Source organism: Giraffa tippelskirchi, chromosome 10 (genome assembly GCF_054371585.1).
Source record: "Giraffa tippelskirchi isolate mGirTip1 chromosome 10, T2T-mGirTip1v1.2.pri, whole genome shotgun sequence".
Classification (NCBI taxonomy): Eukaryota; Metazoa; Chordata; class Mammalia; order Artiodactyla; family Giraffidae; genus Giraffa; species Giraffa tippelskirchi.
The window spans coordinates 9,027,458-9,276,380 of NC_137284.1; the positions used below are offsets into that span (position 1 = coordinate 9,027,458).

Here is a 248,923-nt window from a genome sequence, read left to right on the forward strand (position 1 = left end):
GCACAGTGAAATAGAACTATAAATCAATAACAGGAGGAAAACTAGAAAATTCACAAATATGTGGAAATTTAACCACATACTCTTGAACAACTAGTGGGCCAAAAAGGAAATAAAAAAGGAAATTAGTTAATATCTTGAGACAAACAAAAAGGAAAATGCAAGGTATCTAAACTATGGTGTGCAGCAAAGTAGTACTAAGAGGGAAATTTATAGTAATAAATGCTTTCACTAAAAAGAAAGAATCACTAAAAAGAAGGAATATCTCAAATTAAAAATCTTAACTTCACACTTCAAGAAACTAGGAAAATAAGAAACTGAGCCTAAATTAACAGGAGGAAGGAAACAATAAAGATTAGAGCAGAAATAAATGAAATAGCAGACATAATTTAAAAAACCCAAAACTAGTTCATGTATCTATTTTTTTTTTTACTTTACAATATTGTATTGGTTTTGCCATACATTGACATAAACTAATTTAATAAAATTAAAAAATAAAAACCAAAACTAAGTAATGTTTTGGAAAAAATAAAATAAAACTGATATTTTTCACTAAAAAAGAGAGGAGACAAATAAATGAAATCAGAAGTGGAAGAGAAGAGACATTACCACTCACACCAGAGAAATTAAAAAGATCATAGGACACTACTATGAACAATTATATGTCAACTAATTGGGTAACCTACAAAATATAAATTCCTAGAATCTGGAAGAAATAAAAAATATTCTGAACAGACCAATAATGAGAAAGTAAATTAAATCATTAATTTAAAACCTCCCAACAAAGAAAATGGTGCATGTGTGCTCAGTCGTGTCCAACTCTTTGCAACCCCATGGGCTCCTCTGTCCATGGAATTTCCCAGGCAAGAATACTGGAGCTGGTTGCCCTTTCCCACTCCAGGGCATTTTCCTGACCCAGGGATCAAGCCCGCATCTCCTGTATTGATAGGCAAGTTCCTTACCAGCTGAACCACCCAAGCCTTGGTGCCAGACTTCTCGGATGGCTCAGTGGTAAAGAATCCACATGTCAACATAGAAGACTAGGGAGACATGGGTCAGATCCCTGGGTCAGGAAGATCCCTTGGAGGAGATCCCAGTCCAGTATTCTTGCTTGAAAAATCCCATGGACAGAGGAGCCCGGAGGGCTACGGACCAAAGGGTTGCAAAGAGTCGGACATGACTGAGCACATACGCACTTTGTTATAACAAAGAAAAGCACATACATGCTTTGTTATAAGAAAGAAAAGCACATACACACTTTGTTATAACAAAGAAAAGCTCGAGACTAGATGGCTTACTAGATGGCTTCACAGTTGCATTCTACCAGACATTTAAAGAATTAACACAAGTTCTCAAAACTCTATCAGAAACTGAAGAAGTGGGAACACTCCCAAATTAATATTTTGAGGCTAGCATTATCCTGATACCAAAGCCAAAGATACTATTAATACGAGAAAAGAATGTTATAGGCCAGTATTCCTGATGAATGTAGACAAAAAAATTCCCAACAAAATGTTAGAAAATAATTTGACAGCTTGTTAAAAGGGTTATACATCATGACCAGGTGAGATTTACCCCTGTTGTGTAAGGATGGTTCAACACATCAAGTCAACAATGTGATATGTCACATTAACAGAATGGGGGATAAAAATCAAATGATCATCTCAATGAATGCAGGAAAGAATTTCACAAAAATAACACCCTTTTGTGATAAAATACTAATAAACAGGAATAGAAGGAAATCGCCACAACATAATAAAAGCTATCTATGAGAAGCCCACGGTGAAGGCAATAGCACCCCACTCCAGTACTCTTGCCTGGACAATCCCAGGGACGGAGGAGCCTGGTAAGCTGCAGTCCATGGGGTCGCTAAGAGTCGGACACGACTGAATGACTTTACTTTCACTTTTCACTTTCATGCATTGGAAAAAGAAATGGCAACCCACTCCAGTGTTCTTGCCTGGAAAATCCCAGGGACGGGGGAGCCTGGTGGGCTGCTGTCTATGGGGTCGCACAGAGTCGGACAGGACTGAAGCGACTTAGCAGCAGCAGCATCATGAGAAGCCCACAGTTAACATTATACTTAACAGGGGAAACTGAAAGTGTTTCCTTTAATACAAGGAACAAGGCAAGAATGTCCACTCTTGACATTTCTGTTCAACATAGTACTGGAAGTCCCAGCGGGAGCAATTAGGTAAGAATATGAGATAAAAGTCATTCAAAACAGAAAGAAAGCAGTATAATCATCTCTCTTGTTTATTTGTTCAATTTAACTTTATAAAGGTAGATTTTTCTGGTTTACTATGCGATCAAATTATTAGCAACTTCTAACCACATGGTTAATGCTATTTTTTGCACAATACTCTACTTCTTCTAGTGACTTATACCCAAATTATGATATATTAAATGTTAAAATACTATGGCTGTTTCTGGATTTCTTTTTATTTGAAAATGCATCTGCTATTACTTTTTTTTTTTTTTACTATTATAGCTTACAATATTAAAGACTTGCACATGCTTCTCCAATTAACAAGCAGCTCAATCCATGCTATAATCCTTTTTCTGAATCATCTTGTATACTATTAATTTCTAAATATATTTGGAACAAGTTTTAATATCTCAAAAAATATAGGGTTTTTTATTGTAATTCCTCCACCAGTTATTCTACCAAGTAACTGCAAAAAACACTAGTGCTTTTAAGACTAACAATTTTACTATCTAGAAGCATACTAGATTTCTATCATTACATAAACATTTTAATATAAATGTTTTTTATAATTCTATTTTCTTTCATACCTCTTACAATGATTGGTTGTAAGTACTGAATATTTAGCAATTAGTACAACAATTGTAAATGGGATCTATGTTTTTCTTGTATCTTTTGTTTTATTTATTTTTCAAATTTTGTTAATATTTAGGAAAGACACCAATTTTTTCTTCCTCTTTGATAACAGTTCATTCCTGGAATCCCTTAACACTGTGTCACTTTCATGAAAGTATCTTCCTGCTTTGTTTTTCTTGAGCTTTTCCCCCTAGGACAAATACAAATAAACCAGTAAGCAAACACAAAAATGAAAAGACATGGAAGAAGCCTATACGCCCTACATGTTAATTTTTTTTAGAATAAGCTGATCTTTTGTCCACCAGCTTGGGCGAAAACTCTAGCCTCTGCCCTGAGAGTTGGAATGAATTTTGTGAAGAAAAAGACCAAACTCCCAGAGCAAAATTTGGGAAGGCAGCTTTGGTAGTTTCTACTTTTACTTTTGGACACCACTGCATTGGTCAAAAGTTTTTGGAAAAGGTAAATGGAACACAGAAAGTCATAGAATCCTTTCCCAGTCATCACTTTAAAATCCCAATATTTACCACTCTTCTCTCTTTTTGTAATATTTCATTTCCAGGGAAAGTCAGATGGTCCGAATCTCACAGGCAGCACAATAGGACTCTTTCCCCCGAGATACATTGTTATCTGTGGGAGGGGAGGGACTCTTGTCTTCTCTTTGGTCTCCCTTTGGTCTTCAGTGACCTGGGCAGGTCACAGACCTACAGACATCAAAAATCTCAGAGAGCTTACTGCCCTCACTGGGCTGAGGTCTGCCAGGGTCTGAGGGATGAGAATCTGGTGTTTGGATCAGTGCATGTTTGTGAAACAACTTCAGGTGTGTGTATGTCACACCAGGGCATCTAATTTTGGCTTCTTCACCACTAAACCTACTGGTGAACACTGATGTTGGTCTGGGTGATCCAGGGAAGCTTGAGGCGGTCTGAGGTCACTGTGGGGGAGGGATGAGACTGTAGCTAAACCAAAGGCACAGATCACCTGGAAATAGCTTAGATCTTAGCTTGTTTGGGGGACAGTGTCTCAACTCATGTTTTGCCCTCCTCGTCACAGACCCTGAGTGCACAGCTCCCCCAAGGGACACTTAGAGGGTTTACTCACTCATTTTCCACATCCTGGATGGAGTCGGGCAGAGGCTTATTCTTGGTTTCAGGAAGGAGTGGGACAACAAGACCAGCAAGGATGGGTAAGACTCCGTAGATGATCCAGGGCAGGTGAGGGGAATACACCGTTAGGATCATCAAGAGGGGAGCCAGAACTGCCCCAGTATTAGCAGCAATTCCCATGATTCCCACAGCTGTTACCCTTAGGGTATAAACAATAATACAAGAAAGTCAAGTACAAATCTACAATATAATTTGTGATTTATTATTTTGCTTTGATTATGGGAGGTAGCATAACAGTGGAGAAGGCTGATGACATATGCTTGCTTTTGAAATTTTCTGTTAGTCATAAGTGATTTTTTTTCAAATTCAAGTACATTAAGTGCATTAAAACACAGTTTGATCATTAAAAAAGATGCCATGTATCCTTTGTGTGGTTCAGAAGACTATATAAGATGATGCATTTAAAGACATCACCCAGTGCCCAACAAAGTCTGCTTTAAATAAATTTGCTTATAAATTGCTTGTGTGTTGTAATTATAATTGATTGCTTTGATAACTAACCAATCTTCTTTTCTTCCTTCAATAAATGTCAGTTAACTCAGAAAGGCCTGTTTTGATCCTGAGAGAGTATCCACAAGATTTCAGTATACCTGAGCACAGTAGGAATTAGTTCACTTCCATGGCAAAAATTACTGGCATATGTGGCAAAAGAAACTCCTGTTGCCAAAGCTGCCAAAGCCATACGCAGGGCCTGCATTTCTGGAGAGAGAAAAACCGGTGAGGCTCATGAAATCTGAGCTGAAGCAATTGCATTCCTGTAATTACAAATGAAGAAGATCTGAATGGAGGTGTTTGCAAGTATACATAGTAGAGAAGCTGCACAGGGGTCGAAAATATGCAGTGTCTAATAGGCTGAGAAATGTGACTTATCTACTTTTTATGGCTCATGATGAATAAAAGGGTCTGGGTTATTTTTTCAATTCTCCTTGAATGTCTGAGATTTGCAGAAGAGCAAAAGAAAGGCGAGACCAGCAGGTATTCTCTTGCACTAATTCTGTTCTGTGTCTCTTCTGCCCTTGAGGTAGAATGTAGAATCTTGGCAGTTCCTGAGGGGTATGATCATCACTTAAATCCTCATGAGTTTGAAATATTGGTGCATATGCAACATTTACAAGAGATTTATATTGCAGAAGAAAATAATAAAAGGGCAGGACTGCTATGTTAATGAACAATTTGAAGAGTAACTAGATTTAGAATAATGTTAGAAAATCAGGAGTAAGAACCTTCAAAAGGGAAAGAATGCCAGCCTTCAGGAAACACTGAAGGCAAGGTTCGGTCAGTTTCCACCCAGTTACAGAAAATCTCACAAGAACATTGCAATTGGAGTGACATTGATTGTAAGGCAGCAAACTTGCTCTGCTGATGCTGTTCAAGGCGAGGAGAGGAGCAAAACTAAAAACAGAACTCCCATATGACCCAGCAATCCCACTACTGGGCATATATCCTGAGAAAACCATAATTCTAAAAGCACATCTACTCCAATTTGATTGTGGCACTGTTTACAATAGCTAGGACATAAAAGCAACCTAATGTCTATCAGCAGATGAATGAATGGATAAAGAAGAGGTGATACATATATACAAGGGAATATTCAGTTCAGTTCAGTTCAGTTCAGTCACTCCTCAGGCATAAAAAGGAATGAAGTTTGACCCCTTGTAGTGATGTAGCTGATCCTAGAGTCTGTCATACCGAGTGAAGTTAGTCAGAAAGAGAAGAACAAGAGTGGCGGTCCTAAGATAGTGGAGGGATAGGAGGAGGAGACCACTTTCTCCCCCACAAATTCATCGAAAGAACATTTGAATGCTGAGCAAATTCAACAAAATAACTTCTGAGTGCTGGCAGAGGACATCAGGCACCCAGAAAGGCAGCCCATTGTCTTCGAAAGGAGGTAGGACAAAATATAAAAGATAAAAAGAGAGACAAAAGAGGTAGGGACGGAGATCTGTCCCAGGAAGGCAGTCTTGAATAAGAGAGAAGTTTCCAAACACCAGGAAACACTCTCATCGGCAAGTCTGTGGCGAGCCTTGGAATCTCAGAGGGCAACATAACTGGGAGGAAAAATAAATAATAAATAAATAAATAATTAATTAAAACCCACAGATTACGTGCCTAACAGCAACTCCCAGTGGAGAAGCAGCCCAGTCCCTCAAATCTGCCACTAGCAAGCGGGGACTGGACAGGGAGGCGAGGGCTGTATTGCTTAGGGCTCAAATCTACCACTAGCAAGTGGAGACTGGACAGGGAGGCAAGGGCTGTATTGCTTAGGGTAAGGACCGGGCCTGAATGCCCCGAGGGCAATCTGAGGGAACTAATGTGAGATAGCAACCCAGACTGTGGGCGCACCTTCTCAGGTGTGCCATGTGTCTCTTCTGGGGAGCTGATCTTTGGCTGTGGACTGGCCCATACCCCACCGGAGACAGGCAGGCGAGGGCAGCCAGAGCCAGAAGGGGGCAATGGTGGCCCCAGAGAGGCCTCCTCTACCAAACTGCAAGCAGGCTTCGTTGCTAACCAAGACTTCTTGGGATTCTGGATGGTTGACATCCACCAGAAGGGTTGCAGCCAGAGCCTCACTCCCCCTTCTCTTCTCTACCCAACTCTGTGAATCTCTTTGTATGTTCTGGGCTGTGGAGAACACTTAGGGAACTGATTACTGGCTGGATCTGTCTCTCTCCTTTTGATTCCCCCTTTTATCCTCCTGGCCATCTCTGTCTCCTCCCTCCCTCTTCTCTTCTCTGTGTAACCCCGTGAACATCTTTGAGGGGTCCAGACTGTGGAGAGCACATAGGGAAGTGATTACTGGCTAGCTTGCTCTCTCCCCTTTTGATTCCTCCTCTTCTCCTCCTGGCCATCTCTACCTCCCTCTTCTCTTCTCCATGTAACTCTGTGTACCGCTCCAGGTGTCCCTCACCGTGGAGAAACTTTTCATAATTAACCTAGATGTTTTATCATCTGTGCTGTATTGATAGAGAAGTCTTGAGGCTACCGTAAGAATAAGACTGAAAACCAGAGGCGGGAGGCTTAAGTCCAAATCCTGAGAACACTAGAGAATTCCTGACTGCAGGGAACATTAACCGATAGGAGCTCATCAAAAGCCTCTACACCTACACTGAAACCAAGCACCACCCAAGGGCCAACAAGTTACAGAGCAAGACATTCCAAGAAAATTCTCCAGCAACACAGGAACATAGCCCTGAGCTTCTATATACAGGCTGCCCAAAGTCACACCAAACCTACTGACATCTTAAAACTCACCACTGGACACTTCATTGCACTCCAGAGAGAATAAATCCAGCTCCACCCACCAGAATACCGACACAAGCTTCCCTAACTAGGAAACATTGACAAGCCACCAGTCCAACCCCACCCACAGTGGGGAACCTCCACAATAAAGAGGAACCACAGACTGCCAGAATACAGAAAGACTACCCCAAACACAGCAATATAAACAAGATGAAAAGACAGAGAAATACTCAGCAGGTAAAGGAACATGATAAATGCCCACCAAACCAAACAAAAGAGGAAGAGATAGGGAATCTACCTGATAAAGAATTCCGAATAATGATAGTGAAAATGATCCAAAATCTTGAAAACAAAATGGAGTTACAGATAAATAGCCTGAAGACAAGGATTGAGAAGATATAAGAAATGTTTAACAAGGACCTAGAAGAAATAAAAAAGAGTCAATATATAACAAATAATGCAAAAAATGAGATCAAAAACACTCTGGAGGGAACCAACAGTAGAATAACAGAGGCAGAAGATAAGATAAGTGAGGTAGAAGATAGAATGGTAGAAATAAATGAAACAGAGAGGAAAAAAGAAAAAAGAATTAAAAGAAATGAGGACAACCTCAGAGACCTCTGGGACAATGTTAAATGCCCCAACATTCGAATCATGGAGTCCCAGGAGAAGAAGACAAAAAGAAAGATCATGAGAAAAAACTTGAGGAGATAATAGTTGAAAACTTACCTAAAATGGGGAAGGAAATAGTCACCCAAGTTCAAGAAACCCAGAGAGTCCCAAACAGGATAAACCCAAGGCTAAACACCCCAAGACACATATTAATCAAATTAACAAAGATCAAACACAAAGAGCAAATACTAAAAGCAGCAAGGGAAAAACAACAAATAACACACAAGGGGATTCCCATAAGGATAACAGCTGATCTTTCAATAGAAACTCTTCAGGCCAGAAGGGAATGGCAGGACATACTTAAAGTATTGAAAGAAAAAAACCTACAGCCCAGATTACTGTACCCAGCAAGGATCTCATTCAAATATGAAGGAGAAATCAAAAGCTTTACAGACAAGCAAAAGCTGAGAGAATTCAGCACCACCAAACCAGCTCTCCAACAAATGCTAAAGGATCTTCTCTAGACAGGAAACACAGAAAGGGTGTATAAACTCGAACCCCAAACAACAACATAAATGGCAACGGGATCATACTTATCAATAATCACCTTAAGTGTAAATGGGTTGAATGCCCCAACCAAAAGACAAAGACTGGCTGAATGGATACAAAAACAAGACCCCTATATATGTTGTCTACAAGAGACCCACCTCGAAACAAGGGACACATACAGACTGAAAGTGAAGGGCTGGAAAAAGATATTCCACACAAATAGAGACCAAAAGAAAGCAGGAGTAGCAATACTCATATCAGATAAAATAGACTTTCAAATGAAGGCTGTGAAAAGAGACAAAGAAGGACATTACATAATGATCAAAGGATCAATCCAAGAAGAAGATAAAGCAATTATAAATATATATGCACCCAACATAGGAGCACCGCAATAGGTAAGGCAAATGTTAACAAGTATGAAAGGGGAAATTAACAGTGACACAATAATAGTGGGAGACTTTAATACCCCACTCACACCTATGCATAGATCAACTAAGCAGAAAATTAGTAAGGAAACACAAACTTTAAATGATACAATGGACCAGTTAGACCTAATTGATATCTATAGGACATTTCACACCAAAACAATGAATTTCACCTTTTTCTCAAGTGCACACGGAACATCCTCCAGGACAGATCACATCCTGGGCCATAAATCTAGCCTTGGCAAATTCAAAAAAATTGAAATCATTCCAAGCATCTTTTCTGATCACAATGTGGTAAGATTAGATGTCAATTATAGGAGAAAAACTATTAAAAAGTCCAACATATGGAGGCTAAACAACACGCTGCTGAATAACCAACAAATCACAGAAGAAATCAAAATATGCATAGAAACGAATTTAAATGAAAACAAAACAACCCAAAACCTATGGGACACTGTAAAAGCAGTGCTAAGGGGAAGGTTCATAGCAATACAGGCTTACTTCAAGAAACAAGAAAAAAGTCAAATGAACAACCTAACTCTACACCTAAAGCAACTAGAAAGGGAAGAAATGGAAAACCCCAGGGTTAGTAGAAGGAAAGAAATCTTAAAAATTAGGGAAGAAATAAAAACAAAAGAAACACAAGAGGCCATAGCAAAAATCAACAAAGCCAAAATCGAGTTCTTTGAGAACATAAATAAAATTGACAAACCATTAGCCAGACTCATCAAGAAAGAAATGGAGAAGAATCAAATCAACAAAATTAGAAATGAAAATGGAGACATCACAACAGACAACACAGAAACACAAAGGATCATAAGAGACTACTATCAGCAACTATAGGCCAATAAAATGGACAACTTGGAAGAAATGGACAAATTCTTAGAAAAGTAAAACTTTCCAAAACTGAACCAGGAAGAAATAGAAAATCTTAACAGACCCATCACAAGCAAGGAAATTGAAACTGTAATCAGAAATCTTCCAACAAACAAAAGCCCAGGACCAGATGGCTTCACAGCTGAATTCTACCAAAAATTTAGAGAAGAGCTAACACCTATCCTACTCAAACTCTTCCAGAAAATTGCAGAGGAAAGTAAACTTTCAAACTCATTCTATGAGGCCACCATAGGAGAAAGCAATGGCACCCCACTCCAGTACTCTTGCCTGGAAAATCCCATGGATGGAGGAGCCTGGTAGGCCACAGTCCGTGGGGTCACTAAGAGTCGGACATGACTGAGCAACTTCACTTTCACTTTTCCCTTTCATGCACTGGAGAAGGAAATGGCAACCCACTCCAGTATTCTTGCCTGGAGAATCCCAGGGACAGCGGAGCCCGGTGGCCGCCGTCTATGGGGTCGCACAGAGTCGGACACGACTGAAGCGACTTAGCAGCAGCAGCAGCAGCAGCATGAGGCCACCATGACCCTAATACCAAAACCAGACAAAGATGCCACAAAAAAACAAAACTACAGGCCAATATTACTGATAAACATAGATGCAAAAATCCTTAACAAAATTCTAGCAAACAGAATCCAGCAACATATTAAAAAGATCGTACATCATGACCAAGAGGGCTTTATCCCAGGGATGCAAGGATTCTTCAATATCCGCAAATCAATCAACGTAATATGCCACATTAACAAGTTGAAAGATAAAAACCATGTGATTATCTCAATAGATGCAGCGAAACCTTTGACAAAATTCAACATCCATTTATGATAAAAACCCTCCAGAAAGCAGGAATAGAAGGAACATACCTCAACATAATAAAAGCTATATATGACAAACCTACAGCAAACATTATCCTCAATGGTGAAAAATTGAAAGCATTGCCCCTAAAGTCAGGAACAAGGCAAGGGTGCTCACTCTCACCACTACTATTCAACATAGTTTTGGAAGTTTTGGCCACAGAAATCAGCAGAAAAAGAAATAGAAGAAATCCAGATTGGAAAAGAAGAAGTAAAACTCACTGTTTGCAGATGACATGATCCCCTACATAGAAAACCCTAACGACTCCAGCAGAAAATTACTAGAGCTAATCAATGAATATAGTAAAGTTACAGGATATAAAATTAACACACAGAAATCCCTTGCATTCCTATACACTAACAATGAGAAAACAGAAAGAGAAATTAAGGAAACAATTTCATTCACCATTTCAATGAAAAGAATAAAATACTTAGGAATATATCTACCTAAAGAAACAAAAGACTTATATATAGAAAAATATAAAACACAGGTGAAAGAAATCAAAGATGACACAAATAGATGGAGAAATATTCCATGTTCATGGATTGGAAGAATCAATATAGTGAAAATGAGTATACTACCCAAAGCAATCTATAGATTCAATGCAATCCCTATGAAGCAACCAACGGTATTTTTAGAGAACTAGAACAAATAATTTCACAGTTTGTATGGAAATACAAAGACCTCAAATAGCCAAAGCAATCTTGAGAAAGAAGAATGGAACTGGAGGAATCAACCTGCCTGACTTCAGACTACAAAGCCACAGTCATCAAGACAGTATGGTACTGGCACAAAAACAGAAATATAGATCAATGGAACAAAATAGAAAGCCCAGAGATAAATCCACGTACCTATGGACACCTTATCTTCGACAAAGGAGGCAAGAATATACAATGGAGAAAAGACAATCTCTTTAACAAGTGGTGCTGGGAAAACTGGTCAACCACTTGTAAAAGAATGAAACTAGAACACTTCCTAATACCATACACAAAAATAAACTCAAAATGGACTAAAGATCTAAATGTAAGACCAGAAACTATAAAACTCCTAGAGGAAAACATAGGCAAAACACTCTCCGACATAAACCACAGCAGGATCCTCTATGACCCACCTTTTGGAATATTGGAAATAAAAACAAAAATAAAATAAACAAATGGGACCTAATTAAACTTAAAAGCTTTTGCACAAAAAAGGAAACTATAAGCAAGGTGAAAAGACAGATTTCAGAATGGGAGAAAATAATAGCAAATGAAGCAACTGACAAAGAATTAATCTCAAAAATATACAAGCAACTCCTGCAGCTCAATTTCAGAAAAATAAACGACCCAATCAAAATATGGGCCAAAGAACTAAACAGACATTTCTCCAAAGAAGATATACAGATGGCTAACAAACACATGAAAAGATGCTCAACATCACTCATTATTAGAGAAATGCAAATCAAAACCACAATGAGGTAACATTTCACGCCAGTCAGAATGGCTGCTATCCAAAAGTCTACAAGCAATAAATTTCTGGAGAGGGTGTGGAGAAAAGGGAACCCTCTTACACTGTTGGTGGGAATGCAAACTAGTACAGCCACTATGGAGAACAGTGTGGAGATTCTTTAAAAAACTGGAAATAGAACTGCCATATGACCCAGCAGTCCCACTACTGGGCATACACACCGAGGAAACCAGAATTGAAAGAGACACGTGTACCTCAATGTTCATCGCAGCACTGCTTATAATAGCCAGGACATGGAAGCAACCTAGATGCCCATCAGCAGACGAATGGATAAGGAAGCTGTGGTACATATACACAATGGAATATTACTCAGCCATTAAAAAGAATATATTTGAATCAGTTCTAATGAGGTGGATGAAACTGGAGCCTATTATACAGAGTGAAGTAAGCCAGAAAGAAAATCACCAATACAGTATACTAACACATATATATGGAATTTAGAAAGACGGTAACGATAACCCTATATGCGAGACAGAAAAAGAGACTCAGATGTATACAACAGTCTTTTGGACTTTGTGGGAGAGGGCGAGGGTGGGATGATTTGGGAGAATGGCATTGAAACTTGTATATTATCATATGTGAAATGAATCGCCAGTCCTGGTTCTATGCATAAGACAGGGTGCTCAGGGCTGGTGCACTGGGATGACCCAGAGGGATGAGATGGGGAGGTAGGTGGGAGGGGGGTTCAGGATGGGGAACACATGTACACCCGTGGCGGATTCATGTCAATGTATGGCAAAGCCACTACAATATTGTAAAGTAATTAGCCTCCAATTAAAATAAAGAAATTTATATTAAAAAAAGAAAGATAAAAACAAATACTGTATATGAATGCATATATATGGAATCTAGGATTAACATATATATACTACCATGTGTAAAATAGCTAGCTAGTGAGAAGTTGCTGTATAGCACAGGAAACTCAGCTCATTGCTCTGTGATGAGGTAGATGGGTGGGATCAGGGTGAGTAGGAGGGAGCTGCAGAAGGGAGGGGATCTCTGTATACATATAGATGATTCACGTTTTTTGTACAGCAGAAACTAACACAACATTGTAAAACAATTATGTTCCCATAATAATAAAAAAAAGATGAGTGGAACCTGCTAATCAAGTATCATGTAAAATATATAATTGCACACTGGAAGTCAGGTGAAGCATGGTGAACATCTGGCTTCCCCTATTTATTACACATGTTTGCTTAATTCAATGAAATTGATTCTAAGAGAGGCCCTTAACTACAGTGACTTGTTCCTAATGGATATTTCTTTTCTGTCTGGAGATAAGAAATTTTTGTTTTCTTGAGGTCTAGACCACACCCCTAAACCAGAGTTGGAGAATATATATACATTCTGGAGACAGAATCATGGAATAAAGTGTCATGGTTCACTGCATGAACCAGGACACTCAAAGCCGGTGTTCTGGGAGAACCCAGAGGGATGGGGTAGAGAGGGAGGTGGGAGGGGGGGTTCAGGAATGGGGACACATGTACGCCCGAAGCTGATTCATATCAATGTATGGCAAAAACCGTCACAATATTGTAAAGTAATTAGCCTCCAATTAAGAAAAATAAGTTAATTCAAAAAAGAAAAAAGAGAGCTTGAAGAGAGGAAGTGACAGTATTGTGTCCTTGCGTGAGATGCAGTTACAAGGGTCTAGATCCTCCAGGTTGTTGTTGTTTAGTTGCTAAGTTGTGTCCAACTCTTTGAGATCTCATGGACAGTAGCTCGCCAGGCTCCAAGGGGGTCTCCAGGTAAGAATACTGGAGTAGGTTGCTGGTTCCTTCTCCTGGAGATCTTCCCAACCTTGGGATTGAACCTGCATCTCCTGCATTGCAAGCAGATTCTTTACTGCTGAGCCACCAGGGAAGCTCCTAGACCCTCCGTACTTACTATAAACAGGCAGGACTTCCTGGCCATCCAGTGGTTAAGACTCTGCACTTTCACTGCAGGGGGGCTGGGTTCGTTCCCTGGTCAGGGAGCTAAGACCCCTGCATTCTGCACCGCATGGCCCAAAACAAGCAAGGAAGCAAATGCCCAAATGAAGCGTGACTGGGCCGAGCCAAGTGATCAAATGCTATCTTAGAGAAACTGCCAGTAATACGTGGTATCAGTTTCCAGATACTTGGACATGATATCAGAGCCAACCTTAACCGGTCTTTGGCTCTTTTTCCAGCAACTTAAAAGCAGAATATGTACTAAAAACACCTGGGGCTTCCTAGGTGGCGCTGGTGGTAAAGAACCTGCCTGTCAATGCAGGAGAGGCAAGAAACGCAGGTTCAAACTCTGAATCAGAAAGATCCCCTAGAGGAGGGCATTGCAATCCACTCCAGTATTCTTGTCTAGAGAATCCCATGGACAGAGGATCCTGGTGGGCTACAGTCCACAGGGTCACAAAGAGTCAGACAAGACTGAAGTGACTTAGCATGCACATGTACTAAAACTCCAGATTGGTTTTGGGGAATCGTTAGAAGCCAATCTCCATTTTCTTCTGGCTTGAAATAGGTGTGACCAGTACAATTCATGAGAAATGAGAGTGGGGAAGACATTTTCTCTTTTGAATATTTGGTATTTTCTTACCTTCAGACACACATGTGATGGTTAGAGTGGAGACTGCCAGCAGAAATATGAAAATCATCTGGGTTATTCGACGGCCCAGGTGATTCAGTGCCAAAAAAGCAACGTAATTGGCTGGGATGGTGACTATGCCAAAGAGAATCTGGAACATGAAAATATTGCTCCCCAAGTGCTGGAGGTGGAGAGTCAGGCCAAAATGGGTCAGCGTGTTTGTAAATCTGTGGAGAACAAAGGTGAAAGACATATAAGTTTAGACTATAGGCCCTAAAATTGCAATAATGTTGGCCCAGACAGGCAGTGGTTGGTGATGAACTATTAAGGAATGGTCTATTTTGTGAAATATTTCCTTGCAAAATTATCACTTTAAGATTATCATAAAATTATTGTATGATGATGGAGGTCATAATTATTATTACACTTTTAGGGAGAGAGTTTTGCTGTAGAGGAGATATGATGGAGCCTTCTAGAATTTTAGCTTTTTTTCTATACCTTGATCTGGGTGATGGCTATCTCTTTATATATGGAATTATTCATTGAACAGCATGTATTTGTGCATTTTACTATTTGTAGTTTTACTTCAATTAAAATTAGAACAAGTGAAGAAATTTATAGCCAATCATGTGCCATGATTGACATTCTCAGCATCTGTAGTGATGAGCCTGGTAGGGTGGTGTGACAAACAGAACTCATTGTATAATTACTTCTGTGCTTGCCTTTTCATAACCTTTTCACTTTCACCAAACATAGCAACCATATTCTTAACTTCCTCATACTTTGTCTCAAATCTGTCCCTCTAGCATGTTATAGATGTTGAAATAACAAATACAATCACATCTCCACTATTTTAACAGCCTTCATGTACTGTGTGAAGCCCACCTCACAAAGGACAGGAGACAGATCCTTTTACGCAGGTTGGGTGTGCGGAACAAGTCAAACACAGAAGGTTTGGTCTCTGCTGCCTCCAGCTCCTCCTGCATGGCGGATCTCAGGACCTTCAACAAAACAAACTGTTCAGTGGTCACACAATTGTAGGCTTTGTGAGGTTCCCAGGTAGATGACTTCCTTTTGTTTCTACTGGAAAATATAGACACTGAATATGTAATGACAGGTGTACAGTGTTATGAATGGAGAATCATAGAGTTAAAGGGAAATTGTGCAGTGACAATGACATTTTGGCATGAGAGTCAGTTTGCCTGTTGGGAATCAAAAGGTGTGTGAAGATTGTAGATTTAGGTCAGGAAGGCACTAAAGGAAGAGTTATTTGAATTTAGGTCCAAAGCTTCATTTTTTTTTTTTCTTTCTTTCTTTTTTTTTTAATAGAAAATTTTGGGGTTTTTTTCATTTTTTTTTTTTTTTACAATATTTAATAGTTTTTGCCATACATTGACATGAATCAGCCATGGGTTTACATGTGTTCCCCTTCCTGGACCCCCCACCCACCTCCCTCCCCATCCCATCCCTCTGGGTCATCCCATTGCCCCGGCCCTGAGCCCTTGTCTCATGCATCGAACATGGAATGGTGTTCTGTTTCACATATGATAATATACATGTTTCAATGCTATTCTCCCAGAGCGTCCCACCCTCACCTTCTCCCTCAGAGTCCATAAAATTGTTCTATGCATCTGTGTCTCTTATTCTGTCTCGCATATAGGGTTATCGTTACCATCTTTCAAATTCCATATATATGCATTAGTATACTGTATTGTTGTTTTTCTTTCTGGCTTACTTCACTCTGTATAATGGGCTCCAGTTTCATCCATCTCAGTAGAAGCGATTCAAATGTATTTTTTTTAATGGCTGAGTAATATTCCATTGTGTATATGTACCACAGCTTCCTTATCCATTTGTCTGCTGATGGACATCTAGGTTGCTTCCATGTCCTGGCTATTGTAAACAGTGCTGCGATGAACGTTGGGGTACACGCGTCTCTTTCAATTCTGGTTTCCTCGGTGTATATGCCCAGCAGTGGGATTGCTGGGTCATATGGCAGTTCTATTCCCAGTTTTTTAAGGAATCTCCATACTGTTCTCCATAGTGGCTGTACTAGTTTGCATTCCCACCAACAGTGTAAGAGGGTTCCCTTTTCTCCACACCCTCTCCAGCATTTATTGCTTGTAGACTTTTGGATAGCAGCCATTCTGACTGGTGTGAAATGATACCTCATTGTGGTTTTGATTTGCATTTCTCTAATAATGAGTGATGTTGAGCATCTTTTCATGTGTTTGTTAGCCATCTGTATGTCTTCTTTGGAGAAATGTCTGTTTAGTTCTTTGGCCCATTTTTTGATTGGGTTGTTTATTTTTCTGAAATTCAGCTGCAGGAGTTGCTTGTATATTTTTGAGATTAATTGTTTGTCTGTTGCTTCGTTTGCTATTATTTTCTCCCATTCTGAAGGCTGTCTTTTCACCTTGCTTATAGTTTCCTTTGTTGTGCAAAAGCTTTTAATTTTAATTAGGTCCCATTTGTTTATTTTTGCTTTTATTTCCGATATTCTGGGAGGTGGGTCATGGAGGATCCTGCTGTGATTTATGTCGGAGAGTGTTTTGCCTATGTTTTCCTCTAGGAGTTTTATAGTTTCTGGTCTTACGTTTAGATCTTTAATCCATTTTGAGTTTATTTTTGTGTACGGTGTTAGGAAGTGTTCTAGTTTCATTCTTTTACAAGTGGTTGACCAGTTTTCCCAGCACCACTTGTTAAAGAGATTGTCTTTTCTCCATTGAATATTCTTGCCTCCTTTGTCGAAGATAAGGTGTCCATATGTGCGTGGGTTTATCTCTGGGCTTTCTATTTTGTTCCATTGATCTATATTTCTATCTTTGTGCCAGTACCATACTGACTTGATGACTGTGGCTTTGTAGTAGAGCCTGAAGTCAGGCAGGTTGATTCCTCCAGTTCCATTCTTCTTCCTCAAGATTGCTTTGGCTATTCGAGGTTTCTTATATTTCCATACAAATTGTGAGATGATTTGTTCTAGTTCTGTGAAAAATACCATTGGTAGCTTGATAGGGATTGCATTGAATCTATAGATTGCTTTGGGTAGTATACTCATTTTCACTATATTAATTCTTCCAATCCATGAACACGGTATATTTCTCCATCTGTTTGTGTCCTCTTTGATTTCTTTCATCAGTGTTTTATAGTTTTCTATATATAAGTCTTTTGTTTCTTTAGGTAGATATATTCCTAAGTATTTTATTCTTTTTGTTGCAATGGTGAATGGTATTGTTTCCTTAATTTCTCTTTCTGTTTTCTCATTATTGGAGTATAGGAATGCAAGGGATTTCTGTGTGTTAATTTTATATCCTGCAACTTTATTCATTGATTAACTCGAGTAATTTTCTAGTAGAGTCTTTAGGGTTTTCTATGTAGAGGATCATGTCATCTGCAAACAGTGAGAGTTTTACTTCTTCTTTTCCTATCTGTATTCCTTTTATTTCTTTTTCAGCTCTGATTGCTGTGGCCAAAACTTCCAAAACTATGTTGAATAGTAGTGGTGAAAGTGGGCATCCTTGCCTTGTTCCTGACTTTAGGGGAAATGCTTTCAATTTTTCACCATTGAGGATAATGTTTGCTGTGGGTTTGTCATAAATAGCTTTTATTATGTTGAGATATGTTCCTTCTATTCCTGCTTTCTGGAGGGTTTTTATCATAAATGGATGCTGAATTTTGTCAAAGGCTTTTTCTGCATCTATTGAGATAACCATATGGTTTTTTTCTTTCAATTTGTTGATGTGGTGTATTACATTGATTGATTTGCGGATGTTAAAAAAACCTTGCATTCCTGGGATAAAGCCCACTTGGTCATGATGTATGATCTTTTTAATATGATGTAGGATTCTGTTTGCTAGAATTTTATTAAGGATTTTTGCATCTATGTTCATCAGTGATATTGGCCTGTAGTTTTCCTTTTTTGTGACATCTTTGTCTGGTTTTGGAATTAGGGTGATGGTGGCCTCATAGAATGAGTTTGGAAGTTTACCATCTTCTGCAATTTTCTGGAAGAGTTTGAGTAGGATAGGTGTTAGCTCTTCTCTAAATTTTTGGTAGAATTCCGCTGTGAAGCCGTCTGGTCCTGGGCTTTTGTTTGCTGGAAGATTTCTGATCACAGTTTCGATTTCTGTGCTTGTGATGGGTCTGTTAAGATCTTCTATTTCTTCCTGGTTCAGTTTTGGAAAGTTATACTTTTCTAAGAATTTGTCCATTTCTTCCAAGTTGTCCATTTTATTGGCATATAGCTGTTGGTAGTAGTCTCTTATGATCCTTTGTATTTCTGTGGAGTCTGTTGTGATCTCTCCATTTTCATTTCTAATTTTGTTGATCTGATTCTTCTCCCTTTGTTTCTTGATGAGTCTGGCTAATGGCTTGTCAATTTTGTTTATCTTCTCGAAAAACCAGCTTTTAGTTTTGTTGATTTTTGCTATGGTCTCTTTTGTTTCCTTTGCATTTATTTCTGCCCTAATTTTTAAGATTTCTTTCCTTCTACTGACCCTGGGGTTCTTCATTTCTTCCTTCTCTAGTTGCTTTAGGTGTAGAGTTAGTTGATTTATTTGATTTTTTTCTTGTTTCTTGAGGTACGCCTGTATTGCTATGAACCTTCCCCTTAGTATTGCTTTTACAGTGTCCCATAGGTTTTGGGTTGTTGTGTTTTCATTTTCATTCGCTTCTATGCATAATTTTATTTCTTTTTTGATTTCTTCTGTGATTTGTTGGTTATTCAGAAGCGCGTTGTTTAGCCTCCATATGTTGGAATTTTTAATAGTTTTTTTCCTGTAATTGAGGTTTAATCTTACTGCATTGTGGTCAGAGAAGATGGCTGGGATGATTTCAATTTTTTTGAATTTACCAAGGCTAGATTTATGGCCCAGGATGTGATCTATCCTGGAGAAAGTTCCATGTGCACTTGAGAAAAAGGTAAAATTGATTGTTTTGGGGTGGAAAGTCCTGTAAATATCAATTAAATCTAATTTGTCTATTGCATCATTTAAAGTTTGTGTTTCCTTGTTAATTTTCTGTTTAGTTGATCTATCCATATGCGTGAGTGGAGTATTAAAGTCTCCCACTATTATTGTGTTATTGTTAATTTCCCCTTTCATACTTGTTAGTATTTGCCTTATATATTGTGGTGCTCCTATGTTGGGTGCATATATATTTATGATTGTTATGTCTTCTTCTTGGATTGATCCTTTGATCTTTATGTAGTGTCCTTCTTTGTCCCTTTTCACATCCTTTATTTTAAAGTCTATTTTATCTGAAATGAGTATTGCGACTCCTGCTTTCTTTTGGTCTCCGTTTGCATGAAATATGTTTTTCCATCCCTTCACTTTCAGCCTGTGTGTGTCCCTAGTTTTGAGGTGGGTCTCTTGTAGACAGCATATATAGGGGTCTTGTTTTTGTATCCATTCAGCAACCCTTTGTCTTTTGGTTGGGGCATTCAACCCATTTACATTTAAGGTAATTATTGATAAGTATGATCCCGTTGCCATTTACTTTGTTGTTTTGAGTTCGTGTTGAAACATCCTTTCTGTGTTTCCTGTTTAGAGAAGATCCTTTAGCATTTGTTGGAGAGCTCGTTTGGTGGTGCTGAATTCCCTCAGCTCTTGCTTGTCTGTAAAGCTTTTGAATTCTCCTTCGTATCTGAATGAGATCCTTGCTGGGTACAGTAATCTGGGTTGTAGATTATTCTCTTTCATTACTTTAAGTATGTCCTGCCATTCCCTTCTAGCCTGAAGAGTTTCTATTGAAAGATCAGCTGTTATCCTTATGGGAATCCCCTTGTGTGTTATTTGTTGTTTTTTCCTTGTTGCTTTTAATATTTGTTCTTTGTGTTTGATCTTTGTTAATTTGATTAATATGTGTCTTGGGGTGTTTCGCCTTGGGTTTATCCTGTTTGGAACTCTCTGGGTTTCTTGGACTTCTGTGACTATTTCTTTCCTCATTTTAGGGAAATTTTCAACTATTATCTCCTCGAGTATTTTTTCATGGCCTTTCCTTTTATCTTCTTCTTCTGGGACTCCTATGATTCGAATGTTGGGGCGTTTCATATTGTCCCAGAGGTCCCTGAGGTTTTCCTCATTTCTTTTGATTCTTTTTTCTTTTTTCCTCTCTGCTTCGTTTATTTCCATCATTCTATCTTCTACCTCACTTATCCTCTCTTCTGCCTCCGTTATTCTACTGTTGGTTCCCTCCAGAGTGTCTTTTATCTCCTTTATTTCATTATTCATTCTATATTGACTCCTTTTTATTTCTTCTAAGTCCTTGATAAACATTTCTTGCATCTTCTCAATCTTTGTCTCCAGGCTACTTAATCTGTAACTCCATTTTGCTTTCAAGATTTTGGATCATTTTTATTATCATTATTCTAAATTCTTTTTCAGATAGATTCCCTATCTCCTCCTCTTTTGTTTGGCTTTGTGGGCATTTCTCATTTTCCTTTACTTGCTGAGTATTTCTCTGCCTTTTCATCTTGTTTAGATTGCTGTGTTCGGCGTGGCCCTTCTGTATTCTAGTAGTATGTAGTTCCTCTTTATTGTGGAGGTTCCTCACTGTGGTTGGGGTTGGACAGGTGGCTTGTCAAGGCTTCCTGGTTGGGGGAGCTTGTGTCGGTGTTCTGGTGGGTGGAGCTGGATTTCTGCTCTCTAGAGTGCAATGGAGTGACCAGTATTAATTTTTGAGATGTCTATGGATTTGGTGTGCCTCTGGGCAGCCTGTATATTGATGCTCAGGTCTATGTTCCTGCGTTGTTGGAGAATTTGCGTGGTATGTCTTGCTCTGGAACTTATTGGCTCTTGGGTGGAGCTTGGTTTCAGTGTATATATGGAGGCTATTGGATGGTCTCTTATTAATTAATGTTTCCCCTGGCTTTCAGTCTTATTCTTGCAGTAGCCTCAAGACTTCTCCTTCCATACAGCCTCAATAATAAAACTTTTAGGTTAATGGTGAAAAGATTCTCCACAGTGAGGGATACCCAGAAAGGTTCACTGAGTTACATGGAGAGATGAGGTGGAGGGGGGGGTTGAGGTGACCAGGAGGGGAAGAGGGGAATTCAAATGTAGAGAGAGCAATCTAGCCAGTAAGCACTTCCCTCTGTGCTTTCCACAGTTTGGAACCCTCAGAGTGGTTCACAGAGACACTTAGAGAGGGGGGAGGAAGGTAATAGAGGTGAGCATGAGTAGAAAGGGAGGAATCAAGAGGGAGAGAGAGATCTGGGCAGTATCCTGTTCCTGAAGTGTTCTCCGATACCCAGATCACCCTCAGAGATTCACAGAATTGGGTTGAGAAGAGAAGGAGGAGGGTGGGAGATAGAGGTTCCCTGGGGGAGAAGAAAGAGCATCAATAGGGGGAGAGAGTAATCAGGCCAGTGATCACACTCCTGAGTAAAAATGGGTCCTCAAGATTGGGTTCTTAAATGTACAAAATTGATATCAAATATGTAAAACAAAGATTAAAAATCTAGAGTAGAGGTTAGACTCTTATAAAACTTACAATATAAAAAAAAAGAAAAAAGGAAACAGTGTAAAAAGAAAAAAAAACAGTAAAACAGTAAAAAAAAGTAAAACAGGAAAAAACATTAAAAAAAGAAAACACAAAAGGTATTTTTTTTTGCAAGTTAATAGTGGGTTATGAAAATGAAAGTTAAAGGTGTAATAGAGGACTTGAAGAAAAAGGAAAGAAGAAAAAAAATTTTTTTTAATTTAAAAAAAAATTAAAAAAAAAAAATAATAGTAAAAATATATATATCCCGGACTTTCTCTGGAGCTGTTGTGAGCAGTGTGGGATCTGCTCAGTTTCAGATATATCCTTATTCCTGCTTATACTTTTCAAGATCTATAGGTCCTTTTCAATGCAGTCGGTATTAACTACAGGGATTTTAATCTGTTGGCCTGTCCCTTCCAAAGCGCTTCCCTCTGTTTATTTGGCTTCTGTTTGGAGATCTCTTCAGTATCTACTTTCCGCCCTGCAACAAAGCGGTGGAGGTGATCTCTTTAGGTTCGCTTGTTCAATCGTGCTGTGGGGAGGAAGGAACACTGCAAATCTGGCGTGTGTGTGGTGAGCTCGCAGTGTCTCGGCCGCACTGGGTTCGCCCCCGCTCACAGCGTGTGTGCTTTCCCCGTCTACCCTGCTCAGGCTTCAGGTTACTCCGCCGGGGAGTGGGCCCTGAGCTGCGTGCACTTCCCAGGTCTAAGCCGCTCAGGTTCAGGCTCTCGGTTACTCCACAAAGGCGCAGACTCGGTTTCGCCCACGGCTTGTGCCGTTCCCGGTCGGAGCTGCTCAGGCGGCCAGGAGTTTGGCGAGCGCGCTCTCCCCTGTTGGGGCGGTACGGCTTATCACCTCCCTGGTCCCCGCCTCGGTTTACGGGCGCGCCCGGCTCCGGTGTGCTTTGTGTTGGTTCTGGGGAGCTGGTCTCTGGCTGCGACCCTCCCGGCGGCTGTCGACCCTCCGGGATCTCAGGCAATCTTTGCTTAGAAACTGGGAGCCTGTTTGCAGTTTGGTAGGGGCTGCCCTCTCTGGGGCCTAGTTTGCCCCTTTCCGGCTCTGGCGGGCCCCGCCTGCCCGCTGTGTCCGGCGGGGGATGGGGCGGTCCGCAGCCGGCTAGCTCTCCTCTGGTATCGCTCAGTCCTTTGTTCTGTGAGCGGGCCGGCAGTGCCTTAGAGTTGGGCTTTTCGCGGGATAGTTCTGTCTCTCTGGCTGTCCCACAGTTTAGGTTACTATCTCACGTTAGCTCCCTCAGATTGCCCTCGGGGCACTCGGGCCCGGTCCTTACCCTAGGCAGTGCCGCCCGCTCCTCTCCGTTCAGCCCCCACTTGCTGGTGGCGGATGATGCGAGCGTCTGGGGGTCTTTGCTGGGAGTTGCTTTAGGCACGTAATCTGTGGATTTTATTTATTTTTTCCTCCCAGTTACGTTGCCCTCTGAGATAAGAAATCTTCCCCCACACCTGCCGGTGAGAGAGTTTCCTGGTGCTTGGAGATTCCTCCTCTTTTACGACTCCCTCCCCGGGACGGGTCTCCGTCCCTAACTCTTTTGTCTCTCTTTTTATCTTTTATAATTTCTCCTACCTCTTTTGAAGATAATGGGCTGTCTTTGTGGAAGCCTGACGTCCTCTGCCAGCCTTCAGAAGTAGTTTTGTGAAGTTTGGTCAGCGTTCAGATGTTCTTTCGATAAATTTGTGGAGGAGAGAGTGGTCTCCCCGTCCTATTCCTCCGCCATCTTGCCACAGTCCCTCCCAAAGCTTCATTTTTATGAGAGGGGCCTGAAAGTCTGGCAGCTGAGCTTGGTTCTCAGTTGGCTGCTCTTGGTAAAAAAAAAAGGGTTTTTTTAGGAAGGAAACTAATTCTCGTGACAGCCTTAACTTTGGTCCATGAGTCAGCCTCTTTAAGGGAAATCCTCGCATGTTGTGCCTCCACGAATGAAATGCCTAGACTTAAATCTAAGGACAAAATCAGAGGAGATCTTGGAGTAGTATATTTTATGCCCAGACTTTATCACCTGGTGTTATACAATGGCTCTGCCATTTGCCAGGTATGTACCTTGAGAAGTTAATTGAATATCTTTTAGCCTCAGTGTCCTTGTCATTAAAAAGAAGAATAAGCAGATGATTAGGAGATTAGGAGAACAAAAAATAATGCCTTTCTCACAGAGATTTGTAGTCACAAATGTGCATATCAGTTTACATCTAGTACAGCTGGGATCCTTATTAACTTATTAAGTAAAAAATTTTAATTGAAATAGTTGATTTATAATATTGTGTTAGTTTTTGGCTTACAGCAAAGTGATCCATATGTATATTATGCATATAATCATATGTATAAAACTTTTCAGGTTATTTTATTTTGGGTTATTATAAAATACCTAATATTATTCCCTGTGCTATAAAGTATACAGTAAACCCTTTTTGATTACCTATTTCGTATATATTCGTGTTAGTGCTAGTCGCTCAGTTGTGTCTGACTCTTTGAAACCCCATGGACTGTATGCAGCCCCCCAGGATCCTCTGTGCATGGGATTCTCCAGGCAAGAATACTGGAGTGGGTAGGCATTCCCTTCTCCAGGAGATCTTTCCGACCCAGAGATCGAACCCGGGTCTCCTGCATTGCAGGCAGATTTTTTACTGTCTGAGTCACCAGGGGAGCCCATATATAATAGTGTGTATTTATTAATCCTATGCTCATAATTTACACCCCCCCACCTCACCTTTCCCCTTTGGTAACCATAAGTTTGTTTTCTACATCTGTGAATCTGTTTTCTAAATAGATTCATTTGTATCATATATATTTTTAACAATTCATGTATAACTGATAAGTAATATTTGTCTTTCTCTGACTTACTTCATTTAGTATGCTATTCTCAGGGTCCATACATGAGGCTACAAATGACAATGTTTTATTTTTTATGGCCAATATTCAGTTGTGTATATACCACATCTTCTTTATTCATTCTTAGAATGTAAGCGTATTAGTCACTATCTGTGTCTGACTCTTTGTGATCCCATGGGCTGTAGCCCACCAGGCTCCTCTGTCTGTGGGATTCTCCAGGCAAGAATACTGGAGTGGGTAGCCATTCCCTTCTCCTGGGGATCTTCCCAACCCAGGGATCAAACCAAGGTCTCCTGCACTGCAGCCAGATTATTTACCATCTGAGCTACCAGGAAAGCATTCATTGGATACCATTATCATTAACTATAGTCACCATGCTGTACGTTAGATCCCCAGACTTATATCTAAAGGTTTTTACATTTTAACCAATGTCCCCCCATTTCTCCTTTTCTCCAGCCCCTTGCAACCACTATTCTGTTCTGTTTCTAAGAAACTGATTTTTTCTTTTTTCAAGATTGCACATGTAAGTAATATCATAAAGTATTTGTTTTGCTTATTTCCCTTGGCATAATGCCCTCAAAGTTAATCCATGTTGCTGCAAATGGGAAGATTTCCTTATATTTTTAAAAGTCAGAATAATATTCCATTGCATATGTTTGTGTATCTCACACTTTCTTTACTCATTTAACTTCTGAAGGACATCTAGACTATTTCTAAATTTTGTCTATTGTGAAGACTGCTAAATTAATATCGATGTGCAGATTTCCCTTCAAGATACTGATTTCATTTCCTTTGGGTATACACCCAGAAGTAGAATTGCTGGGTCATATGGTAGTTCAGTTTTTAATTTTTTGAGAAACTACCATAGCATTTTCCACAACGGCTGTACCAATTTACATTCCCACCAACAGTGTGTGTAAGGTTTTCCTTTTTCAACATCCTTGTGAACATTTGTTATCTCTTGTCTTTTTGACAATCAGTTCAGTTCAGCTCAGTCATTCAGTCGTGTCCAAGTCTTTGTGACCCCATGAATGGCAGCACGCCAGGCCTACCTGTCCATCACCAGCTCCCAGAGATTACCCATACTCATGTCCATCGAGTTGGTGATGACATCCAGCCATCTCATCCTCTGTCATTCCCTTCTCCTCCTGCCCCCAATCCTTCCCAGCATCAGGGTCTTTTCCAATGAGTCAACCCACTTCGCATGAGGTGGCCAAAGTACTGGAGTTTCAGCTTCAACATCAGTCGTTCCAATGAACACTCAGGACTGATCTCCTTTAGAATGGACTTGTTGGATCTCTTTGCAGTCCAAGGGACTCTCAAGAATCTTCTCTAACACCACAGTTCAAAAGCACCAATTCTTCAGTGTTCAGCTTTCTTCACAGTCCAACTCTCACATCCATACATGACTACTGGAAAAACCATAGCCTTGACTAGACAGACCTTTGTTGGCAAAGTAGTCTCTGCTTTTTAATATACTGTCTAGTTGGTCATAACTTTCCTTCCAAGGGGTAAGCGTTTTTTAATTTCATGGCTGCAGTCACATCTGCAGTGATTTTGGAGCTCCCAAAAATGAAGTCTGACACTATTTCCACTGTTGCTCCATCTATTTCCCATGAATTGATGAGACCAGATGCCATGATTGTAGTTTTCTGAATGTTGAGCTTTAAGCCAACTTTTTCACTCTCCTCTTTCACTTTCATCAAGAGGCTCTTTAGTTCTTCTTCACTTTCTGCCATAAGGATGGTGTCATCTGCATATCTGAGGTTATTGATATTTCTCCTGACAGTCTTGATTCCGGTTTGTGCTTCTTCCAGCCCAGCATTTCTCATGATGTACTCTGCATGTAAGTTAAATAAGCAGGGTGACAATATACAGCCTTGACTTACTCCTTTTCCTATTTGGAACCAGTCTGTTGTTCCATGTCCAGTTCTAACTGTTGCTTCCTGACCTGTATACATGTTTCTCAAGAGACAGGTCAGGTAGTCCGGTATTTCCATCTGTTTAAGAATTTTCCACAGTTTATTGTGATCCACACAGTCAAAGGCTTTGGCATATTCAATAAAGCAGAAGTAGATGTTTTTCTGGAACGCTCTTGCTTTTTCGATGATCCAGCAGATTTTGGCAATTTGATCTCTGGTTCCTCTGCCTTTTCTAAAACCAGCTTGAACACTTGGAAGTTCATGGTTCACATATTGCTGAAGCCTGGCTCAGAGGATTTTGAGCATTACTTTGCTAGTGTGTGAGGTGAGTGCAATTGTGCAGTAGTTTGAGCATTCTTGGCATTGCCTTTCTTTGGGATTGGAATGAAAACTGACCTTTTCCAGTCCTGTGGCCACTGCTGAGTTTTCCAGATTTGCTGGCATATTGAGTGCAGCACTTTCACAGCATCATCTTTCAGGATTTGAAATAGCTCAACTGGAATTCCATCACCTCCATTAGCTTTGTTCTTAGTGATGCTTTAGGTGTGAGATAATACCTCATTGTGGTTTTAGTTTGCATGTCCCTAAATTATGCTTAGCACCTTTTCACATACCTATTTGCCATTTGTTTCTTCTTTAAAAAAATGTCTATTCAGATCCTTTGCTCATCTAAAATTGAATTATTTGCCCATTTGATAAAAAGTTGAATAGTTTCTGTATCTATTTTGAATATTAACGCCTAATCAGATATATGGTTTGAAACTTAGTTTCTCCCAAGTTGTAAGTTGCTTTTTCAATTCATTGTTTTCTCAGTTGTGCAGAGGCTCTTTAGTTTGATGCAGTCCTACCTTTTTATTTTTGCTTTTGTTGCTTATGCTTTTGGTGTCTTATTCAATAAACATTGCCAAGACTCATGTCAAGAAAGTATTTTCCTGTTTCTAGCCCACCCCCTACCCTGCCCCCTGCAGGAGTTTAATGCTTTCAAGACTTGTCTTTAAGTCTTTAATCTATTTGAAGTTAATTTTTGTGAGTTGTGTAAGACTGGGACTCAGTTTCATTCTTTTGCCTATGAATATCCAATTTCTCCAAAACCATTTACTAGAGAGACTATTCTTTCCTCATTGTGTGTTCCCTTATCAAAATCTTGTTGAACATTTATGTATGAGTTTGTATCTTGGCTCTCTATCTGATCCAATATTCTTTGTGCCTGTTTTTATGCCAGCACCATACTGTTTTGATTACTATAATTTTGTGATATAGTTTGAAATCAGGATGTGTGATACCTCCAGCTTTGTTCTTTTTCAAGATTGCTTTGGCTATTCAGGGTCTTTTGTGGTATCGTACAAATTTTAGGATAGTTTTTTCTACTTCAAAGAAAAATGCATTTGAATTTTGATAGAGATTGCATTGAATTGTATATTACTTGTAGTAGTATGGATCTTTCACAATGTTAATTACTCCAATCCAATACATGGAATATATTTCCATTGATTTGTGTCTTCAGTTTCTTTCATTAATATTTTATAGTTTTCTGTATACAGAAAACTTTCACCTCTTTGCTTAAATTATTCCTAAGTATTTTATTGTTTTTTTTACTATTGTTAATGGGTTTGCTTTCCTAATTTTTCTTTTATATAGTTGGTTGTTAGTGTATAGAAATGTAATTAATTTTTAATATTGATTTTTTTTCCTTCAACTTTACTGAATTTGCTTATCAGTTCTAATAGGCTTTTTATATGGAGTCATTAGGATTTTCTATCATATAAATTTAATAAACAGAAACTTCAATTAAATAGAATCAAGAGATTAGAGGGGGGAGCTTCTATGTCTTATGATAGTAGTAGAGCCCAACAGGAAGAAGAAAGACTCCTTTTCTTTCCTGGCAAGGACCAAACCAATGAAGCCATGGACTCTCTTAACTATAAAAGATCTCCTATCTGATTCTTCCTCCCTATAAAGGTGTTTTCTTTCCCTGGCCATGCAGGAACTCACACATGGCTCACTATGGTTGCAGGCCCTGAAATGCAATTTCTATTGATCCTGAATAAACCCATCTTTACTGGAGAAATACCTAGCAGTCTCTTTGTTTCATGTCAACACTATACATAAGATCATATCATTTGCAAGCAGAATTGATTTTACTTCTTCCTTTCTGACCTGGATGGCTTTATTTATTTTTCTTGCCTAACTATTATGGTGAGGATTTCAAACTATGTTGAATAGACATGATGAGTGTGGGCATCTTTGTCTTGGATGAAACTGGAGCCCATTATACAGAGTGAAGTAAGCCAGAAAGAAAAACAACAATACAGTATACTAATGCATATATATGGAATTTGAAAGATGGTAACGATAACCCTATATGCGAGACAGAATAAGAGACACAGATGCATGGAACAGTTTTATGGACTCTGAGGGAGAAGGTGAGGGTGGGACGTTCTGGGAGAATAGCATTGAAACATGTATATTATCATATGTGAAACAGAACACCATTCCATGTTCGATGCATGAGACAAGGGCTCAGGGCCGGGGCAATGGGATGACCCAAAGGGATGGGATGGGGAGGGAGGTGGGTGGGGGGTCCAGGAAGGGGAACACATGTAAACCCATGGCTGATTCATGTCAATGTATGGCAAAAACTATTACAATATTGTAAAGTAATTAGCCCCCAACTAAAATAAATAAATTTATAAAAAAAAAAATAAAGAAAGAAAGAAAGGCTTTTAACTTTTCACCATTGAGTATGATGTTAGCTATGGGCTTATCATATATGGCCTTTATCATATTTAGGTACATTTCCTCTATACCTAATTTTTTGAGAATTTTTGTCATAAAAAGATATTTAATTCTGTGGAATCTTGATCCCAGAGAGCTGGACGCAACAGTGATTAGGGTTCCTGGGGAAACGTCTCACCACAGTGACAGTGCCAGCCCTGGAGAAGAAACACAGTATCTAGGACTCCAGGTATCTCTGACATCTGATCAGCATAAGTGAAGCCTATGTGAGTTCTCAGAAGCAAAGTCTGTAAAAGTCCATGAAAGTTGAGTCTTGCAGAAGTACCCTGCTCTCCATTTCTTCACAGGGTAAGATCCCTGCATGGGGACTCCTCCTGTCACCAAGCTACTCTGGATTGGAGCATGGAGTGATGCAGGTAAAATGTTTCCTGAACTTCTATGCAGATATCTTTTTGACTTTTGTGTTTCTGCTGTTTTGTCCTTGTAGTCCAGCCTTTTTCCAGAGCTATTTTTGTTGGTTGATAGTTGTTTATTTTGGGCTTCCCTGGTGGCTCAGTGTAAAGAATCTGCTTGTCAATGCAAGAGATGTGGGTCAAGAAGATCCCCTGGAGAAGGAAATGGCAGCCCACTCCAGTATTCTTGCCTGGGAAATACTACAGACAGACAGAGGGGCCTTGTGGGCTGTAGTCCCTGGGGTTGCAAAAGAGTTGTACACAACTTAGTGGCTAAACAACAAAAAGCTGTTTATTTATTGTTTTTATTGTTTTTAAGGGGAAGACAAGTGCTGTCCCCTCCTAGCCCTTCATCCTGCTGATGATATTCTGCTGCTAGATATTTAAAGTCACATCTATTATTCCAATTTTCACTGGAGTGACAAACAAAGATTTTGCTTTCTGTCTTTCTGCGAACTTAAAATTGTACATAAGTTGTATGTGTTTTGGGAAAAAGAGATGTGTTATATACTGGGCTCTCAGACATTCAAGACTGGAGTAATCAATAATGCATATATGTGAAATATAGAAAAATGGTACAGATAAATTTATTTGCAGGGTAGGAATACAGACGCAGATGTAGAAGACAGACACATGTACACAGTAGAGGAAGGGGAGGGTGGATGAACTGGGAGATTAGGATTGACATATATACACTACCATGTATAAAATAGATAGCTGCATGGCACAGGGTGCCTGTGATGATCTAGATGGGTGGGAAGGATGGAAGGTGGGAGGGAGGTCCAAGAGGGAGGTTATATATGTATACATATAGCTGGTTCACTTCATTGTACAGCAGAAACTAACATAACATTGTAAAACAATTATACTCCTGTTAAAAGATAAATTGAAATTTGAGTGGATATAAGTGGAATAAATTTAAGTTATGATTGAAGTGGATGTGTCAGGCAATTCATCAGATGAAGTTAAAACAAGATTAAGATCACAAATTTCTAAATTATTTTTACAAAATAAAAAAAATTAAACAATATTGAGTAGCCATTCACGCAGTGAATCCATTTTGTAAACCAAGTTTCAATTGTCCCTCTTGTGCAAAACTCCCTTTCTGCCCCTGCCACTGAGGTGATATTGTCAGCTGCCTTTCACTTTGATAATGCTTTATTCTTGTCTTACTTCCTGCTTGTATCACTTGTTTTTGTTATGTGCCTGGCCCTTGTAAGATCAAATCTTTCGTTCTCTGTACTGGGCCAAACTGGTAGGCAAAATGTTAGATTTGGGCTTGACTATAAAGATAGTTCCTCACAAGTAAGTTGGTACAATCTAATTTTGTATGAGGTAGGGTTATATCAATGCAGTTTTAAAAGAAACATAGGTCAACACCAATTTAGAGGTTTTCTTTTTTATTTTGGAAGCATGAACCAACATATTCTCCATCATGTCAAGGACCCTCAGGGGTATTATCTCCGTGTAATGGCATCATTTTGGGAGAAACTTTGATTTCTTCCCAGGTGGCTCAGTGGTAAAGAACCCACCTGCCAATGCAGGAGATGTAAGAGATACAGCTCCAATCCCTGGGTCAGGAAGATCCCCTGGAGAAGGAAGTGGCAGCCCACTCTGGTATTCTTGCCAGGAATATCTCATGGACAGAGGAGCCTGACAGGCTACAGTCCATGGAGTTGCAAAGAGTCAGACACAACTAAGCATGCTTTGATTCCTTTCCCCCATCTTCAGTGGAATCTTAACTCTCAGAAGCATTTTGCTTCTCCTTATTCAAATCTGTTTTAAAAAGAGCCTCTGCTTTCTTTTGGGAGTATAAAAAATTTCGTTAGATATGTCATTGAATATGCTTCCAGAAATGTTGCATTTCTCTCTTTGAACCAGCTAATTATTATTTTTTTCCAATAAAATGATGGTAGACTCTTTTTTTCAGGGTCTTCAATAGAAATCTTTCTATCCCCTATCATTGCAAACATTTAGATTTAAAAATCTGTTACTTTCCCCATCATATCTATATGAAAGATTCTTGAAGACTGGGATCCTGGCTTATTCTGTTATTCATGACCAAGTAACATGTCTCACACACTGTAATTTTTTGATAAGTATTTTATGTATGTGCATGATATGATGAACGAGTCACTTAATGGTCCACAATGTTTTACTTACCTAGGAAGAAAATAAAAAAGAAAATCACTTCTTTGAGACATACCTATTCAGTTTTACCCTTGGGATTTGTGGTAAGTTGACTGTCACTTTCACAAAACAGAGATTTGTATTGTTGCGTTCGCTGTCATATTTCTAGAGATAGAACCAAACTTGCCACAGGTAGGCATTCAGTAGATAGCATGGATCAAAGTGTTTGTGAGTGAATGAACAGAAATATGAAGCTCTGTATGCTCTATTCTGCACAGTCATGAAAGCTTCCTTCTGATCTTCTTGCCCTGAAAAAAGGCTATCAGAACATTGAACTGGAAAGAATAAATTAGTTTTGGTTAGTTTCCCTTACCAGGTTAATGTGTGACCAATGCTCAGGCTTTCCAGTTGTTAATAATTAGTGCTCTTTTCCTCTGTTAAGTAAAATATCTGTGTCTACCTTTAGCAACAACATGTTCTCTGCCAATGCCAACACAATGTTGATACTCATTGAGAAACAGGAGTGTGAGGTAAGAAGCCTCATAACTACCACTGTGATCTTTCTTTCCCTTCCTCTTATGGATATGAATGATGTATATGACATATAAATAATATAAAGAATAACATATCTGTTTTTCTTGCATTCTGTAACCAACTCCCAGCCTCCTCACCTCCATGGTTAGGGTATCTCCAGCATTCTTGCTTCCATTTCTGTGTGCCGCTTTTTGAAGTTCCTTTAAGCCCTTTTTGGGTTTGTCTATAATAATCAACCACCGAGCAGATTCTATCAGCCACCTAAAAAAAAAAGAGTAGGACAAAAGTGTAGTCAACTTTCAATTGTCCGTTTTGCACATAGCCTTTGTCCAGAGATGCCTTTCCCGTCCAGTCTGATGCCTACCACTGGTTGGATTATACCAAAATTTATAAACTTACATTCTCTTGCACCATAACTAGGGAAAAATGAGATGACCTCTCTGCGGTTTACCTTCACTATTGAAATTGCAGGCTGGAGTCATATTGCTTCCTTCTCAACCAGAGGCAAATTTACCAGGGAGCTCATGGAGCTGAAACATGAGGGATCCTTACTTGTACAGGCCTTTGCAAAGGTTCTTGTAAGGGCACAAGAAATATCTCTTCATTATGTGTCATTTTTCTAAAATAAGGGCCCTTAAGTGATTTATGTATGCCAAAGGCTCACACAGATTGGAATCACTCCTGCTCCTACCAGTTATGATGGAATCTGCCTACATAAGCAAGTTACTTATAGCTGCCTTGATTTTATCATCTGTGTAACAAGGAGGCAGTCCCACATAATCTGTAGTACTGTCATGAAAATGTAATGACATAATGGATGAGCCTGACAGAGACTACATCCTCCAGTCTAAATGAACTCACCTCACTGTATTATTAATATATCTGTAATCATTTTTCTGAGGTAGAGTCATTTTCAGACAATAATCTTCCTTTGAACAGCCTTCTTAGGGGGAGGGGTGTAATTGCCATTCCTGTCTTTTTAAAGAGAAGGGCAAAGTTGTACATGCTGTTTAGTCGCCAAGCTGTGTTTGCCTCTTCGTGACCCCATGGACTGCAGGACGCCAGGCCTCCCTGTCCCCCACCATCTCCTGGACTCTGCCCAAGTTCATGTTCATTGCATCGGTGATGCCATCTAATCATCTCATCCTCTGTAATCCTCTTCTTCTGTCTTCAATTTTTCCCAGCATCAGGGGCTTTTCCAGTGAGTCAGCTGTTTGCATCATGTGGCCAAAGTATTGGAGTTTCAGCTTCAGCATCAGCCCTTCCAGTGAGTATTCAGGGTTGATTTCCTTTAAGATTGACTGGTTTGATCTCCTTGCTGTTCAAGGGACTCTTAGACTGTGCACAGAACAAATGATAAAAACCATCCAATCTGAACTATTTCAAATCCTAAAAGATGATGCTGTAAAGTGCTGCTCTCAATATGCCAGCAAATTTGGAAAACTCAGCAGTGACCACGGACCAGAAAAGGTCAGTTTTCATTCCAATCCCAAAGAAAGGCAATGCCAAAGAATGCTCAAACTACCGCACAATTGCACTCACCTCACATGCTAGCAAAGCAATGCTCAAAATCCTTCAAACCAGGCTTCAGCAATACATGAACCATGAACTTCCAGATGTTCAAGCTGGCTTTAGAAAAGGCAGAAACCAGAGATCAAATTGCCAACATCTGCTGGATCATCAAAAAAGCAGGAGAGTTCCAGAAAAACATCTATTTCTGTTTTATTGACTATGCCAAAACCTTTGACTATGTGGATCACAATAAACTGTGGAAAATTCTGAAAGAGATGGGAATGCCAGACCACCTGACCTGCCTCCTGAGAAATCTGTATGCAGGTCAGGAAGCAACAGTTAGAACTGGACATGGAACAACAGACTGGTTCCAAATAGGAAAAGGAGTATGTCAAGGCTGTATATTGCCACCCTGCTTATTTAACTCTTATGCAGAGCACATCATGAGAAATGCTGGGCTGGATGAAGCACAAGCTGGAACCAAGATTGCCAGGAGAAATATCAAAACCTCAGATATGAAGATGACACCACCCTTATGGCAGAAAGTGAAGAAGAACTAAAGAGCCTCTTGATGAAAGTGAAAGAGGAGAGTGAAAAAGTTGGCTTAAAGCTCAACATTCAGAAAACTAAGATCACGGCATCTGGTCCCATCACTTCATGGGAAATAGATACGGCAACAGTGGAAACAGTGGCTGACTTTATTTTTGGGAGCTCCAAAATCACTGAAGATGGCGACTGCAGCCATGAAATTAAAAGACGCTTACTCCTTGGAAGGAACGTTATGACCAACCTAGACAGCATATTAAAAAGCAGAGACATTACTCTGCCAACAAAGTTCCGTCTAGTCAAGGCTATGGTTTTTCCAGTGGTCATGTATGGATGTGAGAGTTGGACGGTGAAGAAAGCTGAGCACCGAAGTATTGATGCTTTTGAACTGTGGTGTTGGAAAAGACTCTTGAGAGTCTCTTGGACTGCAAGGAGATCCAACCAGTCCATCCTAAAGGAGATCAGTCCTGAGTGTTCACTGGAAGGACTGATGTTGAAGCTGAAACTCCAACACTTTGGCTACCTCATGTGAAGAGTTGACTCATTGGAAAAGATCCTGATGCTGGGAAGCATTGTGGGCGGGAGGAAAAGGGGACAACAGAGGATGAGATGGCTGGATTGCATCACTGACTCAATGGAGATGAGTTTGGGTAATCTCTGGGAGTTGGTGATGGACAGGGAGGACTGGCGTGCTGTGGTCCATGGAGTCGTGAAAAGTCGGACACGACTGAGTGACTGAACTGATCTGAGCTGATCCAATCTGATTTAATTTAAACTAGAGGAACCATGCTGCTTTTTCTTTATGTAGTTGTGGAGGTGAATTTGCTTCCCATTCCTCTCTCCAATATCAGTTAAAAAAATGAAAAATGTCCGTATCTTCTGTATCACATAATTTTTTTGCAAAGCCATACCTATAATCACAGATTGTAATGGAGGCTAGCTCACCTTCAGATGTTTTTCTCTGTAGGGATAATATTTTTGTAGCAATTCTGTTTGCATCATACTTTTTAGGTCTTATTAGTAAGGATGGAAAGACCTCAAAAGACTCAGAATTCCCAGCAGAAGATTCTTTGCTATCCTCTGTCTTTAGGGTTGTGGTTTTAGCATGTAAAAAGTGTACCTAACTAAATTTGAACTTCAAGTAAAAAAGATAAATTTTTTATTAGAACTATGCCCCATGCAATATTTTAGATAAAAAATTATTTGCTGCTTGTTTGAAATTTGAATATAATGAGATTTCTTGTGTTTTATCCAGTAGCAAACAAAAATATGGAACCCAGCTAGAAATTTCATGTAAATCATGAACAATTTTCAGTATAATTATGTATCCTACAATATTTGGGATATAATTTCACAAAAATATTAGCTGGTTATCTTAAATTCAAATTTCATTGAATGTCCTTAATTTTATCTGGCAACTCTACCTGTTTTGCTTCTTGAATTGTACATAGGGCACATAAAAGGAGAGTACATACTCAGGTATGAAGTGAAGTGAAAGTCACCCAGTCGTGTCCGACTCTTTCCGACCCCATGGACTGTAGCCTACTAGGCTCTTTTCCATGGAATTTTCCAGGCAAGAATACTGGAGTGGGTTGCCATTTCCTTCTTCAATACTCAGGTATAGACCAGGACCAAACAGAATTCTTGTATCTGATTCCATGTACATTCTCACCCCAGACTCTCACAAGACAAAGGAGGAAAGAAGGCTTATACCTTGAGGCCAGAAATAAAACAAACACTGGTGCAGACATCACGAGCTGGAGAGTGAGCCAGTCTCGAATGGCAAAAGCCAGGCCTCCAAACACTGTCTGTCCCAGACTAGTGGCAGCCATCAGCAGTGTCGTTGCCATGGCTTGGAATCGGGGCTCTGTCCATTCCAGTGCTGAAAGAAAACACAAGCGGAATTTTTAATTCAAATAAACATGGAATTTCAAGGTCAGAGTTGAAAGACTTGGAAAACACTGAACATACAAAGCATTGACTTACTGAGCAAAACATTATTTATCAGGATACTTGTAGCAGACATTCCAGCCAAGAAACGTAGTGAGCAGTAAATGAGGAAATTGGGGGCAATGACTGTAAATGTGTCAACAATGGCAAGCTGGAGGAAACACAACCTGATTATAAACTTCCTCCCGAACCTGAGAAAGAAAGCACCAAATTAGGTTATAGGAAAAATAACAACCTCTTGTAAAAACTAGCAAAATGAAAGCACTTTGAATCCTTAAAGAATCAATAATAAATGGCAGATCTGAGAAGCAAACTTCCCATGTGTAAACAGAAACTGAATGTATCAAAACCTCTTCTCCATTCTGTTAATAGTGTTGGGGTGATACTAATTCAAACCATATAAGCAGGTTGCAATATTTTGGAATTTTATTTTTATTTTTAATTTTATTTTTAATTTATTTATTTTAGTTGGGAAATTTATTTATTTGATTATTTGATTTATTTATTTATTTATTTGATTTTGTTGGCTAATTAATTACTTTACAATATTGTGGTGGTTTCTGCCACACATTGACATGAATAAGCCATGGGTTTACATGTGTTCCCCATCCTGAACCTCCCCCCACCTCCCTCCCCATCCCATCCCTCTGGGTCATCCCAGTACACCAGCCCTGAGCACTTGTCTCATGCATTGAACCTGGACTGGCGATCTGTTTCATATATGATAATATACATGTTTCAATGCTATTCTCTCAGATCATCGCACCCTGGCCTTCTCCCACAGAGTCCAAAAGACTGTTCTATACATCTGTGTCTCTTTTTCTGTCTCACATATAGGGTTACCATGATCATCCTTCTAAATTCCATATATATGCATTAGTATACTGTACTGTGTTTTTCTTTCTGGCTTACTTCACTCTGTATAATAGGCTCCAGTTTCACCCACCTCATTAGAACTGGTTCAAATGTATTCTTTTTAATGGCTGAGTAATATTCCATTGTGTATATGTACCACAGCTTCCTTATCCATTCGTCTGCTGATGGACATCTAGGTTGCTTCCATGTCCTGGCTATTGTAAACAGTGCTGCGATGAACATTGGGGTACACGTGTCTCTTTCAATTCTGGCTTCCTTGGTGTGTATGTCCAGTAGTGGGATTGCTGGGTCATATGGCAGTTCTATTCCCAGTTTTTTAAGGAATCTCCATACTGTTCTCCATAGTGGCTGTACTAGTTTGCATTCCCATCAACAGTGTAAGAGGGTTCCCTTTTCTCCACACCCTCTCCAGCCTTTATTCCTTGTAGACTTTTGGATAGCAGCCATTCTGACTGGCATGAAATGGTACCTCATTGTGGTTTTGACTTGCATTTCTCTGGTAATGAGTGATGTTGAGCATCTTTTCATGTTCGTTAGCCATCTGTGTGTCTTCTTTAGAGAAATGTCTGTTTAGTTCTTTGGCCCATTTTTTGATTGGGTCATTTATTTTTCTGGAATTGAGCTGCAGGTGTTGCTTGTATATTTTTGAGATTAATTCTTTGTCAATTGTTTTGTTTGCTATTATTTTCTCCCATTCTGAAGGCTGTCTTTTCACCTTGCTTATAGTTTCCTTTTTTGTGCAAAAGCTTTTAAGTTTAATTAGGTCCCATTTGTTTATTTTTGCTTTTATTTCCAATATTCTGGGAGGTGGGTCATAGAGGATCTTGCTGTGATTTATGTCGGAGAGTGTTTTGCCTATGTTTTCCTCTAGGAGTTTTATAGTTTTAGGTCTTACCTTTAGATCTTTAATCCATTTTGAGTTTTTTTGTGTATGGTGTTAAAAAGTGTTTTAGTTTCGTTCTTTTACAAGTGGTTGACCAGTTTTCCCAGCACCACTTGTTAAAGAGACTGTCTTTTCTCCTTTGTATATTCTTGCCTCCTTTGTCAAAGATAAGGTGTCCATAGGTACGTGGATTTATCTCTGGGCTTTCTATTTTGTTCCATTAATCTATATTTCTGTCTTTGTGCTAGTATCATACTGTCTTGTGGCTTTGTAGTAGAGCCTGAAGTCAGGCAGGTTGATTCCTCCAGTTCCATTCTTCTTTCTCAAGATTGCTTTGGCTATTCAAGGTTTTTTGTATTTCCATACGAATTGTGAAATTATTTGTCCCAGTTCTGTGAAAAATACCGTTGGTAGCTTGATAGGGATTGCATTGAATCTATAGATTGCTTTGGGTAGTATAAAATCCATAACTGTCGCTTCTACTAACACATGCCTTTAGCATAGGGATTCTATATAAAACCTACACTCAGGGGATCTAAAGTTGTACTTGCTAATCTAGGCCCACACAGATTACAACAGAACTTATTTGAAAGCAACACCTGTGGAATAAATCCATCACAGTGGCTGATGGGTTGCATATGAGACCCTCCTCGCTGACTTTGGGTTTGTTGGCTTTGGGCAACAGGTTTCCTTCTAAAACAATATAGAAGACAGTCCTGACAGAAGCAGAGGGACTTAGAAAATTCTGAGAGGAATTTGATAAGATGGAGAAGGATGAAACACAGAAGCAAATATTTTAAAAGAGGGATTTAAAGAGGCAGCCCCTCAAGTTCCAGGCAGCAAGGCAGCCACCTTGATTCCTGCAGCTGCAGCACCCCAGCTCCCAGAGCCACTATAGTACTACGTTAGGATGAACACAACAGAGAAGGGATGAAAATTTGGGCTGCTACCGGGCAGAACTGTGAATGCCTACATGGGAGGTACATAAGTTCACTGTGATCACATGGGCCCCACTTGCTATAGCACTCACTTCCTTTGGCACAAAGCTTGCACTTAAGGGCAATGGAGACTTATGGAATCTGACCCTTAGGGCTTCTATCCCAACAACTGAGGATCAGATCCCACCCCTGACAGGACTATGACAGTCACGGAGCAAAGAGGGGGATCTACCCAACATTCAGTGCAGGCTTTCAACCTTGCAACATCAATTACACCTCCTATCAAGGGCAAAATTACCAGCACACTCTGAGGAAAGATGTGGTAGGGATCTGTATCCAAAACAGCCCTTGCACCAATAATATTAGAGGGCTGCTACCAATGCAGCCCTCACTTGATGGAGCTGCATGGAGACTACACTACTGGACCTTCCTCACAGCTGGAATTGGCACACCCCACCCAGCTGGTACCTGCTCATTCCCCAACAAGTGAAGGTCTTTCTCCAACAAATCTAATTTATAAAGTTTTATAAACTGTTCCATGAAATGTGCATATGACAATGCAACACTACAAGAAACATAAGAGATCAAAGAAACATGACACCAGCAAAGAAACAGAATAGTTTTCCAGCAACTGACCTCTAATAAATGGATGTCTTTGAACTGATTCATGAAGAATTCAAGCAAACTGTTTTAAGGAAACTCAATGAGCTACAAAAGAATGCAGGTTGGCAATCCAATGACATTAAGAAAATAATACATGAACAAAATGAGAAGTTGAACAGAGAGGTAGGAATGATAAAAATGAACCAAATTCTAAAGCTGAAGAATACAATAAGTGAACAAAATACAGAGCACTAACAAAAGATGTATCAGTTCAGTTCAGTCACTCAGATGTGTCCGACTCTTTCCGACACCATCAATCGCAGCACGCTAGGCCTCCCTGTCCATCACCAACTCCTGGAGTTTACCCAAACCCATGTCCATCGAGTCATTTATGTCATCCAACCATCTCATCCTCTATCGTCCCCTTCTCCTCCCGCCCCCAATCCTTCCCAGCATCAGGGTCTTTTCCAATGAGTCAACTCTTCGCATGAGGTGGCCAAAGTATTAGAGTTCCAGCTTCAACATCAGTCCTTCCAGTGAACACCCAGGACTGATCTCCTTTAGGATGGACTGGTTGGATCTCCTTGCAGTCCAAGGGACTCTTAAGAGTCTTCTCCAACACCACAGTTTAAAAGCATCAATTCTGCGGTGCTCAGCTTTCTTCACCGTCCAACTCTCACATCCATACATGACCACTGGAAACACCATAGCCTTGATGAGACGGACCTTTGTCGGCAAAGTAATGTCTCTGCTTTTTAATATGCTGTCTAGGTTGGTCATAACGTTCCTTCCAAGGAGTAAGCATATTTTAATTTCATGGCTGCAGTCGCCCTCTGCAGTGATTTTGGAGCCCCCCAAAATAAAGTCAGCCACTCTTTCCACTCTTTCCCCATCTATTCGCCATGAAGCGATGGGACCAGATGTCATGATCTTAGTTTTCTCAATGTTGAGCATTAAGTCAACTTTTTCACTCTCCTCTTTCACTTTCGTCAAGAGGCTCTTTAGTTCTTCTTCACTTTCTGCCATAAAGGTGGTGTCATCTGCATATCTGGGGTTATTGATATTTCTCCTGGCAATGTTGATTAAAGCTTGTGCTTCATCCAGCCCAGCATTTCTCATGATGTACTCTGAATATAAGTTAAATAAGCAGGGTGACAATATATAGCCTTGACGTACTAGTTTTCCTGTTTGGAACCAGTCTGTTGTTCCATGTCCAGTTCTAACTGTTGCTTCCTGACCTGCATACAGATTTCTCAGGAGGCAGGTCAGATGGTCTGGTATTCCCATCTCTTTCAGAATTTTCCACAGTTTATTGTGATCCACATAGTCAGAGGCTTTGGCATAGTCAATAAAGCAGAAATAGATGTTTTTCTGGAACTGTCCTGCTTTTTCGATGATCCAGCAGATGTTGGCAATCTGATCTCTGGTTCCCTTTCCTTTTCTAAATCCAGGTTGAACATCTGGAATTTCATGGTTCACGTATTGCTGAAGCCTGGCTTGGAGGATTTTAAGCATTACTTTGCTAGTGTGTGAGATGAGTGCAATTGTGGGGGTAGTTTGAGCATTTTTTGGCATTGCCTTTCTTTGGGATTGGAATGAAAACTGAGCCTTTTCCAGTCCTGTGGTCACTGCCGAGTTTTCCAAATTTGCTGGCATATTGAGTGCAGCACTTTCACAGCATCATCTTTTAGGGTTTGAAATAGCTCAAATGGAATTCCATCACCTCCACTAGCTTTGTTCATAGTGATGCTTCCTAAGGCCCACTTGACTTCACATTCTAGGATGTCTGGCTCTAGGTGAGTGATCACACCATTGTGATTATCTGAGTCATGAAGATCTTTTTCTACAGTTCTGTGTATTCTTGAAGAGATCTCTAGTCTTTCCCATTCTGTTGTATTCCTCTATTTCTTTGCACTGATCACTGAGGAAGGTTTTCTTATCTCTCCTTGCTATTCTTTGGAACTCTGCATTCAAATGGGTATATCTTTCCTTTTCTCCTTTGCTTTTCACTTCTCTTTTTTCACAGCTATTTGTAAGGCCTCCTCAGACAGCCATTTTGCTTTTTTGCTTTTCTTCTTTTGGGGGATGGTCTTGATCCCTGTCTCTTGTACAGTGGCATAAACCTCCACCCATAGTTCATCAGGCACTCTATCTATCAGATCTAGTCCCTTAAATCTATTTCTCACTTCCGATGTATAATCATAAGGGATTTGACTTAGGTCATACCTGAATGTCTACTGGTTTTCCCTACTTTCTTCAATCTAAGTTTGAATTTGGCAATAAGGAGTTCATGATCTGAACCACAGTCTGCTCCCAGTCTTGTTTTTGCTGACTGTATAGAGCTTCTCCATCTTTGGCTGCAAAGAATATGATCAATCTGATTTCGGTGTTGGCCATCTGATGATGTCCGTGTGTAGGGTCTTCTCTTCTGTTGTTGGAAGAGGATGTTTGCTATGACCAGTGCGTTCTCTTGGCAAAACTCTATTAGCCTTTGCCTTGCTTCTTTCTGTACTCCAAGGCCAAATTTGCCTGTTACTCCAGGTGTTTCTTGACTTCCTACTTTTTCATTGCAGTTCCCTATAATGAAAAGGACATCTTTTTTGGGGTGTTAGTTCTAAAAGGTCTTGTAGGTCTTCATAGAACCATTCAACTTCAGCATCTTCAGCATTACTGGTCGGAGCATAGACTTGGATTACTGTGATATTGAATGATTTGCCTTGGAAACGAACAGAGATCATTCTGTCGTTTTTGAGATTGCATCCAAGTACTGCATTTCAGACTCTTTTGTTGACTATGATGGCTACTCCATTTCTTCTAAGGGGTTCTTTCCCACAGTAACAGATATAATGGTCATCTGAGTTAAATTCACCCATTCCAGTCCATTTTAGTTTGTTGATTCCTAGAATGTCGACATTCACTCTTGCCATCTCCTTTTTGACCACTTCCAATTTGCCTTGATTCATGGACCTAACATTCCAGGTTCCTATGCAATATTGCTGTTTACAGCATCGGACCTTGCTTCTATCACCAGTCCCATCCACAAATGGATGTTGTTTTTGCTTTGGCTCCGTCTCTTCATTCTTTCTGGAGTTATTTCACCACTGATCTCCAGTAGCATATTGAGCACCTACCAGTCTGGGGAGTTCATTTTTCAGTGTCCTATCTTTTTGCCTTTTCTTACTGTTCATGGGGTTCTCAAGGCAGGAATACTGAAGTATTTGTAGTACTGAAGTAATGGTAATAAGTATTCTTTTTTTGTTGTAATTTTTTGAGTATTTAACTATATGGAGACAATGATTATTCAAAGTTAAATAAAACACTTCTAAATTGTTATGATTGATGCTTAATTAAACTAAGTTGAAATAGATATTTGTTAATGAAAGGATAATTCATAAGCTGAAAGTACTTGAGAATAAAGAAAGCTACGATTGAGAGATACTCACCTGTCTGATAAATAGCCATACATGATGCCTCCCACCAGAATTCCACTCATGACTAGGAATTTAGCCACTGAGATCAGTGACTGAGATTTACATACCAGGCCCCACTGAAAGAGAAGGAAACCATCACTGCAGAGTTTCACAGTAGCTTAAAATCTCATTAAGCCAGAAAGAAAAACACCAATACAGTATACTAATGCATATATATGGAATTTGAAAGATGGTAACGATAACCCTATATGCGAGACAGAATAAGAGACACAGATACATAGAACAGTCTTATGGACTCTGAGGGAGAAGGTGAGGGTGGGACGTTCTGAGAGAATAGCATTGAAACATGTATATTATCATATGTGACACAGAACACCATTCCATGTTCGATGCATGAGACAAATGCTCAGGACTGGGGCAATGGGATGACCCAGAGGGATGGGATGGAGAGGGAGGTGGGAGGGGGGTCCAGGAAGGGGAACACATGTAAACCCATGGCTGATTCATGTCAATGTATGGCAAAAACTACTACAATATTGTAAAGTAATTAGCCCCCAACTAAAATAAATAAATTAAAAAAAAAAAATCTCATTACCATATGTAAAATAGCTAGTGGGAAGCGGTTATATAACACAGGGAGTTCAACCCAGTGCTCTATGACAACCTAGAGGGGTAGGTTGTGGGGGTGGGAGGGAGATTCAAGAAGGAGGGTCATATGTATACTTAGGGCTTATTCATATTGTTGTATGGAAGAAACCAACACAACTTTGTAAAGCAATTATCCTCCAATAAAAAATAAACTTAAAAAATCTCTCAGTGGAAATCTGGTCAAAACTTCTTAACGTAACTTGCAAAGTTCAATATTTTGGGCCTTTATCGCCCTCTTCAGCTTCTTTTTTTCTGCATTAGTTGACTTTTTATTATTCAGGTCTCATTTAAACATAACTTCCTTAGGGAAGTGTACTCTAAATCTGGTGGTTTTAATAATCTCCAGTTTACATCAGACTAAGTAGTTCTCAGTCTTAGCCACAGAGTGAATTCATTTGAGGAGATGTAAAATTTTACTGATTAGAACTTTACAGTAGATGTAATATGACTGCTCCGGAATATAGTCTGGGAATGGAGTTTTTCATCAGTCTAGTAAATATTTGTAATGTACAACCAAATGATGAGCATTACTGACCTGGTATAACATTTTTAACACATTACATAAATTGCTTGTTTAGACTTTGGTCATCCCAAGAATAAAAGTACTATAGTAGAAGGGTTCATTTCTGTTTTGGAGTTCATTAGACTCATTAAATATGTAGGTGCCTTGCATTTAATTGAGAGGCAATCAATATTTCCTGAAAGGATGAAGAACACCTACCTAGTGACTAAAGGCTAGAAGCATGTTCATTATTCTGTTACCCTTAAACAACCAGATCATGTACTCACAAGAGGTAAATGGGGCCTCTTACCTCAGTCACGATAGTGGAGGTGAAGGTGCTTTGGTCATACACCCAGCCATCCACACAGGGCTCTGTGTCCAGGTCAGTCATGTTGGGGAAGGTCTCATTCAGGTAAAGGAACTGCCACTGGGGGTGGCTGAAGCGACGACACTTCTCTGGCCTCAGGTTTGAGTCCAGTGGTATGGAGATTCTCAGGAGGGCATCTTGACTGAGGATCCCAGTGTCATTAGCAGAGTCAGTGTCATTGTCCAAAATGTGGACCCAGCAGCGATGATCAGGGATGGCTGCAGTGAAGTTCTCCAGTAGGATGTGAGGGTACACTATGAGGCTAGAGATACAAAAGAAAACCATCTGAAGGATCTGGAATGTCCCCAGGCCTCCAACTTGGTCCAGAAGGTCCTGAAAGGCCATCAAGGATGAGCTAGTGCCTCAAAAGAAGGCAAAATGACATCTAGAAAAGTTCAAGGGAAAAAATATTTCCAGCTGCAATGTCACACTAAGTGTGTGTTGATCCTGGCCACACTTTCTCCTCAACTGGCTGTTCCATCAGGATAGTGGAAGCTGTTTCTCCGTGTTGTTTTAAGGTCAGGTAAGTAATTAGCGATTTACTAGAGATCAATAATTTGCTGAGTAACTCTAGCGGTTGATGATCACATTTGTTACATGTTTACTTTGTAAAAATTCATCTACCCAGCAATATCCGAAGTAGCATTGAACTTTGATTTGTAGATTCTCTAGCAAATAAACTAAAATAACCTTCTATATTGTATGCACAGTCCTTTTTCAAAGTGTAATACGTGAGACTCAAAAGTTAAGTGCTTTATGACTTTTTGTGTGTGAAAAGAAGTGAAAGTAGATCTTTGCTCAGTTAATACTAAATATTTACTAAAAGAGTTAATGAATACAATCCTGAGTTAAATTAAAACAAGTGAAATATGATGAAATCCTTCTCTTCAAGTAACTGCTTCAGTTCAAATCAGATCAATAAAATCAACACAATGAAAATTATTGTGGTTGTTCAGTTGCTAAGTCATGTCCAACACTGAGACCCCATGAATTGCAGCACATTAGGTATCCCTTTCCTTCACAATCTCCCAGAGTTCGCTCAGATTCATGTCCATTGAGTCAGTGATGCTATCCAACCATCTTATCCTGTTGTCTTCCTCTCCTTTTGCCTTCAATCTTTCCCAGCATCACAGTCTTTTCCAATGAGTCAGCTCATCACATCAGGTGGCCAAAATATTGGAGCTTTAACGTCAGTCCTTCCAATAAATATTCAGGGTTTATTTCCTTTAGGATTGGCTGGTTTGATCTCCTTGTAATCCAAGGGACTCTCAAGAGTCTTCTACAGCACCACAATTCAAAAGCAACACACCAGGCTTCCCTGTCCTTCATCATCTCTTGGAGTTTGCTCAAACTCATGCCCATGGAGTCGGTGATGCCATCCAACCATCTCATCTCCTGTCATCCCTTTCTCCTACTGCCTTCAATATTTCCCAACATCAGGGCCTTTTCCAAGGAGTCAGTTCTTCGCATCAGGTGGCCAAAGTATTGGAGCTTCAGCATCAGTCCTTCCAATGAATATTCAGGACTGATTTCCTTTAGGATTGATGGGTTTGATCTCCTTGCAGTCCAAGGGACTAAGAGTTTTCTCCAACACCACAGTTCAATAGCATCAATTCTTTGGCACTCAGCTTTCTTTATGGTCCAACTCTCACATCCATATAGACTACTGGAAAAACCATAACTTTGACTATATGGACCTTTGGTGGAAAAGTAATGTCTCTGCTTTTTAATATGCTGTCTAGACTTGTCAAAGATACTCACACACACACAAATACAAATTGATATCACTGGTAAACATAGATGCAAAAATCATCAACAAAATATTAGAAAATAAATTAAAAAGTACTCCAAAATAAATAAAATACACCATGTCAACTGGGATTTAGTTCAAGGATGCAAGGATGGTTCAATAGTCACAAATGAATCCATGTGATATGCCACATTAACAAATTGAAGAATAAAAAAAATCAAATCACATGATCAAGTCCATAGATGCAGAAAACGCTTTTGGCAAAATTCAACATCCATTTATGATAAAGACAGTTGACTAACTGGGTAGAAAAGAAACATAATTAAAGGTTATACATGATAAACATACTTAATCCATCATCATATTTAGTGAAATACTGAAAACATTTTCTTTAAGACTGGGATCAAGACAAGGATACACACTTTTACCACTTTTATTAAACATAGTATTGGAAGTCTTGACCTTAGAAAACAGACAGAAAAAAATTCAAAGGATCCTTATTGAAAAGGATAGAGTAAAACTGTCACTATTTGTAGATGACATAAAACTATATATAAAATCCTGAAGTGATGATTCGTAAAACATAACAACTGATAAACTAATTTTGTAAAGCTGTAGGATGCAAAATTAATATACAGAAATCTGTTGCATTTTTATAAATTAAAAATCTGTTAGAAAGAGAAATTAAGAAAACAATCACCTTAAACATTGCCTCAAAAGAAAATTTAGCCAGAGAGGTGAAAGAGTTGTATTTGAAAAACATAAGACATCCCATCATGCTAATCTCTGGCTTCCCAGGTGGCTCAATGGTGAAGAATCTGCCTGTCAAGCAGGAGACATAGGTTCGATCCCTGGGTTGGGAAGATCCCCTGGAAAAAGAAATGGCAACTCATTCCACTATTCTTGCCTGGGAAATCTCATGGACAAAGAAGCCTGGTGGACCATAGTCCATGGGTTCGCAAAGAGTTGGACATGACTGAACAACTAGACAACAATAAAGACATCAGTGAAAGAAATAGAAGAAGATACAAACAAATGAAAAGACTCTCATCTAAAATACAAGCCACAAGATTCTATATTTGTCTCTATATTTACCTTTGTCAGGGATTTTAAACTTTTACATGGTTTTGTGTTGGTGCTTATTGTCCCTTTGCTTCAACTTGTAGGACTTCTTTAAGCATTTCATAAGGTCTGATCCAGTGATGATAAACTTCTTCATCTTTTGTTTGGGAAAGTCTTTCTTCTTTTTTTAAAAGATAGTTTTGCTGGATATAGTATTCTTGATCACAGTGATTTTTTTTTTCATTGAATTTATCATTCCACTTCCTTCTAGACTGCAAGATCTGTGTTAAAAATCTGCTGATAATCTAATAGGCACTCCCTTGTGCACAACAAGTTGTTTCTCTCTTGTTGCTTTCAAGATTCTCTCTTTGTTTGTGGCTTTAGATGATATGATTATAATGTACCTCAGGATAGGTTTCTTTAGACCTATCTCAATTGGAATTCCAACTTGACTTTCTATTTGTCTCCTTGGACTTGGGAATTTTGGGCTATTATTTCTTCACATTGTTTCTCTGCTCTTTTCTCTCCTATTTTGTGACTCCCATAATGTTCATGTTGTTCCACTTGAATGTGTTCCATAAGTCCTTTTAGCTCTCTTCATTTTTCTTTATTTGTTCTTATTTTTGATCCTCTGCTTTGGTAATTTCAAAAGTTCAGTCTTCAAGTTGGTTGATTCTATCTTCTGCCTGGTCAAGTCTGTTGTTTAGTCATTCCCATAAATTTTTCAATTTAGTTTTTCTGTTCTTGGTTCCAGAATTTGTCTGGTTTTCATTCATAGTTTACACCTCTGTTGATAGTGTCATTTTGTTCACACATTTCCTCCACCCCCCCACCCCCCACCCCCAGTTTTGTTTCATTGTCTGTGCTCTCTTTAAGTCACTGAGCATTCTTACCATGGTAATTTTACATTCTTTGGCAATTCATGTATTTCTATTTCTTTTAGGTTCAGTATCTGGAGATTTAGTTGTTCATTTAAATGTGTCATGATTGCCTGTTTCATTCCATATTTTGTTATTTTTCTTATTGAGATTTTTAACATCTGAAGAATCAGCTAGCTCTTTCAAACTCTGTAATCTGGTCTCATACAGGGAGGACTTTAACAAAGCCTGGCTAGAGATGCTGGGGACCTCTCAAGCCTTTTCTAGATATATGTCCTCTCTGACTTTTGTATGTAATCTCCAGTTTGAAGAAGCTGGCTGATTTTTACTCAGGACTCCTCCCCATTGTAGTATTGAGGCTAGCAGGTGCTGTGGTAAATCACTATCCTGGGTCACCTTCTAGTGTCTGTTTGTGGTATTGCATATCCTGGTGCAAGGTTTATGTCTTTATTTTTAGAGACACCCTCTTCAACTTGGCATCAATTCCTGTTTGTATAGATGATAACCTCTCCAGAAACCTGGTGTAAATCAGTTGATTTTACAATCTTTTAATTTCTTCTCCGGAAAGAAGGTAGAATTTGGTAATTTCTAGTCAAATGCCACTCAGTGTGAGGTGTACAGAAGGGCTCTGATCAGAGAGGATGGAGAGTGTCAGGAATTCCCTACTGGTTGATGATGTTGGCTTCATGCTCATCTGGGGTGCATGAATTTTAATTGGATCCTGGATTCCTCACAGAAGTCTTTTGTAATTTTGTTGTTAAATCTGTGGGGAAGGAAGGTCTAGGGCTTCTTTTTCTGCCATCTTGCTAAGATGTTGCTAATATAACTTTGTGGGTTGGAAGTTTTGGGCCATCAAGTAGTAGTGATTGATACTGCTGAATGTGCTGTGACACTAGATATATTACACATGTGTAGTACTCTGGTTATTGTAAAGGATGTTACCAATAGGTGTAACACTGAAGGATATACATCCCCTTAACCAAGGACCCAAAGAATAGATGTATGCATTAAGTCATACTCTTGTTGTGGCCCATCTATCTTGCCCAGAAGGATGATGTGTTTCTTTTATTATCATCATAGGTTATCCCAAATGGAACAATAAACACTATATCTAGGAAGTAAAACATATTGATAAATGACAAATGGCAGCTCTGTAGTTGAGATATCCTCGTATAAGAGTTTTTAGCTCCTACAGAGCGTGCTGTACAGACAGTGGCTAATGGTGACTAAGCCTCTTAACCTCTGTCTTGTGATCAACAGCAGCTCATGGACTCTGAACAAAATAGATTCTAGGGAACAAGGCTCAACTAATGTCTCTGAGTTTTCCGGAAAGAAAGATTATGTGTCCATGGGATGGTGAAAAATCAACCAACCAACCAACCAACCAACCCCAGCTTTACTAAACTGCATGAGTAGTGACACAGACCAGCTCTCTAGTTTTCACACATTTCCTTTTCTCAGGTCCATCACAAGACTATATTCCATTCAATAACTTTGAGAAAATAAAGAGTCAATAACTTGTTAGCAAGGATACCAGTGGAAACCTCTTTCAGCAGAGATTTCCATGCCATGTTTTACATGAATCATCTGCTGTCCTATTATAGGTGCACTGGCTTTATGTACCACGCTTGTTTAGGAACGTTTGACTAGACTTCATGATGCTATTTCTGAATAATTAATAGACTCATGTTTTACATAAAAATTGTCAAAAATTATATACAGCCTCATGGCTTAGAAGGGTATGGTTGAAGGGTCTCTATTAAGGGGTAGTTGGTATCTATATCCAGGAAGAAGATCTAATATTACAATGCTAATACTAAGTTGCTTCAGTCGTGTCTGACTCTGTGCGACCCCATGGACAGCAGCCCACCAGGCTCCTCTGTCCACGGGGTTCTCCAGGCAAGAATACTGGAGTGGATTGCCATTTCCTACAATAGGAGAGAGAATTTGCCATACAGCATTTCCTCACTTGATTTTAAATGTCATTAGTTCTCAGAATTGTGTTTTTCCTTTTATAAAACTCCTTTTGAGAAATACTACAAGATACAGAGTAAATGAAACATGTTCACTGATAATCCTGTTGCAAGACAGTGACAATTTGGAAATACTGATGAGGTTTTTGAAGAATCAGCCTGCAACTTTGTGTTAAACTGAAAGGATACTTGCCCAACCCTCTCACTCCAATTTTCTATACTTGTGCTTACTGTACTTCTCCACCATAATACACACCACTCTATTGTTTGTATTACGGAGAATCTGCTGGGCCACAACTGCGGATGGGAGCATCAGAGACCATGAAGGGGACTTCCCTGGTTGTCCAGTGGTTAAGAATCCACTTTGAAATGCAGGGGGCACAGGTTCAGTCTCTGGTCAGCAAACTAAGATTCCCACATGCTGCAGAACAACAAAGTCTGTGCACTGCTGAGCCCACACACTCAGGAAACCCCACGCCAGAACTAGAATCTGTGCACAGCAACGAAGATACCATGTGCTGCAACTAAGACCAGATGCAGCCAAAGAAATAAGTAAATATTAAAAAAAAAAATGAACATTGAGGACCTGTGGGGCTTTCTCTGCCACAAAACATCATATTTTACGGGACTTGCAGTCAGTCTTTGGGGTGATGAACAATAGATGCTGTCTGGTCTTTCTTATGATGGGATATCAAACATTTCATTAGGAAGAAGAATGGATAAACCAATGACATTCATCATTGATAGTTCCCTGGCATTCCTTTCTCTCTCGCTTCTTGTAGGTTGTCATTTCTATGTTTCTCGGTCTCTTGGAAGTTATTGGCAGGAGAAAGATCAAAGAAGATTGTAAGACTGATTGATTTGATTGAGTGTGTTTCAAAATCTAGAGGGTGTATGTAGAAGAGCTAATAAGACAAAGAAGTTGAGTGTCTGGGAAGTCTGAGGATGAAGGAATGCTTGTAGATCTTGGGGGAGCAAGAGCCCAGTCCTGAGCCCTGGCAACACTGCATGGAAACAGAAGACCCCTAAGTCTATAGCTGTATAAGGAGCTAAACTGTCAGATGAGAAGTCCCAGATTCCAACATCTCATTATGGTGTGAATGGTAAAGCTGTTGCACCTGAGTGTCCCTTGGCCCAGTAGTAACCTGGTAATCTCTTTGAGTAGACAACTGATAACCAGTGCAGTCCTTCTTGTAACCACCTTATCACCTTGCCACTGCATATACTCCTGGAAGCTAGATAGCTCTGGTGTGGAAGACTTTTGGAAATAGTTTCCCAAAGTAACTGATTTGCAATTTTTCACCAGCCTGGAGGGAATGAGGACTTTAAAATAAATATTCTTTGATCATATAAAATAAAAATAAGATGCCACAACAGTACATGTGGACTAATATCTGTCACATGTAGATTAATATCTGCTAATATCTATTTTTTTCATTTCCTCTGTGTATCCAAGTTTCCTAGCACATTGCTTAATGACTATTACATGTTGAATAAATTATTGCTGAATCAATGAAATATTTTTAAAGCTGCTTATAATGATACCATTCTGTTTTATGCAACTGTATGGCATATGTTATTTTATAATTCAACCATCAATTTACAAATTTTCATTTACATTCTTTTGGAAAATAAAAGTTGGTATTTTATTTAGTTTGTATGTCTTTAAAGTCCAGTGGGTTTGTACATTTTCATGAATTTATTAGTCATAGAATTTTTTCTTTTGAAAAGTATATGTTCTTGCCTTTTGACCATCTAATATTGAATTACATATTCTTTCCATGATTATTAGAATCCCATATATTAATATATAATCATTTTGAAAATTGTTAATTTGTCTTTTTCCATTTTATTTTTGTTGACCTTACAATATTTTAAAATGTTGCAATATCCTTTTAAAACTTAGAAGACAGAAACTGATAAAGAAAGTAAAATATCCTAAAGTACTTCATCATTTTGGTGAATATTAATATTTTTCAAGATTAACCCCATAAGTTTTTAGAGTTTTGTCTAATAGAGGTTTTAAATGAGCATTTAGTCAAATATACCTATGTTTAAACTGTTGGTATTCGTTTTTACTAATCAGAAAATTTTCTTAGTCCTGAGATTTTGTACCCACATTTTCTATTGAATAATGTGATTTAATTGTTCCATTCATCATTTTAAACATGTGTAATAATACTTTTTCAAATTATTAGTCATTTATTTCCAAAGTTAGTTAATCGTGCTTATTATGTAATGATTTATTTCTATCAGTGATTTATGCTGTCCCAATTTCCAAATTTCAAGTGTTCTACATGCCACAAGCCTATTCTGGATGTCTTTTGAGTTGTAAATGCATCTGCATTTCATTTCAGCATGTACTGCCCCAAATAACTTGCACCACCTTCCCTCCATAAACTTCATTTTTTGAATCTTGCCTATTATTAACCTGTAGATAAATTTGGAACTATTTTTCAAGTTGTTCCCCTAATTATTCCATCAATGACTGTGCCATTAATTGGAACAGAATCAATGTATTTTAATACTATTCTATCTCTCCATCCAGGAACATACATGTTTTATTATGATTCCTTTAAAAGCATCATGACTTTCCTCAAACTTCATATTATGATCAGTCATAGGCATTTTGTATGTAGTTATTTAGAACTGCAGTTGTAAATGAGGTCCATTTTTCTATTACATCTTTTTATTTATTTGTTTTCCAAATTTTACCAATACTTGGGAATGACTCCAATTTTTCTTGTTTATCTTGCTCTTTGATTAGCAGATAGTGCCTGGAATGGAATTCCTTAAAATTGTGTCACTTTCATGAAAGTACCTTCCAGCTTTGCTTTTCTTGAGTCTTTTCTCCTAGAGCAAATACAGTGAAAACAACAAAAGAACAAGATTAAAAAACATGGAAAAGGCACCCATGTCTTCAATTCTTTAGAGAAAATGGATTGTGTTGGTCTGTGAGTATTGATAAAAACACTGACACCTGTCCTGAGGATCTGAGTAAATTTTGTGAAGAAAAAGGCCACACTCCCAGGACAGGATCTGGGAAGGCAGCTTTGATATTGGACACCAAGGTGTTGGCTAACTGGGTCTTTGGAAGAGGCAAAGGAAGTATACAAAAGTTTTAAAATCCTTTCAAATTCTTGATACTTTAAAAAATACAATAATTACCACCCTTCTCGTCTCTTTTTTCAACACTTTCATTCCTAGTGAAAATCAGATGGTCTGAATCTCACAGGCAGCACAATCAGGACTCCTTCTCCTAAGATATATTGTCATCTTAGAGAGAGAAGGGGCTCCTGCCCTCTCCTTGGTCTCCCTCAGGGACCTGCTTCAGTGACCAGGGCAGGTCACAGACCTACAGACACCAGTAATCTCAGAGAGCTTACTGCTCTCACTGGGCTGAGGACTGCCAGGGCCTGAGGGGTGAGAATCTGATGATTAAATCTGTGCATATTTGTAAAACACCTTCAGAGGTTGTTTATGTTACACTAGGGCACCTAATTTTGACTTCTTCATCACTAAACCTACTGGTGCCTACTGGTGCTGGTCTGGGTGATTCAGGGAGTCTTGGGGGAGTCTGAGGTCACTGTGGGGAGGGATGAGGCTGTAGCTAAACTGAAGGCACTGACCACCTAGAGACATCTAGATGTAAGCCTTCCCCTGGGGACAATGACCTTGTATGGTGCCTTGACCTCACATAGCAACTCTAGGGGACAACCAGGGGTTTACTCACTCCTTTTCCACATCCTGGATGGAGTCAGGCAGAGGTTTATTCCTGGTTTCAGGTAGAAGTGGGACAACAAGGCCACCAAGGATGGAGCAGACTCCATAGATGATCCAGGGCAGGTGGGGGGAATACACTGTTAAGATCATCAAGAGGGGAGCCACGGCTGCCCCAATATTAGAAGCAATTCCCAAGAATCCTGAAGCTGTTGCCCTTGGAATGAAAACAACAATACAAAAATAATCTAGTATAAATCCATACATGTAATATGAGATTTATTATTTTAATTTGATTATGGGAGACCATATGGGGTTCCTAGGTGGAGTTAGAGGTAAAGAACTTGCCAATGTAAGAGACTCAGGTTCAATTCCTGAGTTGGGAAGATCCCCTGGAGAAGGGCATGGCAACCCATCAGTATTCTTCCTTGGAGAATCCCATAGACAGAGCAGCCTGGTGGACTACAGTCCACAGGGTCACAAAGAGTCAGACTTGACTGAAGCAACTTAGCATGCATGCAGGCGTGGGAGACATCACAGCAGTATTTAGATACGTGAAGACTAAAGATGTACTTTTACATTTAAAATATACTCTTATTTGCTCACAAATCTTTTCAAGTGCACAAGTGTTTTTAAAAAAGTCTTTGTTATTTAAAAATACTCTTACCCACAGCACCTTAATGGTTCAGCAGATTATGGGAGATGATACATTAAAGGGCTTAACAAACCTAACAAAATTGAGATTTTAATTAAAATTTTGGCTCTAATTTTTATTGTTGATACTACTATAATCAATGATTTTGATAATGATTCAGATTAGTTTCCTTCCTTCTATAAGTCTTGATTAGCTGGGAAAGGTCTGTTTTGACTCTGATAGAGCTTCCATGAGCTTGTGTACCTGAGAATGGTGGGGACTAGTTCATTTCCATGGGCAAAAGAACACATGAGAGTCATGGAAGAAACTGCTATTCCCAAAGTTGACACAGCCACACGCAGGGTCTGCATTTCTGGAGAAGAAGATCAGTGAGACTCAGGAAATCTGAGCTGAAGAAATCAACATTCCCCAAATTATAAGTGAAAAAGACACAGCTGGAAACATTTGCATGTGTTAAATACATAGTAGAAAAAATACATGGAGCAGAGAATGTGCAGAGACTAATAGCTGAGAAATGTGACTTATCTGCATATTACAGCCTAAATGAGAATTTAAAAACCTGAGTATTTGAATCAACTGTATCTGCATATCAGAGATTTTAAAAGTTTTCTAAAGATAGAAGGGGTAACAAAATCCCAGAAAGGGTTTGCTTTCATTTATTCTGTCCAGTGTCTCCTCTGTCTTTTATGTATAGCATAGGACTATCATATGAGCAATTATTGACATGTTAAGACTCATCAATATCCTTTAAAACTCGTGTGTTTACACAATATTGACATAGGGCTAGTAATGCAGTAGAGAATCATAAAGGAATGGGGCTCATTTTAATGGATAAGGTGAAAAATTGCTTGATCTAGAATAATATTTTAAGATTCAAGAATAAGGATCTGTTTTAGGGGGAAAAATAGACTTTGGAAACCTCTGAAAAGATGTTTCAGACAGTCACTTTTCTATCCCACTAAAAAAAAATCATGAAAGTGTTACAACGTTGGAGTGGGCTCTGTTGAAAGGCAGCAAATTTGCATTGATGCTGATATTCAAGTTGGGATCCTGTATAAATGCCACTGCACTGGGAGTTACCTGATCATCTGGCTTCCCCTATTCATTGCATATGGTCATTTAATTTAGTAACATGGATTTTAAGAGAGGCTCTTAATAGCTTCATGCATTTCCCCCTATTCTACACACCTACTATGCTTGAAGGGAAGGGATTAAAAATACCTTGGAGTCAAGATGACAACCTGGAACCAGGTTGAAGTTATGGCGACCTAATTCCGGACACATGAGTGGATACGTAGAGTCAGGTAGTAAACTGTCACTGAAACTCTCGTAATATGAAAGAGACCAGACAGAGGAAGTGGCAGTATTGTGTCCTCATATGAGACACAATTTTATATATGATGTAATACTGCCATTTACAGTTATAAGTGTGATTGGCCAAAGGGAAAGTGATCAGTTGCTGTCCCAGGTACCAATTACCAAATACATGTCAGATATGATGAAGACAACTAGTTGTCTGAACTGTCTGAACAATTTTGCAGCCACTTAATGTCAGAATCTATCCTAAATCCTCAGACTGGTTTTGGAGAATCCTTAGAACCCTAGCCTTCACTTCCTTCTGGCTTCAGATTCTGTCTTCAAATACCTGGGGTAAGACATTTTTCTTATTTCAACCTGTGCTCTTTCCTCACCTTGAGGCACAAATGTGATGGCCAGCATGGAGGTTCCAAGGAGAAACATGAAGAGTGTCTGGCTTACTTGACGGCCCAGGTGATTCAGTGCCAAAAAAGCAGCATAATTGGCTGGGAGGTTGACTGCACCAAAAAGAACTTGGAACAGGAAAACATTGCTCCCCATATACTGGAGGTGGAGAATCAGACCAAAAAATGACATGAAGTTTGCAAATCTGTGGTGAACAAAGATGAACGACATTTAGCATAAAGTTTAGAGCCTTTGTCTTACAAATGATGATCATAACCATTAACCAAGCAACCAGTGGTTGGTTTTAAAGTATAAAAACATGATAGGTTTTATGAAATATTTCCTCATAAGGTGATGATTTTAAAACTATAAGATAGTTATATATTTGGAGCTCCTAATTATTGTTAAGTTTTGGAGGAGGGTTTGGAGTATTTTTGTGGAGGACACATGATGGAACCTTCCAGGGCTTTAGAGTTTTTCTGTATCTTTATCTGGGTGATGGTTGCCTATTTACATATGGAAATATTCATCAGGCTATATATTCTTCTTCATTTTATGGTTTGTAATTTTACCTTAATTAAAAGGAAAACAAACAAGTGAAGAGAGTTAAAGCCAACATTGTATCATGAGAACATCTGAAGTTCTTAGCCTCAGTTTCCAGTGATGAACTTGGTAGGGTGATATGATAAACAGAACTCTTTGTTGTATACCTAGCTCTGGGTCAGCCTTTTCATAACCTTTGACTACTCAACACAGCAGTTATCTTTATGGCTTTCTCTCTGTTTTATCTCAGACCGGTTCCCACCATGTTGCTCTTTTGATAAGGAATAGATTCATGTCTCCACTATCTAAACATCTCGCATGCACTGTGTGAAGCCCACCTTACAAAGGACAGGAGACAGATCCTTTTACGCAGGTTGGGTGTGCGGAACAAGTCAAACACAGAAGATTTGGTCTGTGCTGCCTCCAGCTCCTCCTGCATGGCAGATCTCAGGACCTTCAACAACAACAAACTGTTCAGTTGTCAAACAATGGTAGGCATTGTGAGGCCCCCAACAGAGGACAAGATAGACGACTTCTCTTTCTGTCTACTGGAAAATATAGTCGTTGAAAAAGTAACAATGGGTGTAAAAGTGATATGAATAGAGAATTGCTGAGTTAAAAGGCACTGAAGGAAATTATGTAGCAACAAAAATATTTAAACACAGAATTTGAGAGGACTGCAGGGTATTAGAAAGGGATTGTATATCAGATACGCAGATAACAAAGGGAATCAAATCAGGCTTACTGGGATGATGGTCCAAAGCTCCATTTGTGCCAGATGGGATAAAAGACCTGGAAACTAAGCTTGGTTATCAGCTGGCTGTCCCTTGTAGAAAAACCGTTTATCTCAGGAAAAAGAACATTTCCTGAGATTTTTGTTTTGGTTCTTTGTTCAGTCACTTTTTGGGGAATTCCTGGCATGTTGTGCCTCCATGAATGAGATGCCTAGAGTTAACTCTGAGGACGAAATCAGGAAGATCTTGGAGTAGAATGATTTATATTCAGAAAGGATTATAATATGGAGTTACTTAATAGCCCTGCAATATGCTAGGTATATACCTTGAGAAATGTAATTAAATATTTCTAAAACTCATTTCACATCAACAGCTCAATGAACATGAATTTGAGAAATTCCAGGAGATAGTGGAGGACAGAAAAGCCTGGAGTGCCACAGCTCATGGAGTTACAAAGAGTTGGACATGACTTAGTGACTGAACAGCAACAACAACAAAAAGAACAAGTAGAGGAATCAGGGTAGAAGAGTAGGTGGAGAAAAATAATAGCATTTCTCTCACAAGGATTTCCAGGGCCATATATGAGGCTATAAATGTGCATATGGAATTGTATCCAATTTATCTCAGATACTTATTTATTAGTTATTCAAACAATATAGTCTTAATTCTTATCCCATCTCTACAAATGAAAAAATACCATAAAGTCCATTGGAATAATTTCATGAGGAATTCAGAGACGTGAAAGGCCACCTTAACTGAGGATCTACACATGCAATAACATCCTTTCAGTTATAACCTGAATAGTGAAAATACTGGACTTAGGCTTTTAGAAGAGAGGAGTCAGGATTGCATCATGGATCATAATGTAAGTTTAGTTCAGTTCAGTCACTCAGTCGTGTCTGACTGTTTGCAACTCCATGGACTGCAGCATGCCAGGCTTCCCTGTCCATTACCAACTCCTGGAGCTTGCTCAAACTCATGTCCATTGAGTCGATGATGCCATCCAACCATCTTATCCTCTGTCATCCCTTTCTCCTCCTGCCTTTAATCTTTCCCAGGATTAAGGTCTTTTTCAATGGGTCAGTTCTTCACAACAGGTGGCCAAAATATTGGAGTTTCAGTTTGAGCATCAGTCCTTCCAATGAATATTCAGGACTGATATCCTTTAGGATTGACTGGTTTGATCCCCTTGCAGTCCAAGAGACTCTCAAGAGTCTTCTCCAACACCACAATTCAAAAACATCAACTGGGTAATGGTGTATGATCTTTTTAATATGCTGTTGAATTTGGTTTTCTAACATCTTGTTGATGATTTTTTCAACTATACTCTTCAGGAATGTTGGCCTATTTTTTTTTTCTTTTCCTTTCTTATGGTATCTTTGTCTCACTTGGGTGTCAGGATCATATTGGCCTGACAAAAATGAATTTAGAAGGTTTTCCATTTTTAAAGTTTAAGAACACAATAGACTTTAAGTGAATGGATGAAAAAAGACATTCCATGAAAATGATAACCAACAGAGCAGGGATAGTCATCTTGTATGGATAAAACAGACTTTAATCAAAAACTGTCACAAGAGACCAAGAAGGTAATTTATAATAGCAAAAGGATCAATCTAACACAAATATATGACATATAACCTACAAAGATTGAATTGAGAAGAACTAGAAAGCCTCAATAGATGAATAACTAATAAACAGCATGAGGCAGTAATTAAAAATTCCAGAAATAAAGCCTAATATTATGTAGCATTACAGGTGAATTCTACCAAACATTGAAAGAATTAATAAGAATCTTCTCAAATTCTTCCAAAAAATAGAAGGTAGAAATCCTTCTAAATTAATTTGGTCAGGCAACTATGATCCTGACAGCAAAGTGAGACAAAGAAACCATAAGAAAAGAAAAGAAAAAAAATACAGGCCAACATTCCTGAAGAATATGGTCGAAAAGATAAGCAACAAGATGTTAGCAAACCAAATTCAACACATATTGAAAACATCATAAAACCCACTGGGCTTTATTCCTGGGATGCAAAGATGGTTCAATACAAGCAAATAAATGTGATACACCAAAGTAGCAGAATGAAGGTTAAAGATCATATGATTCTCTCAATAAACGCAGAAAACGCATTTGACAAAATTCAACACACTTCCATGGCAAAAATTCTCAACAAATTAAGTACTGAAGGAACTTCCATTAAAGGCCATGTATGAAAAGCCCACAGCTAACATCATACTGTATGGTGAAAAGCTGGAAATTTTTCCTCCAAGATCTGGAACTAGACAAGGATCGCACTTCAGTTCAACATAGAATTGGAAGTGCTGTCCAGAACAATTAGGTAAGGGGGGAAAAAGGCATCCAAATCAGAAAGAAAGAAGTAAAATGATCTTATTTTCAGACAACATGATCTTATTTGTAGAAAAACCTAAACACATATCCAAAAAATTGTTAAATGAATAAATGAATACAGTTAATTTGCAGGATAAAAAATTAACATATAAAATCAGTTGTATTTCTATACACCAGCCACAAGCTATCTAAAATTAACATTAAGAAGACAGTCCTATTTGCAATATCATCAAAAACAATAAAGTATTTAGGGATAAACTTAACCAAGAAGGTGAAAGACTTGCATATTGAAAAATTGAAGAAAGAAATTAAGGTAGATACTAGAAAATTAAAAGACATTCATGCTCATGGATTAAACAAATTAGTATTGTTAAGATGTCCATACAACACAAAGCAATATGCAGATTCAATAAATTCCTGTCAAAATCCCATTGACATTCTCTACAGGAATAGAAAAAAAAACTCTAAAATTCATATGGAAATACAGAAGACCCCCTGATAGGCAAATCATTTTTGAACAGGAACAAAGCTGGAAGCATCACATATTCTGGTTTAAAAATATATAACAAAGCCACAGTAACCAAAAGCATGATATTGGCATAAAGACTTATAGACCAATAGAACAGAATAGAGAGCCCAGCAATAGACTCATGCATATACAGACAATTGATTTCTGACAATTGTGCCAAGAATTCACAATAAGGACAATATTGTCTTTAATAAATGGTGTTTATTAAAATTGGATATCTACATGCAAAAAAAAAATGAAATTGGAAACTTACCTTACACTATGCACCTGTGGCAGATTCATGTCAATGTACAGCAAAAACCACCACAATATTGTAAAGAAATTATCTTCCAATTAAAATAAAGTAAGTTAATAAAAATAAAAAATCAACTTAAATAGATTAAAGACTAAAAAACCTAAACTATAAAATTCCTAAAGAAAATATAGGAGAGAAGCTTGTTGATGTTGGTTTTGGCAATGATTTTTGGTTGTGACACCAAAAGCATAGGTAATAAACAAAAATAGACAAATAGTACTATATCAAACTGAAAAGCCTTTACACAGCTAGGAAATAATCAACAAAATGAAAAAGCACCTGCAGACTGGAAGAAAATATTTGCGAGCCATATGTCTTATAGAGGGTTAATATCCAGAATATATAGGAAACTCCTACAACTTGATAGTGAAAAACCCAAATAACTCAGTTAAAGTTCTGTCTAGTCAAAGCTATGGTTTTTCCAGTAGTCATGTATGGATGTGAGAGTTGCATTATAAAGAAGGCTGGACAATGAATAACTGATGCTTTAGAAGATGCTGGAGACGACTCTTGAGAGTCCCTTGGACAGTAAGGAGATTAAACTAGTCAATCCTAAAGGAAATCAACCCTAAATTTTCATTGGAAGGAGTGATGCTGAAGCTGAAGCTCCAATAATTTGGCCACCTGATGTGAAGAGCTGACTCACTGGAAAAGACCCTGATGCTGGAAAAGATTGAAGGCAGGAGGACAAGGGTATGGCAGAGGATGAGATGGTTGGATGGCATCACCAACTCAATAGACATGAGTTTGAGCAAGCTCCAGGAGATAGTGAAGGACAGAGGAGCCTGGCATGCTGCAGTCAATGCGCTCGCAAAGAGTCGGACATGACTTTGCAACTGAACGACAACAACAAAAAATGGGCATATGAACTGAATAGACATTTCTGCAAAGACCACATACAAACGGCCAACAGGTACATAAAAAAGTGCTTAACATCACTAACTGTTAGGGAAAGGCAAATCAAAACTATGAGTTACCACTGCACACCAGTTATGATGGCTATTATAAAAAAAGTAATAAGTATTGGTGAAGATGTGGAGAACAGGGTATCTTTGTACACTGTTGCTGAGAATGTGAAATGCTGTGGCCACTCTAGAAACAGCATGGAGGTTCCTCAAAAAATTGAGACTAAAACTAGTATATTATCCTGTAATCCTTCTTCTGGATATACATTCAGAGGAATTGAAATCAGGATCTTGAAGAGATATCTGCCCTCATATATTCATTGGATCATTATTCCCAATAGCTAAGATATGGAAACAAATGTCCATCCATGGACGAATAGAAAAGGAAAGTGCCACCTATGCAAAATGGTATATTATTCAGCAATAAAAATAAAGAAATTTTGCCATTTGCCATAGTGTGATTAACCTAGAGGATATTACACTACAAAAAATAAGCCATGTGCAAAAGAACAAATACTACAGGATACCATTTATACAAGGAATCTAAAATAGTCAAACTCAAAGAAGCAGAGTTTCTGAATAGTGCTTGCCAGGTGCTGGGGGATGTGAGAAATGGGGCAATATTTATCATAGAGTACAAAGTTTAAGTTGAGCAAGATAAATCAATCCTAAAGGAATCTACTCTATAGCATTGTGTCTAGGGCTATAACACTGTACTGTGCGCTCAAAATTTGCTGTGATGGGAGGTCTTATATTGTGTTATCACAAAAAAATAATAAATAAAGAAGGATGGAGAAAGTTTTAGGAGGTAATGGATATGTTTATTGTATAAACTGTTATGATGATGTTCAGATGTATACTAACTTGCAAATCCATCAAGTTGTACATTAAATAGGTACAGCTCTTTGTATGTTAAAACCTCAATAAAGTGGTTTCAAAAAATTGATCAGATGTGCCAATGAATATATTTGCAGAAATGTTTTATTGTTCTTATTTGACTGTCTAGCCCCTAATCTTCTCTTTTTCCTATTAACGAGGGCAGATGATTTCTCCTTGTCTCTATTAACATTCTTTCCATTCTCTTATCATTGCAAACAAAAAAAGTTAATAATGGGCTTCCCTCATAGCTCAGTTGGTAAAGAATCCACCTGCAATTCAGGAGACCCTGGTTCAATTCCTGGGTTGGGAAGATCTGCTGGAGAAGGGATAGACTACCCAATCCAGTATTCTTGGGCTTCCCTGGTGGCTCAGCTGGTAAAGAATCTGCCTACAATGTGGAAGACCTGGCTTCAATCCCTGGGTTGTGAAGCTCTCCTGGAGAAGGGAAAGGCTATCCATTCCAGAATTCTGTCCTGAAGAATTTCAGGGACTGTATAGTCCATGGGGTCGCAAAGAGTTGGACATGACTGTTTTTCACTTTCACATGCTCTTTTCTGCATGGCCACCAAGCTACCTTTCTTCTTGCCTTACCATCTTGACAAAAAAGCCATTGGAATGTTAAGTGGAAAGAAATGGATTAGTTATTTTTTTTTTTACTTTCTCTAACACAAAGGGCGACCAATACACAGTCTTTACAATCATACACACTAAGTGCTTTCTGCCTCTGTTGAGTGAAATATCTGCGTTCAGTCCCTTCAGCAGCATCAGGCTCTCTCTTAATATTCACTCAAACAATGTGGGCAGCTATTGAAGACCAGGACAATGAGCTAAGTAGACCCCAACCACACCTGTGTTCCCACCCTTTATTCACTTGGACACCGACGAGAGTGTATGTCAGGTCACGTCATCCCAATCCCCTCTCCTGTTCACCTCCATGGTTAGGGCGTCTCCAGCATTCTTCCTTCCATTCCTGTGTGCAGCTTTTCTAAGTTCCTTTAAGCTCTTCTCGGGTTTGTTGGTGATAATCAGCCACCGAGCAGACTCTGCCAGCCACCTGACCAAAGAAGAGAACAGAGGTGCAACCAACATCCTCATTTTATCGCACACCCTTTTTTTCCTGAAATACCTCTCCCCTCCCATCTAATACCTACCTCTTGTTTTGTTACACCAGAAAATATAATGTATATTCTCTCGTACCCTAACTAGGGGCTTCCCTGATAGTTCAGTTGATAAATAACCCACCTGCAATGCAGGACAGCCCAGTTTGATTCCTGGGTTGGGAAGATCCGCTGGAGAAGGGATAGACTACCCACTCCAGTATTCTTGGTCTTCCCTTGAGGTTCAGCTGGTAAAGAATCCACCTGCAATTCGGGAGACCTGGGTTTGATCCCTGGGTTGGGAAGATCTCCTGGAGAAGGGAAAGGCTATCCACTCCAGTGTTCTGGCCTGGATAATTCCATGGACTGTATAGTCCATGGAGACGCAAAGAGTCAGACACGACTGAGCGATGTTCACTTTCACCGTAACTAGGAAACGGTGAAGATGACCTCTGCATGCAGTACACCTTTACTGCCAGAATATAGACTTGGAGTCATAGTGTTCCCTTCCCATTATTCAGAGGGATAGTATCAGTTTTAGCAAATAAAATAGTGTGTTTAGTTAAATTTGAATTTAGATTAACAGTGAATATGAGTAAACCTTGAGTACCACTACATCCCATGCAGTATTTTGTACATATATTAAGAAGTATTTGCTGTTTATTTGAAATTTTACTTTAATGAGATACTGTATTTTTATCAGGTTAGTAAATAAAAATACGGAAAAGTAGTGAAAGTGTTAGTTTTATAGTCGTGCCCAACTCTTTGTGACCTTTGGACTGTAGCCCGACAGACTCTTCAGTCCATGAAATTCTCCAGGCAAAAATATTGGAGTGGGTAGCCAATCCCTTCTCCAGGGGATATCCCTGATCTAGGGATCAAACCCGGGTCTCTTGCATTTCAGGCAGATTATTTACCACCTGAGCCATCAGAGAATTCCAAATAAAAATACAGAACTCTCAGGTAAGTAGAAATTTCATGTAAACAATGAGTGATTTTTAGTGTAACTATGCTCCATACAATATTTGGGGTTCAGTTCTGTTCAGTCACTCAGTCGTGTCCTACTCTTTGCGACCCCATGAATCGCAGCACGCCAGGCCTCCCTGTCCATCACCAGCCCCCGGAGTTTACCCAAACCCATGTCCATCGAGTCGGTGATGCCATCCAACCATCTTATCCTCTGTCGTCCGCTTCTCCTCCTGTTCCCAATCCTTCCTAGCATTAGGGTCTTTTCCAGTGAGTCAACTCTTCGCATGAGGTGTCCAAAGTATTGGAGTTTCAGCTTCAACATCAGTCCTTCCAGTGAACACCCAGGACTGATCTCCTTTAGGATGGACTGGTTGGATCTTCTTTCAGTCCAAGGGACTCTCAAGAGTCTTCTCCAACATCACAGTTCAAAAGCATCAATTCTGCGGTGCTCAGCTTTCTTCACCGTCCAACTCTCACATCCATACATGACCACTGGAAAAACCATAGCCTTGTCTAGATGGACCTTTGTTGGCAAAGTAATGTCTCTGCTTTTAAATATGCTATCTAGGTTGGTCATAACCTTCCTTCCAAGGAGTAAGCGTCTTTTAATTTCATGGCTGCAATCACCATCAGCAGTGATTTTGGAGCCCCCAAAAATAAAGTCTGACACTGTTTCCACTGTTTCCCTATCTATTTCCCATAAAGTGATGGGACCAGATGCCATGATCTTAGTTTTCTGAATGTTGAGCTTGAAGCCAACTTTTTCACTCTCCTCTTTCACTTTCATCAAGAGTTCTTCTTCGCTTTCTGCCGTAAGGATGGTGTCATCTACATATCTGAGGTTATTGATATTTCTCCTGACAATCTTGATTCCAACTTGTGTTTCTTCCAGCCCAGCGTTTCTCATGATGTACTCTGCATATAAGTTAAATAAGCAGGGTGACAATATACAGGCTTGACATACTCCTTTTCCTATTTGGAACCAGTTTGTTGTTCCATGTCCAGTTCTAACTGTTGCTTCCTGACCTGCATACAGGTTTCTCAAGAGACAGATCAGATGGTCTGGTATTCCCATCTCTTTCAGAATTTTCCATAGTTTATTGTGATCCACACAGTCAAAGGCTTTGGCATAGTCAATAAAGCAGAAATAGATGTTTTTCTGGAACTCTCTTGCTTTTTCGATGATCCAGCTGATGTTGGCAATTTGCTCTCTGGTTCCTCTGCCTTTTCTAAAACCAGCTTGAACATCTGGAAGTTCACGGTTCATGTATTGCTGAAGCCTGGCTTGGAGAATTTTGAGCATTACTTTACTAGCATGTGAGATGAGTGCAATTGTGCGGTAGTTTGAGCATTCTTTGGCATTGCCTTTCTTTGACATTGGAATGAAAACTGACCTTTTCCAGTCTTGTGGCCACTGCTGAGTTTTCCAAATTTGCTGGCATATTGAGTGCAGCACTTTCACAGCATCATTTTTTAGGGTTTGAAATAGCTCAACTGGAATCCCATCACCTCCACTAGCTTTGTTCGTAGTGATGCTTCCTAAGGCCCACTTGACTTCACATTCTAGGATGTCTGGCTCTAGGTGAGTGATTACAACATCGTGATTATCTGGGTCATGAAGATCTTTTGGGGTTACTACATAAAAATTTCATGTTTTATCTAAAATTCACGTTTACCTGAATGCCCTTGATATTATCTTGTAACAGTAACTGTTCTACTTCTTTAATTGTACATAGGGCACAGATTAGTTAAGCATGTGTTCAAATATTGACTAAGACCAATCAGAATTCTTGCATCCTAACTCCATGTACCTTGCATCTAGGATCTTCTCAGACAAGAAAGAAATTTTATACCTTGAGGAAAGAAAGAAGACAAATAATGGTACAGAAAACACCAGCTGAAGGGTGTGCCAGTCTCGAATGGCAAAAGCGAGTCCTCCCAGAGTGATCTGGCCCAAGCAAGCAGCACAGATCGACAGGGTCATTCCCATGACTTGGAATCGGGACACTGTCCATTCTACAACTGAAAGAAAACACAAACAAGATCTTGAGTTCAGACAAAGTTAGAATTTAAAAGTCAAATTTAAGGCTTGGAAAATGTCAAAGACCCAAAGTTTTGACTTACTAAGAACAGTACAATTTGTCAGGATGCTCATGGTAGAAAACCCAGCCAAGAAGCGTAGTGAGCAGTAAATGAGGTAGGTGGGAGCAAAGGCTGCACTGGTGTCAGTAATGGCAAGCTGGAGCAAACAGCATCTGAAAATTAACCTCCTCCCAAACCTGAGAAATGGAAACAGGTTAGATAAGTAGTAGTAACAACAGTATAGTAGAAATGGAAAAAAAAAAAAAAAGAATACACACTTTGAAATTTAGGGGATGTTTTCTAATTTTCTAATTTCTATTTTATTTTTAAAAAATTTCTGTTTTTCTCCCCCACCTTGTTTTTTTTTTAATTAAATTTATTCATTTTAATTGGAGGCTAATTACCTTACAATATTGTGGTAGTTTTTGCCATACATTGACATGAATCAGCCATGGATGTACATGTGTCTCATCATCCTGAAATCCCCTCCCACCCCCCTCCCCACCTCATCCTTCTGGGTTGTCCCAGAGCACCAGCTTTGAGTGCCCTGCTTCAGGCATCAAACTTGCACTGGTCATCTATTTTACATATGGTAATACACATGTTTCAATGCTATTTTCTAATATTGTTCCATCCTTGCCTTCTCCCACAGAGTCCAGAAGTCTGTTCTTTACGTCTGTGTCTCTTTTGCAGTCTTGTATATAGGTCGTCATTACCATCTTTCTAAATTCCATATATATGCATGATATACTATACTGGTGTTTCTCTTTTGGCTTACTTTACTCTGTATAATAGGTTCCAGTTTCATCCACCTCGATAGAACTGACTCATATGTGTTCTTTTTTATAGCTGAGTAATATTCCATTGAGTATATGTACCACAACTTCCTTATCCATTTGTCTGCCGATGGACATCTAGGTTTCTTCCATGTCCTAGTTATTGTAAACAGTGCTGCAATGAAATTTTGTCGAGATATAATTGAAATACAGCACTGGACAAGTTTAAGGTATACAGCATAATGATTTGCCTTATGTCATGAAATGATTATCACAATAAATTTAGTGAACATTCATCATCCCATATAGATGCAAATTTAAAGAAAGGGAAAATTTTTTTCTGTGTGATGAGAACTCAGGATTTATTGTCTTAACAGCTTTCATATATAACATGCAGCCATGTTTATTGTATTCATCCTGTTATACATCACATCCCTAGTACTTACTTATAACCGAAATTTTCTACCTCTTGACTGCTTTCATCCAATTTCCCCTCTTCTCATGTCTGCCTCTTGTAACAAAGCTTTCTGTGAGTTTGTTTGCTTTTGGAGTCTAACTGACCTACAATACTAGGTTAGTTCCTATTACACAACATAGTGATTCAGTATTTCTATACATTTCAAAATGATCACCATGGTAGTTTGTCACCATACAAAGATATTACGTAGTTATCGACTATACTCCCCACACTGTACATTTCATACCCTTGACTCATTTATTGCACACTTGGAAGTTTAAACCTCTTAGTCTCCCTCATCTATTTTTTCCCCACATTCCTGTCCATCTAGAACCACTGTTTGTTCTCTTTATCCATAACTGTTTCTGTTTTGTTCATCAATTTCTTTTTATATTTCACTTATTAGTGAAGTTGGCACTTGTCATTCTCTGTCTGAATCGTTTCACTTAGCATAATACCCACTAGGTCAATCCATGTTGTCACAAATGGCAAGATTTCATTCTTTTTCATGGCTGAGCAATATTCCATTTTAGGGCTTCCCAGGTGTCACAGTGTTAAAGAACCTGCCTGCCAATGCAGGAGGTGCAAGAGATGTGGGTTTGATCCCTGGGTTGGGAAGATCTCCTGGAACAGGAAATGGTAACCCATTCCAGTATTATTACCTGGAAAATTCCATGGACAGAGGCCTGGAGAGCTACAGTCCATGGATTTGCAAACAGTCGGACATGTTTTCTCAATACTGGTTCCTGAGGAGGGCCATCTTTTTCCATTGTATATTCTTTAATTGCCCATATACATGTGATGAGTTTGTTTCTGGGATTTCTATTGGGTTCCATTGATCTGTGTGTCTGGTTTTGAGCTAGTATAAAACTTTGATTACTGTACCTTTGTAGTATAGTTTGAAATCAGAAAGCATGATACTCCAGCTTTGCTCTTCTTTCTCAGGATTGCTTTAGTTATTGAGGGGGGGTCTTTCATGCTTCCATATAAGTTTCAGAATTATTTATTCTAGTTCTGTGAGAAATAACATTGGTAATTTGATAGGGAATGCATTGATTTTGGACATCACCTTGGGCAGTATGTTCATTTTAACAATATTTATTCTTCTAATCCTTGAGAACAGTTTATCTTTCCTCTTTTGTTGTTGTCTTCAGTTTTTTCATCAATGACTAATAGTTTTCCAAGTACAGATATTGTGCCCCTTCATTTGAACTTATTCCTAGAAATTTTATTCTTTTTGATGCAACTATAAATGGGATTGTTTTCTTAATTCTTCTTCCTGATTGTTAGTGTATACATTGTTAGTATATAGAAATATAACAGATTTCTGTAAATTAATTTTATATCCTGCAACTTTGCCAAATTCATTGATGGGTTCTAGTAGCTTTTTGGTAGCATCTTTAGGATTTTCTGTGTATGGTGTCATGTTATTTAAAAACAGTGACAGTTTTGCTTCTTCCTTTACAATTTGGATTCCTTTTCTTTGTTTTTTTATTTGATTGTTGTGGCTAGGACTTCAGGTACTATGTAAATAAAATGAGTAAAAGAGGTGAGAGAGGGTGTCCTTGTCTTGATCCTGATATTACTGGAAATGCTATCAATTTTTCACCATTGAGTATGATGTTAGTTAACTGTGGGCTTGTCACATAAGGCCTTTATAGTGTTGAGATATGTAACTTCTTTGTTGAGAGCTTTTATCATAAATAAATGTTGATTTTTCAAGGTTTTTCTGCATCTGTCAAGACGATCATATGATTTTTATTCTTCAGTTTGTTAATGTGTTTTATTACACTGATTGATTTGCAGATACTGAACCACTGTTGCATCCCTACCCTGGGATAAATTCCACTTGATCATGGTATATGATCCTTTTAATGTATTATTGATGTTTTGGTCTGATATTTACTTTTCTTTTTTCTTTCTGCTAACTTTGGGTTTTGTTTGTTCTTCTTTTTAGTTCCTTGAGGTGTAAGGTTTGGTTATTATATGAAATTTTTCTTGTTTTCTGAGGTAGACTTGTATAAATTTCCTTTTGGTACTATTTTTGCTGATTCCCATAGATTTAGGATTGCTGTGTTTTCAGTTTCACTTGTCTCTAGGTATTTTTTTTTTTGTAATTTCTTCTTTGATTTACTCAGTGAACCATTAGTTGTTTAGTAGCCTTTGTTTAACCTCCATATCCTTGTGTTTTTGGCAGTTTTTTTCTTGTAGTGGATTTCCAGTCTCATAATATTGTGGTCAAAAAAGATGCCTGATAGGATTTCAATTTTCTTAAGTTTACTAAGACTGGTTTTGTGACCTCTCATATGACTTATCCTGGAGAATGTTACATGTGTACTTGAAAAGAAAGTGTTTTCTGTTTTTTTATGAGCTAATCTATATATACATATGTATATATATTAAGATCATCTGGTTTAACTTGTCATTTAAGGCTGTTAATGATTTTCTGTCTGGATGTTCTCTCCATTGGTATAACCGAGGTGCCGAAGTCCCCTATTATTATTGCGTCATGTCAATTTCTCCCTTTATGTCTGTTAATATTTGCTTCATGTATTTGGGTGCTCCTAATTTTGTGTTTTTTTTTAGAACTTAATTTTTAGAGCAGTTTTAGGTTGACTGCAACAATGAAAGGAAGATACAGAGATTTCTCAATATACCCTGCCGCTACTCATGCAGTGTCCCTACCTTCTTGCACTAATAGACACATTTGATGCAACTAATGAACCTACAACGATATGTCATTATTTTCCTATGTTCATTAGGAATACATACACTCTTACTATTGTACATTCTATGGGTTTTGACAAATGTGTAATGACATGTGTCCACTGTTACAGTGCCATAAAGAGTAGTTTCACTGCCCTAAAATACCTCTGTATCTTGCCTATTCTTTTATTTTCCTCCTGCATGTGCTGTGTGCTTAGTTGTTCAGTCATGTCTAACTCTTTGTGACCCCATGGACTGTAGCCCACCGGGCTCCTCTGTTCATGGGGATTCTCCAGGCAAGAACGTTGGAGTGGGTTGCCATGCCTTCCTCCAGTGGATCTTCCCAACCCAGGGATCGAACTCAGGTCTCCCACATTACAAGCGGATTCTTTACCATCTGAGCCACCAGGAAAGTCCTATTTTCCTGATATCTACCACTCATCATTTTACTGTTTCCATAGTTTTAGCTTTTCCAGAATGTTATGTAGTTGGAATCATACAGTATGTAGACTTTCCAGATTAGCTTCTTTCACTTTGCAGTATATATCTAAAGTTCTTCCATATCTTTTCATGGCTTGATAGTTCATTTCCTTTTAGCATTGAATAAGATCCTGTGACTTGATGTACCACAACTTATTTATGCATGCATTTGCTAAAATAAACGCATCTATTCATGCATTCATCTTCTAAGTTTTGGCTTAGAAGATATGAATAAAGCTGCTATGAACATCCCTGGGTAGGTTTTGTGTGGACATAACTTTTCAACTCCTTTGGGTAATTACCAAGGAGTATGATTCCTAGATTATTTGGCAAGAGTGTGCTCAATTTTGTAAGAAATTGTCAATATGTCTTCAAAAGTGGCTATACCATTTTCCATTTCCCATCAGCAATAAATAAGAGAGAGTTCCTGCTACTCTACATCTTTGCATTTGATGTATATATATATATGTTTGTCATTCTAATAGGGATGTAGTAGTATATCATTGTTTTAGTTTGTATTTCCCTAAAGACATATGTTTTGGAGTATCTTTTCATATGTTTATTTGTCATCTGTACAACTTCTTTGGAGATATCTTTTGAATTTTCTGACTATATTTTAACTGGAATGTTCATTTTTCTTTTGTTAAGAGTTCTTTGTATACATATGCCTATGGCTGATTCATGTAGCTATATGGCAGAAATCAACACAATATTCTAAAGCAATTATCCTCCAATTAAAAATAGATAAATAAATTTCAAAAAGAGTTCTTTGTATATTTTGGTTAACTATTCTTTTTCAGGTGTCTTTTGCAAGTGTATTTTTCCAGTTTGTGGTTTGTCTTCTCATTCTTCTGGTTATATTTCTTTTTGTGCTGTGTGGGCTAAGTCGCTCAGTCATGTCCGTCTCTTTGTGATACCATGGACTGTAGCCCTCCAGGCTCCTCTGTCCATGGGGATTCTCTAGGCAAGAATACTGGAGTGGGTTGCCATGCCCTTCTCTAGGGGATCTTCCCAACCCAGGGATCGAACCCACGTCTCCCACACTGCAGGTGGTTCTTTACCATTTGAGCCACCAGAGAAGCCTCATATTTCTTTTTAGTTGTAGTATAATACACAAAATATGATTTGCTATTTTAACCACTTTTGATTATATAGGCCACTCGCTGATATTACATTCACGATGTTATGCAATCATCATCACCATCTAGTGCCAAAACTTTTCAAAATCCTCAGTAGAAACTTTGTACCCATTAAGCAATAACTCCTCATTCCTTTGTCTCCCCAGCTTCTGGTATCTCTAATCTGCATTTTTCTTTGTGAATTTTCCTATTCTATATATTTTATGTAAGTGGGATCATAAATATTTGTTATATTTTGTCTGTCATTTTAGTTTACAGGTTTTCATGGTCCTACAAGTTTTAGCATGATATGGAACTTTATTTCTTTTTATGGCTGTACATATCACATTTTACCCATTCATTTGTTGATGGATATGTGTAGTTTTCACCTTTTGGCTATTGTGAATAATGTTGCAGTGACATTGTTTTATAAGCTATCTTTTTGAGACCCTGTTTTTAACTCTTCTGATTTTATACCTAGCAATGAAATTGTTGGGTCATGTGGTTTCTCTAAATTTAAATTTTTGAAGACTCCAAAAGTATTTGTGATAGTGGTGATACCAATTTACCTCCCCATCATCAATATAAAAGATTCCAGTTTCTCTACATCCTTGTGAAAGCATGCTATTTTCCATTTTTTTGGATTATAGCAATCCTAGTATGTGTGAAGTGGCATTTTATTGTGGTTTGACTTACATTTTAAAAATGACATCATGTTGAGCATCTTTTTATGTGCTTATGCCCCATATGTATAGCTTTATAAAAGAAATGTATATTCAAGTCTTTTGCTCATTTAAAAATTGAGTTTTTTGTCTTTTTGTTGTTGAGTTGTAAGAGTTCTTTATATTTATCCATAGTTCTGCATATTAAACCCTATTCCATTGGTCTATTCACCTATCTTTATTCTTTATATATGATTTACAAATATTTTCTCCCATTAGACATGTTATCTTTTCACTTTCTGGATAATATCCTTTGATGTGCAGAAGTTTTTAATTTTGATGAAGGCCCACCTATTTATATCTTCTTTTGTTACTCACACTGTTGATGCTATATCTAAGAATCCATTGTCAAACCCAAAGTCAAGAATATTTACCCCTGTTTTCCTCTAAGAGTTTTATGGTTTTACCTTTATTAAAGTTGCGAATCCATTTTGTGTTAATATTTGCCATGATTTTAGGTTTACTTGCATCTTTTGCATGTGTATGTCTAATTGGCACTGTTTCATTTGTTAAACAGGGCATATTTTACCCATTAAATGATCTTGGAAACTTTTTCAAAAATCAGTCAGCACAGATATATTGTTTAATTTTTATTTCTGCAAGGTAAATAGTTCTATGTAATTGAGCTGTTACAAATGAACACTCTGACTCTGAGCACTTTTATATAGTATGTATAATCTAACAGTTCTGCCTTACTGAATGAACCAATGGAATAGGGCTTAATATCCAGACTTCCCTTGTGGCTCAGATGGTAAAGAATCTGCCTGCAATGCAGGAGACCTGGGTTTGATCCCTGGGTTAGGAAGATCCCCTGGAGAAGGGAAAGGCTACCCACTCCAGTATTCTGGCCTGGAAAATTCCATGGATTATACAGTCCACGAGGTCACAAAGAGTTGGACACAACTGAGTGACTTTCACTTTCACTTTCATATGTGTTACAGAACTGTTAGAAATGAACACTGTGACTCTGAACACTTTTATATGGTACTTTTTTTTAAAATAAGGTACATTTTTAAATAAGGTATCTTACCTTTTATAAGATCATACACTTAGAATTCATGATTTTCAGCTGAGATAACAGATGACATTATGCTAGTAGACAGTAAGGAGCACCTGAATTCCCCATACCCTTTAGAGAAGACAGACTTGGGTGGTTGGTGGCAATGGTCGGGCTGTCTAATTCAGAAGTGTACTGTCAGGTGCAGGATACTTCTATTTCTAAGACCACAAATTGTGACAGAAGTTGTCATTAGATTAATTCCCCTACATGGTTGAAAATTTTTTGTTTATTGTAATGTTTTAGAAAAATAAAAATCAAGGCCACTGAAATACTTTTTTTATGCACCACCAAGACACAATGCTATGTATAACACAGGTTTCATAGGAATGTCTACCAGCATATTTGAGAAATACAGACATGATAACCATACTCTAAAAATCCACAAGCATTCAGATAAGAAAGGTCAGGAGGGACTGAACACAGGTTGAATCTCATGACTTGAAAAGTCTTCCTCTCTGTTCCCATAGGAACTTCTTTTTTATCTTTATAAACCATGATGTGCACCTCTGCTCCAAACCTCACCCTAAAACTGCTCCCATGTCTGATGGAGATGTTGTTTCTGTATCCCATACACAATGCTCACAGCTGATAAAATAGCACTTACCACACTGACAGTAATTCTCCATTTGTTTGTGTTTCTAGATCCCTGGGGACCAAGGAAGCCCCAGGACAGTGTAATTTGCAATAAATGTTTCTTAATGAAAGAACATTCATGAGTTCTTGAAAATATCTGGGTAAAGAGAGCTGTGATTCAGAGACACTCACCTGTCTGATAAATGGCCATACACAATGCTTCCCACCAGCATTCCAGCCATGAATAAGAATTTGGCCACTGATTTTAGTGATTGAGATTCACATACCAGGTCCCACTGGAAGAGAAAGAAAGCAGCAAAGGAGAGCTCCACGATTTATAACCTCTCAGTGGAAACCTGATTGAAGCAGTTTAAATGTTTCACATGGTTGTTTATTTTATCCCCCTTTCCCTCTCCAGCTTCCTTTTGTACATTAGCTGATTTTTACTATTCAGGTCTCAGCTTAAATATAACTTCTTTTAGGAAGTCTTCTTTAAACCTGTTAGATTTAACAATGCCTTATTTTGTTCCATATTAAGTGGTCCTCAATCATGGCCATAGAGTGCAATATTTGAGGGCCTTAAAAAGTTTCCTGATGCCAGAATTTCATCACAGATCTTCTTACATGGTTGCTTTGGGGTACAGTGCTTGGAGGTTTCCATCAATATCCCTGATATTTCTAATTTACAAACAAGGCTGAGCATTAATGACCTTTTAAACACATCACATAAATTACTTGCTTAGCCTTTGGTCTTTCTAACAATAAAAGCCATATAATAGCAAGGTCACATCTGTTTTTGAGTTCATTAAATTCATTAAATATATAGGTGTTTGGCATTCAATAAAGAAGTAATTAATATTTGCTGAAAGACTGAAGAATGAGCACCTGCTAAAGGCTAGAAACTTATTCATTACTCAGTTACCCTTAAAGACTCAGACCATGTACTCACAAGATGTAAATGAGGCCTCTTACCTCAGTCACGATAGTGGAGGTGAAGGTGCTTTGGTCATACACCCAACCGTCCACACAGGACTCTGTGTCCAGGTCAGTTATGTTGGGGAAGGTCCTGTTCAGGTTAAGGTGCTGCCACTGGGGGTGGCTGAAGCGACGACACTTCTCTGGCCTCAGGTTTGAGTCCAGTGGGATGGAGATTCTCAGGAGGGCATCAGGGCTGAGGGTCCCAGTGTCATTAGCAGAGTCAGTGGTATTGTTGAGAATGTGGACCCAACAGTGATGACCAGGGATGGCTGCAGTGAAGTTCTCCAATAGAATATGAGGGTAGGTGATGAGGCTGGAGATACAAAGAAAAAGCATCTGAAGGATCTGGAATCTTCCCAGGCCTCCAACTTGATCCAGGAGGTCCTGAAAGGCCATCGAGGCTGAGCAGTGATCCCCAAGAGGAAGCAAAATGAATATTTAGAGGAGTTCAAAGAGAGGAAAACTTTCACTATGTCACACACTAAGTGTGTATTGATCCTGATCTCAATGTTAGCTCAGTGGGTCCTGGGTCACCTCCACAGCAAGGCCATGGAAGCTAGTTCTCCAGCTTGTTTGGGGATCAGGTTGGTAACTGTTTTCTTTAACGTCACAGAGAAATACTTTGCTGAGATGCTTCCAGTAATTGACAAAACTGTTTAAAGGTCTACTCTGTGAAAATTATTTTTGTCAGCAGTGCCCCAAAGTGGCATTGGACTTTGAGCGCCACATCTGTAAATAAAATAAAATAAACCTGCTGCATGGTTTGCAGTCTATTTCAGAGCATGTCATTTGCCAGACTCGAAAGTGAAATGTTTTTTTTACTTTTCTGTGAAAAGTACTGAAAGTAGGTGTTTTGCTTGTTTAGTATTGAATTTTCATTAAAAAAATTAATGAAAATAGTCTTGAGTTAATTTACAGCAAGTGAAATATGGTACAATATTTTTCTTTTGGTAAATGATATTATTCTGCTTCAAGTCAAATCAAACCATGAATTCCTGTTGAAAACAAAGTGCTCGATACGGGGTCAGGACAGGTAGTGATGGAGGGCATAGGGCTAAGCCAGTGGTAAGTGCATTTACCACTTGATTTATTACAGGCTTATTGATTCACTCAGATAACGTTTGTGAGGATGTTTTCTGTTCTAGAAATACAGCAGTGTGTAAGATAAGGTCTTCAAGTGTAAGACTATGGTGAGTAAGGGAGAGGTACTTCCATCATTTATTGTTATTTGATTTTGATGATGGCCATTTTGACCAGAGTGAGGTGATACCTCACTGCAAGTTCTGATTTGCATTTCTCTGATAATTAGCGATGTTTAGCATCTTCACGAGCTGTTAATCCATCTGTATGTCTTTGGAGAAATGTCTATTTAGGTCTTCTGTTCATTGTTTTCTTTGTTATTATTATTATTATTTGAAATTGAACTTTGTGAGCTGTTCAGTTCAGTTCAGTTCAGTCGCTCAGTCGTGTCCGACTCTTTGCGACCCTATGAACTGCAGCACACCGGGCCTCTGTGTCCATCATCAACTCCCTGAGTCCACCCAAACCCATGTCCATCGAGTTGGTGATGCCATCAAGCCATCTCATCCTCTGCTGTCCCCTTCTCCTCCTGCCCTCAATCTTTCTCAGCATCAGGGTCTTTTCCAATGAGTCAGCTCTTCGCATCAGGTGGCCAAAGTATTGGAGTTTCAGCTTCAACATCAGTCTTCCCAATGAACACCCAGGACGAGCTGCATTAAATTTCAAAAAGAAAAAAAAAAAAAAAAAACAATGAACAGAATACCTAAATAGACATTTCTCCAAGGAAGACATCAGTTCAGTTCAGTTCAGTTCAGTCGTTCAGTCGTGTCTGACTCTTTGCAACCCCACGAATCGCAGCACGCCAGGCCTCCCTGTCCATCACCAACCCCCGGAGTCTACCCAAACCCATGTCCGTCGAGTCGGTGATGCCATCCAGCCATCTCATCCTCTGTTGTCTCCTTCTCCTCCTGCCCCCAATCCTTCCCAGCATTAAGGTCTTTTCCAATGAGTCAACTCTTCACATGAGGTGGCCAAAGTATTGGAGTTTCAGCTTCAACATCAGTCCTTCCAATGAACACCCAGGACTGATCTCCTTTAGGATGGACTGGTTGGATCTTCTTTCAGTCCAAGGGACTCTCAAGAGTCTTCTCCAACACCACAGTTCAAAAACATCAATTCTGCGATGCTCAGCTTTCTTCACCGTCCAACTCTCACATCCATACATGACTACTGGAAAAACCATAGCCTGACTAGACGGACCTTTGTTGGCAGAGTAATGTCTCTGCTTTTAAATATGCTATCTAGGTTGGCCATAACCTTCCTTCCAAGAAGTAAGCGTCTTTTAATTTCATGGCTGCAATCACCATCAGCAGTGATTTTGGAGCCCCCAAAAATAAAGTCTGACACCGTTTGCATTGTTTCCCCATCTATTTCCCATAAAGAAGACATACAGATGGATTAACAGCTCGTGAAGATGCTAAACATCACTGATTATCAGAGAAATGCAAATCAGAACTTGCAATGAGGTATCACCTTGCTCTGGTCAAAATGGCCATCATCAAAATCAAATAACAATAAATGATGAAAGTGCCTGTATTGTGTAGTTGGAAATAAATTCCTTGTCAGTTGTTTCATTTGCAAATATTTTCTTCCATTCTGTGGGTTGTCTTTTGATTTTGTTTGTGGCTTCCTTTGCATGCAAAAGCTTTTGAGTTTAACTAGGTCCCATTTGTTTACTTTTATTTTCATTACTTTAGGAGGTGGAACCAAAAAATATTGCTGTGATTTATGTCAGAGTCTTCTGCCGGTATTTTCCTAGAGGAGTTTTACAGTATCCCATCTTACATTTAGGTCTTTAATTCATTTTGAATTAATTTTTCTGTATGGTATTAGAGAATGTTCTAATTTCATTATTTTTCATGTAGCTGTACGGTGTTCCAAGCACCACTTATTGAAGAGACTATCTTTTCTCCATTGTATATTCTTCCCTAGTCCTCCCTCCTTTGTCATAGCTTAGGTGACCATAGGTGCATGGGTTGATTTCTGGGCCTTCTACCCTGTTCCACTGAGCTATATTTCTGTTTTTATGCTAGTACCATATTGTTTTGATTACTGTAACTCTGTAATATAGTCTGAAGTCAGGAAGCCTGATTCTTTCAGCTACATTTTTCTTTCTCAGGATTTCTTTAGCTATACAGGATCTTTTATGCTTCTATCACATTCAAATTTTTTTCTTCTAGATCTGTGAAAAATGCCATTAGTAATTTGATAGAGGTTGCACTGAATCTGTAGATTGCCTTGGGTATTATAGTCATTTTGGCAATGCTGATTCTTCCAATCCAGGAACATGGTATGTTTTTCCATCTGTTTATATCATCTTCAATTTCTTTCATCAGTGTCTTACTGTTTTTGGAGTACAGGTCTTTTGTCTCCTTGGTTAGCTTTATTCCTAGGTATTTCATTCTTTTTGATGTGATGGTAAATCAGATTGCTTCTTTAATTTTTTCTGATCTTTCATTGTTAGTGTATAGGAATGTAAGAGATTTCTGTGTACTAATTTTGTATCCTGCAACTTTACTGAATTTATTGATGAGCTCTAGTAGTTTTCTGATAGCATCATTAGGATTTTCTATGTATAGTGTCATGTCATCTGCAAACAGTGACCACTTTACTTCTTCTTCTCCAATTTGGATTGCTTTTATTTCCTTTTCTTCTCTGATCACAGTGGCATTTGTCTTATAAATTGAGGTACTCCTATGTTAGGTGCATGGGACTTCCCAGATGGCTCAATTGTAAAGAATCCACCTGCCAATGCAAGAGACACGAGTTCAATCCCTGGGTTGGGAAGATCCCCTGGAGTAGGAAATGGCAACCCTCTCCAGTATTCTTGCCTGGAGAATCCGATGGACAGAGGAGCCTGGTGGGCTACAGTCCATGAGGTTGCAAAGAGCGGGACATGACTGAGTGACTAACACACAGAAGTTAGGTGCATATATGTTTACAATTGTTATATCTTCTTGGATTGATCCCTTCCTTATCTCTTGTAACAGTTTTATTTTAAAGTCTATTTTGTTTGATATAAGTATTAGTATTCTACCTTTCTTTTGATTTCCATTTGCATGGAATACCTTTTCCCGTTCCCTCATTTTCAGTCTGTACATGTCCCTAGACCTGAAGCAGGTCTCTTATAAACAGCATAGATACAGGTTAATTTTGAACTAAACATTCATCATAAAAAGTTAGAAGTAGAAAAATTTACTTCATGAAAGCTCTTGGCAGTAGTAATACACATTGACACTAATGTTAATGTTTTGACTAATACCTAGACATTTCTTTTCTCCACAAGAATAGAGTCCTATTACATACTTTCATTTTTTCCTGCTTTCCTAACTTATGTTATTTTCTTCCCCAGGAGAGCCCTGGAACAGACCCTTCCCTAGAGCCTAGAGAGGAAAGCATGGCCCTGCCAACAACTTGAGCCTCTAAAACTATGACACAAATACATTTCTGTTGTTAAAGTCACTCAGTTGGGGAGCTTTATTTATTATGAAAGCACTAGAAAACTAAGACACCATTTTTATTATTTTAAAATATCTTTTACTGATTTCTTATTTTCCCTACCCTCAATATTTCTATTAGTTATGGTAGCAAAGTTGCCTAATCTTATAGAGGCGAACACAAGAATTATTTATTTCTTTATTATATTTTCAAAGAGAGACTTTAACTCTGTGTGTCCTAACGTTATTCCTTCACTAGAAATCTCATTTCTTTCCCATTTATATCCCAGGCTCTAATGGATCTGAGGATCATGAAATACCATCAGGAATATGTGTCTTTCCTGAGGGAAGGTAGGATTTGCCCTTACAATAGAGCTAATTGTTGTCACTTCAGTACTAAAACCACCAATGAGAACAGTTTAGAGGGGATCTCTGCAGTCTAGACTGGAACACACAGTGGATATAAATGACCTTGTCACTCGTGAAGGTAATGGGCCAAGATGGGAGTATCCCAGGCAAGGCTCAGCCTCCTCAGTGATCTGAGGGGCCCACTCAGTGTGTTGCCTTTCTCACCCACAAGATTCAAAGCACACAGTCCCTCCAAGGGGATGGTAGGAGGTTTACTCATTTATTTTCCACATACTGGATTGTGTCAAGCAGAGGCATATTTCTGGTTTCAGGTAGGAGAAGGACAACAAGACCAGAAAAGATGGGACACACTCCATAGATGATCCAGGGTAAACTGCATAGATACACCACTAGGGTCATCAAGAGGGGAGCCAGTGTTGCCGCAAACCAAATTACCATCATATCTAGTCCCAAAGCTTTTGCCTTGAAGGATGAATGACAACATGTAATAATGCAGTAATAATACGCACATGAAACTTGTGATATTTTATTTTGACTTGATTATTGAAGACAGAGGACTTTCCTGGCATCACAGCAGTAAATAATCTGCATGCAATGCAGGAGATGTGGGTTTGATTCCTGAATCGGGAAGATCCCCTGGAGAAGAAAATAGCAACCCACTTCTGTTTCCTTGCCTGGAGAATTCCATGGACAGAGGAGCCTGGCATGCTACTAGACATGACTTAGTGACTAAACCACAGAAAACAATAAAACACAACTGTTAAATACATGGGTTTGGTGAAAAACACTTGTTTTTGCGATTTTGCTCTATGATTTTCTACCTGCCTTTCTCAGGGTCAAAGTGTATTAAGACTCACTGTCATCATTTTAAAAAGAAAGTTACAGAGTGCACCTATTCTGACAAATAGCCTAAAAAAAAAGTAATGAGAGAACACATTAAAGTACTGCTCAGCACAGTACAAGGCACCAAGTCAGCTTTTCCAATAAACTTTGGTTATTATGGGATACTCCCATAATATCACTGGGATACTCCCATCTCGGCCCATTACCTTCACGAGTGGCAAGGTCATTTGTTAGTATATTACTGCTATTACCATTACAAATGATTGTTTTATAGTTAACTGATCTTATTGTGTATATTCCTACAATAAGCTGCAATTAGCTGGGAAAGTCCTACTTTGTATACTGGCAGAGCACCCACAAACTCATATACCTAAGCAGAGTAGGGATGAGTTCAACAAAGTGGACAGAAAGACTGGCAGCAGAAGTAGCAACACAGCTGATTCCCACACTTGTCAAAGTCACATACAGGGTCTGCATTTCTGGAAACAGGAAGACCAAGGAGACTAAGAAATTTGGGCTAATAATCAGCATCCACCAAATTCCATGAGGACAAAAGACATCCTATAAGCTATTCATATGTTTGAAACACGTAGAAAATTGTACAGTGTCATGGAGCATGGTGGGTGCTAAGTCGCTTAAGTCATACCTGACTCTTTGTGGACCCTATGGACCATAGCCCGCCAGGCTCCTCTGTCTATGGGATTCTCTAGGCAAGAATACTGGAGTGGGTTGCCATGCCCTCCTCTAGGGAATCTTCCTGACCCAGAGGTCAAACTTGCATCTCTTGTGTCTCCTGCATTGGCAGGTGGGTTCTTTACTACTAGTGCCACCTGGGAACCAGGGAAGCCCTAAGGATCATGGAATGATTGATAAATGAAGAAATGTAGAATTACTAATGTAGATGGTAAAAAGTATATAAAATTATCTGAATTACTTGCAGGAAATCTCTCTGCATATCTGAGATTTGCCAGAGAAGGAGAAGAAAAAGGGAGTCTGGCAGCAGTTTGCTTTTACTAATTCTGTCTGTGAGTGCTAAGTCTCTTCAGTCATGTCTGACTCTTTGTGACCCTATGGACTGTAGCCCTCCAGGCTCCTCTATCCAAGAGATTCTCCAAGCAAGAGTACTGGAGTGGGTTGCCATTATTTGCAATATCCTTATTGTAGAAGGTAGGACTGTCATGCAGACAATTGCTGAGTCTAAGGCTCAGCTCCAACCTTAAGAAACTTAAAATTAAAGTGCAGAATTTAAAGTGACCAGTCATCCTGGTTTTCCTTGAAATTAGAAGGTTTAGCAATGTGGGATTTTCACTGATAAAGTTAGGAAAGTCCCAGGTGAACCTAAATGACTCAGTGAACCTAGCATAGGTACAGCATTGCCATGGGTGAGTAGGGCACCAGAGAGCAATAGAAGGACAGGGCTGGTCTGTTAGTGGACAGGCTGAAGAGAAGCCAGATTTCCATGAATGTTACACACATGGAAGCAAGAATGGAAACTTCAATATGGAAAAAAAGGTCAGAATTTGGAAACCCCTGAAAAAGTTTCAGAGGAAGTTTTACAGTATACAAATTAATATAATTATAGCTTTTTAATATAGGAGAGAATTCAATGGTAAGGGAATAAGCCTCCATCATTAATGAGGAGCAGAGTACACCCATCTCTAATTCTGTGAAGCACATTCCTGCTTTGGGAGATGGTGAAGCATAGTGCCCACTAAGGTTCTCGTAATCACTGCATGTCATCATTCTATTAATGTACAAAGTAATCTAACAGGGAATGGGCAAGGATTTTTAACTGCTTAAATACTATTCCTACTATTCACTGCTTCATTCCTTGAAAAGGGGGGACTTTCTTTCACTTCCTGGAAGACTTCTATAATATGCACTAGCTCTAGTCACGGTGACTTAACCCCACAGTCTCATGTGGATACATTAGAGATGGGGAAGTAGACCAGTCCTCAAAGCTGGTAATTAAGAGCCCAAACAGAAAGAATGACCCTACTGTGTCCTCACCTAGGGTATAATTGCAAGGCTGTGCCCCTCTATGTTATTAGAAGTGTGAATGGACAAAAAGCAAGTGAATAAGAACTGTCCTAGAGGAAGTGTGAGGATGAAACAGTACCAGTTTACAGATATTTTAGGATGTGATGAAGATAAATATAAGTCTCAGCTGCCCCTTGCTTACCTTTGGTTCTACCCCCAACAACTTACTAGCAGAATTTCTCATCAGTTTGGCTTGTGGGAATACTTAGCCCTTAATTAGGACCTCTTTTTACTACTGGCTTCAGATAAGTGCGGCCAATATAACCTCTGAAGGATGAGAAAAAGACACTTTCTTTCCCCAAAGTCCAGTCTTCTCTCACATTGGGGCACAAAAGTGTTGGGCAAAATGGTAAGTCCCACTAGGAACATGAACGGCATCTGGGTTTGTCAACGGCCCATATGATTCAGTGGTAAAAATGCAAGGCTTCAGGCTGAGACAGCGGAAGTTCCAAAGATTACCTGGAACAGGAAAATATTGTTCCCGAAGAGCTGTAGATTCATAAAGATGCCAAACAAAGATATTGTGCTTCCTAATCTGTAGTGAACAGAAGAGGAAAGACACAAACCATAAGATTTAGAGCCCAGCTTTGGAGCTGCAGTCTATGACTGTATTGACCCAGGCAGTCAATGGTCAAGGCTAAAGGATAAAGACCCAGCCTGTATAATATGTCATTTTAAGGTCATAATTATAAAGCTACCATAAATAATTATATAACAATAGTGAAAACGATACTCCTTCTGTCATTCTTTTGTCTGAGTCACTTAGTATAGAGTTGGCAGTGAAACAAAAGCATAACTTGACCAAGTCACCATATTGGATGGAGTATAGAAGTTAGATATAGAAAGGTAAAACTTAGAAATTAAAGAAGGATTTCTTTCTTCAGAGTTGTCAGTATGTTTTGAGTCCCCCTTTCCTTCACCAGCCTCAGTATTGTAAACAATTTCCTTTTTCTCAACTAGTGGTTGAAGCTGCAAAGATACTACTGTGTCCCCTTGACCTGGGAGCACATTGTCTGGTACATAACACAATTCTAGGGAATTTAAGTTCATGTCTGATTTCTTACGGCCAAGAGAAATGTAAGAATTCAGGCAAACAAACATGCATCAACTGTACCATATGAAAGGGAATCAAAAGTTCCCACTGGGGATCTACAACTTACCCAGGAAAGATCTAGGGGAAATAAATCCACTTTAAAGATCTGCTACACCCAGAGAGAGCTAGACTTAGACATTTCAACAGAAGAAACACCACAGATCACAGCAATCTCAAGAATGTAAGTCCTTTCTTGACCATTATCTCTACTTTTTTCCCCTGTTCTGATTGTCTAGAGTAGGGAAATCTTAAGCTGATTGTCTAGATTAAGAAACCTATGTCTATAGCCCAGTGGGTAAGGAAAAGATTGAAAAAGCACAATGCAGTTAAATGCAGAAGTTGTCCACTAGGATATACCTAGGAAGAGGTAAACTGTATAATTCAGTAGTTAATCTTTTAAGCTTGGCGTTGTCTCTATATTGTCCTATATGGGAATTTTTTTTATAACACTTCAAAAATTCAGAATTAAATATAAAAATTTCTCCTGATCTCAAAATAAGTACTTATACCCCAAGAGATAATGTACATGATTTTCTACAGAAGCCCTAGTGCTAACACCCTAAATTGGAAACAAAAGTCCACCAACATTGAAGTACATAAAGAAATTGTAATGTATTCATGTAATGGGCACTAAAGCACTAGGGAAGAGAACAACCTACTGTTACATGCAATAGAATAGGTGAATATTCATGAATAAGCATGAGGAAAGAGGGCCTGTCACAGAACCCTTTATCAATTTACACTACTTGACAGTCAAGATCAACAAATACTCATCTATAGTGAAGGAGATCAGAATAGTTATTAATTTTTATTTTGCACAGGAGAGGGAAATGAGGAGAGAAGAGTCAGGCGGTGGTGGTGGTTATTGCTGTATGGGATAACTTGAGGGGAACCCCTGTGGAAATAGGATCTTTCTATCTTGATATGCAGGTTGGTTGCAGTTTTACATTTAGAAATATTCATTGATTTGTATATACTCATGATCTCATCCCCCTTCATGGATCACAGCCTTGTCATGGTGAAGGAACTTATGTAACTCAATGAAGCTATGAGCCATGCCATGCAGGGCCACCCATGATGGATGGGTCATAGTGAAGAGTTTTGACAATACATGGTCCACTGGAGGAGGAAATAGCAAACCACTCCAGTATTCTTGCCATGAGAATACCATGAACAGTATGAAAAGGCAAAAAGGTTTGACACCAGAAGATGAGCCCCTGGGGTTGGAAGGCATCCAATATGCTACTGGGGAAGAATGAATGAAGGGCAATTACTCATAGCTCCAGAAAGAATGAAGCAGCTGGGCCAAAGTGGAAACAACACTCAGTTGTTGATGTGTCTGGTGGTGAAAGTAAAATCTGATGCTGAAAAGAACAATATTGCATAGGAGCCTGGAATGTTAGGTCGAAGAATCAAGGTAAATTGGACGTGGTCAAGCAGGAGATGGCAAGAGGGAAGATTGACATCTTAGTAATCAGTGAACTAAAATGGATGGGAATGGGTGAATTTAATTCAGATGACCATTATATCTACTACTGTGTGCAAGAATCCCTTAGAAGAAATGGAGTAGCCTTCAGAGTCAACAAGAGTCTGAAAAGCATACTTTGGTGCAATCTCAAAAGTGATACATCGAACCTGGACTGGCGATTCGTTTCACATATGATAATTTACATGCTTCATTGCCATTCTCCCATAGCATCCCACCCTTGCCCTCTCCCATAGAGTCCATAATACTGTTCTATTTATCTGTGTCTCTTTTGATGTCTCGCATACAGGGTTATCTTTACCGATTAACTAAATACCATATATATGTGTTAGTATACTGTATTGGTGTTTTTCTTTCTGGCTTACTTCACTCTGTATAATAGAATGATCTCAATTCACTTCCAAGGCAAATCGTTCAACATCATACTAATCCAAGTCTGTGCCCTAACCTCTGATGCCAAAGAAGCTAAAGTTGACTGGTTCTATGAAGACCTACAACATCTTCTAGAGCTAACACCTAAAAGATGTCCTTTTCATCATAGGGGATTTGAATGCAAAAGTAGGAAGTAAAGGGACACCAGGAATAACAAGCAAGTTTGGCCTTGGAGTACAAAATGAACCAGGACAAAGGCTAACAGAGTTTTGTCAATGGAACATGGCTAGTCATACTGAATACCATTTTCCAACAACCCAAGATATGATTCTACACACAGACATCACCAGATGGTCAATACCAAAATCGTATTGATTATGTTCTCTGCAGCTGAAGATGGAGAAGCTCTATAAAGTCAGCAAAAATAAGACCTAGAGCTGACTGTGGCTCAGATCATCAGCTCCTTATTGCAAAAGTCAGACTTAGATCAAAGAAAGTAGGGAAAATCAGTAGGAATTTCAGGTAAGACCTGAATCAAATATCTTATGATTATGCAATGGAGGTAACAAACAGGTTCAATGGATTAGGTCTGGTAGACAGAGTGCCTGAAGAACTATGAACAGAAGTTCGTAACATTGTAACATGTTCATAACATTTCCATTCCAAAGGGGAAAAAATGCAAGAAGACAAAGTGGTTGTCTGAGGAGGCCGTACAAATAGCTGAGAAGAGAAAAGTAAAAGGCAAGGATGGACGGAAAAGATAAACCCAACTTACTCAGAGTTACAGAGAATATCAAGGAGAGATAAAGACTTCTTAAGTGAACAATGCAAAGAAATAGAGGAAAACAATAGAGATCTCTTTAAGAAAACTGGAGATATCAAGGGAGCATTTCTTGCAGGGATGGGCATGATAAAAGACAGAAACAGTAAGGACCTGAAAAGAAGCAGAAGAGATTAAGAAGAAATTGCAAGAATACACAGAGGAACCATACAAAAAAAGGTCTTAATGACTCAGATAACCACAATGGTGTGGTCACTTATCTAGAGCCAAACATTCTGGAGTGTGAGGTCCAGTGGGCCTTAGGAAGCATCACTATGAACAAGGTTAGTGGAAGTGATAGAATTCCAGCAAAGCTATTTCAAATCCTAAAAGATGATGCTGTTAAAGTGCTGCACTTAATATGTCAGCAAATTTGGAAAACTCAGCAGTGACCACTGGACTGGAAAATGTCAGTTTTCATTCCAATCCCAATGAAAAGCAATACCAAAAATGTTCAAACTACCACATAATTGTGCTCATTTCACACTCTAGTGAGGTTATGTTAAAAATCCTTCAAGCTAGGCTTTAGCAGCACATGAACCAAAAACTTTCAGATGTACCAGCTGGGTTTCAAAGAGGTAGATATCAATTGCCAACATTTGGTTGATTATGGAGGAAGCAAGGGAGTTCTAGAAAAACATCTAACTCTGCTTCATTGATTACGCTAAAGCCTTTGACTGTGGGGATCACAACAAATTGTGGAAAATTCTTACAAAGATGAGAGTACCAGATAAATTATCATATGTGAAACGAATTGCCAGTCCAGATTTGATACATGATACAGGGTGCTTGGGGCTGGTGCACCGAGATGACCCGGAGGGATGGGATGGGGAGGGAGGGTGGGAGGGGGGTTCTGGAAGGGGAACACATGTACATCCATGGTGGATTCATGTCGATATGGCAAAACAAATACAATATTGTAAAGAAAAAAATAGATAAACAAACTAATTTTTAAAAAAAGAAATGCAGGTCAAGAAGTAACAGTTAGAACTGGACATGGAACAATGGATTGGTTTCAAACTGTGAAAGGAATATGACAAAGTTGTATATTGTCACCCTGCTTATTAACTTATATGCAGAATACATTATGCAAATTGCAGTGCTGGATAAATCACAAACCGGAATCCTGGTTGCCTGAAGAAACACTGACAATCTCAGATATGCAGATGATACTATTCTAATGGCAGAAAGTGAGGAGGAACTAAAGAGAGTCTTGACAAGGGTAAAGAGGAGAGTGAAAAAGCTGGCTTGAAACTCAACATGAAAAAAACTAAGATTATGGCATCTGATCCCATTACTTTATGGCAAATAGAAAGAGAAAAATGGAAGCAGTGACAGCTTTTCTTTTCTTGAGCTCCAAAATCACTGTGGAAGGTGAAATCAAAAGATGGTTGCTCCCTGGAAGGAAAGCTATGACGAACCTAGACAGCATATTAAAAAGCAGAGACATCATCTTGCCAACATCAGGTTTGTAAGATCAAAGCTATGGTTTTTCCAGTGATGATATACGGATGTGACAGTTGGAACATAAAGAAAGTTGAACACAGAAAAATTGATGATTTTGAATTGTGGTGCTGGAGAAGACTCTTGAGAGTCCTTTGGACTGCAAGGAGATCAAATGAGACAGTTCTAAAGGAAATCAACCTTCAGCCCTGAATATTCACTGGAAGGACCATTGCTGAAGCTCCAATACTTTGGCCACCTAATGTGGAGAGTCGACTCATTGGAAAAGACCCTATGCTGGGAAAGACTGAAGGCAAAAGGAGAGGGGGATGACAGAGGATGAGATGGTTAGATAGCATCATTGACTCACTGGACATGAATTTTAGCAAACTCCAACAGTTAGTGGAGGACAGAACAGCCTGGAGTGTGGAAGTCCATGGAGTCACAAAGAGCTGGACACAATTTAGCAACTGAACAACAATTTTATCTCTTAATATTGCAGTTTGCAAAGTTTTCTCCTATTTTGGTCAATACTGAAATCAGATTGATTATATTCTTTGCAGCCAAAGATGGAGAAGCTCTATACAGTCAGCAAAAACAAGACTGGGAGCTGACTGTGGCTCAGATCATGAACTCCTTATTGCCAAATTCAGACTTAAATTGAAGAAAATAGGGAAAACCACTAGCCCATTCAGGCATGACCTACATCAAATCCCTTATGATTATACAGTGGAACTGACAGATTCCAGGGATTAGATCTGATAGACAGAGTGCCTGAAGAACTATGAACAGAGGTTCATGACATTGTACAGGAGGCAGTGATCCAGACCATCCCCAAGAAAAAGAAAGGTAAAAAGGCAAAATGGTTGTCTGAGTAGGCCTTACAAATAGCTGAAAAAAGAAGAGAGGCGAAAGGCAAAGGAGAAAAGCAAAGATATACCCCTTTGAATGCAGAGTTCCAAAGAACAGCAACAAGAGATAAGAAAGCCTTCCTCAGTGATCAATGCAAAGAAATAGAGGAAACAATAGAATGGGAAAGACTAGAGATCTCTTCAAGAGAACTACAGATGCCAAGGGAACATTTCATGTAAAGATGGGCACAATAAAGGACGGAAATGGTATGGACCTAAGAGAAGCAGAAGATATTAACAAGAGGTGGCAAGAATACACAGAAGAACTATACAAAAAAGATCTTCATGACCCAGATATCCACGATGATGTGATCACTCACCTAGAGCCAGACATTTGGAATGTGAAGTCAAGTGGGCCTTAGGAAGCATCACTATGAACAAAGCTAGTTGAAGTGATGGAATTCCAGTTGAGCTCTTTCAAATCGTAAAAGATGATGCTGTTAAGGTACTGCACTCAATACGCCAGCAAATTTAGAAAACTCAGTAGTGGCCAAAGTGGAAAAGGTCAGTTTTCATTCCAATCCCAAAGAAAGACAATGCCAAAGAATGTTCAAACTACCGCACGATTGCACTCATCTCACGCACTGGCAAAATGATGCTCAAAATTCTCCAAGCCAGGCTTCAACAGTACATAAACCATGAACTTCCAGATGTTCAAGCTGGATTTAGAAAAGGCAGAGGAACCAGAGATCAAATTGCTCACATCCACTGGATCATCGAAAAAGCAAGAGAGTTCCAGAAAAACATCTACTTCTGCTTTATTGACTATGCCAAAGCCTTTGACTGTGTGGGTCTCAACAAACTGTGGAAAATTCTGAAAGAGATGTGAATACCAGACCACCTGACCTGCCTCCTGAGAAATCAGTATGTAGGGCAAGAAGCAACAGTTAGAACTGGGCATGGAACAACAGACTGGTTTCAAATCAGGAAAGGAGTACGTTAAAGCTGTATATTGTTACCCTGCTTATTTAATTTATATGCAAGGTACATCATGAGAGATGCTGGGCTTGATGAAGCACAAGCTGGAATCAAGATTTCTGGGAGAAATATCAATGACTCAGATACGCAGATGACATCACCCTTAGGGCAGAAAGTGAAGAAGAACTAAAGAGCCTCATGATGAAAGTGAAAGAGGAGAGTGAAAAAGTTGGCTTAAAGCTCAACATTCAAAAAGTAAGATCATGGCATCCAGCCCAATCACTTCGGGACAATTAGATGGGGAAACAGTGGAAACTGTGAGAGACTTTATTTTGGGGGACTCCAAAGTCACTGCAGATGGTGACTGAAGCCATGAAGTTTAAAGACGCTTGCTCCCTGGAAGAAAATCTATGACCAATCTAGACAGAATATTAAAAAGCAAAGATATCACTTTGCCAACAGAGGTCTATCTAGTCAAAGCTATGGTTTTTCCAAGAGTTATGTATGGATGTGAGTTGGACTATAGAGAAAGCTGAGTGTTGAAGAATTGATGCTTTTGAACTGTGGTGTTGGAGAAGACTCTTGAGAGTCCCGTGGACTGCAAGGAGATCAAACTAGTCAATCCTAAAAGGAATCAGTCCTGAATATTCATTGAAAGGACTGATGCTGAAGCTGAAACTCCAACACTTTGGCCACCTGATGGGAAAAACTGACTCCTTGGAAAAGACCCTGATGCTGGGAAAGATTGAAGGCAGGAGGAGAAGAGGACAACAGAGGATGAGATGGTTGGATGGCATCATTGACTCGATGGACATGATTTTGAGCAAGCTCCAGCAGTTGACGATCGACAGGGAAGCCTGGTGTGCTACTGTCCATGGGGTTGCAAAAAGTCAGACATGACTGAGCTACTGAACTGATGTGCCAAAATCTGTACTGTGATGTATTACAGATGGAATACATTTATCTCCAGTGAAGAGACTGACAGTGTGATACAACCTAACTGTTCACCATATGATCAGTTCCATGTGAGTCTTATCTGGTGGGTTTTCCTCATCATTTACCTTTAAATACTCCCCCCTCTCTCACAACACGTTATAATCTTTGACATAAATGGCTTTATGTCCCCACTCTTTGAATGTTGTCAGCCCACCTGACAAAGAGCAGGAGACACATCCTTTTACACAGGTTAGGTGTGCAGAACAAGTCAAAAACAGTAGTTTTAGTCTGTGCTGCCTCCAACTCCTCCTGCATGGTCACTCTCAAACTCTTCAATAACAACAAACACGTGTCACTTATCAGCATAGTGCCAGGTATTGTGAAAAGCACAGGTACCCAATAGGACTAGAAAGATGTGCTCCCTTTTTTTGTAGTGCAGCATATTACACATGCAATCGCCAATGTGAATGTGATATGAAGAAAGATGCAGGGAGTTAAGGGAGACCCCAGGAAATTAGACAGAAGCAATGATATTTTGAAAATGAGGCCATAGACCTGGGCAGGGATCCATGAGAGCACATAGGCTGTAGATTCAGATCAGGAAATGAGCTAAATTACAAAGTCCTTGTACAGTGCTCAAAGCTTCTTTTCATGATATAGCCATGAAAGATAAGGGAACTGAGCTTACATTCTCAACTAACTGCCCTTTTAGAAAAGTAGCTTGTCTCTCTCAATAAGGAGAAGGCATGTGTCAGTTTATTTCTTCCCTCCAACCCAGTAACCACTTTCCCTTTCCTGCTCACCTTCATGTTCAGGGTTTCTTCAGCATTCTTCATTCCATTTCTGTGTGCAAATTTCTTAAGTTTCATTAAGCCCTCATCTGGTTTATTGGTGACAATCAGCCACTGAGGAGATTCAACTAACAACCTGATGAAAGAAGGGCACACAAATGCAGTCAACTTTCCCTTGCTTATTTGTCACCTGATTATTGGCAACAGATATTTTTTGCTTTTCATCTATATCTAGAACTTCACTTGTTGGATTAGGAAAGAAATGTTCTATTACACAAATACTAGGAAAATAGTAGAATGACTGTTGTGGGCATTGCACCTGAAAGGTATAGCACATGCAGTCTAATACAGTCTTGGGAGTCAAATTTCCTCTGTGCTTAATCAGCAGATTTTCCAAGAAGCTTATGAGGCTTAAGCTTGAGAGTCTTCCACATGCATAATTCCCTTCCAAAGTTTGTCTTAGGTTCTATCAAATTTGTGCTTACACTATATATTTATATATATTCTTTTATATATTTATATATACACTTACAGCATATATATATATATATACAATTATGTAAACTTAAAGTCCAACAACATTTGCAAGTACTCCAACCACGAGCTGCTCTTAGTAACCTGTTGTTAGTAGCTAAGTGCAAAGATGAGTCACTTATTTAAATTAGTCTGTTTTCTCATCAATACAATGGAGAAAGTAATGCCACGGTCCTTGTAGGCCTGTTATGAGACTAGAATGACATAACGGTTGTGTCTGGTATGGATTGCTCTTTCCTCTCTCCCTAAACTCCTCTCAGTGTATTAAATCTATAGTCATTTCTTCATGATTGATGAAATCTGATTCTCCCTAAACTGGTTTTAAGTGTAATGATGAAGTTTACCATAAATAAATGTTAAAATTATCTAAGGGGGGGAGGGACTGTTGAACATATGATGTAAAACATCTAAACTGCATGCTAGTTTTATTACTAGAAAAAACTATGCTTCTATTATGTCAGCTAACTATATGAATAAATTTGTTGTCTCTTCCTTTTATCCAATTTCACCTACAAAAATTAAAATAAAAACTTTACCATAATGTGATTCATTCCAAAGCCAAAGATATTAAAGGTGCTTACTTTTGAAATATTTGAGTGCATTTTACATTAAGGAAAATAATACTAAAGCAACTCTATGACTGCTACACAGAGTAAGACACATGGAGAAGGATGACAGAAAATACTTGGATTTCTCTGGAAGAACAGTCATCGTCACTCCCTGTTGTGCTTTTCAAATCTCAGTTTGTACAGATTGAACAGATGAGAGACATGGGTTTTGGTTCCAAACAATAAGATATGATCCCTGGAGTAAGACTACTCTGATTCAATATGCATTTTCATCCCAGGTTCCCATAAGACCAAGTGAAAGAGAAAGCTCATACCTTGAGGAGAAAAAGAAGACAAAGAAAAGTACAGACACCACCAGCTGCAGGGTGCACCACTCTCAAAAGACAAAAGCCAGTTCTCCCAGCATCATCTGTCCAATACTAAAGATACAGGATAACAGTGTCATTAGTATGGTTTTTGACTAGGAACTTATCCACTCTATAACTGAAAGAAATTGAGATACTAATGTCAGATAAAGGTGAAATTTCAAGGTCAAATTCAAGACTTGGAAAATGGAGTAGATCACAGTTGTGGACTTACCAAGCATATTGTTATTTGTTATGATGACCACAGCAGAACAACCTGACCTGAAGCGTAGTAAGCCGTAAATGAGGAAGGTGGGAGCAAAGGCTGCACAGGTCCCAGAGACGGCGAGCTGGAGCAAACAGCACCTGAGAATCAACTTCTGCCCAAACCTAAGAAACAGAGAGTCAGCTTAGATTATGGGAGTAACAATAATATATGGTAAAAAAAAACTCAACAAAAGCATACTCTGAAATTTAGAGAGTGTTTTAACAAGTGATTCATGAAGCTGAAATTTTGATAAAACAAGAGCTAAATCAACAAATTTCCCTGAAAGTAACACTCTTTGTCTACGTAATGTAGCCTAAGGACAGAAAAACTTCATTCTCTAGTCAGCAGGAGGCATCTGACATCAGTTCATTTCAGTTCAGTTCAGTCGCTCAGTCGTGTCCGATTCTTTGCGACCCCATGAATTGCAGCACTCCAGGCCTCCCTGTCCATCACCAACTCCCGGAGTCTACCCAAACCCATGTCCATCGAGTCAGTGATGCCATCCAACCATCTCATCCCCTGTCGTCCCCTTCTCCTCCTGCCCCCAATCCTACCCAGCATTAGGGTCTTTCCGAATGAGTTAACTCTTCGCATGAAGTGGCCAAAGTATTGCAGTTTCAGCTTCAACATCAGTCCTTCCAATGAACACCCAGGATTGATTTCCTTTAGGATGGACTTGTTGGATCTCTTTGTAGTCCAGGGGACTCTCAAGAGTCTTCTCCAACACCACAGTTCAAAAGCATCAATTCTGTGGCACTCAGCTTTCTTCACCATCCAACTCTCACATCCATACATGACCACTGGAAAAACCATAGCCTTTACTAGACGGACTTCTGTTGGCAAAGTAATGCCTCTGCTTTTAAATATGCTATCTATGTTGGCCATAACCTTCCTTCCAAGGAGTAAGCGTCTTTTAATTTCATGGCTGCAGTCACCATCAGCAGTGATTTTGGAGCCCCCCAAAATGAAGTCTGACACTGTTTCCCCATCTATTTCCCATGAAGTGATGGGACCAGATGCCATGATCTTAGTTTTCTGAACGTTGAGCTTTAAGCCAACTTTTTCACTCTCTCACTTTCATCAAGAGGCTCTTTAGTTCTTCTTCACTTTCTGCCATAAGGGTGGTGTCATCTGCATATCTGAGGTTATTGACATCAAGCGATATCATATTAAAGAAACCACAGTATTGGAAATTGTAATATTACCATAAGCATCCATTTTACAAGTATGTGTATCTAGCAAAGTAGAGAGTCTCTAGAGTGTCTAGAACACATGGAGCTAAAAGTATACTTGAGTCTCTAAATTATGGCGGAAAAAAGAAAATGTTAGTTGCTCAGTCATGTCAGACTCTTTGTGACCCCATGGGCTGTAGACTGCTAGGGTCTTCTGTTCATGGAACTATCCAGGCAAGAATCCTGGAGTGGGTTGCCATTCCCTTCTCCAGAGGATCACCTGGACCCAGGAATCGAACCCAGGTTTCCTGTGTTGCAGGCGGATTCTCCACTGTCCAAGCCACCAGGGAAGTCCTGAGCCACTGCAAAATATCATGGAACAATGCATTAAAGTTGTTAAAGCTTTATGTAAAATCACTCTATTGAATCTGGATTTACAGTTCTCAAGCAACATGCTTTCCTAGAACAATATGAGCCCCATAACCCAGACAGAAGAAATTACATAAATTTTCTGGAGGAAAGATTAATGTAAAATGGTGAATCAAGGGGAAAAGAAGGTGAAAGACAAATGAGGAAAAGGGAATTTGGTTTTCCTTGGGCGTCAGGAAAAGGGGGCCTTAGTGGATATGACTTGGACTACATAGGATGTGCTAATATATACACCCAGTAATAAAAAATATGGTAATGATAACCCTATATGCGAGACAGAAAAAGAGACACAGATGTATAAAACAGTTTTTTGGACTCTGTGGGATAAGGTGAGGGTGAGACGATCTGAGAGAGTAGCATTGAAACATGTATATTATCATATGTGAAACAGAACACCAGTCTAGGTTCGATGCATGAGACAAGTGCTCAGGGCTGGTGCAATGGAATGACCCAGAGGGATGGGATGGGTAGGGAGGTGGGAGGGGGTTCAGGATGGGGGACACATGTAAACCCATGGCTGATTCGTGTCAATGTATGGCAAAAACCACTACAATATTGTAAAGTAATTATCCTCCAACTAAAGTAAATAAATTTATTTAAAAAAAAAAACTAATGTACAGATTTTGGGATTTGGAATTCCTCTGCAAGGTTTGAAATAGAATTCTTTAAAAATCGGTGACGATAACCCTGTATGCAAAACATCAAAAGAGACACAGATAAATAGAACAGTATTATGGACTCTATGGGAGAGGGTGAGGGCGGGATGATATGGGAGAATGCCATTGAAGCATGTAAATTATCATATGTGAAACGAATCGCCAGTCCAGTTTCGATGCATGATACAGGGTGCTCGGGGCTGGTGCACCGGGATGACCCAGAGGGATGGGATGGGGAGGGAGGTGGGAGGGGGGTTCTGGAAGGGGAAATCACGTACACCCATGGTGGATTCATGTCAATGTATGACAAAACAAATACAATATTGTAAAGTTAAAAAATAGATAAATAAACTAATTAAAAAAATTCAAACAGTTCACCAAAAAACTGGAAAATGTAAAAACATAGAAACAAAAATAACATCAAATAATCATTTTAGTAATCATTATTATCATCAGACTGAAGGCAGGAGAAGGGGAAAACAGAGGATGAAATGGTTGGATGACATCATTGACTCAATGGACTTGAGTTTGAGCAAACTCTGGGAGATAGTGAAGGACAGGGAAGCCTGGTGTGCTGCAGTCCACGGGGTTGCAGAGTCAGACATGACCGAGTGACTGAACAACAACAACAACATCATCATCAAGAAAATAATGTAGAAAAAATTAAAGTGATAGACTGAAACAAATCATAACAACAATCACATCAAACAAATTGCTAATGACCTAAACCGTCTATCACACGAGGGAGATTATCAAAGGGTTAAAAAAAGACCTAATTTTAAGTACAATAGTACTTAAAATATTGTGGGTTGAAAGTAAATTGACAGTAAAAAAAAAATTTAGTCCCAATAGTAATTATAAGATGCCTGGGGTCTTTACATTATCATCAAATAAAACAAATTTCAAAACAAAATAAATTTCCAGAAATAATAATGCTGAAAAGGTCAAATGTATATGAATTCAACAAAAGTTTGAAATACATGAAATAAAACTGACAGAATTAGATACAGAGTTCATATTCTGCAATCATTAGTTTATAACTCTTCATTCACCTTATTCTTCTGATACCTCAAATCTACTTTCTGCCTCCATTGATTTGCCTAGTCTTAACTAGTTCTTGTGAATTCTGTTTCACTATGATAGGAATAGCTGACATCAAAGGATCAAAAAGCAATGTCACTATGAATGCTTGGCCACCACAAGCCAGTTATCCCTGCGATAACTTTTCTGACACCTCCTGCTTAAAACCCCAAAGGTCAGAAAGATCGTTCTTCTGTAAGTGGATGCATACATTTGTCCTTCTGTGCCTGGTTTATTTCGTTCAGCATATTTTTTTTCAGTTTATTTATGTTGTACCAAGTACCAGAACATCATTCTTTTTTCTGGATGAATAATATCCTATTGTGTATATTCACCATATTTGTTTATCCATTAATCTGCTGATGCATACTTGGATTGCCACCTTCAGGTATTGTAAATAATGTTGTAATGAATACTGATGTACAGCTATCAAACTCCCTGTTTTTAATTTTTTAGAGTATATACCTAGGAATGGAATTGCTGGTTCACGTGAAAATTCTGTTTAGACTTTTGACAATCTGCCAAACTGTTTTCCATCTTGTTGTTGTTGTTCAGTCACTAAGTTGTGTCCGACTCTGCACACCAGGCTTCCTTGTCCTTCACTATCTCCTGAAGTTTGCTCAAATTCATGTGTATTGAGGCTTCATCATTTTATATTTCAACTGTTAATGAATGAGGGTTTCAATTTCTCTACTTGCTCACCAACACTTACTATTTCTGCTTTTTTAAAATTACAACCATCCTAATAGGTGTGATATGGTTTGCCGTATAGTTTTGACTTGCATTTCTTTAATAAGTGATGACGTTGGGATCTTTTCATGTGCTTATCAATCACTTGTATATCTTCTTTGTAGAAATATATTCAAGTTCTTTGCTAACTTTTAAATTGGTTTATCATTTTGTTATTGAATGCTTCATATATTCTGGACATTAAATACTTATCAGCTGTGTTATTTGAAAATATTTTCACTGAACTTGTAGGTTATCTTTTACTCTCTTGATAATAACTTTTGATGCACAAGGTTTTTAATTTTGATGAAGTCTGATTAAGCTAGTTTTCTTTTGTTGTTTGTGATTTGCGTGTCTAAGAAACCATTACCAAATACAAGGTCATGAAGATTCACTTCTATGCTTCCTTTAAGAGTTTTAAGGTTTTACACTCTTACATATAGGTTATTAATTCACTCAACCTTTGCATATAGAATGGGAGAAGAGTAAACTTTTTTTATTCTGTATGGGCATTTAGGGGCTTACTAGGTGGCACTAGTGGTAAAAAAAAAAAAAAAGCATCCCTATGCAGGAGACGTTAAGAAACGCAGGTTCAATCCCTAGATTGGGAAGATCCTCTGGAGAAGGGCACGGAAACCCACTCCAGTGTCCTTGCCTGAAGCATCTCATGGGCATAGGAGCCTGGAGGGCTACAGTCCATAGGGTCACAAAGAGTCGGACATGACTGAAGTGACTTTGCAGGCGTGCCCATGGATATTTAGCCGTTCAACAGCATTTCCTGAAAACATTTTTCTTTTCCATGTTGAGTGATCTTGGCACACTTGACAAAAGTCAGTTGGCTCTAAATGTACAATTTTATTTCTGGACTCAGTTCCTTTATGTTTGTTTGTACCTCTATCCTTATCCCAGTACCATAATATTTGGTTATGGCAGTTTTGTAGTAGTTTTGAAACCAAAAAGTGTGGCTCCTCTGAATTTGTCCTTTTAAACATTGTTTGGCTCTTTGGAACTCCAAATTCATATGAATTTAAAGTTCAGCTTTTCCATTTCTACAGAAAACAACGTTGAAATTTTGATAGGGATTTCACTGAAACTGTTGATTGCATTAAGTAGATTGACTTGTTGCCAATATTAAGTTTTCTACATCATTAACACAGGATTCCTTTCCATTTATTTAGGGCTTTTCTAATTCCTTCAGCAAGGCTTTATAGTTTACAATGTACAAATCTTTTACCTCTTAGATTAATTTCATTGATAGTTTATTCTTTTAGAAGTTATTGTAAGTGTAATAACTTTCTCAATTTCTTTTTCTGCTGATTCATTGTGGTTATATAATTGTGTGTTTTTCTTGTACCCTACAACTTTGTTGAATTCATTCATGAACTCTATAAAAGGTGCATTACATATAGCTCTCTTGTGTATTCTTTGGAATTTTAAATTTATATAATCATGTCATCTACAAATATAGGTAGACTAAGCTTTTTATTTTCAATTTGGATAAATTTCATTTCTCTTTCTTATCTAATTACTCTAATTAGATTCTTCGGTACAATGTTGATTAGCAACAGTGAAAGCAAACATCCTTAACTTTCTCCTGGTGTTAGTGTGAAAGTTTTCCTTTCACCACTGAGTATGATGTTAGTTGTAGTTTTTTCCTTAAATACCCTTTAACTTATTGGGTTCCCTTTTATTCTTACTAGTCTTATTTTTATCATGAAAGAGTGTTAGGTTTTATAAAATGCTGAATGTATCAATTGAAATTATACTTTCTTTATTCTATTAAAGTGCTATATTACACTGATTGATTTTCTTATGATCAACTACCTTTGCATTCCTGGGATAAATACTATTTGTTCATGGTATATAATTCTTTTAATATGCAGTTGGATTCAGTCTCCTAGCATTTTGTTGCAGATTTTGTGTTCATAATGGATGTTGCTCTGTTGTTTTCTTGTGATGTCATTATCTGGCTTTGATATCAGAGCAACACTGGTCCCATAGAATGAGTTAGGGAGCTTTCCTCCTCGTGTTTCACGGAAAGTTCAAGAATAATTGGTGTTCATGTTGGGTTGGTCAAAGGGTCATTCATTTTTTCCCCATAAGATGGCTCTAGTAGTGCTTAGTTGTCTTTAACTTCATTCAAAATAATTTTGTTATCTTCTATTTTGACAGCTGCGATATCAGTGTGCATTTTAAAAACTTATCAAAGTTGGTGAATTTTTGTGTAACCATTTTAATATTGAAGATGAAAGAGAAAAAGCAACATTTTCAGTGTTGTTGTTTTTGTGCCCAGTCACATCCAACTCTTTGTGACCTTGTGGTCTGTAGCCCGTCAGGCTCCTCTGCCCATGGAATTCTCCAGGCAAGAACACTGGAGTGGGTTGCCATTTCCTACTCCAGGGGATCTTCCCAACCCAAGGATTGAAGCCATGTTTCTTGTGTCTTCTGCATTGGCAGGTGGCTTCTTTATCACTGAGCCACCAGGGAATCCAACTTATTAACAATTAAAAACAAATGGACATCTAGGTTGCTTCCATGTCCTGGCTATTGTAAACAGTGCTGCGATGAACATTGGGGTACACGCGTCTCTTTCAATTCTGGTTTCCTCGGTGTGTATGCCCAGCAGTGGGATTGCTGGGTCATATTTTTTTTTAAGGAATCTCCACACTGTTCTCCAGAGTGGCTGTACTAGTTTGCATTCCCACCAACAGTGTAAGAGGGTTCCCTTTTCTCCACACCCTTTCCAGCATTTATTGCTTGTAGACTTTTGGATAGCAGCCATTCTGACTGGTGTGAAATGATACCTCATTGTGGTTTTGATTTGCATTTCTCTAATAATGAGTGATGTTGAGCATCTTTTCATGTGTTTATTAGCCATCTGTATGTCTTCTTTGGAGAAATGTCTGTTTAGTTCTTTCGCCCATTTTTTGATTGGGTCATTTATTTTTCGGGAATTCAGCTGCAGAAGTTGCTTGTATATTTTTGAGATTAATTGTTTGTCTGTTGCTTCGTTTGCTATTATTTTCTCCCATTCTGAAGGCTGTCTTTTCACCTTGCTTATAGTTTCCTTTGTATTACTCAGCCATTAAAAAAAAATACATTTGAATCGGTTCTATTGAGATGGATGAAACTGGAGCCCATTATACAGAGTGAAGTAAGCCAGAAAGAAAAACACCAATACAGTATACTAATGCATATATATGGAATTTGAAAGATGGTAACGATAACCCTATATGCGAGACAGAATAAGAGACACAGATGCATAGAACAGTCTTATGGACTCTGAGGGAGAAGGTGAGGGTGGGACGTTCTGAGAGAATAGCATTGAAACATGTATATTATCATATGTGAAACAGAACACCATTCCATGTTTGATGCATAAGACAAATACTCAGGGCCGGGGCAGTGGGATGACCCAGAGGGATGGGATGGGGAGGGAGGTGGGTGGGGGGTCCAGGATGGGGAACACATGTAAACCCATGGCTGATTCATGTCAATGTATGGCAAGAACTATTACAATATTGTAAAGTAATTAGCCCCCAGCTAAAATAAATAAATTTATTTAAAAAAAATAAATAAAAGCAAAAAAAAAAAAAAACCAAATGGGTTGAATTTTCCAATCAAAAGAGAGAGTCACTAAATGGATTTTTTAGAAAAGGACTAAACTATAGTCTCCTTACAAGAGGCTCACTTCAGCTTTAAAGACATACATAGGCTCAAAGTGATGGGACAGGTAAGGATACTCTATGCAGAGTACAATTAAATGAGAAATTTTTTGTCTGATACTTACATCAGACAAAATAGACTCCAACCAAATATGATGGAAGACACAAAAAGGTGCATTACGTAATGATAAAGAAACCATTTATCAAGATGATATATCAATAATACATAATTATGCACCTAACCAGAGCACCTCAATATATTAAGCAAATACTAACATACATGAAAGGAGAAATAGACAACAATACAATAATATTGGTGGACCTCATTACTTTGTTTTCAACAATGTTTAGCCATACTAAGAAAGTAAGAGATAAGACTCAAATAAAAAATTAAAAATGAAAGAGGAGATACAGGGTTATAAGGTACTACTCAAATATTTCTCTGTTTTAATAAAATAAAACCTTTAATTAAAAAAAGGTTAACCTAGAAGAAATGGATAAATTCCTAGACACATACAGTATACCAAGACTGAATCATAAAGAAATGGAAAAATCTGAACAGACCAATAATGACTAAGGAGATTAAATCAGTAATATAAACCACCTCCTCTCACAAAAAAAAGAAAAACAAGCAAAACCTGGACAAGAGGTTTCACAGGTGAATTCTACCAAACATTTAAAGAAGAATTAAACCAGTTCTTCTCAAACACTTCCAAAAAATTTGAAGAGGAGGAAACACTCTTAAACTGATTTTAGAAATCCACCACTTTTCTGATTCTGAAGTCAGATAAGGACACTCCAGGAAAACTGCAGACCAACATCTCTGCTGAATACAGATGCAAAACATTCTCAACAAAATATTAGTAAACCAAATTCACTAGCACACTAAAAGGATCATAAAACATGATCAACTGGAATTTACCCCTAGGATGTAAGGATTACTCAAGATATGCGAATCAATAAATGTGAAAAACCACATAATGGAGTGAAAGGTAAATTAGTACGATCACTTCAAGAGATGCAGACAAAATCCAACATCCTTTAGTGATAAAAATAATTAATTGGGTATGGAAGAAATGAACTTCAACATAATAAAGACCTTACATGAGATATCCTTAGCTAATATCATATTCAACACTGACAAGCTGAAAGATTTTCTGCTAAGCTTAGGAAAAAACAAGGGTGCACACTCACACAGGTCACATTTAACATAATATTGTAAGTTATAATGGGTGAATTCAACTCAGATGACCATTATATCTACTACTGTGGGCAGGAATCCCTCAGAAGAAATGGAGTAGTCATCATGGTCAACAAAAGAGTCCAAAATGCAGTACTTGGATGCAATCTCAAAAACGCAGAATGATCTCTGTTCGTTTCCAAGGCAAACCATTCAATATCACGGTAATCCAAGTCTATGTCCCAACCAGTAATGCTGAAGAAGCTGAAGTTGAACGGTTCTATGAAGACCTACAAGACCTTTTAGAACTAATACCCCAAAAAGATGTCCTTTTCATTATAGGGGACTGGAATGGAAAAGTAAGAAGTCAGGAAACACCTGGTGTAACAGGCAAATTTGGCCTTGGAGTATAGAATGAAGCAGGGAAAGGCTAATAGAGTTTTGCCAAGAGAACGCACTGGTCATAGCAAACACCCTCTTCCAACAACACAAGAGAAGACTCTACACATGGACATCACCAGATGGTCAACACCGAAATCAGATTGATTATATTCTTTGCAGCCAAAGATGGAGAAGCTCTATTCAGTCAGCAAAAACAAGACCGGGAGCAGACTGTGGCTCAGATCATGACTCCTTATTGCCAAATTCAGACTGAAATTGAAGAAAGTAGGGAAAACCACTAGCCCATTCAGGTATGACCTAAATCAAATCCCTTATGATTATACCGTGGAAGTGAGAAATAGATTTAAGGAACTAGATCTGATAGACAGAGTGCCTGATGAACTATGGACAGAGGTTCGTGACATTGTACAGGAGACAGGGATCACGACCATTCCCATGGAAAAGAAATGCAAAAAAGCAAAATGGCTGTCTGAGGAGGCTGGGAAAAGGAGAGGAGCAAAAAGCAAAGGAGAAAAGGAAAGATATTCCCATCTGAATGCAGAGTTCCAAAGAATAGCAAGGAGAGATAAGAAAGCCTTCCTCAGTGATCAATACAAAGAAATAGAGGAAAACAACAGAATGGGAAAGACTAGAGATCTCTTCAAGAAAATTAGAGATACCAAGGGAACATTTCATGCAAAGATGGGCTCGATAAAGGACAGAAATGGTATGGACCTAACAGAAGCAGAAGATATTAAGAAGAGGTGGCAAGAATACACAGAAGAACTGTACAAAAAAGGTCTTCACGACCCAGATAATCACTGTGGTGTGATCACTCACCTAGAGCCAGACATCCTGGAATGTGAAGTCAAGGGGGCCTTAGAAAGCATCACTACGAACAAAGCTACTGGAGGTGATGGAATTCCAGTTGAGCTATTTCAAATCCTGAAAGATGATGCTGTGAAAGTGCTGCACTCAATATGCCAGCAAATTTGGAAAACTCAGCAGTGGTCACAGGACTGGAAAAGGTCAGTTTTCGTTCCAATCCCAAAGAAAGGCAATGACAAAGAAGGCTCAAACTACTGCACAATTGCACTCATCTCACATGCTAGTAAAGTAATGCTCAAAATTCTCCAAGCCAGGCTTCAACAATACATGAACCGTGAACTTCCAGACGTTCAAGCTGATTTTAGAAAAGGCAGAGGAACCAGAGATCAAATTGCCAACATCCGCTGGATCATTGAAAAAGCAAGAGAGTTCCAGAAAAACATCTATTTCAGCTTTATTGACTATGCCAAAGCCTTTGACTGTGTGGATCACAATAAATTGTGGAAAATTCTGAAAGAGATGGGAATACCAGATCATCTGATCTTTCTCTTGAAAAACCTGTATGCAGGTCAGGAAGCAACAGTTAGAACAGGACATGGAACAACAGACTGGTTCCAAATAGGAAAAGTAGTATGTCAATGCTGTATGTTGTCACCTGCTTATTCAACTTATATGCAGAGTACATGGTAAATGCTGGGCTGGATGAAGCACAAGCTGGGATCAAGATTGCCGGGAGAAATATCAATAACCTCAGATATGCAGATGACACCACACTTATGGCAGAAGGAGAAGAAGAGCTAAAGAGCCTCTTGATGAAAGTGAAAGAGGAGAGTGAAAAAGTTGGCTTCAAGCTCAACATTCAGAAAACTAAGATCATGGTGTCTGGTCCCATCACTTTATGGGAAATAGATGGGGAAACAGTGGAAACAGTGTCAGACTTTATTTTGAGGGGCTCCAAAATCACTGCAGATGGTGATTACAGCCATGAAATTAAAAGACGCTTACTCTTTGGAAGGAAAGTTATGACCAACCTAGATAGCATATTTAAAATAATAAAATCCAGGAGTTGCTTGTATATTTTTGAGATTAATTTTTTGTCTGTTGCTTCGTTTGCTATTATTTTCTCCCATTCTGAAGGCTGTCTTTTCGCCTTGCTTATAGTTTCCTTTGTTGTTCAAAAGATTTTAATTTTAATTTGGTCCCATTTGTTTATTTTTGCTTTTATTTCCAATATTCTGGGAGGTGGGTCATGGAGGATTCTGCTGTGATTTATGTTGGAGAGTGTTTTGCCTATGTTTTCCTCTAGGAGTTTTATAGTTTCTGGTCTTACGTATAGATGTTTAATCCATTTTGAGCTTATTTTTGTGTATGGTGTTAGAAAGTGTTCTAGTTTCATTCTTTTACAAGTGTTTGACCAGTTTTCCCAGCACCACTTGTTAAAGAGATTGCCTTTTCTCCATTGTATATTCTTGCCTCCTTTGTAGGAGATAAGGTGAAATGCAAATCAACACCACAATGAAGTACCATTTCACACCAGTCAGAATGGCTGCTATCCAAAAGTCTACAAGTAATAAATGCTGGAGAGGGTGTGGAGAAAAGGGAACCCTCTTACACTATTGGTGGGAATGCAAACTAGTACAGCCACTCTGGAGAACAGTGTGGAGATTCCTTAAAAAACTGGGACTAGAACTGCCATATGACCCAGCAATCCCACTGCTGGGCATACACACTGACGAAACCAGAATTGAAAGAGACGCGTGTACCCCAATGTTCATCGCAGCACTGTTTACAATAGCCAGGACATGGAAGCAACCTAGATGTCCATCAGCAGACGAATGGGTAAGGAAGCTGTGGCACATATACACAATGGAATATTACTCAGCCATTAGAAAGAATACATTTGAATCAGTTCTATTGAGATGGATGAAACTGGAGCCCATTATACAGAGTGAAGTAAGCCAGAAAGAAAAACACCAATACAGTATACTAATGCATATATATGGAATTTGAAAGATGGTAACAATAACCTTATATGCGCGACGGAATAAGAGACACAGATGCATAGAACAGTCTTAAGGACTCTGAGGGAGAAGGTGAGGGTGGGACGTTCTGAGAGAATAGCATTGAAACATGTATATTATCTTATGTGAAACAGAACGCCATTCCAGGTTCGATGCATGAGACAAATGCTCAGGGCCGGGGCAATGGGATGACCCAGAGGGATGGGATGGGGAGGGACATGGGAGGGGGCTTCAGGATGGGGAACACATGTAAATCCATGGCTGATTCATGTCAATCTATGGCAAAAACCACTACAATATTGTAATGTAATTAGCCCCCAACTAAAATAAATAAATTTATTTTGAAAAAAGAATGCTATTTAACATACTCAAAACACAAGAAGATACAATAAATCTTGGTAGTAATGATAACTACACAAAAGTTAGATTTTATAATGTGATAATGGTGGTACATAATTCACTTCAATTCTTGTTTAAAAGTTAAAGAAACAAATGTAGTTTTTAAAAATAGTAACTACAATAATCTGTTATTGTTTACACAATATTTAAAAATAACATAACATAAAATAAAATAAATAAAAGCAGAGACATTACCTTGCCAACAAAGGTCTGTCTAGTCAAGGCTATGGTTTTTCCAGTAGTCATGTATGGATGTGAGATTGGATGGTGAAGAAAGCTGAGTGCCGAAGAATTGATGCTTTTGAACTGTGGTGTTGGAGAAGACTCTTGAGAGTCCTTTGGACTGCAAGGAGATCCAACAAGTCCATCCTAAAGGAGATCAGTCCTGGGTGTTCTTTGGAAGGACTGATGTTGAAACTGAAACTCCAATACTTCGGCTACCTCATGCGAAGAGTTGACTCATCGGCAAAGACCCTAATGCTGGGAAGGATTGGGGGCAGGAGGAGAAAGGGACGACAGAGGATGAGATGGCTGGATGGCATCACCGACTCGATGGACATGGGTTTGGGTAAACTCTGGGAGTTGGTGATGGACAGGGCGGCCTGGTGTGCTGCGATTCATGGGGTCGCAAAGAGTTGGACACGACTGAGTGACTGAACTGAACTGTAAGTTGTAATCAGAGAAAGCAGGCAAGAAAAAGGCATAGAAGTTGGAAAGGAAGAATTAAGTCCTCTCTGTTTGCAGATGCTATCATCTTATACACAGAAAATTCTAAAAACTCAACCAAAATTTTTTAGAACTAGCCTACAAATTCAGTAAAGTTACAGGATACAAAATCAACACACAGAAATCAATTGAATTTCTTTACACCAACAATGAAATATGTGAAAAAAAGTATTAGAACAATTCCACTCACAGTAGCATCAAAAAGCACTTTATTGTGAATAGTCATAAAGGCTTTGGTTAGAATACTGGTCAACTCTTTTATGAATTACATTTGGGGTAGTTACATACTAAGTTAACAATTTTCAGGTGAAAGATAAAATGATATTAGGCTTATGGATGGTAAGGGATACTTTAAGTCTCCCATTTCTCCTGTGAAAGACTTGAGTGTCTGTCTGCCATGGCTGTCTCTCACTTCAGGATGGGCACTGCTGGCACAGGATAACCCAAATTTCTCACACCACAAATTGTGACATCTGAGACCTATAGATTAATTACTTTATATTAAGGTAATGTATGGTTGCAAGAATATTTAATTTGAGGTTTTTAAAAGCAAGATAAACATCCAGGTTATAACCACAACTAATTTACGATTCCAGCATTACCTCACTATGCACCAGGTTTTATAGAAATGCCTACTAATTACAGTGGGACGACCAAGACATGATGACCAGTGTGGGAACCCATAAGGATTTAGCTCATTGAGCCCAGTAGGGGCTTAACAGGAGAAGGCAATGGCACCCCAATCCAGTACTCTTGCCTGGAAAATCCCATGGATGGAGGAGCCTGGTAGGCTACAGTCCATGGGGTCGCTAAGAGTCGGACACGACTGAGCAACTTCACTTTCACTTTTCTCTTTCATGCACTGGAGAAGGAAATGGCAACTCACTCCAGTATTCTTGCCTGGAGAATCCTAGGGACAGGCGAGCCTGGTGGGCTGCCGTCTATGGGGTTGCACAGAGTCAGACACGACTGAAGCGACTTAGCAGCAGCAGCAGCAGAGACTTAACACAGAAGTCATGGCAAAGGCCAGCAGTGCTATTCTCTGTATCTGTGTTTTGAAAGAGGCTGGACCTCCTGTCTTGAAGCACCTTCCTTTCTGTTCCCACAGATAACTCTTCCTCATATTTCTGGATGAAGTATTATGATACCGCCCCTCTAAACACTGTTCTGGAATATCCCCCAGATCTTGTGGAGATGATATTTCTGTGTCGAGCACACAGAGCTCTGTGGCAACAAAATGTCATTCATCACAATGAGTTGAATTTTGCATTTCCATCCATAGCTCCCTGGGAACAAAGGCAACTCACCCCAGAGGAAGGGCAGCAGTGATATGGAGATACTCACCTGTCTGAGAGTTGGCCATACATGAGGCCTCCCACCAGCATTCCAGCCATGACTAGGGACTGACCCACTGATTTCTGTGACTGATGATCACATACAAAGTCCCATTGGAAGAGAAGAAAACCAGCACAAAGGAGCTTCACAGCATCTCATAATCCCTCAATGTGCCCTCCATGAACACATTCTGCTTTTTTTTTTATTATGTTTATCCATATATATCATTTAAGTCTCAGTTTAAACATGGCTTTTCTAGGATTTCTCAACCAAATCTTCTAGGTTATAACTGGATCAGTCTTTATATTCACTTAGCGCTGCATACCCCAGCGGTCCTCAATCTTTGCCACAATTGGAAACATTCAGTTTTTTAAAAAATATTGAAGTCTAGATTTCACATCTAGAGTGAAATATACTCCAGTTTGTTTCTCTGACAAGTAACCAGGGTATTGAAATATGTTCTAATTAAAAATAATATTTCCAATTTGCAACTAGATTGAGAACAAATGACAAAGAATAATTTTTCACAAATTGTATCAAGTAATTACTTGTCTAATCACCAGTCTTTATCCTAAAGGTAAAGCTTTGTGATATTAGAATTCATATCCAGTTTGTTGATTTCATTGTCCTCAATTATAAGTGCTTGAATATTAAAAAGGTAAACAATCACTATTGTTAAAAGAATGAAAGACAGGTGGTCACACTAATACTAAGCACTTGAACAGTATTTATGCTATGTTATTCTAAACACCCAGACCATGTACTCACAATAGTAAATGAGGTTTTACCTCAGTCATGATGGTGGAGGAGAACAAGAGCAATCATACATCCAGCCATCCACACAGGGCTCTGTGTCCATGTCACTTATGTTGGGAAAGGTCTCATTTAAGCGAAGGAGCTGCCACTGCGGGGTGGAGGAAGCGATGACATTTCTCTAGCTTCAAGTTAGAATCCAAGGGGATGGAAATTCTCAGGAGGACATCAGGGCTGAGGGTCCCAGTGTCATTATCAGAGACAGTGTCATTATTGAGGATGTGGACCCAGCAGTGATGCCCTGGAACAGCTGCAGTGAAGTTCTCCAGTAGTATATGGCATGCTATCATCATGAGAGAAGGCAAGGCTAAAAGCATCTGAAGGATCTGGAATTTCCCCAGGCCACCAATTTCATCCTGGAGCTTCTCAAAGGCCACTGTGAAAAGGTGATATTCAAGAGAAGATACAATGACTTTACAGAGACAAGTTCAAAGGCACAGAAATTTCCTTACATTAGTTCAAACTATCTATGTGACCTCGCACCAGTTTTTCATTAATGGGTCCTGTCACCTTACTTGTAACAGAGCAGTTTTCCCAGTCCTTTTGTAATCAGGATATAATACTCCTCTTTTTTTAAAGTAAAGTCATAGAGATAATTATTTACCAAAATACTTCCCATTGTTGACAATGGAATCTGTTTAAAGGTTTACTCTCTGAATGTGCTTGTCCTCAGAGGTTATGTAAAATCAGCATTGGACTTTGACATGAACATGGTCTCTAAATAATCTAAGATAAGCCTGCTACACAGTCTTCAGTATTTCTAGAAAATGGAATTTGAGAGACATGGAAGTAAGTTGCTTTATTATTTTTCTGTGGAAAGAAAGGAAACAAATGTTTTCTTGTTTAATACTGAATTTAGATTAAAATAATTAACAAGACACAACCCTACTAGTTTTCAGTAGCTGGTATTGTGCTTCAGTTTAAATTGCACAAAAAACTCACAATAATTTTAAGTTCCTTGAAATATAGGTACAAGGGAAAGGCAGTGGTAAACTCATGTGAGTTGATTTTCTTGGATTTATTTATTGGTTTACATAATATATTATTGGTTTACATAATATACAGACTTCCTGATGGCTCAGACAGAAAGAATCTGCCTGCAATGCAGGAGACCTGGTTCAATCCCTGGGTTGGGAATACACCCTGGAGAAGGGAATGGCAACCAACTCCAATATTCTTGCCTGGAGAATTCCATGGACAGAGGAGCCTGGCAGGCTACAGTCCATGGGGTCACAGAGTCAGACACAACTGAGCAACTAACACTAAAGAATTTAATAGAGAACTTCTATATAAGACTAAATATTGCAGAAGAAAGAATCAGTGAACCAGAAGATGGGTCATTTGAAATTATCCAGTCAGAGGAGAAAAAAAGAAAGCAAGAATGAAAAAGAGTGAAGAGAAGCCATGGGACTTATGGGACAGCACAAAGAAAACAATACATGCTTATGAAAATCCAAGAAGGGAAAGAGAAAGGGACAGAAAATTAATTTCAAGAAAAAATGTCTTAAAAATTCCCAATCATGGGAAAATAAATGAACATCAGATTCATGAGACCAAGACTCCAAATAAATTAAACCTGAAAGGCATTTACACTGAGACACATATTATTAAATTGTCAGAAGTCCAACACAAAGGAAAAAAATTGAAAGCAGTGGCAGAAAAGTGGCTTTAACTTAAAAGAGAGTTCCCATAACATTATGATCAGATTTTTAAATATTTTCTTTCCACTTTTTTGGAATTGCTTTATTATTTAAGGCAGGATTGATTGGATTTTCAAATATGAGTCCCCACCTTATAGAACCAAGCCTGTCAATTTAGCCAGCAATGATTTTTGTCTCCTCCCCCATTAAAAATGTCATTTCCCGAGGTTGACAAACATTTTTTGGTGACTTGTCTTCAATGGATCACTTTTTAGACAATGAAATATCAATTCCTTGGCCTCCTGTTGATTCCTCTTTAGTGGCAAACAAAGCTGTCACCGAAAGCCTGGCTGGAGCCAGGTGGCTGACAGGATTTGCTGAGGCTGATGGACACTCAACTGATTCTTTTCTGTATGCAGACTGTGTGCTTTGTCATGATAGAATGCAGATTTTTAAAAATTTATTGAAGTGTAGTTGATTTACAATGTGGTGTTAATTTCTGTTATACAGCAGAGTGATTCTGCTGTATATATTCTTTCTCATTATGCTTTATTATATGATAATTTATTTTTACACCGAGGTGAGCCATATGCCTCGTGTACTTCCCAGATCCAAGCTGTTCAGGTTTCCAGGTGTTCCGTGAGGGCACAGTCCCAGGTGGGCCATGCATCTCCTCAGGGGAGTTGTCTCAGGCTGTGACACTCCTGGCAATACAATATAGAGCCCAGAAATAAATCATTTACATATAGAATCAACTAACATTTGATTGCTCGGTCCAAACGTTAGTTGCTCGGTCATATCTGACTATTTGTGACCCCATCGACTATAGCCAACCACGCTCCTCTGTCCATGGAATTCCCCAGGCAAGAATACTGGAGTGGGTTGCCATTTCCTCCTCCAGGGGATCTTCCCAACCCAGGGATTGAGCCCTGCATTGCAAGCAGGAGATGTAAGAGATGAGGATTTGATCCCTGGGTTAGTAAGAGCCCTTGGAGGAGGGCATGGCAACCCATTCCACTATTCTTGCCTGGGGAATCCCATGGACAGAGAAGCCTGGTGGGATACAGTCCGTAGAGTTGCAAAGAGTCAGACACAACTGAAGCGACTTAGTATGCATGCAATATTCGACAAAGGAGCTGAGACTACTTATTGGAGAAAACATAGTCTCCTCAGTAAATGGTGCTGGAAAACTGGATATTCATGTGTGAAAGAAAGAAACTGGACCCCTCTCTTACAGTACTTACAAAAAATAATACTCAAAATGGGTTAAGAACTTAAACATATAACCTGAAAATGTGTAACTCCTAGAAGAAGACATAGGAGGAAAGCATTTTGACATTGGTCTTGGCAATGAGTTTACTGATGATACTGAACTACAAGCTACATAAACAAAACTAAACAAGTGGGACTATATCAAATTATAAAGCTACTACACATTAAAGAAATGATCCATAAATTAAATAGAAACTATGGTATGACAGAAAATATTTTCAGTTTATATATCTGATAAGAAATTAACATCCAAAATACTTAAGAAACACACATAGTTTAATAGCCAAAAAAAAAAAAAAAAAACTTACCAATATAAACAAAGCATGTGAATAGACATTTCTCCAAGGGAGATATTCAAAAGGCAAACAGGATAAATGAAAGCATTTCAATATCACTAATTAATAGGGAAATGTGAACCAAAACTACAATGAGATACTACCTCACATCTGTTAAAACAATTATCATATAATCATATAAGGAATAAGAGATAACAAGTGCCGGTAAGCATGAGGACGAAACGAAAGGCATGTAGACTGCTGGTGGCAAAGTAAATTGGAACAACCACCATAGAAAACAATATGGAAAGTCCTCTAAATACTAATAATATAACTATCATAAGATCTAGCATTCCTACTTCTGGATACAAAATCGAAAGAAATGAAGTCACCATCTTAAAGAGATACCTGCATCTCATCTCCAATGTACATTACATCACTATTTACAATATTCAAGACATGGAAACAACCTAGCGGTCTGTCAATGGATGGATAAAGAATATGTGCTTTATATATAAAGTTCTCATCACAAAAAATTGTAACTATGTGAGGTGTTGTATGTGGTAACTAAGGTTATCTTACTAATTATTTCACAATACACACATATATTTAATTATTATGCTGTACATCTTAAACTTACACAATGTTAACATAAGACATATCTCAATGAAGCTGAAAATTTTAATTTTAATCAAATAATAATATAGTATGTAATATTTTGAAGTTGGCTTTCATACAAATCAAAATTATACAGATATTCATTAAAGTTGCTATCAATAGCTTATTTCTTTCTGCTGCTCAATACATGAAATGTAGATACAAATGTTAGTTTAACCCATCACCTAATGAAAGCCATCTAGGTAGTTTCTAGCTTTTGTATTTGTTTGTTCATAATTGAGATATAATAGACAAATAAAATTTATAAGTTTAAGATATACTATGTGTTAATTTGATACATTGCATATTGCAATATGATCACTAACGTAGTGTTAGCTAACACTTTATTCATGTCACAAAATTATCGTTTCCTTTCTGTGGTGAGAAAAATTAAGAACTAGTCTGTTACTAAGCTTGAAATTTATAATGTAGTATTATGGACTGGTGGCTCAGTGGTAAAGAACCTACCTGCCAATGCAGGAGACCCAAGAGAAGCCGATTTGATCCCTGGGTCGGGAAGATCCCCTGGAGAAGGAAATAGCAACCCACTCCAGTATTCTTACCTGGGAAATCCCACGTACAGAGGAACCTGGCGGGCTACAGTCCATGGGGTCACAAAGAGTTGGACACCGCTGAGCATGGGCACAAACACGAATTGTGGACTATGAAAATCACTAACTGTGCATTATACTTGCAGAGCTTATTTATCTACTAGTTGCAAATTTATACCATTAAAGTTTCCAGTAATTCCCCCTTCTTCCAGCCCCAATAACCACCATTCTACTCTGTTTCCACAGGTTTGACAGGTTTAGATCTGACATCTGTTACACACAGAATGTGTCATTCTCTGACTTCTCATTTAGCACAGTGTTTTCAAGGTCCATCCATATTGTCAAAAACAGTAAGATTTCCTTTCCTTGTGGGTAAACAATATTTCATCATATATATTAGATGTATGCAATGTACGTGTGTATATATATATCTATATGTACCACATGGTTATCCATCACCAAGTAGTTGACATTTAGATTGTTTCCATATCCTGGAGATTGTAAATAGTACTTCAATAAACATGGGAGTGCAAGTTATCTTTTTAATTTCCTCTTTTCATTTCCTTTGGATATATGCCAAGAGCAAGATTACTGGATCATATGGCAATTCTATTTTTAATTTTCAGAGGAAACTCCATGCTGTTTTCCTAGTGACTGTACTAATTTACATTGCCACTGATAGTGTACAAAAGTTCCCCCTTGTCCACATCCTCACCAGCACTTACTGTCTCACGTCTTCTTGATGATAGCTATTAACTAAAAATCAACAGTGATTGAGCCAAAGGAGAAATAAAGAATTTTATTTGAGTCAAACAGAGGATTATAATCTCAGAGACAGTCTTTAGAAAGCCAAGAACTGTTTCACTTGTTAGAAGTCAAAGGCACAGTCTTATACACTTTTTAAAAAATTAATTTATTTATTTTAGTTGGGGGCTAATTACTTTACAATATTGTAGTGGTTTTTGCCATACATTGACATGAATCAGCCATGGGTTTACATGTGTTCCCCATCCTGAACCCCCCTCCCACTTCCCTCCCCATCCCATCCCTCTGGGTCATCCCACTGCCCCGGCCCTGAGCATTTGTCTCATGCATCGAACATGGAATGGCATTCTGTTTCACATATGATAATATACATGTTTCAGTGCTATTCTCTCAGAACGTCCCACCCTCACCTTCTCCCTCAGAGTCCTTAAGACTGTTCTATGCATCTGTGTCTCTTATTCTGTCTCACATAGGGTTATTGTTACCATCTTTCAAATTCCATATATATGCATTAGTATACTGTATTGGTGTTTTTCTTTCTGGCTTACTTCACTCTGTATAATGGGCTCCAGTTTCATCCATCTCAATAGAACTGATTCAAATGTATTCTTTTTAATGGCTGAGTAACATTCCATTGTATATATGTACCACAGCTTCCTTATCCATTCATCTGTTGATGGACATCTAGGTTGCTTCTATGTCCTGGCTATTATAAACAGTGCTGCGATGAACATTGGGGTACACGTGTCTCTTTCAATTCTGGTTTCCTCAGTGTGTATACCCAGCAGTGGGATTGCTGGGTCATATGGCAGTTCTATTCCCAGTTTTTTAAGGAATCTCCACACTGTTCTCCATAGTGGCTGTACTAGTTTGTATTCCCACCAACAGTGTAAGAGGGTTCCCTTTTCTCCACACCCTCTCCAGCCTTTATTGCTTGTAGTCTTTTGGATAGCAGCCATTCTGACTGGCGTGAAATGGTACCTCAATGTGGTTTTGATTTGCATTTCTCTAATAATGAGTGATGTTGAGTATCTTTTCATGTGTTTGTTAGCCATCTGTATGTCTTTTTTAGAGAAATGTCTGTTTAGTTCTTTGGCCCATTTTTATCTTCGACAAAGGAGGCAAGAATATACAATGGAGAAAAGACATCTCTTTAACAAGTGGTACTGGGAAAACTGGTCAACCACTTGTAAAAGAATGAAACTAGAACACTTTCTAACACCATACACACAAATAAACTCAAAATGGATTAAAGATCTAAACGTAAGACCAGAAACTATAAAACTCCTAGAGGAAAACATAGGTAAAACACTCTCCGACATAAATCACAGCAGGATCCTTTATGACCCACCTCCCAGAATATTGGAAATAAAAGCAAAAATAAACAAATGGGACCTAATTAAACTTAAAAGCTTTTGCACAACAAAGGAAACTATAAGCAAGGTGAAAAGACAGCTTTCAGCATGGGAGAAAATAACAGCAAATGAAGCGACAAACAAAGAATTAATCTCAAAAATATACAAGCAAATCCTGCAGCTCAATTCCAGTCTTACACACTTTTGAGACAAAGGATCATACATGAAAATGACACTGACATTTTATGAAGTTCACCAAAGGTACCTAGTTCAGATCTGCACATTTGAAGTGAGCAGCAGGTCTCTGTGATCCCTTACAGAATTAGGAAAACAAAAGCTAATCTTCTAAAGGGTTGCTGACATTGGGGAAAAAAAAGGAAAAAAGAACACTGATGTTTATGATCAAACAGGCTTTATCACCTTTCTGGAGGTCTGGTTAATGTATAATGTAGAAGCACATTGCACTATGGTTTGCAAATATTTTCCCATCTGTACTATGTAACATTACTTAGCAGTAAACAGGAATACAATAGTGATACAAAGAAAAGCAGGCATGATTTTCATATATACTATACTGAGCAGAAGCCAAATGCAAACAAATAATTAGTCTATAATTATATTTATGTGATGTTTTAGAATAAGCAAAAGTAATACCTAGTGAAATATATAGTGGAGGAGAGATGAGGACTAGGGGGCAATTCTGACTAAAGGATGAACACAAAAGGTCTTTCTAGGCTGATGGAATTAATCTGCCTGTTTATAGAATTGTGGCTGATACTGATATATGAATTTATCCAAATACACTGAGATTTTGTCTACTCCATACAATCCCGAACACTCCTAATCTCATCAAATACATTGAATTTTGAACTTAGAATTCATACGTGTGACTATGTGTGAATTTTATCTAATAAAGGAACCATGAACAGTAACAAAGTGATGTGTATGAAAGTAATTACTACTAACATCTAGAGGGTGGTTTCTAATAAAATATTATTCTGGAGGGACAAATATGTGTCTTCTTAGTTACTAGTGTGTTACAGTTTGTAACTTTGATAGTAGTTAATAGCTGTTTTTTAATAATAATTTAAATATATATGTATATATATATATGCACACATTTTATATACTTTTCCTTGAAGATAGCAAAGGACAGGGAAGCCTGACATGCTGCAGGCCATGGGGTTGCAAAGAGGCTATAAAAAGTTAAATAAGGTTAGAGAGGTAAAGAGACAGAGGAGGCTAGATCTAATATTGAAGGTAAGAGTGTTGACTTTCATTCTGCATCAAATGGAAGCCACAAGAGATATCTGAGCTGAGATCTGGCATCACATGAAAAATTTTAAAAGACTTCATTGAAAAATTATGTGTGAATTGAAGAAGGGAGAATAGTCCAAATGAGAAACGAGAGTGACTTAGACTTGGTAAGTAGTAGTGCATGTTGTTAAGGGCAGTCAGATTTTGAATGTCACTTGAAGAAGGTGGCTCAGACAATAAGGAATCTGCCTGGAAGGTGGGAAACCCAAGCTCACTTCCTAGGTTGGGAAGATACCCTGGAGAAGGGAATGGCAACCCACTCCAGTATTTTTGCCTGGAGAATCCCATGTACAGAATAGCTTGGGGGGCTACAGTCCATGGAGTCACAAAAGAATTGGACATGACTGAGCAACGAACACACAAATAAACATTTGGACGTGAAAATAAGGAAAACATTAGGATTTTTAGAAATTTGATGGGGCTGAATGTATTATATGTATGTGTGTGTGCTCAGTAGCTCAGTCGTGTCCTACTCTTTGCAAACCATTGGACTGTAGCTTGCCAGGCTCCTATGTCCATGGAATTCTCCAGGCAAGAATACTGGAATGCTTTGCCATTTCCTTCTTGAGGGCATCTTCCGGGGGAGGGAGTCAAAAGGGGTGGCCTTACAGATGTCTTCTGCGACCTGCTGACACCCAGGCATTATGAGACTTCATACTGGGCTTCCAGGGGAGGGAGGACTGGAACTTGGCTCAACCAGAAACCAGACCAGAACAAAATAGAATCAGAATTTGAGTTCTCTGCCAACTGAAGGTGATCAGGCTCTGAACTTCATCTCAGGCTGAGGCCCTTTGACCAGACTCCTGGGTCCAGGGCCAGGACACTAGAAAAAATGATAGAATAGGAAGGAGTAAGAAGATAAAAGAGAGAAGGAAGGGGAGAAAGATCAATAAAGCCTTTTGTTCCTTACCCAATTGGGGCACTATGGGGAGTCGTCTGCGTTAGGAGGAGACCAAGGACAAAAGGATCCAAGTTGCGTCCACTGGGCCTGATCTATCGGCAGGCAAGCCCACTGCTGAGTACCCCAAGTGGTTAGAATGTCAGTTGCAGCAAAGAGGAGTCCCCACCAGAGTCGCCGTTTGTTGTAGAAAGGGGAACCCCTTTTCCAGGGCCCGAAAGTAGGCTCTTATCTAACACCTGGAAATGAACTGTCTAAGGAGACACACAAACTGACAAAGCAAGAGACTTTATTGGGAAGGGGCACCCGGGGGGAGAGTGGCATGATAAGGGAACCCAGGAGAACTGTTCTATGGAGTGCATTTTGTGTGTGTGTTAGTCGCTTAGTCATGTCCGACTCTTTGGGACCCCATGGACTGTAGCCCACCAGGCTCTTCTGTCCATGGGATTCCCAGGCAAGAATACTGGAGTGGGTTGCCATTTCCTCCTCCGGGGGAACTTCCTGACCCAGGCATTGAACCCAGATCTCCTGCATTGCAGGCAGACTCTTTACCATCTGAGCTATAGGGAAGTCCTCCTGGGACTGAATAATTGAATGTATTATAGGAATGGTTAAAAATAGAAATAGATGAGAAGAAAATGAGAATTTTTTTCTGTGAAAGAAATCAGAGAATAAGGCAGTAGCTGAAGAAGAAAGTGGGTTCATCAGAAGTTTATTCTGTTTTCTGTTTAAGTTGGAATACCTTACTCCCTGTTTGTACATCAGGAGCCTGATAATTCTTAGATAAAGCTTATCTCATGCTACAGAATTCTTCTATGTCCTGTATTTCCTTGTCTCACCAAAGGTTGGGGCAGATCTTATCCCACTGGTTTAGTAGAATATGTCTTTAGGATGAAGGCAGCATCTTTCTGGGGCATCTTTCTTGGGAAGCCTTTTGAGGAGGCCTCAGTTTTCAGAGCAGCCTTGCCTAATAGAAGTTTCTCATATGGTCTAGGTGCAGTCTGTCTCCACTAAGCAAACATGGATATGAACTCTAGTTTTGCCCCTTTGTGCTGTTGAAGGCTTTCAATGAGATCAAATCAATGAAGTGAGCTGTAGCATATCAATGAAAAGGTCTTTTTGCATGTGTGGTAATGTACTTTGATACTTTCTTCTTTATCTTTTTGTATCAACTGTCAGGTTTTCCTTTCTGGTTACCATAATTCTTGCATAAAACTTTTTCTAGTTTGGACAGTTTATTTTAACCTGATAACAACTAACTCCAACTGCATGCAAAAACTCTATGAATTTACTTGCCACAAACACACAGGGCATGTGCTATTGGTGTCAGAATTTACATTTTCTTATTCTATATTTATAAAAAAATTTATGGTCATGAATTTTTAATACTTTTGTATTAACTCTTATGTCGAGGCTAAAAGGTAATTTACATACCACCATCCCAGTGTTACATTATTATTTGTCTTTACATTTACCTTTACCAGTGAGACTTGTACTTTCTTATGTGTTTGTGTTGCTGCTTAGCATTATTTCTTTGCAACTTAAAGAGCTATCTGAACTTCTCTGAAAAGATTATTTTGAATTCTTTGTCAGGCAGTTCATAGATATCCATTTCTTCAGGGTCAATTCCTAGAGCTGTATTTTGTTTCTTTGGTTGTATCATATTTCTCCAAGTCTTCATGATCCTTGTAACCTTGCATTTTTGAAGAAGCAGTCACCCTTTCCAGTCATTACAGACTGGCTTTGGCAGGGAAAGTTCTACACCAGTCACCTTGGCCAGAAACTCTGGACAGGCCAGTTGTCGGGGACCCTGGATGGGCTGCCTGGTGAGGTCCACAGGCAGAGCCTGATGTCAGAATCCACAGACAGGCTTTCTCTTTCTTTCTGCCATGAAAGAACTTTTAGGCCAAAGGGATTTTTCTCAGCGCTGCTCGTGGTTTGTTGAGAGGAGAGTGACAGGAGGAAAGTGAAAGCTTTTCTATTTACTCTTTGAAATGAGTCTTTTCTCATTTCTGTGCTGCACCAGGCTGATGAAACCTCTTGCCTGGATTCTGGGTACCTCAAAAAGGAACTTTCATCCATGGGCAGTTGTTAAATTGGTGTTTCCACGGAACAGGAAGGCTGGGACATCCTCTTCTGGCATCTTTCTGATGCTGATCTCTTTCGTCATTTGGTCTTTCATGCCGTGTTTAAGAAACCATTGACTAACCAAAATCATGAATATTTAGTCTTATATTTTCTTCTGAAAATTCAGTTTTAGCTCTTATATTCAAGTCCAGGATTCATTTTGAAATTTGTTTGTTTATGATCATGTCTGACTCTTTGTGACTCCATGTACTATAGCCCACCAGGCCTCTCTGTCCATGGGATTTTCCAGGCAAGAATACTGGAGTGGGTAGCCATTCCCTTCTCCAGGGGATCTTCCCGACTCAGGAATCGAATCCTAGTCTCCTGCACTGCAGGCAAATTCTTTACTGTTTGAGCCACCTGGAAAGCCCCATGGTATACGATAGAGGTCCTAAAACTTTATGTGTATGTACATCTTTTTCTCCAAGCATTATCTATGAGGACTGCCTTTCTCCCACTGATTTTTCCTGTCCCCTTCATTAAAAATCAGTTGGCCATAACTTTAGGGTTTATTTCTGTTCTCTCAATTTTATTCCTTTATGTCAAATTCTGTTCTAATGCCTGAATCACACTGTGTTATACATTTGCAGTAATCTTTGAAATTGAAAAGTGAAAGTCTTCTAAGTTTTTCTTTTCCAATATTGTTTTGGCTAATCTGTGTCCTTGAATCCATATGAATATTAATAACAAAGATATTACAAATTGACAATGAATGATACAATTGACAATTAAAGTCAATTTCTGCCCCAAAAAGTCAGCTGAGATTTGGATAGAAATTGTGTTGAAGCTATAGATCAACTTAAGAAGCATTGCTTTATTAACAACACTAAGCCTTCTGATACAAGATTGAGAGCTATCTTTCCATTTACGTATTAGAGATCTTTATCTTCTTAGAACACTGTTTTTTTGGTTTATAGGTGACAATTCTTACACTCCTATTAATTTGTTAACAGAAAATACATATTATAAAACAATGTTTGTTTCACGACGAGAGTAGAAAACTAACACTATGAGTTACCTAAAAAGTTCTGGAGCTCAGTCTGAGAAATGGGATGAGCAGCTTTTGTATCACTCTGGGAGCACACCCTCCTGAGGCACCCCATGCTCCCACAGGACATGTGGGGTACAGCACACACAAGGAGCCTGTGGCTCTAGTCCTGCTGAAAGCCCAGGGAGCCTGCACGGCCCATCTAAGATGCTCTGGCCACGATGATCAAAGAAAAAAACCTGAAATCAGAAGGGAATTGGCTCCTAGAGGGGCCAGGAAGGCTATAGCCTTGCCCCCTCCCCCATTATGGAGTATAGAAGAGTCTCCCGGGCTGATGGTCCTGGTTGAGAAGATGGTGCCCAGTGGCCTTATGCTGGGTTTGTTCCCCAGGTGTCTGTGCCAAGGAAAAGCTGCAACCATTTCCAACATGCCCTGCCGTTTCTCACTGGTGAGGCTGAAGTACCAGATGTACATGTGGTCTCAGACTGTGAGGGCTGCTGGCTGAAATTTTTGTACTTTACGTCCTGTCCATACTGGAGGAAGTGGCCAGGGTCAGCACCTCAATCAGCAGCTCTGAGCTACAGAAGAAGAGCAAGATGCCGTTCATGATGGCTTCCAGGCGGATCACAGAGGTCTGCAGCAGCAGGTAATAGGAGGCCACCATGGTGGATGGGAAGGTCAAGACCACATTAACATCGTGTAGCATCTTCCATTGGCAGAGACTTCCCTTTGTACCAAAAAGTAGTCGAATTACTTCAGTTCCAAGATACAGGAAGAGCATCATCACATCCAGTACTAGATTGGCTGTTGGTTATGGGAGCAGGGGATCTTTATACAGAAATACAAAGAGTTCTAGCAGGAAATAGGTAGCATAATACCATCCATTCAGAAAGGACAGGATTTCCAGGAGGGTGGAGGACAACTGTTTACCTCCAAAATCTCACATTGTGGTACCATCTTCAGACTTCATCTATTAATTTTTTCTGTGTATTTTTATTTTCTGTGATACTCTTGTAAATAGATTTTTATAAGATTTATTTTTGGATTGTCTATTGCTAGTGTGGCTCAGATGGTAAAGAATCTGCCTGCAATGTGAGAGGCCTGGGTTTGATCCCTGGATTGGGAAGATCCCTTGGAGGAGGGCATGGCAATCCACTCCAGCATTCTTGCCTGGAGAATCCCCATAGACAGAGGAGCCTGGTGGGCTACAGTCTATGGAGTCACAAAGAGTTGGACATGACTGAGCAACTAAACACAGCACACACATTGCTAGTGTAGAGAAATACAATTGAGTTTTACAATTTATTTAATATTCTGCCAAGTTGACAAACTCATTTGTTACTTCTGATGGATATTTAGTGGATCCTTGGGAATTTCTACATACAAAATTATGTCATCTACAGATAAAGACAGTTGTGCTTTTTATTTTCCAATATATATATCTTTTATTTATTTTCCTTCTCTTAGTTACCCTCACTAAAACTTTGAATACATTGTTGAATATACATGGTGATAGTTGACATCATTATATTTTTTCTGAATTTATGGTGAAGAAATCAGTCTTTCACCATTTAGGATGAGAATTTCTGTAGGTTCTTTATATTTGCTCTTTATTAGGGGATATAGTTGATACACTTCATAATTGCACATCTTATGGAGATTGTACATATGTATACACTTACAATACCCTCACTACACTAAGGAATTAACCATACTGACTATCTCCAGAAATTCCCTTCTGTTCTTTTGTAATCTTTTTAAATGAACACAACATAAGATCCATCTCTTTAACATATTATAAAATGCACAATACAATGTTGCTAACTAACTAACTATCTAACTAACTATATATAGCCTTATTCATCTTGAATAAAAAACTTTATACTCATTGGAAAACAATTTTCAACTTGCCCTATTCCTTCAGCTCCTGACAACTACCTTTTATTATACTCTCTTCTTATATGACTTTGACTATTTTAAAACCTTATATAAGTGGAATTATGCTGTATTTGTCCTTCAGTAATCAGATTATTTCAGATATCATAATGTCTATATGCTTATACACATTGTCCCAATGGCAGAATTTACTTCTTTGTTATGCACAAATAATATTGCATCTTAAGCAAGACTTAAACACAGACTTAGGACTCTAAAAATCTTCAGAAGAAAAAGATAGGGGAAATCTTCTTTGACATTGTTGTTGGCAATGATTTCTAGGATTTGACATGAACATCACAGGCAACAAGACCAAAAATAGAAAAGTGGGACTACAACAAACTCGAAAACTTCTAAAAGCAAATGAAATAATCAACAAAATGAAAAAGAATACATGCTCTTTGTTAGGGTGAAGTCCCCTTCTATTGCTCATTTCTCATCTATTTTCTAAAAGTGTTTGTGAAGGATTCATGTTAATTCCTTTGAAATGTTTGGTAGAGTTCACCAGTGAAGCTAAATGAGCTTGAGCTTCTCTTTGTGGGGAGTTTTAAAATTACTAACTCAAGATCTTTAACCTTTATAGTCTTATTTAGATTTTCTATTCCTTCTTCATGTCAGTTTTGGTAAGTTTTGTCTTTCTAGGAATTTGTCCAGTTCATGAAAGTTATCTTTTTCTTCCTTCTGATTAATATTCCTTCCAATCAGTCCTGAATATTCATTGGAAGGACTGATGCTGAAGCTGAAACTCCAATACTTTGACCACCTGATGCAAAAAACTGACTCACTGGAAAAGACCCTGATGCTAGGAAAGATTGAGGGCAGGAAGAGAAGGGGATGACAGAGTATGAGATGGTTAGACAGCATCACCAACTCAATGGACATGAGTTTGAGTAAACTCCGGGAGTTGGTGATGGACAGGGAAGCCTGGTGTGGTGCAGTCCATGGGGTCATAAAAAGTCAGACATGACTGAGAGACTGAACTGAACTGATTCCACTATTGTTTAGTTATTAGTTTGTATTGATTGTGATTTCTGTCATTTCATTCATCTAAAAATTATTGTTTCACATACTCCTCACACATTTTTTTTTCTTTTGAGGGACCTATATGAACCCTTGGTTAATTTAACACTGAGCAGTTAGAGTTTTTGATATTTACCTTAGTGCAGGCTGGCATATGCTAGCTTTTGGGTAGTGATCTCCAAGTTCTGCCTCATGTAAGCATTACATTCTTAAAAATGAATGTACTTTGCAGCAGATCAAGCATGTTTGTGACTTGTGCTGAACCCCTATGGGGCTACCTAGAAGGGCCACTGTAATGAAATTTGAGCTCTCAAGAAATTACTGTCAGTTCATTCATCCTGTAATTCATTTATTCAATAAGTATTTCTCTTGTTAACTTTACACCCAGTGTTGTAGTAAAAAATAAAAATTAAAAAGCAATAATGGCTTTCAAAAATTGTGCAAGGCACAAATAAATACTTTTCCTTATAAAAAAAAAGAAATTTTAAAGGCAAAAATAAAAAAATAGGATGAGGGAAGTGAACAGGAAGCAGAGAAACACATACAGTTGGTAATAAGACAGAGAAAGAAGATGAAGAGGGAGAAATTGTGAAACCATGCTCCACAGGATTAATGGAAGCTGGCACTTAACAGAACTAATTGAACATCTCTTACAGAGTAGCAGATAAGGGAACAGTTTCTTAGAAAACCCTCTACTTGTAACCTGCCTTTACTAGTTAAGCCTACTTTAGTATTTTTTTTTTTCCCTTGTCTCTAACTACAAACCCTCCCAGCCTCATGAACCGTATATAATTTATCATCAGACTTCTAATCACCCTTATTGATAATACTTCTGATGTATGAATCACCATAGTAATGGGGGCTTAAGTTGTTTTCCAAAAACTTGGAGTCAGCTCCTATCCAATACCCGCCTGGCTTCCCAGGTGACGCTAGCAGTAAAGAATCCCTCTACCAATGCAGGAGACTGAAGAGACTCGAGGGTTCGATCCCTGGGTTGGGAAAATCTCCTGGAGGAGGGCATGGCAACCCACTCCAGCATTCTTGCCTGGAGAATCCCATGGATAGAGGAGCCTGGAAGGCTGCAGTCCATAGAGTCACACAGTCAGACATGACTGAAGTGACTTGGGCATGCCCTGCCCAATACACCTGCCCCAAACTAGTTGAGCCCACTGACCCTAAACATGGGCCTGCAGAGAAATGAATTACCTCACATTTTCCCAACCTCCAGTCACCTTTCCAAATGCCTGAGACCACTCCTCTTCTTTGTGTCATAAATATCTCAGGCCTCTGGCCTTTGGGGATGCAGATCTGAGATTTGTTCTCCTGTGTCCTCACTTAGCTACCTCACAAATAACACTTTCTCTGTGGCAAACCTCAGTGACTCAGTGTTTGACTTGTTCTGCAGGGGGCAAACAAACCTGGATTGATTACAAATTTGGTGAGCAAGCCAGGAGATAAGTTCAGACAGCCCTTTTGCACATGGTTCTTTGGTCCCTTGCCGGTATTGCTAGCCTATGGATGAGTCCAAACAGCCGCCTGGTACACACTGCCCAAGAATTCCCCTAGACCTAAAAAGATCAATGTTTTTCAAGTCACTTAGGCATATCCCAAATAGTTCAGTGCTTTTAGGAATAAAAAAATTATCTAATGTCTCAGAAGTTGAGTCACAATGCTTGGCATCCATCAAACATTACCGGGTAAGTAAAGTTATAGGAAAATAGGACACATGATGAGGATAGAAACTATAAATGAAGAAAAAAGATAAACTGAATAGTCTTACATCTGTTAACATAAAATAAACTTACAGTTAAACATCCTCCCACCAAGAAAACTACAGGTATCTTCACTGGAAATTTTACCAATTATTTAAGAAAGACATATAACCCATTTTACCCAAACTGCTTCAGGAGTAGAAGAGAAAAAAATGTTTTCTAACATTCATTGTATGTGGGCATCATTGTTCTGATCATGGAATTATATTCCAAGAAATTATGTTTGTGTGTGTGTATGCTTAGATGCTCAGTCGTGTCTGACTCTGTGACTCCATGGACTGTAAACCCACCAGGCTCCTCTGTCCATGGGATTTCTCAGGCAAGACTACTGGAGTGGGTAGCCATTCCTTTCTCTAGGGGATCTTCCCAACCCATGGATTGAACCCATGTCTCCTGTTTAATTGCAAATTAATGCCATGATAGTAAATGGGATTCATTTTACAGTATATATTCTTGTTAGCATGTAAAGATAAAGGAAAACTCCCATTTTTTTCTTCATGTTTTTATTTTCCTCACCAGTCATCTCATGATACTCACTTAAAATTTTGTCACTTTTATGCAGAAATCTTTTTCATTTGTTTCTCTTGAGACTTTTTTGCTGTAAAAACAAAACAGAAGCAAATCAACCAAACAATTAGCAAATAGAAGCAAACATTAAAAAACAGAAAAAAATAAGTTTGGATGCCCTCCCTGCCCAAGTACAAACTGATCCTCTAACCATCAGCTTCTTATAATCCAGTAAAATCCATGAGAGATTGACACTGATGCTGCAAAGGCTGTTGACAAGAAAGCAAATTTGAAAGATTTGTGCTCTCACTTGTCTCTTTAGATCTCTGGCCAATGACATCTTTGGAAAGTCAAAAGGCAAATGGGAAATGTTAAGCCCATTTGTTATGCATTGAAATGTGTCCCTTCAAAAATTCATGTTATTTAAAAGTTGTGTGATTAAAAGAAAAAGTTTCTTAAAAATGCATATGTTGAATCATCACATTGTACACCTTTTAAAAATCCCATCGTACATCCTAAATAAGCAGTTTTAATTTGTCAATTATACCTCAGTAAAGCTGGAAATTAAAAAATTCATATATTCAAGTCTTAACTCTCAGTATCTAAGAATGTGACATTATCATATTTGGAAGCATGATTCTTGCAGTTATAATTAATTAAGATGAGGTCATCCTGGAGTAGGTTATGTCTCTAAACCAATTTGACTGGTGTCATTATACAAAGAGGATATTTGGACATAGTGGCATACCAGGGAGATGCCATGTGAAGATTGGAGTTATGCTGCCACAAGCCAAGGAACTACCAGAAGCCAGGAGAGATCTGAATCAGACCCTTTCCCAGAGCTTTCAGAGGGAGCATGGTCCTGCCAACAACTTGAGCTTGGACTTTCAAGCTCCCAAACTGTGAGACAATACATTTCTGTTGTGTGATTTACTCAGTTTGTGGAACTTGATTATGGAAGCCCAATGTTGCGAAGATACCATATTTCTCACATTAAAATTACTTTTTCTCGCATTAAAATACTTTTACTGTTTCTTTTTCCTCCTATCCTTGATACTTTCCCTGAAGTGTAGTGACAATATTTGCCTGAATCTTACATGCTCATAAACAAGATTAATTTCTTTATTACCGTTTCTTTTTTTTCCTATAATATGATTTATTTGTTTTAAACTATAATAAATATCAACAATTTCATACCAAGAAAAACGTGTAAATAATCATTGTAATGGCATAATTTCTACAGCTTGTTCCATTTTTAATGATAATTAACTTTTCTTTCAAAGTTGTTCTCCTTCAGAGAAAGAGATCTCATCTAGTTAGTTGAAATGCTTTAATTCAAATTAGGAAAATTGTTTTATAAAACAAAAAATCCAAATTTCTTCATGAGGTTAGAACCCATTAATTGGGAACAATAAAATATATGATGTTGGAAACACACACATTTAAATATGAATTATTTTCATATCCCAGATCTATTTGACTCTGGGCACTGAATGATACAGCATAGAATGACTAACACATTGTACTCAAACGAGAATGGGAAACAATGAAGAAATGACCAAAACCCCAGAGTTCAGTTCATTACTCCTAACCAGTAGTGAAACTCTGTGAAATATTGCTTGTTATTATTTTTTTAAGTTGTCGCTTTGGTCCTCTGTCCCCCTCTAACTATCAGCCATTTCAGATGGTTTTCCTAATCTCAAATGTATACAGTGAGATTTCTCTAAAGTGCTGTTTCCACTTACTCTTTCTACTTCCTCATCTCTTATTATTTATTTAATCTTCTCAGACTTCTGTCCATGTTTTTCCACTGAGATAAGACTTGTCTAGCTAAATATTTTGGTCAAGTCGTTGTTGATATAGCATGACACTCCCAGTCATTCTGTATGAGTGATCATGCCTCCTGATTAAAATTTCCTCTTTATGTCTCAGGCTTTTGTGGATCCCTGAGTTGGGAAGATCCCCTAGAGAAGGGAATGGCTACACTCTCCAGTATTCTTGCCTGGAGAATTCCATGCACAGAGGAGCCTGGAGGGCTACAGTCCATGGAGTCTCAAAGAGTCAGATACAACTGAGCAACTAATATTTTCTTTCTTGTGGATCTGAGTATCATTAAATACCGTCATGAGGACAGGTAGGATATGCCATCACAATAGAGCTAATTATAATCTCTTTAGGACTGAAACTACCAATGAGAACAAGGTGGAGGGGATCTCTGCAGTCTAGACTGGAACTTGTAATTGATAGACATGACCTCGCCACTCACGAAGGCAATGGCCCGAGATGAAAGTATTCCAGGCAAGGCTTACCTTCCCCAGTGATCTGAAGGACCCATGCAGTATGTTGCCTTTCTCACCCACAGAACCAAAGCACACAGTCCCTCCCAGGAGATGGTAGAAGGTTTACTCACATATTTTCCACATCCTGGATAGTGTCAGACAGAGGCATATTTCTGGTTTCAGGTTGGAAAGGGACAACAAGACCAGCAATGATGGGAAAGACTCCATAGATGATCCAGGGCAGGGTGGGTAGATACACCACTAGGGTCATCAGGAGAGGAGCCAGTGCTGACCCACACCTACTAACTATTGCATCTAATCCAAAAGCTTTTGCCCTAAGGGATAAACAAGAATATATAATAATCCAGTAAAAATCCACATATGTAACTTACAATCTATTTTTTGATGTGATTATGTAACACAATAAAACATAACTATTATATATGCATAGGCTTTATTAAAAACACTTGATTTTGTGATTTGCTCTGTGATTTTCTGTCTTTGACAAGATCAAGATGTGTTAGACCCATTTTCATCATTTTAAACAGATGTATTGAAATACTGCTTAGTATAGTATATGGCACCAAGTCATCTTTTTCAATAAACTTGGTGATAATTATCTTTGGTATATTAAAACATTACTTTTTAGAAAATCCACATCCAAAGTCAACAGTAGTTAAAATTAAATCCACTTTTTGTTTTTATTTCCTAATATTTCTGGTACTTCACATTTCTTTTTTAGGCATTTATTTTGTCTTTATTTTTATGAATATTTAAAATATTTACATTTTGTATAAAAATTCTGTATCCTATTTTCATTCATTATTATTATTTTTCTAATTGAAGGAAAATTTCTTTAAAATGTTGTATTGGTTTTGGCCATACAACAACACAAATCAGCCATAATTATACATATATCCTCTCCCTCTTGACCTTGCTTCCCTTCCCCCCATCCCACCCCTCTAGATAATCACAGAACACCAGGTCGGGCTCCCTGTGTTATATAGAAGCTTCTCATCAGATACCTATTTTACACACAGTAGTGTATGTATGTTTATGCTACTTTCTCCATTTGTCCCACTCTCTCCTTCCTCCACTGTGTCCACAAGTCTGTTCTCTACATCTGCATCTCCATTTCTTCCCTGCAAGGAGGTTTATCAATATCCTTTTTCTAGATTCCATATATATGTCTTAATATACGATATTTGTCTTTCTCTTTCTAACTTAGTTCACTCTGTATAACAGGCTCTAGGTTCATCCACCTCACTAGAACTGACCGATTCGGTATTTTGTATTTCTGCTTTACACTCATAACTGGAACTTACAAATGGTAAACTACTACCTTCTTATATGTGGAATTAGAACATTTTCCTGTTCCCTTCCCTAAACCACAAATTTTATTAAACTATTGGACACTATATATCAAACTTTAACCAGGCTTCCAGAGATATAAAAAGTCTTATACCTGAGAAGAGTGGGCATGAGTTCATCACAGTGGACACAGTAACTGGTGACAGCAGCAGCAACACAGCTGATTCCCACACTTGCCAAAGTCACACGCAGAGTCTGCATTTCTGGAGAGAGGAAGGTCAGTGAGGTTAAGACAACTGTGTCAAAACAATCAGCATCCAGCAAGTTTAGTCCAGACCAACAGCTCTATAGACTATTTGAATGTTTGAAACAGGTTGTAGAAAATATTACAATAGCAGAGATCATGGAGTCTTTTATAATCTGAGAGATATAAAATTATCAACCTAGGTTGTAAAATGTACATAAAATGATCTGGATTAATTATAGCAAATCTGTCTGCATATCTGAGATTTGCCAGAGAACGGGAAGAAAAGGTGAGTCTGGCAGAAATTTGCATCTACTTATTCTGTCCAATACTTTTTATACTTTTATTGTAGAAGGTAGGACTGTCATGTGGACAATTACTGAGTCTAAGACTCAGCTCTAAAGTTAAGGACTTCACAATTAAAGTGTAGAATTTAAAGTGACCAGTCATCCTGGGTTCCTCGGGATTTAGGAGGTTTTAGAAATGTGGGATTTTCATTGAAAAAATCAGGAAACTCTTAGGCAAACCTCAGTGAGTCAGTTGACCTAGTGTAGAAACAGCATTGCCATGGGTATGGCACCAGAGAATAATAGGAAGACAGGACTGCTCTGTTAGTGGAAAGGCTAAAGAGAACCCAGGTCTACATCAATGTTAGACAAGAGGAACCAAGAAAGGAAAATTCTGTTTGGATAATGAGGCCACCAAAAAAATTTTTGGAGAAACATTTCTCTGCACAGTATAAAAAGAAATCTAGTTATGACTTTATAATATTGTAAAGAACGCTCTTGTAAGGGAGTAAGCTCGTGTCATTAATGACATTCTGAGGAGCAGAGCCTGCCCATCTCTAATGCTGTGCAGCACATTCCTGAACTGGGAGATGGTGAAGTACTGTGCCCATTATGGTTCTCCTAATCAATACATATTTTCATTCTATTAACTTATAAAGTAATCTAACATGGAATGGACAGGGATTTTAATCTGCCTAAATCCTGTTCCTGCTGTTCACTCCTTCATTCCTTTTAAAAGGAGATTTTTTTTTTTTCATTTCCTGGGAGACTACCATAAGCAAGAGCTGTAGTCATGGTGACTCCACACCCCACTCACATGTGTATACTAGAGATGGGAAAGTGGACCAGTCATCAAAGGTGCTAATGAAGAGTGCAAACAAAGGGGTGACCATACTGTGTCGTCACCTGGGATATAAGTGCAAAGCCTCATCCCTCCCCCCATACTTGTTATTAAAAGTATGAATGGACAAAGGGCAAGTGAACAAGTGCTCCCTAGGGAAATAGTCTGGAATAAATCGTACCAGTTTATAGACACTTCCATGATCTGATGGATATGAATATATGCTTTATCTGTCTTTCACTGACCTTTGTTTTTTTCCCAAAAAAATATTAACAGAAAATCTCATAAATCTTCAGATTGGTTTGGGGGAATACTTAGCTCAAAATATGAACCTCTCTTTAAACCTAATTTCAGACAAGTGTGACTAATTACAGCCCTTGAAGGATGGGGAAAAGACCCTTCCTTTCCCCAAAGTCCAGTCTCCTCTCACCTTGGGGCACAAACGTGTTGGCCAAAATGGAAAATCCCACCAGGAAGAAGAAAAGCATCTGTGTTGGTCGACGGCCCTTGTAATTCAGTACTACAAGTGCAAGACATCGGGCTAAGGTGGTGAGAGCTCCAAAGATGACCTGGAACAGGAATATATTGCTTCCAAAGTGCTGTAGATTCATAGAGATGCCATAAAGGGGTACTGTGACTGCAACCCTGCAGTGAACAAAAGGAGAAAGACACAAGCCATAAGATTTAGAGCCCAGGTGCTGCAGTTGATGATTATATCCACCCAGGCGGCTAAAGAATGAAGTCTCAACCTAGTTTCTCCAATTTTAGATGGTAAAGTTACCATAAATAATTACATGGCTATAAATGAAAACAATATTCCTTTTGTCCTTTTTTGAGTCTCTAAGCAAAGAGTTAGCAGTAAAAATATAATGTGATTCAATCGCCAAACTGGATGGTACAGAGAATTTGAAAACATAAGCATTAAAACTAAAAATTTAGAGAAATAACTTCTTTTTGAGGGTTGTCTGTATGCAGAGAGTCCTCCCTTTCTTCCCCCAAAGCCAATACTGTAAAGCACTTCCCTTTTCTCAACTAGTGACTGAAACTGCAAAGAAGCTTCCTGTGTCCTCTTGACTTGGCAGCATAGTATCCTGGTGTCCAAACACAATTCTGGGAAGTTCAAAGTTCATATCAGATTTCATGGGGGCTAAAAGAAAATGTAAGAATGCAGGAAAACAAACATGCACCAACAGTACCATCAGAAATGGAATCAAAGATTCCCGGTGAGGATCTACCTTTTAACCAAAGAACATCTAAGGGAATGGAATCCACTTTAAGGATCTACTTCACCAGAGAGATCTAGACTTAGACATTGCAAGAGAAGAAACCACTAGAGCAATTGAAAACAAGTCTTCTCTTGACCATTATCTGTACTTTCCCCTTCCATTCTGATCGTCTATGATTCAGAAATGTAAGTTCATGTCCTAGTGGATATGAAAAGGTCAAAAAAGCACAATGTAGTTGAATCAGCAGTCTACTGAGATATGTCTGGGAAGAGATAAAATATACTTTTCAATAGTCACTTTCTTAAGTTTGGCAGTGGGTATATACTGTCCTGTGTGGTTTTTTGGTTCATGTGTATACATCTTCAAAAATTCAGAATCTAAAATTTCTCCTCCTGACTCTACCAAAGCATTCCCTCAAGAAATAACAAACAAGACTTTCATAGAAGGCCATGTGCTAACACACAAAAAATGTATCCAAATTGTAAACAAAAGTCCATCACTATTGTACATATAAACATTGTAGTGTATTCATGGAATGGAAAACAAAAACACTAGGGAGGAGAATAATCTACTGTTACATGCAACTGAATGCATGAATCTACATGCATGAGACACAGGGGCTTTTCCAGAACCCTTTATAATTTACATTATGTGAAGGTCGAGATCAGGGCACACACGTCTATAGTGAAGGAGAGCAGAACAGCTGTTATGTTTTGTTTGGCAAAGGAGAGTGTGGTTGAGGAGAGAATAGGGGTAGTGCTGGTGGTGGTGGTAGTGGGGAACTCCATGGGATTTACAATTTTCTATCTTGATCTGTATATTGGTTACATTTTTACACACTGACATACTCATTGAATTACATATATATTCCTGATCTCTTCATGTTTCTGTTTGCAACACTTGCATCAATGAAAACTGAAAGAAAAAATAAAGACAATTAAGTATGCAAATATGTACTGCAATAGAAGTTCTCAACATCAGTCTCCAGTGAGGAGACTGATAGTGTGATATGACGTAATGAACAGTTCATAATACAATCAGTTCCATGTGAGTCTTATTTGTTGTGTTTTCCTTATCTTTTTTAAAAAATTTTTTTATTGAAGGATAATTGCTTTACAGAATTTTGTTGTTTTCTGTCAAACCTCAACATGAATCAGACATAGGTATATATATCCCCTCCCTTTTGAACCTCCCTCCCATTTCCCACCCCAACCCACCACTCTAGGTTGATACAGAGCCCCTGTTTGAGTCTCATGGACCATACAGCAAATTCCCATTGGCTATTTTACATATGGTAATGACAGTTTCCATGTTACTCTTTCCATACATCTCATCCTCTCCTCCCCTCTCCCAGTGTCCATAAGTCTATTTTCTATGTCTATTTCTCATTGCTTCCCTGTAATAAATTCTTCAGTACCATTTTTCTAGATTTGTATATATGCATTAGAATACGATATTTATCTTTCTCTTTCTGACTCACTTCACTCTGTATAACAGGTTCTAGGTTCATCCACCTCATCAGAACTGACTCAAATGAGTTCCATTTTATGGCTGAGTAACATTCAATTGTGTATATGTACCACAACTTCTTTATCCATTCATCTGTCGATGGACATCTAAGTTACTTCCATATTCTAGCTATTGTAAATAGTGCTGCAGTGAACAATGGGATACATGTGTCTTTTTCAATTTTGGTTTCCTCAGGGTATATGCCTAGGAATGAGATCGCTGGGTCTTATGGAGGTTTTATTCCTAGTTTTTTAAGGAATCTTCATACCATCTTCCATAGTGGCTGTATCAATTTGCATTCCCACCAACAGTGAAAGAGCATTCCCTTTTCTCCACACCCTCTCCAACATTTATTGTTTGCAGACTTTTTGATGATGGCCATTCTGACCGGTGTGAGGTGATATGATATTTCATTGTAGTTTTAATTTACCTTTCTCTACTAATGAGCAATGTTGAGGATTTTTCATGTATTTGTTAGCCATCTGTATTTCTTTGGAGATATGTCTGTTTAGGTCTTTTCCCCACTTTTTGATTGGGTTGTTTGTTTTTCTGGCATTGAGTTGTATGAGCTGCTTGTATATTTTGGAAAATAATCTTTTGTCAGTTGTTTTGTTCACTATTATTTTCCTTCATTCTAGGCTTGTCTTTTCACCTTGCTTATAGTTTCCTTTGCTGTGCAGAAGCTTTTAAGTTTAATCAGGTCCCATTTATTTACTTTTGTTTTCATTTCCATTACTCTAGGAGGTGGGTCATAGAGGATCTTGCTTTGATTTATGTCTTCGAGTGTTCGGCCTGTGTTTTCCTCTAAGAGTTTTATAGTTTCTGGTTCTACATTTAGGTCTTTAATCCATTTTGAGTATATCTTTGTGTATGGTGTTAGGAAGTGTTCTAATTTCATTCTTTTACGTGTAGCTGTCCAGTTTTCCCAGAATCATTTATTGAAGAGGCTGTCTTTGCACCCATTGTATATTCTTACCTCTTTTGTCAAAAATAAGGTACCTATAGGTGCATGGGTTTATTGCTGGGCTTTCTATCTTGTTCCATTGCTCTAGGTTTCTGTTTCTGTGCCAGTACCATACTGTCTTGATCTGAATTCAGGAAGGTTGATTTCCTCCAGCTCCATTCTTCTTTCTCAAGACTGCCTTGGCTATTCAGGGTCTTCTGTGTTCCCATATGAATTGTGAAACTTTTTGTTCTAGTTCTGTGAAAAAAAGTCATTGGTAATTTGATAGGGATGGCATTGAATCTGTAGATTACATTTGGTAGTATAGTCATTTTCACAATATTGATTCTACCCAGGAACATGGAATATCTCTCCATCTGTTTATGTCATCTTTGATTTCTTTCATTAGTGTCTTATAATTTTCTGTGTATGGTTATTTTGTCTTCTTAGTAAGTTTATTCCTAGATATTTAATTCTTTTTGTTGCGATGGTGAATGGGATTGGGTCCTTAATTTCTCTTTCTGATTTTTCATTGTTAGTGTATAGAAATGCAAGTGATTTCTGTATCATGCAAATTTACTAAATTCACTGCTTAGCTCTAGTGATTTTCTGATAGTATCTTTAGGGTTTTCTATGTACAGTATCATGTCATCTGCAAACAGTGAGAGCTTTACTTCTTTTCCAATCTAGATTCTTTTTATTTCTTTTTCTTCTCTGATTGCTGTAGCTAGGCTTTCCAGAACTATGTTGAATGATAGTGGTGAAAGCGGACATCTTTGTCTTGCTCCTTATCTTAGGGGGAATGCTTTCAGTTTTTCACCATTGAGAATAATGTTTGCTGTAGCCTATCATATATGGCCTTTACTATGTTGAGGTAAGTTCCTTCTATGCCCATTTTTTTAAAGACTTTTAATCATAATTGGGTGCCGAATTTTGCCAAAGGCTTTTTCTGCATCTACTGAGATTATTATATGGTTTTATCTTTCAATTTGTTAATATAGTGTATCACATTGATTTATTTGCATATATTGAAAATCCTTGCATTCCTGGAATAAACCCAACTTGATCATGGTGTATGAGCTTTTTGATGTATTGCTGAATTCTGTTTGTTAAAATTTTGTTGAGGATTTTTGCATCTATGTTCATCAGTGATTTTAGCCTGTAGTTTTCTTTTTTGTGTTGTCTTTGTCTGGTTTTGGTATCAAAACCTTTGTCAGGGTTATGGTGGCCTTGTAGAATGAGTTTGGAAGTGCTCCTTCCTCTGCAATTTTTTTGACCAAGTTTTAGAAGGATAGGCATTAGCTCTTCTCTAAATGTTTGATAGAATTGTCCCGTGAAGCCATCTGGTCCTGGGCTTTTGTTTTGGGGGAGAATTTTGATCACAGCTTCAATTTCAGTGCTTGTAATTGTGTTGTTCATAATTTTTATTTCTTCCTGGTTCAGTCTTAGACGGTTGAACTTTTCTAAGAATCTGCCTGTTTCTTCCAGGTTATCCATTTTACTGCCATATAGTTGTTCATAATAACCTCTTATAATCCTTTGTATTTCTGCATTGTCTGTTGTAACCTCTTCTTTTTCATTTCTAATTTTGTTGATTTGATTCTCCTCTCTTTTTTTCCTGATGAGTCTAGCTAAAGGCTTGTCAATTTTGTTTATCTTCTCAAAGAGTAAGCTTTTAGTTTTATTATTCTTTATTACTGTTTCCTTCATTTCTTTTTCATTTATTTCTGCTCGGATCTTTATGATTTCCTTCCTTCTACTAATTTTGGTGTGTTTTTTTTTTGTCCTTATTTTTCCAGGTGTTTTAGGTGTAAAGTTAGGTTTTCTATTCGATCTTTTTCTTGTTTTTTGAGGTAGGATTGTATTGCTATAAACTTCCCTCTTAGAAGTGATTTTGCTGCATCCCATAGGTTTTGAGTTGTCGTGTTTTCATTGTCATTTGTTTCTAGAAATTTTTTTATTTCCCTTTTGATTTCTTCAGTAACCTGTTGGTTATTTCAAAACATGTTGTTTAATCTCCATGTGTTTGTGTTTATTACCATTGTTTTCTGGTAATTGATATCTAGTCTCACAGCATTGTCATCAGAGAAGATGCTTGATATGATTTCAATTTTCTTAAACTTACTGAGGTTTTATTTGTGACCCAAGATGTGGTCTATCCTGGAGAATGTTCCATGTGCACTTGAGAAGAAGGTATATTCTTCTGCATTTGGATGGAATGTCCTGAAGATATCAATGAGGTCCGTCTCATCTAATGCATCACTTAAGACTTGTGTTTCCTCATTAATTTTCTGTTTTGATGATCTGTCCATTGGTGTGAGTGGGGTGTTAAAGTCTCCTACTATTATTGTGTTGCTGTCAATTTCTCCTTTTATGTCTGTTAGTGTTTGTCTTATGTATTGAGGTGCTCCTATGTTGGGTGCATAGATGTTTACAATTGTTATGTCTTCCTTGTGGATTGATCCCTTGATCATTATGTAGTGTCCTTCCTTATCTCTTGTAGTATTCTTTAAGGTCTATTTTGTCTGATATGAGGATTGCTACTCCAGCTTTCTTTTGCTTCCCATTTGCATGGGATATATTTTTCCATCCCCTGACTTTCAGTCTATATGTGTCTTGAGGTCTAAAGTGGGTTTCTTGTAGACAGCATATATATGGGTCTTGTTTTTGTATTCATTCAGCCAGTCTGTCTTTTGGTTGGAGCATTTAATCCATTTACATTTAAAGTAATTATTGATATGTGTGTTCCTATTGCCATTTCCTTAATTATTTGGGGTTGATTTTGTAGATATTTTTTCTTCTTCTGTATTTCTTGAGTATATAAGTCCCTTTAACGTTTGTTGTAAAGCTGGTTTGGTGGTACTCAATTCTCTTAACTTTTGCTTGTCTGAAAAGCTTTTTATTTCTTCATCAATTTTGAATGAGATTCTTGCTGGTTACTGTAATCTTGATTGTAGATTTTTCCCTTTCAGTACTGTAAATATATCCTGCCATTCCCTTCTGGCCTGCAAGGTTTTTGCTGAAAGATCAACTATTAGGTGTATGGGGTTTCTCTTGTATGTTCCTTGTTGCTTCTCCCTTGCTGCTTTTAATATTCTTTCTTTTTACTTAGTCTCTGTTAGTTTGTTTAGTATGTGTCTTGGTGTGTTTCTCCTTGGGTTTATCCTGTATGGGACTCTTTGTGCCTCTTAGACTTGACTGACTATTTCCTTTTTTCATGTTGGGAAAAATTTCAACTATAATCTCTTCAAAAATTTTCTTGTAAACTTTCTTTTTCTCTTCTTCTTTTGAGACCTGTATAATTTGAATGTTGGTGCATTTGATATTGTCCCAGAAGTCTCTGAGACTATCCTCAGTTCTTTTCATTCTCTCTACTTTATTCTGCTCTTCAGAAGTTGTTTCCACCATTTTATCTTCCAGCTCACTGATTCATCCTTCTGCTTCAGATATTCTGCTATTGATTCCTTCTAGAGTATTTTTTACTTCAGTAAGTGTGTTGTTTTTCTCTGTATGTTTATTCTTTAATTCTTCTAGGTCTTTGTTAATTGATGCTTGTATTTTCTCCATTTTGTTTTCAAGGTTTTTATCATCTTTACTATCATTATTCTGAATTTTTTTTCAGGTAGTTTGCCTATTTCCTCTTCATTTATTTGGACTTCTGTGTTTCTAGTTTGTTCCTTCATTTGTGTAGTATTTCTCTGCCTTTACATTATTTTTTTTAATACTCATTGTGTTTGAGGTCTCATTTTCCCAGACTTCAACGCTGAATTATTTCTTCCTTTTGGTTTCTGCCCTCCTGAGGTTGGTCCAGTGGTTTGCGTAAGCTTCATATAAGGTGAGATTTGTGCTGAGTTTTTATTTGTTTTTCCTCTGATGGGCAAGGTAGAGTGAGGTGGTAATCTTGTCTGCTGATGATTGGGGTTTTTTTTTGTTGTTGTTGTTTGTTGTTTAGATGAGGCATCCTGCACAGGATGCTACTGGTGGTTGGGTGATGCTAGGTCTTGTATTCAAGTGGTTTCCTTTGTGTGAGTTCTCACTACTTGATACTCCCTAGGGTTAGTTCTCTGATACAAGTCTAGGGTCTTGGAGTAGGTGCTCCCACTCCAAAGGCTCAGGGCTTGACCTCTGGTCAGGGACAAAGATTCCACAAGTGGTTTGTTATGGAATTAAGTGAGATTAAAACAAAAACCCAAAAATGAGAAACCAAAAATGAACCCCAGACGAATGGCAGTTACAAAGTCAGGCAAATAATAATCAAAATAATGGAATATACGCATATACATATACACCCATAAGCAAAGTGAAAACAGTCCAACAAAAATAAAGTACAGTAGATTGATGTTGCAAACAAAGGAAATCAAAAATTATATTTGCCAGTTAAGAACAAAACTAACTAAAAGACAAACTGGAAAACAAAACTAACGCAAGGTGCCAAATGGGGAATAAAGCAATGAAAACAAAACTAACATTTATATTGAGAGGAAAGGAGAGAGAAAAAGGAAAGAAAGAATAGATATGCAAAGTTAAATAAAGATAGATGAAGAAGATTTATATACATTAAAGATTAACTGCAAGGGGGAAAGAACAGTAGGAAAAGCAAACAAAGGAATAAATGTAGAAAAATAGTTATAGGTTTAAAAGATTAAAATTTTAAAAAGAGGGGGAAAAAAAGGATAACTCCACAGAACTGCAAAAGCCAATGTAGAGGCAGAGGTTTATATCGACAATAAAAAATGTGACTGAGAAAAAAAAGGAAAAGCTCAAAAGCTTTATTAGGTTTCATAGTGCCAATAAAATCAATAACTACAGCGGGGGGCGGGGGAAATCCAAAAGAATCTACAGAACAAGTCAAAACATAAGAATAATAAATGTTTTTCTTGAGTCACTGCTGTCAGAGTCCTTTCCCTCGCTGGGAGTCACAGTCCACCTCACCTCCCTAGGATGCTCTCCAACACTGTACTGATCTCTGGACCTGCTGTGGGGGCAGCTCAGATTCTAATCTGGTCCTACTCTTATGTGTTCTTGTTTCAAAGGTCCACAGCTATCAGAACTAGTGCATTTTCTTTTGTGAGAGCTCTCAACAACATTTTATATACTCCATAGACACAGAGTCCACCTATTTGATCATGTGGATTTAACCTGCAGCTTGTACAGCTGGTGGGAAGGTTTTGGGTCTTCTTCCTTAGCCACACTGCCCCTGGGTTTCATTTGTGATTTTATTTCCACCTCTACATGTGGGTTGTCCACTGGGGTTTGCTTCTGAGGTTGCCCTGGAGGATTTGGGTTTGCCTCTGTGAGGGCCAGGTGTGGAGGTGGTGCAGCCATTTGGATCACAGGGGTTCTGGCAGCACCAGGTACTCAGGGAAGTTGGCGGGTAGAGCCCAGGAAATATAGTGATCTGGAAGGGTACGGCAACCAGTATTGGCCAATATGCTCCAGTATTCTTGCCTGGAGAACCACTCTCCCCGGCAGGCCACAGTCTACAGAGTCATAAAGAGTTGGACACTACTGAAGTGACCTTGTGTGCATAGACGCAAGACTTTTTTTTGCCTGTGGCAGCTCTGCCCCAGTGAGAGTTGAGCATGAAGGTGGCACAGCTGCTTGGCTTGCAGGGACCCTGGTGGCACCAAGTGTGCAGGGACACGGACTGCCTCTGCCGTAGGAGTTATGGCCCTATCAGAGTCTTTCTTCGAGCCTCTTGTAGCTGGTGATCAGAAGGCGTCTTTGCCCATTCTTTCTTTATAGCTCCACCCATTCAGGCCCTTGGAGGGCTCCCTTGCCTGGGGTCCTTCTCTCTTGTTCCGTGCATCAGGCACATGGAAGGGCCCCCCTGGCTGGAGCCCTACTCTGTAGATCAGCACATCAGTTACTGAAAGGAGCACCCCGGGTGGGGTCCTGCTCTGTTGTTCAGTGCGTCAGGCATTTGATGGGCCAGCCTCTCTATTGTTCAGCTGCCTGGCGTGTAGGGAGAGAGAGGCTATGGTGACGGCTCCACCCCCTACGCGTGACTCAGCAGTATCGCCTTGCTTCCATGGCTGCCCAGCGTTCCTCCACAGGCATTTCCCACCACAATCTACCCCCCACCTCACCTCCTCTCAATCTGTCTCTCCACAGTCAATAGCAGCCGTCGCCCTGGGATTGCTCCACAATCCCCAAACTCCAGCTCCCAGCCGCTACGCCTTCCAGAGGACCCACGTCCCTGTCCAGGGTACGTATGGCTGCAGCAAGGACTGTCTGATTCTCATTCCATTTAGGCTGCCACAGATCAGCTGTTTCAGTCTCAGCCTTAAATGTTTCTCCTCTGACTCAGACAATTGACCCATTGTGGGAACTGGACCCCTGCTTCAGTTCCCTCTCCCACCGAGGGCAGGTCCAGTCCTACTAACACTCCTATTTATCCCTCTAGTTCCTTCATCCTACCGAGTTTTGCATGGTTCTATATATTCTTTTCCTCTGGTCAGGTACTCCTGTCCACTCTCAACTGGTATTCTGCATGTCCTTTAATGTCTGAAGGTGTATTTCTGATGTACCCGTGGAGAGAGATGTACTCCACGTCCACCTACTCCTTTGCCATCTTGTTCTCTCTTCCTCATCTTTTAACCACAAATAAGCCCTCCCTCTCACAACACTGTCATAACCTTTTGTAATAAACAGATTCATGTTCCCATTCAAGTTGTCATGCATTGTGGGTAGCCCACCTCACAAAGAGGAGGAGACAGATCCTTTTACGCAGGTTGGGTGTGCGGAACAAGTCAAGCACAGTAGTTTTGGTCTGTGCTCCTTCCAGCTCCTCCTGCATGGTCACTCTCAAGCCCTTGAACAAAAGCAAACAAGTATCATTTGCTAGCAGAGTGCCAGGTATTGCGATGAGTGCTAGTAGGATAGGAGAGATGTGTGTCCTTTCTTTCTAGTGTAGCATATTCAGGTATGACCTAAATCAAATCCCTTACCATTATGCAGTGGAGGTGACAGATAGATTCAAGGGATTAGATCTGATAGACAGCATACCTGAAGAACTATGGATGGAGGTTCATAATATTGTAAGGAGGTGGTGACCAAAACCATCCCAAAGAAAAAGAAATGCAAGAAGGCAAAGTGGTTGTCTGAGGAGGCTTCACAAAGAGCTGAGAAAAGAGAAGTGAAAGGCAAGGGAGAAAGGGAAAGATATACCCATCTGAATGCAGAGCTCCAGAGAATAGCATAGAGTGATAAGGAATGCTTCTTAAGTGAACAACGCAAAGAAACAGAGGAAAATAGAATGGGAGGACTAGAGATCTCTTCAAGAAAATTGGAGATACCAAGGAAGCATTTCTTGCAAAGATGGGTACAGTAAAGGACAGAAATGGCAAGGACCTAACAGAAGCAGAAGAGATTAAGAAGAGGTGGCATGACTACACAGAAGAACTACACAAAAAAGGTCTGAAGGACCCAGATAACCACGATGGTATGTTTACTCACCTAGAGTGAGACATCCTGAAGTGTGAAGTCAAGTGGACCTTAGGAAGCATTACTACAAACAAAGCTAGTGGAGGTGATGGAATTCCAGCTGAGCTGTTTAAAATCCCAAAAGATGATGTTGCTAAAATGCTGCATTCAATATGTCAGTAAATTTGTAAAACTCAACAGTGACCACAGGACTGGAAAGGGTCAGTTTTCATTCCAATCCCAAAGAAAGGCAATGCCAAAGAATGCTCAAGCTACTGCACAATTATACTCATTTCACATGCTACAAGGTGATTCTCAAAATCCTTCAAGCTAGGCTTCAAAGTACACAAACTGAGAACTTCCAGATGTACAAACTGGATTTAGAAAAGGCAGAGGAACCAGAGATCAAATTGCCAACATCTACTGGATCATAGAAAAGACAAGGAAATTGCAGAAAAACACCTACTTCTGCTTCATTTACTATGCTAAAGCCTTTGTCTGTGTGGATCACAACAAATTGTGGAAAATTCTTCAAGTAATGGGTATACCATCCCACCTTACTGACCTCCTGAGAAACCTATAGGCAGGTCAAGAAGTAACAGAATGGACATGGAACAATGAACTGGTTCAAAACTGGGAAAGGAGTACGTCAAGGCTATACATTGTCATCCTGATTATGTAACTTACACGCAGAGTACATCATGCAAAATGCCAGGCTGTAAGACTCACAAGCTGGAATCAAGATAGCCGGGAGAAATATCAACAACCTCAGATATCAACAACCTCAGATATGCAGAAGATACCACTCTGATGGCAGAAAGTGAAGAGGAACTAAAAAACCTCTTGATGAGGGTGAAAGAGGAGAGTGAAAAAGCTGGCCTAAAACTCGGTATTCAAAAAACTAAGATCATGGCATCCAGTCCCATCACTTCATGACAAATAGTTGGGGAAAAGGGGGGAAAGTGGAAACAGTGGCAGATTTTATTTTCTTGGCTCTAAAATCACTATAGATGGTGACTGCAGCCATGAAATTAAAAGACACTTGCTCCTTGGAAGAAAAGCTATGAGAAACCTTGACAGTCCATTAAAAAGCAGAGATATCACTTTGCTGACAGAGGTCCGTATAGTCAAAGCTATGGTTTTGTAGTCATGTACAGATGTGAAAGTTGGACCACAAAGAAGGCTGAGCACCAAAAAATTGGTGTTTTTGAATTGCATGCTAGAGACTCTTGAGAGTCCCTTGGGCAGCAAGGAGATCAAACCAGTCACTCCTAAAGGAAATCAACCGTGAATATTCATCGGAAGGACTGATGCTGAAGCTCCAATACTTGGCCACCTGCTGCAAAAAGGACTCATTGGAAAAGACCCTGATGCTGGGAAAGACTGAGGGCAGGAGGAGAAGGGGGCAATAGAAGATGAGATGATTGAATGGCATCACTCAATGGAGATGGGTTCGAGAAAACTCTGGGAGATAGTGAGGGATAGGGAAGACTGGCGAGGTGCAATCCATGGGGTCACAAAGAGTTGGACATGACTTAGAAACTGAACAATATTACACATGCAATCACAGGTGTGATGTTGATATGATGGAGTAGGTAAGGAGTTAAGGGATACTCCAGGAAATTAAATGGCAACCATTAAATTTTGAAAATGAGAGCACAGAGGGGTTGGGGCATCCTGGAGAGTGCATAGGATATACAGTCAGATCAGGAAGTGAGCTAAAGGAAGAAGCTTTGCACCGTGCTCAAAGCTTCTTTTCTATGAGCTTTATGGCCTTTATGGCCATGAAGAACCAGTGAATTTGTATTCTCAACTAGCTGCCCTTGTTAGAAAAGCAGCTTGCCTGTCTCATTAGGAGAAGACAGGTGTCAGTTTATGACTCCCATTCAGCCCAGTAACCACCTTCCCTTTCTGCTCACCTCCAAGTTCAGGGTTGCCTCGGCATTCTTCATTTCATTTCTGCGTGCAACTTTCTTAAGTTCCCTTAATCCTTCATCTGTTTTATTGGTGATAATCAGCCACCGTGCAGATTCCACCAGCCACCTGATGAAAGAAGGGCCCACAAGTGCAGTCAGTTCCCTCTTGCTTATTTGTCTTATGGTTAATTACAGCATATGCTTTTTGCCTTCAATCCAATATTCACCACTTCAAGTGCTGGCTTAGGAAAAGGAGCTCATGTTTTGTTACATACTGCTAGGAAAATACAAGAATGACCACTTTATGTAGTACATCTAAAATATGTTCTACATGCAAAGGATCATAAAGTTTTCAGTCAAATTGCCTCTCTGCTTACTCAGCAGAAGGTTTTCCAAGAGGCCTATAAAGCTTAAGTTTGAGAGTCCCTCACTTGCGTAATTCCCTTCAAAGCTAAGCATGAGATCCAGCAAATTTGTTCACATAGCATATATTCATGATATATATTATCTTGAAAAGAGAAGCCCCCAAATGCATTTCAGTTTAGTTCAGTCACTCGGTCAAGTCCAACACTTTGCAACCCCATGGACTGCAGCATGCTAAGCTTCCCTGTCCATCACCAACTCCCAGAACCTGCTCAAACTCACGTCCATTGAGTTGGTGATGCTATCCAACCATGTATGCTTTTAGGCCAACAAATATTGTCAATATTCCTGCCACTTCCAGCAACGTTGGTGGAATGCAAATGTAGGGAAGCCTGGTGTGCTGCAGCCCATGGGGTCATAAAGAGTCGGACACCACTGAGTGACTGAACAACAACAGCTACTTAAATGAGAGTCACCTATTTACATCTGCCCCAGTTTCCTTATCAATACACAGAGACAATAAACACACCTTCCTGGTTAAGAGGCTAGAATGACTTAGCAGATGAGTCTGATGTGGATTATCCTTTTTATTTCTCTCTCTTTGTACTCATGTCACTGTACTAAATACAGAGTAATATTTCTGGGATCTACTGAATATGACTCTCCCTAGAATGGTTTTAAGTGTAGGGATGAGATTATCCATAAATAAATGTTTGTTAAAATTACTTAAGGGAAGAGAGAGTGATGAACATATAATGTAAATCATCCAATCTGCATCTCATTTTCTCTTCTGGAGAAATTAAGCTGCTGTTTTGTTAAATTGCTCTATGAATACATTTTCTGCCTCTTCCTTTATCCAATTTAATCTGCAACATAGAAAATCATTGAGAAGTTGATTGTATCATATTCATTTCAAAGTCAAAAAATTGAAGCTTTATCTTTCAAAAATACTTAAGTATATATTTTATATTAAGGAAAATAGTATTGGAATAACTCAATGACACAACACTGGATAAAACTTAGGAAGCAAAATGGCAGAAAATACCTGGAACTCCCAGGCAGAAAGCTCATTGTTATTCTGTGTTCTGCTTCTCAAATCTCAAATTGAACAGAGTAAACAGATGAAAGACACTGGTTTAGGCAGAAACAATAAGAAAGGGTTCCTGGAATAAGAAAATCAATATATCCCCATTCAGCAAGCATTTTCATTCCAGGTTCCCTTAAAACAGTGAGAGAGATGCTCATACCTTGAGGAGAAAGAGAAGACAAAGAAAGGTACAGACACCACCAGCTGCAGGGTGCGCCACTCTCGAAAGACAAAAGCCAGTCCTCCCAGCATCATCTGTCCAATACTAACAGCACAAGTTATCAGCATTATTACCATGGCTTTAGATTGGGACCTTGTCCACTCTGCAACTAAAGGAAAACCCAGTTGGGATATTAATGTCATCTAAGGGTGAAATTTCAAGATCAAATTCAAGGATTGGAAAATGAAGAAGAACAAAACTGTTGACTTACTGAGCATCCAGTTACTTGTTATGATGGCCACAGCAGAACAGCCTGACCAGAAGCGTAGCAAGCAGTAAATGAGGAAGGTGGGAGCAAAGGCTGCACAGGTCCCAGAGATGGCGAGCTGGAGCAAACAGCACCTGAGAATCAATTTCCGTCCAAACCTAAGAAGCAGAGAGTCAGCTTAGATTATGAAGGTAGTGATAATTTGTGGTGAAAAATTAAAAAGACATACTTTGAAGTTTAGAGAATGTTTTAGGAAGTGATTCTTTGTATCTGGAAGCTTGAGTACACAAGAGCCAGGTCAACAATGGAAATCGCTTCAAGGTAACACTCCTTGTTACCTAAATAAGTAAGTATAATGTTACCTAAACAAGTGTTATAATGTTTTGTGTAACAAAACATTACCAAAACTTCATCGTCCAGTCACCAGGAGACCCGACCCAGGGATCAAACCCAGATTTCCTGCAATGCAGGTAGATTCTTTACCATCTGAGCCAGCAGGGAAGCCCATAAAAAAACTACAGTGTTGGAAATTATAGTATACTATAAGCACTCATTGTACTAACTTATGTGTTTAGCAGAGTAGAGAATGTCTATAGTGTGTAGTGCTGCGGCCAGCACAGCAGGTAGGGATCAAAAGTGGTTGACGCACAGTTTGGGAAAAAGAAACTAGAGACAGAATGAAAGTTTTAAAGATGGGACTGGGGGACTCAAGACCTCTTGGATCAAGAGCGAGCCCTGTTCCTCAGAGTCACATCACTTTTATTTAGTGTCTTGGCAAGCAGAAAGTATCTGCTGTGCCAAGATGAAGTCAGCCTCCTGTGTTCCTGGTCACAGCTCCCGTTTTATTGATTACTTTAAACTATCTTTGTTATTTTATTGTACAAGGGCTCTCACCTGGCTGGAGGTCACAGACCCGCACGTGCCTTGGGAAAGCATCTTAGTGTGAGCACAAGCAGCGTTCTGAGCCTGCGCTGACCCGGCGTTCCAAGGTCCACACTATGTTTTTCCTTAGCTTAGCAGGGCATGACAGCCCCAACTGATCAAACTGATGTACTTTTATTTGGGTTACGCTGTATTGCTATATTTTGCTTTTATTCTTTTCCCATGGTGATTTTCTCATGGCTTAGCCAGAGCAACAGGCAGCTGACTGTTAACCCCTACAGCATCGGACACAAGAGGGCTAAAAGTGTACTTTGGTCTCTAGCACTAGACAGGTTAAGATGCAACTGATGCAAAAGATCAGTGAAACAATGCATCAAAGTTGTTAAGGTTTATGTAAGAGTCATACTAAATTTTCATGTATTTGTAAAAATTCCAGTTTTCCTTCTGCTTCTGTTTTCTAATTTCATTCTGTTGTAATCACAGAAAATATTTTTTAAAAGGGTTTTTTAAAATAACATTTGTTTCTTAAAAGTTAACACTTGCAAAAGAAGCGAAAAAACCAAGTCATTCATATTCACAATTTATCATTTAATGTGTTCATCTAGGTCTCATTTGTGTATTTTGACAACTAAGCATCTATTTTTATGTAATTAAGATCATACAGCTATGTATCATGCTGTTTCACACATCTGGAATATTTGCCATTAACTAAAAATACACTGTGCTTAGTTGCTCAGTCTTGTCCAACTCTTTGCAACCCCATCGACTGTAGCCCCACAGACTCCTCTGTCCATGGGGATTCTCCAGGCAACAATACTGGAGTGGGTTGCCATGCCCTCCTCCAGGGGATCTTCCCAACCTAGGGATCAAACTCAGGTCTCCCACATTGCAGGCAGGTTCTTTACCATCTGAGCCACCACTCAATCTTTAGGAAAAAAACGTAATCGTGCCTTTCTTGGTGACAAAAATTTCAGAGAAGACAAAAATGGCAACAGGCCTCTAGACAAAGATACTGGCAGAGCTATGATTGAAATACTACATTCACTTCATGTTCAGTTAAAAATGAGACATAAAGCAACAGAGTACACAAAGTATAATGCTTCTAAGAGGAGTCATTATCCGAACTCAGCTATTAAAGTATTAGCAAGAAGGTGTGTTTTCATTGAATTAATTACTTAACAATGCATTCCTGTAGTACAGCCAGGAGATGCACACACATCAATGGTTATCATCAAAATACAAATATGAACATATCCACACACAGCCCTCCCTCTGTATTTCTTTCTGCCCCTCTGCTGCCAACCTAAATGAATAAGTTGTGACTCACATTTCTCACAGATGGTTTAACAATTCCACATCTAAGATGTTGCCTTTTATCTTTATCAATTAGAACAAAGATATTTACAGATTGGTTAATTCACTAGTCCTACTTTTTATCATACATTGTCACCTCAGGACATCTAAAAAGCCTAGATGTCTTGCAAAATTTTCTGATTTTTGGCTTTGAGCCTCACACACGGTCAAGTCTGAGGAATGCTCCATGAACTGAATGTGTATTCTTTCATCAAGAAGAAAGTTCTATCCATGTCTGTTAGCTCTAGTAGTTTGTAGTGCTGCCCAAGTCTTGTATTTCTTTACTATTCTTTGGCTTAGACGTTTAACCCATTACTAAAACTGAAGTACTGACGTTCTCAGCTATGAATAGAGAACTACTTTGCCCTTCAGTTATGTCAGTGATTGTTTCATATATTCCGAGGTTCTTTTCTTTAATGCATTGCTATTATTCAGTCTCTAAGATGTGTCTGACTCTTCTCAACTCTATGAACTGCAGCATGCCAGGTTGCCTTGCCCTTCACTATCTCCTAGAGTTTGCTCAAACTACTCGAAGCAATCTACAGATTCAATGCAATCCCTATCAAATTATCAATGGCATTTTTCACAGAACAAGAACCTCCTGTCTTGAAGCACCTTCCTCTTCTTCCCATTGGTAACTCCTTCTCAACTTTATAAATGAAGTTTATGGTAGTTCACCTCTAAGTATTATTCTGAAATTCCCCCCAGATGTTATGGAGGTGACGTTTCTGTGTCCGGTACAGAGAGCCCAGTGGCAATAAAATGGCGTCCATCAGAATGAGTCTAATTCTACATTTCCATCTATAACTTCCTGGGAACCAAGGCAACCCACAGTGTAAATTGTGTATTGGAACTCAGTAATGACTTCTCTATGAAACAATCATAAACTGAAAACACACAGCGGAAGGGCAGCAGTGATTGGAAGACACTCACCTGTCTGAGAGATGGCCGTATATGAAGCCTCCCACCTGCATTCCAGCCATGAATACAAACTGAACCACTGATTTCTGTGACTGGTGATCACATACGAGGTCCCACTGGAAGAGAAGGAAACCAGCACAGAGGAGCACCACAGCATTTTAAAGCCCTCAGTGAGTACAGTCTGCTTTCCTTTCCTACATTTACTCACCTATACTATTTAAGTCCCAGTTTAAGGATGGCTTTTCTAGAAATTCTCAACTCAATCTTGCAGATTTTATCAGGACCAATCTTTATATTCACTTAGCACTGCACACCTCAGTGATTCTCAGTCTTTTCCATACACTGAAAATAGTTGAGATTTTTTTTATCACTGATATCTGGATCACACCTAGAGTGAAATACACTGATTTGTTTCTGACAATTAGTCAGGAAATGGAATTTTTTAAAGTTAATAGAAGTATTTCCAATTACAACTAGGCTGAGAACATGCAACTAAAAATAATTTTTCACACATTATATCAAACATGTACTTATCTAAACATCAATCTCCTCATTAAATTTTAAGTTTGGTGACAGTAAAATTCATACCCAGTTTGCTGATTTCCTCATTCTCAATTGTAATTAAAAATGAAGTGAAAGTGTTAGTCACTCAGCTGTGTCTGACTATTTATTACCCCATGCACCAGGTTCCACTGTCTGTGGAATTTTCCAGGCAAGCATACTGGAGTGGGTAGCCATTCCTTTCTCCAGGAGGCCTTCCTAATCCAGGAATCAAACCCAGGTCGCCTGCATTACAGGCAGATTCTTTACGGTCTGAGCCACAAGGGAAGCTGTGATTGTAATGTAAGTTCTTGGCAATTTAAAAAGATAAACAACCACTGAAAGAATAAAAGAGAACTCATTACATTATCTTCTCAGGAACTGAAGATTTGAACAGTATCTATTTTATGTTATTCTAAACTCCCACTCCAAGTACTCAGAAGAGGAAATTGGGGCCTTACCTCAGTCACGATGGTGGAGGAGAACAAGCTGTGGTCATACACCCAGCCGTCCACACAGGGCTCCGTGTCCAGGTCAGTCACGTTGGGGAAGGTCCCATTCAGGTGAAGGAGCTGCCACTGGGGGTGGAGGAAGCGACGACACTTCTCTGGCTTTAAGTTTGAATCCAGTGGGATGGAGATTTTCAGGAGGACATCAGAGCTGAGGATCCCAGTGGCATTATCCAGGATATAGACCCAGCAGCGATGACCAGGAATGGCGGCAGTGAAGTTCTCCAACAGTATATGACAGGCTGCTATCCCAACAAGAGGAAGAGCTAAAACCATCTGAAGGATCTGGAATTTTCCCAGGCCACCAACTTCATTAAGGAGCTCCTCAAAAGCCATTGTGAAGAGGCAAAGGGAGGGAAATTTTTCCTTTCATTAATTCACATGGAATCTATGTGACCTCACACCAGTTTGTCATCAACGGTTCTCGTCACTTTGCTGCTGTAAGAGAACAGTGGAAGCAGTTTCCTCAGTCCTTCTGGAATCACGAGGTATTGGCTTTTTAGTAAAGTCAGAGAGAAAATTATTTACCAAAGATTCTTCTATCTGATGAACATTAAATCTGTTTAAAGGTTTACTCACTTAATGTGCTTGTCTTCAGTGATTTCGTAAAGTCAACACTGGACTTTGACATGAACATGGTTTTTAAATAATCTAAAACAAACCTGCTACACAGTCTTCAGTCATTTCTGGAAAATAGAATTTGAGAGATATAGAAGTGAACTGCTCTATGAATTTTCTGTGGAAAGAACAGAAAGCGAGTGCTTTTCTTGTTTATACTAACTTTAGGCTATAATAATTAACAAAATATAATCCCTTGTTTCTAATTAAAGCAAAGTGAATTGTGGTACAATTATTACCTTTTAGCAACTGCTATTGTGCTTCAGTTTCAATCACACTAGGAATGCACAATGATTTTAAAGTCCTTCAAATAAAGATACTGAAGAAAGACAGTGGTAAGATCACCTAAGGGTTTATCTTCTGAGGTTTTCACTTACAGAATATATTAAGGGTCTTTTATGTGCTACCTGTCAGAACCCTGGTGAACTGATCATTTTATCAAAATGTGCCTGGCCTTGTCATCTCTAGTAATGCTCCGCTATACCTACATGAGTGTGTATTTACTCACTTCAATATAACAATTCCAAGTTTCTTATACTTACAGTTTACAAGCTACAAGTTTCCAATCCTCTGTGTTTTAAAAAGTTTTTATTCATTTATTATTTTTGGCTGTACTGGGTCTTCATTGCTGCCCTCAGGTTTTCTCTAAGCTGTGGTGAGCAGGTGCTACTCTTTCTGTGGGCTTTTCACTGTGGTGGCTTCTCTAGGAGCACAGGCTCTAGGGCTTCAGCAGTTGCAGCACAGGAGTTCAGTCGTTGTGGTGCTTGGGCTTGCTCCACAGCGTGTGGAATCTTCTTGGACCAGGGATTGAATCCACACCCCCTGTATTGGCAGGTGGCTTCCTATCCACTGTACCACTAGGGAAGTTCCCCGTTTATACTTTTAATGGAAATGTTTATTGATATTATTGAAGATTCATTGCAGGAGCAAGAAAAATATAACGTACGTGCACTTCACTCAGTTTCCCCCAATAGTAATATTCATAAAATGATAATATGATAATCACAGCTAACATATTGACAGTTACACTGTCTCCTGATCTTATTCAGGTATTCCCAGTTTTTCCTGTACTTGTATTTGTGTGTTCTTGTACTTAGTACCATAGTTTTACCATCTGTATATCTTTCTGTGCCCATCACCACAGTCAAGATACTAAAGAATTCCTTCTCCACAGGAATCCTTAATTTTGTACTATTAGAAATATGCCACCTCCCCTTGCTCCCATCATTCCCTTTCCCACTTTTGGCATCTAGTAATCTGTTTTCTGTTATTTTACCTCTGTCATTTTAAAGTTGTTATGTACATTACCAGAGAAGGCAATGGCAACCCACTCCAGTACTCTTGCCTGGAAAATCCCATGGACGGAGGAGCCTGATAGGCTGCGGTCCATGGGGTCGCTAAGAGTTGGACACGACTGAGTGACTTCACTTTCACTTTTCGATTTCATGCTTTGGAGAAGGAAGTGGCAACCCACTCCAGTATTCTTGCCTGGAGAATCCCAGGGACGGGGGAGCCTGGTGGGCTGCCATCTATGGGGTCGCACAGAGTCAGACACGACTGAAGTTACTTAGCAGCAGCAGCAGCAGCATGCACATTACCATCCTCTCCTTCTTTCCCCTAATGGTAATGTATATAACAACTTTTAAAAAAGAGGGTGACAGAGGATGAGATAGTTGGATGGCATCACCAACTCAACGGACATGAACTTGGGCAAACTCAGGCAGATGGTGAGGGACAGGGAGGTTTGATGTGCTGCAGTCCATGGGGTCACAGAATCAGCCACAACTTGGTGACGAAACAGCAACATATACATTACCATATGCAAAATAGATAGCCAGTGGGAACTTGTTGTATGATGCAGGGAGCTCAAACTGGTGCTCTGTGACAATCTAGTGAGATGGGATGGGGTGGGAGGTAGGAGAGAGGATCCAAAGGGAGGGGACATATGTATGCTTATGGCTGATTCATGCTGATGTATGGCAGGAACCAACACAATTTCCTAAAGCAATTATCCTCCAATTAAAAATAAATAAATTTGAAAATGATAATAACTCAGAAGTATAAGAGATTAAATGTCCATCAAAAGAGAAGTTATTGGATCAATCGTAATATTTCTTTCTATTAAAATGAAGTTATTGAAAAATTTTTTTAAATGAAAAAAATTGTTTTATAAATAAAAGTTGTTATATAGAAGGGAGGGATCAAAGTGATATAGTAGGAGAATGTGGAGCTCAGCTGTCCTTATAAACACATGAAAAATACATCAACACGTGGGGCAGTTCTTACAAAATATTAACTAGAAATTTTCAGAAGAACTCCTATACAACCAACGATACAAGACGGATTTCCACATAACAGAGGAGGACAGAGGAAAGGCGTAGGGTCAGGATCCCAGCCCAGGAAAGAAGTCTTAAAGCAAAAGAAGTTCTTCAGGGGCAGACCCTCACTCTGGAGAGCTAGCTGGTTGAGTCACAGCCTGGAAATCCCAGTCCAGGGGCCCTGCAAGGATGGCAAAAGCCCCCTCGGTTGCTGGGAGAACAACTGGGACAAAGAGATGGGCTGGAGGTGTCTTGATGATACACACAAAGGAGCACACATTTTGGCCCCAAGAGTGAAGATGGATGGAGAGCTTTGCCCTGGCAGCTGCCTCCTCATCACACTCCCCAATCTGAGCTGTGCCAAGGCCCCAGCCCAAATTACTCCACAGCACTGTTTAGCTCTGGATCTGGGGCAGAGAGATACCGGGGGAAAACACCCAGGGAGGCAGCCCATAAACCGGACAGCAGTGCAGCCACCACAATGCCATGACCCCAAGCCCCAGCCTAGCAAACACACCGGCCTGCACACTCCACATCACAGCCTTGCACTAAGTTCTGAGATGGACACATCAGGGAAAAGGATGCAGCCTTGGGCTGCATCTGAGCAGAGCTGTGAATGCCAACACAGGCAGTGCTTTCTCTGTGAGCACATGGGCCTCTCACTTCAGTACTCCCCTTCTTCTGGGTAGGCATGCACTTATGGGGAAAAGAACCTGATTCAACCTGACTTTCAGGGCTCCTACTCCAAAAACTGGGGATGTATCAGATTTGTCCATGAGAGCATGTTGACAGGCATGGAGCACATGGAATTCCTGCCTCACTTGGGACAGGATTTCAGTTCAGTTCAGTCCCTCAGTCGTGTCCGACTCTTTGCGACCCCACGAATCGCAGCACGCCAGGCCTCTCCGTCCATCACCAACTCCCGGAGTCTACCCAAACCCATGTTCATCGAGTCGGTGATGCCATCCAACCATCTCATCCTCTGTTGTCCCCTTCTCCTCCCACCCCCAATCCTACCCAGCATTAGGGTCTTTTCCAATGAGTCAACCCTTCGCATGAGGTGCCCAAAGTATTGGAGTTTCAGCTTCAACATCAGACCTTCCAATGAACACCCAGGATTGATCTCTTTTAGGATGGATTGATTGGATCTCCTTGCAGTCCAAGGGACTCTCAAGAGTCTTCTCCAACACCACAGTTCAAAAGCATCAATTCTGCAGCGCTCAGCTTTCTTTACCGTCCAACTCTCACATCCATACATGACCACTGGAAAAACCATAGCCTTGACTAGATGTACTTTTGTTGGCAAAGTAATGTCTCTGCTTTTAAATATGCTATCTAAGTTGGCCATAACCTTCCTTCCAAGGAGTAAGCGTCTTTTAATTTCATGGCTGCAGTCACCATCAGCAGTGATTCTGGAGCCCAAAAAAATAAAGTCTGACACTGTTTCCACTGTTTCCCCATCTATTTCCCATGGAGTGATGGGACCAGATGCCATGCTCTTAGTTTTCTGAACGTTGAGCTTTAAGCCAACTTTTTCACTCTCCTCCTTCACCTTCATCAAGAGGCTCTTTAGTTCTTCTTCACTCTCTGCCATAAGGGTGGTGTCATCCGCATATCTGAGGTTATTGATATTTCTCCTGGCAATCTTGATTCCAGCTTGTGTTTCTTCCAGCCCAGCGTTTCTCATGATGTACTCTGCATATAAGTTAAATAAGCAGGGTGACAATATACAGCCTTGACTTGCTCCTTTTCCTACTTGGAACCAGTCTGTTGTTCCATATCCAGTTCTAACTGTTGCTTCCTGACCTGCATACAGGTTTCTCAAGAGACAGGTCAGATGGTCTGGTATTTCCATCTCTTTCAGAATTTTCCACAGGATTTAGGTCACCCCAAAACAAATTCAACACCCTGAGGGAAGACAGGCTAGCATCCATTATAAACCTGTCCTTGCACCAAAGACATTGGACACACACAATCTTCCCAGGGATGCTACCACCTAAAACACCCCTTCAACAGCACAATAGATAACTGTTTCTCCTAAATTCAGAGAAAGAGAAAGTTAAGTAAAATGAAAATTCAGAGGAAACTTCTTAAAGAACGAATAACAAAACAGATCTCACCAGTCTACTATAATCCAAGTTCTGAAAGAAAATAATAAAGATGCTAAAGAAATTAAGAACGAGTATCAATAGAAACACAGATCATTGTAACAAGGAACTAGAAACTATATAATAACCCTTATATGTTATTACAGAATATTGAATATAGTTCCCTGTGCTTGTGCTATGCTTGTTGGTTATCTATTTTATATATAGTAGTGTGTACATGTTAGTCCCAACCTCCTAGTTTATTCCTCTGTCCACCCTCCCTCCCCTTTGATAACTGTAAGTTTGTTTTCTATGTCTGTGAATCTCTTTCTGTTTTGAAAACAAGTTCATTAGTATCAGTTTTGATTTGGCATTTAAGTAATATCATACAATATTTGTCTTTCTCTGCCTTATTTACCTTACTTAGTATGATAATCTCTAGGTCCATCCATGTTGCTGCAAATGGAATTATTGCATTATTTTTATGGATCAGCAATATTCCATTGTTTATATGTATTATTATCACATCTTATTTATCCATTCTTCTGTTGATGAACATTTAGGTTGCTTCCACAAATGTTATTTGTTATTACAAATGCCCTGATGGCTCAGTGGTAAAGAATCCACCTGCCAATGCAGGAGACGCAGCTTCGATCCTTGGGTTAGGAAGATCCCATCTGGAGAGGGAGATGGTAACCCACTCCAGTGTTCTTGCCTGTGAAATCCCATGGACAGAGGAGCCTGGTGGGCTAGAGTCTATAGAGTTGCAAGATAATCAGACACAACTTTGCGACTAAACAACAAGGACAACAACTTTGTAAGTGGAGATGTTATGAACACTGGGCATGTATCTTTAAATTAGAATTTTTATCTTTTCTGGATGTATGCCCAGGGGTGAGATTGCTGGACCATATATGGTAACTCTATTTTCAGTTTTTGAAGGAACCTCCATACTGGTCTCCATAGTGGCTGCATGAGTTTACGTTCCCACCAACAGAGTAGGAGGGTTACATTTTCTGCACATCCTCTCCAGCATTTATTATTTATAGACATTTTGATAATGACCATTCTGACAAGTGTGGGATGATACTTCATTGTAGTTTTTCTTTTTAATTTTTATTGAAGTATAGTTTATTTACAATGTTGTGCTAGTTTCTGCTGTATAGCAATGTGAATCAGTTATACATACATATATATCCATCTTTTTTTTAGATTCTTTTCTCATATAGGCCATTACAGAGTACCAAGTAGAGTTCCCTGTGCTATACAGCAGCTTCTTATTAGTCATGTATTTTATATATAGTAGTGTGTGGTTTTTATCAAGCATCATTTCTTAAAGACTTTTTGTTCTTTTTGTTGAAAATCAATGGACCATAACTTTAGAGTTTGTTTCTGTGTTCTCAATTTTATTCCTTTATCTCTAAGTCTATTATTATGCTTCAACCACACAGTGCTATAGCTTTGCAATAACCTTTGAAACCGAAAACATGAAAGTTCTGTAAGCTTATTCTTCTTTTTCAGTATTGTTTTAGCAATCTGGCTTCTTGGATTTTCATATGAATGCTAATGACAGCTTGTCAATTTCTGCCAAAAGGAAAAAAAAGCCAGCTGAGATGTGGATAGACAAGATGTCCAATCTATAGATTGATTTGAGTAATATTAATATTGCATTATTGCCAATGTTTGTCTCGATAAAAAATATGAGATATCTTTTCCTGTATTAAGATCCACTTTATTTTCTTTTTTTTAAAATAAATTTATTTATGTTAGTTGGGGGCTAATTACTTTACAATATTGTAGTGGTTTTTGCCATACTTTGACATGAATCAGCCATGGGTTTACATGTGTTCCCCATCCTGAACCCCTCTCTCACTTCCCTCCCCATCCCATCCCTCTGGGTCATCCCATTGCCCCAGCCCTGAGCATTTGTCTCATGCATTGAACCTGGAATGGTGTTCCGTTTCACATACGAAAATATACATGTTTCAATGCTATTCTCTCAGAACGCCCCACCCTCACCTTCTCCCTCAGAGTCCATAAGACTGTTCTATGCATCTGTGTCTCTTATTCTGTCTCGCATATAGGGTTATCATTGCCATCTTTCAAATTCCATATATATGCATTAGTATACTGTATTGGTGTTTTTCTTTCTGGCTTACTTCACTCTGTATAATGGGCTCCAGTTTCATCCATCTCAATAGAACTGATTCAAATGTATTCTTTTTAATGGCTGAGTAATATTCCATTGTGTATATGTACCAGAGCTTCCTTATCCATTATTTTCTAGTACTGTTTTGTGGTTAGCAATGGACAGATCTTGCACTCCTTCTATTAATTTTTTCTGTGTATTTTATTCTCTGTAATACTATAGTAAATTGATTTGGTTTTTATAGATTTAATTTTGTGTTGTCTATTGCTAGTCTAGGGAAATAAGGGGCCTCCCAAGGTGGCCCAGTGGTAAAAAAAAAAAAAAAAAAAAATCTGCCTGCAATGCAGGAGACACAGGAGACGCGTTCAATATCTGGGTCGGGAAGATTCCCTGGAGGAGGAAATGGCAACCCACTCCAGTACTCTTGCCAGGATAATCCCATGGACAGAGGAGCCTCATGAGCTACAATCTGTGGGATCCCAAAGAGTCAGACACAACTGAGCACTCACCATCATCATCACCAGAGATATAAAACTGATTTTGCAATTTATTTTTTAACATGAAAATCTGGTAAACTCATTTATTACTTCTAATAGATATTTAGTGGATGTTTGGTATTTTTTACATATAAAGTTATGCCATTTGTAAATAAAAATAGCTTTGTTTTTTCTTTTCCAAAATGGATGACTGTCTTTAATTTCTTTTTCTTATGTAATTATTCTCACTGAAACTTTCAATAAATTGTTGAATATATGTGGTGATAGTTGACATTATATTGTACCTGAATTCATTTTGAAGAAATTGGCCTTTCATCATTTAGGATGACAATTTCTGTATGTTCTTCATATCTGCTCTTTTATAGGTTAATTGAAGTATAATAGATATATAACTATCACACACATTTAGTATATACACTTTGAGTTTGTAGATATATATACACTTATGATATCATCATTATATTAAGGTACTAACCATATTGATCACATCCAAAAATTCCCTTTTGTTCTTTTGTAGTTTTTTAAGTCAACATTTAACATGAGATCCATTCCTTTGATACGTTTTTGATGCATAATACGGTATTATTTTCTACACAGTTATTCATCTAGAAACCTCATACTACCGAGAAACAATTTCCCCTCCCCATCCCCCAGCTCCTGACAAGTACCATCCATTCAACTCTGCTTCTATAAGTTTGAATAATTTAAAAATCTCATAATCATTCAGTATTTGTCCTTCTGTAACTGGCTTATTTCACTTATCTTAATATCTGTATGCTTATCCGTGTTGTCCCAAATGGCAGGATTGGCTTCTATTTTAAGGCCAAATAATATTCCATTGTAAGAGAGATTTGAACACAGAATTGGGTCTGCAAAACACCTCAAAAAAATCAGGGGAAAACTTTTTTGACATTGGTCTTGGCAATGATTTCATAGATATGACCAAAATCACAGGCAACAAAATCAGAATAGAAAACTGGGACTACATCAAACTCAAAAGCTTCTACATAGCAAAGAAAATAATCAACAAAATGAAACAACACATATTCTCTTTATCAGGGTGAAGTCCCATTCTATCATGTGTTTTTTAAGCTTTTTTACTATGAAAGACTTCAACTTGTTGACAAATGCTCTTTCTCTAAGACATAATTTTGCGATTTTAAACTTTCTATCTTTAATATGCTGTATTTTATTATTTAATTATATGTATTAAACAGATTCTGTATTTATGGGGTTAATAATACTTGGTTGTATTTGTAATCATTTTACATGTTGGTATATTTAGTTTGTTGGAGTTTCCCAGATGATGCTAGTGGTAAAGAACCTGCCTGCCAATGCAGGAAATGTAAGAGATGAAGGTTTGATCCCTGGATCAAGAAGATCCCCTGGAGGAGGGCACAGCAACCCACTCCAGTATTCTTGCCTGGAGAATCCCATGGACAGAGAAGCCTGGTGGGCTACGTCCACAGGGTTGTAAAGAGGAGGACACAAATGAAATGATTTAGCACACATGCATGCATATTTAGTTTGTTAGTATTCTACTGAGGATTTTTACATCCACATACCAAATGAAATTGATCTGAAACAATCAACAAAATGAAAAGGCAGCAAAATTAAATGGGAGAAAATATTTGCACACCATACACCAGACTAGGAGTTACTGTCCAAAATAGACAAAAACTTGTACAACTCTGTAACAAAACAAACAAACAAAAAATCCAGCTTAAAAAATGGCAGAGAAGCAAAACATTTTTTTAAAGAAGTCATCAAGACTGACAATAGATATATGAAAAGATGATCAACATCACTAATTATGAGGGAAATGTAAATTTAAAAAAACTCTATTAGATATCACCTCACATCATTTACAACAAAGATCATCAAGGGGACAAAAAATAATAAGTATTGTTAAGGATGTGGAAAAAGGGAACCCTTTACAGTGGTGGTGGGAATGTAATTGATGTAGCCACTATGAAAAACAGTGTGGAGATTCCTCAACAAAATTTAAAATAGGGCTATCATATGATTCAGTAACTCCACATCCATGTATACATCTGAAGAAAATTAAAACTGTATATTGAGGAGATAAATGCACTCCCATTTTGACTGCAGCATTATCAAAATAGCCAAGATATGGAAACAAACTAAGTGAGTGTTAATGGATAAATGGATTTTAAAAAATGGTCTATATGTACAAAAGATTATTACTCAGCTAAGAAAAAAAAAATCCTGCTATTTGTGACAACATGAATGGACCTATAGGACATTATGCTAAGTCACCAGAGATAGAAATAGAATACTATATGATGTCACGTGTATGTAATATTTCAAGGAGCCAAACTCATAAAAATAGAGAGTATCATGTTGTAACCAGGCTTGTGAAAAAGATGTTCAACGGCACAAACATGCAACTATAGATAAATAAGTTCTGGAGATCTAATGTACAATATTCTGATTATCATCAATAATAATGTATTATAAATTTTAAATTTATATTAAAAAGTTTATTATTCACTTTTCATGAAGAAATAGAAATGCTGAATAGTCCTTTACCTATTACATAAAATAAATGGATATGCATAGTTATACATCTTGCTACAAAAAATATTGCAGGTACTTTCACTGGAAACTTTCACCAAATATTTAAGACCAAATTCCTATTTTACACAAATTTCTTCGGGAATAGAAGAGGAGAGAAGGCTTCCTAACATTCTGTGTGAGGAGTAGCATTATTCTGATATGAAAAGCAGATGAAAGTAGAAGAAAAGTGATCTAGAGACCAATAGCTTTCATTAACATAGATGTAAAACTTCTTGCTAAAGTATTTAAAAATCAATTAAAATAGTATTTATTTTTTTTATTGGAGTACAGTTGTTTCACATTGTTGTATTAGTTTCTACTGTACAGCAAAGTGAGTCAACTTTACATATACATGTATCCCCTCTTTTATGGATTTTCTTCCCATTCAGTTTACCACAGTGCACTGGATAGGGTTCCCTGAGCTATACAGTTCTGTTCTCAACAGTTCTCTGCTTTATACATGGTATCAATAGTATATATGTCAATCTCCACTTTATACATAGTATCAATAGTGTATATATGTCAATTCCCACTATGTTGTTTTTAAAAAGTCATCATACCCTGAACAAGTAGACTTATTCTAGTGGAAGGTTAGTTTTTTTTTCTCTCTCTCTATTTTTTTTAATTAGTTTATTTTCTATTTTTTAACTTTACAATATTGTATTTGTTTTGCCATATATTGACATGAATCTACCATGGGTGTACATGTTTTCCCCTTCCAGAACCCCCCTTCCACCTCCCTCCCCATCCCATCCCTCTGGGTCATCCCAGTGCACCAGTCCCGAGCACCCTGTATCATGCATTGAACCTGGACTGGCGATTCGTTTCACATATGATAATTTACATGCTTCCATGCCATTCTCCCAGAAAGAAAACACCAATACAGTATACTAACACATATATATGGTATTTAGTCAATTGGAAGATTAGTTTAACACTTTAAAATGTATCCGTTTTGACACTGGTCAGAATGGCTATTGTGGAGAAAAGGGAACCCTCTTGCACTGTTGGTAGGAGTGTAAATCAGTATAGCCACTATGGAGAACAGTATGGAGATTCCTTAAAAAACTAGAAATAAAACTACCATCAGTCAGTTCAGTCACTCAGTTGTGTCCAACTCTTTGTGATCCCATCTGCAGCAGGCCAGGATTCCCTGTCCATCACCAACTCCCAGAGTTTGCTCAAACTCCTGTCCATAAAGTCAGTGATGTCATCCAACCATCTCATCCTCTGTTGTCCCCCTGTCCTCCTGCCTTCAATCTTTCCCAGCATCAGGATCTTTTCCCATAAGTCAGTTCTTTGCATCAGGTGGTCAAAGTATTAGAGCTTCAGCTTCAGCATCAATCCTTCCAATGAATATTCAGGACTGATTTCCTTTAGGATTGACTGGTTGGATCACCTAGCAGTCCAAGGGACTCTCAAGAGTCTTCTCCAACACCACAGTCCAAAAGCATCAATTTGTAGGCGCTCAGCTTTTTTTATGGTCCAGTTCTCACACCCATACATGACTACTGTAAAAACCATAGCTTTGACTATGCAGACTTTTGTTGGGAAAGTAATGTCTCTGCTTCTTCTTTTTTTTTTATTAAATTGGTTTATTTATCTATTTTTTAACTTTACAATATTGTATTGGTTTTGCCATACATTGACATGAATCCGCCATGGGTGTACATGTGTTCCTCTTCTTTTTAATATGCTGTCTAGGTTGGTCATAACTTTTCTTCCAAGGAGCAAACGTCTTTTAATTTCACATCTGCAGTGACCCAACAATCCCACTATTGGAGATATACCTTGAGAAAAACGTAATTGAAAAAGATACATGTACCCCAATGTTCACTGCAGCATGATTTACAACATCCAGGATATGGAAGTGACAGATGAATGGATAAAGAAGCTGTGGTACTTATATGGAATGGAATATTACTTTGCCATAAAAGCAATGGATTTGAGTCAGTTCTCATGAGGTGGATGAACCTAGAACTTGTTACACAGAGTGAAAGAAAGAAGTGAAGTTGCTCAGTCATGTCCGACTCTTTGTGACCCCATGGACTGTAGCCTACCAGGCTCCTTCATCCACGGAATTTTCTGGGCAAGGGTACTGGAGTGGGTTGCCATTTCCTTCTCCAAGGGCTCTTCCCAACCCAGGGATCGAACCTGGGTCTCCCGAATTGTAGGCAGACGCTCTACTATCTGAGCCACTAGGGAGTCCCATACAGAGTGAAGTAAGTCAAAAAGAGAAAAACAAATATCGTATTTTAATGACATATATGGAATCTAGGGAAAATGGTACTGATGAACATATTTGCAGGGCAGGAATAGAGACACAGACATAGAGAACACACTTGTGGACACAGTGGGCAAAGGAGAGGGTGGGGCAAACTGAGAGTAGCACTGAAGCATGTACGTGGCCATATAAAATAGATAGCTAATGGGAAGTTGCTGTACAACACAAGGAGCTCAATCCGGTGCTCCGTGACAACCCAGAGAGATGGGATGGTGAGGGAGTAGGAGGGAAGTTCAAGAGGGAGGGGACATGGGTATACGTACGGCTGAATCACATTGTACACAGAAACCAACACAACATTGTAAAGCAATTATAGTCCAATTAAAAACTAAACTAAAAAAAAAAAAAAGAACCAGTGTAACTCACCACTTTCAGAGACTAAAAAAGAAAATAACTGTATGTTCATTTCAATATATTTAACAGTCTATTGGAAAAGGCAAAGAGCTATAGAATGTGAAGTGAACATGGACAAAGGGTGCACTGCTGGAGACCTAGAAATCTTTTTAAAATAGATAAGTGAAAACTCCTTCTTTGATATCTAACTCATAATCTTGGCTTTGTATGAAGATGCTAGTATCTTGATCCCTCAAATGGGGAGATTTTGAGGTACATGGACTCAAAATAATTCTGGAATCCTGCCAAGTGACAGAGACTTGAGCCTCCAAGGTAAAAATCAAATGGACTAGTAGGGAATCACAATATGACAATGAAACTGTATTTGTGGACTATCTGTTATATCTGATTTCATACATTTTTCTCATTAAATCTCTGTCCATGGTAATAAGTCAAGTCCTTTGTAAGTTATATGTGCCCAACAAGTATTTTCAGAACTAACAATTCAATAAAACTCTTTATTAAAAAATTAATTTATTTATTTTCATTGGAGGCTAATTACTTTACAATATTGTAGTGGTTTTTGCCATACATTGACAAGAATCAGCCATGAGTGTACATGTGTCCCCCATCCTGAACCCCCCTCCCACCTCCTTCCCCATCCCATCCCTCAGGGTCATCCCAGTGCACTGGCCCTGAGCATCCTGTCTCATGCATCAAACCTGGACTGGAGATCTATTTCACATATGGTAATAAACAGGTTTCAATGCTATTCTCTCAAATCATCCCACCCTCGCCTTCTCCCACAGAGTCCAAAAGTCTATTCTTTACATCAGTGTCTCTTTTGCTGTCTTGCATATAAGGTCATCATTACCATCTTTCTAAATTCCATATATATGCATTAATATACTGTATTGGTGTTGTTCTTTCTGACTTACTTCACTCTGTATAATAGGCCCCAGTTTCATCCACCTTATTAGAACTGATTCAAATGCATTCTTTTTAATAGCTGAGTAATATTACATTGTGTATATGTGTCACAGCTTTCTTATCCATTCATCTGCTGGTGGACATCAGGTTGCTTCCATGTCCTAGCTATTGTAAACAGTGCTGTGATGAACATTGGGCTACATGTGTCTCTTTCAATTCTGGTTTCCTCTGTGTATGCCCAGCAGTGGGATTGCTTGGTCGTATGGCAGTTCTATTTCCAGTTTTTTAAGGAATCTCCACACTGTTCTCCATAGTGGCTGTACTAGTTTGCATTCCCACCAACAATGTAAGAGGGTTCCCTTTTCTCCACACCCTCTCCAGCATTTATTGTTTGTAGACTTTTTGATAGCAGCCGTTCTGACCAGTGTGAGATGGTACCTCATTGTGGTTTTGATTTGCATTTTTCTGATAATGAGTGAAGTTGAGCATCTTTTCATGTGTTTGCTATCCATTTGTATGTCTTCTCTGGAGAAATGTCTGTTTAGTTCTTTGGCCCATTTTTTGACTGGGTAGTTTATTTTTCTGGAATTGAGCTGCAGGAGCTGCTTGTATATTTTTGAGATTAATTCTTTGTCAGTTGTTTCATTTGCTATTGTTTTCTCCCATTCTGAAGGCTGTCTTTTCACCTTGTTTATAGTTTCCTTCATTGTGCAAAAGCTTTAAAGTTTAATTAGTGGGGGCAATGGCACCCCACTCCAGTACTCTTGCCTGGAAAATCCCATGAACAGAGGAGCCTGGCGGGCTGCAGTCCATGGGATCACTGAGTCGGACACGACTGAGCGACTCCACTTTCACTTTTCACTTTCATGCCCTGGAGAAGGAAATGGCAACCCACTCCAGTACTCTTGCCTGGAGAATCCCAGGGACGGGGGAGCCTGGTGGGCTGCCGTCTATGGGGTTCGCACAGAGTCGGACACGACTGACGCGACTTAGCAGCAGCAGCAGCAGGTCCCATTTGTTTATTTTTGCTTTTATTTCCATTACTCTGGGAGGTGGGTCATAGAGGATCCTGCTGTAGTTTATGTCAGAGAGTGATTTGCCTATGTTTTCCTCTAGGAGTTTTATAGTTTCTGGTCTTGCATTTAGACCTTTAATCCATTTTGAGTTTATTTTTGTGTATGGTGTTAGACAGTGTTCTAGTTTCATTCTTTTACAAGTGGTTGGCCAGTTTTCCCAGCACCACTTGTTAAAGAGATTGTCTTTTCTCCATTGTATATTCTTGCCTCCTTTGTCAAAAATAAGGTGTCCATAGGTGCATGGATTTATCTCTGAGTTTTCTATTTTTTTCCATTGATCTATATTTCTCTCTTTGTGCCAGTATCATACGGTCTTGATGACTGTAGCTTTGTAGTAGAGTCTGAAGTCAGGCAGGTTGATTCCTCCAGTTCCATTCTTCTTTCTCAAGAATGCTTTGGCTATTTGAGGTCTTCTGTATTTCCATACAAATTGTGAAGTTATTTGTTCTAGTTCTCTGAAAAATACTGTTGGTAGCTTAATAGGGATTGCATTGAATCTATAGTTTGCTTTGGGTAGTATACACATTTTCACTATATTGATTCTTCTGATCCATGAACATGGTATATTTCTCCATCTATTTGTGTCATATTTGATTTCTTTCATCAGTGTTTTATAGTTTTCTATAAACAGGTCTTTTGACTCTTTAAGTAGATTTACTCCTAAATATTTTATTCTTTTCATTGTAATGGTGAATGGAATTGTTTCCTTAATTTCTCTTTCTGTTTTCTCATTGTTAGTGTATAGGAATGCAAGGGATTTCTCTGTGTTAATTTTATATCCTGCAACTTTACTATATTCATTGATTAGCTCTAGTAATTTTCTGGTGGTGTCTTTGGGGTTTTCTGTGTAGAGGATCATGTCATCTGCAAACAGTGAGAGTTTTAATTCTTCGTTTCCAATCTGGACTCTTTTTATTTCTTTTTCTTCTCTGATTACTGTGGCTAAAACTTCCAAAACTATGCTGAATAGTAGTAGTGAGAGTGGGCACCCTTGTCTTGTTCCTGACTTTAGGGGAAAAGCTTTCAATTTTTCACCATTGAGGATAAATGTTTGCTGTGGGTTTATCATATATGGCTTTCATTATGTTCAGGTATGTTCCTTCTATTCCTGCTTTCTGGAGGGTTTTAATCATAAATGAATGTTGAATTTGTCAAAGGCTTTCTCTGCATCTATTGAGATAATCAGGTTTTTTTTTTTTAATATGCCATAATTTATTATCTTCATTTATGGGAAATCTGAAATCATTTCAACATTACAATGAAAGGAAGAAAGAATGGACAAATATGCATAGCCAAGAAATGTGAAATCAAATCTGTTACTATTATACTAATTGACCATGATTGGGTCTATTTCTTTTCTTTTCTTTTCTTTTTAATAGATTTATTTATTTTAGTTGAGGGCTAATTACTTTATAATATTGTAATGGTTTTTGCAATACACTGACATGAATCAGCCATGGGTTTACATGTGTTCCCCATCCTGAATCCCCCTCCCACCTCCCTCCCGATCCCATCCCTCAGGGTCATCCCATTGTCCCAGCCCTGAGCATTTGTCTCATGCATTGAACCTGGAATGGTGTTCTGTTTCACCTATGATAATATACATGTCTCAATGGCACCCCACTCCAGTACTCTTGCCTGGAAAAATCCCATGGACGGAGGAGCCTGGTAGGCTATAGTCCATGGGGTCGCTAAGAGTCGGACACGACTGAGCGACTTCACTTTGACTTTTCCCTTTCATGCACTGGAGAAGGAAATGGCAACCCACTCCAGTATTCTTGCCTGGAGAATCCTAGGGATGGCGGAGCCTGGTAGGCTGCCGTCTATAGGGTCGCAGAGTCGGACACGACTGAAGCGACTTAGCAGCAGCAGCAGCAGCAGCAGCAGCAGCAGCAGCAGCAGCAATGTTATTCTCTCAGAACGTCCCACCCTCACCTTCTCCCTCAGAGTCCATAAGACTGTTCTATGCATCTGTGTCTCTTATTCTGTCTCACATATAGGGTTATCGTTACCATCTTTCAAATTCCATATATATGCATTAGTATACTGTATTGGTGTTTTTCTTTCTGGCTTACTTCACTCTGTATAATGGGCTCCAGTTTCATCCATCTCAATAGAACTGATTCAAATGTATTCTTTTTAATGGCTGAGTAATATTCCATTGTGTATATGTACCACCGCTTCCTTATCCATTCGTCTGCTGATGGGCATCTAGGTTGCTTCCATGTCCTGCCTATTGTAAACAGTGCTGTGATGAACACTGGGGTACACGCGTCTCTGTCAATTCTGGTTTCCTCGGTGTGTATGCCCAGCAGTGGAATTGCTGGGTCGTATGGCAGTTCTATTCCCAGTTTTTTAAGGAATCTCCACACTGTTCTCCATAGTGGCTGTACTAGTTTGCATTCCCACCAACAGTGTAAGAGGGTTCCCTTTACTCCACACCCTCTCCAGCATTTAATCCTTGTAGACTTTTGGATAGCAGCCATTCTGACTGGTGTGAAATGGTATCTCATTGTGGTTTTGATTTGCATTTCTCTAATAATGAGTGATGTTGAGCATCTTTTCATGTGTTTGTTATCCATCTGTATGTCTTCTTTAGAGAAATGTCTGTTTAGTTCTTTGGCCCATTTTTTGATTGGGTCGTTTATTTTTCTGAAATTCAGCTGCAGGAGTTGCTTGTATATTTTTGAGATTAATTGTTTGTCTGTTGCTTCATTTGCTATTTTTTTCTCCCATCCTGAAGGCTGTCTTTTCACCTTGCTTATCGTTTCCTTTGTTGTGCAGAAGCTTTTAATTTTAATTAGGTCCAATTTGTTTATTTTTGCTTTTATTTCCAATATTCTGGGAGGTGGGTCATGGAGGATCCTGCTGTGATTCATGTCGGAGAGTGTTTTGCCTATGTTTTCCTCTAGGAGTTTTATAGTTTCTGGTCTTATGTTTAGATCTTTAATCCATTTTGAGTTTATTTTTGTGTATGGTGTTAGAAAGTGTTCTAGCTTCATTCTTTTACAAGTGGTTGGCCAGTTTTCCCAGCACCACTTGTTAAAGAGATTGTCTTTTCTCCATTGTATATTTTTGCCTCCTTTGCCGAAGATAAGGTGTCCATAGGTGCGTGGATATCTCTGGGCTTTCTATTTTGTTCCATTAATCTATATTTCTATCTTTGTGCCAGTACCATACTGTCTTGATGACTGTGGCTTTGTAGTAGAGTCTGAAGTCAGGCAGGTTGATTCCTCCAGTTCCATTCTTCTTCCTCAAGATTGCTTTGGCTATTCAAGGTTTCTTATATTTCCATACAAATTGTGAAATGATTTGTTCTAGTTCTGTGAAAAATACCGTTGGTAGCTTGATAGGGATTGCACTGAATCTATAGATTGCTTTGGGTAGTATACTCATTTTCACTATATTAATTCTTCCAATCCATGAACACGGTATATTTCTCCATCTGTTTGTGTCCTCTTTGATTTCTTTCATCAGTGTTTTATAGTTTTCTATATATAAGTCTTTTGTTTCTTTAGATAGATATATTCCTAAGTATTTTACTCTTTGTGTTGCAATGGTGAATGGTATTGTTTCCTTCATTTCACTTTCTGTTTTCTCCTTATTGGTGTATAGGAATGCAAGGGATTTCTGTGTGTTAATTTTATATCCTGCAATTTTACTATATTCATTGATTAGCTCTAGTAATTTTCTGGTAGAATCTTTAGGGTTTTCTATGTAGAGTGTCATGTCATCTCCAAACAGTGAGAGTTTTACTTCTTCTTTTCCTATCTGCACTCCTTTTGTTTCTTTTTCCGCGCTGATTGTTGTGGCCAAAACTTCCAAAACTATGTTGAATAGTAGTGGTGAAAGTGGGCACCCTTACCCTGTTCCTGACTTTAGGGGAAATGCTTTCAATTTTTCACCATTGAGGATAATGTTTGCTGTGGGTTTGTCATATATAGCTTTTATTATGTTGAGGTATGTTCCTTCTATTCCTGCTTTCTGGAGGGTTTTTATCATAAATGGATGTTGAATTTTGTCAGAGGCTTTTTCTGCATCTATTGAGATAATCATATGGTTTTTATCTTTCAATTTGTTAATGTGGTGTATTACATTGATTGATTTGAGGATGTTAAAGAAACCTTGCATTCCTGGGATAAAGCCCATTTGTTCATGATGTATGATCTTTTTAATATGATGTTGGATTCTGTTTGCTAGAATTTTGTTAAGAATTTTTGCATCTATGTTCATCAGTGATATTGGCCTATAGTTTTCTTTTTTTGTGGCATCTTTGTCTGGTTTTGGTATTAGGGTGATGGTGGCCTCATTTGACAGTTTACCTTCCTCTGCAATTTTCTGGAGGAGTTTGAGTAGGATAAGTGTTAGCTCTTTTCTAGATTTTTGGTAGAATTCATCTGTGAAGCCATCTGGTCCTGGGCTTTTGTTTGTTGGAATATTTTTTGTTGCAATTTTGATTTCTGTGCTTGTGATGGGTCTGTTAAGATTTTCCATTTCTTCCTGGTTCAGTTTTGGAATAAAACTCTTAATAAAATGCCAATTGTTTTAAACAGCCTATAACATGTTTGATTTTTCAAATTATAGCATGTTTTCACATTTATGAATGCCCATCACAGTGTGCCCTCAACCAAAGTGAGACAATAATTTGTTAAATCTGCTGTTTTTAAAATGAAAACTTATATTTCAATCTGGTTTGTCTTTTATTCATTGCTATTTGTTTTTTAGTAATTACTATTAATTAGAAAAGCTTGTCTTATTAATTAGCCTTGACACTAAGAATATAACTTTTAATTTGTAGTGATTATATTTAATACACATACATTTTAAAAATTGCTTATCCTATATTTGCCATTCAATATTCATAACTTAAAAGAATTTTAAATTATATATGCTAACTATTGAAAACATGAAGAGAAAAAATTGCAAAGAGAAAGTAATAATCATTTAAAATTTCACCAATAGGTCAATATTCTTATTTCAATGAATGTATTTCCACATATCACACAATCGTTCTATTTGCAGAGATTTATGATGTCAAATGTATCATGTCTTATGTATATATATACATATATATATATATACACACACATATATGTTAGTATCTGTTTCTGGATTTCTTTTGATGTTTGGTTTCATATCCTATATTGTTCTGTAGACTTATGGACAGTGCACCATATGCTGTTCCACACATCAAGCAGTCACATACTAATTCCATGACATTCCTCTGCTTTTGAATTATCTTGTTTATTAATAATTTATTGATAGATCTTAAACTTTTTCAACTACTTTCCCTAAATATTGAACTGTTCATGGAACATGTACCAAGAAATTATATGTTTAAGTGAATACTAAGGCAATAATTATAAATTAGATTCAATTTTCCAGTATATTTACTTGCTACTTTGTAGATATAAAGTAAAACTCCAAGTTTTGTTCATCATATTTTTCCTTTCCTCCCTGGTCAGTCATAAAATCTCCTTAAAATTTTGTCACTTTTATGAAGAAATCTTCCTCATTTACTTTTCTTGAGAATGGTTTCCTGGAGAAACAAAATAGAAAGAACAAATCAACCAGCCAATTAGCAAATAAAAATAAACATTAAAAAAGAGAAAAACATGAAAATAAGTTCAAATGCCCTCCCTGCACAAGTACAAACTGAACTTCTAACCACCAACTTCTTATAATCTAATAAAATCCATAGGGTTGACATTCATGCTGGAAAAGGCTCTGCAGACTGAGCAGACCCCAGAAAGCAGTTTGAAAATTGCTACTCTCACTTGGGTCTCTTTAGACCTCTGACCAACAACACCTTTGGAAATCCAAGAGGTGAACTGAAAATCTAAGGGCACTCCCCATCTCTTGTGGGTTGAATTATGTCTTTCCCAAAATTCATACACTGAGATCGTAACTCTCAGCATCTCAGAATGTGAGATCACCATATTTGGAAACGAGAATGTTGCATATAAAATTAATTAAGATGAGGTTATATTGGACTAGAATGGGCCCCTAATCCAATATGATTGGTGTCGTTATTCAAAGGGAATATTTGGGCACAGAGGTGTGCCAGGGAGGTGTCATGTGTAGATTGGAGTTATGCTGCCACAAGCAAAGGAGATACCAGAAACCAGGAGAGACCTGGAACAGACCCTTCCCTAGAGTCTACAGATGGGGCATGACCCTGACAACAACTTGAGCTCAGACTTACAAGCTAGATAACTGTGAGGCAATCATTTCTGCTAAGTCACTGACTTTGTGAACCGTGATTATGGGTGCCAAGTCACTAATATACCACTTTTCTTATTTTAAAATATATTTTGTCAGTTTCTATTTTCCCTATACCAATCTTTCCATTACTTGTGGCAGAAAACTGTCTGACTCTTAGAGGCACACACATAATATTAATTATCTTTTCAAAGAGAATCATTAACTCTATGTGATCTTCCTAACATTATTCCTTCACATTTGTTTCCCTTTCATATACTAGACTTTTATGGATCTGAGGACCATGAAACACCATCAGGAATGTGTGTCTCTCATGAAGGCAGGTAGGATGTGCCCTCACAACAGAGAAAATTACCATCATTTCAGCACTCAAACTACCAATAAGAACAGGGCAGAGGGAATTTCTGCAGTCTAGACTGGGACACACAGTGGGTAGAAAAGACCCTTCTTCTCATGAAGACAATGACCCGACATAGAAGTATCCCTGGCAAGGCTCAGTGATCTGAAGGACCAAGCAGTGTGTTGCCTTTCTCACCTACAGTTTCAAAGCACACAGCCCCTCCCAGGGGTTGGTAGCAGGTTACTCACTTATTTTCCACATCCTGGATGGTGTCAGGCAGAGGCAGATGTCTGGTTTCAGGTTGGAGAAGGACGAGAAGACCAGCAATGATGGGACACACTCCATAAATGATCCAGGGCAGAGTGGGTAGATACACCACTAGGGTCATCAGCAGGGGAGCCAGTGCTGCCCCACACCTACTAGCCATCATATCTATGCCTGCAGCTTTTGCTCTAAATGATGATAAGTAATAATTTTTGTAATAATTCAGAAAAATCTGCACTTGTAATTTATGGTCTATTATTTTGACATGATTATGGAAGACAATAAAACACAATTATTAAATACTCAGGTTTGATGACAAACACTTATTTTTGCAATTTGCTCTGTGATTTTTCAGCTGTCTTTGTCAGGGTCAAAGTGTGAAAGATCCATTGTCATAACTAAACAGAATGTTACACACTAGACCTATTCTAACAAATGGCCCAAAAGGTTAATGAAATGAAGCACTGAAGTATTGCTTAGGACATTGCATGGCCTAAAATCAGCTTTTTCAATAAACTGTGGCTATAATTGCTGTTAGCATATCACTAGTACAGTTAAAAACAGTTGCTTTATAGTTAACATTTCCTATTATGTTTATTCCCGCAACAACCATCAGTTAGCTGGGAAAGTTTTTTGGGGGTGGTGGCAGAACATTCTTTTTTTTTTTTTCTACCATAGCTCTTTTTTTTTTTTTAATAAATTTATTTATTTTAGTTGGGGGCTAATTACTTTACAATATTGTTAAACTCATATACCTGACAAGAGTGGGGAGGAGTTCAAAAAAGTGGACAGAAATACTGGTCTGAGAGGCAGCAACACAGCCCATTCCCACACTAGCCAAAGTCACACGCACAGTCTGCATTTCTGGAGACAAGAAAATCAGAGAGATTAAAATAATTATATGGAAGGAATCAGCATACACCAAATTTAGTCAGGGGGAAGAAAAATCCTACTGCTTTACCTGTATGTTTGAAATATATTGTAGAAAACTGTACAGTGGCAGTGATCATGAGATGGCTGAACAAATGAAAAATGCAAAATTATCAATATAGGTGGTAAAAAGTACATAAAGGTATCTGGATTAATTGTAGCAAATCTCTTCACATAGGTAAGATTTACCAGAGAAGCAGAAGAAAAAATGAATCTGGCAGAAATTTGCTTTTACTTATTCAGTCCAGTACTTGTTATATCCTTATGGTAGAAGGTAGGACCATCATGCAGTCAATTCCTGAATCTAAGGCTCAGCTCTAACCTTGAGGACTTTACAATTAAAGTGCAGAATTTAAAGTTATCAGTCATCCTGGTGTACCTGGGAATTAGCAGATTTTAATAAGATGAGACTTTCATTGATAAAATCAGAAAAGTCCCAGGTAAACCCAAATGAGTCAGTCAACCTAGAGCAAATACAGCATTGCCATGGGGTAAGCTTGACACCAGAGAGTACTAGAAGGACAGGATTAATCTCTGAAAGGACAGGCAGAAGATCTAGATCTACATCAATTTTAGTCTTGAATGAAAGGAAACCTACTAGGAAAAAATGGAAGAATGGAAACATACTAGGAAAAAAAATAAGTCAAAATTTGTTGCTGTTGTTGTTTAGTTGCAAAGTCATATCTGACTCTTTTGCAACCCCAAGGACTGTAGCCCCCCCAGGCTCCTCCATCCATGGGAGTTTCCAGGCAAGAGTACTGGAGTGGGTTGCCATCTGTTTTTCCAGGGGATGTTCCCGACCCAAGGATAGAACCCACATTTTCTGCATTGGCAAGCAGGTTCTTTATCACTGAGCCATCAGAGAAGTCCCAATTCAAAATTAGGGAAACATTTGTTCCCTATGTTCAAATGTTTAAAGAATCAGTTTTCTGAGCAATATAAAAAGAAATCTAATTATAGCTATATAATATTGGAAACAAACTTTACTATAAGGCAGTAATCCTGCATCATTAATGATATTCTGAGGAGCAGTGTTCACCAGTCTATGAGGATGTAAAACACATTTCTGCATTGGGAGACGGCCAAACATTGTGCCCACCAAGTTTTTCCTAGTCATTACATAACATCATTCTATTAACATATGAAATAATCTAACAGGGAATTGACAAGGGTTTTAATATGCTTAAACTCTTCTTCCTGCTGTATACTCTTTCACTACTTGAAGAAGAGGATTTTTTTTTTTCATTTCCTGGAAGACTTCCATAAGCAAGAGATGTAGTTACGGTGACTTAACCCCACAGTCACATGTGGATACATAGATATGGGGAAGTAGACCAGTCATCAAAGCTGGCAATGAGGAGCCCAGAGGGGGTGACCATATCGTGTCCTCACCTGGAATATAATTGCAAGACCTTGCCCCTCCATGTTTGTTATTAAAAGAGTGAATGAGTGTATGTGTGCTCAGTCATGTCTGACTCTTTGTGACCCCATAGATCTGTAGACTGCCAGGCTTCTCTGTACATGGGGTTTCCCAGGCAAGAATGTTGGAATGGGTTGCCATTTCCTCCTCCAGGGGATCTTCCCTACCCAGGGATTGAACCTGCATCTCCTGTGGCTCCTGCTTTGTCAGACAGATTCTTTACCACTGAGCCACCAGGGAAGCCCAAAAGAGTGAATGGGTGAAGAGAAGGTGAAAAATTTTTGTTCTGGAGAAACTGTCTGAAATAAATGGCACTAGTTTCCAACATTTCCATAATGGAGTGAATATAAACATATGCCTGATTTGTCCCTCGCCAACATGTGACTCATTTCTCAACAACTTATTAGCAGAATTTCTCATTAACAGTCATATTGGCTTGGGGGAATACTTAGCCTTTAATTAGGATCTCTCTTTAATCCTGGCTTCCAACAAGTGTGATCAATTGCAGTCCCTGAAGGAGTAGAAAAAGACCCTTCCTTTCCCCAGAGCCCAGTCTTCTCTCACCTTGGGGCACAAACATGTTGGCCAAAATGGAAAGTCCCACTAGGAACATGAGAAGTGTCTGGGTTGGTCGACGGCCCATGTGATTCAATACTGGAGGTATAAGACATCGTGTTAAGCCAGTGAGAGCTCCAAAGATGACCTGGAACAGGAATATATTGCTCCCAAAGTGTTGTAGATTGATGAAAATGCCAAAAAAGGGTACTGTGGTTCCAAATCTGTAGTAAATGAAAGAGGAAAGACAGAAGCCATAAAATTTAGAGCCCAGATGCTACAGTTGATGATTATATTCACCCAGGCAGCCAATGGTCAAGGTTAAAGAATAAAATCCCAATCTGATTTCTCCAATTTTAGAGGTAAAATTATCATAAATAATTACATGGAGTCCATTGGACTGAAAAGGGATCAAACCAGTGAATCCTAAAGGAAATCACCCTGAATATTCATTGGAAGAACCGACGCTGAAGCTCCAATACTTTGGCCATCTGATGTGAAGAGCCGACTCATTGGAAAAGATGCTACTGCTGGGAAAGATTGAGGGCAGGAGAATAAGGGGATGACCGAGGACGAGATGGTTGTATGGCATCATCGACTCAATGGACATGACTTTGAGCAAACTGCAGGAGATGGTGAAAGGCAGAGAAACCTGCCTTGCTGCTGTCCATGGGGTCGCAGAGTAGGACATGACTGAGTGACTGAATAACAACAAATATATGAAAATAATACTCCTTCTGTCTTTCTTTTGTCTGAGTCCCTGAGCATAGAGTTGGCAGTGACAGGAAAGCATGCCAGCTCTGATCAGCAAATTGGTTACTACATAGAAATTGAATGGAGAAGACTAAAACTAGGAATTTAGAAAAACAATTACTTTTTGAGGTTTGTCTGTACGCTGTGAGTCTGTCATCTCCTACCCCACCCAATATTGTAAACCATTTCTCTTTTCTCAACTAGTGCTTAAAACTGTGAAGATACCATGTGTGTCTTTTTGACCTGGGAGCATAGTATCCTGGGTTTTAACACAATTCTGGGAAATTCAAAGTTCATTCTGATTTCTTAGGGCTAAGAGAACAGGTGAGAATTCAGAAGAGCAAACATACCATCAACTGCACCATCAGAAATGGAATCAAATATTCCCACTTGGGATCAACCTTTTACCCAGAAAGCATCTAAGGGAAAGGAGTCCACTTCATTGATCTACTACACCCATAGAGAACTACACTTAGACATTACAACAGAAGAAACACCACAGATCACAGCAGTTGCAAGCAAGTCCTCTCTTGACCATTATCTCTGCTTTTTCCTTCCCCTCTGATTGTCTAGGATTCAGGAACAAAAGTCTGTGTCCTAGTGGATATGGAAAAGGTGGGAAAGCACAATGCAGTTAAATACAGAAACAGTCTACTAGGGTATTCCTCAGTTCAGTTCAGTCACTCAGTTGTGTCCGACTCTTTGTGACCCCATGAATCGCAGCACGCCAGGCCTCCCTGTCCATCACCAACTCTAGGATTCTACCCAAACCCATGTCCATCGAGTCAGTGATGCCATCCAACCATCTCATCCTCTGTCATCCCTTTCTCCTCCTGCCCCCAATCCTTCCCAGCATTAGGGTCTTTTCCAATGAGTCAACTCTTCGCATGAGGTGGCCAAAGTATTGGAGTTTCAGCTTCAACATCAGTCCTTCCAATGAACACCCAGGACTGATCTCCTTTAGGATGGACTGGTTGGATCTTCTTGCAGTCCAAGAGACTCTCAAGAGTCTTCTCCAACACCACAGTTCAAAAGCATCAATTCTTTGGCGCTCAGCTTTCTTCACCATCCAACTCTCACATCCATACATGACTACTGGAAAAACCACAGCCTTGACTACATGGACCTTTGTTGGCAAAGTAATGTCTCGGAAGATGTAAATTGTACAATACAATAGCTACTTTCTTAAGCTTGGGGAAGGTCTATATTGTCATGTATGCTTTTCATTCTTGATTGTTAAATCTTCAAAAATTTAGAATTATATTTAAAATTTCTCCTCTTGACTCTACCAAAATATAAGTATTTATATCCTTTCATGACATAATGAATGAGATTTTCACAGGAGCCATTGTGCTAACACTCAAATAAACTGTTAGTCACTCAGTCATGTCCGACTCTTTGCTATCCCATGAACTGTAGCCCACCAGGCTCCTCTGTCCATGGGATTCTCCAGGCAAGAATATTGGAGTGGGTTGACAGGCCCTCTTCCAGGGATCTTGCCGACCCAGGGATCCAACCCACGTCTCCTGCATTGCAGACAGACACTTTACCATCTGAGTCACCTGGGAAGCCCCAACACTCAAATAAGCTGAATCCAAATTGAAAACAAGTAACAGTTTACCAACACTGGAGTACACGTAGACATGGTAGCTTAATCATCTAGTGGAAACTAAAGCCCTAGGGAGAACAGCCTACTGTTATACACAACAGAATGGATGAATCTTCATGAATGAGCATAAGGAAAGGGGGCTGTCTCTGAGCCCATCTGTCATTTACATTATGCAAAAGAATCAGGCAACACTCATCTGTAATGAAGAAGATAAGAACAGTTGTTAATTGTTATTTTTCACAGGAGAGGGTAGTGAGGAGAGAATAGAGTCAGGAAGCGGTACTGGTGGTGCTTGTTGTGCAACCAGATAGCTGACAGGAACTCCTGGGAAATTTGAATTTTCAGTCTTGATCTGAAGGTTGGTTACATTTTTACATATTGACATATTCATTGAGTGGATATATTCTTAATCTCTTCATGCTTTATTTTCTTAATTAAAAATATTTTATTATAAAAGTATTTCTTACACACAGGAAAAATAAAGAGAATAATATGTATCCACCATTTCAATACGTTGTCTAATTGCTTTACTTATTTACTCACTTAATAGCATTAAAGTTTTATAGATACAATTGAAACTCCCTGTATGTTCCTTCTTGATCTCATTCTCCTTCAATCCTCCCAAAGGGGCTGATACTTATAATTGACAAGCTTGTTCTTCTACACTTGTTACATATTTGTATATCCTATGCACACTGGTATAGTATCATATATAAGATTGTTTTACCTTTTTTCAAAGTAAAACAATTGGCATCATGCTGATAAATCATAAATCATTCTGAATTTTTCTTTTTCATTACGTTTTTACAGTTGCATCTACATTGATGCAGTTAGCCCTAGTTCAACCATTTTAACAGCTGTAAGATATTACATTGTACAAATATACTACAAATTATTCATTAGTTTTCTACTAGCAGATTAGAATTTTCTATCTTGATCTGGAGGTTGGTTACATTTTTACATATTGACATATTCATTGATTCATATATATTCTTGATCTCTTCATGTTTCTGTTTTAAAAATTTGCTTCAATTAAATTGAAAGATAAATATAGAAAAATAAGTGCTAAGATCTGTTCTTAATGGAAGTTCTCAACATCAGTCTCCAGTGAAGAGACAGATAGAGTGATAAAATCTAACTAACTCTTCATCATATAATCAGTTTCCTGTGAGTCTTAGTTGGTGTTTCCCTCATCTTTTATTTTCAAAGCACCATCTTCTTCTCATAACACTTTTGTAACCTTTGAAATAAATAGTTTTATGCCCCAACTCTTTGAATGTTGCCATGCACTGTGAGCAAGCCCACCTCACAAAGAACAGAAGACAGATCCTTTTTCGCAGGTTGGGTGTGCGGAACAAGTCAAACACAGTAGTTTTCATCTGTGCTGTCTTCAGCTCCTCCTGCATGGTCACTCTCAAACCCTTCAACAACAACAAACACATATCATTTGCCAACATAGTATGAGGTATAGTGGTTAGCATTGGATCCCAAAAGGACAGAAATGATGTATTCCTTTTCTTTCTGTGTGTGTGTGCTAAGTCACCTCAGTTGTGTCCAATTCTTTGCCACCCTATGTACAATTCCCCACCAGGCTCCTCTGTTCATGGGATTCTCCAGACAAGAATACTGGAGTGGGTTGCCATGCCCTCCTCCAGGGGGTCTTCCCAACCCAGGGATCAAACCCCCGTCTCTTACGTCTACCTCCATTGGCAGGCAGGTTCTTTACCACTAGCGCCACCCAGAAAGCCCCTCCTTCCTTCTAGTGTAACATATTATACATGAAACCACAAGTGTGAATGTGATATGAAGGAGTATGTAAGGAGTTAAGGGAGACTCCAGGAAATTAAATGGCAACAACAAAATTTTGAAAATGAGGTCATGGTATCCAAGGGAGTACAGAACCTATAGATTCAATTCAGGAAATGAACTAAAGGAAGTAGTTGCACAACTAGCAAAGCTTCTTTTCTCTAAAATAGACATGAAAGATGAGAGAACTGAGCTTGTCTTCTCAACTAACTGCCCCTGCTGGAAAATCAGCTTGTCTATCTCAAGAAGGAGAAGGCAAGGGTCAGTTTATTTCTTCTCTACAACCCGTAACCAACTTCCCTTTCCTGCTCACCTCCATATTCAGGGTTGCTTCAGCATTCTTCATTCCATTTCTGTGTGCAGCTTTCTTAAGTTCCTTTAAGCCCTCATCTGGTTTATTGGTGATAATCAGCCACCGAGCAGATTCCACCAGCCACCTGAAGAAAGGGCACACAAGGGCAGTCAGCTCTTTTTTATGAGTCATATGATTCTTGACAGCAGATGCTTTTTGCCTTCCATCTATATCTACAGTTTCACTTGTTGGATTCACAGACTTTGGAGTCAGATTTCCTCTCTGTTTCCTCAGGAAGAGACTTTCCAAGAAGCTTATGAAGTTTAAGGTGGAGAGTCCTTCATATGCATATTCTCTTTGAAAGCTTTGCATGGGATCTAACAACTTTGTGAATATAGTATATATTTATAATATATATTCTTAAAAAAAAGAAGCCCCCAAATGATGTAAGCTTATAGCCCGATAAATATTGCAAATACTCTTGCTGCTACCAAAAATGTTGGTACCTAGCTACACAAGTGAGCCACTTGTTTACATCTAATTCAGTTTTCTCATCAACAAAATGGGGACTGTAGTGCCATCTTCCTTGTATAACTGGAAAGAGGATAAAATGACTTAGGAGATGATTCTCACAAGGACTATACTCTGCTCCTTCTTTGAACACATTTCAGTGTATTAAATCTATAGTCATCCTTCTGTGATCACTTAAGTTGATTCTCCCTAGACTGGTTTTAAGAGTAAGGGTGGAACTACTCATTAAGTAAATGTTTGTTAAAACTATTTAAGGGAAAAGGAAGTGCTGAACACATGACAGAAATCACCCTATCTACATGCCATTTTTAGTAATGGAGAAATTATACCACTACTTTGTCAACTGGCTATATGAACAGATTTGCTGCCTCTTCCTTTATCCAAAATCAGCAACAATAGAGAAAATCGCTGAGTCTTTATCATATTGGATTCATTCCAAAGCTCAAAAAACAGTATTTTAAAAATATATCTGGGCCTGTATTTTATACTAAGAAAAATAATGTTAGCCTAACTCTGACCACTATACTGGGTAAAACTTATAAAATGGCAGAAAATATCTAGAAATCCCCAGACAGAAAAGTCATTGTTATTCTGTGTTCTGCTTCTAAAATCTCGAATTCCACAGTGTGAACAAATGAGAGACGTGGGTTTTAGGTCCAAACAATAAAAAATGGTCCGTGGAATAAAAAAAATGATATATCTCAATTCAAGATGCATTTTCAGCCCAGGTTCCCATAAGACAGAGTAAGAGAGAAGGCTCATACCTTGAGGAGAGAAAGAAGACAAAGAAAGGTACAGACATCACCAGCTGCAGGGTCCGCCACTCTCGGAAGACAAAGGCCAGTCCTCCCAGCATCATCTGTCCCATGCTAAAGACACAGGCTATCAGTGTCACTATCACGACTTTTGACTGGGATCTTGTCCACTCTATAACTGGAAGAAAATCCGAATGGGATATTAATGTCACATAAAGATGAAATTTCAAAGTGATTTTTAAGGCTTGGAAAATGGGAGGAAACCAAAATTGTTGACTTACTGAGCATACTGTTATTTGATAGGATGACCACAGCAGAACAGCCTGACCAGAAGCGTAGCAAGCAGTAAATGAGGAAAGTGGGAGCAAAGGCTGCACAGGTCCCAGAGATGGCGAGCTGGAGCAAACAGCACCTGAGAATCAACTTCCGCCCAAACCTAAGAAGCAGAGAATCTGCTTAGATGATGTGAATAATGATAATTTGTGGTAAAAATATAAGAAACCAAAAGAATACTCTGAAATTTAGAGAATGTTTTAACAAGTCATTCTTTGTACATGAAAGCTTTAAAAAAAGAAGAAAGGCTAAATCAACAATAGGAATCTCCTTAAATAACACTCTTTTTCTATAGACTAACAAGACCAAAACCTCATCCTCCAATCACCAAGTGGCACCATATAAAATAAGCTATAATGTTGGAAATTGGAAAATACCATAAGAACCCACCGTACTAACACAGGTATTTAGAAAGGAGAGAGTCTGTACAGTGTCCAGAACACAAGAGAGATAAAAGTGTACTTGGGTCTCTAGGACCAGACAGGTTAAGGTTAAACTGATGCAAAAGATCAGTGGACCAATGCATCAGAGTTGTTAAAGGTTTATGTAAGAGCCACTCTTTGATGAATCTGGATTTATAGGCTTCAAGCAGCATGCTTTTCTAGAACAGAATATAAAAGTATCATCACCCAGACAGCAGATATTATATAAATTTCTCAGAGGAAAGAATTATATAAGATGAAGGATGAAGTGAAAAGTAAGGTGAAGGACAAATAAGAAAAAGTGAATTCTGTGTTCCATGAGCATCAAGAAAATATGGCCTTAGTGGAAGCAACCTGGATTAAACAGGATCTGCTAATCTATATGCCAAAATAAAAACAGATAGACAATCTGGGATTGAAAATTCCTCTGCAATCTTTAAAATAGAACTCTTAAAATGCTCAAATAATTCATCCTAAAAATAGAAAATGTGAACCATAGGAACCAGCATCACCAAAAAATCATAATTATTATCACCATCAAGAAGATAATGTAGAAAACAAAAAAAATGAAATATTAGTATGAGAAAAATCAAAACGACAACCACATCTTGAGTTGCAGTGCCATGCACAGTGCTTTGGCACATGCCCTAACTGCATGGACTGGCCTTGGCCCTTCATACTTGTAACTCTGGTCTGAGTGCAGGGTGAAGGTCCCTGCATGCAGGATTCTATGAGCAGGTGAAACCAGACGAAGCACAAGGAAAAGGGGGGAGAAAAAGATCCAAAGCAACCAGAGGCTGGAGATGTTGAGTATTGGTCCAAGCTTTCAAGGCGATAGAGAGAACCACAGCAGAAGCCTTGATAATCCCCACCACATGCTCTTCTGGGCAATGTCAGAACCTAAGAGCTGGAGTTAGAAGAGACAGCAGTTCAAATCCTGGTGACACCATGTCCAAGCTGGGAAACTAGTGAAGAGAGACTTCTGGGATGCTGACAGGAGCAATAGATGATTAATTTCAGATTGTAATCTTCCCACGGACTGTTGCCAAGTCCTCAGTTCTATGAGGCATTTGTTCATCACAGGGCCACACATAGTGCTGCCCTTAGAACCTGAATAAAAACTCGCTGCTCAGCCACAGCCTCCCAGCTCCATCCCTCCCAGGTATCCTCTTTCCAGCAGATCAAGCTCCGGAGCCTTTGGAGTGGGAACACTGACTCCAAGACCCTAAACTACCATAGAACTAACCCTAGGGAGTATCAAATAGTGAGAACTCACACAAAGGAAACCACTTGAATACAACATCCAGCATCATCAAACCACCAGCAGCACCTTGTGCAAAACACCTCATCAGAACAACAGACATAACAAAAATACAAACCCAATCATCAGCAGACAGGATTACCACCTCACTCAGCCTTGCCCATCAGAGGAAAATCAAGCAAACAAACAAAAATTCAGCACAAATTTCACTCTATACGAAGCTTACACAAAGCACTGGACCAACTTAGGAGGGAAGAAATCAAAAGGAAGAAAGAATTCAACATTGAAGTCTGGGAAAAAGAGACCTCAAACACAAAGAGTATAAAAAAAAATAATTTAAAGGCAGAGAAATACTACACAAATGAAGGAACAAACTAGAAACACAGAAGTCCAAATAAATGAAGACAAAATAGGCAAACTACCTGAAAAAGAATTCAGAATAAGGTAGTAAAGATGATCAAAAACCTGGAAAACAAAATGGAGAAAATACAAGAATCGATTAACAAATACCTAGAAGAATTAAAGAATAAATATACAGAGACAAACAACACAATTACTAAATTAAAATACTCTAGAAGGAATCTATAGCAGAATATCTGAAGCAGAAGAACAAATCAGTGAGCTGAAAGGTAAAATGATAGAAATAACTTCTGAAGAGCAGAATAAAATAAAGGAATGAAAAGAGCTGAGAATAGTCTCAGAGACCTCTGGGACAATATCAAATGCACCAGCATTTGAATTATAGGGGTCCCAGAAGAAGAAGAGAAAAAGAGAGTTTATGAGAAAATTTTTGAAGAGATTATAGTTGAAAATTTCCCCAACATGGAAAAGGAAATAGTCAATCAAGTCCAAGAGGCACAAAGAGTCCCATACAGGATAAACCCAAGGAGAAACACACCAAGACACATACTAATCAAACTAACAAAGACTAAACACAAAGAAAGAATATTAAAAGCAGCAAGGGAGAAGTAACAAGTAACATACAAGGGAAATTCCATACGCTTAACAGTTGATCTTTCAGCAGAAACTCTGCAGGCCAGAAGAGAATGGCATGATGTATTTACAGTACTGAAAGGGGAAAATCTACAATGAAGATTACAGTACCTAGCAAGGATCTCATTCAAAATTGATGGAGAAATAAAAAGCTTTTCAGACAAGCAAAGGTTGAGATAATTCAGTGCCACCAAACCAGCTTTACAACAGATGTTAACGGGACTTATATAGTTAAGAAACACAAGAGAAGAAAAAAGATCTACAAAATCAACCCCAAACAATTAAGAAAAGGGCAATAGGAACATATATATCAATAATTACTTTAAATGTAAATGGATCAAATGCTGCAACCAAAAGACCCAGACTGGCTGAATGGATACAAAAACAAGGCCCATATACATGCTGTCTACAAAAAACCCACTTCAGACCTCAAGACACATATAGACTGAAAGTCAGGGGATGGAAAAATATATTCCTGCAAATGGGAAGCAAAAGAAAGCTGGGGTAGCATTCCTCATATCAGACAAAATAGACCTTAAAATAAGTAGGATTACAAAAGATAAGGAAGGACACTACATAATGATCAAGGGATCAATCCACAAGGAAGACAACAATTGTAAACATCTATGCACCCAACATAGGAGCACCTCGATACATAAGACAAACACTAACAGACATAAAAGAAGAAATTGACAGCAACACAATAATAGTAGGAGACTTTAACACCCCACTCACACCAATGGACAGATCATCAAAACAGAACTTAATGAGGAAACACAAGTCTTAAATGATGCATTAGATGAGACGGATCTCATTGATATCTTCAGGACATTCCATCCAAATACAGAAGAATACACCTTCTTCTCAAGTGCACATGAAACATTCTCCAGGATAGACCACATCTTGGGTCACAAATAAAACCTCAGTAAGTTTAAGAAAATTGAAATCATATCAAGCATCTTCTCTGATGACAATGCTGTGAGACTAGTTATCAATTACCAGAAAACAATGGTAAGAAACACAAACACATGGACATAAATAACACATTTCTAAATAACCAACAGGTGACTGAAGAAATCAAAAGGGAAATCAAAAAATTTCTAGAAACAAATGATAATGAAAACACAACAGCTCAAAACCTATGGGATGCAGCAAAAGCAGTTCTAAGAGGGAAATTTATAGCAATGCAATCCTACCTCAAGAAACAAGAAAAATATCGAATAGACAACCTAACTTTACACCTAAAACAACTGGAAAAAGAACAAAAAGCCCCAAAATTAGTAGAAGGAAAGAAATCATAAAGATCTGAGCAGAAATAAATGAAAGAAACAATACTAAAGATTAATAAAACTAAAAGCTATCTCTTTGAGAAGATAAACAAAATTGACAAGCCTTTAGCCAGACTCATATGGAAGAAAAGAGAGAAGAATCAAATTAACAAAATTACAAATTAAAAAGGAGAGGTTGCAACAGACAGTGCAGAAATACAAAGGCATATAAGAGATTATTATGAACAACTATATGGCAATAAAATGGATAACCTGGAAGAAATGGAAAGATTCTTAGAAAATTTCAATCTTACAAGACTAACCAGGAATTAATAGAAATTATGAATAACCCAATTATAAGCACTGGAATTGAAGCTGTGATCAAAAATCTCCCAAAAAACAAAAGTCCAGGACCAGATGGTGTCACAGGAGAAATCTATCAAACATTTGGAGAAGAGCTAATGCCTATCCTTCTAAAACTCTTACAAAAAATTGCAGAGGAAGGAACACTTCCAAACTCATTCTATGAGCCCCCCCATCACTCTGATACCAAAACAAGACAGAGATAACACACAAAAAAAGAAAACTAGAGGCCAATATCGCTGATGAACATAGATGCAAAAATCCTCAACAAAATTTTAGCAAACAGAATTCAGCAACACATCAAAAAGCTTATACACCATGATCATGTTGGGTTTATTCCAGGAATGCAAGGATTCTTCAATATATGCAAATCAATCAATGTGATATACTATATTAACAAATTGAAAGATAAAACCATATGATAATCTCAATAGATGATGAAAAAGCCTTTGACAAAATTCAGCACCCATTTATGATTAAAACCCTTCAAAACATGGGCATTTGAACCTACCCAAGGTTCTGATGTTCCAACCCAATCTACTTATGTTGAGGAACCTATCTCAACATAGTAAAGGCCATATATGATAGGTCTACAGCAAGCACGATACTCAATGGTGAAAAACTGAAAACATTCCCCCTAAGATCAGGAACAAGACAAGGATGTCCACTTTCACCACTATTATTCAACATAGTTCTGGAAGTCCTAGCTACAGCAATCAGAGAAGAAAGAGAAAGAAAAGGAATCCAGATTGGAAAAGATGAAGTAAAGCTCTCCTTGTTTGCAGATAACATGATACTGTACAAAGAAAACCCTAAAGATACTATCAAAAAACTACTAGAGCTAATCAGTGAATTTAGTAAAGTTTTAGGATACAAAATCAAAACACAGAAATCATTTGCATTTCTATATACAGACAATGAAAAATCAGAAAGAGAAATTAAGAAATCAATCCCATTCACCATTGCAATACAAAGAATTAAATATCTAGGAATAAACTTACCAAAGGGGACAAAAGAACTGTATACAGAAAATTATAAGACACTGATGAAAGAAATCAAAAATGACATAAACACATGGAGAGATATTTCATGTTCCTGGGTAGAAAGAATCAATATTGTGAAAATGACTTACTATCAAACACAATCTATAGATTCAATGCGATCCCTATTAAATTACCAAGAACTAGAACAAAAAAATTTCACAATTCAGATGTAAACACAAAAGACCTTGAATAGCCAAAGCAGTTTTGAGAACGAAGAATGGAGCTGGAGGAAATCAACCTTCCTGAATTCAGATTATACTACAAAGCTACAGTCATCAAGACAGTATGGTACTGGCACAGAAACAGAAATCTAGACCAACGGAACAAGATAGAAAGCCCAGAAGTAAACCCATGTAACTTTGGGCACCTTATTTTCTAAAAAGAAGGCAAGAATATACAATGAGGCAAAGACAGCCTCTTCAATAAATGGTGCTGGGAAAACTGGACAGCTACATGTAAAAGAATGAAATTAGAACACTTCCTAATACCATACACAAAGATAAACTCAAAATGGATTAAAGACCTAAATGTAAGACCAGAAATTATAAAACTCTTAGAGGAAAACATAGGCAGAACACTCGATGACATAAATCAAAGCAAGATCCTCTATGACCCACCTCCTGCAGTAATGGAAATAAAAACAAAAGTAAACAAGTGGGACCTGATTAAACTTATAAGCTTTTGCACAGCGAAGGGAACTATAAGCAAGGTGAAAATATAGCCCTCAGAATGGGAGAAAATAATAGCCAATGAATCAACTGACAAAGGATTAATTTCCAAAATATACAAGCAGCTCATACAACCCAATACCAGAAAAGCAAACAACCCAATCAAAAAGTGGGAAAAAGACCTAAACAAACATTTCTACAAAGAAGACATACAGATGGCTAACAAACACATGAAAAGATGCTCAACATCACTCATTATTAGAGAACTTCAAATCAAAACACCAATGAGATATCATCTCACACTGTCCAGAGTGGCCATCATCAAAGAGTCTACAAACAGTAAATGCTGTAAAGGGTATGGAGAAAGGGAACCCTCTTGCTCTGTTGGAAGGAATGTAAATTGATACAACCGCTATGGAAGATGGTATGGAAATTCCTTAATAAACTAGAAATAAAACCACCATATGACCTAGCAATCCCACTCCTAGGCATATACCCTGAGGAAATCAAAATTGAAACAGACACATGTACCCCAGTGCTCATTGCAGCACTATTTACAATAGCTAGAGCATGGAAGCAACCTAGATGTCCATCGACAGATGAATGGATAAAGAAGTTGTGGTACATATACACCATGGAATATTACTCAGCCATAAAAAGGAGCGCATTTGAGTCAGTTCTGATGAGGTGGATGAACCTAGAACCTATTATACAGAGCGACGTGAATCAGAAAGAGCAAGAGAAATATCGTATTCTAACACGCATATACAGAATCTAGAAGAATGGTACTGAAGAACTTATTACAGGGCAGCAATGGAGAAACACATAGAGAACAGACTTATGGACGTGGGGAAAGGGGAGGAGAGGGTGAGATGTATGGAGAGAGAAACATGGAAATTTACATTACCATATGTACAATAGATAGCCAACGGTAATTTGCTGCATGGCTCAGGAAGCTCAAACAGGGGCTCTGTACCAACCTAGAGAGGTAGGGTGGGGAGGGAGATAGGAGGGAAGTTCAAAAAGGAGGGGATATATGTATACCTATGTCTGATTCATGTTGAGATTTGACAGAAAACAACAAAATTTTGTAAAGCAATTATCCTTCAATAAAAAATAAATTAAAAAGAAAAACAACAACAACCACCACATGAACTAATTGCTCTCTCTATCAAATGATAGAGATTACTATAATGGGTTTAAAAAGAGACGGAATTTTATGCTCCCCACTAAAGTACTTAAAATATTATAGATTGAAAGTAAATTGACAGAAAAAAATATATACAATTCAGATAGTAATAATAAGATGACTAGAGTCTTTATATCATCATCAAGGAAAAAATTTCAAAACAACATTTATTTACAGACACAATAATGCTGCAAACATCAAATGTATCTTTACTCAGCAAAGGTGAACTACATGAAGCAAAACTGACAGAATTAGATAACAGAATTTATGATAGTTAGAGATATATTTGATACATTGATACCTTTAATTTTGATACAACTGACACTATATATACCTTTCATTTTAATCTTTTTAGAAGTACAAGTCAGTAATTTATACTCATCATATTGTGGCACCATAAACGTTGTTTTTTTAAATTAATTTATTTATTTTAGTTGGAGGCTAATTACTTTACAATATTGTAGTGGTTTTTGCCATACATTGACATGAATCAGCCATGGGTTTACATGTGTTCCCCATCCTGAACCCCCCCCACCTCCCTCCCCATCCCATCCCTCTGGGTCATCCCATTGCACCAGCCCTAAAACATTTTCATCAACTCAAGACAAATTCTCACAATTAAGCAATAACTCTCCATCCCTGCCCTTTACCCTTTTGAAATTTTTAAACTCTCTCTTCATTTGTTTGCTTATTCTGGATATTTCATATAAGTGGTTGCCTACAATTTCCTTTCGTGTCTGGCTTGTTTCACTTAGCATAATTTTGTTATGCAAAGATGGGCACAATAAAGGACAGAAACAGCAAGAACCTAACAGAAGCAGAAGAGATTAAGAAGAGGTGGCAAGAATACACAGAAGAACTATTTTTTAAAAAGGTCCTAATGACCAAGATAATCACCACGGTGTGATCACTCACCTAGGTCACGCAGTAATGATTATAGGACTGGAAAAAGTCAGTTTTAATTCCAATGCCAAAGAAGGGCAATGCCAAAAAATATTCAAACTACCATACAATTGAGCTCATTTCACATGCTAGCAAGATAATGCTTAAAATCCTTCAAATTGGCTTCACAAGTATAGGAACCAAGAACTCCCAGATACGCAAGCTGGATTTAGGAAAGGCAGAGGAATCAGAGACCAAATTACCAACACCCATTGGATCATAGAAAAAAACAAGGAAATTCCAGAATGAATGTAAATTGATGTAGCCACTGTGAAGAACAGTATGGAGATTCCTTAGAAAACTAAAAATGGAACTACCATATGACTCAGCAATCCCATTTCTGGGCATATGCCCAGAGAAAACCATAATTCAGAAAGATACTTTCAAAGTTCTTGCAGCACTATTTACAATAACCAGGACATGGAAGCAGCCTAAATGTCCATCAACAGAGGAATGGGTAAAGAAGATGTGGTACATATATGCAATGGAACATTACTCAGCCATGAAAAGAAGCAAAATTGTGCAATCTGCAGAGATGCAGTTGGACCTAGAGACTGTCATACAGAGTGAAGTAAGTCAGAAAGAGAAAAAAAGTCATATAATAACTTTTGTATGTGGAATCTAGAAAATGATGTAGGTGAACTTATTTGCAAAGCAGAAGTATAGACATGTGCAAAAGAATAGACATATGAATACCAGCGGGAGGAGGAGGAGTGGGATGAACTGGGGGACTGGGATTGACATATACACACTACTATGTATAACTACTATGTAACACTACATGATAATAACTACTATGTATAAGCAACAGTTAGAACTGGACATGGAACAACAGACTGGTTCCAAATAGGAAAAGGAGTACGTCAAGGCTGTATATTGTCACCCTGCTTATTTAACTTCTATGCAGAGTACATCTTGAGAAACGCTGGGCTGGAAGAAACACAAGCTGGAATCAAGATTGCCGGGAGAAATATCAATAACCTCAGATATGCAGATGACACCACCCTTATGGCAGAAAGTGAAGAAGAACTAAAGAGCCTCTTGATGAAAGTGAAAGAGGAGAGTGAAAAAGTTGGCTTAAAGCTCAATGTTCAGAAAAGTAAGATCTTGGCATCTGGTCCCATCACTTCATGGCAAATAGATGGGAAACAGTGGAAACAGTGGCTGACTTTATTTTGGGGGGCTCCAGAATCACTGCTGATGGTGACTCTAGCCATGAAATTAAAAGACGCTTACTCCTTGGAAGGAAGGTTATGGCCAACTTAGATAGCATATTTAAAAGCTGAGACATTACTTTGCCAACAAAAGTCCATCTAGTCAAGGCTATGGTTTTTCAGGTGATCATGTATGGATGTGAGAGTTAGACTGTAAAGAAAGCTGAGCATCAAAGAATTGATGCTTTTGAACTGTGGTGTTGGAGAAGACTCTTGAGAGTCCCTTGGACTGCAAGGAGATCCAACCAGTCCATCCTAAAGGAGATCAGTCCTGGATGTTCATTGGAAGGACTGATGTTGAAGCTGAAACTCCAATATTTTGGCCACCTGATGCGAAGAGCTGACTCATTGGAAAAGACCCTGATGCTGGGAAAGATGGAGGGCAGGAGGAGAAGGGGACGACAGAGGATGAGATGGCTGGATGGCATCACCACGATGGACATGGGTTTAGGTGGACTCAGGGAGTTGGTGACCAACAGGGAGGCCTAGCGTGCTGCAGTTCATGGGGTCACAAAGAGTCGGACACGGCTGAGTGACTGAACTGAACTGAACTGATAACTACTATAACACTACTATGTAACGCTGCTATGGGTAACTAAGGAGAACCTACTGTGTAGCACAGGGAACTCTACTCAGTCCTCTGTGGTGACCTACATGGGAAGGAAATCCAAAAAAGAAGTGATATGTGTATACATACAGCTTATTCACTTTGCTGTACAACAGAAACTAATACTGTAAAGCAACTATACTCCAATAAAAATTAATTTAAAAGTAATTTCAAATTAAATGTTCCCTCTCTAGCAACTCTTTCAGTTCCAATAAAGCAGTTTCATAATAATAATAAAAAGCTATTCTGAAATGCCCCTAGATCTTATGGTGATATCATTTCTGAGCCCAGTACAGAGATCTCCGTGGCAACAAAATCACATTCTTCACAATGAGTCCAATCCTACATTGCCATCTGTAGCTCCTTGGGAACTAAGACAACCCCCAACAGTATAAATTGTCTATCAGAACTCAATAAAGACTTATTTATGAAACAATTAATCATAAACTCTGAAAATAACACAGTGTAAGGCAGCAATGATCTGGAGACACACCTATCTGAGAGATGGCCATATATGAAGCCTCCCGCCAGCATTCCAGCCATGAATAGGGATTGAGCCACTGGTTTCTGTGACTGATGATCACATACGAAGTCCCACTGGAAGAGAAGGAAACCAGCACAGAGGAGCTTCACAGAATCTTATAGTCTTATAGCCCTCAACGCTCACTCAGTCAAAAAGCCGTCAGTGAAATTCATGTCCGCTGGCTTCTCTTTACCATATTTACTGATCTATATCATTCATGTCTCAGATTATGCATTGTTTTTTTCTAATAACCTTCAACTAAATCGTCTAGGTTATATTAGGGCCAATCTTCATATTCCCTTAACGCTGCATACCTCAGTGGTTCTCAATCATTTCCACATACTGAAAACTTTGAGGTTGTTTTTTCAACAACCTAGATTTTTCAACAGCTCTAGATTTCACACCTAGAGCAAAATGCATTCTGATTTGCTTGTATGACAAGCATCTAGGAAATGACTTTAAAAAATACTAATACAAATATTTATAATTTGCAACTAGACTGAGAGCAAATGACCAAGAATAATTTTTCACAATTTATATCAAGTAATTCTCACATTATGTGAGAATTGATGATTAGGAAAGTAAACTTAAAGCTTTGTGATACTAAAATTCATATTCAGTTGTTGATTTCACTGTTATCAATTGTGCTTGGCAATTAAATAAATGAAGAATCAGTTTTCTTAAAAGAATGAAAGAGAGCTGGCTACACTGCCTACTCAGTGAGTGAAGACACGAATCTTCAGACATGACTTTGTGTTATCCTAAATACCCAGACCATATACTCACAAGAAGTAAATGGGGCCTTTACCTCAGTCACGATGGTGGAGGAGAATAAGCTGTGGTCATATACCCAGCCGTCCACACAGGGCTCCGTGTCCAGGCCAGTCATGTTGGGGAAGGTCCCTTTCAGGTGAAGGAGTTGCCACTGAGGGTGGAGGAAGCGATAACATTTCTCTGGCTTCAAGTTTGAATCCAGTGGGATGGAGATTCTCAGGAGAACATCAGAACTGAGGAATCCAGTGCCATTATCAGAGACAGTGTCATTATCAAGAATGCGGACCCAGCAACGATGACCAGGAACGGCCGCAGTGAAGTTCTCCAAAAGTATTTGACAAACTATTATCATGAGGGAAGGAAGAGTTAAAACCATCTGAAGGATCTGGAATTTTCCCAGGCCACCAACTTCATCCAGGAGATCCTCAAAGGCCATTGGGCAAAGGCAATCTTCAAGAAGAGTCAGAATGACCTCAGTTCTATCTTTAAAGGGAGATAAAGAAAGTTATTTACCAAAGACACTTATGTGATGACCATTTAATCTGTTTAAAGATTTACTCTCAGAAAACACTTCCCCTTAGTTATTCTTTAAAATCAATATTGGACTTCAGCATGTACATATTCTCTAAATGTGTTAAAATAAGACTGCCACACAGTCTTTAGTCGTTTCCAGAAAACAGAATTTGAGACACATAGAAGTGAACTACTTTATGATTTTCCTGTGGAAAGAAGATAAAATAAGTGTTTTTCTTGTTTTTTCATTGAATTTAGATTAAAATAATTGACAAAATATAATCCTTTGTTTTTAATTAAAGCAAGGTGGAATGTGGTGCAATAACTACATTTTTTAAAATTTATGTATTTTTTAATTGAAGAATAGTTACTTTACAGAATTTTGTTGTTTTCTGTCAAACCTCAACATGAATCAGTCATAGGTATACTTATGTCCCCTCCCTCTTGAACCTCCTTCCCATCGCCTTCCCCATCCCACCCCTCTAGGTTGATACAGAGCCCTGGTTTGAGTTCCCTGAGACATACAGCAAATTCCCATTGGCTGTCTACTTTACATATGGTAACGTAAGTTTCCATGTTACTCTCTCCATACGTCTCACCCTCTCCTCCCCTCTCTTTTGTCCATAAGTCTATTCTCTATGTCTGTTTCCCCATTGCTTCCCTGTAAATAAATTCTTCAGTGCCATCTTTCTAGATTCCATACATAGGCGTTAGAATATGATATTTATCTTTCTCTTTCTGACTCACGTCACTCTGTATAATAGGCTCTGGGTTCGTCCACATCTTTGCAACTGACTCAACTGTGTTTCTTTTTATGGCTGAGTAATATTCCATTGTGTACACGTACCACAACTTCTTTATCCATTCATCTGTCAGTGGACATCTAGGATGCTTCCATGTTCCAGCTATTGTAAATAGTGCTGCAATGAGGATTGGAGTACATGTGTCTTTTTCAATTTTGGTTTCTTCAGGGTATATGCCTAGGAGTGGGATTGCTAGGTCATATGGTGGTTTTGTTCCTAGTTTTTTAAGGAATTTCCATACCATCTTCCATTGTGGCTGTATCAATTTACATTCCTTCCAACAGAGCAAGAGGGTTCCCTTTTCTCCACACCCTCTCCACACCCTTAAAAACATTCTTAAGCATTTACTGTTTGTAGACTTTTTGATAATGGCCATTCTGACTGGTGTGAGGCGATGTCTCATTGTAGCTTTGATTTGCATTTCTCTAATAATGAGCGATACTGAGTATCTTTTCATGTGTTTGTTAGCCATCTATATGTCTTCTTTGTAGAAATGTCTGTTTAGGTCTTTTTCCCACTTTTTGATTGGGTTGTTTGCTTTTCTGGAATTGAGTTGTATGAGTTGCTTGCATATTTTGAAAATTAATCCTTTGTCAGTTGATTCATTGGCTATTATTTTCTCCCATTCTGCGGGTTGTCTTTTCACCTTTGCTGTGCAAAAGCTTTTAAGTTTAATCAGGTCCCATTTGTTTACTTTTGTTTTTATTTCCATTACTCTAGGAGGTGGGTCATAGAGGATCTTGCTTTGATTTATGTTATCGAGTGTTCTGCCTATGTTTTCCTCTAAGAGTTTTACAGTTTCTGGTCTTACATTTAGGTCTTTAATCCATTTTGAGTTTATCTTTGTGTATGGTGTTAGGAAGTGTTCTAATTTCATTCTTTTACATGTAGCTGTCCAGTTTTCCCAGCACCATTTATTGAAGAGGCTGTCTTTGCCTCATTGTGTATTCTTGTCTTCTTTTTAAAAAATAAGGTACCCAAAGGTGCATGGGTTTATTTCTGGGCTTTCTATCTTGTTCCATTGGTCTAGATTTCCGTATTTGTGCCAGGAACAAGACAAGCGTGTCCACTCTCACCACTATTTTTCAACATAGTTTTGGAAGTCCTAGCTACAGCAATCAGAAAAGAAAAAGAAAGAAACGGAATCCAGATTGGAAAAGAAGAATTAAAGCTCTCATTGCTTGCAGATGACATGATACTTTACATAGAAAACCCTACAGATACTATCAGAAAATTACTATAGCTAATCAGGGAGTTTAGCAAAGTCACAGGATACGAAATCAATACCCAGAAATCACTTGCATTCCCATATACTAACAATGAAAAATCAAAAAGAGAAATTAAGGAATCAATCCCATTCACCATTGCAACAAAAAGAATAAAATATCTAGGAATAAACCTACCTAAGGAGACAAAAGAACTATACAGAAAATTACAAGACACTGATTAAAGAAATCAAAGATGATATAAACAGATGGAGAGATATTCCATGTTCATGGATTGGAAGAATCAATATTGTGAAAATGACTATACTACGAAATGCAATCTACAGATTCAGTGTGATCCCTATCAAATTACCAATGGCATTTTTCACAGAATTAGAACAAAAAAAAAGTCACAATTCATATGGAAATGGAGAAGACACCAAACCGCCAAAGCAGTCTTGAGAAAGAAGGATGGAGCTGGAGGAATCAACCTTCCTGACTTCAGATTATACTACAAAGCTACAGTCATCAAGACAGAATGGTAGTGGCACAATTACTACATTTTGGTAACTGACCTTCTCCATCAATTTAAATCACACCAGGACCTCACAATAAGTTTAAATTCTTCCAAATAAAGAAGAGAAAAGTAGTGATAGGTAAGCTCACATAAGGGTTTATTTTCTCAGGTTTATTTATTTATTTAACAGAATATATTAAGGATCTTTTATGTGGTGATGCTCAGAATCCTGATGAATTGATCATTTTCTCATTAAGAACTTGGCTTCTTTATCTCTAGTAATGCTCCTCAATTTCAACTGTGAATTTTCTTATATTAATATAACCATTCCAGATTTCTTATAATTTACATGATATAATGTTCATAAACATTTTTAATTGGTGTGTTTTAGGAGATTATTATAGATTCACATGCAACTGCAGGAAATAATATGAGAAACTGCATGCACTTCACCCAGCTTCCCCAAATTATAATATTTGTAAAATTATAGTATAATGTTACTATTAGTTTTTTGAGAGTGATACAATATAGTGATCTTATCCAGATTTCCCAATCAGTTTTACCTGTATTTGTGTGTGTGTGTGTGTGTGTGTGCCACACTTAGTACCAAAAAGATTTATCATCTGTGTACTTCCTGTGCCCATCACCACAGTCAAGATACTAAAGAATTCTTAACTAAAGTATTCTTCTTGTTGTACTGATATAAATATACCATCTGCCCTTGCTCCTATTATTCCCTTTCCAATTTTGGCAACGATTAGTCAGTTTCCCATTTTTTAAACTCTGTCACTTACAGCTGTTTTAGAGGGGAGGGATCAAGATGGTGGTGTAAGAGGACATGAAGCTCACCTACCTCCATAATAATATCAAAAATAAAAAGAACTTCTTAGACAAGCAAGAGCTAAAAGAATTCAACAATACTAAGCCTAAACTAAATGAAATGCTGGAGGGTCTTCTCTAAATAGAGAATGAGCAAGAATATAAAGAAAAGAGAGAATCACAGTAGGAAAGGCAAATATATAGAAATGATTGAAGATTAGTAAAATGAGCCAGTATGTAGATTAGAAGAGATATAAACTTATAAAGACAATTCTAAATACAATACACAGTAAAAAGGATAATTGTGTAGATACAAATAAGACATCAAAAAATGTAGGGGGAAGTACAAAAATGTAGATCTTTTAGAATGTTGTTGAACTTAAATGAATCTAAGTTACAGAAAGAAAATATAGTGGTGAACTTCATGGTAACCACAAATAGACAACAGATTCACAAAAACCAAAAAGAAAAAAAGCATACTAAAAAAGAAAATCATCAAACTATAAAAGGAAAAAGAAGAAGAAATGAAAAGGAAGAACTACATAAACAATCAGAAAGCAAAATTTAAGACGGTCATAAGTACGTGCTATCAATAATTACTTTAAATATCAACAGACTAAACAGTCAGATCAAAAGTCAGAGGGGGAAATCTGGTGCACTGGGACAAGCCAGAGGGGTGGGATGGGGAGGGAGGTAGGAAGGGGGTTCTGAACGGGGAGACACATGTACACCTGTGGCTGATTAATGTCAATGTATGGAAAAAACCTCCACAATATTGTAAAGTAATTAGCCTCCAATTAAAATAAATAAATTAATCTTTTAAAAAAGTCAGAGTGGTTAATTGGATTAAAAAAATAAGAACCTACAGTATGCTGTCCACCAGAGATTCACATCAAGACAAAAGACACAGACTGAAAGTGTGGAAAAAGATATTTTGTTCAAATGGAAATAAGAGATCAGGAGTATCAATCATGTCAGACAAAACAGACTTTAAAACAAAGAGATAAAGAAAGACAAAGAAGGTCATAAATAATAATAAAGAGATCAATACAAGAAGAGGATATTACACTCATTAAAATACACACACCCAATATAGGAGCACTTATATATATAAATACTAATAAACATAAAGGGAGAAAATGACAATAATGCAGAAGTTGTAGGATACTGTAAACCCCTCTGACATCAGTGAAGAGAATATTCAGAAAGAAAAGCAATAAAGCAAAAGAGGTCCTAAATAACACAATGGTGGACTTAATTTATATCCATAACAAAAACAAACAAACAAACAAAACAGAATACGCATTCTTTAAATTGTGCATAGAATGTTCTCCAGAACAGACTACATACTAGGTAACCAAACGAGTCTCAACAAATTTAAGAGGATAGAAATTATATCAAGCATATTTTCTGACCACAATGTTATAAAGCTAGAAATCAATTTCAGGGAAAAAAAAACAGAAAAGAATAAATATGTGAAGACTATACAACATACTACTAAAAACCCAATGAGTTAATGATCAAATCAAAGAGGAAACCTAATGAGCTAATGATGCAAAAAAGCCAATTCTAAGATGGAAGTTTAGAGCTGTACATGTCTTCACCAAGGGACAAGAAAAATCTTAGATAAAAGACCTCATGTACTATCTAAAAGAATCAGAAAAAAAAAGCCCAAAGTCAGCAGAAAAAGGAAATAATAAAGATCAGTGAGGATATAAATAAACTAGAGCTTTAAAAATCAGTGGTAAAGATCAAAGGAACCAAGAGCTAATATTTTGAAAAGATAAACAAAATTGATAAACCTCTAGACTCAGAGGTTTGACAAACTTCCAGACTCACCAAAAGTAAATGATAGAGGACTCTGAGAAGTTTGCTCAGCAAATTGATGAGATGTACTGAGAACTGCAATGCCTGCAGCTGGCAGGCGCAATTCTCCACAACACCTGACCACAAATCGCACAACCAATGCTTTGAAAGTTGAACGAATTGGGCTACAAAGTTTTGCCTCACCCCTACAAAGTTTTGCCTCACCCTCCATATTCACCTGACACTGCTTGCCAACTGACTACCACTTAAAACATCTCAACAACTTTATGTTTCCACAACCAGAAGGAGGCAGAAAATGCTTTCCAAGAGTTCATTGAATCCTGAAGCATGCATTTTTATGCTATAGGAATAAATAAACATTTCTCATTGGCAAAAATGTGTTGATTGTAATGGTTCTTATTTTGATTAATAAAAGTGTATTTAAGCCTAAAAAAAACACTGAGAAAGGAAAGAAGAGAAATAATAATAACTGATGCCATAGAAATACAGGAGAAAAAAAAAAAAACCCAACCAAAATCGAATACTATGAACAAATATACGCCAACAAATTGGACAACTTAGAAGAAATAAACAAATTTCTAGAAACATACTGCTTGCCAAAAATAAGTCAAGATGAAACAGACAATTTGAACAGACCAATCGCTATGTGTGAAGTTGAGTCTGTATTTTTTTTTTAATCCCTGCCAAAGAAAAGTCCAGGACTGGACAGCTTCCCTGAGGAATTCTACCAAACATATAAGGAAGAAATTAAACCTGTTCTTCTCAAAACTTTACCAGAAAATGAAGATGAGGTAACACTCCCAACTTCATTCTACAAGGCTGCTCTTATTACCCTGATACTAAAAGCAGACAACACCAGAAACAAAAGAAAATCATATGCCCATATCTTTGATGAATATAGATGCAAAAATCCTCAACAAAAAATATTACCAAGCTAAATCCAACAGTATATAAAAAGGATCATTTACCGTGATCAAATTGGATTTATTCCAGGGTCACAAGAAAGACAAAAAAAACACATAATTACCTCAATGGACAAAGAAGACAGATTTGACAAAATTCAACATCCATTCATTATAAAACCTTTCATCAAAGGGGTTATAGCAGGAACATAACTCAACATAATAAAGGCCTCTTAACAAAACCACCTACAGCCAATGTAATACTCAAAGGTAAAATGTCAAAAGACTTCTGGTAAATTCAGAAACAAGATAAAGATACCTACTTTCACCACTTCTATTTAACCAAGTACTGAATGTCCTGGGCACACCAATCAGACAAGGAAAAGAACTAAAATGTATCCAAATGGGAAGGGAAGAGATAAAACTATCACTATTTGTAGATAACATGATACTCTCTACAGAAAACCCTAAAGTCACTACCAACAAACTGTTAGAGGTAATGAATGAAGTTAACAATTCTATAGAACACAAGATTCATACAGAGACCTATTGCATTTCTATGCACTTATAATGGAATATCTGAAAGAAAACATTAAAAAAAACTATTGTGTTGAAAATTGTTTAGAGATGCAAATAAAATGAAAAGTGAAAGTGTTAATCACTCAGTCACGTCCGATCCTTTGCCACCCCATGGACTATAGCCTGCCAGGCTCCTCTGTCCATGGGATTCTCCAGGCAAGAATACTGGAGTGGGTTGCCATGCCCTCCTCCAGGGGATCTTCCCAACCCAGGGATCAAATCCAGGTCTCACACATGGCTGGCAGATTCTTTACCTGGGAAGCCTATTCTATGTGTGAAAGTCGCTCAGTCCTGTCCAACTCTTTGCCACCCCATGGAATAGTCTATGGAATTCTCCAGGCCAGAATATTGGAGAGGGTAGCCATTCCCTTCTACAGGGGATCTTCCCAACCCAGGGATTGAACCCAGGTTTCCTGCATTGCAGGTGAATTCTTTACCAGCTGAGCCACCAGGGAAGCCGAAGAATACTGGAGTGGGTAGCCTATTCCTTCTCCAGCAGATCTTCCTGACCTAGGAATCAAACTGGGGTCTCCTGCATTGCAGGTGGATTCTCTACCTGCTGAGCTACCAGGGAAGCCCCATTCTATGTGTTTCTATAGCTTATTTCTTTTCACTGTTGAATACATGAAATGTATATACAATTTAGTTTAACTGGCAAAGCCCAACAGGATTGTTTCAAGTTTTTATTTGTCTGTTTGTTCTTTATTGAGATATAATGGACATAAAAAATTGTATAAGGTTAAGATAAGGTGCTTCCCAGGTGGTGCTAGTGGTAAAGAACTCCCCCTGCCACTGCAGAAGATGGAGGAGATGCAGGTTTGGTCCCTAGGATGAAAAGATTCCCTAGAGAAGGGCAAGGCAACCCACTTCAGTATTCTTGGTTGGGAAATCCCATGGACAGAGAAGCCTGGCTGGCTATATTCCATGGGGTTGCAAAGAATCAGACATGACTGAAGTGACTTAGCTCACACGCAAAAGATATACAGTGGGGGCTTCCCTGGTGGCTTAGTAGTAAAGAATCTGCTGCCAATGCAGGAGATTGGTGGGTTCGATCCCTGGGTGAGGAAGATCCTCTGGAGAAGAAAATGGCAACCAACTCCAGTATTCTTGCCTGGGAAATCCATGACAGAGTGGCCTGGTAGGCTATAGTCCATGGGGTTGCAAATAGTTGGACATGACTTAGCAACTAAACAACAAGATATACAGCAGTGCTGATTTGATACATTTGTATACTTCAATATGATTATTATCATAGTGTTGGCTACAAGTTAACACTCTAATCATGCCACAAAATTATCATTTCTTTTTTGTGTGGAGAATAATTAAGATCCAGACTAACAACGTTTGAAATTTGCAATATAGTATTGTTGACTATGGGCTTTCCTGGTACCTCAGATAGGAAAGAATCTGCCTGCAATGAGGGAGACCCAGGATTGATCCCTGGTTTGGGAAGATCGCCTGGAGAAGGAAATGGCAACCCACTCCAGTATTCTTGCCAGGAGACTTCCATGGACAGAGGAGCCTGGTAAGCTACAGTCTATGATTTTGCAAAGCACCAGACACGACTGAGCAACTAACACACACACACATACACACACCTACATTGTTTACTATAATCACAAATTATGCATTACATCTTATCTACTAGTTGCAAATTTGTACCATTAAACATTTCCCCAATTCCCCCATCTCCTGATAACCACCATCCTACTTATACCATCTTACACAAGTTTGACTTTTTTGCATTTGACATCTAATTTATTTACAGTATCTGTTATTCTCTGTCTGACTTATCTTAGCACAGTGCTGTCAAGGTCTATTCATGTTTTCACAAATAACACTTCTATTTTTCTCATGACTGAATAATATCCCCTTGTTTAAACTTACACTATATTTTTATTTTTTTATTTTTTTTAATAAATTTATTTATAAATTTATTTTTAACCATTCACTTTCAGATGGACACTTATGTTGCTTCCTGGTTACTGTAAAAAATAATCATGGGAGTGCAAATATCTTTTCATTGTCCTGTTTTCATTCCTTTTGCATATAAAACAAGAAATAGGATTGCTGGATTATATGCTATTTTTTTAAAAAAATTTGTGGCATCTCTATGCTGTTTTCCATAGTGACTACACCAATTCATATTAGCACCAAGTATTGCCTCTACTCCACATATTAACATCCCTGGCAGCTCAGTGGTAAAGAATCCGCCTGCAGTGCAGGAGAGGGAGGCTTGATCCTTAGGTCGAGAAGATCCCCTGGAGAAGGAAATGACAAAGCGCTCCAGTATTCTTGCCTGGAAAATTCCAAGGACAGAGGATCCTGGCAAGATATAGTACACGGCATCGCAAAAGTGTCAGACAAGACTCAGCAACTAAATAACAACCATAACCACATACTCACCAACACTTATTATCTCTTGTCTTCTTGATGATAGCTGTTAATGAAAAATTAATCAGTAGTCAATCCAAAGGAGAAATAGAGAATTTTATTCGAACCAGACTGAGGATTATAATCTAGGAGACAGACTGTCAAAAAACTCTAAGGACTGTTCTATTTGTTAGAAGTCGAAGGCACAGTCATATATATATATATATTTTTTAATTTATTTATTTTATTTAGGGGCTAATTACTTTACAATATCGTAGTAGTTTTCGCCATACATTGACATGAATCAGCCATGGGCTTACATGTGTTCCCCTTCCTGGACACCTCTCCCACCTCCCTCCCCATCCCATCCCTCTGGGTCATCCCATTGCCCCAGCCCTGAGCATTTGTCTCATGCATCGAACCTCGAATGGTGTTCTGTTTCACATATGATAATATACAATAGTTTCAATGCTATTCTCTCAGAACGTCCCACCCTGACCTTCTCCCTCAGAGTCCATAAGACTGTTCTATGCATCTGTGTCTCTTATTCTGTCTCGCATATAGGGTTATTGTTACCATCTTTCAAATTCCATATATATGCATTAGTATACTGTATTGGTGTTTTTCTTTCTGGCTTACTTCACTCTGTATAATGGGCTCCAGTTTCATCCATCTCAATAGAACTGATTCAAATGTATTCTTTTTAATGGCTGAGTAATATTCCATTGTGTATATGTACCACCGCTTCCTTATCCATTCGTCTGCTGATGGGCATCTAGGTTGCTTCCATGTCCTGGCTATTGTAAACAGTGCTGCGATGAACATTGGGGTACACGTGTCTCTTTGAATTCTGGTTTCCTCGGTGTGTATGCCCAGCAGTGGGATTGCTGGGTCATATGGCAGTTCTATTCCCAGTTTTTTAAGGAATCTCCACACTGTTCTCCATAGTGGCTGTACTAGTTTGCATTCCCATCAACAGTGTAAGAGGGTTCCCTTTTCTCCACACCCTCTCCAGCATTTATTGCTTGTAGACTTTTGGATAGCAGCCATTCTGACTGGTATGAAATGGTACCTCATTGTGGTTTTGATTTGCATTTCTCTAGTAATGAGTGATGTTGAGCATCTTTTCATGTGTTTGTTAGCCATCTGTATGTCTTCTTTGGAGAAATGTCTGTTTAGTTCTTTGGCCCACCTTTTGATTGGGTCGTTTATTTTTCGGGAATTCAGCTGCAGGTGTTGCTTGTATATTTTTGAGATTAATTGTTTGTCTGTTGCTTCATTTGCTATTATTTTCTCCCATTCTGAAGGCTGTCTTTTCACCTTGCTTATCGTTTCATTTGTTGTGCAAAAGCTTTTAATTTTAATTAGGTCCCATTTGCTTATTTTCGCTTTTATTTCCGATATTCTGGGAGGTGGGTCATGGAGGATCTTGATGTGATTTATGTCGGAGAGTGTTTTGTCTATGTTTTCCTCTAGGAGTTTTACAGTTTCTGGTCTTACGTTTAGATCTTTAATCCATTTTGAGTTTATTTTTGTGTATGGTGTTAGGAAGTGTTCTAGTTTCATTCTTTTACAAGTGGTTGACCAGTTTTCCCAGCACCACTTGTTAAAGAGATTGTCTTTTCTCCATTGTATATTCTTGCCTCCTTTGTCAAAGATAAGTTGTCCATAGGTGCGTGGGTTTATCTCTGGGCTTTCTATTTTGTTCCATTGATCTATATTTCTATCTTTGTGCCAGTACCATACTGTCTTGATGACTGTGGCTTTGTAGTAGAGCCTGAAGTCAGGCAGGTTGATTCCTCCAGTTCCATTCTTCTTTCTCAAGATTGCTTTGGCTATTCGAGGTTTCTTATATTTCCATACAAATTGTGAGGTGATTTGTTCCAGTTCTGTGAAAAATACCATTGGTAGCTTGATAGGGATTGCATTGAATCTATAGATACCTTTGGGTAGTATACTCATTTTCACTATATTAATTCTTCCAATCCATGAACACGGTATATTTTTCCATCTGTTTGTGTCCTCTTTGATTTTTTCATCAGTGTTTTATAGTTTTCTATATATAAGTCTTTTGTTTCTTTAGGTAGATATATTCCTAAGTATTTTATTCTTTTTGTTGCAATGGTGATTGGTATTGTTTCCTTAATTTTTCTTTCTGTTTTCTCATTATTGGATTATAGGAATGCAAGGGATTTCTGTGTGTTAATTTTATATCCTGCAATTTTACTATATTCATTGATTAGCTCTAGTAATTTTCTGGTAGAATCTTTAGGGTTTTCTATGTAGAGTATCATGTCATCTGCAAACAGTGAGAGTTTTACTTCTTCTTTTCCTATCTGTATTCTTTTTATTTCTTTTTCAGCTCTGATTGCTGTGACCAAAACTTCCAAAACTATGTTGAATAGTAGTGGTGAAAGTGGGCACCCTTGCCTTGTTCTTGACTTTAGGTGAAATGCTTTCAATTTTTCACCATTGAGGATAATGTTTGCTGTGGGTTTGTCATGTATAGATTTTATTATGTTGAGGTATTTTCCTTCTATTCCTGCTTTCTGGAGGGTTTTTATCATAAATGGATGTTGAATTTTGTCAGAGGCTTTTTCTGCATCTATTGAGATAATCATATGGTTTTTATCTTTCAATTTGTTAATGTGGTGTATTACATTGATTGATTTGCGGATGTTAAAGAAACCTTGCATTCCTGGGATAAAGCCCACTTGGTCGTGATGTATGATCTTTTTAATATGATGTTGGATTCTGTTTTCTAGAATTTTGTTAAGGATTTTTGCATCTATATTCATCAGTGATATTGGCCTATAGTTTTGTTTTTTTGTGACATCTTTGTCTGGTTTTGGAATTAGGGTGATGGTGGCCTCATAGAATGAGTTTGGAAGTTTACCATCTTCTGCAATTTTCTGGAAGAGTTTGAGTAGGATAGGTGTTAGCTCTTCTCTAAATTTTTGGTAGAATTCCGCTGTGAAGCCGTCTTGTCCTGGGTTTTTGTTTGCTGGAAGATTTCTGATTACAGTTTCGATTTCTGTGCTTGTGATGGGTCTGTTAAGATCTTCTATTTCTTCCTGGTTCAGTTTTGGAAAGTTATACTTTTCTAAGAATTTGTCCATTTCTTCCAAGTTGTCCATTTTATTGGCATATAGCTGTTGGTAGTAGTCTCTTATGATCCTTCGTATTTCTGTGGAGTCTGCTGTGATCTCTCCATTTTTGTTTCTAATTTTGTTGATCTGATTCTTCTCCTTTTGTTTCTTGATGAGTCTGGCTAATGGCTTGTCAATTTTGTTTATCTTCTCGAAAAACCAGCTTTTAGTTTTGTTGATTTTTACTATGGTCTCTTTTGTTTCTTTAGCATTTATTTCTGCCCTAATTTTTAAGATTTCTTTCCTTCTACTAACCCTCGGGTTGTTCATTTCTTCCTTCTCTAGTTGCTTTAGGTGTAGAGTTAGGTTATTTATTTGATTTTTTTCTTGTTTCTTGAGGTACGCCTGTATTGCTATGAACCTTCCCCTTAGCATTGCTTTTACAGTGTCCCATAGGTTTTGGGTTGTTGTGCTTTCATTTTCATTCGCTTCTATGCATAATTTTATTTCTTTTTTGATTTCTTCTGTGATTTGTTGGTTATTCAGAAGCGTGTTGTTTAGCCTCCATATGTTGGAATTTTTAATAGTTTTTTTCCTGTAATTGAGGTCTAATCTTACTGCATTGTGGTCAGAGAAGATGACTGGGATGATTTCAATTTTTTTGAATTTACCAAGGCTAGATTTATGGCCCAGGATGTGATCTATCCTGGAGAAAGTTCCATGTGCACTTGAGAAAAAGGTGAAATTGATTGTTTTGGGGTGGAATGTCCTGTAAATATCAATTAAATCTAACTTGTCTATTGTATCATTGAAAGTTTGTGTTTCCTTGATAATTTTCTGTTTAGTTGATCTATCCATGTGTGAGTGGAGTATTAAAGTCTCCCACTATTATTCTGTTATTGTTAGTTTCCCCTTTCATACTTGTTAGCATTTGCCTTCCATATTGTGGTGCTCCCATGTTGGGTGCATATATATTTATAATTGTTATATCTTCTTCTTGGATTGATCTTTTGATCATTATGTAGTGTCCTTCTTTGTCTCTTTTCACAGCCTTTATTTTAAAGTCTATTTTATCTGAAATGAGTATTGCTACTCCTGCTTTCTTTTGGTCTCCATTTGCATGAAATATGTTTTTCCATCCCTTCACTTTCAGTCTGTATGTGTCCCTTGTTTTGAGGTGGGTCTCTTGTAGACAGCATATATAGGGGTCTTGTTTTTGTATCCATTCAGCCAGTCTTTGTCTTTTGGTTGGGGCATTCAACCCATTTACATTTAAGGTAATTATTAATAAGTATGGTCCTGTTGCCATTTACTTTGTTGTTTTGAGTTCGTGTTTAAACATCCTTTCTGTGTTTCCTGTTTAGAAAAGATCCTTTAGCATTTGTTGGTGGTGCTGAATTCCCTCAGCTTTTGCTTGTCTGTAAAGCTTTTGAATTCTCCTTCATATCTGAATGAGATCCTTGCTGGGTACAGTAATCTGGGTTGTAGATTATTCTCTTTCATTACTTTAAGTATGTCCTGCCATTCCCTTCTAGCCTGAAGAGTTTCTATTGAAAGATCAGCTGTTATCCTTATGGGGATCCCCTTGTGTGTTATTTGTTGTTTTTCCCTTGCTGCTTTTAATATTTGTTCTTTGTGTTTGATTTTTGTTAATTTGATTAATATGTGTCTTGGCGTGTTTCACCTTGGGTTTATCCTGTTTGGGACTCTCTGGGTTTCTTGGACTTCTGTGACTATTTCCTTCCCCATTTTAGGGAAATTTTCACTATCATCTCCTTGAGTATTTTTTCATGGCCTTTCCTTTTATCTTCTTCTTCTGGGACTCCTATTTTTAAATTGGATTACTTGGTATTTTGTTATTGAATTGTAGGAGTTACTTTGAATTTTGGATATTAACCCTTTTTGAGATATCCTTGGAAGGAAAGTGATGACCAACCTAGATAGAATATTAAAAACCAGAGATATTACTTTGCCAACAAAGGTCCATCTAGTCAAGGCTATGGCTTTTCAGGTGATCGTGTATGGATGTGAGAGTTGGACTATAAAGAAAGCTGAGCGTCAAAGAATTGATGCTTTTGAACTGTGTTGGAGAAGACTCTTGAGAGTCCCTTGGACTGCAAGGAGATTCAACCAGTCCATCCTAAAGGAGATCAGTCCTGGATGTTCATTGGAAGGACTGATGTTGAAGCTGAAACTCCAATATTTTGGCCACCTGATGCGAAGAGCTGACTCATTGGAAAAGACCCTGATGCTGGGAAAGATGGAGGGCAGGAGGAGAAGGGGACGACAGAGGATGAGATGGCTGGATGGCATCACCAACTCGATGGACATGGGTTTAGGTGGACTCAGGGAGTTGGTGGCCAACAGGGAGGCCTAGCGTGCTGCAGTTCATGGGGTTGCAAAGCGTCGGACACGACTGAGCGACTGAACTGAATTGAACTGAGATATCTAACTTGGCAGTATTTTCAAATCCATACTTTGGATGGATGTAATACTTCACGGCAATAAAAAGGAATGAAATACCAATACAAACAAAAACAGGTATGAATTTCAAGTATAATATACAAAGCAAATGTCAATACAAAAAAAGTATAAATCTGTAATAAACTTACATGATGTTCTAGGAGAAACAAAGTTAATACCTAGTGAAATACACAGTGGAAAATGATTGAAGGCTAAGGGACAATTCTGACTGAGGAATGAGCATGAAAGTAATTTCTGGGTGATGGAATTTAATCTGCCTGTTGATTGGATTGTATTTGACCCTGGTGTATGAATTTATACAAATACACTGAATTTTGACCTTGGGATTGATACTTTTTACCATGTGTAAACTATACCAAAAATAAGGGAACCATAGACAACAGCAACATGAGACAGCACCAGAGCTCACATGGCGTCTCAGAGTCAGACATGACTTCGCGACCAAATAACAATAACAACAGGCCTTCTCAGCCCCTTGTCCTCTGGGCTTGTGATTGGAGTGGCAGCCCTGAAGATCTCTGAATTGCCTTCACGGTCATTCTTCCATGACCTTGAACAATAATAGCTTTGCTTTTGTTGAGATGGCTGATCCATAACAATTTCCTTATCAAGCAGTCACTTGGTCACCCCCTTATAATATTTTAAATTATGTATGCTTACTTTTTAAAAACATGAACATAAAAAATCACAAAGAAAAAGTAATCACTTAAAATTTGACCACTTAAAGTTCACCATTGTTACCATTTCAATGAATGTATCTCCAAAAAGAAAATAATTTTCTATTTGGCAGTGATCTATGACATCAAAAGTATCATGCACTAAGTTTACAAATATATTGGTATCTGCTTCTGGATTTCTTTTGATGTCCAGTTGCATATGCTATACTGTTCTGACTTTTGCAAATTTATTTAGAGTTCATCATATGGTGCTCCTTACATGAACCTGCCATGGTATTCCTCTGTTTCTGAATCATCTTGTCTATTAATAATTTATTGATACATTTGAAAATTTTTTTACTCCTTCCACTCAAAATGGGATTGTTCATGGAATTACATATTCTCATTTATTATATATTTAATTGCCAATTAATGCAATAATTGTAAATGAGATGTATTTTTCAAGTGTATTTTCTTGCCATTTTGTAGATATAAAGGAGATATCTACTCCTGGAGATATTTTTTCTTCTTATTTTTTTCTTCCTCACCAGCAAGACCATGAAGAGTCTTAAAATTTTGTCACTTTTATGTAAGAATCTTTTTCATTTATTTTTCTTGAGAATTTTTGGCTGAAAAACCAAAGGAGAAACAACAAATCAAACAACCAATCAGAAAATTAGAATAGACATTATGAAAGAGAGAAAATAAAAATAAGTTTGGATGCCCTCCTTGTACAAATGCAAACTGATCCCTAACCATTGGCTTCTTTCATTGTTGCTATTGAGTCACAGATTCCTTACCACTGAATCAGTGTGGCTCAGTGATGACTCTGTGGTAAAGAACTCTCCTGCCAGTGCAAGAGACACAGGTTTGATCCCTGGGTCAGAATCCCTGGAGAAGGGAATAGCAGTCCATTCTAATATTCTTGCCTGGGAAATTGCATGGACAGAGGAGCCTCGTGGGCTACAGTCCATGGGGTCCCAAAAGAATTAGACATGACTTAGCGACTAAACAGCACCAACTGTGCAGGCACAAGAAAGCACTTGAAAGTGCCACTCGCACTTGGTCTGTTTGGATTCTCACTTTGCCATTTGGATCTCTGGCCAATGACACCTTTGATAAGTCAAGAACTGGGTTAAAAAGCTAAAGGAATTCCTCACTTGTTATACGTTCAATTGTGTACCTTCCAGAGTATATATATTGAAGTCTTAACCATCTACCTCAGAATATGAAATTATCATATTTGAAATCAGGGTCGTTGCTCATTAATTAAGATGAGGTCAAACTGGAGTAGAAAGAGCCCCTGATCCAATATGATGATGTTCTTATAAAAAGGGGGAACTTGAGACATAGAGGTATGTCAGGGGGATGCGATGTGAAGATTGGAGCTATTTTCCACAACCCAAGGAACTACCAGAATCCAGGAGAGACCTGGAACAGACCCTTATCTAGAGCCTTCAGAGAATGTAGAGTTCTGCCAACAACTTGAGCTCAGACTTTCAGCCTCCTGAAATTTGAGACAGTAAATTTATTTTGCTTAAGTCACTCAGCTTGTCAGATTCCACTGTAGAAGCCCTATGAAACTAAGATAAAATGTTATGTATGCCCTACATAACCTTACATATGCCTTACATATGCCTCACATATGCCTCAGGCCTTACAATGCCTTTTCTAGTTTCTTATTATCCTCAATCTTTGCATAACTTGTGGCAGCAAAACTGACTGAATCTTACAGCCACATGCAAACAAATAACTTTTTTATACCTTTCCACAGAAAGTCCTTAACTAAATGTGATTTTCCTAACAATGTTCCTTCACTGGTCATCCCATTTCTTTCCCCTCTATCCCAAGCTCTTATGGATCTGAGGATCATGATCCCAATAAGAATGTATGTTTCTCATGAGGACAGGTAGGATGTACCATCACAACAGAGCTAATTACCATCACTTCAGCACTAAAACTACCAATGAGAACAGGGCAGAGGGGATCTCTGCAGTCTAGACTAGAACTCACAATGGATGGAAATGACTTTGCCTCTCATGAAGACAATGGCCCAAGATGGGAGTATCCCAGGCAAGGCTCCACCTCCCCAGTGATCTGAGGGACTCATACGGTATGTTGCCTTTCTCACCCACAGGTCCAAAGCACACAGTCCCTCCCAGGGGATGGTAGAAGGTTTACTCACTTATTTTCCACATCCCAGATGGTGTCAGGAATGGGCAGATTTTTGGTTTCAGGTAGGAGAAGAATGAGAAGACCAGCAATGATGGGAAAGGCTCCATAGATGATCCAGGGCAAGGTGGGTAGATACACTACTAGGGTCATCAAGAGGGGAGCCAGGGTTGCCCCACACCTACTAGCTAACATATCTAATCCTGAAAAGTTTGCCCTGAAGGAGTAAATGACATGATGTAGTAATTCAGTAAATATCTGCACATGAAATTTGTGAGATATTATTCTGACTGGGTTATGGAATGCAACAAAACACAATTACTATATTCATGAGCTTGATGATAAACCCTTGTTATTGAGGTTTGCTCCCTGGTTTTCTAGCTGTCTTTGTCAAAGTGTATTGATACATTTTCATCATTTTATATGGAATGTTACACATTGCACCTATAGTAACAAGAGATCCAAAAGATTAATGAGAAGATACATCAAATTACAGCTCAGAACAACACACAGAACAGTCGGGTTTTTCAATTAACTTTGGCTATAGTTGCTATTGGTATATTATTACTATTACAAATGATTAATTTATAACTTAAAGATCTTATTGTGTTCATTCCTGAAATAAGCATCAGTTAAATGGGAAAGTCATACTTTGGATCCTGGCAGAGCATCCATAAACCCTTACCTGAGGAGAGTGGGGATGAGTTCAAGAGAGTGGACAGAAAGAGCAGACACAGTGGCAGCAACACAGCCAATTCCCACACTTGCCAAAGCCACACGCAGGGTCTGCATTTCTGGAGACAGGAAGACCAGCAACACTAAGAAATCTGGGCTGGGGGAATTGGCATCCACCAAATTTACTCCGGAAAAAAAGAAAACTATGGTTTATTGATAGGTTTGAAATATACCATAGAGTATATATATCTACATATGTTGATAAACTGAGAAATGTAACATCATCAATATATGTGGTAAAATTACACAAAGCTATCTGGATTAATTGCAACAAATCCATCTGCATATCCGAGATTTACAAGAAAAGAAAAAGGAAACAGTGTGGCAGAAATTTGCTTTCAGTAATTTTGTCCAGTATTTGCAATATTCTTATTGTTGAAGTTAAGACTGTAATATGGACAATTACTGAGTCTAATGTTCAGCTTCTATCTTGAGAAGTTTACTTTACAATTAAAGTGCAGGTTTTAAAGTGACCAGTCATCCTGGTTTTTCTGGGAATTTGAAGGTTTTGATAATGTGAGATTTTCACTGATAAAATCAGAAAAGTCCCAGGTAAACACAAATGAGTCAAGCAACCTAGTGGAGATACAGCATTGCCATGGGGTAAGTATGACACCAGAAAGTAACAGGACAGTACTGCTCTATTAGTAGACAGGCTGAGGAGAAGCTATATCTACATCAATGTTAGACATGAAGAACCTAAAATCAAAGCCTCTAGTTGGGAAAAATTGTCAGAATTAGGGAACAATTAAGAAAATTTAGGGGAATATGTTTTTTGCATAGTATAAAAAGAAATGTAATTATAACTGGATAATATTGGAAAGAACTCCGTGGTAAAGCAGTATTATTAATGCATTATTGAGGATATTCTGAGGAGCAATAAAAATACCTATCTGTAATGCTGTGAGTCACATTCCTACATTGGAGATGGTGAAGCAAATTGCCCACTAAGTTTCTCCTAATTATTACATATCATCATTCTATTAACTTATAAAGTAATCTGATAGGGAATTGGCAAGGATTTTTCTCAGCTTCAATTCTTGTTTCTACTGTACCCTCCTTCCCCACCTGAAAAAGAGAATTCTTTTTTCATTTCCTGGGAGACTTTCTTAAGCAAGAACTATAGTCATAGTGACTTAAGCTCACAGTCATATGTGTATACATAGAAATGGGGAAGGAGACCAATCATCAAAGCTGGTAATGAAGAGCCCAAATAGAGGGAGTGACCATAGTATGTTCTCACGTGGGATATAATTGCAAGGCCCCATCCCTCTCTACTTGTTATTTAATGTGTGAATGGGAAAACCACAAATGAATGATTGCTGTCCTAGAGAGACTACCTGGAATAAATGGGACCATTTTCCAGACATTTCCACTATGTGATGAAAGTAAATATATGTTTGAGCTGCCCCTTACTGACCTTTAGCTCTTTTCTCAAAAACTTATTAGCAGAATTTCTCATCAGTTTGGTTTGGAGGAATACTTAGCCTTTCATTAGGACCTCTTTTTACTCCTGACTTCAGACAAGTATAACCAAACAAAACTTGAAGAATGAGAAAAAGACCCTTCCTTCCCCCAAAGTCCAGTCTTCTCTCACCTTGGGGCACAAATGTGTTGACCAAAATGGAAATTCCCACCAGGAACATGAGAAACATCTGGGTTGGTCGACGGCCTATGTAATTCAGTGGTAAAACGGCAAGACTTCGTACTGAGACAGTGAGAGCTCCAAAGATTACCTGGAACAGGAAAATATTGCTCCCAAAGTTCTGTAGATTCATAAAGATGCCAAAATAGGGTATTGTGATTACAAATCTGTAGTGAAATAAAAAAGAAGACATAAGCCATAAGACTTAGAGCAAAGGTACTATAATTGATGATTATATTCACCCAGACAGCCAATGATCAATGTTAAATAATAAAGGCCCTATCTGACTTGCATAATTCTTCATATTAAGGTGAAAAGTCACCATAAAAATTACATGGCTGTATATGAAAACAGCACTTTTTCTGACATTCTTTTGTCTGACTTATTAAACACAAATATGACAGTAACAGGAAACATAATGTGACTCAGTCTCCAAACAGGATGGTATATAATATTTGACAACAGAAGCATTAATAGTAAAACTTAGAAATTAAGGAAATAATTTCTTTTTGAGGGTTGTCTATGTACTGTGAGTCCTCCCTCTCCTCACCCAATCCCAATACTGCAAAGAATTTCTATTTTCTCAACTAGTGGTTGAAGCTGGAAAATACTGTCTGTGTCCCCTTGACAGCATAGTGTCCTGGGGATTAACACAGTTCTAGGAAATTTAAAGTTCATTCCTGATTTTTTAGGGCTAAGAGACAGTGTAAGAATACAGGAAAGCAAACATACACCAACAGTAACATCAGAAATGGAATCAAAGTATCTCACTTCAGATTTTACCCGGAAAACATTTAAAGGAAAGAAGCCCACTTTAATGACCTACTATACCTAGAGAGAGCTAGACTTAGTACAACTGCTGCTGCTGCTAAGTTGATTCAGTCGTGTCCAACTCTGTCACCCCATAGACGGCAGCCCACCAAGCTCCCCCGTCCCTGGGATTCTCCAGGCAAGAATACTGGAGTGGGTTGCCATTTCCTTCTCCAATGCATTAAAGTGGAAAGTGAAAATTGAAAGTGAAGTCACTCAGTCATGTCCAACTCTTAGCGACCCCATGGACCGCAGCCTACCAGACTCCTCCGTCCATGGGATTTTCCAGGTAAGAGTACTGGAGTGGGTTGCCAGTGCCTTCTCATAAACTTAACCATTAAAATAGAAGAAACATCACAGATCACAGTATTCCAAGAAAGGTGTCTGATGACTGTCATCTTTACTTTTTCCTTCCACTCTGATTGTCTAGGATTCATAAACACAAGTCTATGTCCTAGTGAATGTGGAAAAGTTGAAAATGCATGTGCTGTGGACTTAGTCGCTCAGTCGTGTCTGACTCTTTGCGACCCCATGGACTATATAGCCCACCAGGCTCCTCTATCCTGGGGATTCTCCAGGCAAGAACACTGGAGAGGGTTGCCATGCTCTCCTCCAGGGGATCTTCCCAACCCAGATCTCCCACATTGCAGGTGGATTCTTTACCGTCTGAGCCACCAGGGAAGCCCTCCCCCCCAAAAGGGAGGCACCAATTTCCATGTGAGTATTATTTGGTGTGTTTTCCTCATCTTCTATCTCCCAATCAGTGCCTCCTTCTCATTCTTCATTATGAAAAAACACAATGAAGTTAAATGCAGAAATGGCTACTAGGATATGCTTGGGAAGAGATCAATTACAAAATGCAATAGTCACTTACTTAAGCTTGTCAGTGGGTCTATGTTGTCCTATATGCTTCTTGTGCATGAGCATTCAATATTCAAAAATTAAGAATTATATTTAAAATTTCTCCTCCTGACTCTACCAAAGTAAGTACTTATATCCCCTCAAGAGACAATGACCAAGATTTCTGTACAGAAGCCCTTGTTCTAACACACAAATAAAATGTATCCAAATTGGAAACCAATAAAAGCCCACCAACATTGAAGTACATAAAGAAATTGTAGTGTATTCATCTAATGAAAACTGAAGCACTAGGGAGGAGAACCACCTAATGTTACATGCAGCAGAATGGGTGAATCTTCAGGAATGAGCATAAGAAAAGGGGGCCTGTCACAGAATCCTCTTATCATTTACATTATATGAAGGTCAAGATCAGGCAAGACTCTTCTGCAATGAAAGAGATCAGAGTAGTTGGATAGGCGAGGCCACTGAGGAGAGAACAAGAATGAGGCAGTGATGGAGGTGGTGGTGTTTATTATTGTACAGAATAAGTGAGGAGAATCCTGGGGTATCAGGATTTTCCTGCTTTGATATAGAGGTTGCTACAGATTTACATATTGAAGTATTCATTGATCTGTATATATTCATAATATCTTCATGTATCTATTGGCAAAAATTGCTTCAATTAAAATTTAAAGAAAAAATAAACCTCCAAATCCACACTGTGACAGAAATTCTCAATGTAAACCTTCACTGAGGAGACTGACAGAGTGATATAACCAACTTTACTTCATGTACTAATTTCCTTGGCAGTATTATTTGGTGTGTTTTTCTCATCTTTTATCTTCAAATCAGTGCCTCCCTCTCACAACACTGTTGTAATTAATGAAATAGTTTCATGTCCCCACTCTTTGAATGTTGTTGCTATGTAAAGCTATGTTTTATCCAGTAGTCCTGTATGGATATGAGAGTTGGATCATAAAGAAGACTGACTGTCAGAGAATTGATGCTTTCAAACTGTGGTGCTGGAGAAGACGCTTGAGAGTTCCTTGGACAGCAAGGAGATCAAATCAGTCGATAATAAAGGAAATCAGTCCCAAATATTCATTGGAAGGACTACTGCTGAAGCTGAAGCTCCAATATTTTGGCCAGCTGATGTGAAGAGCCAGCTTGTTTGAAAAGACTCCGATTTTGGAAAAGATTGAAAGCAAAAGGACAAGGGGGCTGCATAGGATGAGATGGTTAGATAACATCACCAACTCAGTGGACATGAGTTTAAGCAAATCCCAGGAGATAGTGGAGGACAGAGGAACCTGGTATGCTATAGTCACTGGGGTCACAAAGAGTTGGACATGACTTAGCAACTGAACAACAGCAACAACCACATGCATTCTGTAAAGCCCACCTCACAAAGGAGAGAAGACAGATCCTTTTACGCAGGTTGGGTGTGCGGAAGAAGTCAAACACAGTAGGCTTGGTCTGTGCTGCCTCCAGCTCCTCCTGCATGATCGCTTTCAAGCCCTTCAACAACAACAAACACATATCACTTGCTGACATAGTGCCAGGTATTGTGATGAACACTGGTACCCAATAGGATAGGAGAGATACATTCCCTTTCTTTGTCGTACAACAGAATACACATGCAATCACATGTGTGAAAGTGACATGAAGGAGGATGTAGAGAGTTAAGGGAGACTCCAGGAAATTACACAGCAGCAATGATTTTTTTTAAATGAGGCCATGGTGAAGGGAAGTGGGCAGGGTATCCATGAGAGCACATAGGCTGCAGGTTCAAATCAGATGAACTAAAAGAAGAAGTCTTGTACAGTGTTCAAAGCTCATTTTATAAGAAATGAGCATGAAAGACCAGGAAACTGAGCTTTCATTCTCAACTAGATGGCCTTGTTAGAAAAGTAGTTTGTCTATCTCAATAAGGAGGAGGCAGGTATTAGTTCATGACTTCCCTCCAACCCAATAACCACCTTCCCTTTCCAGCTTACCTCCATACTCAAGATTTCTTCAGCATTCTTTATTCCATTTCTGTGTGCAACTTTTTTAAGTTCCTTTAAGCCCTCATCTGGTTTACTGGTGACAATCAGCCACCGTGAAGATTCCACCAGCCACCTGATGAAAGAAGAGCAGACAGGTATAGTCAACCCTTCTTTGCTTATTTGCTATATGATTATTGACAACATGTTTTATGTCTTCCGCCTACTATCCAGTATTTCAACTAGACATTCATGTTGTGTTAAACTAATTCTAGGAAAATATGAGAGTGATAACTCCATGCCAGGATGACAGACTTGGAGACAAATTGCCTTTTTCCTTATTCAGCAGGAGTTTTTCCTAGAAGTTAATGAAGGTTAAACTGGAGAGTGCCTCACATACATAATTCCCTCTCAAAGCTTGACATGGGATCTAGCAACTTTGTGCACATAATATGTATTCTTTTTAAAAAAATGCCCAAGGCTTCCCTAGTATCTCAGTGGTAAACAATCCACCTGCCAATGCAGGTGACCTGGGTTTAATCCCTGTTCTGGGAAGATCCTACATGCCGGGGAACAACTAAGCTCATGCACCAAAACTATTGAGCTTGTGCTCTAGACCCCAGAAACCACAACTGCTGAAGCCTGTGTGCTCCAGATCTCCTGCTCCACAACAAGAGAAACCACCCCAGTGAGAACCCATGCCCTACAATGAAGAGTAGCCCCTGCTGGTTGCAACTAGAGAAAAGTCCATGTAGCAATGAGGACCCAGCATAGCAAAAATAAATAAACAAATAAAATTAAAAATAAAAGAAGCCCCAGTTATGTATGGTAGAGGTCAACAAATATTTTATTTTTTTAATTAGTTTATTTATCTGTTTTTTAACTTTACAGTATTGTATCTGTTTTGCCATACATTGACATGAATCCACCATGGGTGTACATGTTTTCCCCTTCCAGAACCCCCCTCCCACCTCCCTACCGATCCCATTCCTCTGGGTCATCCCGGTGCACCAGCCCCGAGTGCCCTGTATCTTGCATCAAAACTGGACTGGCAATTGGTTTCACATATGATAATTTACATGCTTCCATGCCATTCTCCCATATCATCCCTCCCTCGCCCTCTCCCATAGAGTCCATAATACTGTTCTATTTATCTGTGTCTCTTTTGATGTCTCACATACAGTGTTATCTTTACCGATTAACTATATACCATATATATGTGTTAGTATACTGTATTGGTGTTTTTCTTTCTGGCTTACTTCACTCTGTATAATAGGCTCCAATTTCATCCACCTCATTAGAACTGATTCAAATGTATTCTTTTTAATGGCTGAGTAATATTCCATTGTGTATATGTACCACAGCTTATTTTAAATACTCCTTCCACTACTGACAATGCTGATATCTAACTACACATGTGAGTCACATATTTACATGTGCCTCAATTTTCTCATCAGTAAAATGAGAACAGGAGGCCTAGCTACCTTTTATGGTTGTTATGAGGATAGAGTGACTGGGCACATGATTCTGACATGGATTACCCTGTCCCCTCTCTATGAACTCATCTCACTGTTAAATCTATAGTCATCTTTCTATGATCTACTAAATCTGATTCTTCCTAGAATGGTTTTAAGTGCAGGAATGAATTTATCCATTTAAAAACTGTTTGTTGGGGTTTTCCAAGGTGATAGGGGAGTGGGTGGACATGGAGTGCATCTCTCTCCACAGATGCATCAGGAATACCTCTGCAGATGCAAAAGTTCTCACAGAACACTGGCTGAACACTATTAGCAGGAGACCTTGATCACCAGAAAGGACCATATGGAGCCACACATAACTGGGTAAGATGAAAGAAAGAAGGGAGAAGGAGGAGAAGAGCAAACAGGACCATACCTACACCCCAGGGTGGGGTAGCTGAAGGAAAGGAGAGATTCCCACATCCAGGGAAATCAGTTGGGACAGAAGGGAAGAATTTGAGGCTGTCAGAAAAGGATGAACCAGCTGATCTGTGACAGTCTGGATAGAGTGAGAACCACACAGACAATCTGTGCCACAGTCCTACATATCCTAGACTGGAATGCATGTTCATGGGTATGCAGGGGGTCTAGGAGCTGGAGCCTGGGAATTGGACAGCAAACCCAGGTGAGGACTGCTATTGGCTGGGGGAGACGTCTTAAGGGAATAAGAGGGAGAAAATCTACAACAGGGAATGCCTTTGGAGGAAAGTTGGACTGCCATGGAAGCAGGGTCCTACTACTGAGTCACATGCAGGGAGTAGAGTCACCACTGTAGCTTCTCTCTCCCCACACACCAGCCTGGGCCAGCTAATAATAGACAAGAACCAGCCATGGCTGCCCCTTGCCTGCCTGCCTCTGGAGGTTAGGAAAAGCAACCAACAGAGCCTTATCTCTTGCATCCATGGCCACTGGCTTCCCTGTACACCGGGCACCACCAGCTTCCCTCAACTCAAGCAGCCATGCCACATCCATGCCTGGTCCCCACTGCAGCAGACCCAAGTCTTCCAGGGCAGACTTAGGAGCAGGCTCCTGTGAGTGGCCCATATGCAGAGCTGGCAATAAAATCACAAGTGAGCACCAGGAGCAGGGCAATTAAGTAAGAGGATCAAAAACCTTTTCATCAGATGCTCAAGCTGCAGATTAAATACTCAACATCAACTAAAGACTCTGCATCTATGGAATATATGAGAGTATAAGGAATGCTCCCACAAAAGAAAATGCTCTAGCTCTGGCAGCTGTGGATATTGATGGCAAGCACACATGGGAGGAAGGCCAGATTAGAGTCTCAGCTGTCCTCACAGGGTCCACAGCAAGTCTGGAGATTAGCCCTCCCCAGCATTGGGGAGTCTCTTGTGAAAGCGGTGGTGGGCTATGGCTCATGGTGGGGCAAAGGACATCAATGGCTGAGACCCTAGGAAAACATTTGTTATTGTTTTTGTGTTTTGATTTTTTCCATTATCACTGGGTTGGGAAGATCTCCTGGAGAAGGAAATGGCAACCCACCAGTATTCTTGCCTGGAAAATCCCATGGACAGAGGAGCCTGGTAGGCTACAGTCCAGGGGGTCACAAAGAGTCAGACATGACTGAGTGGCTTCACTTTTACTTTGGCTATTTTTGACATTTCTTTATTCTCTGCTGTTGTGGTTGCTGTTTTTATTATTATTATTATTTCTACTTAGTTTTTTTGGATTCTTTTTTAACCATACTTTTAATTTTTTAAACCTATCTCTAGTTTTACTTTGGTTTTCTGTTCTGTTTTGGGGGGGTTGGTTCTTTTTGTTTTGTGGGGATTCCTTTTTTTTTTAATATATATATGTGTGTATCTTTTATATACTTCTATATTATCTTTGCTTTTCTGTTCTTTTTTTTTTTTTATCATTTTCCCATGTTTGTTTTGTTTTCTTTGCTTTATTCTTCAGTTAGCACTCTGCTTTGGTTTTATTTTCTCTTTTGTATTTTTGTTAGTTTTGTCTTTTTATGTTTTTATTTTTTTAATTTAAATTTATTTATTTATCTATTTTTTACTTTACAATATTGTATTGGTTTTACCATACATTGACATGAATCCACCATGGGTATACATGTGTTCCCCTTCCTGAACCCCCCTCCCACCACCCTCCCCATCCCATCCCTCTGGGTCATTCCAGTGCACCAGCCCCTAGCACCCTGTATCATGCATCAAACCTTGACTGGTGATTTGTTTCACAAATGATAATTTACATGCTTCAGTGCCATTCTCCCATATCATCCCGCCCTCACCTTCTCCCATAGCATCCAAAATATAGTTCTATACATCTGTGCCTCTTTTCCTGTCATACTTAAACTGATGAAAGAAAATAATCTACAGCCCAGATTACTATACCCAGCAAGGATCTCATTCAAATGTGAAGGAGAAATCAAAAGCTTTACAGACAAGCAAAAGCTGAGAGAATTCAGCACCACCAAACCAGCTCTCCAGCAAATGCTAAAGGATCTTCTCTAGACAGGAAACACAGAAAGGGTGTATAATCTCGAACCCAAAACAATAAAGTAAATGGCAATGGGATCATACTTATCAATAATTACCTTAAATGTAAATGGGTTGAATACCCCAACCAAAAGACAAAGACTGGCTGAATGGATACAAAAACAAGACCCCTATATATGTTGTCTTCAAGAGACCCACCTCGAAACAAGGGACACATACAGACTGAAAGCGAAGGGCTGGAAAAAGATATTTCATGCAAATAGAGACCAAAAGAAAGCAGGAGTAGCAATAATCACATCAGATAAAATAGACTTTAAAACAAAGGCTGTGAAAAGAGACGAAGATGGACACTACATAATGAACAAAGGATAAATCCAAGAAGATATAACAATTATAAATATATATGCACCCAACATAGGAGCACCACAATATGTAAGGCAATTGTTAGTTTTGTTTTTAATTGGTTGATTTCATTTTGGGTTTCCTTTGTTTGTCTGGTTGCTCTCTTTTACTTTGCTTTCCTGGTTTTCTTTTGGTTTCTTGTGTGAGTATGTTTGTGTGTGTGTGTGTGTGTGTGTGTGTGTGTGTGTGCGTGTGCATGTGCACACGAACGTGCATACACATGCTTATATTTCCTTTGCTCTTGTTTCTATTTTTTAGATTTTGCTTTAACATTTGTTTGGGTTTCTTTTTTGTGCTTTGTTTTTTCTCTCTTTTCTTTTTTATCCCTTAGAAAGCATCACTACGAACAAAGCTAGTGGAGGTGACGGAATTCCAGTTGAGCTATTTCAAATCCTCAAAGGTGATGCTGTGAAAGTGCTACACTCGATATGCCAGCAAATTTGGAAAACTCAGCAGTGGCCACAAGACTGGAAAAGGTCAGTTTTCATTCCAATCCCAAAGAAAGGCAATGCCAAAGAATGCTCAAACTACCGCACAATTGCACTCATCTCACATGCTAGTAAAGTAATGCTCAAAATTCTCCAAGCCAGGCTTCAGCAATACGTGAACCGTGAACTTCCAGATGTTCAAGCTGGTTTTAGAAAAGGCAGAGGAACCAGAGATCAAATTGCCAATATCCGCTAGATCATCAAAAAAGCAAGAGAGTTCCAGAAAAACATCTATTTCTGCTTTATTGACTATGCCAAAGCCTTTGACTGTGTGGATCACAAGAAACTGTGGACAATTCTGAAAGAGATGGGAATACCAGACCATCTGGCCTGTCTCTTGAGAAACCTGTATGCAGGTCAGGAAGCAACAGTTAGAACTGGACATGGAACAACAGACTGGTTCCAAACAGGAAAAGGAGTACATCAAGGCTATATATTGTCACCCTGATTATTTAACTTATATGCAGAGTACATCATGAGAAATGCTGGGCTGGAAGAAACACAAGCTGGAATCAAGATTGCCGGGAGAAATATCAATAACCTCAGATATGCGGATGACACCACCCTTATGGCAGAGAGTGAAGAAGAACTAAAGAGCCTCTTGATGAAGGTGAAGGAGGAGAGTGAAAAAGTTGGCTTAAAGTTCAACGTTCAGAAAACTAAGATCATGGCATCTGGTCCCATCACTCCGTGGCAAATAGATGGGGAAACAGTGGAAACAGTGTCAGACTTTATTTTTGGGGGCTCCAGAATCACTGCTGATGGTGACTGCAGCCATGAAATTAAAAGACGCTTACTCCTTGGAAGGTTATGGTCAACCTAGATAGCATGTTTAAAAGCAGAGACATTACTTTGCCAACAAAAGTCCGTCTAGTCAAGGCTATGGTTTTTCCAGTGGTCATGTATGGATGTGAGAGTTGGACGGTGAAGAAAGCTGAGTGCCGCAGAATTGATGCTTTTGAACTGTGGTGTTGGAGAAGACTCTTGAGAGTCCCTTGGACTGCAAGGAGATCCAATCAATCCATCCTAAAAGAGATCAATCCTGGGTGTTCATTGGAAGGTCTGATGTTGAAGCTGAAACTCCAATACTTTGGGCACCTCATGCGAAGGGTTGACTCATTGAAAAAGACCCTAATGCTGGGTAGGATTGGGGGCGGGAGGAGAAGGGGACGACAGAGGATGAGATGGTTGGATGGCATCACCGACTCGATGGTCATGGGTTTGGGTAGACTCCGGGAGTTGGTGATGGACAGAGAGGCCTGGCGTGCTGCAGTTCATGGGGTCACAAAGAGTCGGACACAACTGAGCGACTGAACTGAACTGAACTGAACTATTACCATGATGAGTGGCTTGTGGGGTATTGATTCCCTGACTTGGAGTCTGGCCTGAGCCTCTAGGGTGGGAGCACCGAGTCCAGGACACTAAACAGAGGATTCCTGGCCCCAGGGACTATTAATCAGTGAGAGCTCCCATAAAGACCTCCATCCAAATCCAAGACCTAGTTCCACCCAACTGCCTGTAGCACCTAGTACTGCACGCCTCATGCCAAACAACAAGCAAGATAGGAACACAAACCAAATCATTAGCAGACAAGCTACCTAAAGTCCTACTAAGCCCACAGACATCCCAAAACACACCACTTTACACAACCCTCCCATCAGAGGGAAAAGATTCAGCTCCACCAGTCAGAATGCAGACACTTTTCCCTCTCTACACAAGCCACTGGACCAACCTCACCCACTTGGGGGAAAGACCAGAAGCAAGAAGAATTATAACCCTACAGCCTGGGGAAAGGAAAACTTAAACACAGAAAGTTAGAAAAAAATAAAAAAGACAGATAAGTATTGTGCAGAAGAAGGAGAAGGTAAAAACCCACAAGACCAAATAAACAAACAGAAAATAGAAAATCTACAAGAAAAAGAATTCAGAGTAAGCCCAAGGATACTGGAGTGGGTAGCCTATCCTTTCTCCAGGGGAACTTCCCAACCCAGGAATTGAACCAGGGTCTCCTGCATTGCAGGTAGATTCTTTACCAGCTGAGCTACCAGGGAAGCCCAATGATAGTAAAGATGATACAAAATCTCAGAAATGGAATGGAGCAAATATGAGAAACACTTAGTAAGGACCTAGAAGAAATAAAGAATAAAAAAACAGTGATGAACAACACAAAAACTGAATTTAAAATACTCTAGAAGGAATCAACAGCAGAATAACTGAATCAGAAGAATGAATAAGTGAGCTGGAAGATAGATTGGTGGAAATAACTGAAGCAGACTAGAATAAAAAAGAGACTTAAAATAATTGAGGACAGTCTCAGACACTTCTGAGACAATATTAATGCACACATTCAAATTATAGGGATCCCAGGAAAAAAAAAAAGAGAAAGGGGCTAAGAAAATATTTGAAGAGATTATAGTTGAAAACTACCCTAACAGGAGAAAGGAAATAGCCAATCAAGTCCAAGAAGCACAGAGAGTCTGATACAGGATAAACTCAGTGGAGAAACATGACAGACACATATTAATCAAATAAAAAAAATTAAACACAAAGATAAATATTAAAAACAGCAAGGGTAAAGCAACAAATACTATACAAAGGAATCCCCATATGGTTAAATCTGATCTTTCTGCAGAAACTCTGCAGGCCAGAAGGTAGTGGCAGAATATAATTAAAGTAATGAAAGGAAAAAAACCATAACCAAAAATACTTTACCCAGCAAGGATCTCATTCAAATTCAGTGGAGAAATAAAAAATTTTACAGACAAGTGAAAGTTAAGAGAATTCAGCAACACCAAACCAGCTTTACAACATACAATAAAGGAACTCCTCTAGGCAAGAAATATAAGAGACAGAAAAGACCTACAAAAACATATCCAAAAACAATTAAGAAAATGGTTATAAGAACATAAATATTAATAATTACCTTAAATGCACATAGATTAAAAGCTCCAACCAAAAAATACAGATTGACTGAATGAATAAAAAAATAAGACCCATATATAAGCTGTCTACAAGAGACCCAATTTAGACTGAAGGATATGTATAGACTGAAAGTGAGGGCATGGAAAAAGATAATGCAAACAAAAATCACAGGGAAGCTGGAGTAGCAATACTCATATCAGACAAAATAGACTTTAGAATAAGGACTATTATAAGAGGCAAAGAAGGACAGTACATAATGACCAAGGGATCAATCCAAGAAGATATAAGAATTGTAAATATTTATGTACCCAACACAGGAGCACCTCAATATATAAAGTAAATGCTAACAGCCATAAAAGGGGAAATCAACAGTAACACAATAACAGTGGGGGATTTTAACACCCTACTTACACCAATGAACAAATTATACAGAAAGAAAATTTATAAGGAAATGTAAGCCTTAGGTGACACGTGAGAACAGATGGACTTAATTGATATATACATGACATTCCATCCAAAACCAGCAGAATACACTTTCTTCTCAACTGCACGTGACTCTCCAGGATAGATCAGATCTTGAGTCACAAATCAAACCTCCATAAATTTAAGAAAATTGAAATCATATCAAGCATCTTTTCTGACCACAATGCTGAGATTAGATATCAATTACAGGGAAGAACTGTAAAAAACACAAACACATGGAGACTAAGCAATACACTTCTAAACAACCAAAAGATCACTAAAGGAACCAAAGGGAAAATAAAAAATACCTAGAAACAAATGACAACAAAAACACAGTGACTCAAAACCTATTGGGTGGTTTTGTTCAGTTGCTCAGTCATGTCTGACTCTTTGCGACCCCATGGACTGTAGCATGCCTGGCTTCCCTGTCCTTCACTATCCCCCGGAACTTGCTCAAACTGATGTCCATTGAGTCAGGATGCCATCCAACCATCTCGTCCTCTGTCCTTCGCTTTCAATCTTTCCCAGTATCAGGGCCTTTTCTAATGAGTCAGCTCTTTGCACCTGGTTGCCAAAGTATTAGAGCTTCAGCTTCACCATCAGTCCTTCCAATGGACATTCAGGACTGATTTCCTTTAGGATTTACTGATTTGATCTCCTTGCAGTCCAAAGGACTCTGAAGAGTCTTCAACAGCACCACAATTTAAAGGCATCAATTCTTTGGTGCTCAGCCTTTAATGGTCCATCTCTCACACCCATACATGACTGCTGGAAAAAGCATATCTTTGACTAGATGGACCTTTGTCAACAAAGTGCTGTCTCTGCTTTTCAATACACTGTTGAAGTTTGTCAAAGCTTTTCTTCCAAGGAGCAAGCCTCTTTTAATTTCATGGCTGCAGTCACCATGCACAGTGATTTTGGAGCCCTAGAAAATAAAGTCTGTCACTGTTTCCATTTTTTTCCCCATCTATTTGCCATGAAGTGATGGGATCAGATGCCATGATCTTAGTTTTTGTATGTTGAGGTTTTATATTTCTTTGGGGGTTGGGGGGAAGGATGTTTAATACTGTTGAGAATTTTGAGGGAGGGTTCCAGATGGAAAAACAAGCACCATTTCAGCAATGTCAAATTAAGGGCCAAGTCTAGTAATTCTCAATTATAGCGAGCAGACATTTCATAAGGCAAGCTTGTTAAAAATGCAGATTTCTGGGCTCATCGCTCTTAATCTAACTTGTCAGCTATAGTGTAGGCCCTAAGAATGTTGAGTTTTAAACCCGCTTTTAACTCTCCTCTTTCAAGAGGTTCTTTAGTTCCTCTTCATTTTCTGCCATTAGAGTGGTGTCTCCTGAATATCTAAGGTACTTGATATTTCTCCTGGTAATCTTGATTCCAGCTTGAGCTTCATCCAGCCCAGCATTTTGGGTGATGTCCTCTGCATATAAGTAAAATAAGCAGGGTGACAATATATAGTCTTGATGTACTCCTTTCCCAATTTGGAACCAGTCTGGTCTAGTTCTAACTGTTGCTTCTTGACCTGCATACAGGTTTCTCAGGAGGCAGGTAAGGTGGTCTGGTAGTCCCATTTCTTTAAGAATTTTCCACAGTATGTTGTGATCCACACAGTCAAAGGCTTTAGCCTTTGAAGTCAGTGAAGTAGAAGTAGACGCTTTTCTGGAATTCTCTTGCTTTTTCTATGATCCAGTGGATGTTGGCAATTTGATCTCTGGTTCCTCTGCCGTTTCTAAATCCAGCTTGAACATCTGGCAGTTCTTGGTTCAAGTACTGCTGCAGCCTAACTTGGAGAATTTTGAGCATTACTTTGCTACCGTGTGAGATGAGTGCAATTGTGCAGTAGTTTGAACATTCTTTGGCATTTCCTTTCTTTGGGATTGGAATGAAAACTGACCCTTTTCTAGTTCTGTGGCCACTGCTGAGTTTTCCAAATTTGCTGGCGTATTGAGTGTAGCACTTTCACGGCATCATCTTTTAGGATTTGAAACAGCCCAGCAGGAATTTCATCACCTCCACTAACTTTGTTCATAGTCATGCTTTGTAAGGCTCGCTTGACTTTGGACTCCAGGGTGTCTGGTTGGACAGACACTCATTCCAGGATGTGAGCGATCACACCGTCATGGTTATCTGGGTCAATAAGATCTTTTTTGTATAGTTCTTCTGTGTATTCTTGTCACCTCTTTTTAATATCTTCTGCTTCTTTTAGGTCCATACTCTTTCTGTCCTTTCTTGTGCTCATCTTTGCATGAAATGTTTTCCTGGTGTCTCCAATTTTCTTGAAATGTCTCTAGTTTTCCCATTTGTTTTCCTCTATTTCTTTGCACTGATCACTTAGAAAGGCTTTCTTATCTCTCCTTGCTATTTTTTGGTACTCTGCATTCAGATGGATATATCTTTCCTTTTCTCCTTTGCTTTTGCTTCTCTTCTTTTCTCATTATTTGTAAGGCCTCCTCAGATAATCATTTTACATTAGTGCATTTCTTTTTCTTGGGGATGGTTTTGATCAGTGCCTCCTTACAACCTCCTTCCATAGATCTTCTGGAACTCTGTCTATCAGATCTAATCCCTGTAATCTATTTGTCACTTCCACTGAATAATTGTAAGAGATTTGATTTAGGTCATACCTAAATGGCCTAGGGGTTTTCCCTACTTTCTTCTATTTAAATCTGAATTTTTCAATAAGGAATTCATGATCTGAGCCACAGTCAGCTCCCAGTCTTGTTTTTGCTGACTGTATACAGCTTCTCCATCTTTGCCTGCAAAGAATATAATCAACCTGATTTTGGTATTGACCATTGTGATGTCCATGTGTAGAGTCATCTCTTGTGTTGTTGGAAGAGGGTGTTTGCTATAATCAGTTCGTCCTCTTGGCCAAATTCTGTTAGCCTTTGCCCTGCTTCATTTTGTACTCCAGTGCCAAACTTGCATGTTTTTCCAGGTATCTCTTGACTTCCTATTTTTGCATTCTAGTCCCCTATGATGAAAAGGACATCTTTTTTTGATATTAGTTCTAGAAGGTCTAGTAGATTTTCATAGAATTGTTTGACCTCAGCTTCTTCAGCATTAGTGGTTGAGACATAGACTTGGATTACTGTGATATTGGATGGTTTGCCTTGGAAACAAACAGAGATCATTCTGTCATTTTTGAGATTGCACCCAAGTACTGTTTTTTGGACTCTTTTGTTGACTATGAGGGCTACTCCATTTTTTCCACAGTAGTAGATATAATGCTCATCTGAGTTAAATTTTGATGTTCACTCTTGCCATCTCCCATTTGACCGCTTCCAATTTACCTTGATTCATGGGCCTAACATTCCAGGTTCCTATGCAATATTGTTCTTTATAGCATTGGACTTTACTTTCACCACCAGACACATCCACAACTAGGCATTGTTTCCACTTTGGCTCAACCTCTTCATTCCTTCTGGAGCTATTTCTCCACTCTTCTCCAGCAGCATATTGTTCACCTACTGAGTTGGAGAGTTCAACTTTCAGTGTCATATCTTTTTGCCTTTTCATACTGTTCATGGGATTCTCAAGGCAAGAACGCTGAAGTACTTTGCCATTCCCTTCTCAGTGGACCACATTTTGTCAGAACTCTCACCAAGACTCACCCATCTTAGATGACCCTACATGGCAAGACTCATAGTTTCATTGAGTTAGATAAGGCTGTGATCCATGTGATCAATTTTGGTTAGTTTTCTGAGACTGTGGTTTTCATTCTGTCTGGGCTCTGATGGATGAGGATAAGAGGCTTGTGGAAGCTTCCTGATGGGAGGGACTGGCTGTGGGGAAATCTGGGTCTTGCATTCAAAACTGATAGAATGCAGAAAAGCAGTTCTGAGAGTAAAGTTTATAGCAGTAAAATTCTACCTCAAGAAACAAGAAAAATCTCAAATGAAGAACCTAATCTTACACCTAAAGCAATTAGAAAAAGAAGAATAAAAGGGGGCCAACGTTAGTAGAAGGAAAGAAATCATAAAACTCAGAGCAGAAATAAATGAAGAAAATAATAGTGAAGATCAATAAAACTAAAAGCTGCTTTTTGAGAAAATAAACAAAAAGGATAAACCATTATCCAGACTCATCAAGAAAACAGGAAGAAGACTCAAGTCAATAAAATTAGAAATGAAAAAGGATAAGTTATGAAAGATATCACAAATGTACAAAGGATCAAAAGAGACTACTATGAGCAACTATATGCCAATAAAATGGACAACCTGGAAGACACAGAAAAACTCTTAGAAAAGTACAACTTTCCAAGATGGAACTAGGAAGAAATAGATAATATAACAGACCAGTCACAAGCACTGAAATTGAAACTGTGATCAAAAATCTTCCAACAAACCAAAGTCCAGGACCAGATGGTTTCACTGGTGATTTCTATTATATCATATGTCTAGAGAAGAGCTAATGTCTATCCTTCTCAAACACTTTTAAAAAAATTTCAGAGAGAGGAACACTCACAAACTCATTCTACAAGGCCATCATCACCCAGATACCAAACCAGACAAAGATATCACAAAAAAAGGAGAGAGAGAGAAAATTACAGGGCAATATCACTGGTGAACATAGATGCAAAAATCCTCAACAAAATACTAGCAAAATTAATCTAACAGCACATTAAAAGGATCATACACTATGAACAAGTGGGGTTTATCCCAGGGACGCCAGAATGCTTATACAGAAATCAATCAATGTGATACACCATAGTCACAAATTAAGAGATAAAAGCCATAAGACAATTTCCACAGAAGCAGAAATTTTGACAAAATTCAACACCCGTTTGTGATTAACTTCCCAGAAAGTGAGCATAGAAGGAACCTACCTCAACATAATAAAGGCCATATAAGAAAAATCCACAGCACACATTATTTTCAATGGTAAAAAACTGAAAGCCTTTCCTCTAATACCAGGAACAAAATAAGGATGTCCACTCTAGACACTACTGTTCAACATAGTTTTGGAAGTCCTAGCCACAGCAAGGACATCATGTGAAATGCCTGGCTAGATGAACCACAAGCTGGAATCAAGATTGCCAGGAGAAATATCAATAACCTCAGGTATGCAGACGACACCACCCTAATGGCAGAAAGTGAAGAGGAACTAAAGAGCCTCTTGATGAAGGTGAAAGAGGAGAGTGAAAAAGCTGTCTTAAAACTCAACATTTAAAAAACGAAGATCATAGCATCTGGTCCCATCACCAGTCCCATTCTAAAAGAATAGGAAAAAATATTTTCAATAGGTCAGGTAGTTAATTAAATAAAAAAGAAACATTTTGTTCATTAAAAAAATATTTCAACACTGTTTATAATAGCCAGGACATGGAAGCAACCTAGATGTCCATCAACAGACAAATAGATAAGGAAGCTCTGGTACATATACACAATGGAATATTACTCAGCCATTAAAAAGAATACATTTGAATCAGTTCTATTGAGATGGATGAAATTGGAGCCCATTATACAGAGTGAAGTAAGCCAGAAAGAAAAACACCAATACAGTATACTAATGCATATATATGGAATTTGAAAGATAGCAACGATAACCCTATATGTGAGACAGAATAAGAGACACAGATGCATAGAACAGTCTTATGGACTCTGAGGGAGATGGTGAGGGTGGGACTTTCTGAGAGAATAGCATTGAAATATGTATATTATCATATGTGAAACAGAACACCATTCGAGGTTCGATGCATGAGACAAATGCTCAGGGCTGGGGCAATGGGATGACCCTGAGGGATGGGATGGGGAGGGAAGTGGGAGGGGGGTTCAGGATGGGGAACACATGTAAACCCATGGCTGATTCATGTCAATGTATGGTGAAAACCACTACAATATTGTGGAGTGATTGGCCCCCAACTAAAATAAATAAATTTATTTAAAAAAATTATTTAATGAAAGAGAGACTGCTCAACACATAATGTAAATCACCAAATATGCATGCCATTTTCCCACTGGAGAAATCATGCTACTATTTCGGCAAACTTCTCTCTGAATATATTTGCTCTCTCTTTATTCAATTTCATCTGTAACATAGAAAATCACTGAAAATGTACTGTAACCATATTAATTTCAAAGCCAATAAACTGATAGTATATCTTTTTTAAATATTTGAGACAATATTTGATATTAAGGAAAATAATTTTCAAATAACTCTATTACCTCTATACTAATAAGATGTACGAAGAAGGATGGCAAGAAAATACCTAAAACCACCTGGCCAAAAGTTTACTGTTACTCCCTATTCTTTTCTCTTGAGAAACCTGTATGCAGGTCAGGAAGCAACAGTCAGAACTGGACATGGAACAACAGACTGGTTCCAAATAGGAAAAGGAGTATGTCAAGGCTGTATATTGTCACCCTGCTTATTTAACTTATATGCAGAGTACATCATGAGAAATGCTGGGCTGGAAGAAACACAAGCTGGAATCAAGATTGCCGGGAGAAATATCAATAACCTCAGATATGCGGATGACACCACCCTTATGGCAGAAAGTGAAGAAGAACTAAAGAGCCTCTTGATGAAGGTGAAGGAGGAGAGTGAAAAAGTTGGCTTAAAGCTCAACGTTCAGAAAACTAAGATCATGGCATCTGGTCCCATCACTCCATGGGAAATAGATGGGGAAACAGTGGAAACAGTGTCAGACTTTACTTTTTTGGGCTCCAGAATCACTGCTGATGGTGACTGCAGCCATGAAATTAAAAGACGCTTACTCCTTGGAAGGAAGGTTATGGCCAACCTAGATAGCATGTTTAAAAGCAGAGACATTACTTTGCCAACAAAAGTCCGTCTAGTCAAGACTATGGTTTTTCCAGTGGTCATGTATGGATGTGAGAGTTGGACGGTGAAGAAAGCTGAGCGCCGCAGAATTGACGCTTTTGAACTGTGGTGTTGGAGAAGACTCTTGAGAGTTTCTTGGACTGCAAGGAGATCCAATCAATCCATCCTAAAAGAGATCAATCCTGGGTGTTCATTGGAAGGTCTGATGTTGACGCTGAAGCTCCAATACTTTGGCCACCTCATGTGAAGGGTTGACTCATTGGAAAAGACCCTAATGCTGGGTAGGATTGGGGGCGGGAGGAGAAGGGGACGACAGAGGATGAGATGGTTGGATGGCATTACCGACTCGATGAACATGGGTTTGGGTAGACTCCGGGAGTTGGTGATGGACAGAGAGGCCTGGCGTGCTGCAATTCATGGGGTCGCAGAGAGTCAGACACGACTGAGCGACTGAACTGAACTGATACTTTTCTCCAGTCAGTTTTCATTCCAATCCCGAAGAAGGTCAATGTCAAAGAATGTTCTAACTACCATACAGTTCCACTCATTTCACATGCTATCAAGGTAATGCTTCAAGTCCTTCAACCTAGGCTTCAGCTGTACGTGAATTGAGAACTTCGAAATGTATTTACAAGTTGGGTTTAGAAAAGGCAGAGGAAGCAGAGATCAAATTGCCAACATCCACTGGCTCGTAGAGAAAGCAAGGGAGTTCCAGAAAAACATCTATTTCTGCTTCATTTATGCTAAAGCCTTTGACTGTGAGGATCACAACGAACTGTGGAAATTTTTTAAAGAGATGGGAGTACTAGACCACCTTATCTGTCTCTGAGAAACCTGTATGCAGATCAAGAAGCAATAATTAGAACTGGACATGGAACAATGGACTGATTCAAAATTGGGAAAGGAGTATGTCAAGGCTGTATGTTGTCACCCTGCTTATTTAACTTCTGTGCTGAGTGCATCATGCAAAATGCCAGGCTGGGTAAAGCACAAGTTGAAATCAAGATTGCCAGGAGAGAGATCAAAACCTCACATATGCAGATGATACCACACTAACGGCAGAAAGTGAAGAGGAACTAAAGAGCCTCTTGTTGAGGGTGAAAGAGGAGAGTGAAAAACCTGGCTTGAAACTCAACTTTCAAAAAACTCTTGGTATAGGGTCTGGTTAGGCCACACATGATGCCTGCCTTACATTAAAGCTATTTACCACAGTTCCGTTAAATAGTGTGGAAGTCCTTTTGCAGTCTAACGTACATGTCTTATGATCAGGATAGTTTTTCCACCTTACCTAGTTACCTACGAGCAGGTAGGAAATACAGTGAATTGACCCTAAAATGTCCAATCTGTATTTACATATCTTGTCAGTGTTTTGATGTTGGTTTTCTAAAACAATCTGATCAATAAATCTTAACTAGACCTTAAAAAAATACTAAAATCATGTCATCTTGTCCCATCACTTCATGACAAATAGAAAGGGAAAAAGTGGAAGCCGTGACAGATTTTATTTTCTGGGGTTCCAAAATCACTGTGGACCTTTGACTGCAGCTGTGAAATTAAAAGATACTAGCTACTTGAAAGGAAAGCTATGACAAAGCTAGAGAGTATATTAAAAAGCAGAGACATCACTTTGCTGACAGAGGTCCATATAGTCAAAGTTATAGTTTTTCCAGTAATCAAGTGCGCATGTGAGAGTTGGACCATAAAGAATGCTGAGCACCAAAGGAATTGATGCTTTTTAACTGTGGTGCTGGAGAAGACTCTTGAGAGTCCCTTGGACAGCAAGATCAAGCCAGTCAATCGTAAAGGAAATCAACCCTAAATAGTCATTGAAAGGACTGATGCTGAAACTGAAGCTCCAATACTTTGGCCACATGATGTGGAGAAATGATTCATTGGAAAAGACTTGATACTCAGAAAGATTGAAGGCAAAAGGAGAAGGGGGAGGCAGAGGATAAGATGGTTAGATAGCATCTCTGACTTGATAGACATGAACTGGAGGAAACCCCAGAAGTTGGTGGAAGGCAAAGGAGCCTAGTATGCTAGAGTCCTTGAGGTTGCAGAGTCAGACATGACTTAGCAAATGAATGACAACAACAAATCAGCTCCTGGAATCTCAAATTGTATAGAATGAACAGATGAGAAACATGGGTTTTATATCCAAACAATAAGAAAGGGCCCAGGGAATAAGGAATTCAATATATTCCAATTCAATATGCATTTTCACCCCAGTTCCCTTAAGTCAGAGCGAGAGAGAAGACTTTTACCTTGAGGAGAGAAAGAAGACAAAGAAAGGTACAGACACCACCAGCTGCAGGGTGCGCCACTCTCGAAAGACAAAAGCCAGTCCTCCCAGCATCATCTGTCCAATACTAAGGGAACAGGTTATCAGTGTTATTACCAAGGCTTTTGACTGGGATCTGGTCCACTCTGTAACTGAAAGAAACACAATTGAGGTAGTAATGTTAGATGAAGAAATTTCAAGATCAAATTCAAGGTTTGGAAAATGGAGGAGATCAAAATTGTCAACTTACTGAGCATACTGTTATTTGATAGGATGACCACAGCAGAACAGCCTGACCAGAAGCGTAGCAAGCAGTAAACGAGGAAGGTGGGAGCAAAGGCTGCACAGGTCCCAGAGATGGCGAGCTGGAGCAAACAGCACCTGAGAATCAACTTCCGCCCAAACCTAAGAAACAGAAGGCAGTTAGAATATGAAAGCAATGATAATTGGGGGCAAAACAATAAGAAAGCAAAAGCATACACTGAAATGTAAAGAATGCTTTAACAAATGATTCTTTGTACCCGAACGCTTGAAAAATCAAGAGCTAAATCAACAATGGAAATCTCCTCAAATAACATTCCTTGTCTATAGTGTACACTAGCAGTACCGAAACTTCATCCTCCAGCCACTGATGGACTCTGTCATCTAGCATATAAAGAGAACTACAATGTTGGAAATTGTAACATACTGTAAGCACATGTGGGAGACCCAGGTTAGATCTCTGGGTGGGGAAGATCTCCTGGAGAAGGAAATGGCAACCCACTCCAGTGTTCTTGCCTGGAAAATCCCATGGATGGAGGAGCCTGGCAGGTTACAGTCCATGGGGTCGCAAAGAGTCGGACACGACTGAGCGACTTCACTTTCACTGCAAGCACATATTGTACTAACTTACGTATTTAACAAACTAGATAGTCTATCCGGTGTGTAGACCACAAGAGAGCTAAAAGTGTACTTGGGTCTCTAGGATCAGACAGATTAAAGCTACACTGATACAAAAGATTGGTGGGAAATGCAACAAAGTTGTAGGAGGTCTATGTAAGGATCACTCTTTGTTGAATTTGGATTTATTGGTCTCAAGCAATATGCTTTTCTAGAGCAGAATGTAAAAGCACTACAACACAGATAGAGGATATTATATAAATCTCCCAGAGAAAAGAACTATGTAAGATGGAGAATGAACAGGAAAAGATGAAGGACAAAGAAGGAAAAATAAATTTTCTGTTTCATTGAGAGTCATGAAAACAGAGTCTTATGGAGACATCTAGGACTAAATAGGATGTGCAAATCTATATATCCAGTAATAAAAACAGATAAACACATTTGGGGTCAGGAATTCCTCTGCAATATTTAAATGGAATTATTAAAGTATTCAAACAGTTCCTCCAAAAACAGAAAATGTGCAACATAGGAATAAACACATCAAATAATCATATATGTAATCATTATCATAAAGAAAATAATTTAGAAAACACAAAATGACTCGATAGACAGAAATTGTAGCAATCATATTAAACTAATTTCAACTGATAGAAATTACCAGAATGGGTTTCTTTGAAATCTTAATTTTTTGCTTTTCCTGCATCACAGGCATATTCTTTACCATCTGAGCCACCAGGGAAGCCCATGCTTCCCACAGTAGTACTTAAATTATTATAGGTTAAAACTAAATTGACAAAAAAGATATACAACACAAATAGTGATAATAATAAGCTGGAATATTTATATTAATATCAAATAAAATAAATTTCAAAGCAAAATACATTTCCAGAAATAATAATGTTTAAAATGTCAACTGTATCTATTTTTTTAAAAAATATTTTCTTTGATATAGACCATCTTTTAAAGTCTTTTATTGAATTTGTTAAAATATTGCTTCTATTTTATGTTTTGGTTTTTAGGCCTCAAATCATATGGGATCTTAATTTCCTGACCAGGGATCAAACCGACAACCCCTGCACTGGAAGATGAAGTCTTAACCACTGAGCTGCCAGGGAAGTCCTTATGCTACTTTCCCAATAGTACTCACTGAGGATCGTTCCATATATGGATATAGTTTTTTATGTGTTCAGGTGGGAGGGTGAGCTACACATCCTCTTGAACTACCATCTCACTCTTATTTCTGACTTTTACTTTTTTTTTTTTTTTTTATAAATTTATTTATTTTACTTGGGGGCTAATTACTTTACAATATTGTAATAGTTTTTGCCATACATTGACAAGAATCAGCCATGGGTTTACATGTGTTCCCCTTCCCGAACCCCCCACCCACCTCCCTCCCCCTCCCATCCCTCTGGATCATCCCACTGCCCCGGCCCCGAGCCCTTGTCACATGCATCGAACATGGAATGGTGCTCTGTTTCACATATGACAATACACATGTCTCAATGCCATTCTCCCAGAACGACCCACCCTCACCTTCTCCCTCAGAGTCCATAAAATTGTTCCATGACTTTTACTTTTTGTTATTCTAGTCATCCAAGTAAGTTTGAACTGGTTTCAATTTAGATTTTTTAAGTTGGAGTATAATTGACTTACAATGTTGTGTTAGTTTCTGCTGTACAGCAATGTGAGTCAGTTATACATATACATGTTGTTGTTGTTCAGTTACTAAGTCAAATTCAACTGTTTGTGACCCCATGGACTGCAGCACACCAGGCTTTCCTGTCCTTCATTAACTCCCAGAATTTGCTCAAACTCATGTCCATTGAGTCACTGATGCCATCCAACCATCTCAGCCTCTGTTACTCCCTTCTCCTGCCCTCAATCTTTTCCAGCATGAAAGTCTTTTCCAAAGAGTGAGCTCTTCGCATCAGGTGGCCAGTGTTGGAGCTTCAGCTTCAGCATTAGTCCTTCCAATGAATATTCAGGGTTGATTTCCTTTAGGATTGACTGGTTTGATCTCCTTGCTGTCCAAGGGACTCTATTCTTTTCTAGATTCTTTTCCCATATAGGTCATTACAGAATATTAAGTAGAGTTCCCCCTGCTATGGGTGTACATGTGTGTTAGTCACTCAGTTGTGTCCAACGCTTTGCAACCCCATGGATTGTAGCCCACCAAGCTCCTCTGTCCATGGGATTCTCCAGGCAAGAATACTGGAGTGGGTTGCCATTCCCTTCTCCAACTTCCTCTGCTATACAGTAGGTCTTTCAGTTCAGTTCAGTTCAGTCGCTCAATTGTGTCCAATTCCTTGTGACCCCAGGGACCAGAGCACACCAGGCCTCCCTGTCCAACTCCCAGAGTTTACTTAAACTCATGTCCATTGAGTCGGTGATGCCACCCAACCATCTCATTCTCTGTCGTCCCCTTCTCCTCCTGCCTTCAATCTTTTTCAGCATCAGGGTGTTTTCAAATGAGTCAACTCTTTGCATCAGGTGGCCAAAGTATTGGAGTTTCAGCTTCAACATCAGTCCTTCCAATGAACACCCAGGACTGATCTCCTTTAGGATGGACTGGTTGGATCTCCTTGCAGTCCAAGAAATTCTCAAGAGCCTTGTCCAACACCACAGTTCAAAAGCATCAATTCTTCGGTGCTCAGCTTTCTTTATAGTCCAACTCTCACAACCATACATGACTACTGGAAAAACCATAGCCTTGACGAGACAGACCTTTGTTGGCAAAGTAATGTCTCTGCTTTTTAATATGCTGTCTAAATTGGTCATAACTTTCTTTCCAAGGAGTAAGCATCTTTTAATGCCTGCAATCACCATCTGCAGTGATTTTGGAGCCCCCCAAAATAAAGTCTGACACTGTTTCCACTGTTTCCCCATCTATTTGTCATGACATGATGGGACCAGATGCCATGATCTTACTTTTCTGGATGTTGAGCTTTAAGCCAACTTTTTCACTCTCCTCTTTCACATTCATCAAGAGGCTCTTTCGTTCTTCTTCACTTCTGCCATAAGGGTGGTGTCATCTGCATATCTGAGGTTATTAATATTTCTCCTGGCAATCTTGATTCCAGCTTGTGCTTCATCCAGCCCAGCATTTCTCACAATGTACTCTGCGTATAAGTTAAATAAGCAGGGTGACAATATACAGCTTTGACATACTCCTTTTCCTATTTGGAACCAGTCTGTTGTTCCATGTCCAGTTCTAACTGTTGCTTCCTGACATGTATACAAATTTCTCAAGCTGCAGGTCAGGTGGTCTGGTATTCCCATCTCTTTCAGAACTTTCCACAGTGTATTGTGATCCACACAGTCAAAGGCTTTGGCATAGTCAATAAAGCAGAAATAGATGTTTTTCTGGAACTCTCTTGCTTTTTTGATGAGCAGGTCTTTATTAGTTATCTATCTTATATATTGGGATTTCAATATAGTTTTGATTGGCATGGCTTAATAAGTGATGTTGTTGTGCTTCTTTTCATGTGCTTCTTACAAGTTGTATATCTGCTTTGTAAACAAATTTATCTATTCAAATCCATTGGTAATTTGTCCACTTTGTTGAGGTATAATTGACAAAAGCAAATAAAATTGCATATATGTAAGATGTTCAGTGTGATGATTTGATATATGTATATTGTGAAGTGATCACTTCAACCAAGCTTATTAACATATCCTTCATGTCACAAATACAATTTTTTGTATGTGAGAGAGCACTTATGATCTAGTCTCTTGCAAGTTTTGAGTATATAGTAAATTATTATTAACTATACCTACTCATTGAAAAAGACCCTGATGCTGAGGAAGATTGAAAGCAAAAGAAAAGGGAGAGGCAAAGGATGAGATGGTTAGATAGCATCATCTACTCAGTGGACATGAATTTGAGCAAACTCCAGGAGACAGGGAAGGACATGGGAGCCAAGCATGTTGTAGTCCATGGGGTCACAAAGAGTTGAACATGACTTAGTGACTGAAAAACAACAACTGTGCCATACATGACCAGGATATATTCATCTTGCAAGACAAATTTTATACCCTTTGACCAGCATCTCCTCATTTCTCTCACCCCCAAAATCTTGACAATCACTTCTCTACATTATCTTCTTCTGATTCAAGTATTTCATAATCCACATATAAGTTAGTCATGCAGTATGTGTCTTGTGTCATGTTTATTCATGTAGTACAATAATGCATTCATAGTATAATAATTTATTTATTCGTGTTACTGCAATTGATAAGATTTCCAGTGAATCACAGCCTTGTTATAGTGAAGGTGCTTGTGTAACTCAATGAAACTAGGAGCCATGTCATGCAGGGCCACCAAAGACTGATGGGTCATAGTAAAGAGTTCTGGCAAAACATGGTCCACTGGAGGAGGAAATGGCAAACCACTCCAGTATTCTTGCCACAAGAACCCCATGAGCATTATGAAAACATAAAAAGATATGACACCAGAAGATGAGCCCCCCAGGTCAGAAGATGTCCAATATGCTACTGGGAAAGAACGGAGGGCAATAACAAAGAGCTCCAGAAAGAATTAAACAACTGGGCCAAAGCTCAAATGAAGCTCAGTTGCGGATGTGTCTGGTGGTAAAAACACAGCTCGATGCTCTAAAGAACAATATAATATAGGAACCTGGAATGTTAGGTCCATGAATCAAGGTAAATTGGACATGGTCAAGCAGAAGACGGCATCAGTGAACTAAAATGGATGCAAATGGGGGAATTTAATTCAGATGGCCATTGTATCTACTACTGTGGACAAGAATCCCTTAGAAGGTATGGAGTAGCCCTCATAGTTAAAGAGTCCAAAATGCAGTATATGCGTACAATTTCAAAAGCAATGAAATGACCTCGGTTGTTGCCAAGGCAAACCATTCAACATCACAGTAATCCAAGTCTATGCCCTAACTACTGATGCTGAAGAAACTAAAGTTGACTGGTTCTATGAAAGCCTACAGCATCTTCTAGAACAAACACAGAAAAAGATGTCTTTTCCATCGTAGGGGATTGGAATGCAAATGTAGGAAGTCAAGAGATACCTGGAGTAACAGGCATGTTTGGCCTTGGAGTACAAAATGAGGCAGGTAAAAGGCTAACAGAGTTTTGTTCAGAGAATAAACTGGTCCTAGCAAATATCTCATCATGCATGATGCTGAATATTTTCAATTTTTTAACCATCCTTTGATATGATCCTTTATTCTGTTAATATGCTATATCATGTTGAATGATTTGCATGTTTTGAACCATTCTTGCATGCTTGGGGTAAAAACCACTTGTCCATGGTATAAAATGCTTTTACTGTGCCATTGAATTTGGTTTATTAGTATTTTAATAAGGATTTTTGCATCTATGTTTACCATTGATATTGTCCTATAGCTTTACTTCCTTGTTTTTTCATTGCTATAGTATCAGTAGGATGCTGGCCTAGTAAATGAATTTAAAAATATTATCCCATCTTCTATTTGTATGGATAAATTTAAGATGGGTTGGTATTGATTCTACTTTAACTGTTTGGTAGGACCACAGGACAGGAAAAGGTCAGTTTTCATTTCAATCCCAAAGAAGAGCAGTGCCAAAGAATGTTCAATGTGAATGCTAAATCACTTCAGTCATGTCCAACTCTTTGCAACCCTGTGGACTGTAGCCCACCATTATCCTTTGTCCATGTGATTCTCCAGGCAAGAATACTAGAGTGAGTTGCCATGCCCTCCTCCAGAGAATATTTCCAACACAGAAATCGAACCAGCATATCCTGTGGCTCCTGATTTGCAGGCGAATTCTTTACAACTGAGCTACCAGGGAAGCCCAAGAATGTTCAGACTACTGGACAATTATGCTCTTTTCTCATGCTAGTAAGGCTATGCTCAAAATGCTTCAAGTTAGGCTTCAGCAATATGTGAACTGAGAACTTCCAGATGCACAAGCTGAGTTTAGAAAAGGCAGAAGAATCAGAGATCAAATTGCCAACATCCATTGGATCAGAGAGAAAGCAAGGGAGTTCCCGAAAAACATCTACTTCTGCTCCACTGAGTATTCTAAAGCCTCTGACTGTGTGGATCACAACAAACTGTGGAAAAATGTTAAAGAGATGGGAACACCATACCACCCTACCTATCTCCTGAGATACCTATATGCAAGTTAAGAAGCAACAGTTAGAACAAGACATGAAACAATGGACTGGTTCAAAATTGAGAAAGGAGTTCATCAAGGCTGTATATTGTCACTCTGTTTATTTAAGTTTATGCAGAGTACATCACGTGAAAGGCCAGGCTGGATGAATTACAACCTGGAATCAAGATTGCCAGGAGAAATATCAACAACCTCAGATAAGCAGATGATAGCACTCTAATGGCAGAAAGTGAAAAGGAACTAAGGAGCTTCTTGATGAGGGTGAAAGAGGAGAGTGAAAAAGGTGGCTTAAAACTCAACATTCAAAAAACCAAGATCATTGCATCTGATCCTATCACTTCATAGCAAATAGATGGGGAAGAAGTAGAAACAGTGACAGATTTTATCATCTTGGGCTCCAAAATCACAGCAGATGGTCCCTGAGGCCATGAAATTAACAGAAGGTTGCACCTTTTAAAGAAAGTTATGACAAACCTATGCATATTAAAAGGCAGAGATTTCACTTTGCTGACAAAGGTCCATATAGTCAAAGTTATGGTTTTTGCAGTAGTCATGTATGGATGTGACAGTTGGACCATTAAGAAGACTGAAAGCCAAAGAATGGATGCTTTCAAATTGTGGTGCTGGAGAAGACTCTTGAGAGTCCCTTGGATAGCAAGGAGATCAAACCAGTCCATCCTAAAGGAAAACAGTCCTGAATATTCATTGGAAGGACTGATGCTGAAACTGAAGATCCAATACTTTGGCCACTTGACACGAAGAGCCAACTCATTGGAAAAGACTCCAATGCTGGAAAAGATTGAGGACAGGAGAAGAGGGCGACAGAAGATGAGATTGTTGGATGGCATCATCGACATAATGGACACAAGTTTGTGCAACCCCAGAAAATAGTGAAGGACACGGAAGCCTGGCATGCTGCAATCCATGGGGTCATAATCAGATATGACTTAGTGACTGAACAATGAACAACAACATATATGAAGGGAGAAATAGACAATACAATGATAGGAGGTAAATTCTATACCACATTTTTGACAATGGAAAGAGATCATCCAGACTGCAAGTCAATAAAAACACAATAAACTTGGATTATACTTTAGAGTAAACAGTCCTAACAGATACATTTCATCCAACAGCAGCAGAACACACATGCTTAAGTGCACAGTGAACATTTTCTAAAATAGATCATATACTATGTCACAAAAAGGGTCTTAGTAAAGTCAAGAAGATTGAAATTTTGTCAAGTATCTTTGTAACTAACTACAATAAGATGAAGCTAGAAATAAATAACAGATGGAAAGTTGGAAATCTTCAAATATATAAAAATCAGCTAAAAAACCAATGGGACATAAAATAATTCAAAAGAGAAATCCCCAACATCTTGAAACAAACAAAAACGGTAATACAACCCATCAAAACTTGTTAAATGCTGCAAAACCAGCTCTAAGAATGAACTTTATAGCAATAAATGGGGCAGTTATGAAAAATAAACCTCTCAAATTACATTACTTTAACCTCAAGGAACAGAAAAAGGAGAGAGAGAGAAACAAGCCCACAGTTAGCAGAAAGAATTAAATAACAAAGAGAAGATCAAAAATTAAATAAATGGAAACCAGAAAATCAATAAAAACATCAACAAACCCGAGATTATTTTTTTAAGAAAGTGAAAAAAATTTACAAACTTTATCTAAACTAAAAAAATGAAAGAAAGCTCAAATTTTTTTAAAAAGGTGACATTTCAGCTAATATCACGGAAATACAGAGGATTGTAAGAGACTGCTACTGACACATACAAAGAATAAAGTTGATAATCTAGAATAAATGGATAAATTCCTATTTATCTAAGTCATAAAAACAGAAAATCTGAACTACCAACAATGACTAAAATTTTGCCCCATACAAAAAGTATTGTTACTATCAAAAATATTTAAACATCATGTAATTTAGTATCAAGAAGTAAATAACTCAATTTTTAAAATTGTCAGAAGACCTAAGTAGACATTTTTCCAGTGAGGACATACTGACAGCCCATAGGCAAATGACAAAATGCTCAACATTATTAATTGCTAGAAAAATGAAAATCAAAATCACGCTGGGATATCACCTTATGCATATCAGGATCACTATTAAGGAAAAGACACCAAATAACATCTGTTGGAGAAAGTATGGAGAAAAGGGAACTTTCATGCAATATTGTTGGGAATGTAAATTGGTGCAAAAACTGTATAAAACAATATGGAGGTGCCCCCCAAAATTAAAATAGAACTACCATATGATCTAGCAATACCACTCCTGGGTACATACCAGAAAAAAAAGCAATAATTCAAAAATATACATGCACCCCAGTGTTCATTGAAACATTATTTATAATAGCCAAGATATGGAAGCAATCTAAGTGGCCATTAACAGATGAATGAACAAACAAGATAACGGTGCATATATACAATAGGATATCATTGAGCTATAGAGAAGAAGGAAATTCTGTCATTTGCAACAACATGGATGGACCTATATGCTTAGTGAAATGAGGCAGACAGAGAAAAACAAGTACTCCACTTTATCACTTATATGTGAAATAAAAAATTAATAGAAAAGAATGAGTGTAGCAATAAAGAAACAGCCTCACAGATACAGAAAACAAACTAGTATGGGATTAAAAGATACAAATGTATCTCTTATGTATAAACGTACCTTTATGTATAAAATAAATAAACCACAAGGATCTACTGTACAGCACAGAAAAATGTAACCATTAATTCATAATAACTTTAAAATGGAGCATAATCTATAAAATATTGAAATATAATTTTGTGTACCTGAAGCTAATATAATGCTACAAATCAACTATATTTAAATTTAAAAAGATAGGACCAGATGGTTTCACAGGTGAATACTCCCACACATTCAAGTGAGAATTAACACCAATTCTTCTCAAACATTTCCAAAAAATTAAAGAGGAGAGTACACTCTCAAACTCACAGGAAAAGACCACCATTTTCATGCTAGATAAGGACATTACAAGAAAACTAAAACCAATATCTTTGCTGTATATAGATATAAAAATTCCTTAACAAGATATTAGAAACCAAATTCAACAGCACACTAAAAGAATTATACACTGTGATCAAGTGGGATTCATCCCTAGGATGCCTGGAGTTCAACATACACAATTCAATATATGCGATATACAACATTAATAGAATGAAAAAATAATATGATCATCTCAAAAGATGCAGAAAAAGCCATTTGACATAATACAATACCTTTTCATGATAAAAATAACTAATTGGGGATAGAAGAAACGTACATCAACATAATAAAGGTAATATATGACGAGTCTTCAGATAATAGCATACTTAGTATGGACAGATAGAAAGATTTTCCTCTCAGTTCAGGAGGGGGAAGGAGATGCCAGCTCACACCCCTCCTATCAACATAATCCTGGAAGTCCTAGTCAGAGCTATAAGGCAAGAAAAAAGAAAAAAGCATCCACTGGAAAGGAAGAATTATATTGACTTTGCATATGATATGAAATTCTATATAGAAAATTCTGAAAACTTACAAATATTTTTTCAATTCACTCAAAATGGATTAAAGACTTAAACATTACCCCAAAAGAGTAAAACCCCTAGAAGAAAGCAAAAGGAAAGTCTCCTTGACATTGATCTTGGCAACAGTATCTCAGATATGATAGCCATCAGAACCAGCATGAGGATATACCTCACTGTTCTTTTGATTTCTATTTCTCTGGTTATTAGTGAGGTTAACAGTCTTCTCATATACTGATTGACTATTTCTATATGTTCTTTGGAGAAATATCGATTGAGGTCCTATGCCATTTTAAAAATCACGATATTTGAGAGCTTTTGTTATTCACTGTAATAGTTTCTTTGGATATTAACTCTTTATCATACATACGCCTTTCAAACATTTTCTTTTATTCTGTAGGTTTCCATTTCATTTTGCTGATTATTTCCTTTGCAATGGAGAAATTTCTGGTTTGACATAACCCCACTTGTCTATTTTTGCTTTTGATACCAATGTCCAGAGCTTTTTATCTATTTTTAGTTCAAAATCTTTGACTGACCTGTAAGTTTCCTGCTTCTTCACTGAATTTTCTTCTCTCATTTTCTGTCATAACATACTGCCACACACTAACACACACATATCTATTAGCATCACCACACATCAGTATTATCTAAAGTGACCAATCTGCATTGATTGTGAATCATCACAAAAGGCTCAGTCAGAAGACTGTCCAATATGAGCACTTTGGCTCTGAAATCTTTTATGAATTACATGGAGATGATACATTCAGAGTTCACAATTTTCAGATGTAAGAGGAAATTATATTAGGCTTACAGACAACAAGGGACATTTTAAGCCTCCCACTTCTCCTACAGAGGACTTGATATGTGGCTGCCATAGTTGTTCTCTTACTTTTGGATGACCACTGCCAGGTACAAGATAACCCAAACGTCTCACAACACAAATTATATCACCTGAGGTTTACAGATTAGTTAACTCACGTGGCTGGAAGTATTACCTCTAATGAGGTTTTTTAAGCAAAACCAAATATCCAGGTTATAGTCACAATCATTTCTTAATTCAGCTTCAGAACCATCTCACTAAACACCAAAGTTTTCTAGAAATGAATATGGTGGGTACCATGACAGCAGGACCAACATGAGAACCCACAGGCATTTAGCTCACAGAGTCAAGGAGTGAATTAACATAGAGCCATTACATATAAACCCCCAATATTGTTTCTCCAAAAAGATTGAACCTCCTGTCTTGAAGCACATTACTCTCACTTCTCATTGGTAATTTCTGCTCATCATCTTTACAAATGAAGTTTATGGTAACCCTCCTCTACTGTTCTGAAATGCCCCCTGACCTAATAGAGATGTTGTTTCTGTGTCCAGTGCAATGAGCTCTGTGACAAAAAAAAAAAAAAAAAGCATTTGTAACAATGAGTCTAATTCTTCATTTCCATCTATAGCTTAACAGTATAAACTGCCTATTGGAACTCAATAAAGACTTCTTTATGAAAGAGTTAATAGAAAACTGTGAAGCTACCCAGAGGAAGGGCAGCAGTGATGGGGAGACACTCACCTGTCTGAGAGAAGGCCGTATATGAGGCCTCCCACCAGCATTCCAGCCATGAATAGGGATTGACCCACTGATTTCTGTGACTCATGGTCACAGATGAGGTCCCACTGGAAGAGAAGGAAATCAGCACAGAGGAGCTTCACAGCTTCTTATATCCCTCAGTGTTCACTCATTCTAACATCCCTCAGGGAACACACTCTCTGATTTCCTTTGAACATTTACTTACATATATATATTCCTCAAGTCTCAGCTTAAGCATGCAATTCTCTAAATCCTCAACTAAATCCTCTAAGTTCTATCATGGCAAATTATATTCACTTAGCACTGTGTGCCTCACTGGTTCTCAAACTTTGCCGCACATTGAAAATATTAAGGGGATTTTTTTTCATTACTGATGCCTGGATTTTACACATGGAATAAAATGTATCTGGTTTGTTTCTTTTTAAGAATCCAGGACATGGAATTTTTTTAATTAATATAAATATTTCAGATTTGCACATAGGCTAAAAGCACGTGACCAAGAATAATTTTCCACAATTTATATCAAGTACTAACTTGGCTAAACATAAAACTTCACACAAAACTTAAGTTTTGTAATAGTAAAATCCATAACCAGTTTGTTAATTTCGGTGTCCTCAAATTGTAAGTAATTGACAATTTAAAAAAATCAGCAATCACTATTTGCTAAAAGAATGAATGAAAGCTGGATACCTGAATATTGAACCTGTGTTTATTTTATGTTACTCTAAACACAGAGAACAAGTACTCACAAGAGGAATACGGGGCCTTTACCTCAGTTACGATGGTGGAGGAGAACAAGCTGTGGTCATACACCCAGCCGTCCACACAGGGCTCCGTGTCGAGGTCAGTCATGTTGGGGAAGGTCCCATTCAGGTGAAGGAGCTGCCACTGGGGGTGGAGGAAGCGACGACACTTCTCTGGCTTCAAGTTCGAATCCAGTGGGATGGAAATTCTCAGGAGGACATCAGGGCTGAGGATCCCGGTGTCATTACCAGAGACAGTGGCATTATCAAGAATGTGGACCCAGCAGCGATGACCAGGAATGGCTGCTGTGAAGTTCTCCAACAGTGAGTGACAGGCTACTATCATGTAAACGGGGAGGAAAAAAACCATCTGAAGGATCTGGAATTTCCCCAGGCCACCAACTTTATCCAGGAGCTCCTCAAAGGCCATTGTGAACAGGTGATCCTCAAGAAGAGTCACAGTGACTTCAAACCTGCAACTTCAAAGGGAGAAAACAGTATCCTTTCATTAATTCACATTAAATCTATATGAACTCATGTCAGGTTCTCCTCACTACTGAGTGGATCCAACTTACCTCACTACTGCAACAGAGAAAGAGAAACAGTTTCCCTAGTTCTTTTGGAAGCATAGGGTGTTTGCTTTTTAATAGTCATAGGGAAAATTATTTACCAAAAATACTTGTATCTGATGAATATTAAATCTGTTTAACGATTTACTCTCTGATGTGCTTGTTTGTCCTCAGTGATTCTGTATCATCAACGGTGAACTTTGGCATCTACACGGTCTCTAAACAAGTTAAAATAAACCTGCTACAAGTATTCAGTCATTTTCAGAAGATGGAAAGGACAGAATTGAACTGCTTTATGATTTTTCTGTGGAAAGAACAAAAAAGGAGGGGTTTTACTTGTTTATATGGACTTCGCTGTTGTTGTTCACTTGCTAAGTCATGTCCAACTCTTTGCGACCACATGGACTGCAGCACACCAGGCTCTGTCCTCCACTAATTCCCATAGTTTGCTGAAACTCATGTCCATTGAGTCAGTGGTGCTATCTAACCTCTCATCCTCTGCTGCCCCCTTCTCCTTTTGCCTTCAATCATTCCCAGCATCAGGGTCTTTTCCAATGAGTCAGCTTTTGCCATCAGGTGTTCATATTATTGGAGCTTCAGTTTCAGCATCAGTCCTTCCAATGAATATTCAGGGTTGATTTGATTTCCATTAGGATTTACTGATTTGATCTTATTACTGTCCAAGTGACTCTCATGACTCTTCTCCAGCACCATGATTCAAAAGCATAAATTCTTTGATGCTCAGCCTACTTTATGGTTCAACTATCACATCCATACATGACTACTGGAAAAACCACAGCTTTGACTAAATGGACCTTTGTCAGCAAAGTGATGTCTCTGCTTTTTAATACACTGTCTAGATTTGTCATGGCTTTCCTTCCAAGGAGCAGATGTCTTATAATTTCATAGCTGCAGTTCTTATCTGCAGTGATTTTGAAGCCTAAGAAAATAAAATCTCTCACTGCTTCCACTTTTTGCCTCCTATTTGCCATGAAGTGATGGGACAAGTTGCCATGATCTTAGTTTTTGAATGCTGAGTTTCAAGCCAGATTTTTCACCCTCCTCTTTCACCGCCATCAAGAAGCTCTTTAGTTCCTCTTTACTTTCTGCCATTAAAATGCTATCATCTGCATATCTGAGGTTGATATTTTTCCTGACAATCTTGATTCCAGCTTGCAATTCATCCAGCCCAGCAGTTCACATGATGTATTCTGCACAGAAGTTAAATAAGCAGGGTGACAATATGCAGTCTTGTAGTACTCTTCTCTCAATTTTGAACCAGTCAGTTGCTCCATGTAAGGTTCTAACTGTTGCTTCTTGACCTGCATACAGGTTTCTCAGGAGACAGGTAAGGTGGTCTGATACTCCCGTCTCTTTAGGAATTTTCCACAAGCTGTTGTGATCCACACAGTTAAAGGCTTTAGC

General features: G+C 38.6%; 5 protein-coding genes and 2 pseudogenes across 6 annotated transcripts; all 7 read right to left on the reverse strand.

The window, feature by feature from the left end:
• Positions 1 to 2,230: 2,230 nt before the first annotated feature.
• Positions 2,231 to 45,343, reverse strand: LOC145523070 (organic anion transporter 7-like). 2 transcript variants are annotated; one of them, XM_081532861.1, is made up of 10 exons: positions 44,942 to 45,343; positions 43,494 to 43,597; positions 36,787 to 36,941; positions 36,514 to 36,682; positions 32,880 to 33,003; positions 15,534 to 15,649; positions 14,661 to 14,875; positions 4,593 to 4,701; positions 3,938 to 4,141; positions 2,231 to 3,029 (listed from the first exon to the last, which is right to left on the reverse strand). In XM_081532861.1, exons 1-10 carry the CDS (start codon positions 45,341 to 45,343, stop codon positions 2,969 to 2,971), a joined length of 1,659 nt encoding a protein of 552 aa, XP_081388987.1. In that variant the 3' UTR covers positions 2,231 to 2,968. The 2 variants fall into 2 exon arrangements, with proteins under 2 accessions (XP_081388987.1, XP_081388988.1); XM_081532862.1 differs by lacking the exon at positions 2,231 to 3,029 and adding an exon at positions 9,726 to 9,734 and having other exon boundaries at positions 3,934 to 4,141; positions 14,673 to 14,875.
• Positions 45,344 to 53,347: 8,004 nt separating this feature from the next.
• Positions 53,348 to 76,383, reverse strand: LOC145523250 (organic anion transporter 7). Its single transcript, XM_081533211.1, has 10 exons — positions 75,982 to 76,383; positions 75,202 to 75,305; positions 67,160 to 67,314; positions 66,889 to 67,057; positions 63,900 to 64,023; positions 57,619 to 57,734; positions 56,728 to 56,942; positions 55,280 to 55,388; positions 54,395 to 54,598; positions 53,348 to 53,514 (listed from the first exon to the last, which is right to left on the reverse strand). The coding sequence occupies exons 1-10, from the start codon at positions 76,381 to 76,383 to the stop codon at positions 53,454 to 53,456; spliced, it is 1,659 nt and encodes a 552-aa protein (XP_081389337.1). The 3' UTR covers positions 53,348 to 53,453.
• Positions 76,384 to 82,078: 5,695 nt separating this feature from the next.
• LOC145522379 (organic anion transporter 7-like) lies at positions 82,079 to 121,974 on the reverse strand (annotated as a pseudogene).
• Positions 121,975 to 122,017: 43 nt separating this feature from the next.
• On the reverse strand, positions 122,018 to 122,281 carry LOC145522380 (transmembrane protein 216 pseudogene; annotated as a pseudogene).
• A 4,432-nt stretch (positions 122,282 to 126,713) lies between these two features.
• On the reverse strand, positions 126,714 to 151,203 carry LOC145523071 (solute carrier family 22 member 10-like). The gene is made up of 10 exons (XM_081532863.1): positions 150,751 to 151,203; positions 149,762 to 149,865; positions 146,597 to 146,751; positions 146,326 to 146,494; positions 144,719 to 144,842; positions 142,073 to 142,188; positions 132,127 to 132,341; positions 130,479 to 130,587; positions 129,145 to 129,348; positions 126,714 to 126,825 (listed from the first exon to the last, which is right to left on the reverse strand). The coding sequence occupies exons 1-10, from the start codon at positions 151,132 to 151,134 to the stop codon at positions 126,765 to 126,767; spliced, it is 1,641 nt and encodes a 546-aa protein (XP_081388989.1). The 5' UTR covers positions 151,135 to 151,203; the 3' UTR covers positions 126,714 to 126,764.
• Positions 151,204 to 171,148: 19,945 nt separating this feature from the next.
• Positions 171,149 to 193,224, reverse strand: LOC145523072 (solute carrier family 22 member 10-like). The gene is made up of 10 exons (XM_081532865.1): positions 192,782 to 193,224; positions 191,944 to 192,047; positions 181,429 to 181,583; positions 181,157 to 181,325; positions 179,883 to 180,006; positions 179,069 to 179,184; positions 175,411 to 175,625; positions 173,252 to 173,360; positions 172,481 to 172,684; positions 171,149 to 171,209 (listed from the first exon to the last, which is right to left on the reverse strand). The coding sequence occupies exons 1-10, from the start codon at positions 193,181 to 193,183 to the stop codon at positions 171,149 to 171,151; spliced, it is 1,659 nt and encodes a 552-aa protein (XP_081388991.1). The 5' UTR covers positions 193,184 to 193,224.
• Positions 193,225 to 209,031: 15,807 nt separating this feature from the next.
• Positions 209,032 to 247,359, reverse strand: LOC145523073 (solute carrier family 22 member 10-like). The gene is made up of 10 exons (XM_081532866.1): positions 246,958 to 247,359; positions 246,169 to 246,272; positions 234,290 to 234,444; positions 234,023 to 234,191; positions 216,714 to 216,837; positions 216,119 to 216,234; positions 213,019 to 213,233; positions 211,372 to 211,480; positions 210,700 to 210,903; positions 209,032 to 209,143 (listed from the first exon to the last, which is right to left on the reverse strand). Exons 1-10 carry the CDS (start codon positions 247,357 to 247,359, stop codon positions 209,083 to 209,085), a joined length of 1,659 nt encoding a protein of 552 aa, XP_081388992.1. The 3' UTR covers positions 209,032 to 209,082.
• Positions 247,360 to 248,923: the final 1,564 nt, after the last annotated feature.

What these genes read in the sequence shown, in the direction of transcription:
- LOC145523250 (XM_081533211.1), bottom strand. Translation starts at nt 76,383, where the DNA reads ATGGCCTTTCAGGACCTCCTGGATCAAGTTGGAGGCCTGGGAAGATTC. An exon ending in GAGACGCCCTAACCATGGAG is followed by an intron (nt 57,735 to 63,899) that starts GTGAACAGGAGA and finishes TTGTTGTTGAAG; the next exon opens with GTCCTGAGATCTGCCATGCA. An exon ending in TGTCTCCTGTCCTTTGTAAG is followed by an intron (nt 56,943 to 57,618) that starts GTGGGCTTCACA and finishes TGTTCACCACAG; the next exon opens with ATTTGCAAACTTCATGTCAT.
- LOC145523071 (XM_081532863.1), bottom strand. Translation starts at nt 151,134, where the DNA reads ATGGCTTTTGAGGAGCTCCTTAATGAAGTTGGTGGCCTGGGAAAATTC. An exon ending in CCTCCACCATCGTGACTGAG is followed by an intron (nt 149,866 to 150,750) that starts GTAAGGCCCCAA and finishes CTTCTCTTCCAG; the next exon opens with TGGGACCTCGTATGTGATCA. An exon ending in GTCTTCTCTTTCTCCTCAAG is followed by an intron (nt 144,843 to 146,325) that starts GTATGAGCATCT and finishes TTCTTTCATCAG; the next exon opens with GTGGCTGGTGGAATCTGCAC.
- LOC145523073 (XM_081532866.1), bottom strand. Translation starts at nt 247,359, where the DNA reads ATGGCCTTTGAGGAGCTCCTGGATAAAGTTGGTGGCCTGGGGAAATTC. An exon ending in AAGAAATCTTGAGTATGGAG is followed by an intron (nt 216,235 to 216,713) that starts GTAAGCTGGAAA and finishes TTGTTGTTGAAG; the next exon opens with GGCTTGAAAGCGATCATGCA. An exon ending in CAACACATTTGTGCCCCAAG is followed by an intron (nt 211,481 to 213,018) that starts GTGAGAGAAGAC and finishes TCCTGTCTCCAG; the next exon opens with AAATGCAGACCCTGCGTGTG.
- LOC145523072 (XM_081532865.1), bottom strand. Translation starts at nt 193,183, where the DNA reads ATGGCCTTTGAGGATCTCCTGGATGAAGTTGGTGGCCTGGGAAAATTC. An exon ending in ATCAAATAACAGTATGCTCA is followed by an intron (nt 181,326 to 181,428) that starts GTAAGTCAACAA and finishes ATTTTCTTCCAG; the next exon opens with TTATAGAGTGGACAAGATCC. An exon ending in TGTCTTCTGTTCTTTGTGAG is followed by an intron (nt 175,626 to 179,068) that starts GTGGGCTTGCTC and finishes CATTTACTACAG; the next exon opens with ATTTGGAACCACAGTACCCT.
- LOC145523070 (XM_081532861.1), bottom strand. Translation starts at nt 45,343, where the DNA reads ATGGCCTTTCAGGACCTTCTGGACCAAGTTGGAGGCCTGGGGACATTC. An exon ending in GTTTTATTTCTGGCCTCAAG is followed by an intron (nt 33,004 to 36,513) that starts GTATAAGCCTTC and finishes TTTTTTTTTTAG; the next exon opens with GTGGCTGATAGAATCTGCTC. An exon ending in CATCACATGTGTGTCTGAAG is followed by an intron (nt 4,702 to 14,660) that starts GTAAGAAAATAC and finishes TTCTCTCTCCAG; the next exon opens with AAATGCAGGCCCTGCGTATG.